This window comes from Strix uralensis, chromosome 11 (genome assembly GCF_047716275.1).
Source record: "Strix uralensis isolate ZFMK-TIS-50842 chromosome 11, bStrUra1, whole genome shotgun sequence".
NCBI classification, from domain to species: Eukaryota; Metazoa; Chordata; class Aves; order Strigiformes; family Strigidae; genus Strix; species Strix uralensis.
The window spans coordinates 19,413,362-19,627,480 of NC_133982.1; the positions used below are offsets into that span (position 1 = coordinate 19,413,362).

The 214,119-nt window shown below is 41.2% G+C and overlaps 3 protein-coding genes across 8 annotated transcripts; 2 read left to right on the top strand and 1 right to left on the bottom strand.

The window, feature by feature from the left end:
• Window positions 1–2,310: 2,310 nt before the first annotated feature.
• FAH (fumarylacetoacetate hydrolase) lies at window positions 2,311–19,623 on the top strand. 2 transcript variants are annotated; one of them, XM_074880542.1, is made up of 14 exons: window positions 2,311–2,462; window positions 4,889–4,999; window positions 5,647–5,768; window positions 6,834–6,883; window positions 8,343–8,433; window positions 8,942–9,039; window positions 9,290–9,342; window positions 11,280–11,379; window positions 12,076–12,206; window positions 12,985–13,060; window positions 13,661–13,707; window positions 14,484–14,585; window positions 15,592–15,709; window positions 19,401–19,623. In XM_074880542.1, the coding sequence occupies exons 1-14, from the start codon at window positions 2,382–2,384 to the stop codon at window positions 19,478–19,480; spliced, it is 1,260 nt and encodes a 419-aa protein (XP_074736643.1). In that variant the 5' UTR covers window positions 2,311–2,381; the 3' UTR covers window positions 19,481–19,623. The 2 variants fall into 2 exon arrangements, with proteins under 2 accessions (XP_074736643.1, XP_074736644.1); XM_074880543.1 differs by lacking the exons at window positions 6,834–6,883; window positions 8,343–8,433 and having other exon boundaries at window positions 2,312–2,462.
• Window positions 19,624–26,887: 7,264 nt separating this feature from the next.
• CTXND1 (cortexin domain containing 1) lies at window positions 26,888–61,822 on the bottom strand. The gene is made up of 3 exons (XM_074880368.1): window positions 61,451–61,822; window positions 34,788–34,962; window positions 26,888–30,019 (listed from the first exon to the last, which is right to left on the bottom strand). Exon 3 carries the CDS (start codon window positions 29,963–29,965, stop codon window positions 29,786–29,788), a length of 180 nt encoding a protein of 59 aa, XP_074736469.1. The 5' UTR covers window positions 29,966–30,019; window positions 34,788–34,962; window positions 61,451–61,822; the 3' UTR covers window positions 26,888–29,785.
• A 28,361-nt stretch (window positions 61,823–90,183) lies between these two features.
• Window positions 90,184–195,132, top strand: ARNT2 (aryl hydrocarbon receptor nuclear translocator 2). 5 transcript variants are annotated; one of them, XM_074880372.1, is made up of 22 exons: window positions 90,359–90,416; window positions 91,184–91,357; window positions 115,163–115,274; window positions 121,516–121,563; window positions 124,652–124,696; window positions 124,808–124,852; window positions 127,444–127,657; window positions 129,860–130,073; window positions 149,830–149,932; window positions 151,922–151,987; window positions 152,311–152,396; window positions 161,357–161,433; window positions 163,543–163,677; window positions 164,554–164,628; window positions 168,762–168,913; window positions 176,214–176,286; window positions 176,444–176,567; window positions 180,740–180,839; window positions 182,896–183,034; window positions 185,163–185,328; window positions 187,934–188,070; window positions 190,476–195,132. In XM_074880372.1, exons 3-22 carry the CDS (start codon window positions 115,165–115,167, stop codon window positions 190,572–190,574), a joined length of 2,208 nt encoding a protein of 735 aa, XP_074736473.1. In that variant the 5' UTR covers window positions 90,359–90,416; window positions 91,184–91,357; window positions 115,163–115,164; the 3' UTR covers window positions 190,575–195,132. The 5 variants fall into 5 exon arrangements, with proteins under 5 accessions (XP_074736475.1, XP_074736472.1, XP_074736474.1 ...); XM_074880371.1 differs by lacking the exon at window positions 91,184–91,357 and having other exon boundaries at window positions 90,185–90,416; XM_074880374.1 differs by lacking the exons at window positions 91,184–91,357; window positions 151,922–151,987 and having other exon boundaries at window positions 90,184–90,416.
• The last annotated feature ends 18,987 nt before the right edge of the window (window positions 195,133–214,119 follow it).

Consider the following 214,119-nt stretch of genomic DNA (forward strand, 5'->3'; position numbering starts at 1 on the left):
TTTCACTTGGTGACTTGCTGCTGCTTCGAAGCATTTGTGAAATAAGTGAGATTGCATGGCTTTATTTAAAACGTTAAGTTTTTAATCAAAGCTGGCTACATCCTTTAAAATTCAGAATGCTCTTTAAAAGCTATGGCTGGCAATTAGTAGATAAAGCACTACATTTAGCATATAAACACTACGCAGCAGAAGGGAGCTTTCTCTATCAGATAGCTATGGAAAGTAATCTGCAAGACCCAATAATAAATGAAGTATCTTGTGCTTGCGAAAATGGCTTAACCACAATCTATGAAGCACATGGTTTTTATAGTAAAGGAGGGAATATTTAACTTTCCAGCAAGTTTTGGTAATGGTCTGCTTTTTTCTGGGTCAAAGATCCTGTATTTCCTCAGAGCATTTGCTAAATTTCCTCTTACGCAGCACAGAGCATGGAAGAGCAGCAGCGTCTTCTCTTTTGTGGGTGTTTCTCAGTTTGCTTTCCTCTTTGCTGCTACTTCCCTATTCTCTAACCTCTGTTTTCTCCATTTGACTCTTCCCTATTTCTGGCGTCTTGCCTTCCTAAAAGTGTCATTTTCTCTCCCCTACATGCCCTCCCCTCCAATCTGTCTCTCATCTGACAGCAATACTTCTGGGCCAAGCAGAGAGGAGACACTGTAGATTTCACAATGGGGGGACGAAAACCAATCATGTTTGTATTTTCTGGTATCTGAGGGATTGAAAGAAGAAAAGGTAGAAGAAAAGCGACCGCCTTCGAATTCACATACTCCTTTTACCACCACCCGTTATGAAGCAACAGCTCTTCTGGCTCTTGATGATACAGTCGAAAACGTAACTGCGCTGAGAGGAAACCTGCCTTGTGCTGCCCTGGCAGTACCGACAGCGAGGCAGATCAGCACCGGGCAAGTCTGCTTCCACACCCATCATTCGCAGAGCAATCGAATAAACCTCCTTTGGCCTGGTTTGTGCAGGTTTCTCAGACTTAAGAGTATTGACACTTAAGAATTGCGTGTCATCTTTGTTTGCCTTGGCATTGGCTCTGTGTTATCACGGTGGTTGATCTGCTTCTCAATCTGGGGAACTAGTGAAGCTTTATATGTTGTGTCATCAGTTTGAGGTTAGCAGATGAACATTTTAATTAATACCAGCACATTCATAGCACTACAAAACACTTGAGTAAATCTGTCTTTTCAAGATGTGCAGTGTGTATTTGAAACGTGCTTTCAAGATGTTTTTGTTTCATTTTTGGAATAAGCAAGTTCTACCTAAGTCCTATAACCTTAGCATGAAACATCTTCGCTGTTAAAAACATTTCCAACAGTCAGTGCAGTGGAGTTGTACCTTAGGTACTGGAATTTTACAGGAAATTTTACAGAAGTTTGTGCTAGGCATTGTGTTTTAAGTAAGACCTCCTTTCAAACGTGCCATGTGAGCTTGCATCTCCACTAGTGAAGAGCTGTCACAGATGGGCTGTCATCAATGCTGTTGTGTCATCTTACACCGAGTATCTGGCTGTACAGCTTGCTGCATTTCTTCTAATGAGTCTTGTCTGCCAAAAAAAAAAAGTTGAGCAGGAAACCACTTCTTTGGCTTAGCAGTCACCAGCATCTAACCATTTTTATTGAAAAGCAGTGGTCTTTGCTATTTAGTTCTAATTTCAAGGATCTTCCCTCATTGTTTTCTAGTTTTCCTGAATATGGGTGAATTTACTCCTGCAGGTGGGAGAAAGCTGGGGCTGGGAGCAGAAAGACCAATCTCACTGCTCTTTATGGTTGGTTCCACATATATCTCTGTTTTTAAGCTGCTGGAACTATCCGGAGAAAACGGAAAGACTGGGTCAGATGCAGCATTACGAAACTAAAAAACACGCAAAGTGTGGTTTCAGGTGCGAGTTGTGCAGTGTCCCAAGGGTTGCTGAGCTCCTGGTGGAAGAACTGCTCGGTGTTGTGGATGCAATCGTTTCACCATCGCTCTGGTGCGTCAGCGACCCCTCAGAAGGTCAATGCGTGGGGTTACCTCTGCTCTTAGAGCTGTCTGCTCGCATCCCCCACCTGCAGCGATGGACCTGGTAACATGCAGCCTCAGTTTCCCAGGAGGGTGTATTGAGCAGGAAGAGCCTGTTTGTGTTTCTCCACCAGTTGTACCTTGCTGGGAACAGCTGCTGACTCATGCAAACCTCTGGCACTGATTAACCGCTGCCCGAGGGAGCAGGCAGAGGGGTGGGATGGAGACGGATCAGCGATTGGTTTGGGGCTGAGGATGGAGGATGGGATTTGGTGCTTCTGCGCTATGTGTTACAACATCTGAAGAGATCTGCCTAGAAAGTCAGGTAGCAGCCCTGGAGGTGGGCGCTCTCTGTAAGCAGGGACTGCTCGCTGCTCAGCATGTCTTTCATCCAGGTAGACAAGGACTCAGACTTTCCTCTCCAAAATCTCCCCTATGGGGTTTTCTCCACTAAGGAGGAGGTAAGTAACAGCAAACTTTGTCCTTGGGGTGTTGTAATTGTTCGAGGCTATGAATAAGAGCAGAAATTCCCGGCAACCTGGGATAAAGGAAGACTTCCCAGCCTGAGACGCTTGCACAGGCTTCCTGGCTTGACAGCAAAACTGGAGCTGCCGCACTGTCTTTTTTCTTAATGAGTTATTTTGATGACAGCTTCTTTAAAATTGCACAAAAGAAATGAAAAGTGTCAGAAGTACTTCGGGTAATACATACAGTAGTTTTTGTGTGGTTTTGACTGTTTTTATGAAATCATTAAATCTGCCTTTGATCTTTTCACTCTCTACTTAAAGGCACAGCACAGTTCGCGCTGACTTTTTTTTTTTAACTTGATCCCTCATTTTCTTTGTGACTTGAGTGTAATCATACAGTCACCCTTAAGAAGCCGCATTAAATATTTTAATCTACTGTTAATTCTGTAGCACCCAGTCCCCCTTGCACAACGTGAATTGACATAAGGGAAAGCATAGTCTGAATTTGTGAGTGTTGTCTCCTGGTGTGTTAAGAGCCTGCTCTTGGTGAGTTTGGTGGCTGCTAAAACATTAAACCAGGGCACAAAATGTGTGTTTCACTTCCTTGCAGCTGACCCCTTGTGTTTTATTGCATGTACATTTTCGCAATGATGCATTAAACATGTAAAAATAAATGTTATGTTTAAAGCTGTGCCCAAAGGCTACAGATTGAGCCAGCTTCGGGCCTTGTATTTTATGATCACAGAAGAAAACATGGTTCAACCTTTCTTCGATGGAGGTGGCTTCCAATTCCCATTTTCATGAGGACTTAGCCCAGCTAGGCTGAACCTCACATGTCTGAGTGCCTGACGGGATGGAGCCCCAGAGAGGTGTCCTCCTGGAGAAAGGGTAACGAGCCAAGAGACGCATCTCGGAAGGAAAAAGTGGAGGATTTATTTATCATTGCTCACGGAAACTTCATGATTATCTCCTGGTTTCTGCTGTCTCGGCTTATCCATGCAGGTTTAAAAAAAAGAATTTAAACTTGAAGATTGTGTTTTCTGATGTGGTATTTTCCAAAGATAAACCCAAGATGGTTCATTTAATCTCTTCCTAGATGTGTGTGTTGTTATCTAGCAAGTTTGGATTATTTTTCTGCCGACTCCAGTAACTGTTCTCTGAAGAAAACATCTTCACTCAAACCCTATGAAAAGACAGGCAAGGACTTACAGAAGTTATTTAGGAAAAGAACGTTCTAAAACTAGCACAACATTTTAATGATTTCAAGCTAAAGCAGTTGATGTCATTCCTGACTATCCCAGTTACAAATTAAGCTGACGTGACCTTTAGTTTTTTTCTGCAGGAATGTTTGCTGAATAAATACTTACTATCACATTTGGAATCTTGTTTAGAAATTAGAGGTTATAAAATAGGTTTAATAGCGTGGATTTTCATAGATGGTTATTCCCTTTTGGTAAACTGTTTTTTGTAACAACTGTAACTAGTTTGTCAAGACAATAATTGAAATTTGTCTTTGACTGCTGCAGCATTTTCATACCCCCCCTGTACGGCTGCAGCAGGCTGCAGTGGGATAGTCCGTGCTGCTCCCCTGCCGTCACCACCGGCTCCACACGCGCTTGGCACGGGCCCTGCGAGAGCTGCGCTGGATGAACAGGGCCTTTGTGTCTTGGGTTGCATCTGTCTGGCAAATGCAGCCACACTCTACTGTACATGTGGGAAGCTGTTCCTGTAGCGAGGCTAAGGCTTGTATGCAAGTCATGGGCTCCTTGCATGGCATGAGGATGGGTCCCATAGGGCAGCCTCATTCGACCTGGCACAGGAAATAATGTGGCAGAGCAAGATGCACGGCATTCCTGATACCGTCAGTGGAGTCCAGAGCACCCTTCACCTTCTGGGGAGGAACTGTGGTGCAGAAATGCCTATTTCTCTTTCCAATTACGTGGTTATAGGGATGAGATCAGTCCTGCCCATGGCGTGTCAATGCTTTGGTTCCCTGCTTGTAGAAGGAGGAATAGCATTTTTCTACTCCACAGTGTATTTCAGATGTATGGGCTTATTCTGCAATGCTTGTCATCAATGAGGGGTGGGCAAATACTTGTGGGGAAAAAGGAGCAGGGGAAGAAGCCTCTGCTTGTTGTCCTATCCTTCCCCTAAAAGATGGGGATGATGAGAAGGCACTCTCCCATCCCTCAAGGTCTGCAGGGAGTCTGCAATGATGCTCTGCCTCTAGGTCTTAACGTTTTTCAGCAGCCAGTCTCATCAACTAGCTTTTAATGGTCAATTGCTGTGTTATCAGACCCTTGTCCCTGATGGATTAAACTCTCTGTGGTCACCACCTTCCCCCATGCCCTCTTTGGAGGATTTGTGGGTACAAGCATAAACTCTTCTTCTCTTCCCCTCCTCCTCTTGCTGCTTTGTAGCCTAGGCATAGGCTCGGGGTAGCGATTGGAGACCAGATTTTGGATCTCAGCGTCATTAAACATCTGTTCAATGGACCAGCTCTTGCCAAACATCAGCATGTCTTTGACCAGGTATTTATCAGAGTCTGTTGTTCTAATTTCCACACACATTTTGGAAGTATTCCATAAGGGACTTTAGCAACTTATGGTGAGATAATGAACATGAACTGGAAATGTGTCATCCGGCAGACTCTGCTTACAGGGAAAGCTCATCACAGCTGTGATAGAAAGGAAAGCAGAGGCATTGGAGGTCCAAAGGATGTTTTCACTGAAAGTTTCATCAGACTTTGGCAATGCAGGGGTCTAACACAAAGTCTGAATGTTACTTCAGTCCCACTTCTGTCTTCCAACACTTCATGACAAGGAATCGGATGGGATTTTAATGACAGGAGGTTGTGTTAAGGGTAAAGGTAAATACAAATGACATCTGGTTACAGCTGATTGAGATCTCAAAGCCGCTAAAGTCTGAAGTAGTGTGTTAGGTTGGGCATGACGCAAACATGCAGCAGGTCCTGCTTCAGAGGACTTGTGGTGGGAGGACAGGAGTGCAGGCAGTTATGAACAGGGAGGATGGGCAATCTGGGCAGCTACCGCCGTGTAACCCTGGCCCACAGGCATTCGACCCTGGGATGAAAGTGCAGGACGTCTTCCGTGCATGGGAAGATTAAGCAAAATGTGGTCTTTTCTCTGCCACCCCACCTCTCTGTGTCACCTGTCAGCCTACCCTGAACGCCTTCATGGGGCTGGGCCGGGCAGCATGGACGGAGGCGAGAGCTTTTCTCCAGAAGCTGCTGTCAGCCAGCGAGCCGGCTCTGAGGGACAACGCAGAGCTGCGGAGGAGGTGAGGGAGCGGAGTGGGGCACGGTGACCTTTTAGCTGTGCCGTGTATCACCTGCATCACTCTGTGATCTGAGGCACCAAAATCGAAGGTCTGAACATGGCCACCTGCCACCTACATGGGAATTAACTGGGGTTTGAGCTTATTGAGAGCTTCCCTCTCTTAATTATGTCTCTGATTAATCCTTTAACTGCCCATAGATCTGGGGTGTCACCCTCTGCCTGGGAACACTGAGGTTTGCCCTGGGGTGTGCCCAGACCTGCTGCCTCTCTGTGGAGGGCTGAGCTGGGCTGCAAGAGTCTCCAGTCCACCTCTGCCACCTCCCCCAGCACTGTCCTGCCTGGAGCATCCTCTGGTGTGGGGAGACCCCTCCAATTGCTCCTCAAAACCCACCTGACTTTGCTAAAATCAAATCTGTTGTCACAGATTTGCTTCAGATACAGGGCAGCGCACTGGTGTGTAGGAGTGGGAGGGGAGGACTGTGCTCTGGTCTGTGCCGCGCTGATGGAAAACGTGTGTGTCCATAAATCACACACCTTCTTGTTTGTCTGGACTGATGCTTTAAACTCTGCAAGCGCCTGCCCTGGCAGTAAGCAGGAGCCATTCCTCCCTGTCCTGCCAGGGTGATTTAGGCACAGGAGCACAGGGGAGGGGTTGAACTGCTGCTTGACACAGGGCCCTTGAGCAGGCCCAGCAGTTTGAATCGGGCACCCCGAGAGCCACGTCCCATAAAGTCATCCTTTCCACACAGCAAAGGCAGTGGTAACCTGCTCAGCTGTGTGCATGGGCAGGGGGTGTTTCTCTGTGCCCCTTGGGAAACTGCCTCCCTTCCCGCTCGCACCCTGACGGATGCTCCTTTTGGGTGTAACCATCCCAGTAACAGCAGCTTGTACAGTCATCTTAGTTTTTCTGCAAGGTTTTTTTTTTTTTTTTTTTTGCTGCAAGGCTTTGCAAAATAAATTAAGGAAGGAGCTAGGAAAAAGAGTCAGCCCCTTACATGCTTAGAAACCACTTACGGGCAAGAGCTCCAAGTTTTCTGAGAGCTGAAGTCGTCATTTTTCATTTCAGAGCATTTGTACCTCAAGCTTCTGCAACGATGCACCTGCCAGCCCGCATTGGTGAGTCCCCCACAGCGGGGGGCTGCTCAGCGCTGCCCTTTGCTCCCGCCCAGAGAAGCTGCTTTATTTCCAGCTTGCTCAGACAGACAGATCATAGCTGTGACAGGGAATGGGTTTTGCAGGAGCCAGAAGTAGATTATTGTACATAATGAAAGGTAGGTGCTGTCTGTGGCACAAGAATAAAAGCCTGGGGAAGCTCAATAGCAGCCAGAAAATTCCTGGATGCAATTTTCAGTAAATCAGGGCTGTCTGGTGCCGCATAACTCATGTCATCAGATTGGCATCACCAAAGGCCTTTGTGAGTAGAGCCAGGGAAGAAATGTTCAGTTTCCAACATTTTCCCCATTTGCCATCAGAAAATAATTCAGCTCTTCCCTAGTTTTGCAAGGCAGATACTCCAGCATAGCCTCATAAACAAGCATGAGTCTCCGCTCCCAGACCATTACTCTGCATCCTAAATCTTACCTGCACTCCCACGAGGCCATGAACTGCTTTGGAGTTAGTGTATCCATATTGATAGATAAACATTTGCTTATTTTTAACAGAAATTTATATTTGGAACCAAACCAACTTGATCAAAATCACTCAAGGGATGTGACCTTCACAGGAGCAGGGATGTGAACTTGCCTATTTCCCAGCCAAGTCCTGTTCCTGCTGGGCTTTTGGCTCTCGTGGGGCACAGACCTGGCTTGGGACAAAGTCTAGCCCGGCCCAAAGGCACTGTGATGAGTTTCCCTAGATGTGATACCTTCCTGAAAATAGTTTCAAGTTGAATATGTCTTTTCAAATAATGCTGTCTCCTAGCACTCACAAGTGCTGTGAATGCCCTGGCAGTTACAAGTTATTTAGGTTTCCACTGCACTTGCATTCAGCTCTGTCCTGTGCATGATTCATGCTTGTCCTGAGAGCAAGCACTGGCTGTATCCTCTGCTGGGACTGCAAGATAACTTGCAGAGCTTGCAAAACAATATAATGTAAACATCCCCTTCCAAGTTGAGTTTTTTCCCCCCAAACTCCCCGATTTCCCATTAATCTGAAGGGTGGGGAGCTGTTTGCCAGGGATGGCAGCAGAGGGCAGCAGATGTCCTGAGTATGAGCCGATTCCCTCCACCTGGGTACCACCGGCAAGACAAAAAGAGCGGTGGGACTGGGCTTGCCTCTGGAACGCTGGCTGCTGCTTTGTCCTTGCTCTTTCCCCCCCTCTTCTCTACTGGAGGCTTCAAAAAAAGCCCAGTTTTGTATGCATAATTTATAGGTGAGCTGTTAATCACCACCTTTATGCTATTAATTGCATCCCCATGCTAATAATATCAAATGTTGCTACTTTCCTCTATTTGGTGTTCTCGCTGTCTCTTTTTCTGCTCTTTTCATTGCCAGCAGCGTACTCTGTGTATTAGCCCCAGCAGATGGGGGACTTTCCTACCATTGATCCTTATTTTATGGGCTTTTTTCCACGCAGGAGATTACACTGACTTCTATTCTTCACGCCAACATGCCACAAATGTTGGGATTATGTTCAGGGGGAAGGAGAACGCTTTGATGCCTAACTGGTGGGTAGTTCAGGTTTTTCACTGGTGCAGCATTATACTGCATGTTTATCTGTATCTATATGTAATTTTTTAAAGATCTGAGTAGTCTTTCAGCAAAATACTGATTTCAGTTCATAGTGGATGCGAATCTGTACTGTCAAAAATTCAAAAACAGAACTGAAAACCACATTTCCCCAGCCTTAGCCAAGTCTGCACTGCATTTCATTACAGCAGCTGCACTGATTACAATGCAGACCTCTGGTTCAAAGACAGATTTACCTAAGAAATTGGGTTTTGCTGAGTGACAAGAAAGCAGTGGCACAGAAGTGCATTAACACATCCACGTGGCTTTGGATTATAGTTTGTTCATGTCTTTATCTCAGAGCAAGTAAGGTGCAAATGTTCATGCCCATCTATGCAGAGCGCTCTCCTCATACCTTGCACCCCCATGGTGCTTCTACCCCAAAAAACTGCTCTGGATGGTGATGGTTACACAACTAACCCACGCCCCATGGTGCTTTCTCACAAGGCTGCACTTACCTGTTGGTTATCATGGCCGGGCATCATCCGTTGTGGTATCTGGGACGCCCATCCGGAGACCTGTGGGGCAAATGAAACCTGACAATGGTAAGTCCATGGTAGGCTTTTAATGTGGCTTTATTTTTTTTTTTTTTTTAATTTTTTATCCCACATCAGTAGTGGAGAGAAATGGTCTGGGATGCCTTGTCTAAAACCCAGCCTGGGGTCTGGGCAAGAGAAAGCTCCGAGTTAAGTCCATCTTGTGTTTGCAAGCCAGGCAGCATCAGCTGCTCTGTTTCTTCTGGCTGTTACTTTTATGTCCTTACCTGTCTTAAAATACTCTTTCTTCTACCCACAGAAAAACCTCCAGTGTTTGATGCTTGTAAGCGTCTGGATATTGAGTTAGAAATGGTAAGATGGGGCTTTTTTCCCCCTACCACTTAAAAAACATTAGAATAGAAACAGGAAGGAAAAGGTAGGTTTAGCTTCTTCTAAAAGAAATATCTCATAAGGTCCATTCCCGTGTTTCCCTCTGAGCAGTGTGTGCAGCAGGCTATAAAGATTTCTGTGGGGGAAACCTTCCCTTCTAACAAGTTGTAGGGTGCATTAGCTCATTGAGTGGTTTGCTAATACAGCTTTCAGGCTGGAAACAGCTCGTCTGGCCAAATCTGAGCACTAGTGCAGCAGTCTGGAAGCAGACAGGCATAATTCTTTTTATCAGACACCACAGCCTGTTGTCTGGTTAGCTGTTACCTCTGCACTGCAGCCGGGATCCTTTCATAGGCGCAGGGGATTTTGGAAGTACAGGCTGTCTGTGCCTCGAGTCTAGAGCAGAGGAAGCTGTGAGTTCTTGGGGGTACAATTCAAACTCCTCATTCTTTTAGCAGGAAAGATGAAACCTGTGCCATGGGTGTTGTAACAAAACATCCTTGGAAGGTGCATCTTCTTGTGACTTAGTGTGGTCCAGAAGGGAGAGTTTTATAGGATTGTTCATTATGATTTATATAATTTTTATATGATTTATTCCCCATCTCTCCCCTTTTAAAACAAAAAAAAAAAGGTGGAAGAAGTCTAATAGTAAGAGAGATGGCACTAAAAGTGAACTGAAAGCCTTTAGTGCTGTATGCTTTGCAGATCGATGCTATAAAGTGGGAGGCAGTCCCGTAAAGTGGGGTACACAAAGTGCTGCCATACCTCTGCTTTGCAGCCTGGGTTTTACTCCTGGCTGTTGTGAGAGCAGATTTAGACTGATGAAGGCTTTGGAAGACAAAGCTTCCATGTTGTTGGCAGAAAGAGACAACTGAGATTCCCTGCAGAATTCTCTGCCACATGCTCAGGCTGTACATTTTCTAAGGGAGCAAGTGCAGGCACCCAGTTCATGACCTGTTTCACTTAGTGGGCACATTTCTCCTCTTCCCCACTGTCATGACAGGCTCCAGTTGCATTCAGCATCCCCTCCGATGACTTTAAACTCTTTCCTGTTCACCGTCTGCAGCAGAGTCACTTCAGTGGGCAAACCTGTTCTGCATCTGGATTGTAATTAGGAGAGACTATTTTGCTCCTGCGTTTTGACAACATCATGCCCTTGTTTAATGAGTGGCTCTTAGCAACTCACTGCTCTTAAGTACTTCAAGCCTGCCAGCTTCGTGGGGAGGGGAAGAAAGAGGGAGTAGGCCATGGGTTTTGTCTAATTGTGTATGGGAAATGATGCAAAATCCCATCCTGTCCAGCCTCTGTTGCTTGTGTGTAATCCTCTGAGCAGTAGTCCTGGTTTGAGCTGGAATAAAGTTAATTTTCTTCCTAGTAGCTGGTATAGTGCTGTGTTTTGGATTTAGGATGTTGATAACACACCGATGTTTTAGCTGTTGCTAAGCAGTGTTTATACTAAGTCAAGGACTTTTCAGTTTTCGTGCTGCCTGGCCAGAGGAGACTGGGCTGCACAAGAAGCTGGGAGGGGACACGACCAGGACAGCTGTCCCAAAGGAGCCAAAGGGATATTCCATACCATAGGACGTCATGCCCAGTATATAAACTGGGCGGAGTTGGCTGGAGGGCACTGTGGCTCAGGGATTGGTCAGTGGGTGGCGAGCAATTGTATGGTGCATCACTTGTTTTGTATATTTTCTTATTATTTTCTCTTCCTTTTCTGTCCTATTAAAGTGTCTTTATCTCAACGCACATGTTTTACTTTTTTTTTTTTTTTTCCTCAATTCTCTCCCCACTGGTGCGGGGGGAATGAGTGAGCAGCTGTGTGGTGCTTAATTGCCAGCTGGGGTTAAAGCACGACAGCAGTAAAGATTTTTAGCTTCAAAAACTTCCTTAATCAACATTTTGCTTTTCAATTTAAGGCGTTCTTTGTAGGTCCTGGAAACAAGTACGGGGAGCCAATTCCTATCAGCAGAGCCCAGGAGCACATCTTTGGGATGGTCCTTATGAATGACTGGAGCGGTAACCGCTGCTGCGGGAGTCTGCCTGGAGGGGGGGTTACAGTGTCATGGGAAACCTTAGATAGGGATAAATTATCTATTTTAATAGTGGAATAGTGATCATTGAAACCGCTGGGTACGGTTGAAAGGGATGAAAATGAAATGCTGTCTGCATTTTTCAGGCTCTGTTTCAATCCATCTTCGATCAATCAGTAGCACCAGAAATTGCTGCCTAATGAAGATTTATTTACTATGAAAGAGCTAATATCAGTCTAGTTTCTTCTAGCCAGGGAAGGAGCAGCCCTAAGGATGGTGATTCCAACAGAGGATTGGTTTCAGTGTCACGAGAAGGAAAGGGATTTGGCAATCACAAATCCCTCAGTCTCAACTACTTAAATCTATGCAGAAATTTGCCGTACAACTGGCACGGACCATTAGCTGGGTGTAAAAGCATTGATTAAACTGGGGTTAAAAATGCTGGTTATATGGGGATGGCCTGACTTGTTTTAATTATTGCTGACTTTTCTTCCTAATCTAGCTAGTCTAAGAAAATTGGTTTGAGGGTCTGAAAGGGATGGATTTAAATCAGAATTTAGGCACAATGGCTAGAAAAGGGTGGTGATAACATTTCCAATCTGTGTTACTCTTTCACAGGTGCGTTGGCTGCACAACTCCTAGGATATGTTTAACAGCACTGCTCTGAATTTTCTCTTCCTAGCCCGTGACATCCAGAAATGGGAATACGTTCCTCTGGGTCCATTCCTGAGCAAGAGCTTTGGCACAACCATCTCTCCTTGGGTTGTTACCATGGAAGCTCTCATGCCATTCGTGTTGCCAAACCCTGTCCAGGTTAGCAAGAGAAAGGGTTGAAATGAAGGAAAAGCAGTGCTAGAAAAATCTCAGCAGAACTTGTAGGTCCCATCAGTAGAAATCACTGAGCTGTGCCAATGCCAAGCACTCCCTTCCTAGAGTTTACAAGTGTGATCCTGCTTCCAAACATATGAAGGCACCCTGGGTCCTCTGAGTTCAAATGCTCATTGATGTCACCGGCGCTGGCACATGGTGCCCTGAGCTGTCATCCTGCCTGCTTGAGCAGGGCAGAAAAATCATCTCCTTTAAAACACCTGGAAAGTAAACTGATCAGAGAGCTTCTTGTTAGCGTTTGGTAGCACTTAGCATCCAGCAAGCAGTGGAGAGAGAGTGGACTCAAGCCAAAACACTTTGTTCAAGCATTTCCAGTTGTCTGTATTATGTAGACGTTTAGTTAAAACTGAAGAAGATAATAAAGAGTCTTGCAGAGAACTGACCATCTTCTCTGTGCAGGCACAGACCAAAGGTGTGTTAGCACTGTATTTATTTTGGACTAACATCGTCGCCATAATGATGGAGAGGGCTTTTGGAGCCCATGTGCAGAAGAAGGAATCAGATTATATGGATATCACATCTGTTCAGAAAGATCTTTAAAAGTGTGTGTATGAGAGCAAGCAAAGCAATAATCTGAGCAGTAACAACGGTGAAGTAAATGGGGTGTGCAGCACAGGCTGGTTAAACAAAAAGTCACTGGGATAGCTCGTCGAATTTTTCCTTTCTGTTTGTTTAGACTGTGATGCTTTTTGTATGCTTTTAGGATCCCAAGCCACTGCCCTACCTTCAGGATAAAGAACCCTACACTTTTGACATCAAGCTCTTTGTTGCTATTAAAGGTATGGCAATGCTGAGTGGGTTCTAAAGCTGAAATTGCCAATTAAGGAATGCACAACAACCACCTATTTCAGACAACTTTCTCTTGGCTCTGCAGTCCTCCTTTTCCCTCTTTGCCCAGATGGCCTCTGTCAGAGAAAGAGGCAAAGCTCTTCATGCTCCCCGTTGGCCGTGCAGCAAGGTGCCAAGGAGGGAATGCCTCCCAGATGATCAGTGTACCATGAGGAGGGCCCTGGGGGGGTCTGCCTGCATGGGCAGGAGTGAGCAGGGCATGGAAAGGGCAGATGTATGTGGGATTCAGATGTTAACCCAGCTCAGACCCCCAGCTCTTGGCCCTGCTGATTGCTAGGTCCAGGTGTTGCTTCTGTAGTAGACCAGAGAGTAGGAAATGGGCAGCTTGATGCTACCCGGGTGCCATCCACACACTTGTTTTCTACGAAATGCTGGCCTTCATATCAACAGGAAATGTTATTACTTGTTTCTTGCTAGTGATTACAATGATAAAAGAAGTCTCCATCCATCTGTAAAATCAAAAGACTCCAACATCTTTCATCCAACACAAATTGCTTCCCTGTTTCTTTTTTTTATTTTATTTTCTGCAGGAGAAGGAATGAGCATGCCAACTACCATATGCAGATCTAATTTCAAGGTAAGACTCCAGTATCTCTTATTTGTTGATGTCATCAGCTCCAGCCTTGGGCCAATTCAAACACTGATTTTTGCATTAGCTGAAGATCAAAAAGGGAATGGCCTCTTGCCGTGCAGAGGTGCAATACAGCTTTGCAGTCGCAGCTGGTAATTTAGATGCAAACTCGCTGCTGCAACGCCACTCCGAGCCTGGGTCTGCCCTGGCCCCTCTGTGCGCAGCATGGTGGCTCTGCCTTTACAGGCTGAGTGAAGCCAAGAGCTGTATGTACCAGCTGCAGGATTTCTCAATCAATTTTATATTCACATTTAGTTCTTTGCATAGTAATTACCTTAATCAGTAAATCGGTAGTCAGCAAATCAGTAATAAGGAGATTTTTCTATAAAGCCATTAAAATACTGGACTTAGTCATGGATCCTGGGTCAGCAGTGCTGGCCTTAAAGAGGAAGAAGAGGAGAAATGACATGCAGCTGAAAGAAGAGAAATTTTAAGGGATTAAATTGCATGTTAAAGTACGTGTTTTATATGCACATAGCAGCTCCTGGTCATCATTCAGAAAGCAATCAGCCAGGCCACAGTAACTACCGAGAATGCAGCACTAAGTAAATGTGGAGGTTGCTTTTAGGCTGCTGAAGGTTCCTGATTAATTAAGGAAACTTTTCTTTAGGGACAGTCTTCCCAGCATCATCCCGAGAATGCAATATGTTCTGCATAGCCTAATGGCATGACAGAGAGGTTTGTCCTTCATTGCTTTAGCCTCCTCTTCCTCCTTCCTCCAGCACATGTACTGGACCATGAAACAGCAGCTGGCTCATCATTCAATCAACGGGTGCAACCTCAGCCCTGGAGATCTCCTGGCCTCTGGCACAATCAGTGGACCCGTAAGTGTTTAAATAACGACAGTCACTGAGAACTGGTCAGCAACCCAAAACCAACTGGTCTAAGCCCTGTTTGATTTGAGCAGCCATGAAAATATCTGCAGTTCTTTCCCAGGCACTTTGGGCTGATGCTTTGGTAGCCCCAAAATCACACTGAGAAGTGATAGGTTTTTTGTTGTTACTGTTTTTGGGGTTTTCTTTAATCTTTCCTGCACTCCTTTCCCTAAGAACTATTTTACTGCAGATGCAAATTAATGTCTGTGCACAAGCCTCCACATGGCCTATTTATGCTCTATGAAATGCAGCTTTTTTATTTCTGAGAAGAATGTAAAAAGTGCATGGGTATAATGCTAGTTTCTCTAATACTACATATTTGGAGCTAACTTTACAGGCTATTATTCCCCTTGAACTGCCCTATGGACATCTGTTGAATATATGGGTAACTTGCACTTTGTGAAACATCAAATATAAATCCTCTTCATGCTGTCTGACAGACAGCCCTCAGTCAAGTTGCTTCCAAGTTGGGATACCTATACTTCCATTCTGAGCATTTCTGAAGTGCTTTTTGCTTCCTTTGAACTATTGTACTGCAGATTGACATTAAAGACTTGCAAACATTCACCAGCTTTGCTCTTCTGAAAAACAAAATGTAAATAAAAATTGGAAAGGTGACCACATAAAAGCACTGGATTTGTAGAAGTGCCCTCAATTTGTTTCCACTGTTGCAGTAGCATACCCAAAGTACTTTTACAGGGTTTAGCACTATGTTAAATACACCAGCACTATGTTAAACACACCAGATAACAGCTGTAAGCATGACTGCTTATAGCAAGCAAGCAATTAAAATACAAAGACAGGAAGACAAGCCAATGTATCAATGAATTAAATCAACAGCAAAACTCTGTTCTATAGACCTACCATACTTGTGCGTCTACTTGCAGCAGCAAGTGGCTTAACAGCAGGACAGATACTAAAAAGTTGTTTATTTGTTTATGAACTCTTGCTGCAGGAGCCGGAGAGCTTCGGCTCCATGCTGGAGCTGTCCTGGAATGGAACAAAGGAAATCCCTCTTGGCAGTGGACAGACTCGTAAATTCCTGCAGGACGGAGATGAAATCATTTTGACAGGTAATGGCCAAACAACTGCTCTTACACTGCACCAGGGACACATTTCCATAGACTGATCCCAGTAGTACAAGTGTCTGGTGGGGACATTGGCTACTCTGTACAAACCTGCCACGCCAGCACGGTTGTTTCCATCCTACCTGTCAGGAGGCAAAAGGAGGTGGATAGAAATTTCCCTGCAATAAACGCTTTCTGGATTAGATTATTTGCTTTGCTAAGTAATTAAAGATAAAAAGATTTTGCTATGCCGGTGCGTGAGTGCTAAGGGATGATGGAGGAAGGTTTGGCTTTATGGGCGAAAATATCTTGGTTGATGTATTGGTGCCACCACAGTCCAAGTTTGCACACAGAGCAGAACTTGGCAAATGCTGAAAAAAGTTATTGTGCAAATAATATTTAATTTGTAAGATAGGCATATTCAGTGAAGTGTGTTGCAGATCAAATATGTAGGAAACAGCATGAAGCCTGCTAGAACAGCTGACCAGTGCCTCTCTGAAAATGGCTGTCCTTGAGAGCTGTTTCATGCTGGGCCATGGTTTTAATTTTCATCTTGATAAACTAAGGATTTTATGAATTAAACTCTACCATGGTGTTTTGTGATCTAAATCCCACTCCTACTTCTTTTTAATCCAAAGACTAGTGCAAAACAAATCTATTTTTTCCTTTCCTCTCATCTTGTCAACCCCTTTATGGCTTTGAGGTGGCAAATATTTGGCAAGAACAGCCATGAGAAAATTTTGATTCAAGCCTGCGTATGTCTTTGCTACATCGCCTACTGAATTTTTAAAGAATATCTTGTGGCGTGTTGTGCATCATCAGATGAGACCCAGCCAGTGCCACGCCTGGCCCTGAGCAGCTCCATCATGCTGATGTGATCAGAGATAGTCTGCACGGAGAACAAAACAGCTCAGGCGATGAGAAAACACTTACAGGTGTGATTTAGGGCAGAGAAAATGTGAGTGACTAATGCCTGTGCAGCAACCTGAAGGACATGAGGGTGTGATGCTAGTATGTGTTCACATACCTGTGCCTGCATAAGCCAACCAGGACTTTTAGGATTTTTGCCAAAATAGTCTAAAATTTCTCATTTTTTTCAGAAAGCTTTTTAACAAAACCCAAGAACTTTTCTGTGATGAAAAAACCATAAAAATGGATGTATTCCAGTCTCCCAGTGATGGCTCTGTAAGATGTTTTGGTAGTATTGCAGCCAGAGTCCCAATGCCTCCTGTCCAGCAGCCTATGCATATTTCTGTGGGGTGCTGCCAGTTTTGCAGAGGAAGATGCTGAGACGACCAGAGATTGAGATGTACTGGAGAGATCCATAGATGATGAAACGGAGGAGTCCCCAATACCTCTGACATCCTTCAGCCTCCCCACAATGCAGCGACTACTCATACTGCAACACGTAGGCATCTGACACTGCTCTCTATAGGCTTCCTATACATTAAGTGCAAAGAAACAGTCCTCCAGCAATTCAGAGTACCACATTGCCCTCCAGAGTTGCAGATCTCCCTCCAGTAACTATGCCAGGAGCCCTAAATTAGGGTACAGTTAGATGTTATGAACACCCCTTTGGAGTTACAAGATGACATCCCTATTGGCAATGAGCACCTTGCAGTTTGGGAGCTGCTGGCTCAAGGTGGCCAGCTGAGGGACAAATGGGACTAGACCATGACCCATGTTGTTCTTCATGCCCAGAACAAGCTGTGTTACTTAATACTTTAAATCCTGAATGTCTCTAATCTTTAAAGATGACATGTTGGCATTGTTGTTAACCTGGATGAAGGCACTGTTGCCCCAGTGGGACAAGTCTCACATTAATCACTATTTTACACTAGCACAGTTTGTGATTGCAGTGATCAGGGCATCGCACCATCCACGAGATGCAGGTGCTGCTGGGGCTGTCTGCTGGGACGGTTTGGGATCTCCTTCTATTTAGTGATGTATGGCAGGTCTGGTGCCTTAAGGCACCACTGAGGCATGGCTAGTGCTATTGCATCCTCTCCCGAGATAGTGCCATTAGCTCTTGTCAGCTGCCCAACCCATAATTTCTAGCCTCCTATTATCAACTTTGTGTTCTCGCTCCCCTTGTGGGAACTATTTCAGAGCCCTAACACATAAAATGAGAGAAATATATTTTTCCCAAGAAGTGTGTCTCAGGGAGGGAGCATTGCAAGGGAAGGGTTGCTCGTGGTGTGCTGCAGTTGGCTGCAAAAATCTCTCTGTAGCTCCTTGGCACTCTGCTCAGGCTGATGCTGCTGGCAGCAGAGCTTGCTTTGTTAAATGTGCTGCTCCTTGGTACTGCTCTAAATCATAGTTGATAGTGGGGATAACTAAACTGGACTGAAATAATAAGCCAACGCTCAAAGGAGAGCTGGCAGTGAAGCCTAATGAAACAAACGGAAACAGAGCTGAGCCTTAAAGCAAGAGTCTTACTCAAGTATTGCTTACGAATGAGGATTACCCGGCAGATAGTGGGATGGTGTCTGTGGGCAGGCTGTTACACAAGCACTTAGAGACACTGCTGTCCTTGGAAAAACTTCATTTCATCCTGGCTGAGAGTTGCACTGTGGGTTAGAGCTGGCAAGGTCTGTCCTCATGCTGCAACAACTTTGGCTGCCCTGCAGCCTGAGCCCACCCATCCTCCTCTTCATCGGAGGAGGTTTCCACTGATCCGTGCTAAGGGTGGGAATTAGGGTTAAGGTCTGTTCTGCTCAACTCCCTCTTGGCTTCTCAAAGGCAGCTGGTTTTTAGCACATGCAGGGAAGATGATGTATTCCATTATTTTAGGAAAATCCATCTTTAACTATGAAATCAGTCCTTAAAATACAGCATATACCACCTGTGTCTTTCCTTTGATCAGCTGTTTTAGCAGAGAGCTACAGTAGGTCTCCTTGGCTGTTTCTTCCCAGAATAGTCTTCCCAGATGGGCCAGAAGCCCCTGGCTGTGTCCCCTCCCCTCCTTCATCTGCAGCTTTGCTAGTGGATGCTGTTTCTGGAGCAGCTCGGCTGGCCCATGGCAGCAAGAGGCACTGCAGCATCTCCGTTCTAATGTCATCTCTTCCATCACACAGGAGTGGGGAGAGATTGAATTGTCCTGTAGTTAGAGATGTTGTGACAGGCTGGTAACTTCAACAGTTGTCAGCAGACCTTCAATGCCTGTTTATATAATAGACAATAAATTAATATTTTGAGTCAGATGCTCATGGAACTACTTGATTTTAGCGAGCGAAGCAGATTCTGCAAGGGTAGGTCCTGCTGGTTGAGGTGGTTTAATGATCATCTTTGTGGCTATAAGCATCCTGATGTCCCAAGAGCAGTCCTAATGCTGCAGAAAGAGAATCCAGATTTACTCAGTTAATTACAAGGCTGGGCCAGGCAGCAAATCAGCTTGCCAGTTAGATTGATGATGCTGCAGGTTAGGTTTGAAAACAGAAATATTGCACATCTTGTTTGCTCTTTGATCAATTCACTGAACTTGCATATTGCTGTGTTCAACATTCAGTGCTTCTTTTTTCTTTTTTAATATTCCTGGGCTACTTGAACTCTTCCAGGTGTTCTTTTTTTTACCCCTCATTGCATTTCTGAAATGTTTGCACTCATTTTTGTTCTCTTTATGCCTCTATTCACTTTTATTTCTGGTAAAATCCTGCTGTCCTTACAGAACAAGCTGTCTGTTGTTTTCTGGCCTTAGGTTACTGCCAGGGCAATGGCTTCCGCGTGGGATTCGGCCAGTGCTCAGGAAAAATCCTTCCAGCCCTGTCGGATCCATGATGACTGGAGTAAGGTGACATCTGAGGAGGAGGATCTCTCCCTCCACCTTTAACAGTCGTGCTGCTCCATTCAGATTTATTATTTTTATATGAGTGATTGGAATCTTATTAGTTTTAATTATCAATAAATATCTTGAAGATGAATGTGTGTCTCTGGTGCAATAACAAAAGGATTTCGATGCTAGCTTAAAATTCTCAGAATAAGATGATTGAAATGGAAAGTGAGACTCTTAACTCTTCTACTATATTAATATGTTTTTCATAATTATAAAAAGAGGCTTTCAAGTAAACTTAAATATTCAGAGTACTAGGTTGGTGATAACAGCTGAGATTGCATGCTGACTTCTTTTCTTCACAGTGTTAATGTGCTGGATTTAAAATCCTTAAGGCGAGTTGCATATGGATGCTAAAAGCTTGTAGAGCATCCTGAGTAAAAGACAGTTACATGACTATGCCCTAAACTAATTTGTAACAAAGCAGTTTGCAAATGTGATAATCAATACAACTGAAAGCAGCAGGAAAGCAAACCAAAAAAGTACTAGACAAACTGTCAACCTTTTAAAATAGTGCAAACAGGAATTGTACTGTACAAAAAACCCCAACGCACCAACAAACAACTAATGATGACCAAGAAGGGTCAACACTAAACTCCTGCATCTTAGAAGGAAAATCTGTGCAGGCTTTGGAGTTCAACCCTTACACTGCAGCACTGATGAGTTCCTGGAAGTAAACCCCAGCAGGCTGCAGCCTGCAGCTGCCGCCCTCCCCTTGCCCCGGGAGCAGGCGCGTGGTCCGTACTCCTCCTGCCCTTACACAGGCAGAGGCAACTCTCCATGTCCCAGAACAAAGATCGCCACCAGCCCTGAGATGGGAGCCTGTGTTGGGGCACCCCTCAAAAGAGAGCATGAAGACACCTCATGCATCTTGCCCTGGTTTGAGAGAAGGGAATTCCCCATTTCTCTCACCCTGTGCACCAGCTTCCCCGGGGTCAAGGAGGGAGGGTGAACTCCATGGCTGGAGTGATCCCCAGGCTCTCACTGGTGGCCGTCACACCTTGTCACCTAACGGGGGCTGCGGTAAGAGGACACCGAGGGGGCAAACTCCCTTCCTGCACTCCTAAAAGGCATCTCTTGCTGTGGCATCCCCTTGCAGCAGGCAGTAAACAAAGCCACATGCCACTTTTCTCAAGTGTAAAGGGCATCTGCTGTCTCCCACTGGTCTACAAATCAATTTAACTCTATGGCCAAATGCCAAATCACATCAATTAGAGGATATTACTCACTGAAGAAGCTCAGGAGACCAGATAATGAACTCTGGTACAGTGCAAGGGGAACTTGTTAAATATTTGCTTGGTCCTCAAAGTGAAGAGCCTGATGAGGCTGCTGGCTTTGTGCAGCGACAGCAGGATGAGCACAGGCTGCTGCTTTCCCGTGGCTGCCCCGTTGCTCCCCCCAAGGTCTGCCAGGTAGTTTTGCTGGTGTGGGCCATGAGGGATGACATCAAAATGTTATCCTGGGGAGCACCCAGTGCTAATTGGGAATGTGAACCTCTTGGCCATGCAGGAGAGAAAAATGAATTTGAAATGAAGATTAATGAAAAAATGTGGCAGTGCAGATAAATCACTGCTAATGGGACATGTTCACTGAAACAGACTCTCTTCCAGTGTGCAATAATAATAGTCCCTTTAAAGAATGATACTTGGAGGATCATCCCCAAATCAATTTAAATTTTTAGCCTAAGACATTCCACTATCACCAGGAGGGATGACCTGGCCAGGAAAACAGTGGCTCATTGTTGTTTATCAAGGAAAAGCTATTTCCCCTTCAGGGTCTTGTGGAAACTCAGAGCTGAACTAATAGGCAGATATTTATTTAATGTACTCTGACTTGGTTGTCCATGTACGGGATGCTTTGTGCTCTCTTTTGACCTCAGAGGACACCCACAAGTTGCCACCTTCCCTCTTGGATTTAAAAATAACTCATGAGGCTGCTGGCTTTGTGCAGCGATAGAAGGATGAGCACAGCCTGGCTTTACTCCTGGCAGCAGCAGGAGGACACAGAAAGCATTTATCCAGTGGAGAAATTTCTCCACAGAAGCAACATCCACGTTGCATCTTGCCATATCTGATGTGTTGGAAATGCAGCGTCTGAGGAGAGGGGTGCACCCGCAGAGAGACAAGACCTGATGTCGGAGCAGTATGCATTAGTCATGGGGTTTGACCTTGATGCAAGATGTTTTGCAGCCAGGAAGGACCACAGTGTCAGTGCTTTCTGGGTGCAGGAATACTTACAGAAACTGTTAAATCCATAGTGCTCTTCCCTGGCTTTGTGCAAGGTAAAGGCAAGTCCTGTACATGGGCAATGAGACCATCTCCCAAAGAGCCAACCTGGTGCTGCAAGTGGAAATTGGTCTCCTTGCTTGAACAGGCAGGAAGGTCAGTGGTGCTGGGAGCCCTGCTGCAAATCAAACCCTGGCAGGACAGAGGCACCCAGCTACAAATCCCCCCAGGCTGGCTCCTGACCCCGAGCCCGGCTGCCACCCACAGCCCCAGCCCTGAGGGAGTAGGGTGGCTTTGCATCTGCTGTGGCCACACTTTCCATCCTGGGGCCACAACGCCCAGCGTCTGGCCAAGCACCCCTGGACTGTGCTGGGGATGGGTGGGAGGTGGTAAGGTCCCCCCTGTGACCTCAAGGTGGCAGAGATGAACTTCTCTGGTCTGGAGACATCTGGAGAAGTCCCAGGTTCTCAGAAGGTGGAGAGTTTCTGGAAAGGAGCTCAGATACAGCTCTGAAAGCAGGTTTCAGAGGTGAGCTGGAGACAGTCCAAAACCTTGCTGAGGACAGAGCTCAGAGACATCTGCCGCCTGCTGCATGGACAGGGGCCAAAAAGCCAGGAGATGCTAAAAAAGGAGAGAATTTTTTTTTATGCCTAAGGCCACTTTCTTTTCTTCCCCAGAACAAGGTTGTGGGCTTCATTCAGGTGGGCACTGGGGAGAAGGGGGGCCCATAGCTGGACTGCCCTCACCCAACACAGCAAGCCCAGGGCCAGCAGCACTGCTGATTCTCGTCCCTGCCAGGGTACCAAGGGGCAAATGAAGGGTATATCTGTACTGCAACGTGCAGTGCTGTCCTTAAAATAGCATTGCTTTTGCCTGGGACTAGTAGCACTACAGCCACAGCAGCACCTGCTGCCTGGGGATGCAGCAGCCTCCAAGGTAAGTTTTGGGAAACACCCAGGTGTTCTGGGCACCTCCCACTTGCTCCACTTCCACAGGGGCAGCTGTGACCACTTTGCACCGTTGACCTTTAAACTGAAGGTCATGGAGCTCTCTTCTGGTTTTGGGGGAAGGTGTCTACAGGGTAGGCACAGGAGTGAAAAGATGAGGCTCTTGGAGCAGGAGGGTGCTTCAGCTTGGTGGTCTCAGTTCAGCATGCAGACCTGGTGCTTAGAAAAGTTGACTTTTGAAGTGCCATTTCAATTGGATTGACTCTTTCTACAAAGAATTTCCCCTCCGCTTCTGGAAGATTTTGCTGCAATTAAGTTTGAGCATGCCTCTCTCTGCTTCTAGAGATTATTAATTTTAATTTGATTTAAATCTGTTTTTCTTAGTTTGCTTATAACCTGGCTTCCAGCAGAAATGAAAAAGAAAAAAAAAAATCAAACCCAGAGCTCCTTTTCCTCTGCCCTGTCATAGCACCAGGTTTGTGAACTGGGTGTAGAAGAAATTCCTTCTTGGATCTTCAGAAGCCTGGAGGAAAATTACAACCTTTCTGCTGTGTCAGCCACCTGGGAGGCCTTGTTCAGAATCATGTAATGTTGTGTGGGAAGAGAGACCCTGCTTTCCTGACCAGAGGAAATGGAAATGTTCGTCTAAATGGAAACCACAGCTCTTACACTTGCCTGGAGCATCCTTCTCACTGGCCAGGTGTTTCACTTTCAATGGAGGTCAGCAGTTCCCAGTAGTGACTGTGCTGGAGCACCACGATCCTGGGTGTGAGTAATGCTGAGATGTTGGATGAAAGGTCTTGGAGGTGCTTCTGTCTTGGGCTGCCTTATCACGGGGCAGTCATAGATGCGAGGAATCATACTGCCTGATAATATTTCATCTGTTTTTGTTATTTTGCTGGTAAGAAAACTGAGGGCAGCCTCTGTTTGATACTGTTTGAGATGCATTTTCTTGTACATGAAATCATCGTGTGGTTGGTGTGTAATGAAAAAGCTGGGTATAATTTATAATAGTGCTGTTGGTATAATTAAGTGTCAAAAGAAAAGCACAGAATAAAACCCTAAAGCATATTTCAGAATTTAAAGGAAACAATGGATTTTCTGTGTGAAATGCTGGCATTCTTCACCAAAAATAGTTTTCTATAGAGATTCTAATTAGAAATGGATGTGATATCATGGAAAAAAATAAGTTTTGATGAAAACATTTGGGTCAGCAATATTCATAATTCCTTCATTAACCAGGCAGTAATAACTCAAAGTAAAACGCTCTTTCAGTAGTTATTCAGGGTCAAGGTAGTGACTTTGTTAAGAGGGGCAGAGCTGGTAGGTGATACTCACACTGGTTTTGGCTTTAAGTGTTAAGGCAGGAGGCCATTTCTCAGGCTTGATTGCTGCTTCTGTTCAGGATGCCCACACAGTTGCTGCTTAGTGAGAAAGAAAGGGATCACTTCTGGAATTTTAAAATTGATTGAAAGCTTTTGAAGTACATGAGGGACCTGCTGAAGTACTGGCACCGTGCTGCCCCATAAATATCTGCTGTGAGCTGTTCCTCCTTTTCGTGTCCCCTCATTCCCAAGAACATCTTCACCTTGACGCTTTCTCTGTAGCACGTGTGTTTGATTTTCCATGAAGTTTTAATTATAGACCTGTGCTTTCTAATTTTTGCTGTTTGCTCCATGTTACCTAACTGGTAGCTGTAACAGAGCTTGGGTAGACACAGTAGTTAATGTGGAAGGGGAATTCTGCAGGAGCCGAAGTCCCTGGTGGTGGCTGAGCACGTGTTGGGTCAGTTTGTAGGATCGACACCTTTGTCAATGAATATTAAGGGACCGGTTGGGAGCTGCAAGCACAAGGAGGGTTTCTTGTCCCTCTCCTCACTGTGTGCTGGATCCAGGACATATGTGCTTGGCAGAGTGATGGATGCCCTGGAGCTGCCGTGTCCCAGGACCCTGCTCCCGAGGTGGCTCTGGGGTTTGCCTTGGGGGCTGGTGGGGTGCCCAGCTCCGCTGCCCGCTTGCCCCTAGCAGGCACTTCATTTGTTCTGCAGAGGCAATACGGCTGCTGCTTGAGAAATCCAATTAGTCTTAAATATAAAATATGTTTTGAAAAATTTTACTTTCCTTAAGGCTTCAGCACACATAATGCAATTTTAATACATTTTTGATTGATTTCTGATTTCCAATTTCCCTCTGGGAGCTGCCTGGCCAAGTCCCAGTACAAAACATCGAGCTTTGTAACTGAGAATTGCATCATTCAACACTTCCTAATGCCATTGTGGATTGAATTGAACCCTGAGAATAAATGCAACCAGGAATCTTAAACTGTGTATTGCTTTAAAAATGTATGTGTGAGCACTGTTTTCCTCCCAGTTAGTAAGGAGTAGCAGCCAAAGGGTATCAACCATTTTTAATGAAAACAGGTTTTAAAAAAAATAAAAAAGTGCAAAGGCAAAAGAATGTTGACTGAAATCAAGGATTTCCATTGCAGCATTAAGACATGGTTAAAATTGGGGATTTAATATCCTTTATTTAAATCAAATCACCTGAGATGAAAAACCATGAGACATCTAAGACAAGTGATTTGAAGCCTGGCAAATCTGGGTTGACAAGGTCAGAGACAGAGGGTTAGGAAGGGGAGAAGATGAACTGAAATTTTCCAGCCTGTGTTTAGCAGGATTTCCACACCATGGGCAGCTCAGCTGAAGCCGTTGCTGTGCCGATGGCTGGTGCGGATCCGGCACCACCATGGACCAGGGCTGAGCTGGGTGTGAAGCAGAGGAGCTGTGCATGGGTGTCACTCCATGTATCCCCATGCTGACCTCAAAGATGCAAAACTGAAGGTGTGGCTGCTCCTTTGGGATGACTCTTTGCCCCAGCAGCAATGCCCAGTCCACATGCAGGTCATGGTGTCACATCACTGCTGTCCTTGGGCCTCTTTGGGCAGAGAGGCTCGAGGCTTTGTAGGCTCAGTTATTGCTGAGTATTAGGGGGGGGACAACTGCATGCAAACTGCAGGTAGCACAGGGGACCATCATCAGTTTTGCTCTATGGAATTTTAATTTGGGGCTATCTTGAAAAGTCATCTGCCTTCATCTCTCATACACTCACTCTGTTTTCTGGAGCACTGGCTTCTAAAGTGAACCAGTTAAATACCTGAGGTCTGCTGCCCTCACCATCCTTCCCGTGTGTGCAGTGGAGATGGCTGGAGTCTGAGCACAGTGGTTTCCCCATCTAAGTCCTGTGTTGACTTGACTTCTGAGCTCTAGTAATGTGGGTTGAAGTTACCTGCTGAGACCTGTAATGACCCAGCAAGCTGGGGACACCTTTGGACAGCAGAGGCTGCAGCAGCATGGCTTGTGCAGCTCCCCGGCCAGCATCAGTCCCCGTGTCTTTATGCCCACAGTTCTCCAGGGTGTCTGCCCAAATTCAGCCATTGCTGGCTTCAGTTCAGGTCTACTCTTATATTAGCCATAGTAGCCTCTCTGAAAAGAGCATGAAGACTCCAGCCTCTGCGTCTGACTAGGACAGAGTTAATGATTTATCAGTGGGGTTTTGTCTTTGTGGCAAACTGGGTTTCAGACGTAAAGGTCCTTCTGCCAGAGGACTCACTGCACCCAGCTTTCAGGCAACAGAGTCCTTTTACAAGATAAAAGCATTAGCAATTTGTCTCTTCATCTTTTTCAAGAAGAGAAGTTCCCTGGGTACTTTTTATTCAGCATATCCCCTACTCTGTGGCCTCTTCAAAGAGACCCCACAGATGCTCCACACTCTTCATTTTCAGTTGCTAGCAGGAGGGATTCCAGTCTCAGTGGCCCCGTTTCTTTTACTATGCAATTTGTTACTGATAATGAATTGCTGAAATATGGCATGCTGCAGCCCCCTGCTGAACTGCAGCTCAGCTCAGTGCTCTTCCTGACCGAGGGTGTAGCCTGAAATAGCCACTTTGGAGGGACTGACCTTCCAGCAGAGCCACAGGAACACTTGGAGCTTCATCAGCTCTGTCCTGAGCTCCTGAGAGTCTGTAGTGGTGTTACTACACAGGGAGCAATTCTCTGCTCTCACCCTCCAGGGAGGGCTGTCAGGAATGTATATCTTTCTTGAAAATCATGTTGTTGTTGTGTTGTGGGTGTTTTCTAAGAGGTCCTGGTAACTAGAAGTGAACCAGAACAGAGGCAACAAGAAGGTTTTCCATGTTGAAGCTGTTTATTGTGTTAGATAAATACATTTGCAACAAGTTTGTATTATTTCCTCTGAGTGCAATTGCTGGTAATATGACATAATGATTAAAAAAGAACCAAAACTAGCAGAGGCACTTGTTGCATGCAGCTGAAATTACTACCAAGCCCAGCGATGCAGCCCCTGCTAAAACAGACCTTCCACTGGCTGTGGGCACAGCTTTGCTGACAGGGCTGGCGGGGTCGGCATCAGGCAGGAGCTGCAATGATGCACCTAGGGTGGGCAAGTCCCGACGCTGAATGCAAGGAGGGTAAAATTACTGTTTTCAGCATGGTGTTTTGTATTGCTTTTGGTTAAAGAGTGCTGAGGTTGTGTGATTGTAACCAGTGAGGGAAGGCAGAAAATACAATGCATTAACATTATCTATATAAAAACCATCACGCTGACTTTTACACAGTCGTGTGAAAAGATTGGACATGAATGTGTAGGTGTTTATGGAGACCTTTTTTTTTTTTCAGCAGAAGGATGGACCTGACAGGCTATGCCAGGAAGACAAATGCCTTTTTATTAGAAAATAGTGCTACCCATAGACCTACTGGGTCTTTCCGTTAGGATTTTCAGGATAATCCATAAAATGGTTTGTACAGCTGGACAAACAGAGAAAAAAGAAGTGGCAAACATTGTTCCACAGCAAACTTGTTAGTTTACTTCCCCAGCATTTGTAACCCTTTGTTCTTACACAGCCTTTGCTCCTGCAAGGACTGTGTGTTGCTGTCCTTGCCCTGCCAAGGACACAGCACATGACTGACCCTGGTCTCTGTGTAGTCAGGCAGCCTGCTCAGAGGCTTAAACTTAAGCACGTGTGTAAGTCCTTAGCTGAACAGGGGCTTATCAGTGACACATGACAAAGCCAAAGAGTTCTGCATGCAGATAAACATTGAGTGGAATATTGGCATTGGGAGGTGTGATGACAAGCTCTGTTCTTGCTCTGCATCAGCTATGAACTCAGCTCACCTGCAAACAGAAAGTGTCTCTAGCCTGGAAATAGATTTATTTTGTTATTTTGCTTATTCTGTAAGTAGCCCCACTAGTATCAAGGTGGGATACAAGAGTTAACGACAAAAAAGGGTTCTAAACTTTAGCCCAGGGAACAGAAGTAATCCTCTTTGAGCTAGGGCATCCATTCCTATGGTACGAATAGACACAGTCATGAGTAAGAGAGATCAATGTGTTTGCTCAAAGTATGGTGAACATTAACATTCACATCTGAAAAAGTTCTCACTTACTGGTGATTAACTGACTACCAGAAACAGAGGCTAAATAACAGCCTGGTGAGCAATCTGTAGTGGGTAATTGAAGCAGTGGAGGCTTCTTGCTAGAGAATAGCGGGATTAAAGCCAATCCTCAAATTTCCGTCCTTCTGAATGGGATCTCGTACCACAGAGATTAGCAAAATTGTGCAGTGCAGAAGATACATGCCTCATACCTGCTATTTTGGGATCTCTGTACTCACAGTGCTGAGCACCTTACATCCAGACTGTCCTCAGAAATCACTGAAATATGTAACAAAGCTAGGTGCCATTTGGCATGACCCAAAATATTGCAGTCTTAATGAGAGAGTAAATGGAGGTCTGGACAAGTCCTCTGCCTGGGGAGAACTGCCCTTGCTATATACTAAGATTCAGACCTTCCCCATTAGTTTCACAAGGAAGAGTTGTAAATCAATACCTTATTTATGTGTCCCTATCTTAGGCTCTCCAAGTGCTTTCTGGTATTATGAGACAGACAAAACAATATGAAACAAGTTAATATTGTTGTACCCATTTTACTGATGAGTAGACCGAGGCACATGAAGAAGTGACATGTATGATCGTCAAACAAATCTGTCAGAGCTGAGAATAGTACATGTCCTAATTTCTTACCGCAACCTTCAGTTCAGCCTTTCTCACTCATTGTGCATCATCTTACAGCAATAACCTAGAGGTCAGGTAGGATGGTAAGGAAAAGGAGAAATACTGAAACGCCCTTCTTGCAGATTTGTGCTTTCAAGTCTTGTCTGCTCATGATGTGTTGTGGTTGCAGTATCTACTCTATATTGCTTCAGCAACTCCTTACAATGCCACAAACCAAACATATAGTCAATAAAAAAGGCAGCTGTGAGGAAACCTTAGAATCTGGGGAATAGAGGACATGGGAATCCCTCAATCCCCACTCTTCAGAAGGTAAATACTAAATTTCCATGAGTAGGATAGAGCGAGATGGTGCTACAGGCTCAACAGTAGTGCATGACCCCCTTGAGAACTGTAGTCTGAGTGCTTCTGTATCCTGATCAGTGGAAATATGGCTGCAGTGGGCTAGGGATTGTATGTGCAGAACCAAGCAAGTTGAGAATAAATCTGCTCATATAACTCAACCAGGGGTGCTTTAGCGCTTCTACTTAGTGGTGCTCTGGGATACAAAATTATAAAATCTGGGCCTTTTTCAAAACACAAATATAGTGACTGAGGAAAATATTTGAAGCAATCTATTTCCAGGAAAGACAAAATGTTCTTGCTGCTTTTCCAAATTCTGATGGTTACCCTGGATTTGTGGGAGATATTGAGGGGAGGACAAACTGTGCTAGACCAAGAGTTATATTAGGAAAAGTCTGGGGAGTCTTGTGCTACTTGAGTTGCAATGATAACCGTTTTCCGTAAAATAAGGGTTGCTGCATAGTATTAAACTGTGCTGCTGGAATGGCTTGCTGATATCTTGATCTGTTGAGCAAGAATAATTTATGCTATGTGCTCTTAGAGATATTGCCGTTGCCCTGCATATCTGAAAATGGCTGTTTGTGTGTTAGCTTTCCCAGTGGGAAAAGGCCTCCTGGATCACAGCATTTTATGGCTCTGTCTAGTGAAGTCCTTTCAGTCATCTAGATGCTGCTCCTCCCATGTAGACGTAGGGATGGCACTGTAAGGGTCCATGATGACTTTTGCACAGCGAATAATCATGACGATCAAGAAAAGGCAGAGAAAGACGAAACATGCTAATGTCAGTCCCTTGTCCACATCAACGTACACAGGCTCTGGGGTTGGTCCCTCCATTGCTCATGCCGCTCTTCATCTGGGTTTATATTTACTCCTAACATCATCAACCACCTGCAAAACAAACATGGTGTCAGACACAAGTGATTGCTGCTCCTTAGTATGAGGAAACTCAGGGGTAGAACTGGAAACAGAAAATCTCTGTGATATATTCTTGTAGGGAAATAAACCTGCTGGAAACATCATAGCTCGGGTAACTGAGAGCTGTGAATACCTCATCTCCACCTTAATATAGCCCATGAATGCTTCTTGCTAAAATATTAGACAAATAAAAAGAGATGTTAACAAAGAAAAGAGAAGCAGTGGTGAATGAACACTATCCACTTGAAATATCATTTCTTAAGAGGTACAGACACTGTTCTTGTCTCAGCATTTCCCAATCATAAAAATATTTCCCCTCCTCTGCTAGTGTGAAAGAGCAGACAAATGGCAGAGCAGACTGTTTCTATCCCAATTTCCCTCTCTGTCCAAACATTCCCTGTCTCTCACTGGCACAAAGCAAAGTGAAAATTATGCGTACTTCTTTTCCATAATATTTAATCTCTGGTACTTATAGGGTCTCCAGGCAATAGAATATTTTTAGGAGCAATATAATTTTTAAGTGGATGTTTTATCACCCAAAGAGGTACAGGTGATTATGTGATTAGTACAAGGATTATCTTATTCGATGCAGATGTCTGCATAGCTGAAGGTCCTCATCATATGAATCCATAATCAAAATGGCTTCAGCAGAGATTGATGCCCTTCTGCCTCTGCAAGTTTTCCTCTGGATAGTTCATTAGCTGCTAACACAAATTGCTTTGTGTGATGAAGCTGAAGGAGAGGAACTGGCCTGACTCATGGAATTGAGTCACTGCCCAGGGATGGGGGAAACTTTTCCTGACATCCACCTTTGGTCAAGGTGGGAGGTAGAAGTGTTGAGGGTTACTACTGTAAAAGAGCAGGAATATGGATTGCCTCTTTAAAACAAAAAAAACAAAACAAAACGCCACCAAAAAAGTCATTCACATCAAATGCAATAATCAATCTGAGAACTGATACCTGCTTCATTTGGAGAAGAGAGATGGGAAAGAGAAGATATTGGGTCATAGGGAGAACTGGGTGAAATTTGGGTATCAGACAGTCCAGTTGGTCTCTCTAACTATATTAATGCAGTGAGGAAATCCCAGATACAGCTTTTATCTACACAGCCAAGTTTGCCTGGTTACATTTCCAGTGAGCTGATGCTGCTGGCAGGGCTCTTTCAGTAGTGGTTCACATCTGGCTGGAGCATCATGTTCTCGCAGCCTCATGCTGTGCCAGCTGCGAGTGGGTGTCCCAGTGACTCCTGAACTCTTGTGCCCTGCAAATTTTTCTCAGGGTGAACAGAGGACCTTTTATTTTTAAAGTTCACAGTTCCTTCTCTGTCTCATAATTTACTCCTTTTCAAGTTGTTTTCCGATTTCACCACCTCCTGTATCCTACATGGCAAGTATAAATCATCTGGGTCCTCTAGTCTATTTTAAGCACAAGGACAGCAGATTTTTTTAATTTCCCCAAAGCACAGAAATTACTGCGACAGCCGGTCCTGCAGCAGGGAGATGAAAGAGAAGCTGATGATGCAAAGTGAATGAAACCAAGCAGACATCGCATGTATTTACCGGTCACCTCCTTAGGATGGACCAGCAAGTTTGGTCTCATGAAGAAATCACTGAGGAGTGGGATCAGACTAGTAATGCTCACCTGGCCTGATCAGAGGTCTGTTATTCCCAGGATACTCTATACCACTCTAATTCACCAGCCAAGAGATCTTACATTACAGTTTATGACTTAATTTGGTGGAAAAGAGTCAAGACTTTGTCAGCAAGGCTGAGTATTAAGTGTGGATACTTTGTTTTTTGTGGAGGACGAGAAAAAAAAAATGTTATCAAAACTACTAATGTAGCCCAGTCCTTCTGAAGTACTCTTGCGAAGGTCTAACAAGGATGGATTTGATTTTTCTCTCCTGACATTCTGGCTATTGTACCGTGTGGTATTTCTTCACACTAAGTTACCTCCTGCAGAATATCAGAACTACCTGGTAATTTCTATCAGTACTGATCTTTGATGAAAAACCGCATTTTCAATCAGATGTACTTTCTTCTAAAAGATGAGTCATTTACTTGGAAAATAATCTGAGGTTTCAAGTAGTGATCCATTCCTTGGAGATTTTTCTCTTTAGAATGACAACACACAATCTCATGGGAGTTGTGATTCAAGTGCCTCATCCTTCTGCTTGCCTCTGCCCCCAGGACTGAGGCTGGACGATGTTTCCTACAAAATACCTGAGCAGTCAGGCAACCCCCTCTCCTACTGAAAGGGAAAAGCATGTTAGGGAAAGGATATGCCAGGCAGAAAGCTCTACCCAGAGAGCATCTGAGCTGTAGTTCACACAGGAAATTATAGTGACAGCTTGAATCTAGTGGTTTCAGGTTTAGGTTAATCTCTTTTGCCAAAAAGTCACCATTTTTAGTAGGAATATAAATATCTTTTTCCAAAAAGCTGTATTCTTGAGGTTGTATAAATCACATGCCTTCCCTCCTTCTGCTCTCCCCATAAACTTGATAACATTTCTATGCTGTGACTGCTATCTTGCATTAAGTCATTACTGATGAAGAACGTATTTCTTGGGGCTGGCCAGAAGGGCCTGGCTTTCCCAGGTGCTCTCCTTGCTCACAGCTTGACTGCTCACCTGAATCTGCCCACACACCAGCATTGTCAGAGGGAGAAACCTCTGCAGGTCCAGCTTGTCAGAACCACAACAGCATAATGCTTGTGCTCATCCAAGTCGCGTGGTGGAGTAGGTGTCAGAAGGCACTCGGTGTTCTGCGCTGTTAGTTACTGCAATTGCATTTCAGCCAGCTTGGCAGTGTAGAGACAGTTATTGACACTGAACAGATCTAGGTGTTGCAATAGGGTTGTGTCTGAGGCAGTTGTCTCCAGATTAATTTATTATTGCTGGAACGTACCACTGTTCTAGATCAGGCATCTGAGGACCTGTGAGAGATGATCCCCAAATGTGAAAGGAGTTATTTGCACATGCTCACTGGGACTGGTTCCCCATGAGAAAGTCCATCTCCCTCGTTTTACCACGGGCATGCTGTTTGACTATTATTTCCTAAAAACCCTTTAGCAGCACTGCAGATAGAGATCTGCCTGCGGACACATCAGTGCACAGGGAGGGAGCAAGCTTGTTCCCGTGTGAATATCCCATCTGCCTTGTGTCTCCCGGCACAGACAGCTGGGGCTGCTGCATGGTGATGATGTGCTTACATACATGAGTGAGGGAGCGTACAGCAGCTACGTGCTGCTCCCCGCTGTCTGCCAGGTACTTGTGCTCTTCCATCTCTGGAATGGCTGAACAACTTGTTCTGCTTATTTTCCATTTCCTCGGCCAGTGCCTCAACCTCTCCTTTCATTTCCTTGGTGCCCAGCAGTGCAGCCAGCCTTGGAGGGGCACGTGGAAGTGTCTTACAGGTTGAAGCAGAGTTGGTCCATGCTGGAGGAGGCTCTGCCTGCCCTGGGGGCATGTGCTGTGTATTTTGGCTGAATGGTTTTGCAGATCCCGGTCTGGGTTGTGAAATCCATCAGTGCTATTGAAACACTCTTGCTCTGGCTACAGACTTGCTGGGTGCTTTGCTGTTATTTACCAGCACAGCTGATGTAGACAGGATATGGGGGGGGGGGTGGGGTGGTAAATAGCAGAAACAATTACAAAGTTTCACACTTGAATGATTATTTTCCTCTGAATAGCTGAACTGTAGAAAATTACTTCTTTTTCCAGCTTGTCAGCACCAAGCTGTAGAATTGTATTTTTAAAATTTCTTCAGATTTGTTGAAAACATCATCTGGTTTAAACAAAGCCAACAGATGAAAGGTCATCGCTGGTTCAAACTATTAGGCAGTTTAGCAGTCCTGAGTGTATGCTCTTCTGTGAACCCTCAGGTGTTTCAGTACAATCTCTCCCCCTCTAACTCCTCTGAGAATAGGTGGATGCTGCAGGCAGACTCACCATCCTGAGATGGAGCTGTGCTGGCTTGTGGTGGGCAGTGTAATTCAGCACCAAGTGACTCTGTGCACTTGGCTCCGTGTGGATTGCAGAAGGCCAGGACCAGGCAGCAATTCTATCTCTTCGGAGGGGTTGGCATCATCCAGTTTTGATGCCCTGGTCCCCCCAGCTTGTTCTTGTCTGACCGTTCTTGCAGTCAGAAGACCCTGCAGCCTGGCAGTCATGTGCAAGAATGGTCGGGGACCATGGCCTGGGGATAAAGGACTTTAGTACCTCAATGAAAAATCCATCCTGAGCATTTGGTCTTTGCTCTGCTGTTTGTTTTGTGCTTCCCAGTGCTCTTCTCATGAGGGATTGCCATAGCAGAGAGGATATATTCATTTTTTATGACCTTATGTACACAAGCAGACAGAGATATGTTGGCATCCTCTTTAGTATATCAGCTCTGTTACAGACTCTACGTAATGCTTGTGCTCATCGGTGTGACTGAATCTTGCAATCATTCTTGCCTGTGCAAGATACTTTAAAAGACATGTTCTTTTTCCAGACCTGACAATCTTGGCACTGTCACTTTAAATATAAGGTAATGATGTACCACATATATTGCAGAGAGCTGGTCTAAACCATACCAGTTCCTATGCTGGTTAATCATGTTTCCACTCATCTCAACCCATAGGATATACTGCAAAACATTTTCTTTTTTTTTCTTCTGTACTCCTTTCCCAAAACAACAGATGTGCAGGGAGGGGAGGGAAGGGAAACTATGCGATTTCATATATGCAAGCAGATCCCTACCTTCCAGACCTGGGTAGGAAGCCTGTCACATCCCGGCATAGCAGCATTGTGGAGTTAAAATCCTGACTGAAGTCATATTTTAAAAGTTTTGTTAATCAGTGTGGCTTTAACGGTGTTCAGGCTCCACTCAGGTTCACATCCACCCAGACCTGGAAGCAGTTCTCACCGGTGTGTTCTGGAAAAAAAGTAAAAATTCACAATTGCTCATCATGCAGGATGTGGGCGTTACAGATTTGTTAAGCGGTTGGGAATCACTCCAGTGACAGCCTGAGGCAATCGGATACAGTCATATGCAAGATGGATTTATTTGTCAAACATTCCCTAGAAGAAGATTTATGATACAAAGAGCAATGTTTGAGCTCAAAGTCATCATACCCTTATTTCTTCTTAAACAAGCAAAAACCCCATTTTTAATTCATAGTGAAAGATCAACTGGGTCTGAATTGATACTGCTTAGGAGTCTGCCTCTTTCATTAGTTTTTGGATTTTTTTAATCTTTTTTTTACAAAAGTGGCCAGAATTGAAGTGAAATGTTTCAGCTGCTTAAACAAAATTATTTGATTGATCTGAACTGATATACCAGGACTGAAAAACTATTAATTATCTGGATTTTTTCAGTCTGATTTGGGATATTATTTTTTACACTCACAAAATAATTTCAACCAAACCCTTGAAACTTGCTGGATGACAAATTCATTTCCCCACTCGATTTTGTTAACTCTCTGAAGTTTCTTATGGCCTGGAGTCCAGAACTCCTGCTCAACAAGCACCACTCATCAACTCATAGAAAGATTGCTCAAAACCTTACTTTTACTGGTTGGTATAGGGGCATCAGGACTTTCCCATGGACCATATCTACCATCTTAAAGTCTCTGTGAGCATGGACCAAAATGACGGCAACTGTTCTAAGGAACTTACTGTCTAGGTGAGAAGAAAAGACAGTATTTGGCTCAGGGAGCACATGGTGAGACAGGTAATGGCTGGGGACCCGGTGCTGTGAGCACCAGCAGGACAGTGAGGTCACTTTGCAGACAGCTTCTGCAGGGCTCTTCTTCCATTTTTGTCAAGGACACTTGGGAGGGATTTGGGTGCTCCCTAAGTGACAAACGCTGGCACAAGAGCCAAAGGGAAGACAGATCAGCATTTTGGTAATGGAGATAGGTGGTGAGAAAAACTGGGGAGAGGCTGTTGAGGCACTTGAAAGAGGAGGTAGCTCACAGGGTCTGAGGAAGGCTCTGAAGGAAGGAGCAGGAGCTTATCTCTGCAGTACTATTTGGAGCAGTGGAGAGGAGGTTGTGGTAATTAAAGATGTGAGGTGGTAACACCCTGCCTGGTTGTTTTCAGGATGCCTGCAGAGATGGTTACTCTGAGATGTCGGTACAGAAAGGAGTTTTAAGATATAGGATGTGAGGCTAGAGAGAGGAACAAGCCAAAGATGACACCAAATCCCAAGTGAGGTGACTCAGCAGGACAGGACGTCACTCCGGTCAGGGTGTACAGGGGAATGGCCAGGAAGGAAGGTAAAGTGCTACTTCAGGCATGTATCTTGTGTGTGTCAGATGAACTTGCCTTCAATTTGAAGTTCAAATCTATAAAAGAGGAGTCCAGACACTTAATCATACTCCAATATTCTTAACAATCTAGTTTCGATTAAAACTCACTGCCTCTGAGCACTGAGTCAAATGCTGTAGATAGATATAGACAGATGAGCTTCTTTCTATATCCATAGAGCAATAATATGACGCTATCTTCATTTAAAAATTATTTGTCCTTTTATAGTTACCATTCTTTCAGCAGAAAATCAATACTTTATTTCAGTAACTCTGACTTCTGATGAGCATGATTTCTCCTATGTACCTGTAGCACACAGGCAGGTTTAATCTTTGGTTTTAACCTATTGTTTGGCTTTTTGGTTTTGTGTTTTATTTTTTGCCAGCTTTACATATTGACTTCAAATCTTTATGCTCAGCTTAGTTTATGCAAACTCATTTATTCAATCTAGCCCATTGAGTTATGGTCAAGAGACAAATAATCTTCCCTCAACACACTCCCTTTTAGCCAGTCATAAATTACTGGATGTCAATATTCCCTCTGAAGACTAAAGACCTCATTTATGGGTGCCCAAAAAGTTGAAAACGAATAAACACATAAATCAATCTGGGGAAAGTGTTAAAAATTGCTGTTGCACAAATGTTTCCTTCTTACATAACCCTGCGGCAAGAACAACATTAATCTTCATTGAGAAAAAGATGCAACATACACTTAAAAGAACTGTGGGCTGCTTATAATTTGAGAGTGTCCTAAATCAAATAATCATTTCTCACTCACTTGAGAAGCATGTGGTATTACTTGTTAACAAAAAAAAAAAAAAAAAAAGAGGTTGTGCTTGGGAGCAAGTCACTAGAGCTATTGAGCTAACTGATGGACAGTTGGGTTCTGGAGAGAAAAGTGCCTCCAGTCTCCCCAGGTTCAACTTGCGTGGATAATCATTCATTAAACTTTGCTGAAGTGAGAGCCTGAGAACATCTGGGAACCTTTTTCAGAGAAAGAGACTGGAAACAGTAGTTCAGAGATAGCAGGGTGGGGTAGAATCAGTGATGGACCTTATGAATTGCTGACTGCTGGGGACAGCAGTTAAAAGTGCTAGGACTTAAGCAACGTATACTAGCTAAACAAGGGCAGGTAAGCCAGGACTGAGCTTGTAATATTGTCTTCGTATTGGCTGCTTTACCATCCACAGAGGAGCAAGAAAAGAAAGGACATCCAGTGCTCCCTCAGGGGTTTTGCTAAATCTCCCCCGCACTGTCCTCAGCTGGCCAGGCTCTGAGCAATGTGCGAGCCAGTGGCCCAGCTCAGCCCTGGGGAAAGGAGATCTGTGTCTCCTGTGCACACCATGGGGACATTTCTTTGGTTCTCTATTTGCATTTTCTGCTGTAGGTGCAAGAGCTGCAGTGATTTCGTAACATGGTTCAACCTGTCCTCCTTGTGGTATGCGCTTCCCCCCGGGGGGGCTGCTGGGAACATTGGTTCCTCAGGTACTGAAACCCTTTAATAGATTATGCTAGGAAAATGCGAAGCAATACCTATAATATGCAAAGTTTAGATGAGCTTGAGAAGACGTGTCTGTCTGCAGCAGGACCATCCTTCATTCAATACGAATTTTGATAAGGAGTCTGAAGCTGCTTTTCTTATTCCTCAGTGCTACGATGCACACTGTGTGCACCCCCTTCCTTCACGGTGAGTGGCCAATGTAAGGGAGTCTTGGAGAAACAAATGGATTTGGCTTTTAAGCCAAGGCTTGTAAGGTCTGAATAGGTATGATACGAACTCATTTTAATGGAGTATCTGCTATTTAAACCCTCTACTGTTTAGATCCTATAGGAGGATGCAAACATGCCTGTTGGTCCTGTCAGTTATTTTATAAATTAAGCTGTGGCTGTTAGCCAAGAGAACTATAAGCAAAGGTATGTGGAAATTTTTCACTGCAGCAAAGTTGACAGGGAGGAAGAAAGAAAAACATATTTTTTTCCACTCTGAAGACTTTTTTATTTTCTTTTTTTTTTTTTTTTACAAAAACAAAAGGTGAATTTCGAGGTAGAACAGCAACTCCATTTTACATTAATATCTACCTTGTGGTGGTGATGTCCAGTATTCTCTAACTTGAGTGATACTTCCAAAGACACATCTTTTGCCCTTTCATCTTGAAAAACTATATACGCCTGGATCAGATTGAGGTAGTATCATCGTTTTGACATTTGAGGAAAAGTGTTGTGGATGAATGCTTACCGGAATGCCTGGGTTACACCTGTAGAATTGCCACAAACATTGGCATGAAGAAATCGCGTAGCCCTGCTTTGTTTCTGAATCGCTTATTTAAAATGAAATGTTAAATTCTCACTAATGAAGCAAACTCCTAGTCAAGAAGTTATTAATTTAATAAGTCAGCGGCAAACCAGCAAAAAACGAGTTACAAGTAGCTTTGCTACAGAAAAAGATGTAGGTTTTATGTATGTAAGTACTTGTCGATCCATACTGGTAATTAATTCACAAGCTTTTTAAATTCAGACTTTTTTCAGATACTTCAGAAATTTGTGGAGAGAGGGATTTGAGCAAGTAAACAATAAGCAAAAATAAAGCTCAAAGTCCAGAATGTGTTTTGGTTCAAAACAAACCAAAATGACACAAGTTTTACATAGGGCTTCCACCAAAGCCACTGCTCGTGCCTGTTCCTTTACAGAACAGGTTTAGTCAGGAGGGGACAGTAAGGATGGAAGTTTGTAGCTTGTGCTCATGCATGTAATTTACTGTGCTATTTCTCTGTTTCTTTGTGGTGATCTAATCAGAGGTGTGATGCCAGCTGAACTACATCATATCTGAAAAAAATTTCACAAAGGAGTCTTAAAGACTGAATGATTAAGTGATGGGATGTAGAGGTGCTCCTGTGTAGGAATTTGGATTTGACTGCAAAGCAGGACATGATGTAATATACTGTTCAGCACCTGTTGCCAGGTCACCGGGCAAAAATGGACCTACAGAAGGAACAGCCCCAAAGCTCAGAAATGTTGTTGGGTAAAGATGAAAACCCCTTAGAAAACATCGGCAAAACCAACCCTGCTTAAACAGATTTATCTCTCTTCACTGGTATGAGGAACTGGAGAAAAAAAATAATTGAAGATCTGAAATGAAAACTTAGGGGCCCCGGGTGATCTGAAATGAGTTTGAGGTAAGGTTGTTTCAGGGAGCAGTGCTTTATGCTATGTGAGACATCCAGAGAAGCTCGTTGCTCCTCACCCTCTCCAGCTGGAAAGCTAGAATTGTTGCAGCATGTTAGCTAATTTTGGTTATAATTTGCCAACAGGAGAAGTAGAAATATCATTACTACTTTTTCCCTGTTTTCTTTTCTCAAGAGAACAGTTTTTCTCTTACTGCTATAAGAACTGGGAGAATGAAAATTGGCCCATTTTCAGAGATGCCGAGTGCCTGGAGCACCATCTGGAATCAGTGCAACCAGCCAAACAATTCAACATCACAGAAAATCTTCCTGTTTTCAGACACACCCCCCCCCCCCCCTTTTTCTGTACAATTCTGCATGTGAATACTGCACAAAAGCTTCTTTCTGATGAGGATCCAGTTGGCATCCAGATAAACCATATTTTCAACTGTCTCCCAGTGGGGATGGATTGCATTTTCCTTCAGAGAGAGGCCAGATGATTTTTATTACAAATGAACCAAAACCTTGAGGCAGGACATGCATTACATTTCCATGACAGCACTGGCAGGAGTGAAAGATCCTGATAAGAATTTAAGGATAATTGAACTCTCATCTCCAGCTCTGCAGGTAGATAACAAATATAGCCTCCAAATTCTGTGTGTGACTGAGTGAGGCTGGGTGAAAGGACAAATGGCCCACTGCTCAGAAGAGTGAGGATCTGTCAGGATTCTGAGTCTACGTCCCAGCTGTTTGTGGTCTCTGTCTCTTGTCCTTCACAGGACATGTGGGCTATATCTGTACTAGTAAATCAAATGTGTCCAAGACTATTTTTTGGCATTGAGGCTGTCTGGCAAAGAGCAGCCCATGCAAATACTGTTAAACTTGCTTGACCTTTGTGACAGGTCATTATGCTATAATGTGGTTAGATAGAAGGATGACAAAATAAACTTGTAAACATTGAGTATCTTTTAGTTGCAGAATATATTTATGAGAAGTGCCAGATGGATGGGCGTAAAATTCAGTTTGTGTTTAATCAAAGACAGTCAAAAATGATCTCTGAGAATGGTAGAGCAACTGGCCGCTTTTTGAATGGGCTTTGGTGGCACAACGTGGGCAGCATACCGGTTTAGTGACCACTAGCACAGCCTGACATTGAAGACTGTCCAAGTGGTGAAAAGTCACCCAATGGCACTTACTCGGGTAATTAGTCCCATTTCTGGGGCATGCTCCCTGGATCACCTCCAAGTCTGCAGTCTTTGAGCACCAAAGTACTGAGGGGCTGCTACAAGGTAGTCTGTAGCGCAGCATCCCTGAAGCAGCTCTGATCTGTGCTAGTGATGGCTTTGGCCATAGCTTTGTTTGTGCTTGAGGTTTTGGGGGTGATTAATGCCTTTTCATTCCCTCGTTCCCTCTCATCCCAATCTGTATTGATGGTATTACCAAGTACAGCCCTTGGCCTGAGTTTTACCTGTGTTGCTACATGGGGTTTTTTTCTGATCATGCTCTAAGTACACATGCAGCTATTTCATCACACCAAGAAAGGTCCTTCCTCAGCTGGAAGCTCATTGACTATTCGATAAAACTTGTAGTCAGAGCCACTCTTTAATTAAGACTGTACTGAAAGGAGCTTTGATTCCAGCCATGTATTACAGCCTGATGTTGTTTTCTTTGTCACTGCAGCAGATTATTGGAAGTGTAGTCCTTGATTAAAAAGGTTGTGTGCATTTACATTCCATCTTCACATCTTCAGCTGGATCAGTAGCTTGTCAATGGGTCATTGGGAATCAGACGCCAGAACCTTTGTACATGTTCAATTTATAAAAGCCTCTGTTTCTGGCACAGCACCTGACAGTCCTATACAGCCAATACCTTATTAATGCGCCATTAGCCACAAGGAACATTTTTAAGTGGACCTAATGTCCAGGGAGCGACGAGGGCTTGCCTGAACTGACTCAGCAGTTTGGAAGGTCTTTTCTCCCTTGCAGGGATCACACTAACTTCTGAATGTGCTCAAATGTCCCAAGCCTAAATGATGGTTTTCCCCTTCTAGTGACCTTTATTATTTTGGTTTCTGGTGGACTAGGATCACTGTAATTTGAAAGTAGGTCAGTGTGCTGAGGAATAGATACCTTCTATTAGGGAGTTCTCTTTAGAACAACTAAAAGGGTCAATGATTAGTTGCTTTACAAGTGCCTGAAGAACATGGGATTCTTCAGTTTGGGAAAAAGGTGGCTGAGGAATAATATGTTTGAGCTATACAAAACCACAGATCAGGTGGGTGGGAAAATGGTTTCCTCCTAATTTTAAAGTCACCCATTTCCAAAATAGGGAAGGCTGGGGGCATTCAATGGCACTAGTAGGAAATCAGCTTGAAACAGAAAAAAGTACTTCTTTATTCTGAAACTTATTGCCACAGGAGAGTGGGGACAGTACCAGCAGGCTCAAAAGGGGCTGGATGAGTTACAGACAACAGGTCCATAAATGGACACTGAAAGCACTAAGCAGAGGTCTTCTCTATAACTTCCCTAATTCAACAGTTGTGGATGTTGGAGGACAGGCTGCCAGACATGGCCAGGCTTACCTGATCTCCCTAACGAGCATCTCCCCTGACACTACCAGAGACAGCTACTGGGCTGGATGGACCACTGGCCTGACCCAGCGACAGGTTTCTTATGTTCTTAATTCTTTGACTGCTAATGTTTTCAGGCTGACTCCTGGAAACTCCCTTTAAAAAACAGAAAACATTAAAGGTCTGATCCAATTTCAGCTTCAATCTCTATTTATATCTTTAAGTAATATATCTCTAATACCAGGCACTGATCTTTGCTTCTAGTTTAACTCTCTTTGTATTTACATATTCAGTAAAATAATGAGATTCCTCAAAAGCTTTTCATGCATGAAAGGAAACTAAGCTCAAACAGCTCAGTCCTATGAATAATAAGGTGAGATGTGTCCCAGTGGGCCTCTGCCTGTCCCCTAACTGGTATTTATTTATTGTCACAGGCTCATTTTATGTCTGTGCTCTTGGAGGTTTAGTTAATTGCAAATGCAGGCAATGGAGGCTAGTTGTCTTGCAGAACACTTGACTTGGGGCCAGAAACAAGTACACATCTAACAGATAGAAATTACATCCCCAAATCTATGTGTCCTGAAAAAAATAGAATTACCTTTGAACACCATCTCTCCAGACACATAACTCAGCACACAGCATCCAATCAATGATCTTTAAAACTATGCAGGGAGCAAGATATGATGATACCATTAGGATTAACTAAATTCTCATGCCTTGTTTGGTGTACTTCTATGTTAAGGTTTACGTTAGGATAGGAACTAACTGAACTGTAGTCATACCTCATTACAGAACTAGCCTTTTCTAAGACAAATTTTTATATATATGCAAATGCAGATCTGAAACTTTTTTTTTGGACTAAGTGTTCTTTCCTTCCCCTTGGATTGTTTTCCCTGCAAGGTCTTCTAGATGGTCCTAACACTGTGCGTTATGGTAAGGAATGACTCCAGATCTCCCACAGGTTCCATGTGCCACCGCTGAGTCTGGGAGCATCTGAAAGGACAGGGCATTCGGCTCAGAAACAGCACTTGCTTTTTGGTTGCTCAGCTGCAGTTCTGCCTGGTGCTATTCCACCAGTGCTGGGTTCAAAAGCTACTCCTGCTCTCATGCCAGCAACAGTCAGGTTTCTTAAAACATGGTTTTGTTTGAGGAGGGGGAGACTGAAGTAGCAGAAAGAACCTTTATAACTCCATCATGGTTCAGCATAGGTTTTCTATTAGGAGGTGAACAAGGGCAACTGGTTTTCGTCAGTTTTGCAGTGTTTCTGACATTATCTGATTCACAGAAATAACAAAGCCCATGATCTCCCCTGTCATTGCAGATTAACATGAAGAATTACCTAGTTGCAGTGGGGAAAAATTGTTTCCTCTTTGCTAAAAAAACTCCTGTCATTTTCTTTTGGGTTTTTTGTTCTGTATTGACACAAAAATGAGACCCCTGGATGCGTACAGCCTGGGATGCAAAGGTGTGAGAGATGCTTGGGTTTTGTGTGGAGGGAGCTAACGCAGGCCACAGGGATTCTCTGTGGCAGGACAAGGCAAGGAGACATGTTTTGCTTCAAGGTGGATATTTAGAACAGGATTGTTTGAGTCACCTGTAATGTGGAAGTACAGACCTCGATTTTAGTGGAGTTTAAGAGTTATCACTTCTAAAAGAAGGTAAATAAAATCAGATGACCTCTTTTATTTTTCTGAATAAGCTGAAAGTAATTATTAACTAAGAATAATATATTAAGCAAAAATACAAGGAAGCTCCTTTAATAACAGCAACCTCCAACGCTGCCCCACAGTCTGCAAGTCCGGTCAGTGCCTGACAGTGCTGTGCTTTCTGTTTAATCCTGCTCTGCAAACTGAACTTTGCAAATTGAGATTTAGTCAAGCATCTTTATCCATTTACATGACTACCCTAACTGCACCCGCAGCTTTAAAGGGGGGGTGGGGTGGGGGCAGCAATGGAAAGTAGCCTGAGACTGCTGTAAAATTTAGTTCTTATAAATACACTAAGCCTCAAAGTAGGAAAGACATGTATTGGCTGGTTGCTAAAGAGACAGAGTGCAGGAAGGAGGTCAGAGAGCCTGCTCACAAACAGCCTGAGGCATGTAAAGTTACCAAGGTCAGCAACCCCGTAGTGATATCCTGAGTAAATAATGGGGCTCATATGGTAGAGCCGCCTAGGGCATCTTCCCTGGGTCGAATGAATGTTGGAACTGCAAACCATGCAAAAGCAGAGAGATATACAGCACTAAGCTAGAAAATAGCACTGTATGGGCGTGTTAAAATATGGTCTGCATGTTGCTAGATACCTTTCTTTGAATGGCTTTTCCCTAGCAGAGAATACCATTTGGCTTTCATTTACTTGACTGCAAGCACCCTTGAACGAAATTAGTTTAGTAAATGTTGGACTGGCCGTGGGTGGGTTGATTTCCAGAAAAATTCTTTTAATAATAAAATGCCTCATAAAAACTGCATTGACTTCAGGGATACTGCGGGCAGCTAGAAACTTCTGATTACTTCACTTTAACATGGTATTTCTGGGTTAACGAAAAAACCAAATGTCTGACAAGTGTCATCATCTTTCTGGCAAATGTACCCCACAAGCAGGAAAATAAAGGGCAGTATTATTCACATGGACATCTGGTTGGTCGGGTCTTAGGAGAGGGAGACCCAGTGTGATAGTCAGACTGAGTAAAGTTTGTGCTTCCAAGACACTTATATGAAAGCAGTGGGCCATATAGGCTGACAGCCTACACTTGGCATTTCTCATATTATGCAGTGATATGACGAGCACAAACTTTAGCCCTCCTCCCCCTCAACTTTTTTTTTTTTGCAAGTGCCACATAATGACTCACTACTGACTATGCAGTGAGAAAGACAGTGGGTTTTGTGCATTGCTGGGTGAGTCCGTATGTCTGAAGGCACCATCTTGACATCTTCTGAGGCCTCCGTAAAACCAGGTCTAAGGGCTAAAGCAGTCTCAGGAAACCCTGCTGAACTTTCTCTTTGAGGAAAGCCTTTCTGCCAGAAAGGATGCTCTAACTGCAACACTGCATTCCCAAGCCAAATTCCCCTTGGTATCACCTCCCCTTCTCTGCCAACTAATAAACCCCTCATTTTCATGAAGGGAAATCCAAGCAGAGTTTTGACTTTGAAAAATAAGTGCCGGCAATTATCTGTGCAATTTCTAGTAGGAAGTGTTTACATATTGTAATAGCAGCAAAAAAACCTAAGCTTGACCACAAAGAATACTGTTCAAATTATTCCTTTGGCATCTACTGAAGGTATAAAGTGACAAGTCTTCACAGAAGTCATAAGTCCTGATAGACTGTTTTGTCCCTACTTCAAACTTCTCTGAGCTTATGAAGTAGTTTCCTGAATGCTACACTGAGCTTTGGTTTTTTTTCTTAGTGACCTACTGCAGTGGTTACCAATTAAAGCATTTGCCAGGTTTCTTATAAATATAACCTTGAAACTGTATTACCAATCTAATGCTGAAATATAGCTTGCCTATGCATATCTGTCCATCAAAGGACAATGTAAGTGCAGTGGTTAGGAATGAATGCAGATCCACTTTTAAGAAATTGGGGACATCCTTACTACACACCACTTTGGTACATGAATCCACTGTTTTATGCTGCAGGGATTCCCCTCCATTCCTTTCTATTTAAGGTCTTCCGACAAAGCTAATTATGGTAGCAAGCAACTTGCATCAGTGTCGTTTAGGGAATATGAACATTTGTGTTTTCAGGAGTTCTCATGCGTTGCCCTGATTTTCAGATGTGGTTTATCAGTTGTTGAAACTATGTATGAAGACATTTCAGTCCCTGAAGTCAGATGCATTTCAAAGTGTAGTAACTTGTTCCTCCTGCAAATGTTGCTTCTTCCAGTGAAAGTGTGATCGTTTGCTATTCATATATGTTTACGAAAATTCCTTCACTATACAATCACTCTTTTTACTCTACCCCCAGTCTGTTGGATAACTAATAGTCTTCAGAAATCTGCTCTGTTATAGAAACGGACCCTAAAAGCCATCTTTCCCTTATTTTTTAATTTATTTTTTTTTAAGCTTGAGAAGCAAGATTGCTTTTCTGACACTGAAAACTTAGCCTGGGAACTGGATCTAGGTTCTTTGCTACCTCATGAATCACCATCCTGAGAATGATTCTGCACTGGAACTTGGAACAGCCTGATAATTCAGGAGCCAGGAGACATCCCAGCTCCCCCACACACCCTGGCCTTACATATGGCATTGCTGCATTGCTACTGGATATAAAAAGCCTACAGGATCTGTTCCAGTCAGGAAGCAGCTGGGAGTTTGAGTGCAGATGAGAAGTAGACTTAATTCACTTGAGTAAAAAGAGGTCAATAGAAAATGAACATTATTTTCCTGTCCATAATTGCATTTTAAGTACATAATAAGTAGACGATGGTAACCATGTGCTAAAGGGTCCAACTGTTCTTAATTGATTAAAATGTCTTCTGAAGACTGTTTCTATTAAGGATTTAAAACAACATAGTGTTATACCATTGCACCAGGATGGGTTTGCAGTTAACTATGGCTCTCTTCTCTGGGTCAGGCTGCTTTGAATTATACGTGGTTTTCCACAATTCAGATACTATCACTTGGTAGTGACAGTCACCTGCCTCTGTCCCACTGACCTCAGTAGTGAGGCAACAGCAATATGTCTGGGGCCTTTAGCACCAAAACCCCGGCTGTGTCCCATGTGAGCTGAAGGAGTTTTTTCCAGTGGTTATACAAAGTTCAGATGTTAGAACTAGTGGTTAGTGGTCAGACATGCTGAGTTGAGGTATTGTGCCCAGCTGCTCTTTCCTTTCCCTCTTGCCCAATGCCAAATCTCTGGTATAAAAATCTGTGTTATTTCATTTCTGTCAAAAGTGTTAAGAAACTTCCCTCTTAATAGCCCAGAGCAGGGCTGGGAGTGACCACGAGGGTGTTTATGCTGGCAAACTGCAGGGGGTCAACCAGGAAGGGGAGAGTGATGGATAGTTTTGGGTGGACAGGTGGAAATAATAATTTATCCCAGGTCAGTAGGGTGAGGGTGGCCATGTCTGGCTCTATCCTGGTAAATAGTGCATTGAGTTATAGAAGCGTGGAGATAGGAATTGATTTTCTCCTCTGTGGGACCTTCAGACCTGGGACTCCATCTGTTCTGGGCTTATATTTCTCAGAGATTGAGGCGGGGAGGGGAAAAGTGAGTATGTCCCCTGTAAGATGAGACAGTAAAATCAAGAATCTCTTTCTCTGACTGTGCATGGAAGATTCTAGGAAAAGTAGTTTTCTGTAGGGTCCTAGAATGAAAACATTATTTATCCTACCCTTGTCTAGAATGAAGGCTTTTGTTCTCCAGACAGAGAATGAGAAGTGCACTTCTGAAGGGTCTTGAAGTTGGCTGCAGTACAGGTTGCTCAATATTAATTAAAAAAAATTAATACTATCATAATCATCATGGTAATACCATCCCAGTGTTTTATCCCACTTTCTTTAAACAGACTAAATAAATCTTTGACTTAATAAATAATTTTCCATGAAGTAGCACGGCAACTGCTCCAGTTTACTGGCATGCATGCAGACAACAGAATCCTGGCAGAACTTTAACATACACAGACACACACATTTTAAAGGCAGCATCTCTGGGCTTTGTCTTTTAATTGCAGAGCATTAAATCACACAATCCATCTAGCTCGAGGCTTTCTGTCTCAGCCATGTCTTATGTTAACCTATTGTCAAAATAAATTTGATTTGCAAGTATATAAGCCAAGCTGATATTTTCAGATCACTTATCTGAATGCAATTTTCGCATAAGGGTTTAAGCACATGCTTAGCTTTAAATATGTACTTAGGGCAGCCCTGAGAAGTAAAGCAGTAAGGCCAAGATACCTAATTGGATTTAGGTTCCTAAATTCTCATAGGCTTTAATGAGAACAGGGGTTCCTAGGCAGGATTTAGGAACCAATCTATTCCTATGCCTTTGACTTTTAACCTAAGTCTTAACTAATACTGTCAGACTTAAATGCATGCTCTAAGTATTTGTTTGAATGGCACCTAGAATACCTTGTACATTGCAGTCTTTGTACTGGATATGGTACTTCTCTTTCCAACCTCCACCTCTACTATTGAATGTTAAGGCAGAAAATTGAAGCATTTTGCTAATTACAAGTAGGAAGAAACTTTCCAACTTTAAAAATTAATGCATTTATCCAGAAACTTCCCTGCAATTCAGATTATTTCCTCATATCTCAAGAAACAGTAACAATCTCCTTCCAATAGGTCAATGTGTATGCGTTAATTTAAATTCATGTGACAAATGGTATCAGATTGAGCTGAAAAAACAAATCATAAATCTATGCTGACCAGGCATATTTTCAAAAAAATGTCTCAAAATAACTTGCTTAGTAAATTAATACAAAGCCTTTGACATCAGAACTGCTTCAGACTAACATCTACACAGCTGGTAAAATGGAATTTTATTATCCTGAGTATTAAATGGAAGGAAGGTCAGAGAAATTAATTAAGCAAATATATAGCAAGCCTGACCTATCAGTCATTAGAAACTCAAATCAATGGGCACTTGTCTTGCAGGACAAAAACATTACTGCTTACAGAAACATAAAAGAACTGTGGACTTGGACCAAGTAGAAAGAATTCTATTTTGGAAAGCTTTTCTTCCTAACACAGGACCTTTTCAAGAGCATTTAATTTACCAATATTGGACTTTTTTCATTTTGTAACTGAATAGTAAATCCTATCCCACACTTGCTGAGACCACAGCCTTACATAACCACTTCAGTAGCATTTGCCCCAAAGAGCAGCTAGTTTTTCAGTGTCTGACTACTATGAAAGCAAGACTTAATGTAACAAAAAGAGAACTCCTTGCAATAAGCCTTTGGCCAGAGTTATAACAAGTAGATTCATGTTCCTTCTTAAGTTTTGAACTGCAGTGATGTTAATAAATGACAAAACCAGCCTTAGCTCCTAGAATGTGCTGAAATTAATGAATGGCTGTCAGGACTCAGAAGACAGCACAGGCAGACCTCTGGGAAGCATCCCCTAGATACCTGGAGTTCCATATTCGTATTTGGGAGACATGCAGTAAATAACATTAATGCCAATGGACTTGCATATTCATTTTCAGCCTTATTTTGCATCTCAGTGAGCTGTTACTGCCAGCTTCAATCATGTAGGATTACGTCTATAGTGTCTCTGAACTCTTTTCAAGAATGGTAGCAGTCATCTCCATGATGCTTAAAGAGTAGAGTATCCCTCTCTTATTGTTCATTGTATTGCAGCCTGCTTTTAGATCAGTGAATGATTTCTCTCTTTGTATTTAACAGGACACAACATTGGTAGATGCTGTTAGATGTTTCAAGTGCTAATCTTTTAAGAAGAAAAGCTATTTAGCTTTCAGATTCATTTGCTTATACCCTAAACTTTGCAGGACTCTATTTGTAGATATAGTTTGCCAAATGCTTCACTTGGTGTTTCACTGGAAGCATTGAGCGTTAACTGGGAATAAAACTTGGTTGTTCTCCATGGCTGATATGGTTCAGTTGTAGATAAATTCATCTCCCGTAGCACTATGTGCTTTGGTATGTTCCCTATGCATTCTGCTTCAGTAGTTCACTTCCCAATATTTTGATTTTATGCTGGCATAAAGCTATGGTAAGACGGTGCTGTGCAAACTTTATAACCTCAAGGAATTATTTGGGACACAGTGAACCAGGCATAAGTCTGTCCTCATTTATCCCCACAAACAACAAAGTCCATAAATCATCTTCCATCTACTTCGGCATGCAGTGGCACTCAGGAAAATGCTATGCAGAGCTCTCCATCATGCAAATGTAGGCTGAGACCCTGTGGCCAGTTAAGTCAGCAACATGAAGACTTGATTCTAAACAGCAAGCAGAGAAAACCACAAGAGTAAATCATGATTCCTTCTTTCTTCCTTATTTTTTTCCGGGTATATAAAAAAACCCAAACCAACCCAAACCCCAACAAACCACACAAAGCAGTGCATTCACATACTAGAGCATTGATCTATGTATCTGCCTTTACCTTAGAAACACCCTTTTCCTCATTTCACAGCCTCCAAACTTGGTGAATTCTATTAATCCTATTTTAAAATATGGGAGAACTGAGCTACATATAAGGCTGTTTTTTGTTTTGTTTTGTTTTTTAAGAGAAAAATCTTTAAGGGTTTGATTCTGGATACCGGAGCAATTCTCCATTCTGTCTTAAAATGTTCACTGCTATACAAAGTGTCTAAAAACCCAACAAACAAACAAAAAACCCCACCAGAACTGTAATAATCTGACTTTGTAATGATTTGTGGTTATTTTGCACAAATGTAGATGAGTAGCCAGAGAATCATCAGGAAAAGGGGGCCTTGATGTGCTTGAGCTTTGTACACAAACCATTGGCTGAAATTTTCAGCAGTGGCCTAAATTTCTTGCCTTACGGTCACAAGGTCGATATGCAGTGTTGCCACAGAAAACATGGGTATTCTAATGCTTGGTCCCACAAGATGAGCTCCCACTGTCCTGACAATGCCACCTCTCCCATCATACCTTATCTATAACACACACTGAAGAAAATTACCCCGCCTTCCAGCACTCAGAAAGTTTAAACTGCAAACTATACTATTTAGCTGTTAATCCGGCAAATTAGGTGAGAAGGGGGTTGTGTTGCTGTGATTTGAACGCTGTTTGGAAATGCCGAGGCACATTAAAATACTTTGATGTCATTTAATGAATAATAAATGCATTTATTATTGCTATGCCACTCAAGCAGGGAAAACAACATCAGCTTGCATGGAAATATGTTGGCAACTGCTATTCAGCAAACAGAAGTTGATTATATACAAATCTTTCCCATGGCTGGGGTAGAAGTGTTTTCTTGAGCGCCTTCTGCTCATCATTTCTTCCTCTTTGAAAAAGAGAATTGTGTTTTTTTCCCCTCTGCATGCACTTGCACTTCCTCACCTTTTTTAGTTCCAGCAACTGGAAACTATTTCTTCATCTTCCTTTTTTGTAATCTGGTGAAAAAGTGCTTTTTATTCCTTCACAAATTCCTTTTCTAAACAGTAATCAGCAAGGACTTTATAGAGCGGTGATTTTCACAGCACCCTTTCAGAGTCCCTGTAGTTCTGCTGTACAAGCAAATGCAGCATATTTTTGAGAAGGATTGAAAGTAAATGACCCCAGATTTTATGTTCTGTGCTCATGCTAGTGTCATGTTTTTAATCAGTAGTTTCTCAAACTTACTGAGATCTAAAAATCTAGAATAGAGATCTGCAGAATTATCTTTGCTATTTTGAAGACGTGGCTATTACTCATTTAAACTCATTCTCACTTGCTAAACATGTTTTTACAAGAACTTTACTAGTTATTTAATACCCTGCAGGCCAATTTGTTTATGGGCTCATTGAATGGCATGTTAATCTAATACAAGTTTATAATTGCCAGAACTGTGTGGAAAAAAATAAAGTGCTAATACAAACAGAAGAAATTATAAGACTAGAAATCAGAAAATTTTGCCCAGAAAATCTTTTTAGAAATAGAATTTGTTCTTTGTATTCAGTTCTTCAAATCATGGGGGCAAAACTCATTAAGATAATCTTACAAGGAGATCAAGCGAAAAAAAGAAGCAATAGTTAGCCCACATGTAATATGAGAAAAGCCAAAAAATTGTAGAAACTCGACTGTCCCCTTCCTTTTCCCTCTGCAATAACGTTGTAGTTAGAGCATTTAATGATTTTTATTTCATGATAATACAAATATGGGAAAGAACATCAAGATCATGATTTAAGAAAGCCTAATTCTGATTTCACTTATTCTAGTAAGTACTGGATCAGATCTAGCTTTCCTCACCCCTACATATTTGGTCTTCTAATTTTATTCCTTGTTTTAAAATTCTCTTTGATTTGGCTTTCAAGGTGAGGAATATTTTTAATAGCAGCAGTGACATGGCACTGCACTTGGGAGAACTGGCACAGCTATCTGAAGGCTTGTTTGCAGTGGCTCCTGCTTTCTGATGTCTTTTATAGAAACATTTTGCAAAAATCCATTATTTTAGGGAGAAATGCATCAATAGTGGAGGAAAAACAAAAGTTTGGAATCGAAAGGTGTTGTTTGCTGCTATGAAGTAAGGTGAGAGATTAAATAATAGATCATGTACAGGAAAGGTTGAAAATTAGTCTAATCACTAAAAAAAAATTTTGAAGGAACAGCTCTTCTTCTTTTCCCCTGATGGTTACTACTCTGTTTTATAGTTTAAACTGCTCTAAAAAATGCTGACTTCCTCCGTGCAGTGGAACTTCCAAATATTTCAGAAAAGTGCTACTGGGCAATTGTGTAATAAAATTAATGTCTGCTTGCAATCATATACCCTGCTGCTGTTCAAAGATCGTCTTCTCTCAGGAATCCCAGTGAATTTAATAGAGCTGGTGGAGAAACTTTTATTTTCCCGATCAAACTTATTAAATTTTCCAGACATTCAATGGGTAAGGCATTTTGTTGGATCATATGATGAAGAGAGGAAACAGATAGTGAGGAAAATGCAATAGCAGAGGAGCTGCAGCTCTAGTTTGGTGCTTTAGAAGACTTCCTTCCAACACAGCCCCTTCCTCTCTGAAGACCAGGGTGCCTTGGTGGTACTGCTCTAGCTCCAGGGTGAGGCAAGCCTGGTTTTGCTCTTCTAGAATTAGACTCGCTGTATTGATGGGACAAAAACTTTTCAACTGTGTTGAAACATTCGATTTGAATTGCTCATTTTTCAGTTTACACAAGCCCAACACAGACTTAAACAAAAAAACTCTAGTGATTGGCATCTACTAAAAAAAGATATTTTATTGACAGAAAAAGGCAAAATACTAAATATTTTTAACCTTTTTTGAAAAACACAGGCAAAACAAAAACACAAACCATCATTGATTTCCATTTCTGAATGATTCCTTTAAAAAGTGTTTCAGTTTGAAAAACCTAAAGCAGGCATAATCATTCCCTTTCCTCAACATTCCTGTGCTAATTCTCTGACAACTGTCCACATAAAAGCTTTATCTTTGGCAGCTGGGTAGTAGGGAATGCAGAAAATCACAAGTTAGTGCAAAAATGGTGGGTTTTTTTGCTTGTGTGTATTTCTGACAGTCTCTAACACTCACCTACCCACACAGACAGTGGTCTAAGCCACTCAGCATCACTGAAGTCATACACCTGAGAAGGGTGGGCTTCAAGACCACTGCAAGTTCATCTGGCTCAGAGTTAGATCTGGGATTACCCCTTTTTGACATAAAATGTCAATAATTTATGCAACAACCTTGCCAAATCTCCCTCTGTCCTCTGCTTCGAAAGCGTTGACTCCACAAAACCTCCTTTTAGATGCCAAATTCATTTGTTTCAACTCCTGTGCTGGAGTCAGCTTCCAAATGGACTCTACGGCAGTTTCCTATAGCGTTTGCTTCCAGTTGGCCAAGGCTTTGAAGTGCACTAGAAAGGTTCATGTTTCTTGGAGATGAAAAGTTTCTCTTTACTTCATTCACCTGAAAAAAATGGCTTCCAAAGCTGTGTTAGAGCTATTTCTAGCAAAGTCCATGTTGATGTCTTTCAGTTACTACTATCGCATAACACATAACATGGCAATAACTGCAGATGGGGTAGCAAACTTTTTATTAGAATACTAATTCCAACATGGTAGGGTTCTGTTTTAAAGACAGCAAGCAACCGAGGTAATGTTGTTACATTGAAGTTACCTCTTGTCAGCTGAGACAAGAGTAATAGACTGCCTATGAGCTCTTAGTCCATCTCAGAAAACCAGTAAGTTTAAACCACTAAATCACAGGCTTCATAAAAAAGCTCAGCCTAGATTCATTTCACCTGTGGTTCCCTTATACATTGTCTTTCAAATTTAAACTGTAACTTCTGTGAATTTTAACTAAGAAGATTTCAATGAGGTCCTCTGTTACCAAACTGCCCAGTGAAGTCACTGGAGCATAGATAAATGGTTTTCAGGGCAGTGTATTTACATACACACTTCAATTTTGAATCTATGGGACCAGATTTCTATGATAGCAATGGTAACTCTATTGTATATAAACAGCAAGACTGATCCTTCCTATTTGGAAGTGATGCGTAGGCTGATAGTTTTCAACTACTACACATACAGCAAGTCCAGACATTTGAAACCCAGGGAAATATCCAAGAAGAGTTTGTTCCATGTTCAGTACATTTACACTTTAGCACTAGCCAAAAGAAAAAAAAAAAAAAACCAAAACAACCTAGCAGTCAGTTCAGGTGTTTTCTTATGAAGAAGTGGCTGTTAGATTAAATATCACCTGAAAACATAACATCACTTTTAAAGCAAGATCTTAGCTGCAGGGGAACCAAAAGAAAGCTGTTCAGTTGACTCAGATTGCATGTTTTAGCTCAATCTCTGTTATATTTAATCTGTGCTTCACTCACCCACAGGCAGGGGTAGGGAGCAGAGCTTGTAAGGTAGTATTTCTTCAGGTCTACAAGCTCAAGGAAGGAAGCTCAGAGCTGCTACATCTGTAGATGACTATTAAAAAAAAAAAAGGAATAGAAAAGCTTTGAGCAGTATATTCCTTTCATACAGTGGATAAATTCTACAAAATTTTGTGTTTGTGGACTTCAGTGGCTCTCAAGTCCTCCTTAGCAGCCCTTTTAACAGGCAGCTGGTGGAAACCCCAAAGATGAAGGCTAAGGTTTGCATTATATATAAAATGCCCTCTCTGTATTTTGCTGTTATTCAGCCTCTTGCTCTTATGGACAGTGATGGTTTCTGCATGGATTGTGCATCCCAACAGCTAGATCGTTTCCTTTTAAACCAGTCATGGTGTCACAGGATAGTTTGGGGAACAAATGCTAATATCAGCCATTCCTGTGACTGCTTGCTGTACAAGTCTTGTCCAGTAAATTTGAAATGAAGTGGCATAGAATCATACCCCTTCCCTGAGCTTCTTGCTGAAATGGTCACCTGCTTCCATCATGAGAGACAGGTGTATCCAGCTGGGACCCATTCAGGTGACACATTGCTTTTTCTCTGAGATGAAAGACAATAAATGCTTTAGTACTAAATACTGTTCAAGGAAACTTTCCTGTGGAATATATGCTGCTTTCATTTCCTTTCCTTATTGGGGTTTTTTGATTTGCTTCTTTCAGAGATACTGTTTCATGTGTATGCACTTGTTATTTCTTACCAAAATCTCGGTTTCATGAGGATTATATGAAGTAAACGCTTAAAAAAAAAAAAAAAAAAAAAAAGACATATCCCCTTGCTGGTCTTCTCCAGTGGGCTACATTTTGAGATCAAAGGATGTCTAAAGGGCAGTTTAAATCAAATCCCAGGCTATGGAGTACTATACAAAACATTCTCTCTAAGCACAGCATTTCTTCATAAGAAAAGTTATTTCACCTACCTAAATTCCATCTGTAACCAAATTTTATTTATGCTTGTATTATGCTTCAATTTCTCTTTTAAAATATTATTTCCTTCATTCCACACATAATTTAAATCAAACCACTATTAGAAAACAACAGGATGGCACATAACTTCATTGTCTATAACAGTCCCATTATAAATCTTTAATGCATGTGCAAGGACTTAGGCAAATAAAGCCACTGACAGAAGGCTGACTATTTACACAGGAGAGGGTTGCTCACAAAGGCAACTGTTTGCAAGGTCAGGATCTCTTGCACTTCTTTTTCTTCTGCACCACGATCAGAGTAACTTTTGCAAATGCAAGTAGCTATAAAGTACCAAAAATATTCTCAATATACCCTTCACAGAAGTCTCTTAGGTTCTGATCCAAAGTCAATGGGAGTCTCTTCATTCCATTCCATGCATTTGGGATCAAGACCCAAAGCAGAAGGTGGCTAGGGAAAAACTCCTTTACAGATGCAGTTTTGGGTTAGACTTTTTTTTGCTATTACCAACCTGTTCCCACTCTCCAGGCAACTCTTAAAAGAACTCATTACTAAGATCTGGCAGAAGGAAAATGATATGAAGTGACAGCAGGTGTTTTCTGAGCTGGAGAATCTGCTGTTTTCCAGAAAATACCCATCCTGAACATGAAGATGAGAACTGTAAATGCTGTAATGGTGTGACAGAGTCTGAATGGGAGAGAATATAATGCTAGTCATCTTTAGTGTGCTGACCAAATACAGCACATGAAAAGAGAAAGGAGAGATCTTTCTGAATATTTCCGCAGCTGAACAAGGATTGGATCAGCTTTACTGAAGCATTTCCTTTCTGTCTGCCTTTTGCTTGCAACTTGCAGAACTGCAGTAATGATATAGTGAATTCAGTAGCAGAATACACTCCAGAAAGCAGTATTTTCTGGTGGCTTACAGATGCAGACAGTAGAAAACCCTTCCATTTCTCTTCCTAGGAAGCATTTCCTCTGGCTGTAAGACACAAAGTCAGGTATGTAAAATTGTAACAAAAAAAGAAAGCAATGTTTTCTAAAATTTGGCTTCTAAACATAGGGGTTATCTCACTTTTAAACTTGTATGATTTTCATATGCAGTGATGCGGTTACTGTGCAAGGATTTCAAATTATTTTTTCTAAAATGTTCTCGTATGCTTGTAGATGAAAGTTGTGAAGCATGAATCCTAAAGAATCCCCAAAAATGGAAGACAAAAAGAACGCAATACTTATTTTTTCAGAGTTCAGTTTTTTTGGTTTGGTTTATTTAAGTTTTATGACTTTGAGTAGTTGTGATTTGTCATTATTTGGACTTTTAATAATGGCAGACACTTTCCTGACAAGATCTTGCTGACACAAATTGCCGCCTCCTGTGTTGGGGGCTAAGGTTTCCTCTTCTCTTCAGTCCTGCTGTTTTTCATAGTCTCTGGGACTTCTGGCTCATGGCTCCCACCAGGCTTTTTAAAAATCACTGTTGAAAGCAAGCAAGCACTGACAGAGGGAGTGGGAGCTTGAATTTGAATATGGAAACAAAAATTGGATGGGTGACATCAGCTACTTTGGACCACTTTATAATACAAACTAAATGTGTGATGCAGAAAATTCTTCAGTACTCACGAAATCAATCAGATGGGGTAGGGAGAGAAAGGGGAGACTTTTTCACCAGATAATTTAGATTTGCTTGAGCATGTGGTTCTTTACAGCCATCAGCACTGATTGAAAGTCTAAAGCAAAGCAATAAGAGAAAACCTGTGATTTATGATAAAAAGATATAAATCCTTTTTCTGTTTCTAGCAGATGAAATGTGAGCATCTGTGTTTTCAGCAACCTTCTGTCTCGTTTCCTCATCTTTTCCTCCGAACAAAGTACTGACTGACACTGGGGATATGATGTTCTTCCTGTCTAGGAATCTCTCTGGCTGACTACTATGAATTCAGAGTATCTGTAGATAGGACCCTCAGAGGCTTCGTCTTGCCAGGGCTAGATGAAATAGATTTGAAACTTAAATGCTAAAATAATGCTGAGAAAAGGTATGTGTCTCTGCAGCCATTGTTCAAGCAAACCCTGGTTCAGTTCACATGCTCTTTCCTTTACATTTATGTCCAAAAGGGATGAAAAGATCATTAAAGATTCCATGAACTAAGTCCTGAAGATTCAGCACTGAGCACACAGCATTCGGAGTTTCCTCCAGATGTTTCAGTGAAAATCAGATATCTGATTTGCAGTCTGTCACTGATCGTCAAGTTTATGAGGATACATACTTTCACAGCCTTATTTTAAAGTTCAGTGTATTGAATTACCCTCCAAAAAGTCAGATGCCAGAATTCTTGCCTAAAGGGAACAGATACAGAAGGTGGAAGAATTGTGGACCCGTTCTGCATCTTCTGGAGGTCAATCTGCCTTACAGGTGCACTTTGAAGGTACTTTGCAAAATGTAGAGCATTATCTTTATAATTCTGGATGGTTTTTGGGTGCATAGATATACCTTTTGGAAAAGCCAAGTACATTATTTTTGCTCCTGTTTAAAAGAACAACTCAGGCAGCAATATTTAAGAATCTTAGTCCTTTAATCCTCCTTGAATACTACTGCACTGCTGCTTTACACACAGTAGGTTCTGGGGCTTGTGTGGGTGTGGAAATGAAGAGTCACTGTGGCAAAGAAAGTATTCTGAATTGTAGCTATTAGAGAGTATTAAGCAATTGCCCTTGGTAAGAAGTGAAAGTAGCAAATAATAGCATATTCATTTTGTTGTTGAAAATGGATCGTCTAAGCATATATCTGAAAATCCCAATTAAATTCAATCTTGATGCTCACAGCAGATAAGTATAATGAAGATTCTAAGAGATGTGCTTTCATACATATGAATAAAATAATTATTATGCAGCATATCTAAGTAGTTGATGCCATCAGAAAGTCTACCCTTGAATAACAGGAAAGGAAGAAAATGTCCTTTCCTTTGTAGTCAGAAGGAAAGTATTGACTATATATGTGTCACATTTTGGACATCACTAGCTGTAAGATATTTTTCTTTATAAACATGACAGCTCTACTAAGCATGGTACAAAAATTCTCTACTCTTGTACGAATAGAGCTAGGCTTATCTCTTTGAGAATGTGCTGAATGTCATCTCTTTTAATGTAACATTGTCTGCACCATTGGTTCCTGGTGCAACTATGACACTCATTTTCACTGTGCTTTGACATTATGGAGCATGTTTATCCACCCACTGTATATTCTTTTATACAGTTTTGTAGTGGAAGTTTTGTCTCTGGTACTTAAATGACAAGATGTTACAGTCGTATTTCGTATTGTAAGGAAACATTACCAGTGCTTCTACAAGTGAAAAAGTGGTAGAGATGTAGTGGTGTGAATTAAAGTAGTTTAGGTGACTACAAATGTTGAGCAACCACTGTTAATTAAATTAAATTGACTTGCAATTCATTACTGGCAATGTAGGATAAAATTAGTAAACTTCCCCTTGTGGGTATCTCTCTAAGATGGCAATGCAATAAAGTGAACTAGACTTATGAGGCAAGGCTCCTGCCAGGATTACTTAAAAGACGGGATGAAGAAGTAAAAATGTTTGCTTACTAATATACTTTAGACTGTTGAGAAATTAGATTTTTACACCTAATGTTCTCCATCTTAAATTTGACATGAACAATAGTATCTGGCAAATAATTCTAAGGTTCCAGTTCAGGAAACACATTTTGATTAGAGACTCAAAATTGCATGAAGGCATAAGCCCATCTTCTTTCTGTCTTGTGATTCTCATTATGAATCCAGTAGCTTTCCAACATCAAGTCTTATTTGCATTTCTTTTCTCCCCCCATTTTGTTCCTCAGAGAAGATAATTTGAAAACAGTAGCTTGTTAAATTACTGGAATTATTTTACCTGAAAATGTCTGATGATAATGTCATCAAAACTGCATGTTCTGAGTACGCTCTAGTTACAGGGAAAATCCCTGCTCTTGCCTCGTGATAGATAAATCAGTACTAGGTTTATAATGCTCATTCAGAGATATCTTGTAATAAATCCTCATATGTTCTAAATTCCTTATTTGTTTTGCCGGATATCTAGATGGAGGAAAAAACAGGAACAGATGACATACACCCTGATTGTGAACCTGTTACTGAAAAAATTACACTGCTCTTAGGTTCCTTAAATGAGAGCAACTACAACACCTACCAAGTGTGCTCATAAACAGAAAGGGAGGAGTCGGGTTAGGAGAGAAAGGGAAGAGGGGAGCAGATCAGATTCAGATGCGATTCACTCTCCTCGTAGATTTGTCCATCTTCAAAGTTGTACAGCTAATGAAGAATAATTATCACTTATTAATTGTTCATTATCTTAATGATTGCGACTCAATAGCACTGTATATCGCAAGGGTTCTCTTAGGCAAAAAGGAGAAAATTCTTTTGACTGCAGTGTCAGAGAAAACAGCTCTTATCAGCACCTGAGTATCAGTCTCAAGGAGAAAAGTCTCTAAGAAACGCATGTTGCTTATGAGTGGAAAGGTGCGATAAGTTCCAGGGTATTTCTTGATGTCGTTAGCTGTACCTAGGACTAAACATTACACACATTGGCAGCACCTCTGCAAAAACTCTTTCAACAAAAACTGAACTTCATTTGTCTAATTTCTGAGAATTATCCCTTCTAATAAAGTGACCCTACAAATTTTGCTCAAAACTAAAATGACAGATAAGTCAAAGAGGAATTTTTTTCTTCATTATGTAAAGACTTCCTATATGTTTCCCAATAGGTTACAATAACTAAATAAACCCCAACTTTTAAACACAAATTGAGCTGGAAAATTAAAGACTGCTTTCATTAGTGCTCCTTTACAAGAGATCAATGGCTATTTAATATTGACATTTGACTGAACAGCAAGAAAAGAATCCCTGACTTTTGGCACTTGCATGTACTGTACTGCTCTTAAATTTAGCATGCATCGCCTTAAAGAGTTAAATGTGCCTAGAGCCCAAAATGGCAGGCAATTATTCTAAAGCCAGAGCCTTGTAAGTCACTGAGAAAGCTGTATCAAGAAACCAGAGGAATGCAGCTTAATATTAGTCCCTAAATTAACAGAGCGAAAACTGCATAGTCAAACTTGCTTTAAATGCTGCAGTTTCTTCCAGAGGCCTGCAATTATTGCCCAAACTCTAATCTTGAAAACACTTTCAAACTAAGTAAAATCCCTCTTCTTATAAACCAAACTTTAAATCACGCTTTCCCTCTCCTTCCCAGTACGAATAGAAAGCTCCTACTGCAGAGTACAGAAACAACATTCAAATCTGAAGAAAACCACAGCTATGCTGTGATAAAGTACTGCTTATAAACATTTATCTATAAAAAAGCATCTGCAATTTCAGACCACATTGAAGAATTTACCTCAAACTAGAAATTAGCCATTTCTGCTGAAGTCAAATAAAAGTATTATTTGTCATCAAGGCACTCATTCACGTAGTTGCAATCTACAATTTATCATTATCCAAAGGCACAGACCCTGTAAATCCAGCATTGGAGTGATAGTACAGAAAATAGTTTGCACCCAAGCATAGGAAGTATTTAAGAAAGAGCACAGAAACGTATGCTGATATTAAGTTATTAAGCACCATCTCTGTTCAAACACTGTCAGACATGACTATAGGAAAAAAACTACAAACCTAACAGTACTAGTTCAGCACAGGACCACACAGCAAGCACACCCCTGCAATACACACACAGTGCAAAATGATACAGTTAGTGTCACTGCATATCGGCTCAATTCCTTCACTTGCTTTAGAAACAACAACAACAAAAAATCATGCAGCTCTGACACTGCTCCCGGACTGGAGGTTGTGTCTCTCCCAGCAAAAGCTGCAAGGCTTCAGCTCCTGATTAACCCAGGGAACCGGTGCCTGCTGCAATATCCAAGTCACTTACTGCATTGTTTTTCAGCGGAGTGAAAGTGGCAGCTCTTCCCAGGCACACATGGCTCTCAGCCGGAGGGGTTCTCTATTCAGCACAATTCAGCTCCAAAGTCTCTGCATGTGCAGGGTAATTGCCTTTGCTCTGTACTGGGGTTTTCTGGCTGCAGTGACTGCTCACCCTATCCATTGCCTCTGGTGTATGCTAAGTAAGCAATCCCCTGGGTCTTCATAACGAAAGGATGAAGAGTCACGGCTCCCGAGAGCAGATAAGGTGTTCTGCTGAAAGCTTCTGTGCTTCCATGGCATTTTAAAGGCAAAGGGGCCGGGGATGCCTTCATCTTGCCTTAGAGTTCTTTATAGCGCAAGTTGTATACTGTAACTTGCAGTCGAATTCACAGCCAATTCACATTTTTAATGTTTCAGAGAGAGCTTGAGTTTACATTACAAATTCAAGCCAATGAATTTTTAAATGTTGAGCAACAAACTCTTTCAATTGAACTTAATCTTCTATCTTTCAGAAGTAGAAGTGAAGGGGAGGGGTTTCCTAGCTCTGAAACGGACTGTACCAGCCCTGCTTACATAAAGGGTACAGTCAAAAAGTAGCAGCCTAAAACTTCACGGATTAACATCCCAGATTTAACACACTCCAAGCACTGCTCTAGTCCTGAAGGAGGGACTGTCACCCTTGTCCATTTACTGTAGAGTGTCTGTCACTGTATGGTGGGGGACTGGTCCTACAGCACGCTGATGGGCTAGAAATAATGAGCGGTGATAATTAAGAGGCAGAAAGAGCAAGAGCCACATAAATAATTTCTCATTAGGGATCCTAATTTTTTCACTACGGTGACATGTTTGACTCTGAGCCTTTGGGAAGCTGTGGGGGAATTGCACTTGCTCTCCCTGTAACCACCTCGAGTGGGGTGTATGGACGAGCAGGTTTGTGAAGCCGGACTGCCACCCACTCCAGCCATGACCTTCAAAGGGACTCTCAGGAGAAAAGACCTAGTCTGGTGCTGTGCATTCCTGTTACCCAGGCCTCCTGTGACCTGCTAGTGCTAATTGTGCCTAATCATGTGTGGTAAACTTGTGAAAACAAATACATTGCAGACCTGTGGGTAAAAATGTGATCCTTTCTCCACATAGGTGCCCCAATAGATAAAACAGCAATCGTTTAATTAAGACTTCTTAAGGTTAGGTGTTGTGTAAAGTGTTGATTCACTCATGCCCCGAAGGCTCTTGGCCAGGGGAGATTTTCTTTGCCACTGACGGGAACATTAAGACGCTGTGAGAACAGCAGCAGCTTCGCGTTGGCGAGAGGAGGCTTTAACCCCCTTAGTAATGTCTTTGAGCACCCCCAGAGGCTGATTATCCTTTCTGATAGCGTGAGGAAATCCCAGTCATGAAAACAGTGTGGCTAATAAATTTTGCGGGAACGTTAATTGGATCCTTTAGAAGAAGGGCAGTCAAGGACAGGCATCTAGAAAGAGCGTGTCACATTTTTCCTTTTGAAAGTGTTCTATTAGTTGGACTTCAGCTTTTTCTGGAATTTCTGTATCAATGCAGCTTTCTACGATACCCCTCAGCATCACTGGTACTGTACTTACTGTTTTCAGTGCTGTAATTTCTGCACTGTGAAAATGCCAAAGATGTTCAGTCTGCCTGGCTGACAGATGTTGCTGGAAAGGTGCTAGTTTGCACTTTCACAAAAATAACATCTTGGAGGAGAGGGGAAATCAGCACACAGTATATCAGTGTCAGTGGATTTCTATGAAATGAGAAGACATCCTTGTAGTAGAAAAACTGACCTTTTTTCTCTCTTGGACTTACAGTTGTGTTTAGCACCACAAGTTAACAAATTTGTCGAGTCATAGAAAGTAAGAACCAACAAAGGTGCCTTGAATTTTAAGTTTGATGTATATAGTAATTATGTATGAGGCACTCGTGTCTTAACTCTTAAAATGCAAAGACACAGTTCCTTTCCCAAGGAGTATCTAGTAAAAATCAGACAAAATGATGCAGGTGTATAACAACCAGGATTGTCAGGTGATAGCCTTAAGAAGTGCAGGAAAATCCGGTCAGATTTGGGAGCTGCAGCATTGGGAGCAGAAACAATTAACTCACACTGAAGGATCTCAGCTTTTATAGGACCCTACAGAAAGGCACTCAAATTCTCCTCTTTATTCCTCTCTCACCCTTTTGGAGCATATCGATCCTTCCAATAAGTCCATTTACTTTCCTTGGTTGGGGGATAAGCTATAATGGATTTCTTTGAAGTTTGAGTTGGACAAAAATAATTGAGTCAGCACAGTAATTAGGTGTGGACCTTTTTAACATTCCAGTAGACACCAGCCGTGGCCATGGGCAGATAAGTAATTATGCTAACAAGTATAATAATCTCATGTTCTGGAGCTATGGTGAGGGCAGAGGGAAGGATTATAGATTTCAATGGATCATTTTCCTCTAGTTTTCTGGGCTCCTTGCCTCAGCTCAATAACAGAGCAAACTCTGCTATGCTAACCCATCACTTTACTTTCTGCTAGTAACAGTATTTTAAACCCTGAAAACAAAAAGAACCGAGCAACTGATTTACTGGGGAGAGGCACAAAGGATGACAGCATTGACTCAAAGCCTTTAGGAGATATTTTAAATTTAAAAGCACAGTTGCGCCCCCACTCAAAAGAAAAAAAAACACAACAAAAAAACACCCAAGCTGTCTATGCAGTCATTTAAATAAAAAATAAATAAATAATAAATAAAAATTAATAAATATAAACAATAAATAAATTGTAAAATAACTATCACATTTAAGGAACAGACCAATAAATACCCTGAAAGTGTGGGGTTTTCAGTCTGCTGTTGTGTAGGGAGGTACCAGTGACTAAGAAGCAGTGTTGCACAAGATAATCTAACAGAAGAGCTTTTCCAAGCCAGCTGGAGAGTATATTATATTTGCAAACTGCAATAAAAGAGAATTGAATTTTAACCTTCCTGCTAGGGAAACATAAAGGTCTTATAATTGACTCTGGACGTGTAATATTGAAGAGAGCCATATAGTGCAGAGTGCTTGTCCGTAAGAAAAGTAAACTAGTTCAAGTATGAATTTATGTTTATTGTAAATTTATTTATTTGTTTGTCATAAATATATAAAGATTTATATAATAGTAAAATAGTTGTGTCAAGAACAGAATCCATAAGCTTAAAAGAACTGGGAGCAGCCTTTATCGAATTACTTGGTGTTACAGTACAGGACAGGTTTATTGTGGCTGCATTTAACAGCCCTAGCAATAGCCTGGGATAACCTGTGGTAGCTAGCGTTCAGCAAGGTGAAGAGCATGGCCTGCACAGTGGGCATCTGAGCTGGAGGCCAGTATTTTCAGGAAGATCACCTTGTCACTCCTATTTCAGATGGAGAATAGAAAAATGGCAAGGAAGGGTCTGAGCAAAGCCTCCTCAAGTCACTTGCGGTCCTCAGAGAATTCAGAGAGCACAACTTCAGGTTACAAAAAGTGAAGGATGTTCTGTGTCTCCTTCCAAAGAGTTAGGCAAAAGATCATCCTTTTTTCCTTAGTAATTTAAATTACATAATTCATATTTGAAATAGTCTCTTGCTTCATTATCTTTCAGCTGGCTTTGTGGTCAGCTGCTCACTGTAACCCATAGAAATCAAGCACTGGAAAAAAGACTTGCTGAGTACACGTCATTTTATGACAGTAATTAGAGGAAAATCTGCCTGATATTGTGCTCTAGAAGAAAAGTGATTATAAAAGTTAGATATTTGCACATTAAGAGTTAGGACAATAATACTTTGTTTGATGTGTAAGATTAGGTTTGCATACACACTGAAAGAAACCACAGTTAAACTCTGTTTACTGTGTGAGATGGACACCTATTCATGGGTATAGCGCTGATAGTCTGTACACTGTTATTGCAGAGTAGTTTAACCTAAATTGAGTGACGAACACCTTGATTTTCAATATAAGCATATAACTACAGACTAAACAGGAACGCAATTTTTAGGAATCTGCTTTAAATACACATCTTTAATTATTTCAGGTGAATTTTCCTGAATATGCTTACATAGGCAGACCCTGTAAAAGTGAATGTGCAGGAATGCCTGTCCCCTCTAGAGGGACATTCCCAAATCTTTCTTAAACTGATTTCATGCTATTCCATTTGAGATGCTACAACTAGTGGAGATGAGGAACAAAAGAAACTGAGTATTTAGTCAACAAAGCACCTCATTTGAATTAGAGACACACTTTATAATTTCATGGGGCAGTTAACTGGGGATCAGTATCTAAATTAGCTCATACTTTTGACTTAAATTAGCAGATTGCATACTTTTCTATACTGTTTCATCTTTTCTTCTTTTCTTACTCTTAGTGCTTGTTACTCTTGTTGACATGCTACAAATAAAATGTGCTTTTTAATCCACAACTTTTCATCCATAATGCCTTCCAGTTAAAGCCATGAGTTCAACTTTACTTTCCTCACCCTTCCTGTAAAATTGTTCTTTCTCAGGTCAAGAATGAGGGGAGATCCTGCTGTCATATGTGAAAATCTAGCTATGGCCCCAGTAAAACTGAAAGTGGGATCATGGAACTTGAACTTGGTCTAACAGAATATTCAAGATCATTTTATAAAAATTGTAGTTCCTGTGCCCAAAAATGTATTAGGCCCTTAACAGGTGATGAAAAGGCAGGCCCAGCCCTAAAAATCCTTCAGTTTGGCAAAGACATGTGCTCTGAGAGGATGTACTATGGAGCTGTGGGAAGCTATAGTTTTATATTTCAGCATGAGGGAAAGACGAGTAGAGTGTTACTGAGGAAAGCAGATGATGTGAACCAAAAGGTATGCAGACAGCCCTGATTGTCCATGAGATCAGAGAATGTCTTTTCTCCAAACACATTTTACATTTGGATCTTGCCACTGTTTTCTTGAGGGAACTGACTGATATTAAACTCTGAAGGTTTATGTGTTCATTTTGGAGGTGTTTTGACTAATCATAGGCTGAAGGATAGTTCAAGTGGTGCAGTTTTGATTTTGCCAAGATGGGGAGGAGAACTTGAGGGGGTTGTGGCAAGAGACAGGAGCTACTGAGAGTCCTGAACAGCAGCTGAGGAGAGTGCTGTGACATTTCAGAAGAGAGCAGTTTAGCTGCCTCTTGAATATGCTGAAGAAAACAGGAAAGTGAGACCTGGAGGCTGTGAATGAACCACAGCCCCAGCTACCACATACTGTGCCAGGACAGAGGCTGGGAGTTCACAACTCTGATATAGGTCATGGGATCAAGCTAGAACAAGCAACCAGTCTCTTACTGCTCTTCTGTGACAGTTACTTATTGCACAGCAGTGCGAGATAATGAAGTTCCTTTCCCATTTGAACACAGTTAATTCTACCTACCAAACTTCCTTTGGTATTGAAAATTCAAAGGAATAAAACAAATTATTTTTATGTAGCCAGTTCCCAAAAGCCACCAGAGAACAAAAATTGAATGAGCTCTTCTGAGAAATATTTTTGTCTCTTTCTTCTGTGTCTTTGGGAAAATGAATGATCTGATGACCTCCTTATCTGTGCACCTTTATTCTCCTCAGAGCTGAAGTCAAACACTCAAAAGGCTGGGTCAAAAGAAGTGCAATAGCAGAGAAAGCAATCTGGCTGCAAATGAAGGATTTAGTAAAATGGGTTTTTCATGCAGCCAGCTTCTACAAAGAGAAAGGCAAGTGCAGTGCCCATGCTGTCCCATCAACGTTCCTCTGTTCATCTAGAGAAGCTGGGATTAGAGAAAAATCCAGGTCTGAGGGTCCATAATTCTCTCCAAGGCTGTCTGACATGGGTAATGGTGGTCTTGTGTAAGCAATGCTTTAAAGAATCTGCTATCCAATGTTAAAAAGTAACACCTGTAAGTTATCTTCTTAGCTGAGCATTTCTCTGGGTGAGAACTGGATTGCTTCTCATCTTTACAGTTTTTGTATGATGGGGTTGGGAGCACTGAGCAGAGAGCTAATGAGCCCTCATGAAAGCAGATAGATCTTGTTGCTTTGCAGAAACTGATGTGCTCAGTCTCTCAGCGGAACAGAGTCAAAATAACAGTGGTTCCTACTCTGGGAGCTTGGTGACCTGGGACTTACTTGAAGTAACAGTGATGGGAATGATCTGTTCATTTCAGATGGCCTCTGAGGGCAGACCCGGACTATTAGAATTTGTTTCAACACATGAATTTCAGCTTATTAGCTAATGTCTGGATACATCAAGTGGTTAATAGTTGGGTGTAAATCTGCTTTTAATGCTTTGTATTAAGCAACAGCTAAAAACTTGTGAATTAAGATGTCTAGGAAACAAAACTAAATCAAGAAATAATTATAGTAAGTTAGACCTTCTTAAGAGATGGAAACAATCTCAGACGAAAAATAGGTTAATATAGGATGGATCATAAGACTGGTGGGTAATAGGGTTATATATTACACCAGGCTCCCTTCAAATATTTGCCACTCCACATGGCATGTATCCCTTGGAACAGTATGCAGATAAAAAATGCATCATATGTGGAATGTGTAAGTCACAGAAGAGGAATAACAGCTATGAACAATCTTATTCCTCTGTGTATAATTTTCAGATTATGTTGTTGTTACTCAGTATCACAAGACATTTATGACTGGGAGAACCAAAATGAAAATATGGACTTGGAACAAAAAATGGTTCATCATGCCAAATGGAAGGGTTTTTTTTCTAGAGAGCAAATCATGCCTTCCTGCCATGGATGCTTTGGGGTTTCTGTGTAAGAATCAGGCATCTTACTGTAGTTCAGAGAACTGCAGGAAAAATATCTTAAAAGAACGTAAACTTTCCAGTGTGTCCCACTGCCAAAGGGAATCTATATGGGCATATTGGGTTGAAAAATGGTGTGAAGGCATTTCCAAAAAACCCTTAAAAGTCAGTCTGTTGTTCTCTTCAGTTTAGTATGAAGCAAGGGAGAAAAAAATTATGTGCTAGGACATTGGTTAAGAAAAGGTTGGAAATGTCAGAGAGAAGTTATGATTCTCTTCTGTACAAAGACAACCTCATATTGCTTAAGCAGTGGTGAAAATCTGAAATTAGTCAAACAAATTGATGTATGTTGGAAAATGTTCTTCTGTCTCCGTTCAAACTCACCTTCAAAAAAGGATTGTGTTCGGTGGGAAAATGTCATGGCTTTGACACACCTGGTCTTTAGCACAAGGAATAAGAAAGTCCCACCTGCACTCAGTTCCCTCCTGAGGTTTTGATTTGTGCTTAGAAGCAAACCACTGTATAAATGATAACCAGTCCTCAGGTCCCCAGATTTCCTTTGCTGATGTAAAAAGCATACCTAGGATCCAAACAGGGAAATCATAAACCCCAAACTCACAGGTTGGTTTGCAATCCGCTTCAGTGGAGTTGATGCTACTCTGGAAGTGAAATTAAGCCGGGAACTGGCCTTTAATTAGTGAGCCGATAGGTGATGGCCTTTGGGTGGGACACACCTCTGTTTTGCTCTCACAGCCTTTTTCCTTCTGTAGAGCATTTTTTGGCCATATGAAAGGCACCACTTACATGCTCTCATTTTTTTTATCATTAGACAAAATAATTTTCCAGGCTTATCCTCTGTGATTTCTAAGGGGTGCTGTAAAACAGCATGCCAAGCCCAATTTAGATAAGAACTATTATCTCTGAGGTTTTCTAGCTGATGTGCTTGGTAAGATGGTATTTAAATTGCACCTGTGGGCTTATTATCTAGCCACACCACAAACCTTGCTTTGGTCCTGAGATGAAGCTTCATGAATAGGATTTTTATTTTGCTCTTGTACCTATTATATATTTGTCTGTTCTATAAGTCAGTGCTTGATTTGGCACAAATGATCAGCTCTGATCAAAGCTGTAGATATAGAAGGAAGGGCAAAGATACCTCTGTATCCTGATTTACCTAGTACATGTAGCTCCTTATAAAACATTATAGCCTTAAAAATTAATAGGCAATGGAGGGAAAGCCTGCATTCAGATAATGAGTTTTCTGAGAGATACAGCTGCTGCATTAGGATTTCATTCATTGCACTGTCATAGCAAAAGATGCAAGAAAAGTTTCAGTTACTAGTTCCAATAAAATCGGCTCAGCTTGGTGACAAAATAAATCAACCTCAGGCCTCAGACATATGACGAACAATTCCAGTTGAGACCTCCATTTCTTTATGATGAAACTGTCAAACATTATTAAAAAATCATGAACACAATTTTTTCTGTAAACAAAGAACACTTCATTATAATATCTGCCATCCGATCTTCTGTGCCCAGCATATATTAGCAATGAAAATTAAATGCCTTTCCTTGAAAAAGAAAATATAAAATAACAGAATGTAATTTTTTTACACTCATAGAAGGATGTGGTTATATCACATGCATATTTATTCTGCTGCAAGCATCTTTTTTAATCAGAATAAATCTCCATTTCTCAGCTGTTTAAGAAAAAAACTCTACTCCAGTAAAGTTGAGCTCAATTATAACAGTTCATTACAGCAAACAAAAAGCTCAGTTCCCTAGAGAAGAATAACATTAAGAATGACGAGTTGTTTGTTGCTTTATGACCGAGTGTCTGTGAATGGTCCAGTGCTGAACTAATTTCTTTTAATTTTTGTTCATATTAGGATTATCTGTCCTTTACTAAAATAGTTTTTAAATCTCTGCCACAAATTGAAAGACCAGAAAAAAATTCCCTCTAGACTTCAGCCTTGTATTCTAATATGTTTTTTAGGGTTTTTAGCTTTTTTTTTTAAGTGACCTGCAACAACTTCTCACATTTGAAAAAATAAGCCAGGTTTGCTATTTATTTAGTGCTGCTATATATTTTAGTATAAAGAAAATGCAGAAAAAAATCTGAGTCCTATCTTGGTTGAGTGTGAGCCTGTTCACACCAGTGAAACCATCCCAGTGTGACTGATGGAAATCTTCATGGGAATCCCTTTGCAGACTTTCTCATTCACTAGTAAGCTATAAGGGAATCAGAGCTTGTTCTATCCTTTTCTGTGAAGCTTTACACATCGATAACACCAACTTTTACTTTCTGCTACTCAAACCACATTGACGAATTATTTTCATCATGTGCCAGGGAAAAGAGAATGAATTCTTCTCTGTGAGTTCCATTGTCTAGGAGAATCTGAAGACATGGGACAGACTTTTCCTCAAGGGCATCCCAAAATCTGCTTCCACATCCTACCCAAAAGTGGCTCAACAGAGAGCCTTCAAAGGCTGGAAAAGGCCTTTTCCCTGCCATAGCATCAGTGCACAAATATGGTTCTGAAGCTGTTCCTTCTATCGGTTCTCGTCTATCTCTTTTGTATCAAGATAGTGCAGTTCATCTTCATCAAATGCACAAGGCTTTCAGCTGCACCAGTGCCCAGGGTTCGAGGGTCCAGCTGCTGGACTTCACGGGAGGCAGGCGGTGAGCAGGCCCTGGGAGCTGGCTGAGTGGGGGCCCACACTTCATTCCTTCCTCCGCAGCTCCTGCCAGCCACACCGCACCGCTGCGCTCACACGTTCGCACCGTCTCTCGCACTCACCCACTCACTCTTTAGTGGATTAACATTGACATTCTTCTTGGAAAGAATGTGCTCTTCAGAAACTCATGACTGTGATGTGTGGCTATTTATAAATACCATTATGTTGAATAGTTTTTTTGCATTGCAAAGGAACATTTTGCTAATTCTGCAATGAGATACTACATTTATGTAGCAGTTGGATGTTTTGTCTGGGTGGATTTTGCAGTGGCTCCAGCAGTTTCTTACAAAGTACCACAAAGCTTCCACCTTGATGCTGAATTAGAAGGAAACTGTTCAGCCTTGCACTAAGCGTGAAGAGAGCACTAGGTGTTAGTAGAAGTTTACCCCAGATGGATGCAGGCTACTTCAGGAAGGCTTTCTCTCACTGCTCCTGTTGTAGTGTGTCACCTTGTTAACAGTGACTGGGGACACAGGCATATTCAAGGTTTCAAAAGACACAAAAGGTTTTAATACAGTGTTGTGTGGATCTGAACAGGATAGAGTTAATGACAGCAGTTGTTGCAGCCCTATCTCCTCTTTTGTGCCCGCTGCAGCTTTTTGTAGCATCATGTCAGAGGTGTTCACCATATAACTTAGCTGTTTGTACATGTCAGCTGCTGAATCAGACGTACAGACATCAGAATTAAACTATGTTTTCCCAGAAAACTGGAAATGGATTTTCAAGTTATTTTTCCTCTTCCAGGTATTTATGCTTGTCTCCTTAGGTTTAAAGTATATCTCATTTTAATTGTAAGTAGCAGAAATGGAGAATTAGGAAAAGAAGCAGGATGCAATGTTTTCTGTTTTCAGTGCATTGCTCTACCCACAAATAGTATATTTTAAGAAGTCTTGAAAAATATTTTTCCATTCTGTGCTAGAAGTGTTCTCTTGTATTTGGTTCCCCCCTACTTTTTAAAAGAAATCAAAAAAAAAAAAAAAAAGAAACCTTGGGCTATATTGGAAAAATATTCTTGGTATAAAATGGTTTATAAAAAGAAGCAGTATGAAAATATTGTAAGTTGGGGGGGGGAGAAAAGAAAGATAAGGAAACAGAAGTGTTGGAAAACTACAAAATGTTAAACAAAGGGAAAATTTCAGCAAGTGAGTTTACAAAGCATGAAGGCTCTGGTTGCTAGGATTTTTTTGAAGGAAGATACCTACTTATACAATACCTCAGGTGATGACTTGCCTACATCCTCACTCCTCTACTCATGTGAATAACAGAGAGCTGAGAAGACCTAAAAGGAAAGCAAATTCAAGATTCAGAGACCCTGCAGCACAGAAGTCTTTTCCACCAATGATCTAACCTATAAATCTGGAAATTGTTAGTGTAATGTTCTAGATAGCTGATCTTAACTACTGTGGTTTGGAGAACCAGGGGAATTAAATACACTGCTTTCATGAAGAGTTTATATGCTTCAGTCTGTGCATGTGAAGATTATTTATAGAGTTAAATCCAAGAAATCTGTTTAGTCTGGGAGAAGATGGAAACCAATGGGCAACAAAACAGTGATCGAGACATGATACCTGGGGTAAACAGCATCAAGGGAGTTAAAATAACAAAAACTCAATAATCAGTTGGGAAAATGCTATTTTCCAGGCCCCGGGCAGTTACATAGCTGGCTTGCCAAGTCTGAGAGCCCAGAGATCAAAAAGAATATGAATCTTAAAAGGACTTTGTTGGAACAAGAAAGGAAGGAGTGGGTTGTGAGCAGATGCCTGCGGATGAGAGGAAGAGTCTGAAAAAGGAAGGGAATGCAGCCGAGCCCAAAGATGGAGATAACTGAACAGACTGGGAAAATGTGGGCTGAAACTCACTCCTGCACAGTGCTTATTTCAGCAGCAGGTGGAAGTAAATCCTAGTGCACCTGGGCATATGGTAACTAGAAGTAGCTGATTACCATAAGGATTTGCTCTGATATCCAGGCTTTTGATGGGGTTTGGTTTTCAGTGGACGAGGAAGAGGGCAGACTCTAAAACTGGATTTTGGAGCTAAAATTCCCTTGTAGTTTGGAATTCAGCTTTTTTTTTTTGGTGATAGTATTTCCCTGAATTAGCTAGACCGTTCCTTCTAAACAGTGGAGAAATTTCTTATCAGCTTTACTTATAAGGATCTGTAAAGTGCTAATACCTATGTTCATCAAGCTACTGCGTGTTGGCTGAGTTGCAGTAATTGCTGGTGTTTCTGTCCATTATTGGCTCATGGAAAAAGAAAAGTCTTCAAGGTCTGCTTAGACTCTAAGTAAAAGGATATATTGCATTAAGACTGTCTGAAACGTAAGTCCCTTTAGGTTGAACTCACTGGAAAACAGACTGTGTTTGAACATCATTGTGACATATTTCCTTTTTCCTCTTTCCCTCCCTTTTTCCTCTTTTCCCTTCACTTTCTCCTCTTTTCCTTTCCCTTTTTCCTCTTTTTCCTTCTTTCTTCCCTTTAACACTGATCCTAAGCCATACAGGCTAAGACAAGCCGTACCCAGCCCTTTGGTAAATTAATTGTTGTCTTCCACATGCAGTACTTCTCTGCAGTCAACATCACATCTGCTAACTCAACTCCCAGCAACTATATTCAAAAGCAATAACATTTTCTACTGAAAACAAAAGCTCGTTGAGACAACAGCATGTAAGTACAAGCATTGTCTGTGTGGGATGAGAGTTTATGTTTGGAATGACTCCTTTATCTTTGAAGCCTTTAAAACCTTAATAAATATTTTGGAAGCTGATTCCCTGACTGGGGTTTGTTTGGGATTTTTTTTGGAATCCCATCGTGCCTGCCTCCCACCCCATCCCACATATTTGTCTTGTCTATCTGCTATGGCTCATCAGTTGAGCTGCAGGCTCCGCAAAGCAAGGATTGCCATTATCTGCATGTCTCAATGAGTTGGCCACTACAAGCTACAAAAATATTTGCTCCAAAATAATAACAACAGCTCATCCAAGCGGGATTCACTTAAGTGTTGAATTATTGCCTTTCAATTTGGAATTTCTTGTTCAAATATTCAGGAAAATACTAAGTTTTCTGAGAGGAAATCCCTCTGCCATAAAAAAGCCGTAGCCCACAGCAGAACAGAGATGATTCAATAGTGAATTCCATGTTGGAGTATGTGCAGTTGGAACACAAAGCCCTAAATGTGCTTCTAAGCTGTGGTGAACGTTCACCATTTTGGATCGAGTCTTTGACACATATTGGAATAAATATTGCATTTTTACGGGTGCTTAAAATTCTCCCAGTGGACCTTCACAATAATTCAGTTTGCTGAACAGTTGCTAACAGACCCTTATGGTGTAGCTGAGTCCATTCCCTCCCTCCTCAATAAAATGAATGTGTGCCAGTCATGTTACAGGCACACAACTGCCCCAGTCTGTGTCAATGTGGGCCCAGATGTCCAGGTCCACCCACAGATTAATGTTAGCACAGAGTATTGAGCAATGCAACAGCTCATTTTTTTTCCCATCTCTGTAGAGAACTAGCTTAATGTTTCCATTGAAGATAAAACTATGCTACCTCATGTAGCAGAGGATTAGAAAGACTATCAGAAATACTGTGCCACAGAGTTTTCAGAGTGACATATTATCCTTGTTCATCTGCTCTTCAAAATTAGCATCCACCTAAGCAACACTCTGTATCTTGGCTAAGGGCCAACCACGTTTTCAGCCCACGGCAGGGAAAAGGAAGGCTCAGGACTGCTCCCAAGAAACTGCCATCACAAAGGAGGCATTGACAGCCTCATGAAACCCATGGGAAGGCCACGTCTTAAATCATCACAGATTTACAGCTCTGATTCGTTACTCAATAGCATCCTCGCTGAAAGAAACATGTGGACTTGGAAAAATTGAGTCTTGAAGGGTGATTGAAAAAAAGGATGACATTAGTGGTTCTGGCTCTGCACAGTACTCACAGAGAGCCTACTCTGACACCCTGCCAGGTATGTTCAGTGAGTGGGTAGGACTGGAAGGGCAGTTGTGAGCATGGTATTTTAATACTCATATGCCCTGAACCAGCCATAATCCTCATTGACCTTTCCCCATGAAGGCTTCTGGGCCTGGCAAGAAAAAAAAAAAATGTGTGGCATTCAGAGATGTTTGTGTAGGGGCTACAAACATGGAAACAATGTCTTCTGCAGCACCAGCGGATGTCAGTCCAGGGGTGTGAGAACTGGGAGCAGCATGTCTGGTTTCAGGGAAGTTCATTGTGTTCCATCAATAGTGATTTTCAGGATTTCTGATGCATTTTTGCTTTGCCTCCATCTATGGCTCTTGACCCTTTCCCATGAATTCTCTTGCTTTTTTCTACTCTTATTCAGCATAACAGAACCAAGCATTGTGTTTGGTTTTCAAATGTAACAAATTGTTTGAACTCACCACCAACAAAACCTTTTTCCTTGGGAAAAAAATTGTTATAAATAAATAATGAAACATTTTTAATGATCAAAAGCACTCAGCATCTCTGACTGTTGTCATTTGGAGTCTTCCCATTGACACTGATGTCAATTCTAGCTGGATAAAGGACAGGAAGATATTCATAGGGTTTAAATATAATTTTTTTAAATCTGTGCCTTGTTGAAAAGTGACATAAAACATGGGAGACAGACATAAGGGCTAAATAAATATCTGAATAGATAAATTAATGGTGATATGCTTATATAGGTAGGACAGGTTATCAGGAACTTCATAACAGCTTGCTGGAGGTATTTAAGACTCTCAATCCACTTATAAATTTCATTTTCTATTTGACAACAGGAACAATATATTGTCTATTACCAGGAGACAGTACGTGAGTAGGATCAGGAGGGTCTACTTTTATGTTTCTTTCACAGTACCTCACCTTGATATGTATGAAACAAAAAAATCTTCATTCTGATCTATAATTTTACTGCTGGATAGAGGGAAGGCTGTCCTAGCTCCAATAAAATTGTAAAATATATTTTTACACAGCTATCTAATACTACTCACACTCACTGAATATCAAGGTAAAAATATATTTGCTCTGTCTTCTGACACCCATTCTCAAAGAAGGTACTCCACAGAAAGAAATTACTTTCATCCACTTACACCATTTTGACAATCTGGCTCCCTGTTTTTTTCCCAAATTGTTCTAATGTGAGCCATAGGATAGAAACGCAGTGTCTCTGTATCTGTGCATGCATTTTATTCTTCCAGCATGCATTCCAACAGTAATCTCATGTCATAAGTAAGTAAATAAAACCAACATATATTATTACCTCTTGCTATTCTGTGTCTGCTATCCAACATTACTTCATAACCCACCAAGTTTATTAGGGGATTTTTAAAAGGCATTTCTGGAAATTCTGGTCAGATGTAATTCCACTGGACTGAAAAATATTTTTTGACTTTGTGCTGTTCTGTGTCAAAGCCAAATTCATGTCTGGGTAGATATTATTTCTTATTTTTGCCAGATAAGACAGTGATACAGCAATACCACTGTGTCTGCATTCCTCATATTTAGGGATCATTGGTTTAGCAAGCTCTTACTAACATGCTGTTATTTGTCTCTAAAAAGCACATCAGTGATGACATAACCAATATGAGAATTTAGTTTTATGGATCCTAAACTATTTTTCATTACAAATACGAATTAGTGATTAGTCAGAAATCTTTGCACTGGGACTGTATTTACCTTTACATCTTAGATCTTTTATTTACCTTGTATTCATCCTTTACATGGGGGTGTATTTGCCTCAACGTCTCAGATTTTTTATTTCCATCCAAATGATGGTTTCCCTTGTATGAATTAGTTTTGAGCTCTTCTGTAGATCCAAAGTTAAAGTTCTTTATCTAGAGGGTAGTAAATAATGCTTTCTCCTCAGGGAAACTGGATTCATGGACTGAATCTACTGAAAAAATATTATTTCTAATAAACTAATCTATATCTTATTCCTGACCTTACATCAATCTTTTACTCATCAATGGAGCAGACTCAGAAAAAAATTAATTACATTGTCCTAAGCACTGCACCTACATTAACAGGCACACTACTCCTTCATTAACTTACAGGTAAGATGGGCAGCTCGCCCCATTCCTCTCTGCTGCTTCTGCCTCTGTGATCTGGAGTCTTTGTGAAACTAAGGGTTACTTGTATGAGTCAGACTTCCAGGCCCAAATGTCTTCCTAGCTGCAAGCAATGTCCTTAATGGAAATCAAGAATGCAAAACGTAAGTCTTGATAAAAAACCTCAATGCTGCACAGTCACCAGACAAATATACTGTGTGTGTTAACAGTGTGGGAACAGAGATGCAAAATTATAGAAGTAAATAAGCAAGAGATCTTAATAGTTAAGTAACGTTATGCTTTTTTAAATGTTTTATTCAGTTTTGGTGCTTTTCTCTGTGGCTGCTATAGCACAAGTCTTGTACACTATCTAGAGATGCCCTCTCGGTAATTTAAATATTATTCAGTACGTCAGTCTCATTTTACTGTTCATTAATACTCATTCCTCACAACGAGAAGGTCCTGCATCTGCATGCCTCTTTAAACCACTCACCGTAATGAGCACTTGCTCAGTATGCAAGAGCTGCAGAATTTCATTTAATACTAACATGAAGTAGAGAAGATACTTTAAGAAATGCAATGTGAAATTCTCATCATTGTAAACCTTTTTTTAATGAAAGCAAGCTTGAATGGCAGGGGTTTTCACATGGTGCATTGGTCCTATACCTTGCCTGTTCATCGCTTCCTCTTTTGATTTAAAGCTTTGCAAGTAATCAGGCACCGTGTTGACAGTAAGAAATTGTTGTCATATTATTTGTGGGATAATTTGGTTTTCTCAGAACTCCCAGAGGTCAAAAGGAACTGATCCTGCAGACCTACTCATTCACATGAGTGAGGGACTTGGAGCCTTGCACTTCTAGCCATTAACTCTGCTTCCACCCTGCTGCTGTCCATAGGTGAGTGTGAACTTCAGGAGAGCCACACCCCAACCCGTAATGCTACAACTTGGCATTTCATCCTTATATTTTGTTTTTAATGAAAACATTTCCTGGCATGTGGTCCTGCAAGCACTTGTGTTAACCTGTTATAAAACTGGTCTATGAAGTCTTCTTTGTTAGCCCCTTAAAATGACAAATCCAAGAGATTTTCTGGGACCTCATTCTTCTTATGCAGCTAAACCTTGTGTTCAGAGTAATACCCTTGATTCCAATGGCTCAGCTCATAGATTAATATACAGTCCAACCTGCACAATGAAAGCAGAATCTGGGCATTCATTTACATCTGTATGACGTTTGTAGAATTTAAATAACCTCCCATGACCCTTGTGTAATTGTTATTTTTCATGTAATTACAGACAGAAATGATCTTACCCATAAACCAGGTGAACTGCGTATAAATCCTTGATGTTAGGGAGTAGGATTTTGAAATGTAAGTTACATACAGAAGGACTATAACATCCAGAAGGACTATAACACCCAGAAGAAATTACTCTTGTCAGTAAAATAGTTGATTCACTGAGTTCTATTTAGTTTTTAATTTATAACAAACTTGTCTAATACCAGTTTCTGTAGTTTATGTTAAAATATTATATAACATTATATCAAATACATCCCCCTGTGACATTAAAGGAAATGGAAAGCTTAGGCACACGTTAATTGCATTCCAAAATGTGACATATAGCTTAATAAACCTAATTTAAAGAGTCTTAGAACAATGACATTTATGCTTTAATTAGAGCAAATGAAAGCTGTGCTGCACACTTTTAGACAAACAATTTTTCTTGTGGGACTAGGCCTTTCTGACAAGGTGTAAATTTCCCTGCAGTATGCCACATGTCAGTCTTGTTACACAGGCAAAACTGGCTTCCTGGAGATGGACAAAACAAAATACAAAACAAAATAAAAGAATAAAAAGCATGTGAGACCCAAGTAGACAGTATAAGCAGCTTTAAAGCAAGGCTGTCTCAAGAACAGATAGGACTTTCCCAGGAAAATGAAGTCATTTATTTCTCTTTAAGGAGAACACATTAAAAGGACCAGAAATGTTCCAAAACCAACAATAACAGTTTAAGATGATAAATGTTATTTTAATGATCCCTATCTACTCTGGTATTCTAATCACAGCACATATGTTTAAAATAGAAAACATCAAAATCTGCAAAGAAACAATTGACATGATATAAAAACCCCATCCAAAATCAGAGATAGATTAATAGACCTAATTTACTTTAAAGGTATTCACAAACTGTTATAAAAAACAGATTGGTCATAAGACTTAAAGTTGTTACCATATGCATCTCACAGATTCTGTGTTATGTTCCTTATGCTGGCAAACTGACTAATGATTTCAAGACTGTTCCTCAGACAAGAACATGACAATTTCTGTGTTGTGCATTAAAGCTCTTTGTGCTCTGCAGCAGAATGAAACATAAATTTTGCAGAAGAATTTAGATGTTCTTTCACAATCTGGTCCAGTAAAAAGGAAATTGTATAGCAGCTTAATATATATTTAAAACTGAGACTCTTACTGAATGCAGATGAATGATGCAGTATGTATACTGCACTTGCATTCACTTTAATTTTATTTTTTTTTAATGCTATGGCCACAATCTCAGTATTTTATTATCTTGCAGGTTTTTATATTGAGAGCTTCTGCAGACCATTTGGCTGCTATCTTAGGTGTGTCTGGTTTTTTTGCAGTTAGACAGAGTTTGGAGGCATTTGGGACCATAGGATAAGCAGTGCAGCCAGGTAGACTTGTTGAAAATAACATCGATTGAATTGTTTACTCTGAAACCTAATGGCACTAATTAAAAATGTCAATATTTTCAACAATCTAATAACATTAGCAATGCTAAGGACAAGTAATTGGAAATATAGCCAAATATTAATTAAAAAAGCTGATCATAAAATAAAATTGCAATTTCTTAGGGAATCGTAGCATCTCAAGTACTTTCTTCATCATCAGTTTAAAACCCCTAACTTTTAGAGGGGCTGATGTGGCAAAACTGCATTCAAATCCAGAAAGCTGTGATGACTTACTTCGTTTAATAGGACAGAAATATTTGATGCTGACTTTTGCAATTTATCCTATTTTGACTTTTATACTAAAGTATTACAAAAGGCTAAGACATACATAAGGATGGTAGATAAAACTAAATGTTTTTCTCTCACTGAAATTAACCATTTCAATATGGCTGAAATAAAATTAGTAACTAAATAATGCTTTCAGCTTTTTTCAAAAATCTTCTTTGGCAAAAAAAATCATGTTCCTAAGGAACACTTTGATGAAACTGCAGATTCTGGAAAAAACTGTTCCATTCAAGAAATGTCAGCGACCTCTATCTTGGGGCTCGTTCAGGCAATTTAATGAATACAAAAGCTAACTCTTTTCCCCACGCGCCTCCCCTCATAATCAAGAAGGACTAAAGATACATTTTTTAAAGGGAAATTAATTTTGGAAACACTAGAACTGTAGAACTGTAGGATGTGTGTGGCATCAGGCCAAGTATTTGATATTAGCTGTCAACTGGAACTCAAACTCTTACTCCCTTTTGCGGGCATGTATGCCTGAAAAGTGATAAACCCAGGGCAGTTCTATGCAGGACTGTATGCTACAAAAGTCCCTTAAAATCATTCCTATAAATGGTCACACCTTGCAAGCAAGAGGTGCGTGTCTAACTTCCGGATCCTGGCAGAATAGAAACTTAAGAGTTCATTTACCTTAAACTTTAACAGCCCCAAGTATTAACAGAAAGTCCAGGTGGCTAGAGAACATGTTCCCATGCTCCTCTGCACAAAAAAGATGATGCTAATGAGCTATGCAGTGGATGTCAGACAATCTGGGAGTAAAGCCCCAACCCCATGTGATCCTGTGGTGAGGGAAAGCCATGAATTTACTGAGTACTATTTCTTCTGTCTGGCAGTGAAAATAGGAATAAATAAGCAGTCACCACTGAGTTCTTCTCTGTTTTAATCCTGAGACGTGTCCTGCAGCATCACACTTAAGAATTTGAAAACACTAAATCACACCATTTTATTGTAGCTACTTAAACCTTCATTTGACTGTGGCAGAGATTTGATTCTGAAGATACAATGCAGAAAAGCAGAAAAAATAGAGTTAATCTGTACTTAAAATTATGGGGAAAATATAGTGTGAACCTTAAAAATCATTGGTATTTTAAGAAATTTTCTTCCCCGTTACCACTATTCTATCACAGCCCAGTGGAGTGGGCTTTGCATGTGTGGCTGTGTGCAGCCAAGTGATAGTTAGATGATTAGTAATTCAACACGACCTTGAATTCTATCACCCGCAAACTGGTAATCACACAGCTTATGTCTATTTTGCTATTGCTTTGAGCAGGAGAAGATGGAAGGATTTGCCGCCTTCATGACTACTTCAGCAGCAGGGCTAATCTGATCCCATATGGTATTAATAGAAGTTCACTTTTTTTAAAACAATTCGAGTGATGTCTGAGAACAGCATTTGATATTAGTCATGATAGTATGAAAATATTGTGTCAATATTTTTTCCATGAAAATTATTGCAAGAAAAGATGTATTTTGCAGATGCTAGTCTTCAGGACACATTCCTACTATTCGGTCACCTGTGCTCCTGGCGTAAGGCAGCGAGAGGTACAACAAATACCCCAAACACATACCGAAGAATGTGTTCATTGGGAATGAGAAGAGAATGTTCTTCACTGGGAAAATGCAGAGTACTCAATCCTATTTTTAATGACCACCTTTCATTTCAGGATGAGATTCTCAAAGGCCTGGTTTCCTCAGGCCTTTTGAAGATCCTAAATTCAGTGAGGTAGCTGAGGGTAAATAGGGACATGCAGAACTTATCCAATCCTCATTCTGGTATTGGACACTGTCAAAACTGTACACATTTCTCATTAGCAGGCCTTGACCATTCAAGAGGTGAATCTACCCACGTGCCTCTTGAATCTACCCACGTGCCTCTCTAACATTCAGCAGCTTTCAGGCAGCCTGATCATGATTAGGAAGTCTTACTGTTCTCTGTGCAAATCACCCATTTCAGGCAACAGGAGCAGCAGAGGAAACATTAGACTGATGATGAGTATGATTAAAGGCAAATTTAGACAAGGATCAGCTGTGTCCAGCACCATTCCAGGAAGTGCTGGGGGTGTTACTTTCCTTGATCCCATATTATTACTTAGGCTCTGGCTAACCACATTTCACATAGCTCCCTCCTGCACTTGCTCAGTGCTCCGGTCTGTCTCCATCAAGCAGTCACCGCCACAGATGCTGGCAATGTAATTGTAGCATGGGGGAAGACGTGTAGCCCTGTCCAGCCAGATTCAGCTGCGTAGCCTCAATATCCTCCCCACTGGGGTTTGGGAATTAGCATAACCTCTGTGCTCCTCTATAGCTCCAATACACCAAGGGCATTTCTCGAAAATCCTGTTCTCTGATTTTGCCTTCCATCACCGTTCAATACTCTAATTGATAGATTGTAACTTTGAGGTGAAGCACAACGTGCTTAGAATGGGAAATCCCTGACAAAACCAGTAAACATCACATTACAAAATGATAGCTCAGGCTCTGAAGAATCAGTCACTAATCGCCATTCTTCTTCTGGTCTCTCTGTCTTTATCTGTCCTTCTGCCTCACAACAATGGACAGGATAAAATATATCATGAAAGAGGCAGGATGAAAAACAAATGTCCTGCTTACATCCCACCAGCAAAGCTTTAAAGGTATTTCCTTTCCAAGTTTGTTGTGAGCACGCTGCCCTGGAGTGAATTCCATGCACACTCAGGGAAAACGTTGCTCTGGAGAGGTAGTTAAGTGGCTCTTCCAGAAGAGTGAATTGGTCTGCTAGCCAAACAGGAAAAGCCCAAAGTATCATCCCAGCCCTCATGGCAGTGTGTTTTGCAGTACGGTGACTGAATTGTGAATCAGCTATCTACTTTTTCTTCTTTTTTCTTAGACAAAGATGAGTGGGAAAAGGAAGATGCTTATTTTCCAGCTTCCAAACGCCCAAAATGCATTTGCCTAATATTGCCCAGGAGCCTTATCCTCAACAAAACTTTGTGAATGTGAAACACTCACGCGTAGTGAATTCAGATGAGATGAACACGGTAAAATGCATTTCAATCTCTGGATACCAGGATATTTTGTGACACATTTCCCTACTGTTTTGTCCAGTTCAAAGCACACACCCTAGGCATTGCTATTCCACAGTCTTCTTCTTATAAGCATTCATCCCAGTGTGCCTTGCAGTGCTATTTGCACTGTACCATTATCTCCTACCCCAAAAGATGCAGCTACGAAACAGGAATCTGTGTGCCAACTCTATCACTCCACTGTTTTTAAAATCCTGACACTTAGCCTCCTGTTTGAGGGGATCAATACATGATCCAGCCCAGCTGGATAGAAATTAATTGATGTGACATTTTACAATTAATTCAGAACACTGGGCTAATGCTACAAGGGGTTATAATTATGCAGATGAAACCTCCTACTGCACAAATTCCCTTAGTCGCAGTTTGCTGGAAGCTGCAAGAGTACAGCAGAGGGAAGTATAACTCAGTATTTGCCTTGTCTTTACCCTCTTTTCTCAAGCATTTCAGAGCTAGTGGACATTGTCAGAAACAAAATGCTTGGCCAGGTGGATCTTCAGTCTGATTAGTTGTTATATACTGGCAATTGTTTTTAACATAAGTATACTAATACACTTTTATTTTTATATGTTAGCAGATACAGTAAAAGAATTAGATTATATTTGAGCTGATCTGGAAGGATGGATGAGAAAGAAAAATTATCTGTGGCTATATATCCAGCTATTAAAATATTCAAGATGGTTGTTCCTTCTTTGTTAATGCAAATGCAAGAACCATATGGTAAGGGATGCTCCATCACTTTTAAAGCACACTTGCTAATGTAGAAATGAATTATGCTGCATTCCATAACTCGGGGATTAGACTTTTGAACATAATTAAGCATGTACTGTCTGGTCTTTGAGACACAGGTACACGTGTTCAGTTTGTCTATTTGAGTTACCAAAAATATTTTGTGCAAGCTTTTAAATGAAAGGGTCTTCTGAGAATTTGCATAATATCTTACTTGTGAAATGTAAAACCTGTCATAAATCATAATTCAATTTATAAGACAATTAAATGCTTGTGTTTCTGTTCTCCTTTATGGTTCTTGGAAATTGTTATCTCGCATAGCTGGAGAAAGAGGGGCCAAAGAAAGCAGAGAAGGAGCATATTCTAATATCAGACAGTTACTTCCTTCACATATTTGGTTTTTTCCCAGCTGTCCTGTGCTCAACTGAAATTGCACAGCATGCTTCAGATTCCTCATAATTTCTTATTTTCCTTAGGACACAGATTGCCTTCTATGTCTCATGGACTCAGATGGTTTTGTTGCAATTAACCGTGAGAGATTTTCTGCCATTTTAGTCTTTTTGCAGCTTATGATCCTCAGTAAATCTCTCTGATGAGATAAAGAAAACTCCGTAAAGAGGATAAAATGTTGTTTATAAAACTTACCAAAATACTTTTCATAAATTCTCATTTCAAACAAGGCAAAGTCCTTCACCAAGTTGGCAGTATTTTTCTAATGTTCTTAAAGTATACTTTTCAAACTGCATTGCCAAAAATGTAAACGTGTCTTGGTCCTACTGTTAGTTTTACTGTGTGTCACAATGTATCAATCTTTTGTGGATTAGAGACAGATCCATTCTAGAAATATTGTAAAACTAGAAATCATGAATCAAGAAATTAAATACTTTTGTCAAGATGAGTAGAAGTTACTTTTCTTGAATGTTTACGTTTTATTGCATAGACATAGAGCAGATGGGGCAGCAGGAATCTGGGAAACTGGCAGTTTGGTCCCACCCTGAGCAGTTAGTGAAAAAAGGTCTTTTCCATCAGCTCTGGTTTTACTGCTCATTTTTAATGAACTGACTAATTTTTTACTCCAGCTTGTATTATAGGACTAGTGAGTTGGGGGGATGCCACACAGTGGCAAAATTGTTAAAGAAAGCCTTCACCTTGCTGGAGGTAACAGTGATGTGCATGTTTGTTTCTGCAGAATTCGGCTCAGTCCCGTATTTCTGAAGGTGGAAAGGGATAAAGATGTTCAGGACTATCCACTGACTTGGAACTCCATTTCTATGTCTCCAACCCAACAGGTTCTCGCTCACTTCATGCTTTAAATCATAATATCCTGATTAAAATGCACCAGAAACACATCCCTTCAAATGAATTAGCTTTTATTTTATTTCAAAGTAAGAAACATGGCATTTTGGGGAAAAAGGCTTGGTGCATGTAGTTCTGACTTCTGTGTCAGTTTGCTGATTCAGGCCCCAGTGCTATTTCTGGGATCCATCTTTTTGTTCTTGTCTTGGAGTTTTGGTAGACCAGTATTGTTTATAGCTCTTTGTTTTTCACCCCGTTGCTTCACAGAATGGTTTCAGGGATGTAATTAGGTATGCACTGTGAAAACTATATTCCTATATGCTATGTGGTCAGTTCTGCCTGAGGTAACCACCAACAGCCTCTATCAGCTTAATGATGTCTATTTTCTGCCAGCGAGTGATGTTAGTATCAGGAAATAAAATAAAATAAAATCTGCTTAGTAAACATTGTAAAGAAAACAAGTTATGGTTTAGTGTGTTTGCACCAGCTATTCCTCTCTTAGGCTTGATATTCAAGTTTCATTGTTTAAATTTTGTTTGTTAATACACGGTTAAATTTATACAAACTTAGAAGCAGCTTGAAATGATAGAGCTGAAGTTAATAGATAAATACCCACGTGTTTGGTTCCTAGTCCATACTTCTACTAGCATAGGAATACTTGTCTGATCTTGGTTACATTTCTTAGGTAAAAGGTTACATTTCTTAGGTAAGAGGACTCCTGCCACAGACATTTCACCTAAAGGAGGGTTTCTTTAATACTCAGTGTCATTTTCCCTAAAGGAAAACGACTGCAGAATTTAACAGCAATAACTATAGAGAACATCACAGAAATTACATTTCTATACCTCCAGGACTGAACAGAGATTAATATAACTTTCACATTCTTATCAAAGTATTTTATTGCATTTTATAGGAAGAATACAATTTTCTCTTAAATTATATAGGATAGTTTAAAGAACAAGGTTGTAATTTCCTTAGCAAATGCTTTTAAGACCTTCCTATGATAGTTCATGTTTTACATTTCATCATTTTCTCTATAGCTTATTTAGGCGAGTGTGGTCATCCACATGTGACGAAACAAATTAAAAGGGGCACGTAATGTTCCAGTTCCGAGTACTTGGATGGATGGGGTTCCTTAATATACATATATCATACTCATTCCGAAGTATGAAAGACTTTTGGATGAATTGGGTGAAATATATTAACTCGATTACAATGAAAATACAGATTAAAGAATGTAGCTAGGAGGTCTTATTAAAGTATGAGACTTAAATGTCCCTGGTTTTGATTATACTGGATTAAAATGTCTGAAAATTCACTTAGCTTCTTCGTGTACTCAGAAAAGAAAATTCTATCGGGGACCTGTAGGTTCAAGGTTTCAGACCTCGGTTTTCAATTCTGTTAAGGTGGAATTGTTGTAAGTTGATAAGAAAAGCTGAAGACCTTTTTTATCCATTTTTGACACTGAACACATATTCTCATTCACTTCAATTTATTACCATTTTTTTGGTGTTTTTTGTTTCTGGACTTTACTGAGTCACATGGAGTAAACCATCTTGGAAAGACTTCAGTTTTTCAAACGAAATAATACCCACCCCCCATTTCCTCTATTTAAAAGAAATAAAAATCTTTTGGAAATTATTAGTTCATGGCATGGGATGAAAATACATAGCGGTACATGTCCAGGTTTTCCAATTTGCAGGCCAGTGCTGAACTTTCAAAGGAAAGGCATTAATGAAAAGCAGTTACAGTATTCTGCAGGGCTCAACTGATCTATTTCGAGCTCTAGTGCCAAGATGCAGAATACACACGTATGCTGAGCACTACTATCAGTGATAATAGACCTCTAAATTGGAAACAATCATTGTAAAGACACCTAACAGGCATTCTCTGGTACATAATAACAAGGTTGAGATAAAAATCACTTTTCTTAATTCGTTTACTTTCCTGTTGCTACACATCATGTCAACACGTGTTCATAATTATATTAATATGGTAAGTGAAGCACCCCCCGTTGTGCCACACGAACAGTAAAAATTTTGCATAGTGCTATCTTCCACATGCATTATATTTTGCACTTGGTGTTGATATAGCACTGTTTAATCTCTCAGCAAGAGCAAGGGTAGACCTTTCATTCTGAGGAACCCCATTCCACAGGGGTTAGTCTTTCAAGGTACACAGCTTGGCACGAACTTGGAGAAACGGGAATTGAGTAACTAGATTGATTCCATGCTTTACTGTGCATGTGTTCTTTGTATTACAGTGAAAGCAAAACAGAGAGCATGCATTTCCACCATCACCAGAACGTAATTTTAAGAGCAGGGATGGCTTCTCTCTTCAGTTACCAGTGTTTCAGATCTCACCACAGATATGGAAAGGCTCAGGATGAGTTAGCAAGGAAGTAGTTTATTACAGATAAACAGAGAATAGTTCCATTCATTTATGAATTATTTCAGGGATTCTGAAAGACTTGCTAATACTGCCTATTAAGATAGAGAAGGTGGGGATGAGAGAAAATCAATCTCATTTCTCAATCTATTTAAGTGAACAAAGAATTGCGTGTGGAACTGAATGGAGGAAGTCAACAAAGCTCACACCAAACAAAAAAGAAAAGCAGCTTTATTTGCATAATTATGTCTGAATCACAGTAGATTTGACAGAACGTGTTCCATTCTAAGCCCTAAGGTCTTATTTAGGCGGAGCGCAATACCAAATATACTGGCTGTAATGTGCTCTTTCTGGGCTAATCTAATGTCTCATGGGATATTACGCAAGGGGACAGCACGCACAGTTGAATGGTTTCATTGGTTTATATTCAGTCGTTGTATGGCTTATTCCATCCGTCTGTCGAAAGCTATGACAGCGCACTGTCAGATCTCTCTAGGTTTGTTTCTTCCAGGGTGGCTCCCTTATCTCTAAAATAGAAATGAAATAAGAAATATTAATGCTTTTCTGGTAAGAGACAGATAAGGTTTAACCCATGAATACTTGTAAATATCTTCAGAGCACTCTTCAGAAGTGCCTAATGCTATAAATGATGGTTTTATAGGGTATTTTACTAACATTATAGTATTAGGGGTTTGGCCCCTTAGCCTTTATGCATGTATGTAACTTGACATAATGGAGGCTCATGGAAAAGCTTTCACGAGCAGTAGGATTACCTGTGCAATTTGAACACGAGACTTTATAGAAACCTAAAGGAATTGAGCTATGACCTGCTTCCTGCAGCAGGACAAGCTACTCCGAATGCTGCTTTCCCCATTAAAGGTAAGAATCTAGAAATACTGTGACCAAGGTTCTCTCAAATCACAGCAACACTTTATCTGAATGGAAATAGGCTGTATTTACAAAATTGCTGATATTAACACAGTCTTCTAGTATTAGCAGGGTAAATGCCTTAAGATAAGAATTAAGATTGCCTGCTGAGCATCCAAAACTCCACAGCATCAGGAGGCAGTAAAGCAGTAAGATGCTTAGGAAAACAGCTCAACATCTGATAGGCAAAAGCACAGTAAATCAAAGATAAAGTAAACTTTGTAGATAAGTGGGAGCATTTTGACGCTACTCTGATTAAACTCATCTGCAGGAAATGAGTAAACACAGCCTCCATGCTTTCTCCATCTTTCTGCCAATTTACATCTTAATGGCTAAACTGTTTCAGGTTACTTATTCAGCAAAGCAAGGGATTGATTTGCAACTTTTCATTTTGAGTGCTTCCATTAACTTCAGCAGGGCTGTTCAGGGCAACTGAGCACAGCTATGGGAGGCGTTTAAAGATTAACAGGCCTTTGCAGCATTCCAGGGGTGTGAGAAAGCCATCAAAATTTTTTTTAGTTTTCTTCAGTATTACATAAATACCACACGTGACTGCTGGAGTTAGTACAGTGGTGGCTTTTCACAAATCTTGCAGTTTGTTAATTCTGTGATGCTGGGGTTTTTTCCCTTTAAAGACTTGAGTTATGAGATTATGAGAAAAATGTCAGATTTAATTGAAAGTGTGTTTTTAGTCCTTGTGTTTGTAATGGAAAGCCTTAAAATGCGAGCTGAGCGAGTTACAAAGGATCAGTTGTTCAGCTGCACTCCATAGCTTGTGAGCACAGTGTGAGGTAAACCACGGGTTTTAGAGGCATATGGTACAATTCCTAAACTCCACCCAGAGGAGCACAGAATGACCTGTCTCTGAATTCCTGGGTATTTTTTAAAAGAACTCCAAAGAGTTACTACATTTTCCTTTGTAATTCCAGGAAATTAGTGTTATTAACAAAGGACTAAGATGTGCAGCACTAGCCATTTGAAGCACCAAGTCCTCCATCTCACAGTCAGACAGGAGCTTAGCGTATTTGTGACGTTGAAGATGACACCACGGCTCCTCTTTTCCCCCCAAAAGCTCGAGGGCTCACCTCACGCTTGACTGAGCTGAACGCCCGCTCCACGTCAGCGTGTGTGTTGATCCCAGGGACCCACAGAAATGGCACTCCTGAACCCCAAAGCAGAGGAAGCGGCAGAAGCGTACAGACTCATGGGGCTCCGTCCCACTTCCATCTCCCAGAGAACGTCCCCACCTCAGGGGAGAAGGGATGTCATCGTGTGGGGACAACAGGGATAGTGGTAACGTTGTCTAATGGCTCCCCTCCTGCACCCCCTCAGCGGTGCCTTCAGTTTCGGGTGACAGTAAGCTGCACCCCAACCTCCCCCTCTCTGTTTCGGGGGCAGGGGCAGCGCCCCAACCACCCCTCCCGCTTCAGGTGGCCGCAGGCAGCACCCCAAGCGCCTGCCCTCAGTTTGGGGGGCGGCGGGCAGCACCCCAAGCGCCAGCCCGCGGGCCTCCACCAGAGACCTCTCCCTCAGCGGAGCCGGCGCCCTGTGAGGAGCCGCGCGCGCTGGGGCCGCCGGTTCGAGCCCCGAGGGGGGCGGCTGGGTTGGGACCGGTGCGAAGGGCACGTTCGCCGTGGTCCTTGCGGGGCGAGGCGCGGGGGGGTCCCGCCGGGGCGCCGGCGGACGCGGGCCCAGCGCACATGTGCGGCCGCCCGGCACATGCTCACTGAGCGCGGCGCATGAGCAGACGCGGCGCGGGGGCCATCGGACATCTTGGGCCGCCCCGCACGGAGCGGGGAGCGCCGCCGCCGGGCCCCGGGGCGGGAGTAGCCCGCCGCCCCCGCGCCTCCCGGCCCGCCCGCCCTGGCGCCGGCCGCCTTCCCCTCCCCCGCCTCCCCCGGGCTGCTCAGAGCATCCCTCCTCCCCTCTTGCATTTGTCTTAATTCTTCTCAGAGACAAGATGGCAACGCCGGCGGCGGTAAACCCTCCCGGTGAGTAGCTGCTGCTGCCGTCGCCCCCTGCGCTGCAGGGAGTCCGTCTCGTCCCATGTGGCCCCGCCGCACAACACGTCCCGTCCCCCCGCCCCGCCGTAGGCACACACCCGCCCCTGGGGACGGCGCGGTCCCCGCAGCCCTGAGGGCGGGCAGCCCCCGCCGCTCTCCCCTGCGCCCCCGGGCTCGTCCCGCGGGTCGGCGGGGGTACGCGGGCCGGAGGGGGCGCGGCGCCGGCGGCGGGGAGAGCCGGGCCGCCCCAGGCCAGGAGCCGCCCGCCCGCCCGGGGACCGCGTCGAGCCCGAGAGCCGGGAGCCCTTGGCGGGTGTCTCCGGCTGCAGCCTCAGCTCTGACGCCGGGTTGTTGCCGTTGGGTGTAGGCGCCGCCGAAGTGAACAGTTGTGCATAAGCATACGGGCCATAGGGCAGGGAAGGAGAGGACGCGGTCCCCGGCCGCAGGCGGGCGGGCAGGGCGGCGCTGGGGCAGCAGCAGGTTTCGGCCGCACCGTGCAGACCTGTGTCTGCCCTGGGAATTGGTAGGAATGTTTGGTTTTCCTGCCGGTACATCGGCCAGATTTATTGTCGTGAAGCAAAACCAGCTTGCGAAGCATTGCTTGGAACAAAACAGGGTGTTGAAACTGACGCAGGGCACCTCAGTGTGTGGAGGGTCTTTGCCATGTGTTTGTTTTCTTGCCAAAGGATGCTATAAATATTTTCTGTTACTGCCTCTATTAAGAGAAGAAACTTACAAAGGTTTTCTCTTTGTAGTTTTTGTGAAGGAAGACATTCCCTGACGTTGTGTTACATGTCCATGAGATGCAACGTCTGTTTTGTTGACTGCGTGATAGAGTAAAATGGGTTTGGATGAAATACCGTAGTGCATATTTTGGAGATGTACTTGGATCAACTTAGTGTTGGATAAACAAGTATCTGACACTAAAAGTAAGTGGGACAACAGACCTTGCACTGGGCTCAATACTAGTGAAGAGTATTTCTATCAAAGGTGGATTCCAGTTTTAATATCTGATCACATTTTGTCATTTTTCGTAGAGTTGGGTTCAGTTCTGACAATTAAGGGCTTGCTTGAGTAAATTCCAACTAATGTTTAAAGGTTGTTCTTTAGATTAAATCCTGCTGTAGTTGGTTGTGTAGCTGTCATCCTGAAAGTAAATATTATGATATAAACAATTAATTTGGTTCAGTAAGTGTCAATAAAGTAAGCAGGAACAGATCTTTGCCAATCAGATTAAGTTTTAATGTCAGAATTCTACATATTAAATGAAAATCAATATTTAATGAAAGGTTATTCAATGAATATTATTTAGCTTCCAGGATACCATGTCGTGCATGATAATGGAGAGTTTCATTGCATGTTCACACAGCTAGAGTCAGAGAGCTGTTTTGTGGACAAAGTGGGGTACAAACGGCCTTTTTTGACTTTGTTTTGGTTTGCCATTCTCCTACCTGCTCCTCCAAGCTACACCCTGAAGGAACAGCCCTGACTGCTTAGAGGTCTATGCTGAAACTGCTGAATTACAGCAGAGCCTGGCGGCCCGTTCACACCAACCAATTCAGCTTTCTGTTTCCACCTGCCTGCAGCTGAAGCCACAAAAAGATGTGGTTGCAGGAGGTATGGTATGCACACACCGCAGAGCAGCCTCAGAGTAGGGCTTCCAAGCTGTTCTCCTATGACCACTCTGTGAATTTAGAGAGTGTTATGGGATTATTGAAGAAGCATTAAAAAAATATGGGAGAAATGAGAGCCAAATGTGTTGGCTGTATGCATCGCTGTGCAACGCTGTGACACAGTTAAAGTTGACTCACAGTGGTCCTCAAGCTCCGAAGCACAGATCGCAGGTCCTCCGGAAGGATGAGGAAACGTGTTGGTTAGCTGAAGTGAACTAGTACCTACTTCTGCAAGGCTGAGGTTACAGAGCATCATTTCACTCCTTGTCTAGGCAGTTGGAACAGATCTGAGCCGAAAGACAAACTCACTGACTGTTAATGATCCTCCTACGTTTTCTGTGCGTGAGCGTTGCTGTCAGACAAATGTAGCTATGCATGGGTGAAGTCAAAATGAGGAGTTTTTGAGCTGTGAACAGGTGAGGAGAGGAGACCTTCGATCTGTAGTGCTGTGTTTGCTCTACCACGGACAGCCAAAGGTAGAGCTGCATGAAATACCTTGATTTATGCAGTGGGTTTTTTTAAGTCCTAATCTGTTGCTTTTGTTACTTTTTTTGGACTAACTGCAAAGCAGTGCAGGGAAACAATCAAAAGCTGTAGCGAGAGGATTTTAATACTGCTGTTTTCTCTTGGGGCCAGATCCTCAGCTGGAGTAATGTGAAAGGAGCCCTATTAGTATTGGTGAAGCTGTGCAACCTTACGCCAGTTGACTTTCTGATCTGCAATGTTAGGGGAGCACAATAGAGAGATTAACTTGTTAAGTATCTTTAATGATGATTAGAAATTACAATATGATTAAATTTTTATTAAGCAATTGTCTGGGGTTCTAATAACAGTTGATAATTTAGGCAGGACATTAACTTGCAGCTACCACAATACAAATACAAGTGATTTTAGTCATATTCTAGATAGTGGAATGGGGATTAGCAGAGAAGGAAGAGCTGGGTGTTCTGTAATTCTGGATGTAAAGGTCTTTCAGCATGGGATCTCCTGGTACAGAACCATGCACTGCTTTGCAGCATCATCTTCTCTCTCGTATTAGATGCAGATTTATCCATTTTCCCACTGTTCTTTTTTTAATGGAGAGTTTGAGTTATGAAAGTTCATGGGAGTGGGAGCAATTTGCAGCCTGTCCTGGCTAGGGCTCACTGGAATTGCAGTGTCAGGGACCGAATTGTGATGGGGGTAAGGCCACCTCTGTGGGCTTCCTGGGCTGTGTTGGATCTAAACTGATAGCTCTTTCTGGTGAGGGTGTTCGTCCATAGCTGCAACTGGACATCGCACTGACAGAACTGGGGGACTTTGTGAGATAGTCTTCTTTCTTCCTCGTCCTGCATGCTCAGCCTTGGGAATGGGATCTGGTTAGAAGTACTTTGTTCGTTTGTCGTAATCTGGATGACTAACTGAAGTGTGAAACACAATACAGGTGTGTGGGAAGCTCATCTGCATTGGCACAAAGCATCAGAGTTAATTTATTTCCTCCTGAAATAAGATTGGCATATTAAATGGGATTTAAGAACAAAAAAATTGTGGAGGTGTAGCAAGCATTTCATAAATTACTGCTTGCCACAAAGTAACTTAGTGCTATGTCTGTTTTAAATGTATATACTTTTGGAATGCAAACTTGTCCATAACTGTTGCTACTTTGGGGTCAAATTTTGCTTAACTTGAGTGCAGTACATGATGTGGTGATTCTTATATTAGCCAAGTTGGGATGAAAACATAAAACCCTTAATGAATTCAGCATTTTCTTTTCCTGAGACATTACTTGGTCTTGGGTGATGAGTTCCAATCTGGCTTTCTGCCTTGATCAGGTGATGTGAAATAACTGGTTGTATCCTTTCAGCTCTTCCTGATGACTTATCCCTAGATGAAAGGGCCACACTGCGTAGTATCTGTTCCATATTCTGAAAAAGAATTGGCTTTCTGAAGTTGTCAATCCTGCCATTTTCTTTAGTGTTTGTACAGCTTTGAAATCGATGATTTAAAAAAAGTTTACTTCAGTGATTTAGATTTCAAAATTTTCTATTCAACTCAGAGCCCAAAAGTTGTTGTGTTTTATTGCTACAGTAGTAACAGCTTTGCCCTTCATTACAATGTAGACTATCCAGTAAACTCCAAAATCAATTTAACAGCATCCTGAGGAGTAAATGGAGTGTTCTAGTGATGGAGGTTATAATGGGCTCTGATGTTTCTGGGAGAAAAAAAAGTAGTCTTCTTTCTAAGATAATGTTAAAACAAAGGTCTCAAAAATGGAACACTCATTAGCAAATGGGAGGTTTAAATGGCAGATAATCTTCTCCTATTTTCATATCTTTCTTACTGCAGAATTGGTCCTTATTTCAGTCAAACTGTGGTATGAGATGATAGTGCCTCTTGAATTGTTCTGTGGTAATATTTTGTCCTTCAGGACTGTGTACCAGACAGTAACTTGCGTTGAAGAAATCACATTTTTTGATATTTCTAATATATAGAGCATACAGAAGATTTCAGGATATCTCTTCTATCACAGAATATTTATTTAAAATTTGCATATGTAGCTTGTGGTTGGTTCCAAATATTTTTTCAAATAGAATAATGTTTCCCCATGCCTCTTAATAAAAATGCAAAACAAAGCAGATATTGCTGATTTCTGTAATACCAGATGGTATTGCTGATTTTTCTTTCCAGTAAGAAAAATTGCTATAGAGATTAGGTAGCAAAGGAAAAAAATAGCCTTTTCAAAACAGTCAAGGCAAAATAACACTGTTGATGTAGTGATTATTATTATTAAGAGGACAGAAATGGGACTGTCATTATGAAGATGTATTCGGAGATTAAGCTTAAATGGCTTGTGAAGATCAGATATGTGTGTCGTTTAGGGTAATTTTTTTGGGCTTACTGCTTCATAACTGACAAGTAAGAATGGAAAATGCATTAATTTAGTGCTACCCGCAGAAAGTACAATGTTATTAAAATTTGCAAAAGAAAAAGGAAAGAAGGTTCCTGAGTTTAAGACATGGGAATTTAGATCTCAGGTCTTGTAGATCTCTGGCAGATTTTCCAGTCTATCTATAGCAAAGTGTCTTTGGGTGGCCAGCAGTATTTAGAGATAGATGAATCAGCTCTGGATGAGCTGTTCTGTCTAGCCAGCACTGTGGAGCGCAGAGACGCTGCCTTGGGTGCAGAAGCGTGCAGATACCAACTCAAACTACGTTCCTTTCTTGACTGTAAGAGTGTGCTCAATACAGGTTATGTGGGAAAGAAATTTGCAAAGATAGAGATGCTCCTTCACCCATTCTGTAAGATAATTTGTGCAAAAAAATAGATTTTCTGGATGATACAGGCAAAAAATTTGAAATTTCAGAAATCTTGGATGAGTGCTTGCTGTATAAACAATTGGTACAGTTTACTTCTTGCTAACAGTATTTCCTTTGTTCAGATGTAAAGCGTTTCCTGTCACCTCATCTGTATCAATCATTCTGTCAAATGAGGAAAAAAATTTTCTAAGGCTGCATTTGTACAGTTTAGTTAGCTTCTGATTTTACTACAAATAAGATAGATGCACATTGTTAGCAAACAAAAGCCTTCAAAAAATTAATCATTGTCTTTGATTGTTTAAAATAAAAATCCAAATTGAAATTAATTGATTGAATAAACCCACATGGACCAAATACCCACTTTTTGGTTACTCCAGAAGGAACTACTTTGTCAGAAAATGTTACAGGATTTCAGCAAAATCTGGCCTTTAAAGTGCGTAAATTGCATGGTTTGAAACTTCAGTACCAAACATAGAATGCCAGTTTTTTAACAAGAGCTGATTCAAACTTTAATTTGGATAGTCAAAATTTCAAATGGATCTTGGTTTTATTGTTTACATGGATTAATGGCCGTAGTCATGCAATGGCTAACGAATTAGAAGCTGTTTTCAAGATAGATGTAATTTCCTTTTTTTGTACCCAAAGCACGCTAGTCTTCCTTGGGCAAAGCCATCTGCACAGGGAGAAAGAGAAATCCTTTGTTTTGGATACTCTACATATTGATGAATGTTTCTAAACTTTCTGCTGCCTCTCTTTTTTGTCAGCTTTTATTTCCATTTTGCCTGTCTTTAGTATTTCTGTCCTACAGTTTCAGTCCTGCTTTCCACTTACATGCCTCTACCTTTCTGACCATATTTTAACTGTGGTGCTATGCTGAGCTATGTATTGACTTCTCAGTTACCGTTGTTTAAATGTAAATGAATCCTGGCATTGTACGGGTGCTGCTCCCAAGTCTTTCAACAGCTTATAAATTCAGATTCCATTCTGTAGGTAGCATCTGAAGCCCCCCTTAGAGAAAAGTACTTTTCTCTGTTTCAAGTAGCAACTGTGCTGCCTTCCATGTAACCCAGCAGGTACCGTAAGGTATAATCAGTTGACTAAAATTAGGAGCCTGTATTAGCTTACATCTAGATGCCCTAGATGTATATATGTTGCTGTTTTGTTCAAGGACAGCTCATAACATTCATTTTAAATGTTTAGATTTGGGCTGCTGCAGTTTTTCTCATCTACATGTCAACTGTATGTGACAAATAGAGTAATATAAAATAATTATAATTTTTTCCCTAATCAAGCAAAAGGGGTGTTGAATTGTTTAATTACGGGCTTTGCCAGCATGCAGATGGGAAGGCTTTTCAGGTAAGTTGCTCATACAAAATGCCTGAAATGGATAGTAATTAACAACTGGCTCTTCATTGGTATGTTAATTACACTGCCATTTGTCCTGGTGCCTGTCCTTGTTTAAATGTTCAGTTACACTGAACTGAAGCGTTCACTTCCTGGCAAACACAGAATGTATCAGAACAGTTTGACTCTCAGATATATGCAAATATTTTATGGGAAGAGGCATGCCAGTAAATCACTGAGCTGCAGAGAACAAAAACACTGCATATTTGTATTCCTCAGAGGTAAAAGCGAAACCTGTTTCTGTGGAATATACAGGCTTGATTTTGAAAAATGGTCTCCAGTACTTTCCCAGTAATAATCCAGAACACAATTTCATGCAAGTAGATAATTTTAGGGACTTGTTACTGCTGACTCTCTCTGTTAGTAAAGGTAGGTGGACATCTGGGTGCTGTTAAATGTCCTTGCAATGCATGTATTTTTAAAACTTTGTTGCCTATAATATCTGGATGAAAAATCAAACTGAACTGGAAATGCTTTTAAAACTCGGGATAAAACTGATTATTTTGAATGCAAGGAGGAAGTAACTTCTTATGGATAGATTACATCAGTAGTCTCAGATCGTATCTAACTTGCAGTTTAATTATTTTGAGAATGCAGATTGTCTTCTGTTATTTGGATGGTGCTTTGCAGAGTGCACCCCCAATCTCCACATACTACTGCAATAAGTAAGAACATACTGCATCTGTATTTACTTATTACTATTTAACTGTAATGTCCTGAAGAGGGGCAGGCTGGTAAAGTTATGTGGCTGACCAGCATCTCAGTATGAGGCTAGTATTTTAACTTGCTAAATTTATGTCACATGGAAAGTGGTTAATCTGCCCAATGCACAGTGACCCTCAACGCATGGCAGAAGTCAACCCCTGAAATTAGGTGCTGATTGTAACGGTAGCTGTGGGAAATGGATTATAGTCATAAAATTAGCTATGAAACGGCACTAGCTACTGTGTGTCACTGCCCTCTGAGTCATGTCTGATCCGTTTATTGACAAAAAAATTTATTGCTGTTGGTACAGCAGAGCCAACACGGCCATGGATGAGCTGGATTTCCATTGTTTTGCATCCAACAGGCAAAGTTGCTAGCTCAATTTTGAGTCCGACTTTAAAGACTTAAAGTACTGTTAGCTTGAAAACCTTGGTTTGAAATGCTAAATTCTTGTGTCCCCAAGCACTGAGAGGCAGCTCATCTAACAGCAGTCTATGGAGGCTGGCTGGCCCTGTGAGAGAATTTGGGAAAATAGAGGTCAGTCTGATGACTACTCCTGTGAGTCATGTTCATGTCATAGTATATGGGGGCACCAATGGTTTCCTCAGATTTAATTTTTTTTTTTAAAGCATCTTTAAGAGATTGCCTGCCCTTCTGTGTATAGCTCTGTCACCCTGACAATGCTCTGCACTTTCTGTAGTGAGTAGTGGTTCGACCAGTAGAAAACAAGGCTGTATAATGAAAACATTTCTTTATTTTTATGAGATTTTCAGTGGCCTTAGGAATACAGTGGCAAATTATTGGAGCTATGTTAAGGTTGCAGTGTTTCTGGGCTAAACATTCCTCTGCTAATTCGTTTTGTTGAAGTTTTCAGGTAAAACAGACAATTTTTCTGGTTTATGTAAAAAAATTAAAAAGTTTTATTTACTGTGTAGTTGGGTTTGTGGGAACAGCAGTTGCATCTTAGCTGCGTTGTATTTTTGCTTACCAGTGAAGGTTTGAAGTATGCATTTTCATTGTTGAAATTAAAGTAAATGAACCATCACTAAGAAAAATGCAGGAGCGTTTTCCAACTCTTTTATGAGGACTGGAAAGTAAAAATACTTTCTGAATGCACAGGCAGTTTTAAAAGGTGGACTAAAGTCCTCCTGATTATTCATCAGCTCCTTTCCTGTAGGCATCTTATCAGACCAGAGTTTCTGTGAAAATAACTCTGGGGATGTTGAGCCCTTCGCTGGCTGCGAGGCAGAGTTTGGGGGGAAGAGGCGCGCGGTGCGGCGGGGCCTCCTGGCCGGCCGGCCCTGGGCGTTACCATCCATGGTGCTGAAAGGGCGCGGGGCTCTGCTCCACCACAGCCCTCTCTGCCTTAAAGGCTCGTGGGAGTGGGTTTGAGCTCCATCTCTGAGCGATAACCATTCGCGGTTGAGGTGTTGAGGACATGTTCTATTCTCCTGGCTCTCTCGTCGTGGTGGTGATCTCCAGCAAAGAGGACAGCGGACTGCTGGAATGAAGAATGTCTTAAATCAACGTAGCAGTCTTCCCCAAATGCCACGTGTTGAGGCCTGCAGAATCCAGATTTCACAGTTGCTGCACAAGGCCTTAAAAAATGTGTAATGTCTCTGTAGATTCTCTGCCAGCAGTTCTCTGCATCTATGAGTTAAGGTTGGTCCAAGTGAAACTGTTTCTCATTGTTACATAGGTGAGGCTGGACTGGATTCTCACTAAGAACAAAACGTGCTAGATCAGACTTGTGCTGCATGGAACCTCTATTCAAAAATAGTCCATTACAGACATTTTAGAATAAAGTATAAAATTTTCATTCTGGATGCTTACAGAATAAAACAGCAATAGAGAATTTTCTTCCTTCTTTGTTGTTGATAGGCATTGTGAAGTACTTAGGTTATATGAGTCTTTGGGGCTCCTTGTAGTTTATTTAAGCTTGAGACTTAGTTCTTGAATGATCACAGCTGTTGGGTTTGTTTCTTCTAAATTAAACCGAGTGTTTCTGGACTTGCTGTACTCTGTGATGTCTTCCTGATACAACAAATGAACTTGTGCCTTTCTGAGATGTAGTAATATTCTGGTTAAATATATCTTGATACTCCTTCACTCTTCAACCAGACTAACATCATATGTTTCAAAATTGTTTCCTGACTCAGTACTTAATAATTTTTTTTTAGTTGTGTCCTCCTTCTGCTTCTTAAGCCTTTTGATTCTGAACTGTAAATGGGACTGAGGCTTATGATGGTTTTCAACATTTTAGTGAAAGCTGCCAGTCTGAATAACTTTTGCTCTCCAAAGTTTTCCCTTTTGTTACTTGTGTTTCTCCCTCCAGATTCTATGCATGTTTTTAAAAAGGAGGCCATGTAACTATGTAAGTAATGTTTGAGATTAGGCAGCTGTAGAATGGTACTGTAAAACAAAATCTTAGTGCTGGGGTACAATAGCTGAATTAAAAGATGGGTGGTTTTACTTGTTGGCATTTTGGTTGAGTAGAATCAGTTGGATTGTGTGAGTGGGTGGAAAGAACATTAACATGAAGTTCATGCTGAATTATGTTTTGCTTGAGGAAAACTATTCATTAGTCTCATAGCTGGCACATGCCTTTTTATTCCTTCTCTAAAGTAGTATCTGACTACTTTGATGAAAAGGTTGATGTGACATTAAGGAATTGGTTCTGCCTCATCTACTGATGATGTGCAAAAGCCTTTCTGCCCTTGGCAGAACTGAATAAGACGCAGGCAGCACGCCAGTCCTCACTTTGCTCTAGCAAGGGCATACATGTGGTAAATGTTTCAGGGTACGCAGAGTCATGGCTCCATCTCTTAGAGTGTTATGTCTGGAGGTTAATGTTGTATCTGACTTCAGCTCCAGAGCTCATTGTGGCTCCACCTAAAACCCTTATTGCTTTTTCAAGATGGTCTTAAGGACAAAATGTTCTTTCATCATTGCTAAATTTAAAATGACTGGTAATTATGAGTAAGAACTTCAGAAACCAATAAATTCTCACTGTGCAGGAAAATTCTTGGCTCTTACAAGCTGCCTGCATTTTTCACTTTTATCGCCGGCTGGCTATCTCATGTCTGAGAACTGACCAGGGAATGAAGACAGTCTTGTGGTACAGGCACTGGACAGGGTTCAGATTTACTACAGACTTTCTACTTAACCTCTCACAAGTAATATCCCCATGCCACAGTTAAGTCATCTGATTTTTGTTTCCCTTTCTCTTACCTCCAGTATGCATGTCCTGTTTGTAAGACTGTGTATTCTGGGATGCTTTTTTCATATGCGTCTGTTATAAAATGACATATTTGTAGGAGAGTATGGAGTACCTATCCTGGAGCAAGCAGAGAATATTATTTTTTTTTATTGTGATGTACTCATTCATAATGTTTTAATAACAGACTTTTATTGCAACCACATTTATGTTGGATTAGCAAAGATTTTTTCTCCCTTTGGGAAGAAGGGGAGATAAAAAAGCGGAACATATAGCTTCTTTCTTCTTGGAAACAGCAGATATTATTTATTCCAGGCACATGACTAACTGTTAATTTGTATTTTCTTTATACAGTAGGTATGATGTTGGGGTAATGTGCTTTTTAAGTGTCTTGGCAAAGTATACACATGAGCATAGATGGATAGCCATTTCAGTGCTGAACTACCAACAATCCACCTAGCTTTAAAGTCTTAATATAGGCTTTACAACTTCTTGATATCTAGACTTATGGTTGCTTTTGTCACTTAATTTGCCTTTGAAAACACATTAGTTTGTTCTCAGCGAGTTATAGTTTGAAGTAAGATTGAGATCAAAATATTCATTGTTTCGTATACAAAAGAAATGATCAAACTATATGAAACATACAGTTTCACAGAGTGTAAATTATGAGATAGTTTTCAAGTGTTTGTTGTGTGTTTGGGAGTTGAATTTTAAAAGTAGGAAAATGCATTATAGGGGGGTATTTGGTTAGTGTGTTAACTCAAACGGCTCTTTAAATCAAGTCAATGAGCTGTCATTGGATGTAAATACATTTTCGGAAATCAAATCGTGATTCTTTCTAATGTTGAAATGTAATGATAACGTATGTGTAGTGGTTTCTTGGTAAGTGCATTAGGCTGCCACTAGTTGTTTGCTTTGTTGCGTAGAGTCCCTGTAGTAGCTGGAACCTGATTGCAAAGTTTGGCATTCAGACTAATTTTATATGTCCTTTGTACTTGTCTGTGCTGCTCTTCAGTCAGCAAATATCAAAGCAAAAAACTTAGTTTGGTCAATATTTACAGACAAATACTCAGCTTGTTTTTTGACAAACATCCAGTTTGTTTATAGTGAGGGTTTTTTCAGTATCGTTTTTCACTTCTGTATTTGATATATCCACAGAACTGTCTGTGTGCTTTTGGGAACAAGTGGCTTGTAATGGATGTCAAATCATGTTTAATATGAATATGGGGACATGGAAGAATAATGCTTTGTTGTTATATGTTTTAATTTGTTTAGTAGTTCAGTGGTAGAACATCCAGTGAATTCTTGTATTTTGTAATCCTGAAAAAGCAGTAAGAGCATGGCCATTATAGCTGATTGCTTCTTGAAAGCCTAGTAGAGCTTACCTGGAAACATCATTTTCTCTCTTATTTTAAAACTGGTAATTTTAAAATGCAAAGTATGAGATTCAATATTATAAAAGCTGTTCAGGGAATAGCTCTGTGAAGAATTTAAGCGGAAAAAAGTGTTCCAAAATTCATGACAAATTCTTGGGTGTGTAATAAACCTAAAGTACCACTAATGAATCTTCTGTAGCAGAGCAGACCAGTATTTTGTATTTACTATATGCCAATGAAGGTTTCCATTATGCCATAATGTTGGGGTGTTCTATTTGGATCATTTGTGGGAATGAAAAATTCTAGAAAGTAATGCAAAAAAAGTAGATGCAGTTACCTTTGAACATCCAAGAGCCTGTGGGCTTTTATTATTTTTTTTTTTTTTTTGGTATTTGCAGACATGAAAGATACAACATGTAAAATTACATAAAAGGCAGAATGTTCTAAAAAGTGTAATTAATGATCCTGGGGCAGTGAAAGGTAGAAAAATCACTAAGACCTTTATCTGTAACTATTTTTAGCTTGCAGAAAAATTCAGGTTTTGGAAAACTCATATTCAAAGATGAGGGTGGCTGCTAATATGGGTTGGTATGTCAGAGCAGCTAAGACTTCAGATGTTCTGAAGGTTGTCCTCTGTGGGAGGTTAAACTGAACACATCCAGATCTCTGGTAGGTGCCAGTTGAATGTGGGAAGACTGGTATACTCTTGAGGTGGCTCTTCAAGGTCCAGTTCAATTTGAATCTGGAATTTTCTTATCCACAGCCCTTTTCTGTGGTCTGAAGACTGGACTATAGTGCTTCATAAACAGGGCCTGGAGTTTGGAAGAATAATGGTTTGGAGTAATAGATTACACAAGCAGTCTATTCACTTGTACATCTTGTTTGAGTCATATGAAGTTTTTGATCCTTGTTGCTGCTATGGGAAAGTGAGGCTAGCTGTTTTCTTCCATCTATAGAGCAAAAAAAATGAAAGAAATGTTAATCAGAAAATCTCCTTTGACTTACTGGAAGTTTGGTAAGGGATAAATGAACTGAATATTTAACATGCAAGGCTCAGGCTGGGTTTTTGAAATGGAGTTAAATGTGGTATTTTTTCCCCCCCAATTTTTAGACAGAGAACGTTGCATTAGAAATTGTGAGGAAAGGGAGAAGTACTGAACCACACCCTATTTTGAGAACATGTTTTGTGATGCACAGTGATAGTCTTTTTAGGGTGTTTCACATAAATATTCTTATTCTTGGTAATAAAATGGGATGTGGAAACACCTGAAAGGCCAATTAATTATCGTAACATGAAATAAGCATCATTTGCTTGTTGATCAAGCAGAACCAAAGTCATTAGTGCTATCAATAAAATACTGTTTAATGAAAACAATAGCATTCTGATTACCCAACAGTGCCCAAGGACGCTGTAAATATACTGATAATTAAGTATTTGGTAATGCAAGTTGCTGTTCTGAATGTAATTTAGAATTAACATACCCTTCTGAGGCACACTTAAAAAAACCCGCTTTGTCATAATAAAGGAATTTGAAGGACATGAGTAAGTAATTTTTAACAAATAATTTAGAGTGGTCTAAATTTTACATCTTTGTAGTTGGACTGTGTTCTTGAGACTTCTGCAGCTGATGTGGATGTCTCTGTATGTGTGGGTGCGTCACAAAGGCCTCAAGTCTTTGACCCCAGCTTGGTCAGTGGCTTGCAGTGTGGCTTGTGGGCCACCACCAGAGCAGTAGTGGTTGCTTTAGTCAGATGTAGTTTGACAGTCACCACTTCCTTAGAAATAGTATGTGCAGATCTTTCATGGTCTTCCTTACCAGCCACTCCATGACTTGGCTCAATAAGATGACTACCAGAGATGATTTCTCCTGGTAACTGACCCATGCTCTGTCTTGGTCTGGTTCCTTGCATTTTCAAATTTTTAAATTTAGGATAAATTTTATGACTAATTGCACTTGTGAACTTAGACAATGCTTACTGTGCTTGTCCACCTCAATGAAAATTAATTATAAGAATATTTATGTGAAACAATTATAAGAGCGGAGCAGGAATGAGTTTATTCACAAAAACAGCTCTGCTCATTATTTAAGAAATATCTTGTCAAAGTTCTTCCAACTTGAACCAAAAGTTTTAGTCATAAATAGTGCCTTGCATGCTCATGAAATCTGATAGCTGACTATTGTAGTTAACCGAAAATATGAACAGGAATCGAGTGATGGCTCTCAAGTCACATAAAATGACTTCCATGTGAATTCTGTGCATTTCTGGGTAGAGAGGAAAAGTAAAATAGTCGAGAGAAGGCTTTGGATTCCTAGGAAAGCTAGGCTACCCCTGATCTGCATTTGGTTAAAATCAATTTTGGTCAATGTTGTAGGCTAATTTATTAGCTATTACCTTTATTTCATTGCATATTTACAGCTATTCAGTACGTTCTGTGTAGTTGATAGTTTAGAGCCCTGTCATCTTGTTATGATGTAAACTCTGGAGAGCCACAGTATTGATCTCGGTGGGGTTTTTCTTGTGTACACCATTGTAAGTATTTTAATAGCAGTTTCAAAACAATTTCTGCAAATTGACAGTTGAATTTGTACGTGAACAAAATAGATTTGTGATCAAGCACTGAGAATTGCTTTAAATCTAAACCAGCTTCTGTTGCTGGAAAAAAATTGCTAGATAGTAAAAAGCCAGACTTCTTGATACAAGATAATAGAAATATTATTTTAAAATAAGTAATATGAAGATGAATGAATAAAATGAAGGCTCAAGTGATGACACAGTAACAGCTCAGTAGTTTATTTGCACTCATTGCTATTATTTATTTATCATAAAACAATTGCATAGGAATTTATCAAAGGACGGTAGCTTGTAAACATCTTTCCCCAGTTATCTCATAGAACAGGGAAATGAAACAAGATGAGGAGTTTGGGGAAGGACAAATAGCCATGATGATATAAACCTAGTAATTGGTGATCTAGAGCAAGGGCATATATGGAAATGCTTGATTTGATTGTTAATGAAATGATTTAATAGTGTTAGTTGACTAATTTCTTACCTTTGTAGAAGAAGCACACTTGAGAAATGTTGCGTCCCTTTCTCATGATCTAAAAACTGGCTGTCTTGTCCCAAAAGAAAGATTTTTGAAGCTCAGCATGCCTTTTCCAGCACTGGCCAAAAGCAGGTGCTTGAAAGAGTTTAAAATCCGAGCAAGCATGTATGGTGCTTCCCCTGGGTACCTTCCCACCCTCCAGCCATCTGTGACTCAGAGGCTTTTTGAGCCAGGCATGACATTATATTTTGTAGCACTCGGTGGATTTCTTTTCCGCAGTTTTGGACAGGCTCTACTAAAACCCGTATAAACTTTAACAGCCACAGCTTCCCATTGCAGGGAATTTGGGACATGCAGAGATAGTTGTGACTGGTCAGGAAGGCTCGCCAAATGTAGTAAGAGTGTGGGAAGATGAAAAAGGTGAAAAGGGGCAAGTTGTGGGACAATTTGATGATAGCTGAAAGTTTCACATTGCGCTTGAGGAGTGGACAGGCTTGGGGTGGCTCCCAAGAGGGGACAAGCAATGCAATGGGAGAGGGAATCTAGGTTTAGCTGTTGTGTTTTATACGTGTAGTCATGAGGATGGCCAGCAAGGGACATGATGTTGAGCAAGGCAGGAGAGGTGGAATGGTTGGATGGTTTTTCTTTCTGTGTGACAGAAGTCCAATCTCAGCAAGTCTTAGCAATGCAGAGGCAGATGTGACAGTACTTGGCCATAGCTGGATCACAGCAAAGCTGATGGTATGGTGTTGTGGGTTGTATTTTAACTTGCACTGGGACACATTGAGAGTTACCCAGTTGGCTCTTTGCTTTTCTACTGAGCAACAAATCTTATGAAGCCCTTTTAACAAATAACCAGTGATAATCTTGTGGGGCAGAGCCATGTGCAGGTGTTTTGCCTAATTCATTATTATTGTGCCTGACTTCAGTGTAGCTTTAGCTTGTCTTGCAGCTTCCACTTTACCTCCTGGTGTTTTTCTGGATGAAATATAACAAGTGTTCTGTTTTAAAAAGGGAAAAAAAAGTCCTGTATTTGAATTTTTAATTGAATGCCAACCAAAACAAGCTAAATGAAACAGCCTTGTTAAATGAAGAGTTAATGGACTGAGCATGATCTGTCTCTGAGAAACTTGAAGGAAAGTCATTACACTTTATTATTTTTTCATCATGTTTGTTTGCCCAGGCTGGGTGTGTGCTCATACGGTTTTTGTGAGTTCATTAATGGGTTAGCTTTGGCCGCTTCTGCATAACAGAACAGCCATATACATTATTTGCTAGTTCTGATGCTAAGTAAAAATTATGGAAAATAGCTTTGAATGTTACCTTCTGTTTCTTGCACACAACTTATAATTATGCAGTTATTTTTGGCAAATGCAAAATGTCAGAGGAGGAGGAAGGATCACCATTCATTTCAAATGGAAATGATGCATAGTTTGGGGAGCCTAATTTTTTGGCAGTTTATTTAGTACTTTTGCCACGTGTCACTAATATCAGATGAAATAATATCAATAAAACCAGGGCAAATTAAGGCAGAAAACAATTAAGTGAAGAATTATCTTGTATCAGTGTGTGATCATGTATATAATAGCCTAAGACCAGGTGGGGTCACACTCAGACAGCATAAATGATCCTGCTGCTGTTGACTGCAGTTTCACTGTGACCCTTCATGTAAGCTAAGGACCTGCCTCTCTTCTTTTAATAAAGGTTCCATCAATCCTGAAACAGCCTTTCAAAGCCAGATTTTCATCCTCTCTGCAACTGGCCTTTTACAGTAGCTGCCCTACTTCCCTGCCCGATTTGCCTGTGCGCTTTCCCCACTTGTGACTATTTATACCTGAGACACTTGCCAAGTGTTGGAGGCTCAGGTTGTGTTTTCAGTGCAAGGCTAGTCCAGGTCCTTGGATGTGCTTCTAGCCCACTTTTTGGTTTACTTCCAGACTTTGGGTGTGAGAAGTGCTTTTCTTCTAATACGTCTGTTCGTTGTAATTGTGGTGGAGACCTAGGCACTGTTCTGCTTGAGTTAAAGCCCCCACTTCCGCAGTGAAAATGATTTATCAAATTTTAGAGGCAGGCCAGGCACTTAGGTTCAGGTGACAGTCTTCAAGTTCATTCTGCAGTGCAGATACAAGCCTTGTTTTAATTCTGAGGGGGTTTATTATTTTCCAAGACTAGAGACGCACTTTAAGAACAAGAGCCATTAAGGCCTCTTTTTTAATCTTTTCTCCTTATTTTGAACTCCAGCAAGCTCTTTTTCTTGAGGGGAATGGTCATAGTTTGGCAGGACTTGTCAGCAGTTGGATGTATTGGCTTATTAGAGGAAGTACAAGAAACAGTTCATCTAAGCCAGAGGCTGAATAGATCGAGAAGAGATAACAAGGAATTATGAATGAGAAGTGGAAAAATAGCTAAGGAAAAATGCATGGGCATACGTGTGAAGGTGAATTGGTGCCATGCCACTTGTCAGGAAGATAGGAATGAAGAAGCAGCTAAGCTACCCTTTCCCCTCTTCCCAACCTAACCTTAGGTAGTAATGTGCATCTTCTGTCTGTGCCTCAAGTTGAATTTTTAGTCTATAACAATCTCTGCAGTAGATGGATCATGCTAAAGGCCATTCTGAGTTTATTCAGTTGTATGTGGGTTGTTGGTTGTTCAGGCAGAGAAGGCATAGGCAGTGAGCAGGAATGCGCTCCACATCCTTTTCTTATGCCCTGACGTCTGTGGAAATTGTTGTTCCTCAACCACAAGGGTAGATCTGGATGAATGGAATTACCAGACATGACGGAATGAAGGTGATTAGCATGAAAATTGGAAATAAGAATAAGAAGTATTGTCAAAGTAGCATTCAAAATCACTTAGGAGTACTGTGTGAAATAATTTTTGGTGTTAGAAACCGTAAGATTGATGTTTCCACAGCTGGGTTTTTGGGTGTCATATGTTCTGCATGCCTAGTTTTGGATGCTTCAGAGGACCCTGATTTTCAGTGTCAGCTGCTCATCCTGCCGGGATCTGTCTTGCTTTGTCCCTCAAGCTGAGCACTTAGAGTAAGAATTCCCCTAAAGTAGACTAAAACTCTCTTTGCCAAGGTCTACTTCTAATTCTGTCTGCATCCCACCTTCTTCTGTACATCCCTATGGTGTTGTTGAACTTCAGGGCACGCAAAAAATTATGGTTTGTACTGAGATTCCAGGGTTCCACAGATGGGTTGTGTCGACACAACAGTGAAGTGTGGGGGCATCATAGAGGATTTCACCTCTTTGGCTTCAAATCCTGCTCTCCCCAGTCTACTGATGGGACATACGGTAGATGTCTCTTAGATTTGTTACATTGCACTAACTTTGGCATCTCCTCCAGTCACAGCAGAAAAGGCAGTGAGCAAGTTAACCGGATTTGGCCTCTAGACCACCAGTTAGGCCACTCTCCTAAATGGTTGGTCACTGTCTCTGCTGACTAGCCAGTCCCCCCAAATGATCAGCTTAATTGCGTCATCTCCCTTCGCCCTTCGTGTATACTTAACATGCACCTGTGATGCAGATGGATGATAAAGCTCTGATTTTGATTTTAAAAAAGGGAGTGCTTCTCTAGTAAGTACTCACCACATGCCCTAATTTTTCTTTAAGATTATGGGGGGACCCCCCCCACAGCCCAAAGTACAGGGTATTGTGGTGGAGGGGAAATTTTTTACTTAAGTAGGATTTATATATTATTCATAAAAGCCCTTCCTGTCTTAGTAGCTGTTTCCAGAACCTAAATGGTTAAAGTAGAAAATGTTAGTAATTTTGCTGCAAATAAATTGATCAGTATGCAAGACGGTTGTCACCGGCTGAATCATGGTCCACAGTTAAGGTAAACAGATCTGTGATGACATTTTCTGAGCAGAATACCAATGCTGCTACATTTCTTCCCAGAGGTTTCTGACACTTCTTATATGCGGATAAAATTTCTCTCCAAGAAGGTTTTGTTCACGGGAAAGAAATAGCATCTCTGTAAGTCTTCCTTAAAGGTGGGATTTATGATATTTTGTGATTTATTTGTTATCGTAATTCTGTTAAGAGCATGGAAAGGAATGTTTTTGCTTTTCTGCATTTCCTCTCTGTACAGTAGATCTTTCTGATGTGAAGTCTATTTAAAGTATCTGGCAGTGGAATGCAAGTAAAACAGTATAAACAGAGTTATCAGGAACAATGAAAATGTTTTATTTTTTATATTCTCTGCGAGTGAGCTCTGTTTTACAATCTCTGTAATTAACATGTAAAAGCAGTGACTGAATATACAGCTAGATTTTTAGCATAGGTGTTTCTGTGAAATATTTTTGGCTACATGATGGCTTTATATTTTTATTGGCATATTCTAAAGTAAGAGACATGGTTTAGTTTATTCTTAAATGTCTCTGTGCTAGGCAGAAAATCCCCTTTGCAATTGACTGCAATCAAAACCTTTTTGCTGAGACGCATCTAACTCCCGTATGACTTCAGGGTATGGAAAAATACAGTTTCCAAAGAAGTTTTTGAAATCTGCTTTCTTAGAACATTTAAAATCTCTGCGTACAATGCTGTTCATAGGAGAGGGCATGTTCATAATTCTGTATTTAGCCTTAGATCCACATTTACTTGGAGGTGATTGACATCTCAGTCGTTCTATGGATTAACGGTTGGAAAGCTGTCGCATTTGTATTGATAAAAGTAGAATCTCATTCGTTTAATCAGATGCTGGTATCTGACTTTAATCCTGTTTATTACAGTAGATACTGAAGGATAAAAGAGCCTTGTGGAGAGCATGCTCAGTGGTACCTGACATGTAATAGCAAACCTGGAACTGGTCGTTAAAGTTAATGTCAGGGATTCGAAGTCCACTGAAGTCGGGAAAAGCATTTCTTCAGTAAACTTCGGATTTAAACCTGGCCTTGTCTGTGTCTGGTGTGTGTAGGTGAGGGGATTATAGCCCATGATGCCCGAGTGGCTGAAAATAGTGTGGTTAATAGGACCTTTTGTAAAATGGATTTACAAAGTCTTGTCATGCACAGCGTCTGGTTGTATTTCAAAGCTTCCCAGCAAGATGTATGGCTGTGGTTTCTGGAGAGGAGCAGAGCAGGAAACACCATCTCCAGAGCTGTGTGCTGCAGGCTGTGGAGACACCTGGCCAAATCGGCTGCGCTCCTCTGGGGGTGTCTCCGCAAGTCACAAATTTGTGTCAGAGACAGGTTAGAGCTGCATTTCATGTGGTGGATCTGGGGTGGGGCTCGAGATTTAGAGTTTGGGATTAAGAGCTGTGGTTTAGTAACGCTTTGCCTAAAAAGAGAAGTCCAGGTTCATCCTGGCGTGTTGCACTGTCCAGTAATGCTTGCTGTGATTGTGGTTCACGTGCGCTTTCAAGGTATCCTTGTGCAGCATTTAGTTTGTTTCTTGTGTTTTGCTTTGTGAACTGCACAGTAGGTGTTTCTTATACTAATCTCTATAACAAAGTTTAAGATGAACATGAAATTTATTGGAAATAAATCCCTGTATTTTATCCCTGTATTTTTAATGTACATTTGCAGATTGCCATTTATTTCAAAAAGATCTCTGAATCTTTTGGGGGCAACCTACACACGGTGTTGGAGGAAAGTGTAATATCCAAGCTTGGAGGGTTCAGCAGTGAAATTAATTCTGGACAGAAATGGAGGGACTAATTCTGCTGCTTTTACATTGAGCACTGAGATTGTCCTTGGATTAGTGTGGCTCCTCAGGGATCCCCAAGATGAACATGAGTATTAGTGGCAGGATCAGGACTGCGCCCAGGCATGACAAGAGCTGTTAGGTGTCATATAACTGGAAGAATATCCACTAAAGATTGTGACTGTTGTGCTGGGTTTTATTTTAATAGCATTTCTGTGTTCTTTGGCAGATCTCTAGGTAACTTTCTAACTTTGAAATTAAATACTGTGTGTATTTTTGCAGCAGCAAAGTGATTTCTATTTGACACTAAGGAACTTCTAAATTATTTTTTTTCAGAACACTGCCTTGATGGTTATAGATGATTTTCATGAACATTCAGCCTGACCTTGCTTTACTTTCTGAACATTATACCCTTATGCTCATGTTTTAATTTTGGGTAAAGTAAGCAACACTTGTTTTCTTTCTGTTGCCAAAAGGAAAGTCCACTCTCAGAAGGTCCAATCTCAGAAAGAGAACAGCTTGTTTCCTAATGTTAGTTGCTGCTGAAACACTTCTGTGAACATCAGTGTTAACATGTGTCTGGACGTGGGTGTAGATGAGCCTGGAAATGTGATCTTTATGACTGTTGACCCAGCATGTCTTTTTTTTTTTTTTTTTTTTTTTAAATATATATAACCAACTTGACACCTGCTTCTGCAGTGCTGGGCTTTCGTACTAGTTTATGCTACAACAGAATAGCTTCATTTACTTTCAGGGGGCTGCCCTAAATTTATGTTGATGTAACTTCACACAATTGCAGGTTACCCTTCTGATTTATTTTTTTTTTTCCTTTAGGTCTGTGTCCAATGCATGCTCCTTTTTTTTTTTTTTTTTTTAATGGTAATAGGCTCCCTGGAGTACCTCTCTACCACAATATTTCTATCTGAGATTGAAGTTTATGGGTCTTTTTTTTTCCACTGTTTCTCTTGTTTTCTTCCCTAAGAATGCACAGACAGGTAACTTCTCAGGTGCTTAGCCAGAGAAGCAGCTGACTGTTCCATCAGATTTTTTTTTTTTTTGGCTCTGCCTTCCCAGATTGACCCTCGTTTTTTGAGATAACATGAGATAACTTTTCTGACCAACCCTTTTTTTTTTTATATAAATATAAAAATATCATCAAAGATCTGGTCCTTTTAGATGCTCACGGATGACTAGAAGTAATTTGTGAAGCAACTCGGATCCATTCCATGGTCTCCTCAGAAGATCTTGCAGCCTGCAAGCAGGGAGCTGCTCTGTTTGCGAGTAGAGTTTTTACAGCCACAATCTAGTGCTTATATTTCTGCGCAACCATCCAACTTTGGTAACAGCTTCCAACACCCAGTTGGCTGCAGTTGAGCAATGGAGTCACTTTGTCAGCTCTGTCCCTGAAGTCCTCCTGTAGTGCTCTGGTGTCACTGTTTGTACACTGAGACGGTCTGTGAGGTGCTTCACTGCTTCTCTGGCTGCCCTCACTGAGGCAGGTCAGGTTCTGGGTGCTCCATGGTGATGTTGCCCTTGGAGTTGGTTTCTTTGCTGTATTTGCTATGTGGCTTGAAAGAGATCCAACCCTCCTGATTTCTCCATCTGCAGAACTCTTAATTCTGTTGTGTCAGGAGAGAAATATTAGAAAGCTAACTGCTTTTGTTAGCAGTGTATGTCCACCCTCGAGGGTTTTATGAAAGCTGCAATAGGTCTCTTTGACATGGGAAACTGTGAAGTGGAAAGGTAAACTGATGTATGTGCAGGTCTGTCACACCTTCAGACTGTTGTATAGTGGAAAGTCTTCTGATTTGAAGGGCCTGAAGTTTTCCTCCCTCTTAGTTGAGCTTTCCTGTGGATCCGCTGATTTTTTTTTTCTTGTGCTTATATCTTGGAAATTTTTGAAGACATCCTTTTAGAGTGATCAGCTCAGTGACCTTGGTTTTGTTCTTCCAGGACTGTGAAGACATATTTGAAGGCTATTTTGTGTAAGAAGTTACATTATTCATTGCACTTGTTTTGATGTGCCATTCTAGAGATTCAAGATACCTACACAGTAATTTTTCAGTTTATACCCTGATAGACAGATGATCTATTTGTTGCAGAATGTTGTCTTTCAGGTGTTTTTGGAGACTGATATGACTGAGCCTATGGTTTGGCCATTCCTCTAGCCTTTGTTTTTTTTCTTTTTTCATATAAAAAATACACAGTTTTTGTTTTTCCTTATTACTTGAAACTTAGTAACTACCCTTGCCTCTCATGTCTTTATACATTAAAAGCTAAACATAAGAGCAGAAAAAAACTCAGTCTGCCTAGCCACAACCACCTAAACTGGACATCTGATCAGGTCTGCCTGAGTTGTCAGTGGTGAGAGCAAGGCACCTATAGAAAGAGGTTTACTCAACATATTTTCGATGTGCCTCTAAGCATGGAATGCATAGTAGTGCAAGGATGGTGCTTTGTTTCCCTTCTAGTGATCTATAAAGTTACCTTAAATAATGAGCTTTGACTTTCAGACTTTTAAGAGTAGATGAATCCAACCCTTGGCCTGTTATTACCTTTGTTTTAGATTGAGGAAAATGAGGTTACAAGAATTTCTCAACACAATTACAAATGCAGTATTGTTTTTACTCTCTTAAAATACTGCTCAGAGTTGATCTGAAATTCTTTCTCAATTACTACTTAAAAAAAATATGATCTCCTTGATGATCTATACTGAAATGTGTGTCTGAGTGACAGGGACACTTTGCAGGTAGATTTATTATGTTTTTTACCATCTGCTTTAATAAATGAGTGAGCAGAGCATTTCAAAATGACCTTCGGTTCTATCCATGAAATGTGAGTTTGAATGTTCCAAGTGAATTATTGGCATTAGACTGCTAAAAGTACTTACTCTGGAAATAGTGATTTGCCAGTTGTCTGGATGCTCATGCCTTTATTTGTGTGAAGATATGCTAATATACATTAATGTAGTGTTTCCACCTAGCAGCAGCTTTAGACACAGTGGGTCTTTCTGTGCTGTGGTCTTGTAGGCAGAGGTCTCATTGTTTGTCCTTGCACACTTCATTGAAAAATATTGGATGAGTACTTTTCTCTGTTGCTTTTTAGTTGAAAAAGAGTTAATAAAAGTAAATGTACTAGAAGAAATTCATGAAATCAGTGAATAGATAAAACATTATTTGAAATGCATAATGTTGCATAATGTATTTATATAAAGTGTGGCAGAGATGAAGTGCTCTCCAGACATAATGAAAGAACATGGATTCCTGCTTCCATAATTGAAGTTCTTTTCTATTCACCTGTCGGGGAAAAAATAGCAGGATTTTTTAACAGATTTGCTTTCCATCAGTAAATATATTTATCTGTAGCTCCAGATACTCCGCCAAGTTTTAAAAAAAAGTTGGAAGGAGGATGAATTTTCTTTCAAGATAATTAAATGTTGTGACTGTAGATTTCCATTTCAGAGTGAGTAAAGTATATCTGCATTAAAAAAGTTTTAATTGCTTACATAGTTTACAAGGGTTGCACAGAAGCAAAACATGCTTAACCCATGGGATAGGAGAAAAGGATATAAATACATTACATTCCACTTTTCTTTTTTGAAGTGTAAGGAACTGTTATTAATAGGTTGTAAAAGTACTTGCCATGAGTGGTCTGAAAACTGTTGTGTAAGGTGTACTCTTGCTGTTCCTCCGATCAAAGTTTTGAGGTTTGAAGCTCTCATTAACCTGTGGCTATACCCAGAGCACTGGCAGAGGAATGAGTATCAGCCTGGATTTCAGGCTCGGTTCTGCTCTGCAAGGCACCACACAGAAATACAGGAGGCCTTGGAGCTCTGCTGAGTTCAGTCTGGTCCTCTGAGTGCCACCAGAATATAAATAATAAAAACCCAGGGTCACCTGATAATTCATCCCTACTCTAAACTCTTGACCTCACTGGAAAACTGAGAAGTTTTTGAAGTTTTATTTTTCTTGGTACGCTGGTACCATGATCCACAGCTTCCTTTGCCTTGGGAATTCAGCTCTGCATTTCTCTATAGAGCAGTTTAACTATTGTGGAAGGTTGTTGGCCTTCATCTGACAGCTCCTCTGAGAAGTAAAATTAGAACCGTTAGGTAAATTGAAATACAGAGGTACCTACCTGTGATTCTCTCTGTCTCCCAAGGCACTCATAATGGCTGTATCTTTTAAGGGAGCTGTGAATCTGCTGGTCTTTGATAGGAGAGCTTTACTTTTCCTTAGAAATAAAAAGGAAAGCTTATTTTTTGAAAGGGCCTTTCTCAAATGTTGTCATCACAATTTTCTGCTTGAAGGTAATGGATTAATGGATTTCCCCCTCCCCTGCCCCTTTCCCTACTTCTTCATTACAGAAATGGCATCAGATATTCCTGGCTCGGTGGCCTTGCCGGTGGCACCAATGGCAAGTGGACAAGTAAGAATGGCAGGATCCATGCCTTCCAGAGGAGGAAAGCGCCGCTCTGGGTAAGCCATTTCTTCTTTTTTCAGGTCTGAAACTGGAAATGACTGGTGTTGAAAAACTGAAAATGTACCTATATGTGCAGGTTTATTATGTAATGTTTATGTAGGTAAAGGACATTTTGGCATTAGACACTGATGGTTTGTTTTTCTCTTCAGTGTATCTGCTCTTCCTGCAAGATCAAACTTGCTGATAAGTGTATTGTTTGTTGTTTTGCATGCTTCAAAAGACTTTCAGGTTTGGCAAAGCATCCAGAAATGGAGTTTGGATCCTGTGGCTGTTGTACATGTAATGAATGCATATTGCCTACATCTATTTAATCTCAGAAGGATTTATCATGTGAATAAAGGCAGAGAGATGTGTTCTTACTTGCATATGCAGACTTATCCAACTTCATCTGAAGTTTGGACTTTGAATCTCTCCCTTAGAGGCCTTCTGTTAAAAATGTTTTCTTTATAATCCCAGGTACAGAAATAGCACAAACAATCACTCTTCAGAGATTGTGGTCTACGATATTCTAGGTCTCACTGGAAATGCAGCATAGTCTGCTTCTGGGAGAAAGACCCTCAATCAATTTCAGCCCTTGCACTAGCTTGAGGGCTCTGCTAAAGACGTAAATTTGTTTTATCCAACTTCAGAAGTTGGTGTGGTATAGGGATAGTTTTTCCACGTCAGATTGCTCTGTGGCAACTCATACTAATCCTCTATGTTAGAAGAAAAGTGTAGCAAGAGCTCCAGAAGGGCAGAAAACTACTCTTTAGCATTGACAAACTCCTGTTTTTATCAAAGGTTGATCACAAATAACAGTCTTTAGGTGATGCTTTCGCAGAGATACCTGATCTGAGGTTGATTAGTCTTATATTTGGCCCTAAATATGACAGGCTTAACGGGATTGATAGTGTGAGTAAAATCTTCACTGATGGACACTTAAGGAGAAGACACTGTTCCTTGTGAGAGCTACTGTAGGGATTGTTCACCAAGGTACATTGCCAGTTCTAGGTGTCTGCTCAAGTAACAGTGCAGGAGTGTCAATCCTGGAATGAATTAAGAAGGGAGAAGGTGGACCTTGCCTTGGACGTGGAGCTAAGTTGGTGTGATATGAACACTCAGGATGGTTGTTCTGAGGGGAGTTCCTTCGGACAGGACAATTTGGAGATTTATCACCGCTGAATGTGCTTCATATGCTGAGCTAACTGTATGAAACTGGTCTGAGAAGCTGCTGAAATCTGTCTTTGACAGGCATCACGTTTTTATTTTGAAACTGTTCAATGAAAAAGCCTTTTCAAACTTGCACTCAAAAGAGAAAACAAAGAGTTAACATTTCATTGCTATATAACATATATAACTTTTTGTACTTTTGAATTGCAGGATAGTTGATCTCTTTTTTTGATCGTAAACCATGTCAACTGTGAATACCAGTTTGCAAATTACCGTTACCAAGAGTTGATGCTGCTGATTGTGAAATCTTCTGACTATATTAAATACTGACTTCATATTAATTGAAAGCTATGCTTTAACTGTTGCATTTTAAGTATCATCATCTATTTGTGAGAAAGTGGAGTGGGGGGAGGGTGGGAGGAACATAAAATCAAATTATTTTAAATGTATTTAACATGCAAATCCAGTGAGTAAGTTAGTATAGATTTGCTGTTACACCCAGATGGTGGTATTTTATCTGTGCACCATAGCTCTGAACTAATAGCCCTTCTCCAAGCCTGAGCTGAGGGTGCTTTTTTTTTTTTTTTTTTTTTTGTTCAGTGTGTATGTGTTCAGACCTTGAGGGGAAGAATGCCTGCTGTGTCTAATTCCTCCTAGCTTCTCTTTGAACAAAGTTGCAACTAACACTTGGTCCTTTCATTACTGCCCTGGTGATACATCTTTGTACACCTAAATCCTTGGGCATTTTAGAAATGAATGCTTTGTGTCAAACATAAAGGAATGTAGCTAGTGAACACAGTCATCTTTTCCAGCTTCGGTTATCTCTGAAAATTGTTTCTTTTCTCATAATTGCTGAGGCAAGCTGGCAGAATAATTGCTGTATGGACTTGAATGTAGATCAGTTCAAACTCATTGGCTATCCAGAAGGTGTTTCTGCCGTGTAGGCATTCAGCTTCATTGACAGCTCAGAAAAATATTTTTCCTTTCTATAAATTACACCAAGTACTTTATAGAAAAAAGTGACAGCATAAGATAATGTACTGCAGTGGTCGATGACTACCTTAGATTAATGTAATGTCAGTTCTTTATATAACGTGGTTTTTCTTTAGGCTTTGCTGTATTAGGGGATGTGGGGCTTTTTCACCTTCCTGACTTATCTGTACTTGGGGAGGGAGTATTGGTAGGGTTTTTTGGTTGGTTGGTTTACAGGTGCATTGCTTTTGTTTCAGTTCAGCATATACTCTTTTTTTCTCTGACTCAGAACTGTGATCTGGGGAGGTATGGGGAGGAAGAGACCTCAGCCCATCAGCCTCTCTCCCTGGTTGTACCCCCCCGATATTGTACCGAACAAAAGGCTGTGGTACAGATCCCCATCTGCCTCACAGCTGCATCGGCTTCTGATCATTCCTGCCTGCCTCCTTCCTACGCTGTATAATCATGGCAAGCCATCTTTTGACATTTCTTGGGAATTTTACATTAGTAATTTTGTTGCAGTGTTCAAATCCTCTCCCATCTCAATTCTTTAACCTGTGCAGGACCACCTTGTGGAGGTTTGTTGGGGTTTTTTTTGTATGAAAATGTTTCTAATTAAAAATAAATAATTTTTTAAAGTATTTTTGTGATTATGGTTATTTATGGTACCCACACATCTTTTGAGGAAAATATATTTTAATAAGTACCTCATACATCAGGCCTTTTCATGATTGACATGAACAGTATGAAAGAGGAAAACAAGATTTATGCTGTCTCTTCAAAACAAAAGAGCATAGTGTGTCTTTTTTTTTTTTAAAGTCTCTTTTTAATGGGAATTTTAAATGAAGATAAAAGATACTCTTTCTGAAACTTCTGGAATGATGTCATTTGTCTTAGAGGCTGCTTCTACTGTTTTGCTAATGTGCAATATCGTGTATCTAAACAGAAGATCTTATCTGTCAGGGTATGAGGAGTTTGTTGGAATGTTATGTTTTATGTGTTCTGCTAAAGGTTACAACTGATTCCCTATCTTTCACTGCACTTTGCTGTAAAGCAGGCATGGTGGTTCAGGCAGGACATTGGAATCAATAACTTGATACCTGAGGGTTTTTTTCAGGTTTTGAAAGGGTTTTTTCATTTTGCACAGTGAAATGTGAAATTAGGAAATGTGTTTATTAACAAAGATAGGATAGAGATACATTTGCTGTTGCATTTTTACAAGTATTGACATTTTTAGTGAACTTTATGTTCAATTTCTTATTTTTTTAATGATACTGCATTTGGAATAAAGTCAAGGTTTTTAAGTAGTTTAACAAAGGAAAGACATTCTTTAAAGATTTAGCCTGCTACAGTCTGGTATTGCACCCTAAGCACTCAGATTCTGCTGTGATGAGCCCACTGTAAATGTGGTAGGTATTACCTATGGATATTAACCCATCAGGATCTTCTAAGATGAGAAGCTGATATCCAGCTATCTAGATAAATAGGTGTGTTAGTCCCACTTATTGCTTTGGAAGTAGATATACAGCATGGGCAACGGGACCAAGCCTTAACTGTCATCAGCTTCTCTGTATTTGTCTGCATTATATTCCAGTAATAATAAACTAGACTAAATGTAGTAGAGGTAATGCCTGATGGTGGGGGGAAAATCCATCTCTTAGCACTCAGCTGAAGTATTTGGCTGGAAGCTAAGAAAATCTACCAGGGCACAGGATCTCAGTGTATTGGAGGGTAAGGAAAGGAGTTACAAAATTAATCCATCCCAAATTAAGGCAGCGTTTTATTAAATCCCTGAAGACAAGGCTTTTCCCCATAGGCATATATATTTCCTGCATCCCTTTTCTCCCTGAGTTTGAAACTGGAGCTTTCTCTCAGTTGTGTTTCAATTGCCAGTGAAACCATTGAAGGATATATGCCTGATGTGATGCTTTTGTGAGTGGTTTAAGGTGGAGCCAGCCCAGTGCTGGCCTGAGTGTGCCCTCTGCTTGTAAACAAACAGCTCTCCTCTAACTTTGACTTTCACATTTTCAGTGTAGGTAGAAACATTGCAATTGAAATAACTCAGGAGTCTGTTCTGGAATGTCACCTACAGACGCATTATTATATGTGGGAAGAAGAAGGCAGGTAAGAGGAGACCTTCGGCTAGGTGATAATAAGGAAATGTTAAATTGCTGGGAGTATTGTCTGTGCAGCAGGTCTGGGGAAATGCAGGCTGCTGGTGCCAGCGCTGAGGGCCACCTTTTGGCCAGCTGGGTCCCGGCTCAGCTGCAGACCCAGTGGCGGGAGCCAGGGCGCTGGCCACCGGAGGTCGGTGATGTTCCGCGCCAGGCAGCGGGGAGGTCACTGACTTTGAAACCAGATTTGGTGATGATTAGGTGAGCGAAAACATAATTTATAGTGAAAATGATGATTGCATCAAACTTAACCAAATTAAATGCACATCTTTTCTTAAGACTCTTTGGGGAAATGCTTCCTCCAGAAATGAATAATCACTATTACCATCTGGAAAATATTATTGTGACTTTTCTAATACCATTTCCAATTCCTGTGCTTATTTGCTGCCCTTGTTCTGATTGTACGTAGTTTGCTGTGACTCAGACACATCTTCTATAGACCAGTCTGTCTTGGTTATCAGAGTTAGGAAGCAAGGCAGTATTGCTGGACTGGCACTTGTACTTCTCTATGCTGATGCAGTTTTAGAGAGTGTTTTTACATCATTATTCCCACATTCTGAACATACAAATCTGAATTTTTAATTGGTAGGAGTTTCTTTTAATACTGAGATAAATGTTATTGTCACTTTGCAGGGTTTTTGCCTTTAGTATGACATATCTGTTGTTAATATGAAGAGTGTTAGAGACATGGAATCTGTAATTGTATGAAGTTTTATTACACTGAAATGTTAGAAAGCTTAGTGTTAAAGAAACCCGACAAAATTGTTTGCAAAACAAAACTATGATTTTGTATCTACACAGATTATATTTAAGTGACTGATCAAGGTCTGTATATCATACTAATGTATCTTCTTATTAAAATAAATACACTAATACAATAATTGTATATGATAATTTTATATCAGCTTGGTTCTTAGTCTACCTTAATGACAGAGTCACCCCCTTATAATTGGGATATATATTTGTTCACCTCTTTTTAAAGGTATAAAAATGTATAAAATGCTTTGGAAATTATGCTATTGCATAACTTTGTGGTGACTGAATATCAGTGAGAAGGAGACAATCACACTGCCTAACATAGGAAACTAATTCAGGTGGCTAATTTAGGAAGTTAATCTTCTAGTCTCTCTGTGTAAGAGGTGAAGAAAGAGGTTCTTGCTTTTTGTGGCTCCCTGGAGGAGCCTAACTGGAGGGCTGGGATTCGGCTCAAGGAAGAGCTTGTCTCTTCTGCTGGCTTAAGAAGGAGGTCTGGGACATAAACCACATAAGTGTAGGTGCACGGTAGATCCATAGGTCGTTTTAGTAATGACCACAGGAATACCACAAAATAGTTGCCATCTGCAGACTGGTTGGTAATTTGTGTGAAATGATTGGTAATACAGGGCAAGTCTAAAGAATGTACCACAGTTACAATCAATAGCAGTGACGTAGATAATCCTCTTAGCAGGGAGGCTGGGAGTTTATTCTGCTCTACCTCTAACATGCTTTCTTTAGGCTGGGGCAAAAATAGTGGCCTGGTGTTTATTATGTGTACAGCTTTAGAGCTTTATTTTCTTTAGCCTTAATTTCAGTTCTCTAACATAGAGTCCCCACTGATTTCTGTAAACTTTTATCAGGCCTCAGAGATACTACTTCTGATCATCTCACCAGAACTGCATTTATTTAGTATTTCTTTTTATTTGTTAATTTTAACAGTGCAGATTTCTGTGGAGAAGAGCAATGATTTATTACTTTATTTTTTTAAAACTTGTATTCTTTATATTCCTGGCAGCTGATGAGCTACTTTTAGGTGGTCTGGAGAATATGAGCAAGACTGGAATCTACAGTCATAAACACCTCCAGTCAAAATATAAATCAAAAAAGGCTGAGAACCACTGGCTTGAATGTTCCTATCACCATTGCCAGCATCATGATTACTGATTTGGAAATCTTGCTTTTACAGAATGGACTTCGATGATGAAGATGGGGAAGGGCCCAGCAAATTTTCAAGGTGAGCATTTTCAAAGAGTTGACTAAATCACCGACTTCTTTCAGTGCAGAAAGACAGCTGTCTTGCTACTGATGTTTTAAAGTCAGTATGAATATGGCTGAAGAACTTGCCAAGAACTTGACCTAAATTCTAGTTGCTGTTTGTATCAGCTTCCTCTGCAAATTAGGCATCCTGGCAGAAATCTGCCTAATGTGGTTATTGGCTTGCAAAGTTGACAGTGTGTGTGTCATAATTTTGCTCTGCAGCTATGTCAGATGAGACAATTTGTGATTTTTACCTTATTATTTCAACTGCTGTAGATGAACTTTGGTTAGATGTTGCTGAAGTTGTCTTTCTGCCACTGAAAATGAACTTTATTTTGAATTTCCTTCAGATGTTAAGTGCTTGTTGAGACAATATGACAGATCATAGAGGTGTGGATTGTTTTCTTAAGATTAAAGTTCATTATGTACCATTAGGTGTAACTGAATAGTAAAAATTGCCAAAATAAATGTTAATTAACATGGAATATTCTAGACTAGAAATCAAAACAAACATTAAAGCATCATTGCCATTTTTTCACTTTTCCATTTTTTTCTGGTTTGCATTTTTTTGTAAGAAACCAAGCAGCTGCAGTGAGGGGTAGATACTTTGAGGCCTACAGATAACTGCTGATTATTCAGATTGTAACTGCAGCTCTATAGCAGCAGCCATGTTGAAACACAGCTGTCATGTAGGATTTTAACAAGCTCTTTCTAGTCAATCTGAAAGATAAGTATGCTGAAGATGTGTCATAACACCGTATCATAACCTACTGGACAAGACCAGCAGCACCCCTGTTTAGCTGATGTCATTTACAGAAAGGATATTCCAGTCTCTGGTGTTACAGCTGGTGGTCTGAGGGATAGCCCTAATGTTTGCTAGAAGATATATGTTAAGGGAACAAGGTTTGTGATGAATGTGACCTGATCTGTGCCTACATAAGCGCCAGGATTTCTAGGCACACTGGTGCACGTGGGTTGGTCTCTCTCCATCCTGGCTTCAGCCTTTCAGAGTTTTGTGGTGGAGAGAGCCAATAGTTCCATTATTTTTATTGGAGAGGTATGCTGTGCTGTGCTTAGACTCAGTTGATTTCAGATGTCAGATCAAAATCTGATATTTAAATCTTAAATGCTCTAAACCCCCCAGATTGTTCTGCTTGTAGAGAGTACAGAAAAACAGTGCAGAGACACCCAGGGCCACGTTCAGACATCATCTTCTAGTTGTGCCCTCCTTTTAGGACTTTTCCCTTCTCCAAAACGCTTATGTGACTGACTCCTAGCTTGTCTCGCTCAGAATTATTTGGTTAGCAAAGAACTGCTGTTTAAATGTTTAAGCTAACCCAGCTGGCTTTGACTGAAGTGCCTGAGGAAACACGCACGCAGGGAGGTCAGCTGGGAGACCGGAAGGGAGAAAACAGTGGTTGGAGGCAATACTATCTTCAGCCCAGCCAGCCAAGCAGACAAGCCCCAAGCTAGTGGTAGCACAGGAGGTAGTGGTGTTAGTATGGTACTCCACGTGAGTTAACACACCTTGCTTCTCAGGGACTTCCAGGCCAGCTCAGGTATCTCTGCATGGCATCTCATCGTCACGTGGAGGCGTATGCATGTACTTCTCACGTAACGGCATGTGGCCATTCCTCATTGAATCTCTTTTTGTTTAAAATTTTTTGGGCTCAGTCTGTTCTCTGGGCAGTCAAGTGGAATGAAGTGGTGTTCTCACTTGAACATTCTGAGGGTGCTGGTGTTAAACACAACAAAGAAATACAGCTCCAGTCTTGCTTAAACTTTGTCTTCAGCGTTTGAATGAGTCTTAATGAGGAAGGAAAATATGAAACCTCATAGACAAACTTGCACAGTTGGGGTACTTAAAATTAGTTTTAATTCATTTGAGGAGAAAAAAAAGTTCATTATTAGTTTTTTAGAAGAGAAGATGCTTAATTATGCTGCATTACTTTGTTAGCTAATACATGGGACCTTCATAGGTTGTCTGTTGTAATAAATTACATCATCTTGAAAAGGCATAATTCTAACACAAAATCTCCCTTGACTATTCTTGAGCAGTAAAACTCTTCACTTCTAGAAAAGCTGTTAGCCTTATTTTTGTATTTTCTAAACCTACAGTTTCTGTTTTGGAACAAACAATTTGGTTTCTCCAAAAGTAAGATCTTTTTTAAACAAATGCATCTTTTTGTAACTATGCCAGCAAAATCTAATTTCAAATGATTAGTATGTTTTTAGGAAAGGGAAAGGAGGAGCAGCATGTCATTTTTTGGTGAAATGTCACATTGCTGCCTGTCTCTGGGACCGTACTTCAGAAACAGTGAAGCTTTAATCCCACGGGGCAAAAGTCCCATTGATCTGGATTTTCTCCATAAAGTTGCTGCCAATACACTGCACATACCTGTTTGGGCATCTAACTTCTGTTGATTTGGGTAGGAATGAGGTACCTCGTTACTTCTAGGGATTTAAACCAGTTTTAATTTCACTTCTATCTATCCAGCAGTTTCATCTGCCTGACTGACTTTTGCCAGTCTTCCCAACAGACGGTAGAGTGTCTGTACCTACTAGAGCTTTTTTCTGAAGGCATCATTATATAATGCCTTGCACTTAAGCGCGTGTCTCTGCCCTCCCATGTTATCTGTAGACCATCAGTGCCCTCTGCTGAATGGAGTGAGTTGTGGTTGCAGTCTGGAAAAGATAGAGCTCTTTCACTTCCAACACAGGATGAATACTTCATGGGCTGCTGTCTATAAAAGCTCAGTGGTGTTTTCTGTAATGGTGCTGGTTGTTAAGTTTTCCAAGCAATGAGTGTACGTCAAAGTGTTTGCATAAATGCACTGAAATGTGTCTCCAACTTTTCTGAATATACAAATGAAGCTTTTGAATTGGCATGGCTTGGAAGTTTCATCAGACTCTACGTTTTCTTTGCTTTATTGTTCTCATGCCCTCATTTTTCTTGCTGTTATTTGTAATAGTTTGCAGTTGTGAACCTCTTTGCTTTGTGCTGTGTGTTGACTATCATGCAATGCGTAACCCTTGTAGATTTACTTACTATCTTTTGTTTCTAGGTATGATGGTGATCAAATCTCTGGTGATAAGGAAAAGTTTGCAAGGTAGGCGTGTTCTGTAGAGCTCTTCTGCTGAGAGAAAAGAGGGGGATGTTCGTGTCCAAAAAATCTCAGTACGTGTGCCTTAGCTTAGAGAGCTGGTCATTTTGTTTCTAGGTGGCACGATGATCAAAGTACTGCTGACACAGAAAGGATGGCCAGGTAGGAAAAAGGAAATCAAATATGGCTTGCCTCCATTTTTATTTTATAGAATGCCATTCTGACTGATCAAAAGTCAGGAGGGTTGGCTGATCCAAAAATGTTTTAAATCAGAAATACTAACACTGGACCTAAATGGGTTTGGATCAGCTCCTGCAGTGTCCCAAAATCTAACATCCCTCCAAAATTTCCATATAAAAATGAAGTTAGAAATGGCAGAAGTAGGACATGGTTCTGCGTACATGTTTATGAATGCCAGGGTTCCTAGGGCAGACACATTTGGAAGAGGAGCACAGCCCCTTTTTTTCTTTTAAGGGTTTAAATTTGAACAAGTTTCAGGAAAGTTTCAGGGTTTTGTTTGCTTGAGCGTTTTCATGGCCAGTTCATTAACATACTATTACTTTTTAGCTTTTATGATCATAAATGAAATGGACTGTTGGATATTCTTTTCTTCTCAGAAAGTTTTGCAAGCTCTTTGTTTACTCTTTATAATGGTTGTTATCAATGTTCAGGAGTATTAAAATACTATAGTGGCAGACAATGTAATATGTATGTGGCAGACAATGTAATATGTATTTATAAATGTAAAATATATGTTGAATATGTGTGTTGTTTGTCTCTCTTTTCTTGATCACCATTTCTGTGAAAATGCTGAACTCAGAGCAAGCTTTCATCGTGTAAAAATGCATTTTTCTTCCCCTTGTCCATATTTATCTGCATGTATATGCTGACATGTACACACATGTGCTCTTATGTACATGTGCAGTCACACAAGCTGTTTTGCTTGTGTATGTGTATACAGTCCAACTCCCATGCACACGTGTGTGCTCTTATCTACACATGCACTGTCACACAAGCTGTTCTGCTTGTGTATGTGTATACACCATCCAGCTCCCAGGGGCACTGTTCTCTCCTACAGCTGTGCAGACCCACACAAAGGCTGTTTATCAGCTATTTGAAATGGAAAGGTTCACTATTATGGTGTAATAGATAGTTAAATAGATAGTGACCTTAACCAAGGGGCTGGCTGTAATTTAGTGAACAGCCATGGGCTATCATTGCAGGGACCCATAACTGGATCTCCTGAATATCAGATAGTAAGCATAGGCATCAGTAGGAATAATAACTCTGCATGTAGCTTTAACAAGTGGTATTTGTGGAGACAATGCCTCGTGCATATAACACCTATATGTGCAGGGGCAGGATACACATTGTAAAGCAGGGCAAGCCCATGCGTTCCTCTGTTGCAGGAAGCAGCATACTACAATTCGGATTCTTTTCCTGTGTTTTAAGAAAAGGCTCCATTATTAAAAGTAGCCAAAAAGTGTGCCAAAGCCCAGCTTCTGCTCTCACGATCAGTGTTCATTAACAGTCAGCTTCAAAGAATGTTGCAGTTTCTTTTAATGTTGTGTTATCATACCGGTCAATGCTGGTGGACTCTCCAAGTGATCACCTTTCACATCTTGTTGGATCAGCCAGCGATCCCACAAGAAAATGCCATGCACAGCTCATTGAAATCAGTGGAAGATGCTGCTTTGACATCTGAAGCATCATGTACCTGTCGTGTACTTGTATTTAGCTGCCACCTGACAGGTACAGTATGGAAAAAATAAGTGCTAGGCACTGAAGTATTCTAGGTCCATTTGGACCATTTCAGATGTATATATTGGTGTAATTCATTAATAGTGATCAAGCAGTGGTGATTTACAGTATGGGAAAACTCAGATCTTCAGTTCTGAAAGATTTTGGTGACTATCCATTTTGAGAATTCTCAAATTTGACTCACCACCTCAGTCATATGTTTGCTATAAAGGATGAGAACATTGGAGCTCAGCTGAAGTGGGGCAGCATCAAGTACTGTCATTGTTATTTCCCTGCTGTGCTAGATTGTTCTCGAACATAAATTCTGATCTATGTCTGACAAGCCAGATGTTTACTTGCTGTCTTTCATACTCATTTTATTTGTTTTCTGGTTGTTTTTTTTTATATGTTCTTATACCATATACGGTCCCAGCCTGCAGCCTGATCCTGTAGGCATGTAGTGTCTCCCTACGGGGATGCGGGACGTTACACACACTATTACAGGACTGGAGATCTGTGTTGTCATTGAGTGGGTTTTTTTGTAGGTCAGTGCTGTCGCTTGCTGCTGACCTGATCCAGCTGTTAGTGAGAGGTTTCCTCTAAAAGAGACATTTTATAAGCAGATCCAACACCTTGAGGACTGGAAGCTGTGAGATGCATCACAGCAAATTTGGGAGTTTGGCTGGAGTTGGCAGTTCCTCACGTCTCTATTTCATTTTTTGTCCTTAAACCAAAGGAGATTAAACTGGTTAAGAGATTAAAGCCACAAGCCAATAGCTAGAAATATGGGTTCTTTTCACAGCTATGGGCAAATCATATTTATCCTTCTGTGGCCTGGATTTTCTGTCTATAAACTGTGGGATAATAGTGCTTAGCTTTGTAAAGCACTTTGCTCTCCTGGGGTGAAAACAGCAAAACAAGTGTGAAGTATTATGATTCGTTACCTCCAGTTGAAATTCTTACACTGATCGTGTCTGCTTTTCTGTTGGTTTGGTGTTTCTTTAAATGTTCAGGGAGAATCATAGTGAAATTGAGAGACGCAGGAGAAATAAGATGACGCAATACATCACCGAACTGTCTGATATGGTACCCACTTGTAGCGCATTGGCTCGTAAGCCTGACAAGTTGACAATTCTTCGGATGGCCGTTTCACACATGAAATCAATGAGGGGCACTGGAAACAAATCTACTGATGGAGCTTACAAGCCTTCATTTCTTACAGAACAGGTAGATTTTTTTCAAATGTCTGTTTTCTCTGGTTTGTGGTCTTAAAAGATGTGAGTAAATGCTGAGAGGGAGTAGAGTCTCAGCTTGATCCTTCCCTGTTGTGTAGTAACTGGTACAAGCCACATATCCAAGGTGTGAATAGAGACAATTTTTTGTGAATGCTTGGACTTGATCTTAACCGTATGACAAATCTTTCTCTTCGAAGCAGCAAAATGGACACTCTTGTCATTGAAGTCTGTCCATCTGAAAAGCAAGTCACTTGCTGCCTTTCATCACTGGAAAGGAATTTTCACCTCTAGAACTGGGTTCTTCCCATCCTAACAACGATTCGCTAAAATAGGTAAAAATTAATTTGGAAGGTCCTGCCTCTCCCTCCTGGGTTTAGAGGAAGGTTAAAAACATTGTTTAGTCTTAATGCCTAAGTTGCCGGCAGCTGAACTAGGCAGAGATGAATCCCATCTGTACTGGCTGAGTTACTTCCTTGGTTCCATTTTTGATGGAAGGAAGATGCATCCAGTGCTCAAAAGAAAACTGTGTTTAACTGAGTGCGCTGAAAATTCCTACCACCTTCATTGTTTTTGAAGTCCTTTGGGTGTAATGTGCATTTTTGTGGTCTGAACGATTTAAGCACTTACACATGTAAGTTATGGCTAGAGGCGATACTTCTTTCTATTAGAGAAACAGCAGCTGCTGCTGACCTCTCAGTGTTCACATCTCTACTTACTCTGGCTTTCCTGAAGTGTGTTTCTGGAGGGACTGTGCCATTCAGCTGGTTGTCGGTAGGGCACCCTAGTCACTTCTCATTGCAGCTTTTTGGTTGTGGGTTTTTTTTGTTTGTGGGTTGTTTTTTTTTTTTTAACCTTGCAGAATGACAGAGTTTATCTTAATCTTTGTTAATAATGTGTGCAAAACAGGTCTCATTATCCTCTGTATAGTGCAGCTAGCTATGCAACGAGTTTTTTAAATTAGTTAAGTGGTTCAGAATTGATGTGCTTTCTCTACAATAAAGTGACAGAAGTTGATGGTCTGTTAAGTGTTTCTTCAGATGATTATCCATTTCTTTAGTAGAATTTTCCAGATTGTGATCCTTATCTTATCAGCTAATACCTGCTGCTTGCACACCAGTCATGCTGAGCTGTCTAACCTAGAATGGGACTCAGATTGTCCAGAGCTCTCTCTCCGGGGTCCAGATGCAGTATCTTAACAAGTTCTGATGGTCACTGGAGCCATTAAGCAAAAGCTGTTTGAGCTTGTTTCCGAGGAACTGGAGTGATAGTTATCAGCCTTTCCCATGAGAGGTTTTCAAGTTCTGTTAAGCAAAAGTAGCATTTCTGTGTGATGCATGCAAACACCTGTTTGCACGTGCAATTCAAGGTATTGGGTGTCTAGACCCAGTGCCTGAAAGCAAGGGCCAGAAATGCCTTGCTTTAAAGGCCTATGGCCCCCCTTCCAATCCCCAGGTGGAGTCAGGGCTCTGGGTGGTGTGTGGGTGTCTCAGGACAGAAGTACCCAGGATGATGAGCTGCGTGCCATGTAAAGAAAAGGCCAAAGACAGAGGTGTTCCAGACCCTTTGGATCTCTGAGGCTTCATATTCACAGGCTGGAAAAAGAAAGCAAGAAGTGATACAACCTTGCTGTGTAGTGGCTCAGGCCCCCTAATGGGAGGGGAGGCTGGAGTTTCCTGTCCCTGTTCCCATTACACTTTCTGCCTTTTGTCCATTGACTGTTTCATTTACAAACAGAGCTCATCCTGAGGGGAAGAAGAAAAAACCCAAACCAGAAAGACTTGTTGGTTTCTTTCCAGTTAAATTATTCAGGACGTTTAATTAAGGGATGAGTTTGCCATATGAGTTATAGCTGTTCATTTCCTCTGTCTGTACTCTTAAATAACTTTTTTTAAATGTTAGATGCCTATCACACAGTATGCAGTGAGTTTTAGTTACTTAATTTTCCTAAAGTGCATTGAGATCACCAGATGAAAGGCAATAAAGGAAAACGAAGTGTTGTTTGTTATTAAGATCAGCAATTGATGGCTTGCTGCAAGTTTGGTTGTGTTGTTATATCAATACTGCAGTGAAAATCTCTGCCTGGGTTGTGATCAGCTACTAAGATGGCAAGAAGACCATATTCTTTGGCAGTGACAGGTGTGTTATTTAATTCCTTTTTCTTGCTGGCATTCTAATCAAATCCTTTCTTTGGAAGGAACTGAAGCATCTTATCCTGGAGGCTGCAGATGGGTTCCTGTTTGTAGTCGCAGCTGAGACAGGAAGAGTGATCTACGTATCGGATTCTGTGACTCCTGTGCTGAACCAGCCACAGTCTGAATGGTTTGGCAGCACTTTGTATGAACAGGTTCATCCAGACGACGTGGAAAAGCTGCGAGAGCAACTATGTACATCTGAAAACTCTATGACAGGTCAGATATGTCCAATGTATGGTTCTGGGTGTTATGGATCCCTGCAGAGTTTTCCTGACATTCAAAATGCTTGGTTTAAAAATCTCGTATAAATGAAATTCAGCAGGATTAAACTGCATTTTCTTGCAGGCAGTACAATAATATAAATCTTCTTTTTCATGACTACATTTTGCTTCCTATTTGTTTGACTTCAGTCAAACCACCTTCATGTAGCTCTGCATTCAAACTTCTGCCTTGGGAAGGTTTGGAATCTGGATTGTTTTCAGGTTTGGTCTGGAAATTGAGATTGTTTTCCTTTCGTCCTCAATGAACTTCTGACTTCTTTACAAATATGTGTTTCTTTAGGGCAGTGTTTATTTTGAAGGCAAAAATCATGCTTCAGACTTTTCCATTTTCATAAAAGTTCCTTGCGGTTTGCTAACGGGAATCCTGGGGAAAAAAATCCAGTGTTTGGCAGCTGAAAATCTATTGCATTTTAAATGGGAGGCTTGCTCTTATAGCAGTGGTGTAAGTTAGCTGTAAGTTGACTACCTATCATTTTGCACATAAAACTAAACCATATTCATATATTCAGTAAAACTCTGGCTCTTACAGTTATTCATGCTCATGACTGCCGATAGGCAACTACCCATGTCTTTAACAGGATACGTGTATGTTAGAGCCATAAGAATTGGCTAAATCCTGTTTTAACTCAAACTTGGAAAGAAGGAAATCCAGGTTCTCTTTTTGTTCTTCCACATAGTATGTTTATAGCTAAAGGAAAAAAGCTAGGGAAGAATACTTAAAACAAAATACTGATCCATGCAAAAATCACATAATTTCTCCTTGCTTTAGTAATTCAAAATTCTGACCTGGTTTGCTGGAAGTTTTGTTGTGTTTCATAACTCAAAGGACAGGGATCCAGTTTTGAGTGAACCTGCACACTGTTTACAGCTTCCATGTCAAAACAGTGCCAAATTCATGATTTCCTGTGGTTTGAATGTGATGTGGTTTTGGCAGAGCTTTCATGTATTCAAATTGGAAACTCAAAGCAAAATTCTGTGGTGAAAATCCAGATGGATCAAAACCAAGTGAACAGTTAGGGGAACCTGTGCAGAGCAAAACAGCTGAGTTTCATACCATGAGACTTGCAAAAGAGGATAACCTCTGTTTTTATTATGTAGCATGTAATACGTTTTAATGTACATACCATCTTCCTCCAAGAAGCAGTTACTCCAGAGCCTTAGTGAACAGTCATGTTTTGACTTCCAAAAGTGCTCAGTTATGGGGCTTAACCTGCTCAAACTAGAGCAGGACTAGACAAACAGAGCACTTCTGAAAACCCAACTATTTTTTCACGTTTTAACTATGTGCCTTTCTTTTACACTGAATTCATCTGCAGCCAGTGGAAAGAGAAGTTCAGATAATAGTATTTATAGGGCTGAATCTTTTCCCTGCCTGAGTCTTTTGGAGTTGTCAGATTGACACAGAAGGCCCGTAAATCTGCTGTACATGGACAGCTGAATGTTTTCCCAGCATGAGGAAGGCATCAGCCTGTTTAGAGCCAGGGTAGCCTGCTTAGCTACACTCCCTAAGGTGCAGAGGCAGGCTGGATGTAGAAAAGTGCTTTTTAGGGACTGGAGAGCGTGTATAGCGCTTGTTTGGAACAGTTACAAGTAGGAACAGTGTGTAATTGGTCCTCACTATATGGGGCACATTGTGTGAGTTTTCCTTTACAAAGTTATTGTGGTTAGATGTACAGTGCAATTTGGGGGCCAGCTGAACATCTCACAAGCCATAAACACAATCACCGTTCTGCTTCTGGATCAAGCACAGATGTATAGTTGTATGTACATCATCTCTCATAAGATCATCATAGAACAGATTTTTAAGGTGTCTGCTGCGTTCTTCTAGCTTTTTAATAAAATTAGTGTGAAGCAAGTGACATCGTCATATAGTCCCGCTGTTTGAGTAGTTTTGTTTTAAAGATGTGACCGGTGAAGTTCATTTAGTTAGTGTACTAGTAGTTTTGTCAGTCTGTGGAGCATATAGATAAACAGAAAGCTGTAGATTTGTTATACTAAACGTGCATATCCTTGACCTTGTAAGGTACCATTAAATAGGAGAAGCAGTCTTTTATAAGGACTGTCAGTCCAGCATCAATTTGCTTATAAACAGCATGCAGCAGGACTTCAGCAGCATCACCCTCATTCCTTTGAGATACCTTTCTGGGAGCAAGGTGATTCTAGAGTCCCTTCAACCACTTACACTTTCTTTCTGGTAACACAATCCTACTGAGAGTAGCAGCTTTGTAACGGGTAGGAATAAAATGAAATATTGCAGTGAACAGAAATAATGGGTGCCTTAGTGACATCTTAAAAGAAGTAAAGTAGTCAAATGCCTACTTCAGATGCTTAAGTCAGTGTTTATCAAACCATCTGGGCAGCCCCCAAGTCTCGCTTGGCTTTCCAGAGTTATGTTTCATGCAGAACAAAGGGCAATGCAGAGCTTGAAAGAGATGCAAACCACAAGCCAGCCAGCTGCATTTGACATTTTTCCTGCTCAAAGTGAAGTTTGCTGCAGGCAGCAGGAAAATCCTCATCTTTTAGTGACCTCTGGCTGTTGAGCACATGATCTGCTTAGGGAAAAGAAGAGATTTGCAGGTGAAAGTGTAATGATATGTTATGGTTTTTAATTTTGCTCTCTTCCTCATCTTCTCAGGGTCCATCTTCTTAACCCTGTAACCTCCTCCTTCAGCCCTTGAAGTGGGGAAGCAATGACAGTATCTTAACAAAGAAACTTCGCTTGCCTTGCATCAGATCAGAGCAGTGTTCTTTGGTTATATTTGTTTGTCCTGCTACGAGCGCTGAGCATTAGCTCTGCATTGCTGGGGTTTTCCCAGCACCTCTTAGCAATCCTGCTACCCAGAGACGCTGCTCCAGACCCTGAGGACTTGGGAGGCTGCCACTGCCAAAGGGAAACGACAGAGAACAAGCCGGTGGAGAAAGCAGGCTCCCTCTCACATTTCTGCCCCCAGGAATAAGACTGGGACTGGGCCTGTGGTTGCATGAGCATTTTTTTGGCAGTCACACCAGCTTATGCAATCTTCACCTCATCTCACCCTCTCCTCCTTTGGCATTTATGTGGTACTACAATGAGTCACATCAAGGGGGCTGACCCAGCTGAAAGCTAAGCTAAGCAAAAAAACCCTTGTTTTTGGTAGAGACAGCTCTTTCACCCACCTTACCTTAAGGTTGCTTGAACTCTTGTGTTAACACCAAGGAGAAGTGGGAAGTGAAGAGTTAAGGGTAAGGAGACGACAGGACTTCAGGAGCAGTAAAAGCATATGCCAAACTGAAGTGGCTGTTTAACTGTGGCCTAAACCATGTAGTGTGTTTGGGGAGTTAATTGCTTGCTCTATTTTTAACGCTCAGGATATGGGGAAGGATGGATAGTTTCTATTCATTTTTTTTTATCCTTGGAGATTTTATTCCCTGGAAATGGAACAATTGTCTGCTTGTTTATTGTACATTAATTGCTAACACATTGTAGCAACAGGAAAGCTGAACTGTGAAGTATATGTAGAGTTTGAAATGCTCTAGAAAAGACAACAGCTGAGACTTCATGACAGCAACAAATAGTGCTCCCAAGAAGTCTTTACATGCGTCATGGGCATGCTTAATCAGAATGGGGCAGATATTCAGACTAATAATTTATTTTCCCTCTTTGTTCTTGGAAATCTGCAGATGGGAAAACAAATCACTTCAAATATGGATGAAGATCAGATCCCACAGTAGGATCCATTAGCAAAGACCTCTTTGCCCTTAGGATGCAGATGAAACTTGATGGATGTTGGGTTCAGATGCAGGTTCAGAGTTGGAAGTTGTGAAGGGCTGACTAACACACAGCATGGTGGAATCCTAATGCAAGCAAGAGCCTCTAAACAACAAATCTCTGATGGTGCAGAGAACAGACAGAACTTAGATTTAAGTGCAAAGAAAAACAGCTTTTGAAGACTACCTCTGCTACGTTTACCCTTCAAAAAATGACTGAGCAAGTACTGTGGTAGACTGTCATTCTGTTAAAATACAGTGTTCCAGAACCCTTTGCCAGACTGATTTCTACCAGTCTAATTCTCCCTAAGTTCTTGAAAGAGTAGAATGAGGAATATAGATACCTCTGCATGGTTGCCTGGAAATACTCCAAGTGATTCCGTGACGTGTCTGATACACGCTTGTCAAGGCTGTGAGGTCCCTGTTCCTGCAGTCAGCATCTCCAAATGGGAAACACACAAGTTTATTATATTCAATTCTGAGCTCCAAGCAGCACAGCACATAGTCATCCAGCTATAACAACTTCTTCAGCCTCCTCTCTATAGCTAAGGCAAGGCAGGGGGCAACATATGTAATCCCATCCATGGCACAAAGCCTCCTCAGCGCATTCAGGATCAGAAGTCCTTGCAAACTGTTTTAGCTGAGTAGTTAAGGGGTGCTGAAACTGTGGACCTATGACTGCAAGAAAATGATGAGAACCAGAACCTCTATAGCTTTCCTTTTCAAGTGATTTTAAAATGACTAAGTCAATTTACTTGCTAGCTGAAAAAGATTAATTGAGGTTACTCCTGGACAGAACTTGTATGCCAAGTTTAATCTTGGCATGATATTTTATTGCCATATTTTATAAGTACTAAATAGTAGAACTTTATGATGGAAATGGTGACTGACCACAGCAAAAGTTGAGCAGGTATCTTTTTAGAAGAAAAGACCATTGTGTGACAATTCACTGTGGTTCATGAATATTATGGAAGCATCACTCCATGATTTGCATTGGGGAACCTGTCTCATGGAACCTTCAAATAATTTGTTGTCTTGCAATGATGGTTTCAGCATATGCAGTTTTCTGTCCAACTACAAAGCTTTCTGTTACCAAGAATAATTTGTAGACACAGCCACAAAATCCAGATGCTGTATATAGAGACAAATTGTCTGTAAACATGAGAAAAATAGTGTTAAAGTCAAAAGAGGGCAGTGCCAGAGACCAGTGGAGGAACAAAGTAAAGCTTTCCACAGCACTGAACAGATGGGAAGTGCTTAACAAATGGTAAATAACCACATGAAAGAGAAGATTAGGAATATCTTCTCTCTACAACAGATACTCTCCTGGAAATCAGCGCAGGAGTTTTTGCACTGTGAGCTGTGTTATACTTCCATGTCAGTTTTTCAACTCTGATTTCTGCCTGATCTTTCTTAGAAGAAAGGGAATTCTTCTCATACAGCCAGCCAGTGAATGCAAATGTGCTGTTATTCATGATCACTAATTTGAACTCTGACTTGAACTAATGATTTAGGAGAGACTCCAGCTGATACAGAGAAAAGCTGGATGAGACTCCCATTTGGCTTCGTATGCAAAATTTTCTGAAGAAATTCAAAGACTAACTTGAGGCATGACCAGAAACTCAGCTCTGGCAATTATAATTCTGATATGCCTTAAATGTCATCATCAGTAGCAGTAAAACTCATGTCTAATGAAAAAGTAATACATTATCAAAACATGTAATTAATGGGATGACTTCTGTACTATATTAGCAAACCATGGAGCTTCTCCTCATCCAGTTAAAAATTGGATCAGCCTATTTACTAAAAAAAAAAAAAAAAGTTTAAAAAAAAAAGTTTAAAGGCCATTTTAGGTATTGGTGCCCAAAATTTTGTACCTGAAATATATCAGTGCTTTTCTACCCAGAGCTGTTAACACTCCTTGAAAAAAAAAATTAAAATTTCCCTTTTGTTCAGAGAACTGTGTCGTTGCTGAGACAGTCGACAAAATGAGGAGCTGTAGTAAAGCTCCTTTGGGACTTTGTTCTCTAGCCTTTGGTTCTGAAGAGCACATTTATCAGAGGTTTAAGCATTGGAAAGGTACTGTGCATGTAAAGGGCTGCTTCAACTGACAGCACTTGATTTCTTTATATTTTTTTACTTCTGTCTGTGAACTCTTTTAAGTACATGAACCCTGAAGAACCATCTGTCTCTGAAACGTGTCCAGCCTAGCTGCTTAGGAAGTCAGAGTACAGAGAATTAAAACCAGATCTCAGTATTTTAGATTTTAAGATCTTAGCAGAGGATGGCTGACCTAGTAAGACCATTAGCCTCTGGGCAGGTAGGGAATGAGTTGTGTAATTTTTTGTTGATAGAGTTAATAGCTACTTGTGCTTTTTATCCCAGGATAAAATCGTCAGCTGTTTTCATTGATGTCCATGAAATGTACTACCTGTAGGGTAAAGTCAAGCAAGCATCCAGTAAACAATATACAGCAAAGCAGGCAGGATGGGGAGGAGAGAAAGTTTCTTTATGCAGGAGATGTCCTGAAACCTTTTATGTCTCTGCAAGACTGTCTGAAACTTTACTCTTAATATTTTATGGCATTTTCCACCCACCCGCCCACACACACATACCCACACACCCCCCACTTTACTGCTTAGAAGGGTGGAGGCTGGAGACAGCTGTGCCAGGATTATTGCACCTGCAATGGAAGGGAACAGAGAGATTTTTCAAAATAGAAACTTCAACACTGAGGTTGTCCCCTCGTTTTCAGGACAAGAATTCTTGAAACATACTGCCATGTATAGTATATATATGAGTGGTTCTTGTGAACAGAGAATTTCAGGTTTCAGTCTGGTTTTACTGTAGAAGAAGCCAATTTTGGCAAGGCATCTTTTCCTATTTTAAGTGTGAAATCTTGGAAGAGATTTGGCTTGTTGTTGACAACTACCAAATCACCATGTGATACCTTTTTTTCAGCAAAGTTATGTGGTCCCACCGGCATTGCGGAGAGTGAAGAGGATGTTTCAGATGTAAGACTTTCCGTACACACCAGCCTGTTGCCGTGCCATTGTTCCAAAGAAAAAAATCTGCCCACATTTTTGTGAACTGTTTGTTCTCATAGCAGGAAGGTCACAGTGCTAACCAGAGATGGCCTTTGAACTTGGGTAGTGCCAAGCATAGGAATTTGTGGATTTTAGTCTGTTCAGCTGGTGGGTTTCTTACATGTAGGATGGAGGAAATTAATGTTCCACTTCCTTCATCCCCATTCTGTTTGCAAGCAAATGAATCAGTGCGGTAGATGCTTAGGAGCAGGAAACAAGGAAGCTGTTCCTGTATGGCATCTACATCTTGGCTATCCCATTAGCGTGTGCTTAGAAGTGATGCCCAAAGCCTCCATGTCTTCAGCTTCTCTTCTGTTGTCATTTGGTTTGATCAAGCACAGTTTGCCAACTCCATGTGACAAAACAGAAAAGCTTAGTGGGTGAGTGAGAGCCATCCAAGTCTGTGAATGTGCTGGTCTCTCTAGAAGGAAGCCAAGGAAAGTTTTAAATATTCTGTGTATTAAATTACACGTATGGGACTTAATGTTTCTTTTGCAAGTGGTTCACCTTGGTTTTCAGTTGAAGTGAATGAAACAAATTCTTCATTCAGTTGCGGCTGTGTGACCAGTGACTGTGGTCCTATGATCTTACATGGGTAACACAGAGGGTGAAATTTGACTTTTTGTGTTGTTCATTTGAGAAAGAGGACTTTAAGGCCTTAGAGCACCGTTCCTGCCCTTTGACACACTAGACAACACCACAGAAATAAAAAAAAAAAAACAGTCTGCTCTCAAAAAATAGGTGCTTTCAAATGATCATATTTTTAATGTATGGTACATTTAATCTCTCTAACTTATTCCAAGAGAATTTTGTTTTGCTTTGGTCTCTAGGGCTGTTTCTGGGGGAAGAGAAATCCCAAATGTTGGGAGAAGCCAGTTATGTATAAAACAGTTCATAAAGCAACTCCTACACAAACACAGTGACCCAGTGGTCTCCCTGCTGCTGAGACACTCCGTTTGGGTGGAGAGTACTGGAAAGAAAACTAGTGATAATAAGTTGCAATTTTTTAAATCACTTTGATTATAATGGTGGTTTGAAGAGGTCAGCACATATTTTTACCAAAAGAAGGAAGCAACTTTAGCATAGTAGTCTGAGACAGACTTATTACACCTGATTAGCATTAGGGAATGCTTTTAGGGTGGATTTTCAGGTGTTTGGGCATGCATGTGCAAGTGAGTTTTGCGGTTGTTATTTCTCTTCCGTCTTCACCTACAGTTTCTCACTTGGAAACTGCCATGTACTTAGGTCTGTTATCACAGATGTTTGACTGGATCATTTTCAGTTGCTGGGTTTAAAGGGTGGTGGGTTTTTTTAATGTTCAATATTTATTCAACCTGCTCTGTTTTGTTAAACATGATGAAATATATGGAGTTAGTGATTTTTTCCCCCCATTAAAAAATACTAGCATTTCACAAATGCCTGACCAGCTTCTTTGGTTAACACACTGCCAGTAAAGTAGCGTGAGTGTGCCTCTTGGAGCCTTTTGGCACTGGCCCTGCTTGCAACCCTCTGTAAATCTCAGGTGCTTCACTGCTTTGTTGGGAACTCCATGGGTGCTGGGTAGGTGCAGTATTAACCTTAACGTCTGCCTTGTGGAGAACTAGCTTTTCCTTTAGCCTAATTTGAATGTTGTGTTGTCTCAATGGAGTTAATACAATGCACTAAAATATTTTATTATTACATGACGAGTTGTAGCAACAGGCTAGAGAGGCAGAGGGAGGAGTTGTGCCTGGGAGTGGTAGTATTCTACCCGAGTGTTCGCTTGCTGTAAAAGGGGAATAATTGACTTACCCCATGCTGCTGTCATCTCTCTTTCCTTCACTGAAGCTCTTCTATTTCATAATACTGGGACAGCAGAGGCAGGACTTCCATGCTCTTTGATCCTTCCCTGGCCTTCCACCAGCTTCCTGAGACCACGGCACCCACTTGCTGCTCACTGATGCCCTGCGCAGAGCTGTGTGGAGGGAAAAGCCTTCCGTATGGCAGCACATAACCAGAGTGGTAATGTGGCCCACTGTCAGTTTTCTGTGGTTTGATCTGTTTTATTGTAGTACCTTAGATCTGAACTTATGTCATAAAACATTCTTCTTTCTATTTTCATGGTATGGAGACTTTTATGTGTAATTTCTGTCTTGGGTCTTCAAAAAGAGAATTAAAACCTGTAATGATGTTTTGCCCTACACACTTTATTTTAATTGAGCTAAAGGAGTAGCCTATAAAAAAAACCAGACGGTGTCCTTGAGCCTTTTGTTCTCCTCCCTCTCTCTTCCTCAGGTGTTTAAATTTAATTCTGTCCCCAGCACAATATCTCACAAAGCCATCTTGCATCATTCTTTATTTCCTCTAATGGACCATTCCATGGTGTGTCACTGACTCATGTGGAACAGACCACAGCCAAATATCAGAACCAGATGATACTAGTATTCACTAATAAAGCATATATCCCAGATATTTGGGTTTGATAACAAAGTGCAAGTAATACAGAATGGCAGGAGCTGAAGCTTTTTGGCAGAAGTGTTTTTCAGTAAAGCTTCCTGCTGAGCATTAAAGTGAGAAAATAGGTTAATTTAAAAGCTACTTACAATCTTTATGTATTGATTTATTATGCAGCTGTGAATGGTGAAAGAATAAATTGCATATTGCAGAATTATTTTGGATAGCTGTCCTGTCATGGGAGTCTTTGCTGGTGGTGCTTTGGAGTAACTGTTTCTGGGGTTTTCCATGCTTTTTCTAGTTACAGAAAGTCTGCTCTGTCTTTTGAGGAACTCTTTGGATCTTGGATCAGTGGTAGGCCTTAGTATGATAATTTTCTCCAGCTCAGGCTTTCCTTCAAATACATCTCATAGTTGTAACAGAAGTGCTGTCCCAACTGGCCCGCTTGTTGAACCGTGGTCTTCGTGATATATATTTTTTTAGTGACTCAGCCTGAAAGTACCTGCGGAGATCAGAATGAGGCTGTGTCAGGACTTACACAAACCTATAGCAAGATAAAGCTTCTGCTGCTAAAGTTTAAATGGACAATGCAAGGATGAAAAAAAGAGAGGGTCATCGTCCCACTTTACAGATAAGGAACTGGAAATGGAGGTAGATGCTGTTGTATTTATGTCTAGGGAGAGCTTACACGTGTATGGGCTTCTATAAGCTATTTTATTTAGTATGCTGAATGTTTCCCATACATAAGATAACCATTGTTGAGAGTTCAAAATACATTTAGTCCTTGAAATGTTTGGGGGTTTTTTTGTGTTATAACTTAACTTTCAACATGTGCTTTGAATTATTTGCTTGGGTTTTTATGTCCAGTTTTTCCAGGTCCATCAGCGGAGAGACTTGCATGTGATCTGTAACACTATCCCTTCAGATAGTCCCTTAAAATTAACTCAATAACAAGGCTCAAAAGCCCACATAGTTTCCTTTTTAATTTAATTAAAATGATGCATATTTGCCCAACACTGTGGAGAATTACATGATGCAGACTGGTTAGTCAAACATGAAGACAGGCACAAGCAGAGACCTTTTGGCCTCATGAGCTTTTATAAGAACAAGTTGTATTAAGCAAACAACTGTGTAACGTGAGGGGTTTCTTATTGAAAAACAGGAGGGGGTGAGGAAGCTTTTCAATTCCCTCTGTGTGGGTCAGTGTCTCCAGTTGGTAAGTAGGGGACAGACAGATATTTAAAAATAGCTACATTTCAATTGCATTACTTCTTTTTTTATGTTTTTAACTTTGCTGTTGATTGGATCAACTCTTCATTCTATTGTAAGAATGTCATAACTTGACTCTAATGCTTATACAACGCCTTTTGCAATTAGATGATGTAAACCTTAACATATTTAGAGACATTCAAATAGTCCCCCTGAGAAGCTAGGCTAGTGAGGGGAGTGAGCTTTGATGGTTTATATTTATAAGTGGAACATTAGCCATCGTTACAGGGTAGGTAGTTTAGGAATTTTTTCATGAGTGCGGAGGGAAAAATGAGCAATAGAGAACATGTCCTGGTTCTAAGTAGTATCATGAAAGTGGAGTATTAGATTCAAGTGAAATTTCTTTTCCCTATTTGGGCTAATTTGTTTCAGGTTCTGTACTGATACATCAAGAAGTTATCACTGGATCTAAAGAAGTCAGCCTATAAAGAAATCAGCCACCCAGTCTGTAGTCTTCTTTTGGAAGCATAATCATGTTTATTTCTCATTTAAGCTGATTATGCCCTGATAAGCATATAGTTGTCATGAGATTTTTATGGACTTTCTGAGAATCCCTGTGGATTATTTTATTGAGAATTTTTATCTACAGCTACAGTGTGTTGAGAACTCATATTGCTTATATGAGCTTGGGCCCTGTTCCTAGCTGCACCTCTGCTCTGGCTGACTGCAGGCAAGAAAAATTGCTCCTTTGGGCTTCAGTGTCCTCATCTTTAAAATAGGAGTAAAGGTGTGGATCTCCTCTGAAGGTTGCTTTAATGTCTGCCAACAGGAAGTACATGCTTGGAGCCAGTTATTTATTATATTTATTTATCAGTGTGTTAGTGATGCATTGTGATGTAGGGGTATGTGCGGTGGGGCAGGGATATGGTGTCACTTCCTGCTGCACAATAGAACAAGCATGTGAGAGCAGTGAAGCCCCTGCCTGAGAGAGCTACAGCAGCCTCCTAACATTTGGGTGAAGGCTTTGCCAGCTTTAGAGCAAGAGCAACTGCATTTTATCCCTGCCATCCTGCAAGCTTCTTGGTTGATATGTGTGCAGTATAATGACAGCTGGGAAGTCTTGTGTGGTCCCTGATTTTGTTCCAGGCTGCGTGAGGCTGGCTGATTTTACAGTTGTACTGTATTCTCAAGGGATGTTGGTGTACCAACGTCCCCATGGTTTCATTCTTCTGGAGATGTTGGGCCAGGGCACATAATCCTATACAGCAGAGGACAGAGGTGTAAATGTTGGCTTGCTGTGCAGCCTTGCTGGTAGGGTGCAGTCTCCTGTGGGGCGGTCCCATCCTCTCTGTCCCATCAGACCAGCTGGAAAGCAAGTGTGGGAAGTGTCCATGGGGAGACCTTGTTTCCACCCACAGTGCTACCTCCCTCAAAGTCCCACTGACCTGCTCCTTGAAAGTTTTGATAGGATCGTGATTTTAGTATCGGGAAAGATTTAGATTGCATCAACCATCTCCACATGACCAGGAACATGTTCCCCCCACCGCATGTCCTGAGCTTCCCATAAGCCAAGGGATTGATGTTGTGATTATGGTCCATAAAGTCAGTGATACCAGTGAGGGATGACCTCTGCTACCAGACACCTTCCAGGCAGAACCCAAGGGCTCCTGCACCCACAGGGCAGACACTCTGGAGAACAGACCCTTTCTACGTGTGAATTAAAACTATATGTACACTGCTAACAATGCAGCTATGATATTTACTTTGCATTAATCCAAAGTATGAAAGAGAAAAGCCTGCTGCCTCTTACAAGCCCATCTGCTCTGCATCACTGTGAGCCCTGGCAGCAGTCCCACGTGGCGGTGCTGCGTCTGATGCAGGGGAAGACAAGCATGTTAGGAGTGCCAGTGCCTGCACGCTGGGGTTGTTTGTGAATGAGCAGGGGGTTTTGGTGAATGAGTTAAGCATCACGAGTTAGCCAATTTGTTCTGTAAAAACAACCTCATCAGGCTCTTACTTTCTAGAACTGTGCATTCTTCGTGGCCTCTTGATGTGTTTTAAATGTTATCAAGAATCGGTGAGTTCTTTGTTGTAGGTTTAAAAGACCATTAACTACTCAGTGACAATGAAGTAGTGGTGTTAAAATAAACAACAGGTTAGCTGGCGTTGCCTGTGAGAGCTGCACTGTAACCTCTGATGTGAGTGAGAGGCATGCTGTGAAATCAGTGCTGGTTTTGGGTGCACAGTGTGTGCCCCACTGGTGCCAGTCATGTGGTTCTACCTTTAGTTTGTAATTTGAAGTTAAGGTGCTTTTAAGTCCACCTATGTTTTGAGTGTCCAGGCTATTCTTATTGCTCAAGTGTTTGCTTTCCCCTCAATGAGGGGCCAGAGAGATGCACTTTTTGTGGGTGCAGTTTTATTAGGATTGTATTGTTTGATGTGTTCGCTCCACACAGCTCCTGTCTTCAGTGCTGTCAACCTGAAGGGATGCTCTTTTTTTTTTTTAGAGGATACTTGGATGACCAGCAGCATATTTCCGTGCTATGGCAGTTGCTCTCAGCCTCACCAACCCTACAGTAGATACCTTGTCATTTGTAGGGCAGGGACTTGGGCTTTCAGGACAGGAACTGTGTACTCTGAGTATGTATGTGGTAGATATGTCTGTGCTTTTATGAACATTATCTTTATGTAAATAATAAAATTCAGAATGCTGAGAGAAGAGCTGTGTGACCATGTTTTTTTTATTTTGTGTATTGTTTTATTTGTATATTGTGAGCTGCTTCTGGTTTATGTAATTGTGAGTTCCTGGAAGGAGAACCTTCAAATGTTTGCATTTCAGTTTTGATTCTAAATGTGTTCTTAGATAATCTGTAATTTTTTTTTTATATTGGATCCACAGGGTGGATATGTATTTATTAAACTTAATAGAGCTTAAAGCACTTGCTGAGCTGCATTAAACATGAGATACAATTTTATCCGTTACGATTGTAAGGGTATAAATTTTTAAAGGCTTTTATTTTCTTTTAATTGTTGAATTAATGCAGAATAATTACTTCACTCTGGCATGAGCTTATCAAGAGTAATTTAATATAAATTGATCAAATTTAGGCTATTTAATCTTATTGAAGACATTTTGTTTATGTATTCATAATGCATCCATTGTTTTCAAGAGGAACTTTGCCAGCTGAATACCTCAGTTGGTGTAAAGCTGATTGTTCAGCTGTAGTCAGTGCGTATGTGTGAACTGATAAATGAAAAATTAAAAAAAAAAAAAGTTTCACATTTTTTGGAACTATATTGTTTATCCCAAGCAGTGACTTGTATCTTATATCTGTACCAACTGTTGTGGAGTCTGTGTCCAACCACCATGGTCTTCATGCACATCTTTTGTATCCCAAGGTACAATAACAGGGTTGGCTTTTGATGCTACATTCATGAGTGATAAAGACTTTTCTGTGCTGCCTCCCTACGAATGATAAATAGTTCATTCACAGTGTTGCAGTGCTGCATGATGAGCTGGCAGCTAGTAGTTTTAGTTGAGAAAACACATCTTTAAACTGATCTCTGCCTCTACTTTCTAAAGACTTAATGTACTAATAGAGAGCCACCACAGAAGTCGTCCTTTGTTCTCTGACCCTTCAGTTTGAGGGTCAGCTTACATTTGGAGATGTGTCCAGAAGCATCAGTACCTTGACCATCACTTTGCTTTTATTTTTAATTATTTCCTCTTGTTTTCCTGCATCCATGTCTTCTTTTTTTCCATTTTTATTGTAGGATAAAGATGTTTCCAGTTTTCATAAGGATTTTTGGGTGCAGTATTCCCGTGTCCTGTTTGTCTTCCCTGAGTAGCCTGCGGAGTATTTCTGATGAGCACAAAGTCATCTTTTGTTATCTTGTCCAAACCAAACTTAGTTTATCCTTCATTTTATTTTGCCTGGAAAGAAATATGTAGGCAATCGAGTGGTTGAGTATAATTATGAGATATCTAACTTGCTCGTTGTAAGACAAGACACTATCAACTACAGTGTGAAGCTTTCTGGGTTGCTGAAGGTATGAGGGCAAGGTGAGACTCCATATATGAATTCAGACTGGTTCCTTATCAGGTCCAAGGATCTGTGCAAGACAGCAGTCCATCTACTGATGAGTTAGAGGGAAATGGAAAATTGTATCATGTACTTTGCCAACAGTATTTTTGTGAGCATGAAGCCAAAACACATTTCTTCTGATCTTTGTAACAGGTAGTAGTCTTTTGTTGCAAAAGAGCGGTATTTCCATGCTGCAAACTAGATGTGAATACTGCATGATTGTTTTTTTAGAGGCAGCCTTTTCAACTTACACTGAAATTTTTGCAGAAGAATGCCCTCATGTAACAACCTTTCTTTCTAATTACAGACTGTAGGATTCTTAGGAATCAGAAATCCAGCAGAGAAGGCATTGTTTTAGAATTAGGTGTTGAAACTTACGGAGTTTTGAATCCCCCAAAACAAAAAAGGAAAAGAACTAAAGAAAGTAACACAGAACAGACTGTGTTTGATTACCCAGCTATAAACCTTAGCATATAGTGTTTAAACATGGAGGAACAAATTTTCTAACAGGCTGGTGTTACTGTGTAAAGATGGATTTGAGCCAAACTCCCAGATTTGAAACCTCATGAACTTCAGTAGGCCCAGACTAATCCTTGGCTTAGGTTCATCTCAAACATTGAAAACACAGAAAAGATATTTGAACATTTACAGTAGCAATTGGAGATCTGAAAGGAGAAGGTTCATGCATAATCTGTTCACTATTTGCACACACAAGGGGCATATCAGTGCCAATATGAACATTTGTCCACTTGATCATGAGAACATTTTTAGAGCATCTTCAAAAACACGCTGCAGCATAACACAAAGGGAATGTTTCTGGTGTGTATCCTTGGTACTTGGTTACTAACTGGTCTCTTTAGTGGGAAGAGCTTTATATGGCCTCTCTAATTTTACCCAAATAATGAATCTCTTGCACATTGTCCTCACCTCTGGTCCCCTCTGAACAGCCCTTTCCTGGCATCAGGTTCCTGGGTGTCTTGGTGGATTCCTGCTCAGAGGACAACTGGTTTATTACAGGTTTAAGCAATACTGCCTTCCCAATGGGGACTGTAGTGGGTCGGTTTCAACAAATTATCAATTATACCCAGACCAACCAGAGAGATTTATGTGCTGGTTTTAATAAGCATTATGCTCATCTATTTGCTTTCTCTTTTGCAGCAGAGTAAACAGGTTTCCTCTGAGTTGTGCAGCTGCTGTAAGTGGTAATAAGACAGCAGTGTCAGTCGCAGTAGTGCTGTGATGGAGACACGCATCCTGCACTTGCTGTATCTGAGGGTTGTGTCTGGAGCTGGAGAGGGGAAAAGTTTAACATGAAAATGAACTACATGCAATTACCAATTTATGGAGAAGCTCATAAGGAATCCAGCTGGTGGTGGAACTGGGCTGTTAAAACTGTTCTTCTGAAGAAACCAGAAGAAGAAATTTTTAAAATGCACATGTACGCTATTCAGTTAGCAGAAGCTGTCAGAGCATCCTACAATATTTATAATTAGTAAGAATAATATCACCAACATTTACATCAAATGTATTTTGTGTGTTTCCTGTGGAGAAACCTAAATGAGCATTTATCACCAAGGTAGCAGCACCACTGTAAAAGATGCAGGAACACATGGAGGTATAAATATTTTATGGTTCTGTGACAGAGCTATCATCAGAGCATGCCATCTCCTTAAACTGAGCTGTCTGTATGACACTGTGTTGTGATTTATGCCAGTTTGCTTGACTGCAGTGTGGGACCTGCCAGGGTCCATCCCATGAGCAGCTGCAGTGAACTGTAGATGATATTAAAGCAGATAGAAGATGATTTTGTAGTTCCATGCTGGCAGAAGCAGAGCAGTGTGGGTCCATCCCCTTCTCAGAGTCAGGTGTGGAGTAGTGAGGAGCCTGGGGAGAAACAGCTGTGAGTTTTGTCTTGAGACCAGGTGACATTTTCTTGTCACAGCTGCAGATTGGCATAACAATAAGTTACGACAAATAGAGTGGTACAACTCCGCTTGTCCTGGCTTCATCGTTTTCAATCTCTGCACTTCTTCGGAGTTACCTGGTAAAAGCTAAATGCTGTAAGTCTAGGTCTAGGAATGAAGATGTTTTTTTGAGCAGTTAGCACAACAATAAAAAGGAGTAACACTGTATCCAGATTGCCATTATTAAACAGTAGAGCTCTCCAAACAGAGAAAGCTCTTAGTGGTATGTTTGCAAGCCTGCAGGCAGACACAGGGTGCAAGCACTTGGGAGTATTACACCATTCCTTTTTCCAAAGCTAGCATTTACCTGTGCCCCATGGCCGCATTGGTTGCATACAGATCTCACAGCGGGTTGTTTCCCAGTTTAGTCTCCCAGGTATGCTCTGTGCACATCACGACAATTATTATTAACTTAAAAGCTCCAACAGAGATACCAGCCCTGGTATGTCATGTCTTAGGAGATCCCTCTTATCCCAGGGAATGCACTGACAGGCTTGTTTGAGCTAAATTGAAAGCTTTGTCCCTAGTCTATAATTCTTCCTCTTTTTAATATAATTTGATCATAAGCTTCTAATAATATAAACCACAAACTGCTTGTTCTTTATCAAAATCTACACTATACTGTTAGAGCTCTCCAAGGTTAACACACGCACAACGGACTATTGAAACAAGCTGCTGGGAGAGCTTTGTTGTAATATCTACGGACCAAACATTTCTCTGACTCATACCCCCGCATACCCCCTGTGGTGATTTTGTAAGTCAGGGCAAAATATAGACTACTATTTGTTATCTGATACATATTTCTAAGACATTGCCAAACAAAAAGCTAAATTTAAAAACTATGACTTTTGTTGTTGGTAGTTCCAGACATGCCAAAGGAACGTGTCAGCAATTTTAGGCTTAGTGGCCACATAATTGTGAAGTATGCTTATTATTATAGATGCTCTTGGATGATAAAAACTGAGACTTTTCTATTAGCTGTTTGAGTTACATTTACTGTCACTGCTTTTTGATTATTAGTGTCACTTCAAGATTTTGTACTGGAATGGAAAGAAAAATGCACAGAAACTTCTTTTGTTTATGACAAAGTTATTGTGTCCAAAGAGAAAAAAATGCTTTTGATGTTTTGATTCGGCTTGTATGCTCACATGGACAGCCATTGGGTCCTGCACATATATTCTGTCTTTGTTTGCTTTGTCATGTATTGCCTTCATTTGTGAGTCAGTTTGCCTCTTGTCTAATGATATTTTATTTCTCTAAATTGTTTGATTAGTTGAGGGGATGGGAAAATAGACTGTGGTTTTGGATATAGGAAATGAGACAGAGACACAGACTCTCTGATGCAGGGAAGGGAAGTGTGTTTGAACCTCAGATCCATCCTACATCATAGGGTCAGCGTAACTGAGCTGGGAAATGTGGTGGTGTGATTGTCCCCAGCTCACATGTGAATCATACATCTATATTAATATATAGCCCCGTGCTCTGAGTCGAAGCATCTTCAGGAATTGCTCCCAGGCTTGCTAACTTTTTAACCATCTGAGGTATATCTTGGAGATGCACCAAATGACACAGTCTGACCTTCTGTCAACAAGGATGGCTTTCCTCCAGAAGTCATTATCTTCAGTATACCGTAAGAATAAAACGCTACTGCCTAGTTTCCTATCGAAAATACTGATCTTTAAACTGTTTCATAGTGATTTTATTCCCGTTCATGGATGGAGGTGAGTATTTTCAGTTAAAATAATTCTGAAATTAATGTTTGGCAGTAGGATTATTTCAGAACTTAATTTTTGGACAGAGACTTTTGAGGAAATCTGATGAGGGAGACTGAATGTATTCTGCATGATTTCTTCAGCCTAGCACAGTCAGAGTATGGTATCTTCCACTGCTGTAAACTTGGCTAGTTATATCACGGTAAAGGCTTAGGCTTGTATGGTTTCAGTTATTGGAAGATACTGTACCTACCTTAAACATGTAGGTTTGCTCATGGCCGTGTGTCATCAGCACTGGTGGCTGTCATTTAATTGTCTAGCAGCTGTTCCACTGTGTTTCTCTTGCCCACTGTCACTTCTGTGGCTGTATCCAGCCCTGAAGCATTGTGGATCTGGGCCAGCGATTCATTTCTAGTCTGTGTTACTAATGTGCAAGATTTTATAATCATCTGTTAGCAATTGAGCTGTAGATGCAGAAGTCCGTTCAGTTAGTTCTTTGGTGATAAACAATAGGATTCTAGGTGATACCCTGTACCTTGCCATCACTGATCTGAACCTATCTGTAGTAATCACTGCCTTCTGTTTTGTCTCAGGAGAATGGAAAGGTTAATCCGTTATCACCTTGCTACCTTTGTTTTTTGATAAAGACCTCCCCCAACTTACTATAGGAGCATCTGCTCAGTGCTCCCTCCATCCTGTCCTCTCTTGAGATGACTTGATTGCTGTCATCCCTTTTCAGTGCTGTGTCTGTGGGGTGAGATTCTGAGGTTTGTAGTCAGCTTATGGTGATCAGCAGGGTCCAGCCATGGACCTTGCATAGACTCATGTTGCTGTGTAGTGAGTTGGACCATCTCACTGATCCGGCTGAAAATTAACTTTAAAAATATGCTGACATGTAAGTTTTTTATCAACTTGGAAAGGGCCCCACCGCAAGCACTACTGTGATCTGTCCTGTATCTCATCATCAAGGAGGAAAGCTTGGTCTTGTGTATTCCTCACCATCGCTGCAGCCCTGAATATGTGACATGGTGTTATGGTGAGAGTGTTCTGGGTAGACCCAAGAGCACTGGGAAAGAGGAGCAGCTGTCAGGGGAGTGATGCATGTTGCTTTATCCACAGTTCTGGTAAAGAGTGGAGCGAGCAGATCAAGTCAGAAAGCTATGCTTGCTGTCATTGTCTTCTCTGCTTCCAGATATTTGACCCTGGCTTGGAAGTTGGTCTTGGGCCAACCGAGAAAAGAGCCATCACTGTTGTGACTCAGAGTCAGCTTTGCTGAAATCATTAGTTAAACCAACGCATAACCCATGTGAGACCAGGATCAAGAATTTTTGTTGGCATTTTTCCCCCTAACTGGGCTAATGGCATTTAGCTTATGAACTTACTGTCATATTAGTTTATAGTAAATGGAATTAAATTTATGTACTGAACATCAGTTGCTCTCTCTGGCTTTTCTAGGACGAATCCTGGACTTGAAGACTGGAACAGTAAAGAAAGAGGGTCAGCAGTCCTCAATGAGAATGTGCATGGGATCAAGGCGCTCTTTCATTTGCAGGATGAGGTACGCATTTACCTTGTATTCCTGTGATGGTTCCAGTCCCATCTCAGATTAGACTTCAGAGATTTTGTTGCACTAATTTGACCTTGCTTAAAAAACAAATCTGTAATGACACACTCCCATTAAGCATTTCCAGAATGCTTGCTTTTGGAACTGGAGTAAAACTGAAACCTGTCTTCCGTTGTGATTAATCACAAAACAGCACCTCGTTTATGTGTTGCAGTTATTTTTATCAGTGTGGGGTGTAGGATTCTTTCCCCAGAGAACTTCATGACAATTTCACCCCTGGAATGTAAGCCATTGTCTCTTCTAGTCAAATTGTTCGAATCAGTGCTTTGGGAACAAAGCTTTCGCAAGTGTAATGAAAGCCCTACTCTGTGTATTTTTTCAGCAAACCAATAATATTAAAAGAATCTTGAAGACAAACAGGAATTCAGTTGCAAACTTGCCAGCTATGTAGGAATTAACCTAAGCCTGGTATGAATTAACCAGATGTCAGCTGGTTGATGCTAGATAAATGAGTAATTGTTAGAGGGTTTTTATTTTGCAATTTTCCAACTTCTCCTGTATTGCTTGGGCTTCTTTAAAGAGATCTGCCTGCCCAGTGCTTCTGACTGGGGCTTATGGGCACTTCTGTTGTTGTAGTGCTAACGGGATAAAATGCCTGTTGCTATTGCAATAAATTTCTCTGTGTGGTTGGGGGGGAAAGTACATAATTACATCTGCAGCCTATAACCAATATATGTGTTGAAAACAGATGATGCAAAATTTATATGGAATGAAACATGCAAAGCAAAATATTTGACACATTACAACAGATGCCTGTACTTTGGTACTTTGGTTATGTGGTGGATTTTCTTCCAGTCATATGAGGAAGCAGGATGTATGGCTCTTGGGTGCCTTTTTTAAGGGGTTTATATAGTTCGTACCTGCATGATTAGGCTTCAAAGCTATAGCTCCTTTTCCATCCTCAATTGGGGGGAAAGAGAGACCTTTGGAACATTGCTTTCTCTTCCTCCAAGCTGCACGTAGTGGTCATGTGAGGAGGACTTTATTGTGCAGAGAAGACCAGGCCTAATCTCCTGTTTACAGTTGTTCCCCAGCTTTTAAAACAACATCTCAGACTGCAGTTATTTCCTAGCACCCTGATTCTGTAAACTCCAATGCATGAGAGTAGTTTTATACATGCCTGTAGCCCCATTGTTTGTGTAATTCTAAATCTTAATTGTTCATTCCTTCTCCTTGGCAGTGACCAATATAAAAAAAAAAAAAGAGAGAATAATAATAATAATTTAAAAAAAACTTGTGGGAAGAATGAGCCTCAAATAATGTGAACCTTCCTTGTGATTACTTCTTTCATTGTTATTGTTCTTTCTTCAATTGAAATTGAACTGGTTTTACCCTTCAAACTATTTACTTAGCTTCAGATGGATTGTTAAAATTACACAGTTAGGCATAGTTAGAAGTATCACAAGATATACATGAACAAGTGTTAAACAAAGTTACGTGACAATGAAAATAGTCTATTTTTGCAATCACTAGATTAATATCTACTAACATTGTAGCTGGTGTATGGCAGTCAAAATCTTCTGTCCAATGGAAAACTGAGATTATTTTGTGTGGATATTTGGGGGCCTGATTTACATTCTTCTTTAGTTTTCACCCTTGTTTTACAGTATTTTGAAGTGTATTCTTTAGCCACTCTTGGAATATCTATTTCAAATAGTCTTTAGGTTTTAGGGGACAGGAGGAAATCTTTCTGTAGTCTCTTCTACTTTTCTTTATAAAATAAAGAAAATATTTGTATCACACCCATAAAGCTCAGCCTGTGGAAGCAGCAAGTTTTAAGAAAACATGAATCTGCAACTTTCTGTCAGAAATGAATATCCATTATTGTCTACTTACATATACTAATAACGATCTTAAAATGCATTTTCATCTTGAGTATTTATATTAATTTTTGAGCCCTTTCAAATATTAATTTAATTTTAGGTGTGGAAATGCTCCTCTGGATCATTTACCTCTGAACAGAATAACCACCATGAGAAAAAGATACAGGTACTGTTACTTAATTTACCATAACAGTTAGTTGCCATAAGCACTCTCATTTTCCACTGGGCTAATGTTCAGTCAAGGAGTCGACAAACATCCTGGACAAACATCTGCGTTAGCATACAGAGTAAAATAGCACTTCCAAGAAGTATTACGGAAAGCAAGTAACACTTGAATAGATTTGTAATGGAGCTGCCATTGTACACAACTCTAGGTTGACGGTTATTTCTAACTTACAAATATCAGTAAATCATTAGTAGTAGTTTAAAAACATAAAGCTATTCTGCTTTACTGTCAATGTGATATTTTTGTGTTTCCTTTTCATTTAGGAATGGTCTTGGCCCAGTAAAAGAAGGCGAAGCACAGTATGCTGTTGTCCATTGCACTGGCTATATCAAGGCTTGGCCACCAGCAGGTGTGTATCTATCTCATTGAACTATCTGCAACACAGTTCGAAACCTGGCTTAGGATCCCTTTGCTGGTACAAAATGAGGATGTATTTCAGTGGGGTGACCCATTCAGTCCCATCCTGAGAAGCCTTTGATATCAAGAAATCAGCTGTTGTTACTCACTCTGGGCATCCCTGTTTTTCCATGTGAAACCCTTCTCAATTTCATTGGCACAGAGAACTGTAGAAGCTGTCAGTAATGTGAGATTACAGCAGCTGGAGCCAAAAATTTTCAATCTGATAGACATAAAAATGGCCTGTCTTTAAGAAGGTAAACACAAAGCATTTGTACCTCTAGAAAACGCCAACTAGTGCTTTTATATTTAAGTACTGACTTGCAAGCACGTATGTATGAAAATACGTAATTTCAACGCATAGGTCTTCACAGTGGTGGTGGTAGTGGAGAATGTTCAGTGTTTGTGATAAGTTCTGTTTTGCGGCTGTTTTTCTGGGAAACAAGTCTTGGCAAACTGCTTTGAACTACAGAGAAAAACATTTACCTACTGCAACTCAGTATTACATATGGGAATATTCACCTTTGAAAAATTCAAAGGGGAGACAGTAGACCTCATCCAGACATCATCATGAACTGGGTTAGTTGACCTTGGCATTTGCAGCAGTTGAAGAGGCTGTTTGCAATATGACAGCGCCTGCTGGCATAAATCAAACCATGAGTTGTCCTGCCCTTTTGTGGTCGTGTACCACAAGCATAAATCACTTTGTCCAGGGATTATGAATGCTAAGAGGTGGTTTGTGCCAAGCCTGTGCTACGGTGTGCAGACACTAGCATGCGGATGTGAACTTCTTGTTGATTTCCTGATGAACTGCAGTTTCAGAAGAAGAGGAAAACTTCCCCTCTTCTTGCTAATAGGTTTTAATATACTTTAGTGTGCTTTAGGAGTCAAAATGTTTTGATTTCATTTCTGGCTCAGAAGAGTGAGAGCACAGTGTGTGTAAATTGCTCTATTTATAAATAAATATAACATTGATAAATATAATATTTATTATATTGCTAAGGGTGGGTTTTTTTGTTTTCTTCCACAAAAAGATTAAATTTTCTATCGGTAATTCCAAACATAATTGAATTCAGCCTTGATATACAGGATGTCTCTTCAGGAAGGTGCAGGTCAAGGGCGATTTTTTTTTTTTTTTTTTTTTTTTTTTTAAGCTCCTTGCTTAGCCTGAATGACAAGCTTGCTGCATGTTGTGGGACCCTGAAAGAGGTCTAACCCTTCAGGAGTGTATGTTGCTAATGCAGAGCTGCAAACACATGAACTCATGTCAGCGCTAGGTTACAATGTCAGCACTATATGACTTCCAGCTGCCATTTCTGCAGGGGAGCAGGCACTGCGGTGCAGGAGCATGGGTTGAAAAGGATCTTCAAGTGCCCTGTTGCCACGTATCACACTGTAGGTTCCAGTTTATGCTAGTGAGGTGTTTTCCCCTTCCCCAGCTCTTCCAGAACCTCACTGCTCTCCCATGCTTAATGACCTCTTTAATTTCCAGTCCCCGTTGGTTTATGGGAGGTTTATGCCAGTGTATTCTTGGACTGTATTTCACTGAAGATCAAGTGGGAGTTTTCCTGCCTTGTGTCTGTCTCTCTCCAGAGTTCTGGTGCATTTCCAGGAGGAGGTCATATCCTGTCAGCCTTGACTTTGCACAGTTAAACCAGCTCACTTCTTCTAATCACCATTCTCACAGTGCATTCTCTTCTTTATCCTTGTTCTTTATCCTTCTCTGCACTTGTTCATGTTTTCACTTAATGTTTCAAAATGTGGGTCACTGGCACTAAATGCTCTTGTTCCAGATGAGATTTTAGTGATGCACAATGAAAATAATATTTCCTATCTTGACTGACAGTATACAATATAGCATACTTCTCTTTTGTATAGTGCATCCTGCTGGCATCCTAAATCCCCTGCCTTTGTCTCAGTTGTCAAGTCAAGATCTTCCAGTTCACAGCAAAAATAGCTTTGAATTGTGTGATCTTTCAATTAGTAATATGAAGTTTCATCCCGTTTCTGTTGCTGTAGTTTATGACTGTTATTAGTCCCTAAGTGCATGCTTATGCATTTAGTAATGTTGAATCGCATCCCATTTCTATTACTCCATTCCTCAGAATCACATGGTGCTCCCTTATGATACACCAGTGCTCCTCCACAATGTTAATGCCTCCAAACTATATCACAATCCTAAGGGATGTTTTAGATTTTGACAGCCTTATGTGGAATTTCAGTGGTCTTTTATTTTACCATTCAAATTGTTACTCGTAATAGTCATGGCTGAGTGCCTTTTTCAGGGCATATAGTACTGAATCGGGGCCTCTTTCATGAGTGTTTATTTGCCCTCCCAGTCTTCCCCACTTTGGGTTGGTGATTGTCGTGTATCCATTGACTTTCAGAGTTGAATGGGAATATCCATGGGCTGGATTGGTCCCCAGTATGTTTAGATAAATAAGTGGCAACATCACTGCATTTGTTCTCATTTCCAATGGTAATTCAACCATAATCTGCAAAGCAAATGAAATAACTGCAGCAGTAATTGAATTTGCTAAGGCTTTTCTACCCTGTAATAAAATTACTTTTGTTCAAATCAGCTAGAGAGTAGCCAGCCCCTGGCCTTTGCATCGGGTCTGGATTCTTGGGAATAAATGGGTTTGTGCTAAATCACAGCTGTTTAAAAATTCAGCTGTGGAAAAGATCATTTTCATTTATTTTTCAATTGCCAAGTGGACATTCTAATATAAACTCCATATCCTTTTGGAGCATGCAATGTGGCACATACATTATACAACTAATATAAAACACATAAAACATACTTTTGTAAATGAAATAAAAAATATTTATCAAATGCACTTAGTCTGTACTTAATCTGATTTGTTTAGCACCTGGCATTTTCTCATTCTGGGTTGTATTGCATTGTCTATGGCCAATGTGTTAATTTTTTTAATTCCACACTGAGTATAACACAATCAGTATTGATACAGAAATATCAAGACAAGAGCTGCTCTGTGATCATTATTAGTGTGACAGACTATCAGGTTTGACAATGCTGCTGCTGCTGTGAGTAATCTCTGCTAAATCTCTTAAGTAATTCATATACTTTAAACAGGTGAAAACAAATGACAGCTGGCATCAGTATGGTGGCATATTTTAAGGACTGGGGTTTTTTTGTCACAGAAGTAAAGTAGAAGGCAAATTCTGTTATGGCTTGGGTCTGTGGTCAGTGTGAAATCACTTAGCACATCTAGTCTGAGTTTTTTGGGGGTTTTGCCCCTTATCCTTAATGGAGCAGGAAGGCTCACTTATTGGCAGACTGCCCTTTTTCACTGAGAAATGAGAGAGAAAACACAGAAAGCATCATGCCTCATCCTCCGCTCAGAGCATGCAGGACCCGCAGGCAGCACCTGCCTCTCTTTCCTGACAGGGCAGACCCAGGAGTGCTGGAGCCTCTCTCTGTGTTCCCCTGAAAAGGAGCTATTTGGCGGTTCCCTTCATACAGCGTGTTTGCCTCTGAGTGAGTGGGACACAGAGAGAAGACCGAGCCGCTTTGAGGAGCGTGTCCATTCAGGCTGGGTTACTTAATGCTCTGTTAATTTTCCTCCATTGTGCCTGCAAGAGAAAGATAAAACTAAACTCAAGTACAAAACCCAGCATATGATACCTGTATGCTTATATCCCCATAAATTATACGTTGGCCTCAGGTAATCCAGGTAAACTGTGTAGAAGTCAAAGGAAAAAGGAGTCAGATACATTCCAACCAGTTACGTTGTTCATTTCTTACATGGAGTGTATGCTAGATTAAATAATGACAGTGCAGTGTTGGCTTATTTTGAATGAGATAAAAAGACCCCTTTTTTGAAACTGGCTGAGCACCAATTCCAGCCTTTGCTGCTCCTGTTCCTGGTGAAGCAGCTTGTGATCCTTAGCCTAGACAAAACTTTAAGTTCATAACCACTCACAAAACTGAGAAATGCTGACCTTCTCCAGATCATTCACTTTCCAATTTAAGCAAGCATTTACTTCTATTTTTTTCCCCTCTGAGCATCTCGTTCCTGGACGGAAATTAATCTTATGTGGTCCATATGATATTTTCCTAATAGTTTTTTTTCATGCCATAACAATTGATGGAAAATATTTGGTGGAGAGTCTGTCAGGATGTTGCTAGTTTTCTGTAAATCAAAGCCAGGACCTGCAGAAAAACACAGTGAAGAAAAGGCGCTTAGATAGATACTTATTTCGAAAACTTCAAATAAGAAGTCCCAGAATAATGTTACATTCAAATAATGTTGAAATCTTTTTTTTTTTCTTGTTAGTTTTTTTATCTTAAAAAAGAAACATTTTAGTCTTCCAAGTCAGACTTACGGTAACGTCTTAACCACAGAATGCCAAAGCTGTTAGGTTATTTTAAAGTTTTGGCCAGAATCTGGACGTTTGTGCAAAGTACTCCCTCTTCCAATACAAAACAAAATAGTTGCTTGAATATTCTTTGCAGTGCTGTCATTTTTAAGGTGCTTTTTTTTTTTTTTTAAAGAATAATTTAATTTTTCTTGGGATTTTTCATGAGATTTTTCCTTGGTCTGCTGTTAACATCCACAGCCTTTTTTTGGGAAAGCTTTCTTCCATTGTTGTGTATGGGAGATAAAGTCACACTGCAGTTTCACGCACAGGCGTGTAGCTATCAGAAATGGTTCTGATGGAGGTAGGCATTAACAGGGGTTTGCTAGTGACCACTGGACACTTAAATTATGTCCTTCTAAAGACTCATAAATAACTTATTTTTGAGTGTAGTGAAGTAAAGCCACAAATCCACTAACACTGTTCTGGGACTCACAGAATATGCAGGATAGAAGGATAGAGAAAGAAGGCAGAAAATGAAGCTGTTCTGTTGTTAGAGCCAACTGGAAGCTTATTGGGAAAACTAAAAAGTTCCTTATGTCCACACAAACACATGCCATTGCCCTGTGGGAAACTGTTTGCTGGCATAAAGGACACTTGGAAATTAAACATAACCTCTAACGGCACAGCGTTCTATTTGTATGCTCAGTTGCAGGCTTAGCTTTGCAAATTGTTGATATTAACTTGAACAAGCATAACTCTGTATTTATTATTCAAGAGGAGCATATATTTGGTGTTGAGAAATAAAGCCTTTCTCAGGGTTACACATAAAGAATGTGAATAACTAATGTATGTTTATTTTGTTGATGCTTCCTAAATATCAGTTTCATGGCTGCTTTCTTGGAGGCTTTTGCAACTTTTTCTGGATGTACTGATGATATTTGGTGATGTTAAGGAGCAATATTACATTATGTTAAGAGCCAGACAAACCAGTATTAAGCACAGTACACGTATCTTCATTTACCTGTCCGCAATGGAGTGTGTTCAATAGGAAGTATGCTAAAGCAAAATGAATCTCTCTACATCTCATATATAAGCTCACCCACAGTTGAAAGTTTTTAACTATCAGCAAGAGAGCAAAGAAAACAATTTCCCTCTATGGAATGCTGTCAGTAATAGCACTTACACTGCAGACAAGAAGACAATCATTCTGGCATATTTTTACTCTAGGCACTTTGTGAGGAAGGGTTAGCAATTCACTGTGTCACATATTGATTAATTCCAGGTAGACTGTTTTTTATTCATAGGGTGTCTTGTGGGATAACCCAACTAATACATTTTCCAGTGTGTTATACAGACCAAATGTAATCCATTTTGGGGAGAAAAAAAAAAAAGGTGACAAAAGGAGTCAACAGCCTCCCTTGCCAACAGAGTGACATCAGAAATGGTGTTTCTCAGCTAGGTTTAATTTTGGAGATTGTTTATGTTGCTTTGAGTTTATTTGGGCAGTAGCAAGCATGGACCAAGTTCCTAAAAAGGAAAGCGTTGTTGGAAACTGCAAAGTGGAATCCATCCAGCTGAGTATCTTTGCTGTCCTTTGCAATACACTGTGCTGCTAAGGAAATGATTGAAAAAGCTTTTGAAGTCAAGGGAAAATGCTTTAAATTTGTCCTTCTCAAATGGAAACTCCATTTTAAAGGGACCTTTTGCTTAAGGTTATCCAAATAGAATGGCTAGAATTATTTCCTTAAAACATCATTTAGGCCCCTGTGTTTAAGTGGCCTGGTTCTCAGAAGTACCAGTCATCCACCAAGAAAATCTGGTGAAGGTGGTAAGACCTAGAATCACTCACCGTCTTTGAAATCAGACTACCTGTACCGAGCTGTCTGAATGTCACTGTCATTGCTTCAGGCACCAGCTTTTAAAATGTTTGTTCTTTCAGCTGATGGTTGAACTTGTGAGTTTGCCTTGGTGTGGAGTTCAGGACTGAGGAGTGAGAGACTCCTCATCCATCTCCTGGAGGGATGCAGTCCCTGCTGCTGTCTTCCAGCCAAGGTGTTAGGTCAACTCTTCTGTTGCTCTGGTGCTTTCTTTCCTTCTCTGGTTGTTTTAGTACATTGCCACATTTTTTTTCCATCAGTCAGCATCCTCACACTCCATCTTAAACTGCTGTATCATTTAATTTGGCCTGCTCTCAGTTCACACCTCTAGTCACTGCTTTATAAGGTGAAACTGCTGGATTCCAGTTACCATCCCTTGCAAACTGCACACAATTCTCAGTTAACCATTTTCTACCTATTTAAAATTAAAATTGCTCATGTGGAGGAGTCTAGGTTCAGTTCTGGGAGCTCACCCTTACAGGCACCCCACGTGTATGTGAGCAGATAGCAGACATGTGTCTGCCAGAATTTTGTCTAAAGTGGACACAGTTTTGAGTAGATGTGTTTGCTGCTGCTTTTTCAGGGTAATTTTCTCTCTTTTTCTCAAGAGGCAGCCAAATTCAGTTCCTTTGCCCATTGGAGCTGTCATTAGGTAATTACCAAGTCTTGTATTGAAGAAATAACTGTGTGTAAACACAGAAGGAAGGAAAACAAAATACTTCTGTAATATGAATCCCTTAACTGTAGTTTCATGTCAGTGGTTTATGCTCTCCGTGGTATGCTGGTGTCTCAGAGCATGGGACTTATTTGTCTTTGGACTCTTGTTTGTAGTTTGCCTGATGTGTAACAGAAAAGTGACTGGAACAGTGGTGTGGGAAATACCAGAACAATGCTTTGTAATTTAACTGCTTGAAGGATAAACTGATAAACTTCAGGCAGTGCAGAACGGTCCCACAGGGAGGGTAAACTCAGGCTATCTTCATTTCAAGGATGCTCTAAATCAGGTGAAGGACCTCAAGTGAAAGTTTGGGTCCCTAGTAACCTGCAGAGGGACCTTTATTGGAAGCACAAAATAATGTTTAAATCAAAAATAACACGTGTTGATTCCTTCCAATGTTATTTTTAACTTATGTGTTTAATGATTGATTTCTTAAAATGTAGTCATAAGGTCACATACTGCCACCTTGATCTTCTTACACAACTTCTGAGAAAACATTTCAGAGGAGTATCTCAGCATTTGGTGAGGGATATCACATCAGTTTAGAAGCTAAGGAGTTATTTAGGGACAAATTTGTATCTCTGGATAGCAAGAAAGATCATTGTGTAGAAGACGGGATTTTGCCCACCTCTTGTAGTGTGTGGTGTGGAAATTCGTACTGCACCTCAATTTCCCAGTTGTTAGAAGGGACAATAATGTTCCTCCTTTGTAAAGCTCTTGAGATCCCCTGAAAAAATCCCAGTTATCTGTTGGGGGCTGCAAATGAAGTTACACCTCCAAAACTGTGAATTCCATTGCAAATAAAGTTTGAATATATTATACAAAAACACAGGGTTTCTTCTTTCATTTTATTTTATTCTATAGCTCAATGGGAACTGAAAAATATCTGTAGAGTGCTATTTAGAAACTGTCAGATAAGGTTCAATTATTTTGATACAAAATAACTTCAGAGACTATGTCAGTTCATTCAGCAGCATTTATAGTTATTTTTCAGAGGCGTCATTTAAGAAAGTTGTATGCTGTCATCCTCTGCATGGTCCAAAGATTGACTTACATTGGGAATTACAAACTTTGAGAATAAAGTGGCAGTTGTTTCATAATTGATAGCTGCTTTGCAATTAGTTTCATTAATGCTTTAAAGTGCTTCTGAAGTGATTCACTCCCTGTTGTGACTGAATTCCTTGAAAAGTCTGTGGAAGAGTTTACAAATCACTTAAAATAAGTCAGCAGTGTCACTCTTGGAAGATGTTTTTTCAAGTACTTCACAGGAAATTGGTATCTCAAAACTGGAGTTGGGAAATAGCCTTAACTAAAAGCTTAGCCAGCTAGCAAGTAAACAGAGCTAATCTGAATGTTCCTATTTGTGAAACACTGAGATGGAAAACAGTACACATGTATGTTTTGAAATTATTCCTGTGTTTATAACAGTTACTCCTGCTACACAGCTGAAACAAACACTGTTAGCAAAGCATCCACATTTTTTCAATCTTTCAACATAACGACCCAGATTTAGTCCATTTAGAAAAAAGTAGAGCCGGCTGTTAAGTATGAGCACGAAGTTAATGAATAATCTAGGCTATGCCTTGGTTTTAAGGCTCATTATAATATATTATTCACAAAGAAAACTGAACGTAGTGTGCATTCACTGACGATATTAAGTGACTACATGGTTCCAGTGACATGCTGTGGAGCAGTGCTCAAGGAAATGTTACTGTCTGTCTCAGCATATGATGGAATTTTTGTATCTGCTTTATCTTCAGCAGCCAAAATTGCTGCTGTGGGTACTGCATATGCATGAGAGGTATGTAAGATCAAGCACGACTAAGAAAGATCATCTGATCTGGACTCAGAGATAATACCTGAATTGTAGAGAAGACAGTAAGGTTATTTTGTATGATTTAGAGCATCTAGAATAGTATAGAACCAGGCCAGCAGCATATCTACTCATCCAAATTTCCTAACTATAGCAGTATTTGTTATCTTCTACTTTAGGAATGACTATACCAGAAGAAGATGCTGATGTGGGACAAGGCAGTAAATATTGCCTCGTGGCGATAGGAAGGCTTCAGGTAATGCCAGTCTTTCCTTATATAAACTACTTGTGAAAGCATAGTCAGTCTTGTGCTTTAGTTGTAAAGGATTTGCACAAATTTCTGGTACTACACCGTAACTTTTAACATGCCTCCAAAATGCGAAGTGTCTTGGTGTTGGTGTGCAGCCAGTGATTTATAGAATCATAGAATGGTTTGGGTTGGAAGGGACCTTAAAGGTCATCTAGTTCCAACCCCCCTGGCATGGGCAAGACTTGTTTGGAACATGTCACCAGAGCAAAATGAAAATGTGATTTTTGGTACATGTGTATTTAACCCAACAACAGCAGCAAAGACGCTCCTGGAGCATGAGCATGTGCAGACTTACTACTCTCTAGGGCGCGTAGGGCTGGGATATTCTAGACTGTGAGAACCATGGCAGTACAGGTGCTGCAGATGGTAGGTTAAAGTGGCTCCCAAAGCCAGTGACTTGCTGCCTCGTATTCTTTCATTCATTCTCTCTGGCTAATCAACTGCTTGAAAAACTGTGATGACAGGAGTTATTCTGAAAATGATGAAGATAAGGCAGTCAAGAGGCACTTCACAAATAATAGCTTTATTCTCAGTGTGTACTGTAGTGTGCATTCAGATGTGATGTCAGCGAAGGGAACTGTGAGAATAAAATTTTACTTCCTTTTTGTCCAGACGGTTGCAGCTGATGTATTACGGTTTTTTTCTTTGTCTCTTGCTGATGAGAGTTCTGAACAGGATCTAGACCAGTTGCGGTGAATATCCTTCACTGCAGCAAGGAGGCTAATTTTTATCCTCCCGGTCTGGGAATTCTGCCATGGGTGAACATGTTTGAGCCTCCTGCATGGTCTCCTGTTGGCCTTCACTCAGTGCCATCTGCTAGGATGGCATCACTCCTTCTTACAAAGTAGAATGACCCTTTCATTAGAGCACAGGTGCCAGACCCATCTTACTTGAGGTGAACAGCCTGCACATTGCTGCAAGTGTTAGTACTTCTGCAGAGCGTGTCTCCATTGTGATGGCAGAGATACAAAAGTATTGCATGATGCGTTTATAGTCAAGGGTAATATATTCCACTGGTGGAGCTAAGGAAGTTACGGGGATTCATATGTTACAGCTGCCAAAGAAAGATGATTTCCGAGATCACATTAGTAATGTGGAGTGTCAAAACATCTGTTATGTTAGAAGAGCCAGCAGGGTACATGAGGGAGGGCAAGAGGAGACTCTGGGGATGGGTTTAATCACAAAGGAGTCAAGGTGCACAAATTATAAACTCTGCTCTGTAACAGCAAATTGAAATCTTGCATGCAGTTAACCGGCTAATCTGCTTTAAGACAGCAACAAATGAGATTTTGCTGCTTTTGCATTGGGACCTTGTTAACAGAGATGGCTCTGAAAGTTGTAAGAAAAACAACGGTCTCATTTGTAGGCCCAGTAGGAATGAATGAATATGAAGTGGCCTGACTGCATGGGTTTCAGGCAGAGCTGGAAATGCATCATTCTTTCTGATGAGCTTTGAGGAGCATTTACAGGAGAAGTGTGTTTTTATATTGTGAGCAGTCGCGTGCTGGGTCAGTATCATCACCTACCTCAATCTCTGGAGAACTTTGTTCAGGTTCTCTGGGTGTTCTCAGACGACCCTAACCTGAAAGCTGAGTGTTAGTCTGAGCTAGTCCTATTAGATATGTTTACTGATAATGATTTATAGAGATTGACCTTCCCATCCTAAAATGCATGGGTTGAATTGTCCTCTGGAAGTCTCTCATTTTTGGTTGACAAGAGGAGGAACCAAGGCGCCAAATTTTAATGTGGTCCTACAGAGTGAGATGAGTCCAGCCATAATTATATCCTTACTATATCCCTCCTTGTTGGGAACTTCTGGGGTATTTGCTTTCCTGTTGTGCTGTTAAGCCTGGATACATGCCACGGGGTGAGATATTTGCACTGCAAACTAGACTAAAGGCTGTTCCGTGTCATTTATTCATGCTATTATTTTATTTATGACTTCCTTCAGTAGTTAACACTCTGCCAACAGATTTTATTCTTTAGCTATGTAATCAGCTTTGACTTAAGGTGGCTGTTCTGTGGACTAAATGCTGTGGAATTCATTGGTCCTAGGTAACTAGCTCTCCAGTGTGCATGGACATGAATGGCATGTCGGTCCCAACTGAGTTCTTGTCTAGGCACAATTCTGATGGAGTCATCACCTTTGTCGACCCAAGGTGCATCAGCGTCATTGGCTACCAGCCCCAGGTCAGTGAGTCCAGTAAATGAGGAGACTGATTAGAACTAACGAAGAAAATTCTGTTTCCACTTAAAAACAAAAGCAGCAAAACATGACATATTTGTAGCTGATAATTCCTATGTCGTGCACTAAATGCCATTCATTTTTCTTTACTCTCCATGCCTCTGTAAAATGTATAGTTTTCCCCTTTGTTATGTGGAATATTTTTTTATACCTTTTAGATCCAAATAGAATTCTAACAGCAAGATGCTTTAAACCTTACACAGCCTTCCAGTGAAGACATTTCTATGATAGAAAGTTAACAGTGCTTGGAGAGAGTTTTAGTCCTGTAGATCTTTACTTCTGCTGATCTATTGAACAGTAAGCAAACGTTGTTTGTGGCATCTATTTTCCTTTAGGCTTACATCTGCTCCTCTGGATAGGAGACTAGTCACAGAACTGAGTAGAACAGTAAATGAACACCTGACTACCAGCACACTCCCTCAGCTGACTCTCAACAGTTACAATTTACAGGCAAAAATAATTAGATGCTCATTAGATTTTCCCATTTATTTTGATTTTTAGGTAGCTTTATAGTATCTGTTTTTACAAAAATTAGTGCCATAAAATGAGCTGTAGTAGAGGATGTCAGTCTCTTCAAGACACCATTTCACAGGTATTTTAAAAAGTCATTTAAAATTTCTTTATAAACACGTGTATCTGTGTAACAGTACAAATATAATGTTGGACATGATGCCTGCAAACCTTGTTTGTATGATTCATCCCTGATTAACTGAGTTGTCCTATTAAGAGTGGTAGATCTAGCATCTGCAAGGTTTCCTTGCAGATCTGCACATGGATTTGTGTTGTGGTCTGAGTTTTTACACAGCTTTGTTTTATTCTAGGATCTTCTGGGGAAAGATATTTTAGAATTCTGCCATCCTGAAGATCAAAGCCATTTGAGGGAGAGTTTCCAACAGGTGCTGCGTCCTGCTTCTTTTCTTCTGCCGTTTATTTATCATTTTTGTTATTATTTTGTTCAGAGAAGTAGCTTTTATTTTTCATTTCAAGGTATTTTTTCTGTTATGTGGGAGAAGGAGTGGCAAGATACAAAATAATTTGTTGATCAGTTACTAATCAGTTAAGCTGCATAAATGGTAGTTTAAACTGCAGCATCTGTTTGCTGCATTTTCAGAAATAAGTCACCTAATCATACATTTTGTTTTCTTTTTTACAAAAAATTAAATGAGTGTTCACTGGACAGTTAGAGCTGGTTTGGAGATGCCTGTATAGATCCCACTGTGTTAAGTGATCACCAAAAGTATTTACCTTCCAAGATGGGCTGTTGATTTGAAAGTAGTTACACCCTGCTGTAATGCCGGATTGTTTATGACCTAAATTCTCTACTAGCATAGATGATGTGCTTCATACTTTAATGGAGTTACACCACTTTACATCAGTAGAGAATGTGGCCCTTCTCCCTATTAGGAATTGAAATGCAGACAGAAGTAACAACAGAAAAACAACATATGGAAAGAGTTAGTGATCTGGATTTGTTTTTACAGTAGGCCACATTTACATCAGCTATATCAAAGGTATTTAATCGTTGTAAAGCTTATTGTTTCAAATTGATTTGGGGCGTACAGTGGGAGTGCTTTCCCCAAGCCTTCTGCTTATTTCTGGTCTTTTCAGGGCTTTCCATGCTGCACTAGAAAGCACAGTGTAGTATGTTTAACCGATTGCTGAGGTTCATATGATCTCAGTGGTTCCAGATTTTCTGACAACAGCCTATAGCTCAAGCAAGTTTTGTTGATCTGTCTTGTGTTGGATGCTGAGATGTATTTTCAGCTGTGGAACATGGATATGAAGTGACTTCTAAAATAATTTGTATAGCCAACTATTTATTCAGGCATGGCATGCAAAAACAGAGCTTGAAAAGCCTCTCTGGGGAAAACAACTGAATGCTGTTTTGTGCCCATAGGATAGATTGTGAAACAGAGGTTATGATCTCTACAGAAGTGTTTGAGATAACTCAAGAGTACCGATACCTTACACTATTTCTCACTACCCCCTCCCTCAAGCAGAGACTACCAACCCCACTGCTGAGCTAGCAGAAAGGTCTACGTGAGCATTCTGCATCCACTTCATGTCCCTTGAACGGACTGAGTTCAAACAGCAGCTGTTTGAAATTTTAAATTTAAATTGTTTTTAAATTCAAGATGTTGATTCGCAGGCAGGAGCCTGTGACAGTTAGGTGCTTGAAACAGGTCGCCACACCCAGTCATCTTCTCTGTCCCACCTTGGTTGGGGGTGTGATACTGCAGCTGAACCTACCTGATGGGTAGCTGTCACCAGGAGTCAGGTCCTACTCCCACTTCTCTCCTCCCTGACTTTCTCCTCACCCTTCCTACTGTCCTGATACTAGCACAGATGGACTTGCCGGGTAGGCTAGCTGAGAGACTAACTGCTTTTGCATGGGACTAGCTTTCAGCTGGTTTAGCTCCCTGAACCTGTGCTTCATCACATCAGCGGCGCAGGAAGAGCAGCGAGAACGCATATGCTGTTTTTCACTAATGCCCAAATGATTGATTCCACTAATTTATCCAAGACACAATGGCAGAGAGCTGCTGGATAATAACACGTCAAACATCCGTCTCTGAAGTGATTGCCTGGGGCTCAGAAGGGCTGACTAGCTAACGTTCAAGTTAATGACTTGGTCCTTACTGTGGTGTTCACTGAAGAGTGAGATCAGGTCATGGGAGGCTGCTGGTCTGTCCCCGAACTCAGTTGCTGGGGACTTCACTGTCACTACTTACTGTTAGACATGTGCATAGATGATTCACTGGATCAGGGACCTACATGATTTGCTTAAGGTCATACAAAAAGACAGCAGGAAAAAATGCAGATTAGAAGAGAAAGTTCCTGTTCACTTGACCTGTCTTCAATCTATGAAAATATTGTGCTGTTTCTTTAGTAGGCAATTCCTTTTTCGGTATATTTTTGTTCAGTACAGTAGCAGTGTGATTGGGGCTGTTATTTCAATCATGCAATAAAAGACTGAAGTAAACAGTTAAGCTATGCACCAGGTGGTTTTTATTTCCAAAGAATGTAAGACAGTAAAGGTTAAACATTAGCTTTGAAATTTTTCATGCTATCTTGTTTGTGTGCACTGTTTAAAGACAGTTCAGGATTTTCCCACCAGCGATCTCTATGCTTTATATATTATTACAGAATTAGTGTTTGCTTAATTCAGACCTCAGGACAATAGATCACTGCAGTTTGTTTTATTATTGTTATTTTGGCCTTAGAAATCTTTTCATTAGAAAGGTAACTGTGATTTCCAATAAACTCTCTTTTTTTTCTAAAACTGTGAAAACTTGACATTTCTAATTTGCTGACAGTATTAGAACCAGGTTGGTGCATAACAGAGGAGGGAGGGAGGGTTTTGCAGTTTTTGGTCAATTGCCAGTATCAGTCTCAAAGCTTTTACTTCCTTGGGAAGATAAATTCATTCATCAGGGTGGGAAAATCAGGCCAGAATAAGATAGTCTCAAGGCCAAGATCAACAAATAGAGTTTAGTATCAAAGGATCCAGAATACAGCTATTTGATATCCAGTAGGATGCTATTCAGATTGGACACTTTTACACAAGCTCTGTGTTTTTTACCCTGGGTGTGGTAGTAGAAAATTGCTGATAAAAGAATGTCGCTCACTGGACTCAAACTGCAAAAGCATTTTTTTAGAAAAACAAAAGACATTTACTTCAGTATTATTTTGAACTTCCCTGGGCATTGCTAAAGCTTTTTGTGTCTTCTATTTGCATTCTTTCCATTTAATCCTGTATCCAATTGATCAATTTGAAATGCAGACCTTTGGAAAAAAAAGGATTGGAGCATTTTTCCTAATTCAATTGCTTGTCGATAAAGACAGAGGATAATGGTTTTTCTACTTTTAGAGAATACAGGCTGCAGATAGCTAATAAAAAATAAATTCCAGTGGATAAGGATTAAGAATCCACAATGAGACTTGGCATTTGTTTGCAGTAGACCTTCCCTTTCCTTCCCTGAGGCACCCCTGAGATAGCTTGGTGGAAAAGCAATAAAAAAATAAACACAGATAGCCCAGGTAAGTGCCAGCTGAATGGCATGAAACCATATAAGTTTTCTTCTGACTTAGACTAAGAGTGTTAGATAACACATAAAATGCAGTTACAGTGCCAGTGTGCGAGTATTGTTTTGAGTGTACTTCTTTAGCTGGCTGCTTCTTATTTCTCATTTGATGCCCAGCTACTGGCTTCAACAAAACTTCAGCTACCAATGACAGAATCTGAACTGAGTATTGCCAGACATCTGAATTACTAGTCATAAACAAATAGGCTGTCCAAGCAAAGAATTTGCTCTCCCTTTTCATTAATACTGCTAAAATGGACAGTGGCTTATTGGTGTTCTCTCCATTCAAAGGTTAGCTCGCTCTTTCTTGTTTCGAAAACCTGAAGTAAATGTCTCTTGTTAGGACTTTGCCATCGTAGATGGTCTTGTGTTTGGAAAAAAAACCCAAACCAACCACGTATGGTTTCTCAAAAAAGCCATCTTTATTAAGTATTATCCTAAATTTTGATGCAGATGTGTGATTTGGTGTATCACATATATGAATTTTATAGCTAGATATCGAAGCAGATAGTCAACCCCAAAATGTTTTTTCTTGTGGGTTTTTGTTTCAGCTGCAATGTTTGGTTTTATGGTTTACATATAAACGTTTAAAAGATCCTCAGTTTGGTTTTTGTCGGTCTGTTGATAAGCATTCCACATTAAAACCTTCTTAAAGCTTCCCTGTTGGGATAACAGCACAACCTGTTGGTTGTCCTGTATCTGTATTCTTATATGCAGGCTGGAAAATGGCATTTTATACGATAAAGCGTGAGGATTTCATTCTGAAGGAAATAGCTGCAAACATGAATCATATTTTGCTTATTTTCTTCAAATCAAGAGTCTCCCTGCTGTGTCCATAGCTTTCTGCAATTCAAGTTTAAAACGTACCAGTTACTGCTGTTCACTATTCATTTGCACAGCAGGTAGCAATCTCCTTCTATTAACCTTTCCAAATGGTTTTGCAGGTTGTGAAACTGAAAGGTCAAGTCCTGTCTGTGATGTATCGTTTTCGTACCAAAAACCGGGAATGGATGCTGATCAGAACCAGCAGCTTCACATTTCAGAATCCTTATTCTGATGAGATTGAATACATCATCTGCACCAACACTAATGTAAAGTATGTGCCTTTCCAGATGCTCGTGTATGTGGTTTTGAAAGAATTTAAGCATTGCTTTTTGCTGGAAAACACAATTCAGATTTTTTGGTAGCCTGTTTCTAGCTCCATTTGTTTCTTTATAACAGTACAGTCTGTAACGGGGTTTTTCTGCATCATGAGATCTCACAGTGTAGCTGATTCTCTGTCATTATCCTGCAATGCTTCCAGGGCCTGGCTGCACTGGGGGAGGAATGTCACTTATCTGTTATGTCATTAGACAAGCCCATTGATCTCAGTCCAGGCCGCCTTAAACTAGCACAGAGCTTCCAGCAGCAGACCAGCTGTCCTGATACTGGAGGAAGGTTAGCCTGATTCCAAAGCCAAAGAGAAAATTGCGTGTCCATGTTCATTGTGATCATACCATTCCATAGTCCTGGACGTCTTCTCCTTGAGCTGTGTCTACTCTTACAGCCGATGAAAGCTGGCAAAATTATTTCCTAGTAGGCTTGAGTGGGAAGGGTTCCTGATACTCAGTTAAAATCTGGTGGAATATCCCCAAGTATGAGGACAGATCCAACCCTGTATTTTAAGAGGGAAATTAAATCATCCTGTCTTTGAATTAATATTTTCAAAAATCTGTCACTGAACCTCTTAGGAGGAGGTCACCCTGGGAGTATAGTGGAGGTTTGTCACCGTGTAACTGAGCAGAGATGCTTTTGGAGCCTCCCGAGTTCTGAGCCAGTAACTGCAGAAGCTGATCTGGCCTTGATAAAGCTGTTGCTTTATAGTGTGGGGTGGTTTTTTTTATAAATAGTCCTTCTTTCCAATATAAACTTAATCTATTTCTAAACCAAATCTGCTTCTGGTCTGACCAAAGATTTTTTTGCCAAGTTTTTAGCTCAGAGGAAATTACTGGTTTTAAGATCTCAACCTGTTAGACCATCTAATGGAAATGCTGAATGAGCAGTTTACTAGTGGAGATGCATGCTGAGAGCTTCACTTGCAAAACCAAACCCCTGGGGCTTTGGCATTTGAGCTTTGAAAGCTAGTGTCTCTGGGTGTTCCTTGACTTGTTCCTTTGAGCATGACACGTACCTGGACTAGAGGGGCTGTGCTTTCACTCACTTGAAACCCAACATCACAACCGTTTTGCTTAGTTTTTTCAGCATACCCAGAAAGGCCAGCTTAAACAACTGAATAGTTAAGCTCATTGAAAACAAGCAAATGTGTCTTAAAATCAGACAGCTAAATATCTCCCTGTCTGCACTGTGCATCAAAATAGATATTTTCACATTTCTGCTGTCCCATATTTCTTTTCCAAATAATTTGTATATGCAAAAACAGGCTTGCAAAATAAAAAGCGACTTCTGAAATCTGTCCCAGGCTGGCTTAATTGTGCTTTGTTCCCAAGAGTCCGCAGATCAAAAAGTGGGGCTATAGACTGTGTTGACTCTGGGAATGTTTTTTTCCAAGCCTCCACTATATTGTTCGGCTTGGCATCGCAGCACTTACTGTGATGAATAGGACGGTGCCAGCTTCTGGCTCTTGTTAGATCTGTCTTGCTAGGTTTGAATAACAACCCAGAAATGTTGACCTAATATGGAAGTTGCCTGCTGCTACTTTGACGGAGGATGTTCCCTCTTTCTTGTCATGCAGAAAATGTTCTAGTCTTACAGCGAGATACAAACCATTATATGTCTGTTTTTGAATAGTTGAAAGAATGCATTATTTGAACTGTTTTTCTGTTTTTCCCCCTGTTCTCTCCCACTCTTGGTCAGATTTCCGAAGAGGACTACTGTAATGTACTGCTGTTCCTGCCTGTTTCTGGATTTTTTTATTTTTTTTTTTTCACATTTGGGGTCATGTTTTGACTGATTTTCTAGATGCCTTGCGGAGTTGTACGTCATGGTAACTGTTTATTTCCGCCTCCTCATTCAGCTCCTGCTGGGGCTAGATGTTTGGCACCAGCCCCAGTGTATGTGGCCATCTTTACGTGTCAGTGGAAGTATCAGATGCTCTGGGTCCAGCAAAGTGCTTCACACGGCAGCCAAGCAGGGGTGCCTTCCACTGCACAGTTGTAGGCAGTTCTGCACAGAGACAAATTTTTATTTGTCTATCGCTGTGATAACCTAGCCAGCTCCATAAAATACAGGTTTGAGGCAGTTAAAAATTCATCATAAAATTGTAAAGACACGGTAGCCAAAGGTTCTAGGTTTAAATCAGTTTTTAACTTAGGATAGTTTCAAACCACAGCACATACGTCTGTGTGTCTGTTAACAGAATAGCTCTCATTCTGCGCTGGTCAGTGAACAGCATTTTCCCAAAAGACTGTAGAGGGCAGTGGTGGTTCCAGTTGTGGAGGGATTAATTGAAGGTTTTTTGTTGTTGATTTGGTTTGTTTGTTTTCTTTTTTTTTCTTTTTTTTTTTTTTTTTTTAATGATACTCCTTTGGAGCTTCAAACAGTCAACTTTCCAAACTTGCTTTTGGTGCGGAAGGATAACGAAACATTAGGTTCAAATGTTCACTTAGTTCCTTGCAAAAAAAGAAAATAAAACTTCTCTGTTTCACTTGAGTGTAGTCATCCAAGAGAAACTTCCTGGAGAAATGAAGCATTTAACGTTTAGCATTTGTGCTGGGTTCCGCTGAAGAGTTCCCCCGTTTGACCACATATTCCTGTGTAATTGGGACTGTTTGATTTCCAAAAAGAAATAATTATTGTGATCAATGTTTATTTAATATACTCATAGACCAGCGTTTGAATAAAATAATCTGTCATGGTCATAGATAAAACTATATAAAAGTCTTTATATACATAGAAGAAAGATGTTTTTCTGACCTTTGTGGAAATGTTGATGTGTCATTTTTTTTAAGCCCCAAAGTCCTACGTTGCCCTGCATGCATTTATGAATCCTACAGTTGTCCTGAGTCTCAAGATTCTTGTCTTGGAGTGAGCTGGCATAGGTCACTGCTGGAGGCAGCCTGTCAAATGAATCAGTCCATGCTTGTGGGAGAGATGCTTTCTGTTTCAGATTCTCATGGGCCAAAATACTAAAGAGATCAACTATTCTGATAAAATTTCAGTCTGTGGTAGTGGTGCTAAAGACTTACTTTCTCATGATCCCCGTGCCATCTGTGGGCTATCTGATCCTCAAGGCCAGTGTAAGATAGACCCTTTCACAGGGGTGACTTTGAAACTGTAGGCTAAAAGAGGGAGATTTTGAGAGTTTCCGTAAGAGGATTCTACAATGGCAGCCCCAAGGCCCTGCTTACTCCTTTTTTGTCCAAACCAGACACAGGAAGCACATGTGCCTGTATTACATAAAAAGAGCATGGTAGGGATACAGTAGTATTGGTTCTCTCCCACCATAGAGACTGTTAATTTTAAAGTTCATATCCTTTCCTGGTAACTCTGATGCTTGGAAAAGGAAGAGGTGACTTCAGTGTTCATAGAGATTAATTCGGCTGTAATCCTCTCCGATGTCAAAGGAACTTTCACAGAATCTTCCCTTTTCCTCCAGATACATCTACTGAAGTAAATTTGGATTAACTATCAAAACCTTCAGATTTGCTGAACCATTACTTGTTCAGGCCAAGGGCTTTCCCAGTTTCATACCTAACCTGTGGGTACGCCAGGAGTTCCTGCAGTCCTCTGCTGACCCAGACATACCTTACTTGCTATGTTGGGTATCCTGCAGAGCCAGGGAGTTTCTCTTTCATTCCCTCCTTGGAGCTGTGAAACTGAAACTGAAACCAAGGATAGTTTGGGTTTTGGTTTCAAAGTCAGAAGGCAGTTTGAGTTTTGCCCAAACTGGTAATAAGCTCTTGTTCAGTGTCATCTTTACAAAAACAATGTGGCAATTGGGTGACTGAAGGGACCTGCCTGTGTCCACCGTTCAGTCAAAAGGACTGGTTAGATGGCAAGGTCTGAAGCAACGACAGCAGCGCTCAGCTCTCCCTGGGCGGCTTGGTCCTTGAATTGCTGCAGTTTCTTTCAGGTTTCAAGCATCATTTGAACTATTTATACAGTAGCAGCAAACAACAGCAGAAGATGCTAACCTGGCTGTACGTTTCAATCTTAATTGAGTGCAGCATAGCTTGCACAGTTCAGTGAAGATACACTTACGTATTTGGTTTTTATAGGAAATAGATTTGGGAGGTTGTTCCCAAAGTTCAGTGCTGTTAACACAACGTGGTATTTATATTGTACTGCAGCTTAATGAGTATTAGAGATGAAAGATAAAGAAGGGCGAAGGAGCACTAAGTTAGAAGTGCCTACAAAACAAATAACTAGTAAGTATGCTGTTTTGTTTGGCTCATTTGTATGTATATGGCTGAATCAAGAAAACATACTTTATACGGAACAGAAGAGACCTAATGTGCTGTTTATTGACACACACACCAAGTCGTTGGTAATAAAAACAAATGAAACAGTGTAATTAGCTTTCACGTTAACAACAGGATTTAATGGGTGTTTATTGTCCACAGGGTGGTATTTAGAAAAAATTCCCCATAGATTTGCAATGATTAAATTACCTCCTATAGTTCTGTTGGAAAAGTATGCATTTTATGCTTGCAAACAAAGAATTTCTTTGCATTCCAGAGGTAATTTATAGGAATTTTCTGTTGGCTAAAATAATGCGGAAAATCCATGGCTCTCTAATGACCTGGAGGACTGATGTTTTTTGCATGTTACTCATAGCACAAAAGTGATTCTGCGGATTATGTGTTCTTACACTGTAAGGCTAGCAAAAGGCTTTTGGCATTCTACTCTGATCTTCTGTTTGTTGCAGGTCACAGATTTTTGTCCAATTTGCCATGGAGCCTAGTAACTGGTGTCTGAGCAAAGTCTTCTGGAAAAACATCAAGGGATGGAAAAATCTTTTACTTATTTCAGTAGCTTGTTTGAGTGGTCCCTCACATTCCCATCAGTTTGTGCCTAATTTGTCATTTGGCTTCGTCTGCAAGTTTGTCTCTCTGTCCCTTGACATTTGAACCTATCTAGTTCAAAATTTAAAAGATTTGAATAAAAATCTAAAATTCAAGTCTGTGGCCAAAAATGTATCCTAATTCTCTAGAGTTTCAAATCCATGATTTTGCTATTTTGCAAAATCTCATCTGTTACTGCCTGTCATGTTATAGTGTCTCCCCAGGGGAAAACCCTTGTGGTGTCTGTTAGGTGATTTTTCCTTCAGAAAGAGGCCAGAAGCATACAGAAACTGTGACCACTGTCAAGTTATCATTTGCAAGTATCAAGCTTAGTTTGCTGTCAGTCCAACTCCAATCTTACCTTGATTTCTGAGCTTTGGCATAATTTGGGGTGGTTCATATCTTCTTTGCTAACTGAGCAAAGAGCCTCACAGAGATAGTATGCTACCTGCCCATCCTCAGGTCAGAAGTAATCTTGCTAATTGTGACCAGACAGAAAGCAACTGTTAGTGAAAGGTGCAGAGCATTTAGATAATTTCACAGCTGCTGGGTTTTTTTGTCATTACACAGGCAGTCTTCCTTGAGATGCTACTGTGCCAGCAAGCTCCCAGCTTCACCTTAGAGACTGGTTCAGTGCCCTTCGTGGTATTGCCCCATGCCAGTGCAAAGGATTCTGCCTTCTCCATGGCAGTGATGCTTCTTCAGACAAAGGCCATGGTGGAGCCTTCCCTTTTTACAGGGAAATCTCAAGTTGTTGTGCCTGTGTATCAGCAGGCCTGTCGGCTGCAAGCTGCTTTCAACCCGAAGTTGTGAAGTGAAGCTGATGCTCTGGCCATGCTGTTCAGGGCTGTTGCTTGATCGGGCTACACAGCCTGGGCACAGCTCAAACCCAGCGTTGTGCTGGCAAGATGATGTGGTTCTCGTGCTCTGCCGTCCCAGCTCGGCACTGGGACAAAGCTGGGTTTGTCTGTCTGCAAACAATCACCAAACCTGTGCTCAGATGAGTGAGGTTCCTAATGACCCAGCGTGGGGGTGGTATAAGTCCAAACAGGAAAGCAGAAGTTCATATTTTCTTGGTAAAATTCTGGTCTTAATGCATCAGTAGCACTTCTGCCTTTCGTTTCAAAAGGACTGGGTTTTATTTCTGATAAATTTACTGCACAGTGGCTTTTTGGGTAGAAATTGTTTTGTTACAGTAACTAAAAAATTTTGGATAGCAACAATTAATATAACTGTCTCTGATATTTTTTTTAAATAGGAGTTTTTAATTTGTGTCCTTCCAGAATTCAAAAAAACCAAATGAACACGTGGATTCATAAGATCACTATGCTAGATATATTACAACTGTATAAAAGATCTGTATATTTTTATAATAGGTGATATTTGCACATGTAAAATGTGAATATGTCTGACTTATGACCACTTACATGCTGTCTCTACAGATCACCTGTCAGTTAATTCTCATGAATTCCAATTATTTTATCTGTTGATATTGGCTAATTGTCATAGTTAAGTAACAGCGCCTGACACTAAACACAAATCAAGTGCATTTCAACAAAGTTTTCAGCACTAAAGTTCTTCGTTCTGGCACATGGCCCCTAACATTTATTAGCTCTGCTGCTGCACATTTAATTTTTCCTGATTCATATAATTGGATTAAGGCTATTACTTCCAGTGATTTTTATCTCATTTAAACAATGGATATTTTTTTCAGTTCTGATTAGCATGAAAAGGAGACTTGTGTTTTCTGTAGCATTTGTAAATACAAATTGATTTTATGTAATGTCTTGATTTTATATAGTGGCACAATCAATTTATTTCTGGATATTCACTGCCTTAAAAGCTTTCAAAAATTGAATCTGGACTTGGATCCTGAGGAGAGTAGAACCAAAGCATGTTAAAGAGGTTTTATTACAAAGAAGGATTTATATCCAGTTCTTTCTAGCTCAACAGGTTATTCCATTTGGTCTGACAGGCTTCAGACAGTTTTGATCACTTATTGACTGGCGTAACTCTGCATTAATGTTACTGGAGGCTTCCTATTTACTTCAGTAGGATCAGTGAAGGGGTCTGGTATATTCATCGTTAACATGAGGAAGACATTCTTGGTGTCCTAGTAATGAATTCTTAAATCCTTTATAAGGAGGTTGTATTCCATCCTCCATTACTTACTCACCTAACATTTCTGTGCTATTACAGCAAAACTCTTCATGTGCCCTGTTACATTCCTGTGGTGCCAGCTTTCTCAGTGAGAAAGCTTTAAAAGCACATGAATCTCACAAGAAAGGATTTACAAAATCATCTGAGAGATGTTTTACTCAGAGTATGAAATAGGAGACCATGGCAGTTCCTTTAATTGGTTTTTGTAACAAAGTCATTTTGTCTCCTTTGCAGACAACTTCAGCAGCAGCAAGCAGAACTTGAAGTACATCAAAGAGATGGACTGTCATCCTATGACTTATCTCAGGTGAAATTTCTCAAGGTTTTATTTTTGTGCCTCTGATCTTTTAAAATGTAAAGTAATGGCAAATTTCAGCAAAATTAAAAATATACTGTGACTGTCCCCGAACTCCTTTTCCTTAAGTATGATGGAGGGAATTGCCTTCCTCTGTGTATCTCAACAGGTGCCTGTTCCAAGTATACCAGCTAACGTTCATGAGGGTGGAAAGTCGGTGGAAAAGCCTGATGCTATCTTCTCCCAAGAGAGAGATCCTAGATTTGCTGAGATGTTTGCTGGAATAACTGCTTGTAAGTGAATGTCTCTGATGCTTCATTTTCAGTACTATATTAAGCTTGGTTACATGATGTGGAGCACAGCTTCAAGAGAATGAAGAGAAACTACAGTGTGGCAGAGAAATTTCCAAACAATGTCAGTCTTCAGGACGTTTCCTAGAATTTGCCTTTAGTTACTATTTCACCTAAAGATGATGAGGAGTAAATTCAAGGAGGGAAGGACAGCTTTTGTGTCACCAGAGCTATCTATTTTTGATCCTCTTTTCATTTCACAGGGGCACCTTAAGCAGTGTTCATAGAATCTAAGCATACTGAGCAGAATTTTCTGTTTCTAAGTATATATTTCCTTTTTTAAACAGCTGATGTGAGTTCATCTCTCTAAATAGACATGGATAAAGAAAGTTACCATGTAATCTTAAGCTAGGCCTGTGTTTTTTAATCAAATCATCAGGTTTCGCATTAATGCTTTCAGAGGCATATGCTGCCTTGAAGTGTAATAATATACTTATTTTCTGGTCAGTTGAGGCATCTCCAGTGATGTTACCTGCCGGTGAGTCCATGCTCTTTTTCCCACAACTTTTGAACTTGTTGGCAAATTCTTACAAGAGTGATAGAAATCTCAGAAATAGTATGTTGTTCTATATTTTGTGAAAACTACTGAGAGGCCAGAGTCCTTACTGAGTGCCCTCACCAAGGATTTCCCAGCCCTGTTCTAAGAGGTAGCAGCCAACTTGTCAGCTGGACAGACATAGCTGACTCAAACTAGCCCCAACCTGCTGCCCGTTGCCCTAACAGACAGAAGTCATTGAGAAGACTGGCAGCTGAAGGGGTCATCCGAAATATATCTGTAGGAAACCAGGCTCATTAATTCCACTGCTCGTGGAAGAACTCATTAATTGTTTATTGTTCTTAACTGTCCTCACTGAAAAAGAGAAGTTTTTACATTTGTTTTAAATAAATCAACGTGCAAGTGTCACGCAGTGCATGAAGGAAACAACCCACAGGGTTTGACTCCAGGGGTGTTGGGAGATGACCTCACTGCATTGGTTTCTTATGTCTGGCTTGGCCTTTTCAAATCGAGAAGGCATTGTAACTGCAGGATAGACTTGATATTCTGTCCTCCTGTTGCTAGGACTTCTCTGTTATTCCTGTTCACCCTTGTCTGTCTACTCTAACAGTGAAGTCAACAGCTGAGGCCATAAAAGGGGTCCATTAGAAGGTAGCAAGACTCCAACCCTAAACACCAGAATATGTTTTTCCAAGCAAGAACATCTTGCTTTTTGGCTGCCTTATTGGCTCTTTTTCAGGCAGCTCTCAACTGTTTGTGGGGAGAGGTTGGGGTTAAGAGTCTAGCAAGCTGTGAGGTAGCTGGAAGGTTATGTTCTTGGAAATGCCATTTCTCTTTTCATTCTTATCAATTTACAGGCTATGCTTTTTTTGGGACATTCACCCTGTCTGAATTTCTCATGGGAGCTGTGATCAAGGTCTTCTCTGAATGATAAAAAGAGATGGTTCACAGTTAGAGATGAGATATGCTGTCCAAAACCAATATTGACAAACCTGCATGCTGCCTGCAAGACATTTGCATTATGTTGATACCCAGTCTCATTCTCTGCTACGTTCTGTAAAAATACAGGTTTGACATAGGGAGATTGTTGCCGTAATTGTACGCAGTGGCCACATGTAACTGAAAATCAAAAGTGGGGAGAGGAAGCCTGACTTCACCGATTCATGCAAGTGCCTTGAAGCAGGGGATGATGCGGTTCTTGGAGATCTTTGTTCTACAGGCAGAATCACTGGTCCTGCTGGGAGAAGGGCATATCATTGACCAGTACAGTGATGGGGTTTAGAGAGAAACAAGTCCATGGATGCAGGGAAAACACTGAAACAAAATGAGGTTTCAGTGCTGTACCAAAGGTGAGAGCAGAGAAGTAGTGCGTAAAGTCCTGAGTGGGAATACAGCTGGGAGGGATGTGGTCCAGATTCAGAGGCTAAAGAGCATTTAGTGTAACTCAGGAAAGAGATTTTTAAAGCTGATTTAGCTGTTTGTGATTAGTTTAGCTGTTCCCTTTGTCTTGACCTCATCCTGCAGCACAGACCCCGGTAGCTGCCATGGCAACTCTGCTCCACTTGAGGAATTCCAGTTCATTTAGGGCACTCTCAGTTTTGCTGGTGAGTTGTTCTCAAATATCTAAAGCACCCACAAGATTTTGTCTCAGTCTCTTCTAACCCTGAGAGTTTGGTATCCCTGTAAAGGGTGGCCTTAGAAAACGGGACATCTCATGCAAGAATGACATTACTGCAAAAAAAAGGAAGAATCATCTGTTCTTCTCGGAGATGTCTCAGCCCATTCTCAATTCTTCCTACTATATGCACCACCTTCTCTAGACCTTGTCCCCACTTCTCCTTGCTTTTTTTATATGGCAGCATAGGTTTGCAGCCCAGACTGAAGTGTCTGTGCTGGGCAATACATAGCCAGTGAGGAATTTTTACAAATTTCTACATTACAGAGGAAAAGCAATGGCAGCTTGCATCAGTGGCATACACACTCCTTCTCCGAGGCTCCTGTGAGGTAATTTGAGGCACCTTTGTTCTTTGGGAAGGCAAGCTTAGATTCTTGTTAGGAACATAATGTAAGAAGTAAGAACTTAGGTAACAGAGAATAGCTGGTGTGTGTTGGAGGCCTTTTGTGAGCCACACTCATGAGGCCTCCAAAAGCTAGGGAAAACTATAAAATACTTCTGTTAGTTGTGAGTTGAGTGGGCCTTTTGTCCAGGAAAGCATCTTGTGAAATGAGTAGGAATCTGAAAAGAGCAAAGGGGTAAATGAGGAGGCAGGCTTGATTTCTAGGTTCGTCAGAGGTGCACAGCAACAGCCAAAGCCATCAGTGAATTTTGCAGTATTTTGCACTTGGAGGTAGTAAGAGAAGATGAGGAAAGTGAATAAATGGTGGTGGAGCAGACCTTTAAATTATTTTAAGAAAAGCAGTAGTAGTGAGGTTTCCCTTGGCTTTGGAATAATCCAGTGCCAGAAAATTAAATTAAGGGACCAAATGGCACTGTTCACCCAATCTCATTTCATTCGATTAGAGATTGATCTCCAGTTGCCACATTAAGAGTAGACTATAAAAGTTAATGGCATCTCCATGTGTGTGTTATTCACTATGCTAGTCTGTTTTACGCCCCACTGAGATGTTTGCATCCTATTTCATGCTCCCTCAAGCCACATATAGGACAGCAAAATCCATAAGAGACCAGTGTTTTGCCTTGCCACAGCTCAGGTGAGCAAGTCTTGCAGACACTCAGAAGCAAAGTGCCTCCAGCCACCTGTGAGATTGAAATGCAGGTAGGGGCTGTAGGATCACCCCCATTTGCAGGTTGTCACCCCAAGATCTGCAGGCATGCCACCAGACTGCCTGGGAGAACCACGTACTGCCCTCCGCCTGTCCTGGAGGGAAGCAGGCTGTCAGCTGGTTAGGACAGGGGCTCTTTGACACCATTCCTTGGGATGTTTAATCCAGGGGGGTCTGGGCCCTCAGCTGCTACCTCAGTGCAAAGAGGCTGCAATAACAGCAGCAGCCCTGGAGGGCTGCTTCTGGAGCCAGAAATGTACCTTCACCTGAGGCCATCCCTGGGTAGGCCACAGAGCTGCACATGCATCAGCCTTTCTTCAGACCAGGCTTGTTTCGTGGGACATTATTCCATTCCCACAGGCAGACTCTCCCATCTTTCTTCCAGAAAACCTTTGTTCCCCTTTCCAGTCTGTAGCTGGGACTCGTACACCCATCGCTGCCTGCCTCAGCCAGAGCCACTCGCTGTCTCCCGTTCCCCCTCCTGCCTGCGTGGTCGGGAGCAGCTTCCAGCGGGCACAGAGAAGGTCTGGGCTGCGTGGCTGGAGGGCATGTACCAGTGTTATGTTCCATGCAAACAATAGCATTAACGAGGTACATCCTGGGAAGAGGGTATGAAGGAGACACAAACCAGCTGTGCCTCTAGTTTCATACTGAATTGTCATATAGCCCTTTTGTGTCATTCTTAATGTGTTCCACAGGGCTTCTTCATAAAGCTTTAAGAAGGAAAGAAAAATCCCTGCTGCGGATATACATTGCAATGCTCATTAAATAATTTTGCCTTCATTTTCTCATCCCCTAAACTTTTCTCTTTCTGTGATTTGTTTTTCTTTTGTAGCAGATAAAAAAATGATGGCCTCCGCATCCACAGCAGGAAACCAGCAGCTTTACTCACAGGGAAGCCCATTTCAGCCAGGACATTCGGGAAAGACTTTCAGGTACTGTAGTCCAGACCCTGAACCTATCAGCTTTTGTCTGATAACGGGGGACCGTTCCCCTTCAATCTAGTGGAAACAAAACCGATCTAAGATGCAAGGGCTCTCTTTACATGAATGAACTTTGCTTTGTGTACACTTCACTCCTACATAATGTCTCAGCGCTTAGGCTAGGTTTACAAGCTGAGATGATTTGGATATCTGTGTTGAAAATAGCGGCTGGTAAGTAAATACTTGTTGCTGTGATGATGTAATTGGAAAAAAGCTAAGAAGCAGCAACAAATCATGAAAGGAATTAAATCTGAGAGGTGATGGGGCAGGCTCAGAGATCTGAGGAACATTGAACCAAGCTGGGAAGGTGCAAAGATTTGGTTTGCACTTACAGCTCTTAGTACTTCTACAGGCTGCTGTGAAGGGTGTTGGTGTGGACACCTTATTAAATGAAACAGAGGGATGCTTCATCCATAGTCCCTGGTGAGGGCTGGGACGCGGGCATCAGTAGTTTTCTAAGGCAGCTTCCACATACACATGAGGTGGTGGTCTGGCATTTTCTGAGGCATTTTTGAGTTATTCCAAGTGCGTGTGGTTGCCTGCCAGCTGGCAATACAGATTTGGCTAATCTGAAGTTTAAGAGTTTGCTTTCATTTCCAGTCACTGACAGTATGGTAACAGTGATTATATTTACCTTAGTGCCTTTCATATCACTGTTCTGGGACTGTCATACTGGAGTTTCTTTATCCTGTTTTAGACCATCCAAGGTTGTGAAAGTGAAGGAACAGCCACTCAGAGGCTGTCAGTTCCAGGAATTAGAAAACATCTGCAAACAATAATTTTATTTAAACCAATGTGTTCTTAAAGTTACAATTGCTGATAATCTCAGTGGGGAGAAATAAAATCCCCGTGCATATGTTTTGTCAAATTAAAACCAAGAATAACTTGGGGGGGATATGACAGTAAATTAAAATGTCTTCTAATTGGATATTGTATATTGCTGGATGGTTGACTTGCCATCTTGGGGTTTGGCGTGTGTTTTGTTTGTTTCCTTTGTTAATTCCTGATGTTTAACTATAGCTTTTTTCCTACTGATGTTCTATTACATCAAGTAATGACACATCTTCCAGCATTTCCACCCTTGAACTGTCCTCCTTGAATGCTCTCCAGGCTAGTCCGTTCAGTTACTGAGACTGGGCAGCCTTTAGGTACTGTTTTGCAGACTCCTGGTTTCAAAGTATATATTCCAGATGCAGTCCAAGCCCCTTAGACAATGGGACTTTCCAGTCCAGCTGGGAGGGTGTCAGCAGTAGGGCCAGCCCTCCTCAACAGCTGCTGTGTGCTTCCGAGTTCAGCCAGATTTAGATGGACTTTCTTGTCCACATTTCTCTCTTTGGAGACTCTGTGGTAGTAAAAATAAAAATAAAATAAAAAAAAATAGAAAACAAACTCTGCAAAGAATTTCTAAACACACACTTTGCTTCTAGGCAGCTTAAGAAAGACAGAATAACAACTCCCATACTGAAATGCCTGCCACGTTTTGCTTACCACTCTGGGAGGGATTTTGTCAGTCTTAGAGGATTCAGTCCTGCATCCTCTCTGCTCAGCCTTGTTTACTTCTTTTCCTGATCTGCTCTCTTCTTACTCTGTAAAATGATTGTGAAAATAGACAATAGGGAAGGGATTAGAGAAAAGAACAATCTGTTTCAGTTGATGCACAAAAGCATTTTTATATCTTGGGTCTTGGGTCTTTTAATGCATTAGATACTGAACTAGTATGGAGCCGTGTTTATGCACCGTGTGTTAGACTGATTTTTTTTTTTCTTGCAAGCCTTTTCAAAGAGATTATAGAAGTCTAATTCAAAATAATTTTGCCCTTTGTGTCTATTTGAACTGGCATTTTAGCATGCCAATATGTTTCATAGTTTTGTGATGGTTTTAAGTCATTTTTTATTAAGACAGATTGAACAATTAATTTTAATGTGATTATAAAAATTTCCATATCTGGAATACTGTTTGTGCATCGAGAATGTATCCTACAAATGAGGCACTGTTTCTGTTCCTTTAGTTCATCTGTGGTACATGTGCCTGGTGTGAACGACATCCAGTCGTCTTCATCGACAGGCCAGAATCTGACACAGATATCTCGCCAGCTAAATCAGAGTCAGGTTGCCTGGACAGGAAATCGCCCACCATTTCCAGGACAGGTATTGATTAAAAATGTTTTATTTTCATGGTCATTAAAGATTTGCAATCTCTGTGCTAAATAGGAGTAAACCCTATTTATAACGTGATTAAATGCACTTTGTCATTATCATTTGTGTTTGGAGAGGAATCGGTTCCCCCAGTTCTGTTCCTTGGCAGGTTATAACAATTTCAGACAGCTGCCCTATGTGAACTGCATTTAGTTTGTAGTAGTGTTCATAACAGTGACAGTCGCTACGCTGACATAAATCCCAGTGGATGGTCTTGGTCCTGCACTTATTTTTATGCGTGTACTGAATGAAATAAAAGAGGACAGCTGTTATGCTTTAGTATTAAGCCCATGCATTAAATCTTTCTTGGACAAAGACCTTGCACCCAGCAACGTTACCCACAGTTAGCAGAGTTATCAGAAGAGGGCACGCACCAATCCAGGCATGAGTTCAGAGCAGAGGCTACTTAGCCCATTGCCTCTCTGTTACTCACATTTTGTCCCATGCTGGAGGAAGCAGCATGTCACACTGTGAGATGCCCTGGTTCGACAGTGTTAGCCCAGAAATTACTTCTTGTTCTGTGCAACAAGAAAAAAAACTGATTTGAATCTCTGTTAAAGACAAAGAATATGAAATAATCGTCTTTGAGCTATCATTAATGCTGCTCTTATTCACTCCTGACTTTCCATTGTTCGGTAGACTAGAATGGCATGTTGGGGTGGACACTAAATAATTTTTCAGTAACTAAATGATTTCCACATTAATCACTGGTTCTTTCCAGCCCTCAGCGTGCTGTGGTTATTCTGTCACACCTGTGCAATGAAATTCAATTGTAATTCCTTTTTTTTTTCCTGAATGATACGCAATATTCTAAAATTTACTACAAAAAATTACTCATTCCTCTTACTGTCTAATTCTGTTCAAGTCAACAGAGTTTGTATGTGAGTGTAGGGAAATTGGAATTCATTCATCCATCATAAATAAAGTAAAATCAAGTTAAGCCTTGCAGAAGTGACACATCATGCTCTCACTGTCATTGTGGAAGCCTTTAGAAATGTACGATTTCTTAGCTTGGAACAGATCTGAAGACTTAATAGCTTCTTCATCATGTTATATGCCTGTTGGGATCTGTTTTCCTCCCCCAGCTCCCCTCCATTTGTCCCAAGAGAATAGTTTCACTTGAGTGCATTGATTGCCAATAACAGTGCACATCATTAGAAGTATCCAGAGATGTAATCACCTTTAATTTCTATTTGTGGAACTAGTCAGGCACTGAGTTTTTCTTGGAACTGCTGGATTTGTTCATGATGTGGGCAGTGGTTTGTAAGCAGATTCTATCTGTAGCATTATAGGTTGCTGTAGCACATGACTTTGGATGAGACGCTTCACCTCCCTTAGTCTCAGTGTATATGTTGAACATGTCTCAAAGCAGTCTGCAGTGTTTAATCATTTGTGTAATGTTCTTGGAGATCCTATGACGAAGCCATTATGTAGATGAAAATGACAGCAAGTTGGTTTTTAATACTCTTGAATTAACTCAGCTGCCTGGTTAAAGCAAAATTAGACTATTTCTTCCCTCCTCCCAGGGCTGGTGATTCACACTCCCTCCCAGGCCTTTTACAAGGCAGAATAACTTTGCTGCCCGTATTTCTTAGGCAGGGAGAGAAAGCAGCTCATTAGCTTTGAAACTTCTTTGGCCAGTTTCCCTCGAGCACTGAAAACTCTGGGCATCTGAGAACTGCCTATATTCTGCAAGACATTCAGATAACCGTGATCTTACTGTGGTGCTGCAAAATCAAAACATCTGGCAGATAAATGTGAATTCTTTATACCTGTTCAGTTTGAGATTAATCCTTGTAATAGAGGTGAAGGAAATCCTGTTTTTTCAAATATCTCTGATATTGGGTACATGTGAGTTAATCAGCAGGAGCGCTGTAAATGTTGGTTTACAGTCTGTTCTGTTCCTTATGCAGCAGCAAGTTGGCTTTGACAGAAATGAAATGTGGCTGGGACAGTAATAACGCACCTGTTCGCATCTGCAGAGTTTATTTAGTCTTTGCTTTACATTGTTAAAAAGTGAGTCTTCTGTGCTGTTCCTCAACAATAAAACTCATTCCTTCCTTCACCCCTTATTCCTCAGCAAATTCCATCTCAGTCTGGCAAGGCACAGTCATCTCCCTTTGGGATTGGAACAAGTCACACCTACCCAGCCGATCCGTCGTCATACAGCCCCCTTTCCAGCCCAGCCACCTCTTCTCCAAGTGGGAATGCCTACTCTAGCTTAGCAAACAGAAGTGCAGGGTTTGGTAAGTTCTAAATGACGTAACACAAAAATGCACATAAAAATTAAATTCTCCAACATTACCTTCATTAAAAATCCTCCAACCTGTTCTTTCGGTGGGTTGATGGGGAAGCCCAGGTGGTGAATGGGTTTTGCTTTCTCCTGTTGAGCACAGTGGACAGAGATGACCTGTTCCCTCCATGCTGCATCTCTTCCACATCCAACACGCTTCAGAATATTGTGGCATTTTATGGTGTGAGAGAACTTTTATTTTCAGTAAATGGTGTCATGAAAGATTAAAAAGTTGCTTACATTACTAGTACACATCCTCCCAGATTGTGGTCAGCAGGTTTGATTTCTTTTTACTTCTCAGAAGAACGCTTAAATAGCGCAAATTTACATTCTTTTCATTTTTTCAACTTCCCTGACTGCATGGTGGTGTCCTCTTGCCCAGAGATGGTTTGTGGGAGTTTGGCTGGAGACAGGAGTAGCACCCCCACTGCTACTAACCTAATCGGAGAAGGTGCCATGTTTTGAAATGGTTGTCTTTTCCTATTACATGCTAATTTAGTGGCTTATAGACCTTGACCCAATGGGTGACCCCTTGGTAACTTTTCTGCACTCCACCAGCAGAATAATATTTAAGAGTAAAAAAACTACAGATCCATTAGTGAGAAACACACATGGAGTCCACGAAAAATTTTGCTGGCTGATAATAATGCGCAATTCTAAAAAGCATAAGTAGCAGTGTGATAATATGTGTCATTTTTCTCTTGTTCCCTGAGAATAAAATTGGTGCAGATCTGTTGCAGATTACCCTCCCTGAGTGCAGACCTTTGCTGCATTTCCTAGAAAAAGTGCATTGAAACAGTGCTCTTCCCACAGAGCTTATTCATGCCTCCATTTCCACCAGGCTTTGTACATTTGTTTATGAGACAGCCTTGCATTTCAGGCCTAAGCTACTTGGCAAGAACCCTTTCACCTAATGAGAAACATTTCCTGACCTACATCAGTTTGGATACTATTAATAACACAGCCTTCACAGAGACAAATGTCTTTAACCTCCGGCTGGCAGTACCATTTTGCTGAAAAGAAGCATCGTTTGCCTCACTGAGTTAATTTCAGTGTATTGTTCTGGAGAAAAAAAAAAAAAAAAACCCAACAAAAAAAACCCCAAAAAACCCAACACAAACTTGCAGCTTTCTTTTAAAGGGTAACTTAGATGAATTTTGTTTTGGCCCATAAAATGGCTGCAGGGTTTCTGAGTCAGCTGAATTATTGGTTGTGGTAATGTCAGTAAGGGAAGAGCTGTAATTATCTACTTCAGATGTGATAGAAATACGTCACTACAGCCTGTTTACTTTCCTGTAAAATGTTCACTTTATCTGTTTTGCATGGTTTAGCTGGTAGCCAAAAGGATTGCATTAAGCACGTGTTTCTCTATTTTCTGAAGCCATGACTATGAGTAGTGACTGATTTGACATGATCGAGTCTGGTTATCATCGACCTGGCATAACACACATGGAAGTTTGGCACAGGAAACTTGGCACCCTTGGCAGAGGGCACTGATAATCAGAGAGAACCAGATCTAAGCTTATACACCTCTGCAGTGAGGTGAAAATAGGAATATAGGAGTAGTTATATAGAAAAAAGGGGGGAAAAGGAAAAAAGGTTTGGAGGAAAAGGATAAGCTTGGTGGCAAGCTTTCTAAAATGCTCATTCTTAGGAGACATTGTAAATAATTGAAGGAAAATTATCCAAAAATTTTATAAATTTGGGGTCAGTCTGTAGAAATACAGAGTAAAATGAGTCCAGCTTAAGTGTGACCTGTGACTGTACTCATGAAAATTGTATATATAGTAGGTGACCAAATTAATGTGTGTCATCATGTTTTTTTCTGATAAGACTATTTAGAAGAAATCCATCTCTCTGAAATCATCATTTTAAGTGTATTTACCATAACACTGTTCATGTTGCTCTCTGAAATTTACATGGCCTCAGACTTTTAAGAAACCATCACCATACAAACAGGATAATAATTTGCTATAAGCTGCATGTTCAATAAATCATTTTGCAGCTGTAATATTGGAGGACAAGTCAGTCCAGCTGACATTTAATACAGCAAGACTGTTGTCTGTTGATCTTACTGTTTTTACATCTGCTTACAAAATCTTACATCTGCTTGCATGCTTCTTAGATGAGTAGGTAACTGCACCGACTGCTCTGCAAGAATTAGTCTTTTAAAGGGAAAGGGCATTCAGATGATTCAGTTTCATTTGTAAGTAAAACGGCAAATATTCCCTATTAGTGATTAAAAAGCTGTGGGGGAACACTTAAAATTGTCTTCCAGTGCCTGGTTCGTGGTGTCACTGTGTGTTTTGCTGTAAGCAGTTCACCTGCCATGTCTGTGCAGCCGTGGCACTGAGCTTCGCTCTCAGGTTGGCCCCCCACGCTGCAATCAGGGTTGAAACTCCCTTCGGCTTCCACCCTGCAGGGGCAGGGTGTCACTTGGGGTCTTTTTTTCTAAGACTCATTTGCAAACACGGGCATTGATGGATGAAGCCTCAAAAAGCAGGCAGGCATTTTGAAGGAGCTGCTTTCTGACTTCTGCCCTTTCTCCCCCCGGCCAGCTGAAGGTGGCCAGAGCAGCGGCCAGTTCCAGGGGAGACCTTCCGAAGTCTGGTCCCAGTGGCAGAGCCAACATCACAACCAGCAAAGCGGCGACCAGCATTCGCACCCGCAGCCCAGTCAGACCGAGGTGTTCCAGGTGAGGAGAGTTCAGTGAGCCCAAAGTCCCTCTGACAGCTTCTCACTGCTGAGTTGAAGAACCGTGGCCCTCGGTGGCCGGGGTGCCAGCAGGGCTTGGAGCAATTACCTCTTGCTGTGTGCTGCCATGGGTTTGCACTGCTGTTAGCTGGCATTAGCTACAGCTGAGATGGTTTTGTTTTCTGCCTAAGAACAGCATCTTTGCTGATTTAAAGTGCTGTTTTCCCTTCTCTTTGCACCCCATATTTCAGGCTTATGTGTTTTGCCAGAGAAGCCATGAAATAGTCCCAAATAGTCTTATCCCAGTGCTGCCTCTAAAATCCCGGTAAAATCCAGTTAGACATCAGTGTAATTCTCTCTGATAGTTCAAGCAGGAAAGGAGTCTGATACTGGATAGAAGATAGTGGCCAATAATGTTTGAAGGTGAAACCCAGTCAGATATCAATCCTCTTCAACTACTAAGTATCATTCTGAGCCTTCACTACAGATGGAGTGGGACTTCGTAAGTTAACTAATAAAGTCTCTGTCCTTGTATAACTTGTTTTTAAATTAGATCAAGAAGACAGTTTACAGCAAAACAATGCAGATAAATGCAGAAAAGACAGCTCAAGCCCCAAGCAAGGTTTAGGAGTGAGGCACCTCATTATCTTAGAAAGTAAATTCACCTGCAAGACCGGGCTCGTGCTCAGTTGCTCGCAGGAGCACTGCAGAAGAGACACTAGCCTGAAAATATTCCTGTGTGAACAAACCATTGCTTCACACAGGAACAAATAACATCACTACATCTGGAATAACTACCTGTCTGCATGCTTTTACCCCATGGCCCAGGCAAGATTAATCTGTTGCATATCTCTCTGTGTGCAAAGTTTAATCGCTTTGCATGTACTTTAACCTGAAAGCATATTCAGGTGGAGCTGATGGCAGCATGGTTTGATGCCCCCAGAGACACAGGGCTCCAACCAGCATCTTGCTTGTGTCTCAGGCAGTGCTGTGTCCCAGCAAATGTCTTATGAAATTAGTGGGAAGGAGGGCCAAGGGAGAAAGGGAGAGCTGGGCTCACAGAGCTCTTGGAGGTGATGGTGCATTTGGAGGGAATTGGGAGAATAGCTGGATGTGATGAGAAATTTGGATGAGCTCAGTTCAAAGGCCACGAAGTTGCTTGGACTGTTTGTGCCTGAAGCCAGCCCTGGGTTAGCTGGACATAAGGAGGGAGGCAGACTCGAGACCTGCCAGGTCTCTGCCTGAGGAGACCTTGCCTCAGAGGCTGCAGCAGCAGAAATGCCTTCAAAGAGATGGAAATTTAAACAGGCGGGGGCAGCTACAGCTTCCCCTTGGCTGGGGAGGAATGTGGAAAAACATAAAATAAGTGCAAGTTTTGGTCAGAAAATGAAGGCTGACCCTGGCAGCTGAGAAACTGCCAGTTGTGTTCACAGCCTCTTTCACCACCATCGACAGGGATGCTACAGAGACCTCGATGGATTTTAATCTGCCTTTATTTTGGGATAACTTTTCAGTACACAGCAGCTCTCGGCAGTTATTCCTTCACAGAGCAGATCCTGTGAGCTTTCGTACTTGCTCTTTAGGTTTTGCTTTATTGTAAGGATAATGAGCCATCCCTGGCAAAACTTCGCTTTGCAGCGAGAGCTTGTTATTGTAAGGACTGACAGGAAAAGCAAGCATAAACTCTGGTTTTCTCAGCAAGGGATATCTTTTCCCTGTGGCTTTGGTCTCTGGCTGAGAGGAAAGGTTGAGTATTTTTTGAAACCTCCTGCAGGGACCTCACTTGGCTCAAGACACGTGGGAGCAATTACCATGAAATCCCATTTCTCCTGAGAAGTTCCTGCTATTTCCTCTGCCTTTGTACATGTATGAAGGCTGCTTGGGCATCTTGTTAGCTGGGGTGGATGTCCAGTCTTTGGTGTCCTCAGAAGACAAAGAGCAGTAATATGTTCCCTTACAGAGCGCTGGTGAGGAGGTGAGACCCTCCCCAAACTCATGCTGATAGAGCAAGAGCTCCTTTCTGTAGGGTGCAAGTATGAGATGTTAAATACTTCCCATATAGTGAAACCAGAGAGTTTGCTTCTCTCCACGTGTAACTACTCATTCCAAGGGGAGCAGTTTCAGCCTGGGAGGAGTACCGGGCAGCTCAAATGTGCCTTATTCAGAGGAGCAATCCAAAACTTCTGCCCTGCTGAAGTCCCACCTCCCGTTCAGAAACGCTCCAGCAAAACATAAATAGTACGTAAACCTTAGCCCAGCCCCCCGCACAGGTCTGGTTTTCACCGTATTTATGTAACCTTTGGCCTTTTCTGGTTTTACACTGAAAAGATGAACAGGAAACAGTTTGTGTCTAGATAAAGTGTTAGCAAGTGACACTTCGCTTTGATTTTTTTCCTTATCATGCAGGACATGCTGCCAATGCCGGGGGATCCGACGCAGGGTACTGGCAATTACAACATTGAAGATTTTGCTGACCTGGGCATGTTTCCACCATTTTCTGAGTAGCTTGTGAAGCAGAAATGGAAGTTCTTCTCCAAGGCCATTTCAGTGTAATTTTGGCTCTGCTTTTTCTGTGTTGCATTTCTGTAGAAGCTACTAAACCAGAAGACACATTTCTCATGTTTCAGATAGTGGTGTAGGGCTTGCTCTCTCCTTCTTGGGGTGTGCCAGTGCCAACAGAGGAGCTCCAGCACTTGTTAGTGTTCATTGACAGCTCCATTTTTATTTCTTTTTATTTTATTGTCATCTACCTCAGAGATGAAAAACTTTGCTTGATTTTAAAAAAAAAATCTCTGAGTCTTAAACATTTGAATGTGAATGATACCTAATATTTCCTTTGAATGGTAATTTTTAAATAGATAACGAAGTAACAAAGACTAACAGAGAAAAGGTAAGGTAATGTCTTGTTACAGTGCCTACCGCTCAATTTTGATGCCTTGCTTTAAGCTTAAGTTTCTGGAAGCAGACACAATATTCTGTTTTCTTTGATTCTTGTAGTTTTTAGGTCACTTTAAATGTGAGATTAAGCAACATAGTGTAGGCCTCTCTCACCAGAAGATTCAGCTCCGCCTTTTCTAACTTAAACTTGAATGTGTGTACATTTTGGTACTTTATGTATATCTTGTGCTGTATGAAGTGATTACCTGTACTGGTTTCTTTTGCCTTTACAAAGGGTCCATTCTGGAGTGTACTGAAAAGGTTGACGATATATGTGGAGGATTTAGATATCCTGGGAGTCTCCATCACTTCACATAGGTGTTCTTACTTTTAATTCAGGTGGTTCTCTGTTCAGAACAAACATTTACTTACATAAGCTATTAGTCTGTTTTTGCACTGAATTGAGGCCTATAACTCTATACATTTCTCACCGGCTGCTTTAATTTCTATTGTTCTTGCTCTCCCAAAAATATTGCCTCATAAAAAATGACTGTAAACACATCAAGATTGCATTTTCTATATTAGCTGCATTTCCTTTCTGTGAAGTACTTTTTTATACTGTGAAACCTCACATTTTAACAGTGCAAGGTGGTGGCCTATTAAATCATTCAAGCTCATTTGCTGCAAGCAGTGAGATGGTTTTGTAGTGTATAATTTTTTTAGAGTGAGTTGGTAATAGATATCAATTGGACTATTGTCCACACAGTGATAACTTGAATTTTTGCTTGGATTCCCAAGCAATCACTTCTGTTAAACCCTGTTAACCCTATTCTGTTACATATGGGATTTTCAGCTTACCATGTACTTTGAGGACTCTTGGATATTCTGAATGCTATATGCTTTTCTGCAGGGGTATGTTTATCACCTTCCTCTTGGGTGAGTCACCTACTATGTCTTCATCAGAAATGTGGTAGATAGTTTTTTATTCAGTATTTCAGATGCATGACAAGTTACAGAGGTTGGGTTGTAAGGTCAGTATTTTTATCCAGATCGTTTCTTCTGGGATGGGCAGAGAAGGAAGTGCTCATGAAGGATAAGGAACCCAGAGTTCCCACGTGCAGGTTGTTCATAACCTTTGAGGTTGGACGGTGATAGCCAGCCTTTGCAGAGGAGGAAGGGGGCAGCTTCCCTCAGCCTTTGCGTATTCAAGGGCCATCACGGACCTTGAAACAGCAACCCCAGGGCATAGCCCCCATCTAGAAGATCTCAATGTCCACAGCAACTCTTAGACCTCGCAGCACTAAGGTCTGCCTTCTCATAGCTCCTCTTGAATTCTGGGGTGCCTGTAGCAGGAGGCACTGTGCACATCACTGTAGTCCATCTTGTCAGGATAATATCTTGAAAAGCAGGCAGGCCCCTGTCCTGCAGCCTGCTTTGACCACACAGGTTTCATGCTGATGGCTGGGCTGCAGCGAACATGACCCAGGGACACGGCTTTAGCAGTTAGCCATATAGTGGTGTCCCATCTGAATTTGCTTTCCCAGCCTTCTCTGAGAACAGCATGTAGTTTTCAGTAACCATAAAGAGTCCCTCCTACTGTTTCTCTCACTAAATCTGGGACCAATCTCTTACCCTATATGCAAGTGGGGCTAGGGACTCTTTTTTTAGGAAATTTTTTTATATGTCTAGATGCAGTACTGGAGAGGCCTCAGATCTCCTGATCTACTTGCCTCACCAAAATCACGCTGAGAACAAACAAAAAACCTCATATCTCTTCTCTCCCAGAGATTGGGAAAATACCTTCTTAGGTAAGCAAGCCATGCACTTACACAGTATTCTTTTAAATACATGGATGTTTATTATCTTGGAGCCTTCTCCCTTTCTGCTCACGCTGCTTGGATGAATGACTGCTCATTGAATTAGATAGGTAAAGCTCTAGAAATTCATTGATATCTGTAAAAGGTGCCTAGATGCTGTGCCAGCTGAGCGAGGTGGTCTGTCCGTACAGCAGGGCATGCTTTTAAAAGGGGCTAATCACGAGGGAGAGAGCAGTAGGTAAGTAGTTTATATCTCTGCACAGAAGACACTTGACATGATAAATGTCAGTTCTTCTAAAACTTTTAAAAAACATTTCTGTGTAAACTGAAAAATGAATTGAAAAAATGCTGTTCCTCTGTTTTATTTTACCCAACAAAGTGCTCGAAGTATATTTATAATTTACTTTTGTTCCTGAATTCAATCTAAAAATAAGTTTTTTAAAGTAATTTTCTTTCTCCTAACATCAGTGATGATAACTTCCTCAGCGTGTCATGATTTTTATACTACTGTAGAAGGTTTCTTGTGTACAGAATTTGGTTGTGCAGTTAGAATTGCACTGTTAGCAGAATTTCAAGCACATCTCTCTTTTTTTGTTATGGTTTTTTAAATACAGTATTATTTTTTTGAAGCCAGTATGCCTGAGGCATCAGAGCATGGACTGCTTCTCCCCTTGTAGACCACTCCTGCCTTTCTGGCTGGGAAAGGGGATGGCTACTCTGTTATGGGGCAGTCTGGATAGTGCCAGGTTTGGGTTTTCCCTGTGAGCCATTATCGTTCCCCGTTTCTGTTCTGCCATCCCGAGCCAGTGTTTTCTTCTTGGCTTTTCCACCCCTCCTTACCTCCCCTCCCATTCCCGGCCATCCCATCTCTGCAGCGCTTTCCCACGCCCAAGTGGGAGGCGTTGGGTTGCCGTTCCCGAGCCAGCGAGGAGGGAGCGCTTAATAAGTTTAAAGTTTGGCAACTTTGTGCTTCTGACCGAGCAAACAAGCAAGTTCAGCATTTGCTACCGCTGCTGGGCATCCCGCGCTGCCCTCGCCGTGTGCTGCCGTCGTGTCAGTGGCTTGCTCCTCTGAAACAGCCTTGTCCCAGGTCTTGTGGCCGAAAAAGCTGTGTAGCGTTGGCTGTGCTGTATCTTTTTGTCATGTGTTTGGTTACTAAAGCAACTTACTTATCCTATAGCTGAAGTTATAAAGTGCATTTGGAATGCTAACGTTTTTATTACGTGCTGTTGGTGTAGCTTTGCTGGCACTTTGGCTGCCGGTTTCCGGAATTTCACAGGTGGTGGATTTCTCGTTTCTTTTGTGGTTTTTAAGCTGGAAATAAAGCTGTGATTTCTGATCAAACTGTGTTGCAAACACAGTGTTTCTTGAAACTGAATCTTTTGGGTTTTAAACTGATGGAGGAAGAAACAGCAAATAGTAATGATCTGGGTGAGTTATTTCAATGAACGGGCATGTAGACTGAGAAGATTTTTAGATACTAAAATATTTACATTCATTTATTCAGACAAGCAATTCTGTTTAACAAGATGGACTCCATCACATTGCTTGTTACAAGTGCTACTGGCAGTACCTACGGTGATGCTTTTAACCAGATAGTTCCATTTGTAGCTTTGTTGCCTTTTTTTTTATTTTGAAGTACAGTATGAAACTGTAAATACTTCTTGCAGTACTGCCTTTTTAACTCTTAATTACTTTTGGCACAGTGTTAAATAGTGTTGGATCTACCCAATTGCTACGACATATATTTTTATACATAGGTGTACTCTTTTTTCGAGAATAATACAGCCATTTTGTCATTAATGCCTTATCAGTGTCATACTGCTGTTGCTCATTGTTTGCAAGGTATTGAGTGGACTAATTTCTAGTTCAGATATTTTCACTTTTCCTGTCAGTGCTCAAGTTTGGCTTCAGGTGATTTTTGCCAGAGTCCCATTTTTCACAGTTGTTAGCTGTGAGGAGAATGTGGGCTTGGTTTTGTTTCTATTAATGGAGCAAAGAAAAGGCGATGGCATCTAATTGTCTTTAAAAGGTCAGTCTTTTCCTACTCTAAACCAGAGTGCATTTCATGGAACTGATGACTGTGGGCACTGATTACTTTGTGTAGATTAATGGTCTTTAAAAAAAAAAATTAAAAAAAAAAATAAAACAACTCCAAAAATGGGCTTCTGTCATTGTTAGGCACTTGGTTATGTATCTGTTTAAACTCTTCATATTGATGTGAAATTGTGCTGTGGATAAAGTGTATTTTGTACTTCTGAATGTTCTATATTTATGACTAACAAGTACAGAATCAGTTGTGTGTATGTATAACTAATAACTGCCTTTTTAAATTTCATTAAAATAAAAATGTCATGAGCTGTTGTTAATTCCTGTCTTTGTGTAAATGAGTAAGATATGCTGTTGGGAATCATCAAGTAGGAGGTAACCCTGAATTATAAGATCCTTGCCAAAAATCAGAAGATTAGGTATTGATCATTGTCTTTGAAATCTCCTCCTCTGCTGTGTGCTCGTGGACAGGAAGTTCCCCTTTTATCTGTCTCGTATAACGGCTGTCACAGGGAACGGGAGAGGAATGATAGTTTGAGATCCCAACTTTTAAAAGAAGTTCAGGAAAAATATTAATTAACAGCCCTCTTCTGCTGATAACGTTGAGGTGTGTGAATTGGTATCTGTGTAGTAGAGTGTTTCATTAGAGCACAGTTGATTTAGAATTAACTCATAGTCTGCGGCAATTTTTATTCACTCCCTGGGGTGGTAACACAGTGTATTCTTTGTCCACCTTTTGGTCTCATTGTTCAAAGTTTAAAAGTACTTGTTTCCTTCCTACAAACATTCTGGTGACCTTTTCAGACTTTCTCATGTAAAGTGCATTTGCCTTTCACTGTGGTTCTTCATTGTATTTATATTGTATTTCTCTGTCAACTTGATAGTTTGTGAGCAGGGTTTACCTTGCTAATAAATCCAGAAAGCTGAAGACTGGACCACAGCAGGAGCTGCAGACGCTGTGCTCTAGGGCATGCATTCCTGGTGCAGGGTAGGTGGTGTTTTCACAGCTCGTACTCCATTTTCAGGGCTCTGCCTGTGGAGAACAGACATGGGCTCTGCTGGGACCCAACGGGAAACCCACAGGCAAAGCAGGGCGCTGGGATGGGCTTAATCAGATGCAGCCACCAGCCCCAACTGCTCTGTTGGGCTCTGCTCACTAGGAAGTGCTCATCCCAAAGAGACAGGTTGGTCAGTGAAAATGTTCTGTTTGCGCTGTTTTGCTGTGAAAAGTGGGTTTTCAGCAAAGTGATGTTCTTTTGGAATTTCCCCAGACGCTTGTGAAAATCTTTGATGAATGGATACACCCCAGACCGTGAACCCCATATGGAAAGGCACCACACCTTTGTCATGGCAGCTGTTTGGTGCTTTTTTGGTGCATTTTAATAGGCTCTTAGCTGCTTTTGAAGAACATCATCCAAACAGAAAGGCACACACAGAACGGGTGTTGCACAGATGCCAAGCAGGGTTTGGATTTTGATTGGGGTGTTTAGGATCCCTCCTAGCACTCCTTTCAGATTGATCGCCATTAACTTGGGCTCTCATGTGCTAAATCAAGTGTGCTTCTGGGCACCAGCGGGACAACTGGGTGTGAAAGTGCTGGGAGCTGTTAATTTTGGTATGGAATCCAGATTTAACGATACTGGATGTGAAATAGAGCCAAATGTTTGGTCGCTGCAGCTCGGCGTGGCAGGACACCATGGTAGAAATCCACACACAAAGGCTGGCACACAGGAAAGAAATGCAGTTGAGGCTCACTGCGTCCCTACATTTATCATCTTTGGCTCTGTAAACTGGCGCTAATGACTAATAGCAACAGCTTAAGTCTTCATTATGATGATAGAAATGTATTTTTCTTATTTTTTCCGTGGGAGCTAATTCTTAGCCATATTTCCATCAATATACCATTATAGTTCAGGAAGTATTACTCATTTAATTTTCCCAGTTTCTCTCCAAGTTGGATGTAACAGGGACAGATACAGGATGAATTCTTGCATCCTTTTTCACCAAGATTCAGCATATTCTTCATTGCAAATACTTGGCAGCATCTTTCTTCAAACTTCTTGGTCTGGCCCACATAAAATAAAATGGAATCACTTGAACTGTATTAATGGATTTGGGATCAGGTCCAGAGGTTGCTAGGGCATCTTTTCATTAGCTCTGGAAAAAATTATCTTCTAATTATAGACTGGCACTAAATACTAATATACAAAATGTGCCATTTGGGACCCAATTGAAAAAAACGTCAACCCAAGTTTCACACATGGAAGATGCAGCAGTGCTTAAGTGCAATTACCATGGTCTTGCAGACAAAAATGTAACAGCTGTACACACATTGCTGTAATTACAAATATGCAGGCACAGCTCTGAAGGATAGAAGAAAGCTCCAACCGCAGCTTGGAAAGGAAACCCGCCCCAACACACGCACCCTGTTAGAGGGGGCTAAATTGCCCAATGCTTCAGCATGCTGCTGCATTATAAATAGCAAGTTCCTCTTCTTAGCTAAGAAGGTGAGGTTTTAAATACTTGAAATCCTTTTAAAAACAGTACTTGAAGCATGGAAGCACTGCAACACTGAACTACTTTGGTGCACCCTAACATCCTAAACACGTTTTGGATGGCTCACATAGCCCCCCCCCCCCCCCCCCCCCGACACTGCCCATCCCAGGTTGCTGTGGCCCCTTCCCTTGGAGCCAAAAGCAGTTCTGTGTGTGGCCCTGACAGGAGGCAGCTTTGATCTGCAAAATAAAATCACAGTATAGTTATTTTCTACTTAATGCTGGAATTACTGGCCATTATCACTGAGGAGCAAAGATTTAGAAGGCAGAAGTTGCCGCTTTCTTTGTAGTTTTGAGACCTTGACTTCGCTAAATAAACACAAGACAAAATGCTGCCCTGGCACACATACGCACAACCCACACTGTCTTCTCTTCAGTGCATGTAGCAGGAGGTGAAGACTGGATCGTAATACTTTCCACTTAAGGAATTTGTACTGTGGGATTTATCTCAAAAGCAGCCCTCCTCTCCCTTGATTTCCCTCGTTGCATGCAATTTCAATCTGTCCAGGGCCAAATGTGTGTGAAGGCCCAGGACGAGGGATAGCAAAACATGACTCACAGAGGGAACGTAAATGCTGTGGGATTCCTTCCTTCACGTAAATCACACTCTTTCAACCAAATGTCACGGCTTCGTTTCTGGTTCACGTAATTCTGAGCAAAAGACATCAGGAGGCAACACTGTACAATGCTGGTTGCTGAAGAATTAATTTTTTTTTTTTTTTAAAAAGGGTGGGTATGTCACATCCTCCCTCAGTTACCTGATGCCGCCTTCTCCAGCCACCAAGAGAGCACAGAGCAGTCTGTGTGAAAATTTAGGGTTCTTTGAGGTAATCCGAGTTGGGAAAGATGCAGTCTGCTTGCCTCAGCGTGATCTGCTGTGGGAAGCATGAGTGCACTTGGAGCATCCTTTCTTCATAGAAGAGGTAGGTAGAAAAAACAGCCCCTGACCCCCCCTTCCAGTGTCCCCTTGGCACCAGCCTGCAGAGGAGAATTCGCATTCCTCCCTGCACCTCCCTCTTCCCCTCAGTGCTCTCCAGTATCTGACTGCTCAAGGCCCCAGAGCTCCTGCAGGCCTCTTCAGAACTGAACAAATTATGCTATAGTAAAAGAAAATCTGGGTTTGGACATTGATTTTACACAGCCTCAACTAATCCTCTAATACCAAGCACATGTGTCATTGTGGTTGTCTTGTGTAGTCAGGAAAAGTTCTTGCCCGATGATTTATTCAGTGATGTAGGAAGAGGCCTTTGTCATTGTACCCATGAAGCTTGAAAACTGAATGTTTGCATCTGTCCTGATACGGTGTGGAAAAGTATTGAAAGCTTTAACTGAAAAATGTCTTGATTTTATTCTATGCAACCCTGAAACTAGATGGTTACGGCTTTATGAAGAATTTGCAGAACTGATACCTTGTTAACTTGAAGCGCTTATCTTTTCCATTGTCTTTTAAAAAATGTATTTGGTGGGGTTGAGAAAAAAAGATATGCTTTGAAATTTGTAAAATTCCTATGAAAAGTTTTAATTATTGAGAAACTATAAAGTGTTGTGCACTTCCTTTAAGCCATATTGACGCCTCCACTGCACAGGGATGCTTGATCTAAAGGAGGTTCTGAATTGGCGTTTATTTAGATTCTTAACATATTTTTTGTGACCTCCATGATTTAAGGTCAGAGACCTCACCAGGGAGTCAATGGAAGTTGTCACTTTAATCATTTTAGTTCTAAAGATTCATCAAAGTTATGCGAATTGACCTAAATTTTCAGCTCCTGCTGAGGGAGTGGGGTTCTGCACTAACCTACCAAGGTTGACCTGGATAGATCATCTGGTAATGAAATACTGGAGCAAACCCACTGAAGCAAGTGTCAATTATATAAATAAGGCTACTAAAAGACAAAAGCCCTAATTCAGTAAATGGTAATATTTGATATTTATAGATCACTATAGACATGCATGACACTTCATCACAGACTGTACACCCACTCCGAGCTCAGGCAGCAGATGATCTCTGACACATTTGTAAAATCCCCATTTTATCCCTTGCACCACTGTGTCAGTAAAGGGTGGGTGAGTAGATTTTTGTACTGATGTTAATAAGGTGTCAAGGCAATTTTTACAAGACTGTTTTAAAACCAACCAAGACTTCAGCATTGAAAAGAGAACTTTATTAGCAGGGGTGGGAATATCAGATAACAGATTCCTGTTTTTCTCTTGGTTTTGTGCTCGTTCTCCCATCAGGAGTATGTTTCACAGCCATTTAAAACACTGGAGCTGAGCTTCCAGCAACAAGTCCATTAATAACTCCTAAAATTGGGTTAAAGATACCCTGAAGGCTCAAATTTCTTTGCTGTTAAAGTCTGCCATCCAGAAGAGAAAATATCTAACAAAAAAGAAAAAAGGCTTTCAATTTCTTCCAGTTGTTTCTCATGAAGAGAATATGCACTAAATCCTGTGCTTGTCAAATTTTAAAAATCACCTGTGAAAATGAGTTTAAAAACTACTTTTCTCAAATGTGACCAGAAGTGCTGCTGAAATGGTTGCCACCTTCCTCTGTTCCTCATGGGACTCGGAGCTCAGCAATAGTGGAGGAGAAGGTCTGATTCCTGAACTGCAGGTCACAGTGGGACTTTGCAGCCACAGCCTATGGCCCAGGAGATTCAGTCTGGACATTTGGAAAAACTTCTTCACTCAGAGAGGTTGTGCAGCTGGGAACAGGCTGCCAAGGGTTCCTGCTGTCTCCGTCCTTGGCTGGCCAGAGCCTTGGTTGACCAAGCTGGGGAGAGCCTTGCTTCCCCAGGAGGTGGAAGAGGTGGGTCCATGGGTCCTGTGCCACCAGTGTTCCTGGGATTCAGTGGGGTCAGCTCCAGCACTCGACACAGAGTCAGAGAATCCACCAAGACCCCTATGTGGTCACTGACCCTAAGTCGGTTAAAAAGTCCAGCTGGCCGCCTCAGCAAGTTGGAGCAGCCACAGGAGTGAGGATACATGGTCACAAGACTTTCTCAGGCTGCGGCCACCTCCAGCTCTGCCTCCTTCATGCCTTGACACATCCTTTCCCCGTACCCAGAAGCCCTGAGAAACTGCTTTGTACCACACTGCCTGTCGGATGTTATGCTGCCTAGCTGTTCCCACACCCATCCTCCTTTGCAGAAATTTGGTCCGCAAAGAGCAGACCAGTTCTCTAAAATGACTCAAGTTGTTGACAAAAATCCCCTCAAGCTGCTGACAAAACCCCAGAGAGACAGTCTATCAGCAAGGCCAGTCCCTGAGTTTTGCAAGCAACTTTTCCTTTTTATTACAGGCCCTGAGAAACCAGGAGAGGGAAGAAAGGAACCAGAGTGAAGCAACAAAATAGCTATTGCCTGATTTGGAACGTTTGTTGCTGGATGATCTCCAATATTCCATTAAATAAAACCCTTATTAAGTGCAGAGTGAAACACAAACACGGCAGTCACCAGACGCAACAACAGTGGGAGAAGTAAACAACGAGGATATTTAATGGGTAAGATCACAATTTAGCTACCAGCTAAAATATCTTCCTGTAGGATTATTTCCATCATCATCACCCAGAAGCGATATGGATTGGTGTGCATGTGGTTTCTAGGTCAAATGTGAAGTCTACTTAGCAATCTTGATGCTGTGGCAAAAGTATCCTGAATTGAAGGAATCTAAGATGGAAGGCAGTAATTCCCAATGGTGTCACAGTATAGGCCCTAGTTCAATATCAATTTAGGTTTTATTTGATTTTTAACTGTCTGAACTAGAAGTAGAGCCAGGCATTTCATGGTACTTACAATCCCATCATCATACAAACTCCTGTTCAGATGTGGTATTTGATATGTTTGTCAGCTTTTTGGAAACAGATGCTTTTTAATCATTAATATTTCTGGTCTAAAAGTTAGCGCTGCTACTTGTTTGCTTTTCCACTTCACTAAGGATTTGCAAAGCTGTGGTGGTCTTTCCGAGAAGCCTTGTGCTCCTTTACTGTTAGGAAAAGTGACAAACCGTTGCAGTGTGCTGGTGGATGATCTCAATTTGAAGCAGAAAGACTTGCACAAGACCATGTCAGATGCATCATTTCTGATTCAGAGACTGGCTAACCCAAACCACGAGAGATGAAGACAGAGAAGAAAATTAGAGTCAATGCATGCCTCTTTATTTGCATAAAGTCTTTATTTGGGTGTTTTTGAGCGTGGGTACCACAGCAGGACCTAGTCCTGCATTGATCCTCAACATCAAGCTGTGATGAGGAGGTGTCTTTTTGGGATGCTGAAGCACACAGGGGTTAAACGACTCTCTCTGTGCACCAAAGCAAATCACTGGTGACCCAAAATTACAACGTGGGAGTTCCTGACTCCTAGGCCCGTGCTTATTCCACTAGACCACACTGCCTTCTGAGAAAATATGTTTTAATGGTATCTGACCAGCTGTGTAAACATGTCAAGAGACAACCATGTAAAACTGAACTGCTCCCATTATGCAAGTTATAGTCTATTTTATTTGTAAGCACAATTCCTAAATCCCTCCTCCAAAATTATATTTTCGCAAACAAAAAACAGGGAAATGAGGAAAACCAAAATAACTCCAGATCATTTTGATGTTTGCGCCTATGGGTGACATGACCAAGTTCATTTCCCCTTGAACAGTGAGCCTCTTCCCCTCTACCAGACTCTACTTTCCAATTTGGCTTCTTGTCAGAGAGCTAGTTTCAGGGACGGATGGGCTGACGCCGCTATGGCGGATGGGGAAGGCACCTCTCTTTTCACCTCATGAGGTTTCCTCAGCTGTCGAACAACTTCTCCCCTGCTTGAAAGGATGTTGCTGTAAGAACCAAAGTTATCGATGAGTCCTGAAACTCCTGAATAATAATGAGGTCTGAGCACCCTCGATGTGCAGTATTGTATTTTCTCATTTTGCCTGTATTACGGGAAGACAAAACTTTGCCTGGCGTAGGACACATTCAACCGCCCAACAAGAGATCTTTATTCTTTTATTACAATCGCCCTTTTCTGCCTGAGTATTGCAGGGTACAGAAGAACAAGTGGTGTATTTAACACCCATGTGCAGTTGTAGCAACATCCCATACAATGAATTTTTGCTGGTTTTTGTTATAAAAAACAGAGGATGGGTCGCCATTTATTACTACTCCAAGAAGATCAAAAGTAGCAGTTCTGGATGAGTAAAGTGCCCCAGTGCTTGCTTGAGCCGACTCCTCTCTAACAAAACGTTTCGGGCCTCAGTGGGACTCATGTATGCCTTAAAAGAAAAATCACTGTTGTACTTGTTTCCTAGTTCACTGTGAAGGGCTCTTGGCTGTGTAGGTGGCACAGGCACTCCAGGACTCAAACCACTTCCCTTTGCTCCAGCGTGTAGGCACAGCTGCATCAAAAAATAGTGACATTTCTCACTTCCAAATGGTTTGGTTCAGGTTCTGGTGTTAATGCAGTTGCTAAGTGACAGCATTTCCCTGATTCCCCCACTCTGTACTCTGCTCTAAAGCAGTGGAAAGCTTTATCCACAGGGGCAGGCTGTGACAGCGTGTTTCAGCTCTCAGCTTTGCTCTTAGCCATGTATCATGTTGTTTCTGCAGCATTTATCAGCGGTATTTTCTCTGTTCCTCTCCAGCAGTTAGATGCAGAGCCGAGTTCCCTGGGGAGGTCCACCCATGCAAGGCTGGAGATCCAGTGTGCTGTTCCTCTGCTGCTGACTGCACGGTGACAACACGAAAGAGAAACGTTCACCTTCTGTGTCACTTGCAGCAAACTTGTGCCACGGGGTCTTCAAGGTCCACAGAGGTCTTCTGGGGCTGGAGTCTGAATGGCAGCAGTAAGTAATGAGCCGAGCACTGCAAAGAGGCTCAGCTCAGCTCAGCTCAGGCTATGGCTCTGATTATTGATAATGTGTTATTTTATTCTTTGTTCAGCGGGATTGTGTTGGAGCCTGTGAGCTCTGCTCATGCTATCATATTAGGCAGTGGATAATAAAAATAAAAAGGCAGTTTCTGTTCCAGCGAAATAAATGGAAGATGGTTCAGAAATTCTAGGTGTGTTAATTAAGCAGGAATGCCTAATACAGGCAGGAAGAAAGTTTGAGTGTTGGATGCTGAAGAAAATACCTACGTTGGTAAGGCTAAAAGCAGGTATTTCTTGCAGAGGAAATCACAGGTAGGGAGTTTTGTTGGCTTATTTCTTATCTGGGTTTCCTGCTGGGACCATCACTTCCATGATTTTCCCCTTCTTCCTTGCCCTCCCCTTTCCCATCCCCAGCCCTTTCTGGTCTGGATTTGTCTCCAGGTGTAACCCCACCTGATGGGTGAGAAAATGCCTCTCTGGATGTGTTGAGTGTGATATATGCCCCGTGAACAGGGATTTGGAGCTGGCTCTGGCTGTGCTGGCCCCCAGTGCTAGTGATGCAGTGGATGTAACCTCTTACCTGGCCTTGGTATGTCAGTAGAGTTGTTCAGCTCACCCGGCTGGGCAGGTCTGGGCCTCTCCTGTACATTACACCAGGAATAAAGACAAGCTTTACGCGGGCGTGAAGCCTCGCACAGTGCGGCTGTGCAGCGGGAGGGTGGGGAATCTGTGCCGGGTTCACGAGGAGATGCCGCTTGGTTCACCAGCCCACCCCAGCCGGGCACCTGTTGGCAGCTGTGTGACGTTGCTGGTGGGTCTGTCAGTCCTGGCTTTCTCACGTGAGGCTCCTCTGCTCTCCATTACACTGAGGCTGGAGGAAGAGCACCCAGCTGCCTTGTAAGCCATCCGAGGCGACAGACTGGCTCTGAATTTTGCTGACGAGGACTGCAGTGGAGGGTTTGTGTAGAGGCCCCAGCTCAGGGCAGGATTTTAGCAGGTGTTGAGGTCTCCCTGAGGCCAGTTTCCAGCAGGCTGAAAGCAGCCTTTCAGCGTTACTAGTGATGACATTGGATGAGAAAACATTTTTTTTTAAACAGTAGTTTCTTCAAAGCAAGATGTGAAAAGCAAAAAGTCCTTCTGAAACTAGAATTTGCTTCCTAGAGTAGAACACCAAAAATTAATGAAAGCCAGATGCCTTGGCTTGTCCCAGAAACAGGAAAGGGAAGAAAAGCCGATCTCAGCAGCCTGAAAACCTACAGTTACAGGAACCTGTTCCTGGACCCAGGATCTCCCAAGCAATAGAGTCCAGGAAGGGCATGTGTTTGTGACACCAAAACACAGTGCGTGCAAGGCAGCAGAGGGGACTGGTGCTGCTGACACAAAATGAAGTAGCTTCCAGGGGCTGGAGTGCTTCCAGGATTTGCCTGGAGGGATGGGAAGATGTTGAAAGCTGCTTCAGGGTGCCCAGGGCTCTGGTGCACTAAATGAAGCTCCGACTACTAGAGTCTGAGAGCCTGGCCTGAAGGCCCATGGTTGTAAAAGCTGTGTAGGTGTTCAGGGTCCTTCCTGGATGGAGACAGCAATTAGGAGCTGAGCTGTGACAAGCTGTGTTACCCAACCCTCAAAGACCAGCCCAGTCTGTACATCCATTGCCCCCCACTTTCATGTTGTGGTGCCAGTGCGTAAGGCAGCGCCAGCTACACATCCATGGTGTGTTCATCCTAACCTTCTGCGTCATCATTTTGCAGGAAAAGAGGTGGGAGTTGTACATTTGTTGATGGAAATATACGTGCATGGCAGAAATGAGTCTGATGCACTTTCAGAAGGACCAAGGTCACCACAGAAGTGTGTGTATATGCAGGAATATATGTCTAAAGTAGGTGTGTGTGCATGTATAAATGTATACACATGTCTGTGTGTATATAGACACTCAAACAAAACATACATGGGCTGGAAAACACTTGAAAGGGCTAAAATAATTGGTATGGTGGGCAAGAGAAGAAAATGGCCCCTCTCCCTGGGCTCCCACAGCCACCCCAGCTCTGCCAAAGACAATGGCAGGAAGCCAAGTGGAAAGAAAGGGACTGTAGGGGTGGGGTGGGAAGCCAAACCAGGCTGGGCGTCCTCTGTTTCACACTGGAAGTACGGAAACTCAGCAGCTCAAGTCTTTTTTCATGAACCTTTCATCTGGAGTGAAAGGGCTCCTACAAGCCATGCTCACTGGCCATGCCCCTGGGCTTACACACAGACCTCAGACTTGCAGATTTCATCCAGTCCTGCTGATTTTTCTGGGTGGAGATGAAACACTGATTTCCTCTCAGGAAAGATCATCCCTTCCTGGGAATGGTTAAATAGTGCTGACTGCACGTATACCTTCTGGGAGGAACAAGAGAGGAACAAACCCAGCCAGTTCCAGGTTTTGCAAGTGGTACAGACATCGGAGAATAATCTTTAGCAATGAGACTGATAAGCACTTTGTTACAGCCACTTAATGCATGTTCTTGACTGATCCTGAGGTCAGATATTTCCGCCTTGGTGTCCTGGTTCAGACCAGAGAAGGATGCCAGATCCAGGCATCCAGCCACAAGTCTCTGCCTGCTCTGGATCTGGCTCCTACTAATGCTGCCTGCAGGGGTGGATCAGCACAGGCAGCACTTGGCGTGGGGAGAGCCCCTGCATATTCCTCTGCCTATCCTGGCCAACTGTCCTCACTGCACCATCCTGGGCTCAGCTGTCAGATTTTGATTAACGATTGATCCACGCCAACATCATGCAGGTCCTCCAGTTACAGCCGACTTCTAAATGGCACATAGTCCAGTAGACACATGTATGTTATTAGCCTTGCAAGTCCAGCAGAGAAAGCAGCTCTTCATCATATACACTTTCGCCAGGATATTATAGCACAGTTTCCACTTCCTGGCAATTAACTCAGTCTTTCCCATTCAAAATCAAGAAGCACTACATTCACAGATTGAGAGGTCTGCAGAGTTTGAGAGCTTCTTATTCCAATTTGGAAACACCAGAAAATTACTATGACAAAACATTTTTCCTGTCATTTAAACACAAAGAAAAAGAAAAGACTTCAGGAATATTCCATAAATTGTTAGTTTATCTCCCCTCTGTTTTCTTCCCCCTTATCCCTCCTAAATATAACACAAACCTAGTATCATCTAAGCCAAGCCTGTACCAATGACTTTGAAATTAAATAAAAGTGGGATTGCTTATTGATGGCATTGTTGGATATCAATGGATATCTGACAAAGCTTCTCTGTATATCTAGTTTTTTGCCATTTTTGTTGTAAATGAAGTACCAGCTTAAGATACTGCTGTAGATGGAGAGATGAAATGCAACTGAACCTCTCCTGGAAAACAAACACTGTCTTGTGTACCCTTGTACAGGTTTGAGGGGTATAAAAAGTATGAATAAGAGGGGAAAGGTCCCTCTTTTCTTTGCCTTTTATCTTACCAGGAGAGTCACTGAAGCAGATGCCTGGATTTAATGTGAAATTTTTTTTAAGCCTTTGTTTGAGGAAGCTGCCAGGAGCAAAGCTACAGTCAAATAACTCTTTGCAATGCCATCATTACCAGCAACAGGTATTTATTGAAAAACTGAGTGAACCCTTTTCTAAATAATAAGTAAAAGACTTGCAGGATGGTAAAGCATGAGTAGTGTTGCTCAGCTGACTGGGGACAGGACTGAGTTTCAGGTGACTTGGGTTCAGCCCTCGGCTGTGCTGTGGACCTGCACCCTGTGACCTTGGGTTAAGGTCCTTCTCTCTCACCCAGCCCTGGTGTTTGTCTAGCTTTGTTATCTGTGGGAATTACTAAAGATGGTGAGGTTAAGCATCAAAGCCATAAATCAAATGAGGAGTTATTGGGGAGGGAAAGGAAGGCTGAAGGTGCCTGGGTTTCCTCCAGCTTTGCTGCTGTCCTTCCAGGTACTGACTCAGTAGCATTCTCCATGGTCAGGGATGGGTATGTTGGACTTGGGCTAGGCTGGGCAGGTTACACAGATACAGTGGTCCCTGGTGGCCCTGGCTAAATGGGAAGAGCCAAGTCCCTTAGCTGTAGGTCTGATGGTGGGGCAGGCCCTATTTATTCATGTAGGTGAGTTCAATTGCAAAGTCTTTGCGGCCAGGACTGTTTTTAATCTGGTGGCTGTGCCCAGAATAACAGGAGCAGGATGTCAGTGGGAGCCTCTAGAGCTGCTGCAGCACAAATACTGATCAGTCCCTAACTGATAATGTTTCCTGTCTCCAGCTTTTAAGAGAGTCTTGTGGGCCAAGGGAATGGAAATCTTCCTCTCTGTTTTACTGGTTGTGGTCTCCAGTTCAGGCAGGTATAACAGGGAAGCGCCTGTTTGCTTCTCCATCAGCTCTGGATGTTCTCCAGATGTCACTGGGGAGACCTGGTGGCTCCTGAGAAAGAAAATATGCCCACGAACGAAGGCTCACTGGAGTGATTACTAGCTATCCCATACCTTGGGAAGCCAGTGCTATCTGTGGCTCTGCCCTGAGGAAACTAGGTACTGACTGGATAACAGCCAGACCTGGGCAAAGTGGCTGGGCAGAGCACAACAAGGGAGCCAGGAGGAAGGAAATGAAGTCAGCCCTGTGATCCACACCAGATGCACACTCATGCTTTGCTACGAGCTCATTGCCCCCTGACCACGTGCTGCCCTGATCTGCAGCTACAGCTGCCGGGGGAGCTGCCAAACTTGGCAAGGATCCGGCCCATCCCCAAGGCTCCCTTTCAGGAGCAAGGCAGCCCTTTCCCCAGGGCCCCGTCCAGAGCAGTGGTGGCTAAATGAGTAATACAGAAATCTCCCTGCGCAGCCAGCCATAGCGTGGTGTTGAAGCATGGTGATTTGTAGGGACCGGCATGATCCCCCCCTGGGCTTGTGCAGTGGCTGATGGATGGCCAAGGCTGAAAATATTGGGTGGGTAGCGATCACAGGAAATATTTGCATTGTTTATCAGTCCATGAAAAGTCATGGGGTTTAAAGGATGCATTCACTGAGTACAACCAGAAAATAGTTGCTTAAAACAGCCTGCTGCTGGGACAGGCAAATCATGGCCTCAGGGCAAAGAGGAGAGAAATCCTGTTCCCTGCAGGTCTGTTGGCAGCAGCCCTGACTCTGTCCTGAACTTCTGCAGAACTGGGATGAGGGCAACACCAATCCCAGGGGCTGTGTCCAAGGAAAGAGGAGGTGAGTTCAGAGAGGTGGCTCCACAGGAGCTTCTGACACCAGGAGATGAGGTGAAAGGGCTGGAGTTTGGCCTTTTCACAACTCTTAGTAGCACTGATTTGTTTGAAGATGTTGGAAGGAGAGGGAGTGGAGCAGACACAGCTGTGGGGTAGGAGGCCAAAGGAGAAAGAGGCAAGACAAGGGAAGACCACTGCTAGCAGACTCATTCAGCCAAGACAGCTGCACATCTCATGGCATGATGTGGGGTTTTTTTAATTGATTTTTATACTAACAGACAATTAAGCTGATCTATTTATTTTTTTTTTTTTTATGTTTCTCTAGTACTGAGTCATTTCCTGGGGGGGGTGGGAAGAAAATAGCATTTTTCTCAAAGCTCCAAACCAGTGTTTTAGGGTTTAGGTTGAGGATTCTTTCTTTGTTTGTTTCTTTCCTTTCTTTCAATGAAACAGCTACATATAAAAAAAGCATGAAAACAAAAGCCAGAGGTTGACAACCCCTAAACTTCTGCCAGAGTTCCTCTTTGCTCACAGAAATGAGTGTCCATAATGGGTAGCCCAAAGCAGCGTACAGGGTGATGGATGAGACCTACCAAAGCAGCCAAGCACCAGACTGCCTTGTCATCATATTCACCCACAGAGGTTGATGCTTTTTCCAGCTCCTACACACGTCACTGGTGTCGGTGCCTGTGTGCTCCGCAGCATGCTGACCTTTCTTCTGGTTTACCCATCAAAACAGCCTGTTTTGGCAGTGGTTTCCAGTTCGGTAAGCCACATGCCTTTGCACTGTAGTGGACATTGGGCAAAGCTGGCTAGAGCCCCCAAAACTTATATGTTAGTAAAAGCTGTTGGTCTGGGGAAGCCTAGTGTGAAACAGTGGTGAGTCTGGATCTTTTTTTTGCCAGAAAGCTATAAGTATAATATGTTAGTTAGATCTTTGACTAATAAAAGTGGACATCTGCAATCAAGCTAATTTGGTAGAGATTAGAGCCTAATTAAAACCAAAGAAGCAAAGGGGCTGCCAGCCTCAGAGCTAAGCGCATGCACAGAGCAGCATGCATTGACAAATAAGAGATGCACTGTCTTTTTGAAAATAAACAGCAGTTAACCACCTTGAAGGAGAAGTCACACTACCCATGAAGCTCCCAAGCACCAACTTCACTCTGTCCTGTCTTGCCTGGGGACTGGGGACAGAAGGACCACCAGCTGTGGTAGAATGAACAGCAAAAAATTCCATTGACATCAATGGGTCCTGAACTCATCTTGTGGCCTGTTTTGTTTGTTCTGTTGTGCGTGGTGTCCAGAATGTTTTACACATCGTGTGTCAATGGAAAAGGAAGAAAATATACACTTTCAGAGTTATTGCTTGTACGTCACAAAGTTGGCATAAGAGGGACCCTTGCTCTTGGTTGAGCATTGGCGTAATTAAGCTGGAAGTCAGAGTCAGTGCAGTTACCTCAGATCCAGAGAGGCTTATCTCACTGCAATATTTAGCCAGTTATCCTCCCTAAATAGTATGCCATAAAGCCAGTAGTGGGAGAAAACTTCTAAAGGTGTGCTCATTGACCCAGTGAATATGGCAGTAAACCACAAGAGGTATGTTGAGACCATGCACAAAGAAAACTTGATTCTGCCTCTCACCCCTGGTTTCTCATGTCTTTCTTTCATGGTGTTGATGCTTGCTAGGACCCTTAGCACCGAATGATGTGCAGCAACACCTGGAATTAAGTGCTAGCCTGAAGCGCTAACCCTTGGAAGTCAACAGGCACATGGTCAACATCAGGCGCTTGTAAAATATAGCCTGTCTGTTGAAAACAGCGTGATTGCTTATTCACAACAGATTGTATTAACCCATTCTCAACTAAATTGGTGAGGGGCAGTGATTTAACTTTTTAAAACAAAAGGAAGCAAGAGGATACTGGTGACTAATTTCCTCCAAACAACGTCATGTGGGTCATCTTCCTCACATGTTGTTTATTTTGCTGATTAGTCTTTAGGTAGATATTCATATATCAACTATTATTTTCCGCTGTGAATTGTGGTTTTCTGCCCAGCAGCAAGTCCAGTTTCCAAGGTAATTGGGAAGCCAACTCCTTTCTAACTACGCAAAAGATGAACTGTGTTTCCTGCAACTTTAATGTCTCTAATGTTAGTGGTTGAGTAATAGCCGGACACGACAGTGCCTTCTGTAAGGAAATATGCCAACAGTTGTTGCTTAGAAGTGAATAAAACTTGCTTTTTTTTAAAGAAAAAAAAAGTGTTTTGAATGATTTGAAGCTGCAATAACAGTCCTTTCCAGTCAAAGCTTACCCTTCACAACAACAGGATGCATTGCTCTATTTAAGCAAGTAATAATATTGGTTTTAGTCACTACACATGCTTCGCTTCCTGTTGGGGGTATTGCACAGAAAACTAATTCACTGCATATCAGATAACTAATTCATTGCGTATTTACAGATTTTATATACAGAGATGTTTTCTAATACCATCTGTGTGTAAAGAAAATATATCTTTGCAATAAGCTAGCGTGATCTGTTTATTGGTTGTACGAGCTACAACAAAATTAAGGAAAGCAGCCTCTAACTGTGTTGCTGTTAGCATTAGCAAAGCTGTGTATATTTAGGGTTTCAATGCTTCTGACTTATGGTCAAAAAAATTTACTGTCACAAAAATGTTCATTCTGGTTGTACAAGACCTTTCACCTAAAAACTCCCAGTTGCTTAAAAGGCAATTACTGGGAGCAATGGCAAGATTTAGCCTAAGGACTTCTGCATTTGCCCCCTGCTAATGATCTGCTGGGATTCTGTCATCTCCCAAAACATAAGCATAGCAGCAGTAATTCTGATATCTGTCATTGCTTCCTTACTTACATTAACAGTTTATTTCATGGCTGACTTCCCATCTTGCTAAGTTAGTTTCTCCATGTCAGGCTGTACTAATGAATAGAGAACAGATTCTGAGCTCCTTCTCTTCCAGGGCAAAAAAAGCACAAACTCTGCTGAAATCAATGTAGTTGCTCTGCTTTGACCCCGGTGTAAGGAGGATCCTCGTCTGCCTTCAGGTAAATGCCCTGGGGCTTTTCTTTCCATCAAGCAAGTGCTGCTGCTGACATTCTCCTAGAAACAATTAACATTTCAATCATCCTTGTATTTCAGCAATGCAGTTCCTGTCACAGTGCTGAAGCAATACGACATGACAGGCAGTGCCCCATGCCTCCGAACTGAGGGGCCGTAATGGAATCCCCAAAACTTCCCTTATGGTGGAGGACAGGCTGGATCTCTGCACGGCACATTTAGTGAGATGCTGGGGAAGGAAATACATATCAAAGCTAGTGACAACTTTTGAGTGTGTATATATAAATCAAGGCTGTGCTGTGGTCTCCATTTTTTTTTTAGAGGAAGATATAATTTTTTTATCTCTCTCTCTCTCTATCTCTCTATCTGTATGTCAGTGGAAGATATTTAATCAGAAAACTATCAACATTTGCAGATCCAGGGTTTCATTCATCATCTGAAGTCAGACTGAACATCTGCCAGCCCAGCCAATTGTTTTAACATTTTCCTGCTGAGCTATCCACTGCTGAGAAGAGGAAGGTGCGGGGGTGTTAAGCCACCATCTAACCCCAAGGGCCAAGTTTCCTTGTCAGCATAAACTGGGAGCCTCCTTTCAGTCCAGCAGTTAGAAATAAAATCACGATCAGAATGGAGTGTGCTTTTTCCCAATGCCAACAGCCAAAAGGGGAACTGGGTCACACTAGATAATGGGCATAAAGGGAAAAAGAGGCTCGAGGGGAACCTTGTCATTGAACTTCACCTTTATCCTCTTGAATTATGGTCCCTGACCACTTCAGCTCAAGCCATGTTCAGCTCCTTTATCACTTACACCCCTTTTCCATCCTGTTTGTTCCTCTGGCCAGATCTTTCACTGCGGTTAGTTGACCTGGTTTCACTGCTTTCTGTGAAGACTGGCCAAGCCTCCCAAGCTGGAGAAGTGGGTCACCGTGCATCATGTACACCAAGGCTTCGGGGGAAGGTTGCCTTGACTCTCTCTCAACTGAGGAGTGTTTCTGCTGACACGTGAAGCTGCATTTTCACCTCTATTTCACCAGACTATGACTGGCTTCTGTAGGAGGAACGCCTGGGAAGTGGCGTGAGGAAAAGGAGGGTCTGGTGACTCAACATCTGTGTGAACCGTGCGTATGTTGATTCAGATAAATTTAACTTGAGACTTACTCTGTTTGAGAAGCTTCAGACAGAAAACAAAACCAGCAGATTGTAACTCCCAACGAGGGGGTTATTGCCAAATGGATGCACGGCATCAGGCGCTTACAAGAAACAAACGTATCCAAGAGGGAGAAGTAATCCTTCTGTTAAAAATTACTGCAAACAAAACTGCAAATGTTGCCATCACTGTTGAAATTTGAACTGTGACAGAGTAGAATTACATCCCTCAAAAAACTGCCTTTTGGCCCAAAGTAGGAAGCAGAAAGCTTTGGGTTTTTTTTTTTTTTAAAATACTAAATTAACAGAAGCCAGAGGATCTACCCTTTAAACACATTTTCTTTTTTAGACCAGGCTAAAATTATGCTTAGAGTTGCATTTATTAAGCTAAATGATCAGCTCTAAAAAGACCCAGTGCAGAAAAACAGGAAAGTAACTTAGTGTACGTGGACTATTTTATCCATTTCAGTAGAAGCTCTGGACTGTTTCAAGGTAAGAACTAGATTAAGTACTTAATCAGTTCAGAGTCAAAATTTGTCCAATTTCTCTGTAAGAAAAAAAATCATTCCCATCTCAGTACAACTAAAGTGCATTGCACTTTAACCAGCTTCCTTCTTGAAATAGAGTAATAGCAACTTGTGAAAACAGACACCTCCCAGGCTGAATCACTAAGATGCTTGGAAATGAACAATAAAATTCAGGTAGTGACATTTGCTGTAAAACAAAAGAGCCCCACTTCACCCTAGTGCTCTCGTATTCTACTGTAATACTATTCCCTAGAGTACAGTTGCAGGTGTTTTTCTTAGTATAGTGTGAATGACTAAGCCCAAAAGGGTTTTTTGCTCTGTTCCCCCTGAGTGACCGATGTGCAGGAAGAGGAAAACGATGTGTTTCACATGGGAAGTTTCCCAGTATCTTCCTGAACTCCTCAGACCTTCCTCCTCTGCTTTCCAACTCTGCAATACTTTTACTGCAAGCTGGTAACAGCTATGGTTAGACTGAAAAGGGATGGCTAAGTGGACCAGCAGATACACAGAGCTATGTACCAGTGCTGGTCCACCTATTCAACAGTGCCTTCACTACCAAATATAACTTTAGTGTCAGTACGAAGCTAGTGAGCCGCTGGTCTAGAACACAGCTCTGGCTTTTAAGGCGGTCACTGAAAGCCTGGCTGATGCGAATCAGGCCGATAGCCGGTGGGAAGTGGGTGTCTTCTCTTGATAACCAGTGCACAAAGATCTGTCAGCCTGGTCACCACTCTGAAGGGTTGTGAGGCATGATCTCCTGTGGCATTTGTAGAATCTAGTCTTTATTACCTGCTGACAGACATGAGCACCAAACTCCCTTTTATTATTGAACTAAGCGAAACCAGTGAGATATTCAGATTCTTGTGGTTGTCAGAGAATAAGGAATGTGTGCTTAGCTGTAGGATAGCGCTTAGCAAATTGTGACCATCACAGAACTGTTCCAATTACACC

Excerpts from the sequence above, each read along its gene's own strand:
- ARNT2 (XM_074880371.1), top strand. The coding sequence starts at position 90,386 with ATGGCAACGCCGGCGGCGGTAAACCCTCCCG. Across the intron at positions 124,697-124,807 it reads GATAAGGAAAAGTTTGCAAG|GTGGCACGATGATCAAAGTA; the intron begins GTAGGCGTGTTC and ends TTTTGTTTCTAG. Across the intron at positions 180,840-182,895 it reads CATTCGGGAAAGACTTTCAG|TTCATCTGTGGTACATGTGC; the intron begins GTACTGTAGTCC and ends CTGTTCCTTTAG.
- CTXND1 (XM_074880368.1), bottom strand. The coding sequence starts at position 29,965 with ATGGAGGGACCAACCCCAGAGCCTGTGTACGTTGATGTGGACAAGGGA.
- FAH (XM_074880542.1), top strand. The coding sequence starts at position 2,382 with ATGTCTTTCATCCAGGTAGACAAGGACTCAGACTTTCCTCTCCAAAAT. Across the intron at positions 9,343-11,279 it reads TGGATATTGAGTTAGAAATG|GCGTTCTTTGTAGGTCCTGG; the intron begins GTAAGATGGGGC and ends TTTCAATTTAAG. Across the intron at positions 14,586-15,591 it reads CTGGCACAATCAGTGGACCC|GAGCCGGAGAGCTTCGGCTC; the intron begins GTAAGTGTTTAA and ends CTCTTGCTGCAG.